Below are 247,500 nucleotides of genomic sequence, written 5' to 3'. Positions count from 1 at the left end.
ACTGTACAGCGCTTCAAAGCTGAAAGCCATTATCATTCATTGAGTCCCAAGGAGTCCAGTCGAAGAGATCCGTTAGTGATACTGAATTAGTGTTTGGTAAGAATGTAATGTCCGCCAAGAGGTTTGGACTCGAGATGTAATCTGAGGTAGAGGGTGTTGCTGTTGATGGAGCTCCTGACACACTAGCTGGTGGTCCAAATGAACCCAGTCTAGTGCAGTGAGGTTCATGCTGTTCCAAAGCCGTTTTGTAGATTTGTAGCTGCTTCTTCAGATCAGCAATTTCTTTTACATATGCAGCATTAGCCTGCTCTAGAGTCTGGAGCTCCTAAGTAAAAAAGAAAAAAGAGATTATAAAAAGTGTAGCACTGAAATGCAAAAGTTACACGATAAAAGAAAACATTTTAGCTGTGAGAACAGACTAGATCAGGGATGTCAAACTCAATTCCTGGAGGGCCGCAGCCCTGCACAGTTTAGTTCCAACCCTAATTAAACACAGCTGATCAAACTAATTAAGTCTTTCAGTCTTGTTTGAAACCTACAGGAGAAGCTGCGGTCACACTGGGCTTTTCTCCCATAGACTTCCATTCATACGCACGCAAATGCGTCAGACCGGAAACGCAAGGGTCATGCGTTAAGTTTCGCAGTTTGCTGCGGTGCAAAGTTCAAGCTTGGTGAACTCTGACCTGCGAAATCCCATCACTTGACTGCGTGAGACCAATAGAGGATCAAAACAGGATCTCTCTGGACAGAAATTTAAAACATGGAGCAATCGCTCGCTTTTTTTAATGTCTAATCATCTTGTTTAATCCCGCCTCTTTTCGCAGCGCCGCACAACAGAATTTCGCCCACACAAAGCCCAGTGTGACCGCAGCTTAAGTGTGTTGAAGCAGGGCTGGAAGTAAACTGTGCAGGGCTGCGGCCCTCCAGAAATTGAGTTTGACATCCCTGGACTAAATGTTCAGACTGCTTAAAGATATTTTGCACTACAACACATTTGTGACGAGTGGAAACACAAGTGTCTCTCATCAACAGTCACAGCTCTTGGCTCCACCCTCCCCATCTTTTTAATATAATTATTTTTCTAGAGTCTTCACTTTTAATTAGTATAGGGCAGTGGTAAGTACATAGAGCAGAGGTGCCCAAACTTGTTCCTGGAGGGCCGGTGTCCTGCAGTGTTTAGTTCCAACCGCAATTAGACACACCTGAACCAGCTAATCAAGCTCTTTCTAGGTATACTAAAAACTTAGAGACAGGTGTGTTGAAGGAAGTTGAAGCTAAACTATGCCGGAATTTGGGCACCTCTGACATACAAACATACAGCAGAGCGAGAGAGAGAGAGAGGGGAATCTTTTGTTCTGAATCAGTAGTGCAAGTGTGTATCAAATTGGCATGGTCACGTGATTTCAGTAAACCCTGCTTTATTACATCATAACTTATACGGTATATATAAAATAGTGAATCATTTTGTGAAGCAATTAGTTCAATTTCAAAAAGCTTCAATTCTCTCATCACTAGTATTCAATACTAGGTGTTAGCAATAGCATGTCTTATTGTAAATTAGGGCTGGACGATTAATCGAAAAGTAATCGAAATCGATATTCAGAACTTATAACCGATCTAATTTTTCCAGGACGATTTTTCCCTACGCGTCACGTGACCTCGCTCTGTTAAAGCCTGAGGCTGATTTCTACTTGTGTGGCCACTTTGCAGCCACATCTGATCTCTGGTCAAGTAGGATGATGGACTCATTCTTGAGCCTTACTTTGCACTACATTGATGATGATAGGAAGCTGTGCCAAAGATGCCTTTAGACGGCATATCAAACTTGTCAGTGAACTATGAGGGCAAAAAAATTTAATGAATAAATAATTAAAATAATTGTTCGTTAATCATAATCGAGTTGAAATGTTCAATATATCGAGATTTTGATTTTAGGTCAAATCTCCTAGCCCTATTGTAAATACCAAAAGATATTTATACAATTTCATGATTATAATAATGGGTCATACCAGATTTAGTCGTTATTTCCAGCTCATCCTCTCTACTCTTGCTTTACTTTGCACTACAATGGTAACCCTAAATGTCAACACAACTGGAGCCTCTGTAAATCCCAACACAGCACAAAATTACAGACTAATGAATGTCTCCCTATCTTGTTCAAAAACACAGAATAAACCTTTAATATCTTGTTTTTCTTATACTATCTGACAAAATGTATACCGGGAACTCATTAATGTGTGACGATTTTGGCCTTGAAATATTATTATTTTACTGGCATGGACCACGCCAAATTTTGAGCTAGACTTTATTGTAGGGATGAAGGGGATGGGAAGAGAACAGTGGGATGAAGGGGAAGGAAAGTAAGAGGATAAACAGTGAACAGGTAGGTAGGTTGATCAGGTGTCCTACGTTGATACCCAGAGACTCAGAGTAGGGTTACCGTCTCTGTAATATTTCGGTAGAGTGATTGGACCCCCTAATTCAACTTAGGAGTGAAGAGAGGGTTATAGGATTGTGAATGGAAAGGGAGTTCTAGAGGGTTGGTCTTCCTTAAATAAGTTTTTGGGAGTAGGTGATTGGTTAAGGAGACAAAGTGAGAGGTGGTTCTGCCGCCGAACCTTTGTTAACAAGTTAACTTCGTTATTTATTTGTGCTTAAATTTGATTAATGTTGGTTTTGTATATTCTGAAGTGATTTACTTGATCTTTATGATTTTTTAAAATATTTTATCACCAGTTGATTGTATAGTAAATGGTATTAATAGGTATTGTGCCTGGGCCTAAAAATTTAACATTGTTTGGTCTATAATGGGTTGAACTAATGTTGAAGTTAAAGCTTATTTGCTTTGTTCTTTCTCATTTATTAATTTATTGATTTGGTTGACTGAACATTTGATTTTGGTTTACTTGATTAAATCATACATTTGTTGAAACTTTATATTTCTTCATTAATGAAATTAGAGTAACTGTGGTGGGATTTTCTACCCCTGGCTCACAAACCCATTTTATTAGTCAACTACCGCTACAAAGTCCTTTGTGTGAACTCAAATAGAAGGGAAGTACATGGGTAAACTTAAAGCAGCTAAACACAAACATCCTTATTTTTACTAGAGGACATTTTTCAAGAACCAACTTTATTTATTACTAGTTGTTAGCAAAAGCATGTGTTAATGTAAATAGCAAAATATATTTATACAATTTCATGATTATAGCAGTGGATCATACCTTATTTAATATTAATATTTAATCCTCTCTACTCTTGCTTTACTTTGCACTACAATGGTAACCCTAAATGTTAACACAACTGATGTCTTTGTAAATCCCAGCAAAGCACAAAATTACAGACTAATGCATGTGTCCCTATCTTATTAACACAGAATAAACTTTGAATAACTTATTTCTTTATACCATCTGACACAGTGCATACTGGGAACTTAAATCCTGCTTCTCAGCCAGTTTAATTTTACCCTATTTATTTATTTACTCCCAGGGCCGTTTCACTGTTCAGTTTTAACTGCATTTTAAATAAGATTCAGACCGCCATGTGTCCTGTTTGAAAAGGATAAAAGATGTGATTAGTAGATAATTGGATACAAAGGGGAAAGTCCAGGATTTGTACATCATCTGAAGAGAAACTAAAAGTGAAAGTGAAGGTAAACTGAAAGAACAAGTCTGGAGCTAATGCAAGTAAACTGCAGCTGCCCTATTATGCACAGTGTTTCCAAGAAATGCCTACTCTACAGTGAAAGGTTGTGCAATAGTTGTGTCCCAGACTATCTCTCACACACACACACACACACACACGCACACACGCACAGAAAAAAAAACAGAGACTACAGAGTAATCATTAACAAACACACCAAAACCATCTTCCAGAGAAATGTACATGTATACAATGATTAACACACTTGCTGAAGGTTGTGATTATGATACAATACTTCATATGTCCAATTAATGCTATGTCTAATAGCATTTATTACACTAATAAAGAACAATAACATACAGTGCTCAGCATAATTGAGTACACTTATTTTTAAAATTAATATTTTTATTCATTTCGCAGTGAATATAGGCAATGTATTTTGGTGCATTTAAACAAAACAGATATATTTATTAAAATAATATTTTAGTCACCAAACATATTTAGAAATTAAAAGATATACAATTAAATTCAAGCAAAATATTGCAAAAAAAAATTACAATCTACAAAATCTTTCTATTTTTTTTCTCTTGATTTTTCCTCTTTTTAAATTTGTATTTGATATTTTTCTGTAACATATAAATTTGGGTGTACTAATTTTTGGACTGTTATCGTAAGCTATTTGTTAGATAAGCTTCAGATTTGGCTTCACTACTGACTAATCTAATATATATGCACAAATATTATTGTATAGCTTTCTATTAAAAATATTAACTTAAAAGATAGATTTGTGAGGGATGTATTTATATACGCTGAGCACTGTATATGTGTGTGTTTGTGTGAGGAACATGAATGAAATGATAGAGCCAAAACAAATGTGTATTTGAAGATAACGGGATGCAAACCTTATAGGATAATATGTTTATTGTGTATTACTAATACACTTCTTTTAAACTTAAAATTACAACTATCCTTTATTGTACTTCTCAGAAATATACATGTATTGGACACTTAAGTACACTTGACTTATACTGTCATAAAGTCTTAAATATATTAGTAACATGTACTCTTACATGTAAAAATGTAAATAGTTTATATAACAAGGCTTAGGGGTACAGTTGTTTAGATTAAATAAAACATGCATGAGACCAAACATGATCGACTCATGCAAAACAGTACCCATCTATAAAATTGTGGTTTTGGAATATTTTCATGTGAAACCCCTGTGATCACTTTTTTGCCACTTAATGTTGCTTTGGATAAAAGCCTCTGCTAAATGACTAAATGTACATGCATATTTGAAAAAATGTTCCAAACCATATGTTTTATACAGTATTGTTTTCCAGGTGTATTGCAAGTTTTACAATGTAGCCAATTTAGTCAAATGGTATGTCAGAGTGTGTCAAAAGTCCCAATCTCCAACTCACCTCATGCAACAAGTCTGCTTTTTCGGTCTGTTTCTTGCGACTCTTGCGAGCTGCATCTCTGTTTTTCTCTCTGCGATCTGATGTGTTCTGAAGATATATAACAGTGGCCGTTGTATATAAAATTGATTGTGTGTTTTTCAGTGTTCTTCATTTTGTTTTGTGTAGCAAACAATTTACGTATAATATATATATATATATATATATATATATATATATATATATATATATATATAAAACAGGGATTGTTAATAGAAAAATATACATTTCATACAAGAAAACATGGTAGAGATAAAAAAATATTAGAGAGTATCTATAATAACAATAACATGAAAACAACAATTTAATAATAAAACAATTTTACATTTGAACTCATTTAATGCTTATTATCAGCAATGATGTTAACAGTATTATATCCACATCAAGTACAATGACATTAAATGAATAATTCACTCCCTACCCATTCTTGAGGGCTTTGAGAATCACTTTGAGAAAAAGGACTTCCTCGGTCAAAGTTTTCCATGACGGCAGCTGGCATCTCCAAGTCCACGGATGTTCTTTGACAGTTAAATCAGGACAAAATGCTTGCATGTACTTTCAGAACCAGTCAATTGGTAATGTTCCTTATTGCAGTCATTTCTACGAAGTGAGTTGTAACGCGAGTTAAAAGAATCCTGAGGCAGCTGTTCTGAGCTGCCCGAGTGTCTGCTCATGATTTAAACTACACCACGCTCTTTCTAGTGTAAGCAGTGGGCGGTGGAATGAGCCAATGAATTGACTAATAAGGTGACGCAGCAGAGGGGTGGACTAGACTGTTTTCGGTTTCGAATTATTTTAAATGGTCCGGTTAGCGGAGCCGGGGGATCACCGCTTCCGGTACGCCGCTGCCCGTATTTAGGTTGCTCATTTCCCGCACAAGAGACAAATTTCGGGAATTCCAACCCGGAAATCCAGACGGCTGGAAGTGTGTGGGATTTGCAAGCTTTACTGTGTGATGGCGTTACATCACCGAAATTAAATTAAGATGGCTGAATGAGTCCAGTATTTTTATACTTACTGATATAATTTAGCAGATAATCTGAAGGACAAGTTTCAAGTGCTGTCAGTGTCTACAGGCAGGATATAATAGTGGCAGATGAATGGATAAAGGTGCTGAAAACATATAAGGGCTGCAGGCTTAAAATGGGGAAATACAGAAATCTGATTATGATTGACACAAGACATTTACTGTAAGCTTTCATTTAAGGAGAAGTTGTGAATCTAGAGCTAATAGACTTTGCTTTGGATGTAAGCCAAAGAACAACTGACAAACAGTCTGACTGCATTTTTTAGACCACAGATGTTTTTATGTATTATTTTATGGTTAACGAAGAGATACAGTTCTCATTTATTTACACTCAAGTTGTTACAAACTTGTGTGAATGTTTTTTTTTTTTTTTTTTTTTTTGTTGCTGTTGTTTTTGTTTTGTTTTTTTTTGTCTGTTGAAAACAAAATATTTTGAAGGGCCAAAAACCAAATCTCATTGATAATTCGTAGATAAATCATACCAAACTTATTTACATTAAAGTTGCTATGGGTAACTTCCTAATTCATATTATTCCTTTATAATATTAAAAAATAAATAGAAAACTTTACTTTAAATCGTATTAACTAATGCAGTATAACCTTTTAAATTATAACGTGTTCCAATAAAAACACAAACAATCATATTTCTAACACAGTGGAGTTCAATGCTGAATACACTAGTCACTTACAACTTATATTTAAATTGAAACATTTAACTTCAGATAGCTTTTTTGTAGCTTAACAATAAAACAAACAAATAAAAAGGGTACATTAGATTTGAAATGACAATCTCTAAACCATTCTCAGATGGGATGGCAGGCTAAATCAAAGATTACCATGGGCCAACTTTAAGTTTGGGCATCTCTGGTCTAAACAACTGATAGTACCCACTTAATTGTTCTGCGCCATAGATACATTAGATGTCCCCCACACTATTATTGTCTATTGGAAGGAATGCGTCAATAGAGCGGCCATTTTAGTACAGGGTAGCGCTCCTTTGAAATGAATGTGGGACCGAGGTGCAGTGGAGGACTGGCCATCCGGAGCGATGATATATATAAACATATAGACACATATCTGTGATCAGGAGTTTTGTGGTCAGTATGCAAATGTTATTTTTAAATTGCAATTTTACATTACTTTTCTACATCAATGGATAAGTGATCGCAGGGAATTCCTGATAAAGAGCATGTGTTTGTGTGCATGGAAATGTATTAATCTCCCTCCCTGTTAAATTTGATCTAATCCGTGTCCTGAAACACACTCTCTCTCCTGCTTTCACTTATAATTTTAACGGATGGAGCAATTCGTTTGTGAATGAATCTCTGTTATGAACGACTCGTGTGAACCATCGAAATTTACATTTACATTTAGTCATTTAGCAGACGCTTTTATTCCATGCGACTTACAAATGAGGACAAGGAAGCAATTTACACAACTATAAGAGCAACAGTGAATAAGTGCTATAGGCAAGTTTCAGGTGTGTAAAGTCTAAGAAGCAAAGCATTAGTAATTTTTTTTTTTTTTGAGAGAGAGAGAGAGAGAGAGTACAGTTAGTGGTATAACCAGAGAGGTAGTTACAGATTAGGAGGGAAAGTGGAGACTAAACAGTTGAGTTTTTAGTCGTTTCTTGAAGACAGCAAGTGACTCTGCCGCTCTGATGTAGTTAGGGAGTTCATTCCACCAACTGGGCAGATTGAATGCGAGAGTTCGGGAAAGTGATTTCTTCCCTCTTAGGGATAGAACCACGAGGCGACGTTCATTCACAGAACACAAGTTTCTGGAGGGCACATAAATCTGCAGAAGCGAGAGCAGATAAGAAGGAGCAAAGCCAGAGGTCGCTTGGTAAGCAAACATCAGAGCTTTGAATTTGATGCGAGCAGCAACTGGCAGCCAGTGCAAACGGGTGAGTAGCGGAGTGACATGTGCTCTTTTGGGTTCATCAAAGACCACTCGTGCTGCTGCGTTCTGAAGCAGCTGAAGAGGTTTGATAGAGTTAGCTGGAAGCCCGGCTAGTAGAGAGTTGCAATAATCCAGTTTGGAGAGAACAAGAGCTTGAACAATGAGTTGAGCTGCATGTTCAGATAGGAAGGGTCGGACCTTTCTGATGTTGTAGAGTGCGAATCTGCAAGATCGAGCAGTTCTAGAAATATGGTCAGAGAAGTTTAGTTGGTCATCAATCGTTACTCCAAGGCTTTTTACCATTTTGGATGCAGTAACGGTTGCCCCATACATCTGGACTGAAAAGTTATGGTGTAGAGTCGGGTTGGCAGAAATTTCAAGCATTTCCGTTTTCGCAAGGTTAAGCTGAAGATGATGATCTTTCATCCAGTGTGAAATGTCTGACAGGCAGGCTGAGATGCAAGCTGGAACCGAGGGATCATCAGGGTGAAAAGAGAGGAAACCTTGTGTCTCAATGTGCCTATCCACTTTTCTGATCTAAATGGTATATAACATTTATAATATTCAGTAATTTAGGGTGGACAGTATACACATTAAGGTGCAAGCACTGTTATGCTATCAAACACTCATACTTCAAAAACTAGCTGTTACTTCACTTAGCCGACAATAATACATTCTAGCATTATCATCTTGTTGTCATATTTCATTTACATTGTTTGCTTGTTTTATTCAACAAAACTAGCATAAGCCTAGTATTTAGAGCAAATTGGTGCTACTTTAACTTTAACTTTTTCTGTAGACTATGGAAAAAAATATATAACTTAAAGGGGCTAATAATGTTGACCTTAAAATGGTTTTTAAAAAATTAGAAACTGCTTTTATACTAGCCAAAATAAAACAAATAAGACTTTTTCCAGAAGAAAAAATATTATCAGACATACTGTGAAAATGTGCTTGCTCTATTAAACATCATTTTGGGAAATATTTAAAAAAGAAAAAAAAGATTCAAATGGGGGCTAATAATTCTGACTTTATATATATATATATATATAAATCGCTTTTCGTATTAACTGAAATATATGTAAATGGAACATAGGGCCTATGTTTGCTTTACTAATATTATTGAGAAGTTGAACATTACATATTTTATTTAAAAACATTTCACTTACAAAAGCTAACACCTATTCTAATATCATATAAATCACATAAATAAATAAATAAATAAATAAGACTATTTATTATAAAAGGAAATGTAATTTTTATTATTTCTTAGAAATAAAAAAAATCATACTTTAATAATAATATTAATAATATTAAATGATGATGATGATGATTTTTATTATTATTATGTAGGATATTGTTTATATATATATATATATATATATATATATATATATATATATATATATATATATATATATATATATATATATATATATATATATATATATATATATATAATTATTTTTTTTTTTTGTTTGTTTTTTTAAGTCTACTTTTACAATTTGACACATGTAAACCACTGCAGAAAGTTCTAACCAGCAGGCCCATGTCATACACAGTACAGATAATTAATAAATAACCCACTATAAATTAAAATAATTAACGTATGCTTTTTGTTTTCACAAGCTTTGGAGATGTAACATAAATTCCGCTTTTAAATAATAGGTTACCTATAGCCTTCGCCATGAGGCTGTGTTCAAAATGACATCAATGTTTTCAAAGTGTACTGCGAAGAGAGCACAATTGTAAACATGAAGAACGCTAAAACTGAATGGTAAAAACAGTTTGAAAGCAAATTACACCTAAGAGAGCTGACTTTAATGTTTTTTTATTTTTAATAATTCCAACTTTGAATGTAAGAATGTTCTTAATGTATAGGACATAGGGGGGATAAGTGGGAATAGAACACAGCCAGGAACTATGTTTCTAACAGCTCCAGAGGTGTAGTTGCGAGTGCTCAAATTTGCGAATGTTCGTTGGAGCGACAAATTTGTTAAACAGCAAATCAACAAACTATGTTTGTAACGACAGAACTTACGACCTTAGTTGGCTAACAATGGTTTAGGGAAACGCACCCCAGTGCAGTAAGTGACTGTATTATCGTCAATAACGTTACTTGTTTAGCACAAAAGTTTGTAACATACAAAAACTGTAAAAACTAAAACTTACCTATGAAATGTTCTGCCTTTATGCTTTGTTTTCTTTGTTTGCTTGTTACTACACCCATACGTCCAGCATCTTCACATTGGCTTTAGTCTTGACTATTGTGACTGAATGACTTTTGTCCTGGGAGCACTGTACAAATGTGGCAGCACTATTAACGCATGCTTAGGGTCCGTATGAGAAATGTAGTGTATATATCTATAGTTTTACACTAGGCAAGCTAATAAGAACCAGAAAATGTTCGGTCATGCATGCCAGAAAGAAGTTTTGAAAAACCTGAGAGTAATGAGGTTTATACCTAAAATATACTTAAACATTTTTGTTATTATTGGCATTCTTTTTCATACAATGTTGCAATAAACTACTCAAAGTACATTTTCACCCAAAATAGTGGTAGAGTAAATTTCACATTTGTTCAATGTTATTGTTGGTTGTTCTAGTTTGTAATTGTTATCTTTGTATGAGGTAGCACAACTATTTGGTTAATCCTTTTTGGTCTGATATGTCAATTGGATAAAACAATATATTTCAATGTTTCCTTCTAGTTGTTGGGGCATTGTGAATTTTGGAGCACATTTGAACAACAAAAATGATGACTTAACTGCAAATCGTTTACTTATTTTACTTAAATTCTTCATTCATAAATGCTAAAATTTGAAAACAGCTCCTGGTCTGAATCTCTTTAAAAAGGAGTGTGCCACCTATGCAGAGGCTTTAAAAATAATGAAGGGTGAGGAGGCTAAAAAAATGTAAGATTTGTTTCAAGAATGTATGTTTTTAAGAGCCCCTTAAAAAGTTTCTGTTTGGTGTCTGCATGGTATGTTGATTAATTTTATTAAGTTATTTTATACTTTATTTATTTGTTTTGATTTTGTTTAATTTTATGGCTCCATATTTGATTGAATGTAACGTATGTGACATTTCTCAGTCAGTTTGTGAAAGATTACGTTGGAATTGAGATTGGCCGAAATTATTATGCTTTTTGCAAATAAAAATAAACTAATACAATAAATACAGGTAGCACAACTAACGAAATACAAATGTAAATCAACAGAGCTAGACCATCGACTATATGGATGAGACTTACTTCAAATCTTTTAGGTGGACTTCAGCTCTCCTGCTTGAAAAATGAACTTAAGGGGGCGCTGCTAAAGAAACGAATACATTCTAACTGACAGCTTTCTTCGCCTATTAGAAACGGAGACTCGCCCTTGCCGCGGTTCTCCTTTACCAATAGAAAAAGCCCAAATATAAACGACAGTTAAAACAACCAATCATAAGCTTTCAACGTCATACATGTTCCCTCACTAACCAATCACAACTCAGTGTGTTTTGTTAACTCATAGAAACGCTTCCTTGTTTCCAGTATGGCTTTGCACTAAAAGCATGCGATGTTAATTTAAGAAATATTTTCATTTATTACGTTAGTTAATGCGTGATTTCGGACAGTACTGTGTATTTCATCTACGCGCTCGTGATGGGTTTACTGACGATCTTGAAGAAGATGAAGCACAAGGAGCGTGAAATGCGTCTACTCATGCTGTATCTTTCGCACTGAACTGAATTCAAACGGATAGTGATGTAGATTAAGTGTATTTGTGAACTACATGATAAACCTCTGTTGTTTTATATTGTTTGTATTTATGATAATGCGTATACTTTCTAACAAGTGTCAGTTTCTCAGAAAAAAAAAATGTTGTTTAATGTGATGTTTTTATTACCTGTGATGCTGTTGAGGGTCCTTGACGTTTCTTTTCAGTGGTCTTGATAATGCGGGGAAAACAACAATCCTAAAGAAGTTCAACGGCGAAGATGTCAGCACAATCTCTCCAACATTAGGCTTCAACATCAAGACGCTTGAGCACAGAGGGTACGACGACTGAGAGCATTGATGCTAACTTTATGCTAAATTTTATTTGACAGATATAACATTTTAAAACAGCATTTTCTATTTTAGTAAAATTAATTTATTTTTTAGTCAGTAATGTTTTAGTCAATATACTGCATGTTTACGGAATTCTATGTGTCTGATTCATCTTTGTGTTGTAAATATAATCAATCACCTCCTGATAATTTTGACTAAAACTTGAAAATTATATTTGCTATTTAAACCAAAATGTTTTAAATACTTTTGTAGCATAGAGTTAAATTGCAGATTTGTTTGTAAAACAAGACACTTGGTATGTTATTGGAAAAGGTTTAAAAATAGTTTTTCCTACATAAATATAAACAAGTTGCGTTTCAATTTTGAGATTGATTGAATTTGTTTTCATACAGTATAAACATTTCTGCTAAATGAAAAAAAGGTCCAATGTGTTCACTTTTAACCACAAACAGCATTTTTAGGATCATTTAAAAACAAGTGTCCAAATAGCATGTGTTTACGCCTTATAGTGTTTGTACTATTTCAAAGTAAAACATCATAAACAAAGCTCATTTCAAATTAATTAAAAGCACTTGAGGGTCAAAGAAAGTAATCATCAAATGATATATCTCTTCAAAAAGAAATTGAACACTATTGATTTCCCAAGCTTATGTTTATTTCAAGTGCATTATCTTTGTTTCTCTTTACACTGAAACTAGGTTTAAGCTGAACATCTGGGATGTGGGTGGTCAAAAGTCATTGAGATCGTACTGGAGGAATTATTTCGAGAGCACAGATGGACTGGTGTGGGTTGTGGACAGTGCTGACAGATTGAGACTGGACGACTGCAGGAAAGAGCTGAATGCTTTATTACTAGAAGAGGTGTGATTGTGTTCCTTTACTCAAGACTTTTTTTTAGTCTTAATCTTTGAAATGTAATGCCATTACATGAAGTTCTGATTAATTATCTTTTACTTTTGAATAGCGATTAGCAGGAGCCACTCTGTTAGTTTTTGCCAACAAACAAGACCTACCTGGTGCTTTATCAAAAGATGGCATAAGAGAGGTGAGTCTACACATAGCATGTCACACCTGTAAGGATTAAGGAATGACTGAATATGCATGTTTACTGATTTTTCTCCACATCTGTGTAGGTTTTAGCCCTTGATGACATTAAGACCCATCACTGGTGCATTCTGGGATGCAGTGCTGTAACAGGCGAGAATCTGCTTTCAGGTGTGGATTGGCTACTAGATGATATAGCAGCTCGGATCTTTACAACTGACTAACGGACATGAACACATGTAGCCTTTAAATGGACAAAGGAGAAGCATGTTGGACTGCACATGCATGTATTGCATATGTGCTCAAGATGGTAGTCATACACTTTAATAAAAAAAAATAAAAGTTCAGCAGCTGTGAGAAACTGATCTAACTTAAATACACAACTATACTGTGATTATTTGTTCTATTTAAAATGTCTGCTGTTCAATAAATACAGTTCAGGTCAGCCTTCTGAAGTTTGGAATAGGTGGCCACTTTTCATTTATTTTCCATAAATCATTTGGGTTCTGGATTATGACTTAAGAGAATAGACCAATAAAAAGACTTGACATGGACTCTTGTATTATAAATGTGTCTGGCAAACTAGCTTTACAAATTGGTCTGAAAATAATTGTTCTATAAGGTGGCACAATTTGAGGGTTCAACTATTGTGTTACTTTAGACTTTATGTAACAGACAGGAGGTACAACTGCTAGATGATAAACATTTATAAAAAGCCACAATACCATTATTTCCTTTAAATGGTGCCCACGATGTTTATTTTCCACGGTTAGTTTAAAGGTCAAGGAAATTGAGGTCTTACACCTGCTAGTTGCTCAGGCCGATCAAGACCCATTTCATTAATATCTGGACTGGCAGATTGCTATATTTTAGACCGGGCTGTGACGCACTGCTTTCATCAAATCCTTCATGCAACTCAAATAGAAGGAAAGTACATGGGTAATCTTGAACGCCAACTTATTTGTACTAGTTAACAATAAGGCCCATGTTTAAAAAGCAATCCCTAGAAGTTTAAGATGCAGGAAATTGAGATTTGTGTGAAAGCCTATTTGCCCAAATAAATGGTGTTCAGTAGACACCATTCTTTAGGACGTTAAAGAGTTGAACTTAAGACAAGTCATACAATATATGCAGCAAAATCGCTTGCAATACTTATGGGGAAAAAAAAAAAAAAAAACAAGAATTTGAAAATTTAAAGTAAATAGAAAATATTTAAAACCTTTCCTAGAGTCTGTGGCTGTAGAAAGATAAGGAAATTTAAAGTCAAAACAAGAGAAAGTTCAGCAACTTCATTTATTCAGTCCCCCTGAGCAGCTTTCAGCAAGTGCTTGCATTACATGGAAGTACAAAACTGTGTCCCTCTTCTCCAAACATGTAGTGAAGGCTTCATCAGCAACATCGACTTGCAGTGGAAACCTAGAGACAACAAAAAGTCAAACTACAAGATTGGGAGCGGGAAGATTATACAAGCATTAGGAGTATGGATCAGAGGGGATACCAATCAGTCATAACTTTTCAGCCTGGGGCGGTAATAGTTACTCATCACATCCATACCAATTTCTTTCAATGAGTACAATTTTTGGGTACCTGTACATGAAGACCGCAATCGATCAGCAAGTCCTTGTAGCATCTGAAAGTGAAAGCTACATGAATAAAGTGCCTCAAATAAAAATGGAGCTTTAGAACATTAATCGGGAGGTCAGAGGGGTACCAATCAATCAGATAAAATCAGACTGGGGCGGTAATCTAAGATCATCATGCCTATTGGTTCACAAGTAAGTCAAGGAAGCAAACGCATACAAACCTCATTCTGCTCAGATACACAACTTGGGAGGTCCACCAGAGTCCTGGCACAAAAGAACAACAATTAGGAGAAACAAGGACAAACGCTCAACTAAACTGCAACAAGTGCTTCTCAGACTGTTGGAAACCCCAACGGATAATCCCCTTATTGCCCTGGACACACCAGTGGGTTCACCTTTTCAGGTTCTGGCATTGACACAGGGCGTAAGACGTGTGCAAGTTGCATCATAAAAGGACGAGTTGCAATAAGTTTGGCATACATTTATGGGACCAAAATCTCACCTGCTTGGGTGACTTCAGACCAAGCGTCTCACCTATGAGTGAAGAAACGTTTTAGGTGGAAGAAACTGACAACACAGACATGCAAAACGATAGTTGTAACATCAGTACAAAAGCTAAAGTTTTTCAACAGAAGTTCAGACGAACGAGACTGCCAAATCATCATGTGTTACAGGAAGAATTGAGCACAGGGGCAAGTTTATAAAAGTTAACCTGTCAGTAATAGAATTTAGGAAGCATTTTCTTACTATTGTGTACATCTTGAGTGGAACCTTTGAGGGGAAACAAAAAAAAACTAGGCATTAGTTTACATTAAACAAAACCAAAGGCTACAATAAAAGCATATGTAACATCAGTCTTTAAAAGATATCAGCAGGAATTCAGACGAACGAGATTCCAAATGAAAATCATCATGAGTTACAGAGGGACTCAATACTCAAGTATACAAAAGCAACCTTACCCAACACCACTAGAAGGACTCAACCCATCCAAGTCTTTAACCACGGGTCCTGCAGAGAGGGGGAAGGGAAATTTATATAGATAAAAGGCAATGAATCTCATACAACAAAACTTTTGCCATCCATAGCAATCTCTCAGTTGTTCGTGACTTTTCACATTGGGTCAAAGTGAGCTAAGTATCTTCATCACAGAGATTGAAAACCCCGAATGTAAAAATGTAGAAAAATTACCTTTAGGTAAACAGCCAGTCCTTTAACCTGTTATTTTTGGCAGTGCTGCCTAAAAACAGAAGAGAGACATTTAATATGCATGCTAAAATGTATAAAACCCAGCATGTTTAACATTGTCTGATCAGTGCTTTGGTGACTTCAATGCCATGGGGCAATAATGCCGTCCAGATATTAAAACGGAATAAACCGTTCATCCTCTCAGATAGGAAGACTTCATCTTTTAAAAAAAGCCAGAACTTACCAAAATATTGTGCTATGGCCAACAGGAGGAAGGCTGAAACACCTAGTCAAACAACAAACATCGTAAGTGCAAATACCGTTTAGTAATTGTTTTCTTATATCATAAGGTCTGATCATACTTTGGTGACTAGAATGCCATATGACAATTGTCGTCCAGTTAAAATGTAAAGACTTAATCATTTCAGTCAAGATTAAGTAAACTGTGAATTTGAGAACTCCTACCCATAAGAGGCCAATGTACACCATAAATGGTTCATCTGCAGGAAACCTTAAAATAGAAACGGAAAAATTAAAAACTGCAAGGAGGAGATTAAACTGGAGTAATCATCCAGATTATATCAGAATAAATAGGCAAACATCACTGGAATTCAGATATATGCTTGTCATTGAATAATCATCATTTAAACTTATTATTTTTTTAAAGACAAGATTTACAATATTACCTTGAATTTGACAAGTCTCAGCCCAGCAGACTGCATGGAAACTGCAAAAACAAAAATGGTTAAGCATGTTTTACAGACACCACAACAAAATCTGGACGTCCAAATGCTACTCAGGTTAGAACAGTTACATCAAAGCAATTCAGGAAGAGAGAATTCTAAAGTCATCATCGTAGCACTGGATGACAAGTGTTTTATGAATGATCATCTTGACAAGGACATTTATATTTAAAAAAATAAAAATAAAAATAATTTTTTTTAAAAGTGGGGCGGGGGTTGGGTATTGAGAGCCAGAAAATTTATTGAATTAATCACTGAAACGGATTTCAATAGAAAAACAACGAACAAGGCACACATTAGACAAACATGTACAATTAGGGTGCTTTCATACCTGCGAATCAATTCATTGGTTCCGAAACAGGGATTAAAATAGTTACGATGTTGATTTGTACTTGGTGCAGTTCACTTTCACATGCCAAAGTTTCTGAACGGACCAAAATAGCTAAAAACAAGTCACGTGCGAGTAAACTCGTCACATGGGTCAGAGTTTATTTTGCAGAGACCCACTCAGCTGTCATGCTTGCTTAATTTATGACGATGAGCAACAAGATGAGAAAAATCTGCGTTTTATTTTTAAATGGTGACACCCACAGACGTAGTCACTATAGACCAGAGGTAAGAGTACACATAGCAGATGGCTTATGCAATATAGGCTTTACATTATAGAGAACAAACTACAGTTAGGTCAATTTTCGGATAAACCGCTCTCGTTAATGGTTCAGCATGCTTTCACTTTCGTGGTTTACACAAAATGCACAATTACTCGTAGGAATGACATCCCACCCTACTCACTTCATAGCCGTATGCCTATTATACATCCATAATACACTGATACAGCCAGGCTCGGATTGTATCGCTCACAATCGATCTGCTCCAGAATTAGTTTCAATCGAGCAGAGACCACCTCATTCAGGCGATCTCGAAGCAATTGTTTTGGCGCAGATCAGAGCTCGATTGCCTGATTCACATATGCCAAACAGTGTTAACTGGGCAAACGAGACAGGTTCCGAAACAAGTCTAGATGTGAAAGCACCCTTACACAGTTCTAGTAATTAAGTCTGCCTCAACCAAACTTCCACTCTAAACAATGCTGATTTCCTAAAATTATGACAGAAGTCAACGGTTTCTCTCTGCACTATTTTAGATGATCATTCTACAATTGGTACCATTTGCTCAAAATGTGGAGACTGGTGCAAGCACAGAACCATCTCATACAATAGGGTGCATTATAAATATCATTACTTTTCCAAGTAACGAATTACTTAATAGGAGTTAGTTCAGTTTAATTCACTTCAATATAAAAATGTTATGTTGAAGTCACAATGTACAGTCACAAGGTACAGACAAAACAAAGATGGCCAAGCCTTAAATTGTGATCCAAGTTTATTTTGAACATGTGGAGGGAACGAACAAAAAAAAAATAATAATAAATTAAGGGATTCTGGTCATTTTACCTTGACAATGTAGCAAACTTTTTTTTTAACATGTATTTAAAAAAAAAAAAAAAAAAAAAAAAAAAAAAAAGGGCAAGTTATACATGGTGTTGTTAAAGGCAGAGCTCCTCTTTATAAAAGTACAACACGCTTCAAGTTCTAAAAGCCTCTGCCAGGTCTCCTCAAGTGTAAAATGTAATGCATTACTTTCCATAAATAAAAGCAATTGGTTGATTTTTTGGGGGAGTAACTAAATATTGTAAAAGGAGTTACTTGGAAAAGTAAGTTTCCCCAACACCGTAGGCAGCAAGTTAACTGTAGAAAAGATTTGAGTTCAAGAATGCTCAGGGCTCATTCTGGCTGTGCTGAGCCCAGGGTGGTACTTCATTGTATTCTGCCATGCAGAGTAAACCTCTTCATAGAGCTCTTTCTACATCCTAATTTCTTCTCCGAGGGTTTTAATATGCTTGTGCATAAGGGTTACATTGATGTGGTTTATAATATGTATTCTCAACATGCATTCATTCATTTCTTTGGGGGTCGGGGGCTTTACCTGCACAAGATGACTGCAGTTAATCAGCAAGTTCTGGTAGCATCTGGGGAAAAAAAAGGAAAGTTACATGAAGGATTTTAAAATTTACATATAAAAAAAAAAAAGTATAATTTGTTAACAGGGGTCAGAGGGGTACCAATCAGTCAGATAAATCAGACTGGGGCGGTAATCTAAAATCATCATGCCTATTGGTTCACAAATCAAGAAAGCAAACAAATACAAACCTTATTCTACTCAAGCGCACAAGTTGTGGGGGAAAGGTCCAATGCAGTCCTATTAAAAAAATACAATTTACGTTAAATTCATTTAAGTGATAAACCATGCAACAGATGATCATGTTAGATTAACAAAACCCTCTATATGTAAATAAGTGCATCAAGTTTAACTCCTTGCGTGCGGTTTCAACCAACCTTAATGCAAAGTATTTAAAAGTGTAAAGAGGAAGAAATTGTCCATTTACAGCATGTTAAGGTGAATACAGTACGTTAAGAAAACAAAAACTACAGGCTGCTACAAATCTTACCTTCCCATGATCCCATGCTCGTCGTGGTAGTCATCGTTGCTGCAAAAGAAAACCCTTCATTAGACACGAGTTTGCCTATTAAGCGCGCAGGAAATGCATGCAGCGCAAAACTGTAAAAAAAAATAAATACAAAAGACAAAGATGCAATCGTCATCTCGATCTCACGTCAGATAAATAATGTGCAATCACAGTGTTTCAGTACAGGTCTGTGAAAGTTATCATCATTGAGAGATCTCGTGAAAAACGAAAAGAACAAAAAGTATCACGAAATAGGCAGCTTTTACGATAAAATAGCATGTATGCTTCGCGGAAAATATGAAACAATCAAAAAATGGTCACAACTGAAAAAGGATGGCTTTAGATAAACGTGAGAAGCTCGTGGGCCAGCAGACTGTAAACGCCTTGTAGCATTCTACTAAAGGCCCATATAAAGAAACAAGACGTAAAAGCATACTAGTGAGAAAAGCAGACCACTTATCGCCAATATCAGCGTTGTAAAACCGTATTAAAACAGAATAACATTACATTAAAACAGTTGGAAAAGAATAGAACAATCCTCACCGATGAAGAAGCAGCAGCAAAATGGACGGAAGGAAGGGCTCGGCGCGTTTTATTCGTGTCACACGTAAAAAAAAAAAAAAAAAACACGCCCATTTGACGACAACCAATCAGATAATCTGATAACATTAAAAGCGCCAAAATACGTTGTTGTCTTACAATGTTGTTTATGAATTAACAGAGAGCGATTAATTGCACAAAATGTTGATGAAAATTATGTTAACTGTAGTGCACACAATATACACATTCTATAAATGGCAACAATTGATGAATTCTGCAGAGTATGGTAAAAGCAATGTAGACGCGAAGAGGCAGGTAAATAAACCATAAACATATTTATAACACACAAATGAGAGTATCATACATACATTGTCGAAACATATCTGTTTTTTGTAGATTAATTATTTGAAATGAAGATGAAATGCTTAGTATTTTTGTCAAAACCTTGTCAAGCTTCACATTTCCACTAGATGTCGTTAAATCTATATCTGTCAAGCGTACTAAACATGGCCTTAACGATAGGTAGGCCTACTAACTAGGACATTTGAGATAAACATAGCTAAACTACTCTCTCGAGCCTGTTCCAAAATTCACATTTAAGATCTTTGCAGTACACTTGTTGTGAGGACAAAGTGTATTAACTAAATGACACACTTATACTGTAGTGCTGTAAAATGCAAGTTATGTTTAATTGTACATGCAAGTTACAATTTAAATTAAACTTGAAACTTTATAAAAATATATAAATGAAGAAAATGGTGATAAAAATGTACATTTTAGGCCTACACTTCTTTGTACCACTAAATGTGCAGCATTGTACACACTACATATTATATGTGACAGGGCGTAGCAACCGGGCGGAACTGGGGGTATCTGTCCCCCTCACTTTTAGAGACAGACCATTTAGAAACAGGTGATTAATAATTATATAAACATATGAGCTCATACAGCCATCCCCCACTTTTAAAATGTCCGCTACGACCCTGATATGTGATATCTAAATATACTACACAGTTTTATCTCCTGGGCCCAATTTTTCAAAAGTAATCCAGTGGGACTTTGGATCACAGATTGGATCAAATCTTGGAAATGGGTTATTCAAAAGTAACAGAGGGATTTTGAATTAAGATCACACCATGTAATCCAATCTTACATTTGATTTAAATCAAACCTGGCCTTTGGGATATTGGGTTGTTAAACTTTTGAACTCAGATTGGGATCTATTTGATCCAAAATAAAAAATAAAAAAGCGAATGATCTCATACTTAATGGTTACTGATGATATATAAATTCCTTTGTATTTGAAGCATATTTGAATCATGTCACATCTAATGAGTCATGGTAAACAACAAAACAATATCAAAGCAGTGTTGTACTAGAACAAACAAAAAAAAATTGTCAAATGTTTGTTGACTGCAGTGTTTCTGGTTCTTACCATTAAAACAAACCATGGCTGTTTGTGGCCACTGGTATTTTGCCTACCTGTTGTTCTTTGCTAAGCCGGTAGGCTACATTGTTGGTTCCATTAAAGGCTCTCGTAAACAGTATTTGGTAATCCTCAAATTTGGTATTTGGATCACAGTGATCCAACCCAATGATCCTTTACAAATTGTCATAAAAGGTCTGTGTAGATCAGTTAATCCTGGATAGCAAAACAAGGGATTTACAAATCTGGACCAATTTGATCTAGATACATTTTTTTGAAAAACTGGACCCTGATTTTGGGGCACACAAGTTTATTATTGGACACTATTGATAGACTTGCACGGTTACTTTCATCCACATACTCTCAAGAAATCTTATTCAAGTACTTTTGCAATTAAATTGAATATTGTTAGCGTTCCTATTAATGTTTCTGTTAATTTTTGACCAAGCACACCAGTAACAAAAAAAAAGCATTCTGACTCTAGTGTGTTTGCATTTGAAACTTTAATTTTTACATTCAATTAAAGAAATAATGTTAACAAATAAATACAATGTGCGCGAAATGTAGTGATAACACAGGAGCTGTGGTTTTGACCACTCTTGAAATAAAATTCTAATTAAAAAAGCACAAATGAGATTGATTTGAAGACCTAAACCTTAAAAACATGTTCTTGAGACCACTCTCGGGAACTACAATATAATGGGTAGTGTATTAAAGAAAGATTAAACCACAAAGTTATTATAATATTTATATTTTGAGAATTTTGCTACGTGAAGACAAGCACACTATCATATTACTAAAATAATCTAGAATAATTGACTACTTTTGTATTTAGCACCACAGAATCAAGTGGCACAGGTTGTTTTTTAAGTTGTGTTTTTATTAGCAATGCTTTGACGTCACAAAGCAGATAAAACAAGACAAAATCATTTTCATTTTACATATGCAACATTAGAAAACCATGGGTTTGTAAATAAGAAACCGAACATAAATAACTCTACAGAACACAAAAGCCATCATTTACTCCATCTCTTGGCTCAATTATTTGTGCACTTCATTGCCAGAGATGTGCCTCTTGATGACATTGTTTTTTTCATCTTTGAGCTCCCAGATTGGTTCTTGAGGGTTGAGTTAACCGTTTGAAAGAGTACACGTTAATGGCCAAAGTACAGGAACTCTCCTTCTGTTCACAGCTCAAAAACTTTCCATGTGGGATAATTAATAACATAAGCCATGTGTTTCCTCACGAGAGAACAAAGATCAGCTACACTCCCTTCAGTTAGTGCTGCGATGATAAATTTATACACTGATAAAACGTTCAAATATTGACCTCTCTTGTCAGGTTACATAATGATCCGATCAGCAGCTATCAGTTTGATGCAGAGTTCAACAATGCACATTAAATACATGAGCACATTTAAATTAACAAATGAAGTTATTCAGTGATTGAAATAAAAAAAGTGCAGCTCAGAGAGTTTGACCGTTATCTGAATTCTGCCAAAACACGATTCTTGTTCAGTTGGGTTTTGTCTGATGGTGCAGATGAAGAAGTTGATGATATGGGTGTCAGAGTCACACTATACAGATTGGCAACAAAAGTCTCCCATCCTCGACGGAAAGCTCTGTCCACGGCCTAAAGGAGAAAATAAAGAGAAAAACACAATAAATGATCAGCATACTAAAGTTAAAGTAACATTACTTAACCAAAAATGTAGTGTATGTAGAGTAAAATTATCTGCTGTAAATATTACTCAAAGTATGAGTAAAAAGTAGTCCTTTTTTAAAAGTACTCGATAAAGTAGTGAGTATTACGCTGTGAAAGGTCGATGCGTTTACATGGAATTTGTGCAGGGATGTGTAAACGTAACATTCTGTAGTGCATTTAGTCATTGTTTAAGGCCATTTTGGCGAAGTCATCAGTAAACATCGATCATCTTCTCATCCGTGACCTACAGTCTAAACAGTCTCTGGGTCATTGTGTGTAAAGACTGGATATCTTGAACACTTTTAAATGCTTCAAAACAGTTTGTTGCATTTATAAACCGCCCATGTCTTAAGGTTGTTCAATATAATGAAAATTAGTGTCCAGCTAGAAGTATTTGGGCTTTTTACTTGATCAGGAGCTTTCCTTCAAAGCACACGTAGCAAATTTGGTTCTTAATCTGAGAGTTAAGCTTGGGTTTTACTATCGAAATGGATCCTGCTTTTCTCTTAAAGCACATAAACATTTTGTGTCTTCAATATTTTTACCGTTGCTTGACTGTGGTGATGTTTTATATATGAATGCCTCAACCAAATGTCTTCAGCCTTTAAACTCTGTTTATCATAGCGCTCTGAGGTTTGTTACAGGTTATCGTAGACTAACTCACCATTTTGAAGAGTATGCCAAAGCTAAGTGGCCTTCTCTGAATGTAAGAAGCTCTGGTCTACAAGGCTCTTCTGGGTCTGACGCCTTTATACCAGTGTTTCCTTCTTCATAGGTCAAAAAGCCAGTATGCCCTATGTTCAAGTAAAATTTATCATTTGTCTGTTCCCTGGGTTCGAACTGAAATAGGGAAGCGAGCTTTTAGCCATGCCGCCCCCTCATCCTGGAATACTCTTCAGTCTGAACTAAATATGTCTGAGCTCATCCTGATTAGATCATTTAGTTCTATCTTTTATAACAAACAACAACAGTCCATTTCTCAATGTGTGTTTTTTTTTTAATAATAATTTTTTCGCGGTTTTCAACTTTATATTAGATAGGACAGAGTATTTACAGGAAAGCATGGGGAGCAGAGAGATGGGAAGGATTGGCATAGGACCGCGAGGTGGAATCAAACTCGGGTCACCGTGTGCACTGGAGTGCATATGTCGACGCACTAACCACTACACCCCTGGCGCTGACCAGTGTATGTGTTTTTAACATATTGTAATGTGGTCTAGCTGAATAACTAAACTGTATTTTTATATTATCTTTACTTTTTATTTATTAGTATAATTTTTTTTCATAAGTCGTGTGCCTCTTGGCCACCCTTGTAAATGAGATCTTGATCTCAATGTTTTTTTTTATCTGGTTAAATAAAGAAACATGTATCTTTGATTCGATTTGACAGGAATCACAGGTCTGATTTTTCCACTTATCCCCATAGATGAGAAATAATAAAGTAGTGACTGCAGGTCGAAGGAAAGAGTGGAGTAAAAGTACCGATACTGCACTAAAAATGTAATCAAGTGAAAGTACCTATTTTTAAAACTACTCAGTAAATTACAATTCCTGAGAAAAACTACTCAATTACTGTAATTTGAGTATTTGTAATTTGTTACTTTACACCACTGTAATTGATTGAACTTTTTCATAAAAACTTCTTTAATGAGTAGAACTTAAAAAAAAAAGATTAATTGGATTTATGTAGTTCAACTTAATTTGTGTAAATTCAGCCCAAATAAATAGTTTGCAACCACTTAATTTAAAAAAGGTTAGTAAACCTAATGAATATTTTTTGACAGTGTACCATTTTAACCCAGAAATTACCCGTAAACTTCAATAGAATTAAATGTTGACATTGAAATGGTACATTGTTAAAGATTTCTGTAAATTACACACTATTTCACATATGTAATATGAGTTGTATTTTACTGTGTGACAGTTATGCAGTATTTTATTATATTTAAAATAGCCACCGTGAGAAATTTCCTTTTGGCACCATTAAAACAGTATTTTAACCTCGTCTGAATTTAAATATTGAAAAAAAATTGTGTGAAATCTTGCCAATCTTACACTGTAAAAAAATCTGTAATTTTACGTTTTAAAATAAACAACCTTAAAATAACGGCTGCTAAATTACAGAAATTTACCAGAAATTTAAATTTAAGGAAATTTCTGTAATTTAATGTCTGTTATTTTATGTTTTTCTTCCGGCACCCTAGCTGCCGAAAAAACAAACAAACATAATATTACAGATTTTTTTACAGTGAAGTAAATATAGTAGTTTACCATTTGGACTGTTTTATAGCAAATAGATAATAAACAATGAACTACAAGTTAATTTTTAATGTATAAAAATATATTACAGGTTAGAGTACTAAAAATACAGTATATTTCACAGTATATATTTACAACACTAAATACATGTAAAGCAAGATTAATGGTGTATATATTAACAGAGTAATCTTGCTGTAAGTTTGATTTAAAGTAAATTAAATACCGTAAATTCTACAGGGAAATATAAACAGTGTACTTTCTTGTAAAACATATCTCAGTCTTTCTTAATAACTTTAAAAAGTTTTTTTTTTATAAAGTGAATGAAGATGCATGGTCAGGTAGAAGGAAATGGGTTTAATTCTAGGGTCATTGCTCTGACAGAAAAAGAATGTGCCCTTATTAGCTGAACTAGAGGACATGTAATGGAGGTGAACTGACAGAGTCCTTCAATTATTTGCAGAAATTCCTCTAATCAAGGTCACCTTGCTTACGACCAAAAGAACTGTGGTCACTGTATAACTTGCTTCTGTCCTCTGACCATATATGTGCAAACAACTGATAGTGACATAACAGATGGACTAATAAACAGGGGGTGGAAGTAATAAAGATACATGTGAAGCTATTCGCTTTTCAGTGGGGTGGAGACATAGAAAAGTGTTATATTGCAGCAAATGTAAACAGTTATAGAGTGATGGACTCTCTAAAAGACTGCAAAATAGAAAACTAAAATGAACTTTATCCCAGATCCTTTGCCAAAATATGTTCCAAACCACATATGGTTACAGAATGACCAAGACCTTGCATGCTTAAGTGAACTTTCAAATAATATTAACTATGTGGACGATGTTTGAAGCTAATAATAAAAACTATAACTTTTATTTAACAAAACTTAGTAGTCAAGGCTCCAAAGCATTATCACTGCACAAATATAATTTACTATATCCTAAAATACTCTAAAACTAAAAGGATTAAATGAAAAATCAATTATAGAACAAAGATATAGTGCATTTTTAACAATCCTTTTTGATCACTACACAAGATCGATTGCCATTTTTATAACCACACTACAAATCCCATACATTAAAAAAATTATGTTTGCTGTTTGTTCATACTACTTACTTAAAATGAGCTGAAACAACACAATTCTTGAGTTTCTTAAGGACAACTTAACTCTTTTTAGTTCAATTCACTGAAATTTGTGAATAAAAATGAATAAGTTAACTTAATTTCTTCATGTTGTCTCAACACAAATCAATTGAGTGGAACTCAGCATTTTTTACAGTGTGGTTAATGGTTTGTCTGGCAACATCTTGAATATTTTGGCTAGCATGGTTTACCTAACCATGTTTTTGGGATTATATAGTAAAGCATAATTTACAGATCTAAACAAAAAAAACAGAACCATATATGTCTTCTAGTGTGATCTTTTATGTTAGAATGCATCTTCATAAAATCTAATAAACAATCAAATTTTTAGGGTCCCCTGACACATTTTCGTTGTCGTCTCTGATATTTGCATAAGTATAAGTAGACGCATAACTTCAGCAACATATTGTTCAACAAACAGCCAGCCATGTCACTTTTATACCGTAATGTATACCGAAAATCGACCGATTGCTTTTAATTAGCAACTCATTTGTATCCTTAGTTCTAGTTGCACATGTTTTTATTTAGAAAAAAAGCCCATATCGGCGCTGCTAACTCAGTGTTGAAGGGAAGTTTATCAGGATATTTTAGCATGGTATTTCAGTAGGATCAGCAGAACAATGAGTGTAAGAAACTCTAACAAATTTTAATTCACATCTGAACTGCTCTTCGCTTTTACAACGCTAATAAACAGCTCAATCTCACCTTGCGGTAATTCTTGAGAGTGTTCCTCTTCACAACTTCCATTGTCTCCCCATTCAGCTTTCCTTCTATTTTCATGTCTTCCACTTCTCCCTCCTTCTTCCCTTTGATGAGAATCTGGTCATCTGCATGCTCTTTTGCAGAGAAATGCACCATCGTTGGTTCTGGTTCTCTGTTGTTTTCCAGGGTTTGGGACGGCAGTGCCTCCTCTGGCTTCAGATCTACAGATGTACTGGTTTCATTACCCAGTTCTTTCTCTGAGGAAAACTTGCCGTACTTTGCCTTCCTGGAGCTCATCCTGCTCCATCGGCGGCTCAGTCTGCTGGGCTTCCTCTTCAGTAAAGTGGTCCCATCATCATCATCCATCATACCCTGGTTAAAATCAACCACGTGGTCATCCTCTTCTATCCAGCCTGGAGCTGGCCCATTGTCTTGGCTACTTGGCTGCTCTTCTTTGGTCTCTCCCTCCATCTGTACATCGTCTCTAAACATCTCGTCCAAGCGCCCATAGAATCCATTAGTCTTGTCCAGGAAAGCAGGAGTACGAGGGACCTGGTTCTTTTTGAAGCTCCTGCCGATCGTCATGGTCTTGTGAACTCAGGAGAGATGTTAATCCAAGCGTCTGCAATCTAAAGAGGAAGGAAGGAAGAGGGAAACATGTGACTTTGACTTGTGATGGTGGTCATTTGTTAAAAAACAGTTGGGAAGAGATCAGACATGTGTTTACAGAGAATAGATTCACAACATTTCCTACATGAAACAAGAAGAAGTGGAAGAGTAGCAGGCTTTCATTGGGCTACTGTTGAAATAAATCTACATGGCCTGAGGTTTATCTCTCCCCCATCCCACAATAATGGGTGTTTATCAGTCACGTCATCATAAGCACACAGTTCAAAGTTCGATCTGTGTGTATACAGCATATCAGTAAGTTCCTATTTAGGGACAGCATGTCTCCTAAACAGACAGACTACCCTCTGCTTTATGACTTTTTGATAAGATGAGCTCCAGCCTGTCATTGACTTTGACTCCAGTTGGTCGAGCTGGAAGTGCAGCTGCTGCCAAACAGATGACTGTGACTCAAAATCACTCACAAATATGTCATGCTGCAGGGATTTCAGCTGGTATTATTGTATTTTGTTTTACATTACTCATAATAGCACAAGCTGAATTCTTGTTTCTCTTTATTTTGCAAATAAGATATAAAAGAGGTGATTATAGATATTTTATGATGGTTTTATTATGGCATATGGGAACACTCAGACTACAAAGGCAATAAATATAAGGCAAAGGCAAAATATAAGGCAATAGCATTTAACATTTACATTAGGAAGAAATAGAACAGTTTTGGTTCCTCAAATTCTCTGTCAATAAAGAATCCTTAAAAGTGGAATGTTTACTTAGTGTGAAAAGGTTTCCATTGAGGTTAAAGGTTATTCATGGGAACTTCAATGCCAGTAAAGAACCTTCATTAAAGACTGTATTGGAAACAATGGTTCCATGAAGAACCTTTAACATCCTGAAACCTTTCCATTCAACAAAAGACTCTTTATACTGGAAAAGCACACTGTGATGAAATAGAAGCAGCATTTTGGTTTCCCAAAGACCTTTCTTGTGAACAGAACTTAAAAAAATGTGTATAAGAATGAGAAACATTTAATAAAAACTTCTTTGTTCATGGAATTATCAGTGCCAATCAAGAAACCTGTTTTTAAAAGCTATTTTCTCATATTACAAGATGGAAGCATCATTTTTTATTGATACCCTTATGCATATACAGTTGAAGTCAAAATTATTAGCCCTCCTGAATTTTTAGCTCCCCTGTTTATTTTTTCTTTTTAACGGAGAGAAGATTTTTTTCAACACATTTCTAAACATAATAGTTTTAATAATTCATTTCTAATAACTGATTTATTTTATCTTTGCCCTGATGACAGTAAATATTTGACTAGATATTCGTTAAGACACTTTTATACAGCTTAAAGTGACACTTTAAAGGCTTAACTAGGTTAATTATGTTAACTAGGCAGGTTAGGGTAATTAGGCAAGTTATAATGATGGTTTGTTCTGTAGACTATTGAAACAAATTATAGCTTAAAGGGGCTAATAATGTTGACCTTATTATCCTAATAATTTTCATACTGTGAAAATTGCCTTGCTCTGCTAAACATCATTTGGGAAATATTTAAAAAGAAAAAACATTGAAAGGGGGGCTAATAATTCTGACTTCAACTGTATATAATTTCTGTAATTCAAAGTAAATTTCCAGTAAAAGTTAGTTTGAGAAGTAACACAAATGAAAGTTTTTCATAACCACATCAGACTACAAATGTAATGTAGTACTGTAAATGACAGTTTCCACATGACAAAAAGATATATTTCCAACATTGCTCGTTAAATAAACGGCTTATATTTCTTATTCAAACACTGTAAAAAACTATATGATCAATTCGTCCTGGCAAAATATGTTTTATGTCATTGTAACTTTTTAAGCTGTTAATCATGTTCTAACTTAATTTTGTAAGTTACGCAAGCAGATTTGAGTCAGTTTAACATAATATATACTCATAAGGTTAATTTGATTCGACTTAAAATGTTAAGGCAAGCAGAATTTTTTTTACAGTGTACACTGAAAAAAAAATGATTCAGAGATGATTCCTTAGATTTTAAGTTGAAGTTAAGTGGTTGTAAACAGTTTACTTAGGTTGGTTTTAAACAAACAAATTAAGTTGAAAATTACTAAATTTATTTTGTTTAAACTCAAAACATATAAATTGTTTACAACAAGTTTACAGATGTACATTTTTTCAGTGTGTCGAAATTATAATTTTTAAACCACTTTTAAAAGAACTGCGCAAAAACATAAAATCCCAGAACAACTTAATATATAACCGTAATCAGGTAACACATCAGAATAAAAGCAGGAGATTGATCGACTCACCTGCTGGCTGCTTTGCTGTGACTCTGCTCTCACTCGCTCTCTGTTCTGGGCCCAACTCACCTTAATCTGACACACACACACACAATCGTCACACTGTCTGAACCTGTCGTCATTCAAGCACACCAATACCTCCCTCCTTCTCTCTCTCTTTTTTCTCTCTCCCTCACTCATGCAGTTTCTGTTTCATTTAATTACCTCACCAAGTGAAGCAGCCTATAAAAAACAACGTAAGTGTGAGCCAACTCAGACAAAAATACACAAACACTATACTTTAGCAGCTGTGTGTTGCCAAAAACCATTCTGAGAGGAACTGACTCACCTGAGAAGGACTTTGGGGATTATTCACTGGGTGGGAACATGATGCACAGTCAGGGATTTACATCTCCAAAAGGAATACCAATACACTAAACTCGCATTGTACTTAAACCCCACACAATGCTCCCAAGTGCGCTTGTGCATTTATGCATTTTACCACCTCAAAATTATGTTGGAATAAACAGAGTAAACAAGGCAGCTGAAAAACACTAACGTGCCAGTGAAGGAAAGTGTTGGGAAGAGAATGAATGCAATACATGCCTAGAAACACTAGGTGTGGTGTGTTTTAAGTGACTGCTACAGGGTATTCAAAAGTACATGTGCTTGTGAATATTCATTTGTAAAAAGTCTTTGGATCTCTGTTTCTTTAAATGGCAGTAGTCATTTCAGTGTAACCTTGTGGAACCGCTTCCAGATAGAAATAAGTGATAAAGAGAGGTCACTGGCCAGCAGCCCCCAGGATACAGAGAAACAGCTGTTTCACAGGTGTGTTTGCCCTTGCGTGCGTGTTAAACAAGGCACAAGATGTTTCAGTGCTGTTGAATCATTATGAAGAGGGAGTTTACAGTCTGCTTATTCACTGTTTGTGGTTTCTGGTGATCACATGGCTGCTGAAAGACTGACAGAAAAAGGTTGAGTTTTCTACATATGAGAAACATAGGGTCTGAAGTAATTGTATTGGTTCTATATCACATTGTTACATCTCCTAGCTTTAGGCTAACTTAACCTACGAAATAAGTGACATGTGGGAACTTCAGCAGTGAAATGTCCCACTTCATTTTAAAGACCTTCTCAGAATATTAAGACCTCATCACCACTTCAAGATATAATATCAAGCCTTAAACTTAATAGTTGAAAATAAACAGTTTTCAATGGAGCGCAACCATGCAACAAAACTCAGATAAGCTTGGAAGAAACAAACCCTGAAAGATTGAATTACGCGGTTGTTTTCAGCTACAGGCTTCAGCCACTGTTTAAACTCGTCTTTCTTCAACCAGGAGTACGCAAACATTTTCCCAATGGTTTCGGAACATGTGGAGAGCATCACATCACCTTCCAGAGTTTGTCGCAAATTACGTGACATCACAGAGGAGCTTGGCCAGAAGCGCCCCGGCCGAACCAATTGCATGGATCAAGCACGCTGTTGTTAGAGGAAAATAAATATATTTATGCTTTTATTAGTCAAACACTTTGGACAATGCTTGAACAAAATTTAAGACATCGTAAAAACTCGATTTAGACTTTTTAATACCTTTTAAATGCCTTAATTTTCTCGTTGATTTATCAAATTTTAATACCTTTTCATAAACCGCGAACCACCTAAAAACTAATAGAAAATGCTAGCTTTACTTTGACAAAAATAAGAACATTATACATCATCTCAGAAAAAGCCTTTATTAGTAGAATTCCCACTCATTTTATTCTGTGAACACACTTAAAAGTTTAATTATGATTTACATAAGCTAGCTCAGCGCTAATCTTACAGAAGCAGAACTAGCCACCATCTGAAAAGTGATGACCAATGATGTTTCTCGGTCCTTCAATCTTCCCTGATTTCACAGGCCATATGTCGGTTCTAGTGACTTCTCGACAATACTTCCAAAAATTCCAATTCCGAGTAGTCTGGAAGTAACATTAAACAGGTTGCACTGTTCCGCCTCAAGGCATTTCTATATCTGTCCCTGGTTCTGCTGGCAGGTGGTGGGCAGGACTGTGTGTACCAGGATGCTCACCCAAAGTTGCAAGTGTGATTTCAGGAGAGGTGAGGCAGATCTGGAAGCCAAAACAGAATAATTCATCTAGATATAAGATATTGTACAACTGAATTTCAGAAACATTATTTTAAGGTTGGAAACTTACAGAGTGCTGTTTAAAGGGATAGTATACACACACAAAAAAAGATTTTTCTGCATAATTTTCTCATGCTACTGTGGTTCTAAACTTTTATGAACTCCTTTATTCTGTTGAATACAAAACTAGAGTGTTGGGGAAAAAGCAGCCATTGGCATCCATAGTAGGAACAAAAAATACTATGAAACTCAATGGCTATTTTTCTCCCAACATTTTACTTGTGTTCAACAGGAAAAGGAAACAGGTTTGGAACAAATTTAGGATTTTTTGGGTGAACTCTTCGCTTAACGAAACCTGAATGCTCTTAGTTCAAATTAAGCTTCATTTAACCACCACAACCTACCCAAGTACTGCTGCAGCCCATGTCCATCCTTTAATGATCATGGTGAATCCCACTTGTCATGGCTACTTCCACTAGGACATTGAACCATGTCACAAAGCTCAAATCAACTCAAATTGGTTTCTTGAACATGACAGCAAGTTCAATAAACTGAAATGACCTCCACTGTCACCATCCAGTACCTTTGGGATGTGCCAGAACAGGAGATTCACATCATGGATGTACAGCTGACAAATCAACTGCAACTGGATGATACGGTTATGACAGCATGGACAAGAATCTCAGGGGAATTTTTCCAGCTGCTTAAATTTATGCCATCATGTATAGCAGTTCTGAAGGCAAATGGAGTCCAAACTAGTACTAGCAAGATGGATTTATTAAAGTGGCCATATATAAACTACGTAAACTATGTGGCTAAAAACTGCTCAAACTAAAGTATTTTCATCAATCAGTATCATCAATTGAAAACTTGTTAGCCTACAATAGGCCACTGCAAAGAATTTAATTAAATACATAAAATGGAAAATATACTTCTGTCAGGACATAATCCATTTATTTTACAGACATTTATAATAACTCTAAAACCTGCAAAAGGGAATGCATACCATCTCTTCATCTTAATGCAGTACATTTCCTTTATCTTTTACATACATTCAATATGAAACAGTTTCTAAAGAAAAAAATGCAGAGGATTTAACGTCCTGTAAAGAGGTGACCAACTCATAAACAGAAGTGACGCACTTTCACTTTTTCTTGGCATAGAATGATAATCTGGATATACCTGGGCATAGCTGAATGATGAGAGTTCAGTACGCTGTAAAGACATACCAAACACCATTGTTTGAGGAACAAAGGAACAAAACACAAGACTGTGCAAATTGCACATGTTATCATTAATATGCCCACCCCAGGCAGCATCTAACTGGCCACAACATTTGCTAGTGAGATTACAATGCATGTATACTATGCTGGACTTAGCAGGAAGAGTAAATGAGCTTTCTGTGAAACAGGCAGCCATACATACTATCAGTTTACAGCTCATCAAAATGCAAAATGCAACATATAGAGAATATACATGTATTCAGCACCACCCCGAAGGTTTGTTTAAATCGACCTTTTGTTATTTTAATGTGCATATTGTGAAATTTGCTGAGTATGTTTGAAATGAGGCAACAAACAAGTATAATTAAGACTATATTTTATTCACAATCCATAACTCAGGAGCAGTAATGGAGGAGCAGACTTGGCTGGTTACAGATAGCGGTCTCCTAATGTGACCTTTCTTCAATTCAGCTGACAAGATTGTCATTTGGCAAGGCATCTACTCCAGATAGGCATCTAATATATTTTTGATAAGTTTGAAGTATCATTTTTTGCACGTGTTTATTTCAGAGTACATCATGCTCTGTTTGTGCGAGGGCAGGCACGGACACAGGCTAGGGGGCATCAGAGCAGGGGTCCGTTCTTCGTACCTCGCTTAAATGATCTAAGATGATTTGACAGATCCTGGATCTTTCAATCTTGATAACTGATCTCTGGCTAATTTGGTTCTTCAAACAAGTTTGTGAATCAGATTTAAATGTCTGGATGAACTGATCTGAGATCACTGTGTGTGTTGTGACGGACATATCTATCGATCCTCAAAATCATGATCAGCAATGCAACGATTGGCTGATAGCACAGCAGCGTAATGACATCATCTGATTAATATTCAATTCTGCATGTGAGCTAAATTACATCAAATTCATAGCAAACGGTTTGTTAAATATGATACGCAATAACTTTCCAACTTTGCTTTGGGCTGCAGGCTTTACACTTTCATGTGTCAAGAGTATTTAGCAATTTATTTAGTTTAACAGTTAGAGCGGATTTTCTTTATTATAGTAGCCATAGTGCTATAGTAGCTGGTTTCTTAATCGGTGTAAAGAATAACTGGATGTTTACAAAAGCATTTTGATGTTGGTAAAGTCGTCTGCAACTTTTGTGAAGTATCAAATCACCGTCATATTAGCTGTCGACACGTTCATGACTGCATAAATGTATTATTCCTTTTAAAAAGTCACATATTGTGCATGTCTATTATCATACACAAATTGTACTAAAGCGATCTAAATTGTTCATATCAATAAATTCTCTCTTTGAACCATCAGGTGGCAGTCTTTGTACTTTTATTTCGTAGAGAAAAATTGCAAAGTTTTATTAATATATTTTTTTTACTTAAAATATATATATTATAGATAAACTTAAATATATATATTTACTATTTTCCCAAGTGTATACAACTATATCAAGTGTATAACCAAGTGTATATAACTACTGTAAGAACATATCAGAATTCGGTACATTCTTTCAGTATTACATTTGCTTGAAATGACCCAATCTAATCCTGTTTATATGAAATGATCCTGCTCCCTAGCAGGTTTGAGCTACCAGTTGCTATGACAACGACTCTCGGATCAGTTTTGAAAAACGAAACAATCCTGGATCATGTCAAATCATCAATAACCAAGTGCAGCTAATTGAGTAATCCACATACAAACAACAGACCCCAGAGCTCATTAATATTTACAACCATTCCAAATATGGTCAAAAACAAGGTTTTCATTCTAGGGGTAACTCCTCTGATCATAAATAAGCATATAGAATTATTTTATAGTTTATTTAGAATTTTTGAACTTACCTAAGCCACAAACATACTATGTATACATATCTGAGAACAATTTTACATATTGAATCAATGCACTATGGCACCTTTAAAGATTCTGCACAATCATGACATCTATACATACATTGCAATTCTGTACATTTTTAAATCAATAAAAGAGCACATTTTCAACACAAGGAATCCGATGACCTCTGCTGAAAACTCTTATCTGCTACATTTTTCTGCTATCTACATTTTTACATCTCCACCAGTATCATGATGTGCAAAAAAAAAGGCTCAATGTTCTCACATTCTGTAAATGTTTTCATGCTCTGTCTTTTCCAGGGTTAAGTGACAACATACGTACTTTACACTCTTTACCAGTGCCACGCAACACACACGGCACCGCACTAAAGATAAAACACACGGGCGTGATTCATAGATTAATGGCATAAATAGGAACAATTCCTGATCTATTTATATCCTCCACGTATCAGTGAAGCATTATCTTAAAGAGACAGTTCACTCAAAAATGAGAATTCTGTCATCATTTTACTCTATTGTTAAAGGAAGATATACTGAAGAATGTGGGTAAGCAGCAGTCATTGACTTCCATAGTACTTTTATTTCCTACTATGGACATTCCTGGGAATATCTTGTTTTGTGTTCAACAGAAGAAAGATCAGAATCGCTTGTAAATGGTCAGGAAATTGGTCTTTTTGGGTGAACTATCCCTTTAAGAATTAATACTTAAGACAAGAACACCTAATGTAATAGAGACATGGAGAGCATAGACATAATAATGACTAATAAATATATTCCAGGCAAACTTTTAAATGTTTCTAAAACATTGACACAAGCTCATCTTACAGCTTCTGCCTGTAAAATTCTTTAAATACTATTCGGATGATAGGCATGGTGTCTGAAATGTGAAATGATTACTAGCAACCCATTTCCATTTAATTCACAGGTTGTTCTGTGTGCATCTTCTGCTTTTCTTATCCATGCATTCATCATTTTCTTTCCTCATTCCTCATGTCTTTGGTTTGTAGGCCAGAGTTCACATTTATAGAGTGTCTTCAGTACATTACAAGCTTCAGCTCTTGCCAGTTAAATAAGAGAATGTGTTTGGCACAATGAAAGTGTGGATGTTTGGTGAAGTTCGGGCATGTTCTGCTCACACCTCCACATCCGGATCAGAGCCCATCCCCTGCTTCAGCAAAGCTTCTTCTCTCTTCATCTTTGGCTTTTCAGTCCGGGTGTGCCAAACCAGCACCTAAGAAGAGCATTAAAACACAAAAAAAAGCATTATTTCAGCAAAAAAAGTCATTGTTTACTCACCCTCGTTGTGAAAAGGGTTGGGCAAGATTCTGAGTTTAACAACTGGCTCACTTTAAGTTCATGAGTAATTTCAAATTTATTGTCCACACAGGAATTTCAAGTTGAAATTGCTGAATAACTATTCGGAGAAGTAGGTCATGGCAATCAGACACTTAAGTAGACTTTATAAAGCATTCTTTAAGGGACAGTTCACCCTGAAACATAATTCTGCTGATAATTTATTCACCTTCAAAACTCATTCAAGATGGTGACTTTGTTTCTTCTTTAGTACTTCAGCATTAAGGAAGAATTTTAGGTAAAGCCGTGGTCCTTGGTGATCCAAAAAACAAAGTTAATGGTAGGCATGGGATGATAGCCAGTTTCAAAGTTTTCTGTGATTTGGGAAAGTCAAGGTATAGTTGCGGGGTTTTTTTTCAATGTGTTTTTTGTGTGTTGTAAAGAAATCTGTGCTTTGAAATCAATGAGGGCAGCAGACGTCAATGTTTTATTTGAATTATTTAGTCTGACATGTTTACTGTTCCAAAATATTATGAATGTTTCCTAAAATAAAGTGTATTCAATGGGGTAAAAAAGTTTATGTTTTACTCAGACATTTAAAAAGAACTTATTTTAGAGCAATAATCACAATACCGTTAACCATCATATTTTTATCCAAGGTTATCGTACCATCTGAAACTTAGACCGGTCTATGCCTATTCAATGGCTGCTGGTATTATGATGCATATAGGCAAAACAAAATTAATAATCACTACTTTTGATGGGACTGTAAAAAATGCTGGGTTCCACACAATCTCATGTCATCTCAACGCAAATTAAGATAACTTAAGGGTTTTTACAATTTTAAGTTGATTGAACATGATGGGGAATTCATTGTGTGAATTCCTGATGAATTTATTTCTCTCATTTATATGCTTATTTAAGCGATTTCAGTATTGTTATTATTATTATTATTATTATTATTATTATTATCTATTGTATTATTAACCATACCGGTGGCATAGTTATCATGTATGTGTGCTTTGATAAATAAAAAAGTCACCCTGTGCAAATGCAGTCAGAGATGAGAAGAGAAATTAGAAGAGCAGCATTAATGTAACAATGAGGGTAGATTTATGGAAGCAAGGCCATCAGGACACCTGCGTTCTGTTCTGTGACTCATGATAAGGCACACCTGCACGTGCGCCCACACTCATTTGTAATGACTTCCAAAAAATATGAGTACCCGTGAACTTCAGCTGAACTTACAGTTGACAGCTCAGTGGACAGTGAACAAGATATATTGTTGAGCATTGTTTTTTGGCTGAGTCATCGCATTTAAAACGGGAAGGAAAGACCTTAGCTGGACATGGGTAAGACCCCTGAAAGACCCTGAGATTCTGTCCCAATTCTCTTTAGCTTGAAGGTGAGGGCTAGATACCCCATTGAACAGAGATTCTTCAGGACCACACTAGAAACCAAGGAGTAAGAAAATTTCCCCAAATACACCATCTACAACGATATCATAGCTTCACACAGAAGTAAGGAGATCCACAAATTAGTTTTTTTTTTATTAATACGTATTTTTACAACAAACGAGCATACGTTTTAATACATTCATTGTTTTACCGTCATGTTTCAAATTTTGCTATCTATAATCCCAAATAATAACTTCTGTATAGTAGTCCTACAACATTCTAACATTCGATGATACTCGAATACCCTGTCAGAAAAGTCTAGTGGCTGGGAATGGGCTTTTTACAGTGTCTGCTATAATGTTAATGTTATTTTGTGTGTGTTTATATAGATGAATATGGCCACGGTGTAAATGCACAGCAGTTACGATCTTATTGCCACATTATATCATGTGATATATTATATCAGTGATTTTCTGAAGATAAAAACCAAAAAATAACTGGAATAACTACAGCAGTCGCCATCGTCTGATCTCATATATGAAACAAGAGATCGCAATGACATATGATGACGTGTGCAGGTGCTGTAGTGGTGTGCCATTTCTTAGGGGTAAATTAAGCCATTTCCCTTCACACTTTCAAGGGTCAAGAGGAAGGGGTAGGGGTACAAAATAGAATTGGGATTGGGCCTTACCTGTAAATTACAAACAAGCCTGAAGGACTTATTTAGTTTGATCAGGTGTGTTTAATTGGGTTTGAAACTAAACTGAGCAGAGCTGCAGCCCTCCAGGAATTGACTTTGACACTTGTGCTTTAAATCATTTCTACATAGCCCAAATGTAAATAAAAAAAATAACCTGATTCCAATAAAAGAGGATTTTTCCTCTGCCAAAGTTCCCAAATCTCAATTTGTAGCATGTCAAATGACTGAATCGTGATGTGGCAAGAAGCATTAATACACTTTGTCATAACCAGATGCCATGCAATATGTTTCTGGCAGCAACACTTTGTCCACTACAGAAAAGAAATGACTCCAAGACATGAAAAAATTTTAAAAAATCAAATCACAAATCAGAAAATCATGTGGGCAAATAAAATGGAGTGCACAATACAAGTAATAAATACTAAACCATGTTAACAACTAAACAACCTTTTTGAGTGACAATTATCTAATCTTTATAAAATAATATACTTGCCTGTTTACATGGAGTTCATAAATCTGAGTTAAGTTATATCACTTTCAATATAGCAATAAAGGCCATACAAAATGACATCAGACAGTTTTAACATTTAATAAAGCACATAATCAGTACCTGAGATTATAGTCCCAGAAATAAAGTCTATTTTTAATATAGAATTGCTTCTTGACTGTTGTGAATTATTTCTCAATCATATTTCTGAATGTCTTCTCTGTATTCTTACTGTGTCTAAATGTATGTCTGGGCCCAGAACTCTTGAAAATCAAAACAAATAAAATGTAGTCTTAATATTAGAAAATGTAAAAGTAAAGATTTGCCTTATGACTAGGGCCAGACGGAATATGCGCACATTTTTTGCTATTTCTGCGCAGAATTTTGTTAAAAATCGGCGGATTTATGCGGAATGATTTTAGAAGTATCATAACTAAAACCTTAATATATGAAATAAAAAGTAATACCTTTTTAACTTTTATTTAATGTTTACATTGCAAATCCAATTAGATCCACTTTATTTGGTAAAAAAAGCAAGTCTCATATCATATCTCAACTAAAAGACAGAAAATATTACTTTACGAACCGTATTGTGAATAAATCATATGAACATTTTCATATTAGTCAATAAAATTACTGTAATTAATTTAAAAACTAAATAAATATAAATGTACACACACATGTAAATAAACAGAATCAATGATGGGCAAAAACTGTGGAAATCTGCGGAGTTCTGTGCCCGCAGATTCCGTGTGGACCTACTTATGACTTTGTTTTACTTAGGAAAAATAAAAATGGGGTACAAAAATTATAAAGTCATTTAACTGCTTGGGGATCTGTTCTTTTATTGTTTTTCCATCTCTTTTCTGGACAGATTATTTTTTTGTTACAGCTTGTCACACTTGTACATGTATAATGCGTAATAACAAACCCGCGAAAGAATAATAAGATGTGTAACACAATGCTATATTATCTTAGTATGCAGCAGAGTAGAGACCAGAAGCAGAATCAAGGACTCACCTTGGTGCACAGGTCTGCTTTGGGTTCAAGGTCATCCATAGTGACCAGGTGCTGAAGGAAACTGCTTTCCAGGAAGCCCATCTGAGCGTCACCATCAAACCGAGCTTCCTTATTGGTCAATACCAGCCTCAGGGACACTGCAAATCCAGCCATGTCGATGGGGAAGGGCCGATTGGGACGCCAGCCAGTGTGGAAACGCACAACCTTCCCATCCTCCACCACGGGCCGCTCAAACTTCATCCCACCCACCAGACCCACAGGCCACACTGACACACGGTACGTATAGCGCATCTGAGGACAACCGAAGGACAGTGTGAATGGAGAAAAATATGCGCAAGAGAAAGATGAGGAAATCAATCAAGACAGCTTTTGTCCATTGGGAAAGACTAGACAGAATGTGGGTTGGTGCATTTGAGAGCTCAATGATAATATGTATACTGAATTACTATATTATTATATTTCCAAAACTGCACATTTATGATACCTGAAGCTAAGCTCCACCTAAAGGTTCTACTAGTAACCTCCCATGAAATGGTTGTCAGTTTTCAGTAAAATTCCTCAAAACGTGTTCACAAACTTTAATATTTGAACATGTTTTGCATCTACTTGTATTAGTACAACAGATGTCATAAAGAAATTCCAGTTGGTTTTGTAGATTTGAATAATGAAATTAAGTAGAAAAGTGATAATGCAATTTTTTAGTGATACAAAAGTGCAGAAATGAGGTGATGAAACATTCATTCATTCAATTTCTTCGGTTTGGTCCCTTATTTATCAGGGGTCGCCACAATGAAATGAAGCAACAACTATTCCAGCATATGTTTTAGGCAGCGATGCCCTTCCCGCCGCAACCCAGCACTGTGAAACACCCATACACGATCACATTTACACACGCACTCATACACTACAGCCAATTCACTTATAGCGCATGTCTTTGGACTGTGGGGGAAACCGGAGACGTGACTTAACAATTTTAGTGATTAATGTTCATTTATTACGATTATGTTGTAAAGACTCAAATGTAGCAGCTTTTTAGATTTTAAGACAAAACTAATTCCTGATATTTAAGCCTTCAGATCATGGAAAATAGACATTTATTCAGGATTGTCCAAAAACTTTACGGTATACCATATATAGCTGCATACATGTTTTAAATGCTATTTTGTTTATAAAAGATTCTGGAAAATGAAGAGTAGCACAAAAATATTAAGCAGAACAGCTGTTTTTATTGAAAATAGGAAATACTTCTGGAGAACCAAATCAACACTTTAAGGTCATTTCTGATTACAGATTGTGTAAAATTGTAGCATAAATGACTACATTTCCTACTTTCTTTTCTTTCCTTCCTTATTTATTTCCTTTTCTGTCTTTTTCTTTTTCTTTCATTCTTTCCTACCTTCCTTCTTTCATTCTTTCCTTTCTTCCTTCTTACTTTCCTTCCTTCTTTCTTCCTTTCCTTTTCTTAATTTCTTTTTCTTTCTTTCGCTTTCTCATTCATTCTTTCCTTCCTTCGTTCATTCCTTTCCTTCCTTCCTTCCTACTTTCCTTTTTTCTTCCCTCGTTACTACCTTCTGTTTTCCTTCCTTCCTACTTCCCTTCTTTTTCTTTGTTTTGCTTTCTCGTTCAATCTTTCCTTCCTTCGTTCCTTTCCTTCCTTGCTTGCTTCATTCGTTATTTTCTTTCCTACTTTCCTTTTTTTCCTTTCCTTCCTACCTTCTTTCTTTCCTTCCTTCCTTCCTTCCTACTTTCCTTTCTTTCTTATTTTGCTTCTTTCCTTTCCTTCCTTCCTTCGTTCCTTTCTTATTTATTTCCTTTTTCATTCTTTTCTTCTTTCCTACTTTTCTTTTTTCCCTCTTTTCTTACTTTCCTTCCTTTTTTCTCATTCCTTCCTTCTTTCATCCTTTCTTTCCTGCCTTCCATTGTTCGTTCGTTCCTTTCCTTCCTTCTTTCCTTCCTTGCTTGCTTCATTCGTTATTTTCTTTCTTAATTTCCTTCCTTCTTTCCTTTCCTTCCTTCCTTCGTTCGTTCCTTTCTTATTTATTTCCTTCCTTTTTCATTCTTTTCTTCCTTCTTTCCTTCCTACTTTTCTTTTCTCCCTCTTTTCTTACTTTCCTTCCTTTTTTCTCTTTCCTTCCTTTATCCTTTCCTTCCTTCCTTCGTTCATTCGTTTGTTCTTTTCCTTTCTTCCTTCTTTCCTCCCATCTTCTTTCCTTTCTTCCTTCCTCCCCTCTTTACTTGCATGCTATGCTAGCTTCTATGACTATATTTATGCCACAGAGGAATGAACCGACAAAATTGGTTTTAGTTCTTTGCAAAGTTTGCTAAAATCTTTAGCAATAACTTGGATTTAATTAATTAAACACTTTTCCAGGAATACCAATAGAATAAAGCCACATTCCTTACAAGAGTAGAGGTATTACGGTCTAATAAAACATTATTATTATATGCAAGTCTTAAATGTCTTATTCAGCTAATGGCACAGGGTATTATTTAGAAGGCAATAACGAGATTAATTTAGAGTGATTTATTATTTAAACACTGCTCTCATTCTGATGTTATGACTGATAAAATTGTAAGTATAAGAGCATAAAATCTTTCTTTCAAAAACCTTCATTTTTACTATTGTTGTGTTTCATTTTATGTTTATTAAGTATGTAGCACCATGGACTTGCGAGACACATTATTTTGTTCCACTGCATGTCTTCCCATTTGAAGTGTGACTTGACATTTAACTACCAAAAAGTGAACCACTCACCTCTTCAAAAAGCTGTAAGCTATACGTGTTGTCATCATCAGCAAAGTAAACCACGGCCTCCTCGAGGGCGGCTGCTTCTTTCCCGTGAGCCGCAGAACCCATCCATCTGAGCCAGCGCAGACCCTCGTTCCTCTGCTCGGCCCCTCGGGGCTTCAGCCAGTTGGGGTCTCCCTCCTGCAGCTTCCTCTCCTTGGGCGTCAGCTTGTTTAGATGAGTGTAGGTCAAGCCAGAAGCAGACAGGAAGTCAGAGACGAGCTGAGTTTGCTGAGGAGAGTCTTCTACCACGATCCAGTGCAGCTGGGGAACGTGAAGGAATGTGTGAGCTAGACGAGTGAGCTCAGCTTTTTGCACCAGTCTGGAGAGAGGATGAAGAGGGACAAACAGAGGCATTAAGATCTATACAGCGGCAACTATTCTTAGGCTGTAGGGATGCATGATATAGTGGTGGGCATTATTGGTATCAGCTAATAAAGATTGATTTTTAATTAGAGATGCACTGATTGGTCAGCAGGAAAAACATTGGAATGAATTTGTATTTTTACCCAACATGTCTACTGTTTTAGTTTTGTGCCAGTATGTTTTATGTAGTATAACTTTAAAGTCAGATTGTTTTATTACTTTTTAATTCATATTTTGAAATTACACCTCAAAAATGTATTTCTGCCAACTGAACTACATTAGATGTGGATGTGCAAATATGTGCTGTTTCAAAGATCAAACCAATGATTAAGTTACATATTTAGGTGCGGTTGTGAGTAAACAAAAATGTAACTGGTTGTATAGAATGGGCCCTTAAAATCTTTATATCAATAAATTAATCATAATTGTACTGCAGAATTTATAATATTGTATTGCTACAACATATAGCTAAGAGAATCACTACCAGATCGTATTGTAAGAGTATATTCGGATATACCGTTACTGTAAAATGTATAAAGGAGCCAAATCAACACCAAAGTATATATTTTTTAATTTGTTATAGTTGATAAGAGAAAGATTTACATTGGACAATCTTCTTTTAATCTAGGCTTTTTGACCATTAAGCATTTTAATTTATGTCCAGGGGGTGTGATTTAGGACAATTTGACCAAAATAGCTGGTTCACATGATGTATGTAATGATTTTCTATTGTTTACATGGCTGATCTTGCTCTCTCTCTCTGACTTGACCAATTGTTCTTGCATAAGAGATTTAAGCTTTTGGACTCATGCAAGACTCTAAGAGCAGCATCAAAGTTGACCTTAATTGTTACCGTCATTCTTTACCATACGACTTGCATTGACAGACAAAAATTCTGCCCGTTTACACTGCATGTCCAAATGCACACATATCTGATTAATATTGTTATGTTACCTCCACATATAAATAGGGTCTGACTCTGATCTGAGTATATTGGAAGTCATGTGATTTTATCCTTACACATATGTGAACCATATCCGATGTGCGCCACATCAGAAGAAAAATCAGAGTTGGATCACTTGCAGTGTAGATGTGCCCTACAATCACCGACCTTTAGATGATATGTTAAATGTAGGCCTTGACTCTCTGTGGTCATTCAAATTTCCATGGCACTTCGCATAAAGAGTAGGGGTGTAACCCCAAAAAACCCTTCATCGACCCTTACCTATCAGGGCCTCTTAATCATCCCATCCACGTACTTGGCTCTACCACTGTCTCTCATCACCTACAGCAGGTGTGTGGTGAGCACACTAGTGTCATTGTACTCTAGCAGCTCTGGCATCACCCAGGTGGATCTGCGCACTAGTGATGGTGAAGACAGACCCACTCGTGGGCTTCCAAAGCACTTTGGGTGTATAGAAATACACTTTAAAGCGCTATACGAAAATACACTCATTCATTCATTCCCTTGGTCAAACATAGAAATAAAGATCAAACTAACAAGCATTTTCAACTCGTAATAAAATGAGGAAAAACTTGTATGCATCACCCATTCATATGAACAACATCAACATCATTTCATATCCTGATAGACATATATCTTGATATATGTCCATTTTATAAATTCGATCGATAAATGGTTTATATTTTGACAACATATAAAGTACTATTATTTTTACATTTTAAAGTATGTATGCATGTGAAATATTTCAGAAATGTACTGACTCGTATGTGACCATATTTCTCACTTTATTTAGAACTTCAGGGCAAATGTTTGATTCTAAATGTAGAAATAAAAAAAAATAATAATAATAAAATATAAAACCCTTTTAAAAAATGAATGATAACTGGTCTGACATAAAAATACAAATATTGATAAATAAAATGCAAAATTGCAAGTTTCTCACAATGCTGGTATTCCTTTTTCTGTCTGCATCCCCATAATAGCATGAAATAATGCACTCATCTAAATTATGAATAAGTATTACAATAAACAATGGATTTTGTGACACCACAATATAAACGATAAAGCCTAATATGAAACAATAATTTTTTTTATTTTGTCCATACCATACATAGTCATATTGCACAGGCCTAATCGCACTCTAATAGCCCTCTCATGGTCACAAACTGAAGCTAAGCAGGGCTGTGACTGGTTACTGCTTTTATAGGAGACATGGTAAATCTTAAAAGGCCAGCAGGGGGGGCTCATCCTGTGGTCATTGTGGATCCTCATATCCCAGTGTATGGCCATTATGCTGTCAGCGAAGATCGTCTTTCGGATGAGACATTAAATTAAAAGGTCCTGACTCTTTGTGTGGTCATTAAATATTCCAGGATGTCCTTCAAAAAATTAGTGGTGTGTACCTGGCATCCTGGCCAAATTTGTCTGCTGGCCTCCTAATCATCCCCATATCATAATTGGCTTTATCGCTCTGTCTCCACTCCAACATTAATCAGGCGTGTGTTCTGGCACAGAATGTCCAAATGTTGCGTCGTCCAGGTGCATGCTGCACACTAGTGGTGATTGAGGAGCCCCCAACCCCCCCAAACTGTAAAGCTCTTTGAGTGTCCAGAAAAGTGGTATATCAATGTCATGAATTGTTATTTTGATTATTATAATTATAACTAAATATTATTTAGAATTGCCAAATGTGCACAAACCTTTAGTGTCGCCCACTTGATTGATAAAAATGGATTTTAATACAAAGTGTTACCAACAGGCCCGTAGTCCTGATATTATGCACCACTGCATCTTTACACAGAATGTGACGCAGGCACAAAACAGACTTAAAGGGACAGTTCACTCAAAAATTTATATTTATTCACCATTTACTCACCCCCAAGTGGTTTCAAACCTTTATGAGTTTCTTTTTTTCTGTTATCCTTCTGTATCTTGATAAATGAGGGAAAATGATTATCACTGACTTCCATAGTTAACAAAACAAATACTACAGAAATCAGTGATTTCCAACATTTGTCAAAATGACATTACAAAGACAGAAACTGTTTGTGACAAGTGAAGGGTTAATAGCTTAATTATTTTGGGGTGAACTATGCCTTAAAACTGGCTGTGCAAAGACATTTTACAAAACACCTCACACAAGCGCTGCTAGTTCCTTCAACAAATTGAACTGACGCCATGACTGACATTTCTATATTATTATTATTTGGCCTACCTAGCATATGTGGGCGTTATGATGTATATTCTGGGCACATCCGTCTTCTTGGACAGCTCTGATGTTTTGATGTGCTCCTGCAGCTTCTGCAGCTCCCCTTTCAGCTGAGAGATCTGCTGATCTTTAGACTGCTCATGATCTCGACAGTCACAGCGCTGACCTGCAGACGAAAAACAACCATCAACAACACTGAATAAAGCCATGTCAAGGATTAACAACGCTGGTTATTAGTATTATAGAAGAAATTTACAAATGCAAACTGATGAAAATCAAATCTCTCTTCATGGTACTAAAACAGAGCTTATAATGTATTAGAGAGGAAGAGAAGCAATAGAAACGCAATTAATACTACAAAAAGAATGTAAAATGTTTTTTATTTATGTATACATCATCTGTATTAAAGGGATAGTTCACCTAAAAATGAAAATTCAGCCATTATTTACTCCCCCTTCACTTGTTTCAGACCTGTTTGACTTTCTTTCTTGTGAAGACAACTAAAGAGGACAATTAGAAGAAAGCTGCAAACCAGAAGCCATTGACTTCCACAGTATTTGTTTTCCCTACTATGGAAGTCAATGGTTTTCAGCTTTGAACAGAAGAACGAAACTCATAGGTTTGGATCCACTTGAGGGTGAGAAAATCATGAGTAAATGTTCATTTTTGGGGTGAACCATCCCTTTAACACTGCATCTTAATATCTTACAAACTTGAAAAGTGTATTTGTTTGTAAATTGATGATTATATGCCCTCTTGTTTTTTCTCTCTTGCTAATCTCAAAAATGATTGTCTTTTTTTACTCAACCTTTACATGTTTCAAAACTTTACGGGTTCTTACCTCTGTTTAACACAATGAAGATACTTTGAAGAAAGCTGAAGACCACTGACCTCCATAGTATGAAAACAAACACTATGTATGTCAATGATTACAGACTTCCAGCTTTCTTCTAAATATCTTCTTTTGTGTTCAACAGAAAAATTAACTCATAGTTTGGAACTACTTGAAGGTAAGTAAATAGTGAGTAAATGTTCATTTTGAGGTGAACTATCACTTTAACTGTCATTTTAATATCTTACAAATATGGACAACTTGAAGAGTATGTATATTTGTTTGTATGTAGATAATTATATGACCTTTGTTCTTTTTCTCGCTCTTGTTAATCTCAAAAATTTAATTTACTCTCTATTTACTCAATCTTTACAGGGTTTTCTTCTGCTTAACACAAAGATACTTTGAGGAAAGCTGAAGACCACTGACCTCCACAGTATAAAAACAAACACTATGCACGTCAATGATTACAGACTTCCAGCTTTCTTCTAAATATCCTGTTGTGTTCAACAGAAGTGAAACTCAAGGTTTGATACGATTAAATAAAAAGTAAATGATGACAGAATTTCAATTTCTGGGTGAACCATCACTTTAAGGCATGTGAAATAGTTTAGTTGTATTATGAAGTACATGACTGCACATATAAAAAAAACACAGTATGAAGCAGGTCAACGCTGACAGTCAGTGCAGTCTTACCGAGCTGCATCAGCGCGTACAGGAGCCCAAACAGAGACACCATGAAGTACAGGACAAACACTGTCTTCAGCTTCAGTCTCATCCTCATGATGACCTGCTGCTGATGCTGGAGCCAAGACTGATGGAGACCGCCAGTTTTTACACACCCCGCCCATGGAAACACATTACGACGAGCACGACTGCAGCTTGGGGAGAATGATAATAGACACCGCTACCTCAAGTAAGGTACATCCTGTGGCACAATCTTGATTTTTAGTTCGCTCTGTTGCCGTTTGTATTTATTTACGGTTACAACGACAGCATGTCACTCTCGATGGTGTACATTACTTTAAAGCCGAGATGAACAACATCCTCTTCGGTCGCTTCATTGTGTTTTACAGACGCGTCTCTGCGCAAACACTAATGAAGTGCAGTGTGGACAGCGAATCCATTCATCCGCTGCGGACTACCAGCAACTTCCGCTCTCAATGTGCAACGCGGTCAATGGTCTCCGGAGGCGTGGAAGCACGCGATAGTTCCGTTGGACGACTTTTGTGTTTACTGGCACTACGAGAGATGCGTAAAAACAGAGAAATAGCAAGTTCTTTTACTTTTTGAATTCTGTTCCGTTATGAACAACAACTATTTTAGAATATTCAATATCAAGTGATCATATTAAGTCATATGACTTGCATTTATATTGAAATTTGCAGAGTGCATTGATTATAATGTACTGGGGATTAAATACATGTAGTCATTTATTAAAAACAAGACTGAATACGTTAAAAGAAAGACATTGGTAAGAAATATTTTAGAGGGAAGGCTAAATGCTTTGGACTTTACTACTCTTAATGAGGTTTTCAAAATTGGGTGGATTAAACGCTGCCTGAATGCTGACCCTAATTTATTACGTTTTTATATTTCTACATTTATATTTGATAAATGTGGAGGTCTAAATTTCTTAATATTCTGGGATTTTAGCTGTAATAAACTCCCTATCATGCCTGCCGATTTTCACAAACAAGATTTGAAAGCAAGTAGCCACAATTATTCCCCTCACAAATCTATAATATGATTAATCGGAAAGTGCAGCGGAGTAAAAAAAAGTATTTTTATCAAGTTAAGGGTGGACAGAGGAATAGTTTTATTTTAGATTTATATTTTAAAAAAGGACGGTAACATTTTCTCTTACTTTGAGTTTTCTGCAATTTACGGAAGGGATATTTCGCCGAGTAAATGATTGGGTCATAAAATCTATTTCTATAAAAACTACTACATCTGACTAGAACCTGTGCTTATACAAACTGAATTGCCTAAATTAGCTATTGGAGATGTGGAAATTACTGATATTAAATGGAATAATTGGTACATTAGAATAAATTTTGTTAATTAGTCTAGCTTACCCGAAAGCATTTTATAAGTGGAAATTAAATTACCCGGTTCTGTCCACCATTAAAATTTGGCCTGATATCAATAAGTTTTAGTGCCTAATAAGATATTTTTAAATCCTTCATAAATACTATCCCTGTAATTCTTACCATCTAAATTTAATATAAACAATTCTTTGCAATGTACATTCGCGCATCTATTTTTAGAATGCAATTTTGTAGAAAAGGTCTGGACAGAAATATCTTGGCTTGTCTTCTCAGCTTACTTTTAGATTTTAAGACAATTAATTTATTGTTTTTGATTTGGGAGTCAGATTGTAAGGTAATGGACAATGTGTTAAATTTTAACTCTTTGTGGCCTTTTCCATCTTCAGTTGAGTGTTTGCCTAATCTTAGAACATTTTGTATTGACTTGAAACTTTATTATGAATATGTCTGCCTGTTGATAAATAAGAAAGCTGCCAAAACAACTCAACTGCTGAAAAAAATAACATTATCATTCTAATCATTAGTTTTAAATGATCAGATCAGATGTAACACTCTTAATCATTTAATTATGGTTTGTGATATTTATTGTTTTATTTCTTTTGATATATATTTATATATTTTTATTTTGTTTTCTTTATTTGTTTTTCTTTCATGTATTTTTTTTTCTTATCCTTTGTAACATTTGTGTTACTAGATGTACAACGAATATGTTTCATTTGTATTTAGGTCACACAATATTAGTATAAATGAATGTTTTTTAATATATATATATATATAATTTTTTCGGGGTTTTCACTTGTAATTGAGAGGAAAGTGTGGGGAGCAGAGGGAGGGCAATGATCAGTATAGGACCACGAGGCGGGAATCAAACTCGGGTCACCGTGAGTGCATCTGTCAACACACTAACCACTACACCACTGGCGCCGACCCCTGTTAGTAATGTTAATAAATAAAATAAAAAATAAATAAATAAATAAAAAAAAAAAAAAAAAAAAAATATATATATATATATATATATATATATATATATATATATATATATATATATATATATATTTATTTCTGTAAACTACTGATTTCAATTCCTTACCATTTTAAATTGTAAAAAATTTTGCACCAGAAAATTTTATATTTTTAGACACAATATACAAATGTCTTGACTTCAGAACAGTTAAGAAATCAGTATTTGGTGGTCAAGAATGAAAAAATTAGTTAAGGATATTTAAATATATATAGATATATAGTTTTGCACAAAATAAAAAAAAAAAATCAACCTATGTGCATTCGACAGAGACAATCTGAAATGTTTACTGAACATACAACTAGCACTTTAAAATTCAGCTTCGCCATCCAGAAAAAACTTAAACTTTAAAATCTATCTCTCTCTCTTGTATTTTGTAGTGCTGTATTTATACCACAGCAACTGGTAGTGTTTGCTTTGCACTGACTTTTTCTGAGTTGATTATTGTGAAAACCCGCTTGCAAGAGAGAAATCACCATCAAAATCACCTGTTTTGTCTTCACCTTAGACATTACGCTAGAGAATCATTCAAATACTAGCTCTAAAATGATGTTTGTGAAGCAGCAACGGTTCTGCTGTTCTGACGTCAGCTGCAGATGTGAATGAATGGCGGAAGAAAGTAGTTCCTAATACAAAAGGGGGTTTTTAGACTCGTGTTTCATCATTTTTAAATACAGTATTATGCCATCAAACTGTTGTATAAACGCAATATCACATGCATAGCAGTGCAATATGGCTGCATATCGGCATTGGTGGGGGGCACTAAGGCACTTGGCCTGCAGCCAATGCACGCCTCCCACCAGTGCCAATATACAGCCATATCACACAGCTACTCGTGTGATATTGCTCATATATATGTATACAGAAGATAGCCCCCTGTATATTTTTTCCACAATTTCTGATTAACTGAATATTTTTTCAACACATTTTTAATAACCAATTTCCAATAACTGATTTCTTTTATTTTTGCCAGGAGAGTGCATACTATTTTATTATTCAGTTTAAAGTTAGGGTTATTAGGCTACTCATTGTGTAATAATGGTTTGTTCTGTAGACCAGTGTTTCCCAACCCTGTTCCTGAAGGCACACCAACAGTACGCATTTTCAACCTCTCCCTAATCAAACACACCTGAATCAACTCATCAGAAGATTAGAAGAGACTCCAACACCTGAAGTTAATGGGTCAGATAAGGAAGACATTCAAAATATGTACTGTTGGTGTGCCTTCAGGAACAGGGTTGGGAAACACTGCTGTAGACAATCAAAAAGAATATTGTTTTAGGGCTAAGGCTAATATTGAGCTTAAAATAGTTTTTAAAAATAAAAATGCTCTTTTGAGCATCATTTGGGAAATATTAAAAATAATGAAAATAATAATTAAAAAAAAAAAAAAAAAAAAAAAAAAAAAAAAATCACAGGTGCCCTATTAATTCTGACTTCAACTGTGTGTGTGTGTGTACACACATATAGAGAGAGATGCAGAGATAGATGCCTTTCTTTTATGGTTTGTAAAATAAAATGCATTTGCTAGCCCTTAATTATCCGTTCAACGAAATAAACATCAAAATACTGAGGATTCTTGTCTTTACTTTAATAGGAAGTTCAAAGAACTCAAACAAAGCTGCTATTCTTAATAAAACAGAGTGCGCGGATTTGATTTTCACAGCATGATTCATTGCGGGTTTTTTACTAATAATTTAAACAGCCAAGAACAGCTTATACAAAATCCGTTTGAGGCGCAATGAAACCACTGAACATCAAACAAGATTCCTTTATTTGATGCATACAAATCAAACACAAAGCAGGAATGACCTTTCGTTTCAGTTCAACGAGAGCACAAGACAAGGACACTCATCTTTCAAACTGTTTTAAACTTTTGTATATCATTTTTCCAATGTCTCTGAAGGCAAATAAAATGTACATGGCAAACAGATTATATACAGTGGAGAGAGAGAAAAAAAAATGGAAATATACAGTAATGACATGATAAAAGTATGCTATAATAAAAAAAACAAAGTAAAATGAAAGCATATTTCTACACTAGCTAACATGCCAACTTCTTTATCAAATCAAATGCCGATATAATCCTCATCCATCAATTCCCCTAATAGTCGCCGTTATAAAATATTGAAGTTGAATGACCTGAGACAGTCTAGCTTCAGTGATTATGAATTACAAACAGGACAGATTGTAGTTTTTCTCGACGTGTGAAGCAAACTTCAGCTTTTAGTTAAAACGCGTTTACCCTGAAAAGTGGTAGAGAATCAAATGGCCGTAAAAACCACTGTGACCAACACTTGCATTCACCCACTGCGGTAACAAAACAGCTGATGTATAAGCGAAACAGGCTCTTTTCAGACACCTGAGGTGAGAGAAGGTACATCTGGCTCACAGTGGCCTTACTGCCATTTATTTTTTATTGTCATTCATACTTTTAGGAAACCCAAAAACAGCACACTATCGCTTATTACATGAAATGGCCAATGAGCTTTATAAGTTAAAACAAACCAAGAGCAAGCATAAAGGGGGTTTTAGCTGATGAATATGGGGGATTGTGGGTGACGAGGAAGCTCTGAATGAACAGACTGGTTCTCAATGGCAGCATCCTCCACAGTGGCCTCCATGTGCGTGGCCCGAGACCTCGCCGTACTTCGTTCTTCTGCTCAGGATCTCATAGGAACAGTCTTCGCCGCAGCACCCCGACATACTGGGTGAGGTTTCATCAATCTCAAACCTGGAAGAGTTCAGATGAGTGAATACACAAGGCAGTCGACTGGGACACTTGGCTCTATTCGCTTGTCAAGTCTGACATTGAGTCACAATGTGTGGCTCAATGCGCACCCAAGCTCCTGAAGTTGGTCCTCAGTAGGTCATGTGCACAAATATTGGCAGTGATGAGCTTGGTTCATTACACATTGGGACATATTGAGTGTGACATGAGAACAGGATCATTGTACATCATCATCAAAACTGGAGTTTATAAACAACCGCAGAACTATTCATTTTCATATATACATTTGACTATATTTTTAAAAAGTACATTATAGCAATATAATTTCATTGTTTCACATACCAGCAACCAGTGTTGGGGGTAACGCATTCCAAGTAACAAGTTACGTAATAATATTACTTTTCTAAAGCCTGATTTATACTCCACGCGTTCGCTAGTGCACTTGAGTCCGTGCGCCGAATGTGGCGTCATCGCAAGAGTTTGCGGAGGCTCAATTTGGGAGCACGTGACATGGTTTCAGCTGGCAGAGCGGACAGAATTTTGAGACTCGAGCGAACTGCTGTAGAACTGTATTGCCGCATTTCATTTGAGTTGAATATGAATCATTTTGAAGAGATTTTGTCTGAAACAGGTACGACTGCACAGACATCCTTATGATCGGTCCATGTGTGATCACAGGGATAACCAGATGACCAATGATTCTTGGTTAGAAATTGCAACAGTGGGAGAGGAGGAAAGTTGTTGTTAAAATGTTTAGAAAAACTTGAGGGATAAGTTTGTTAAAACCAAAAAGAGAGAGTTCATGGCAAAAGTGGAGACCCGGGTGGTTTTAATACACAATTACAGAATATGTTTTTCCTCCATTCATAGGTTTTACAATTTAATAGTTACAAAACTAAAATGAAGTAACATTATTTCTTATTTCCATTATTTCTTTGATAACTGGAAAAGAATATTTGAACCTATCGGTTTACAATATACTGATGCCCTGTTTTTCTAGGCCTTATTGGTGATAATAGTCAGGAATGTTGGACATGTATTGCCTTGGCATATAAGCAGAGTTCACAAACTATCCAGACTGTATTGTGTGAATTGTGGAGTGGGCTAAATGTCAGTATATATTGTTTAGAAAGTGTATTTTTTGGGCTTTTATTCTTGTCATATTAAAAAGAGCAACCAATGTTCTGTTGTCATTGATATTTAACTTTATTAGGTAGAACTGTCCGAGATACAAACAAAAGAAAGTGATGCATCAAAGTTTGATTTAAAATATCTTGAATGCTTATAAAAATCTTAATCATTAAAACAAATTATAAAAATGACAAAAAATAATTAGTTTAAAAATATTAATGATATGACGTAGTTCTGGAAACTTTCTACTTCTCTGGTTATCCGTCTAATTTTATGGTGGGTTTCTTTCGACCGGCCACTGTCATTTTAAAGAATATCACAACGGCGAATGCATCAAGTAAAAAAGCCACGTCTGTTTCGCGAGGTGCGTCTACAGTTAGTGGAGGCCCGCGACACGGTGCCAGGTGAAAGTATAAATCAGCCTTAAGTAACAAGGTAACTAATTTCTTAAAAAAAAAAAATTGTTAAAAAAAATTTAATATTGAGTTACTTTTTTGAAAAGGAAAAAGTGGGTAGCACGTTCGCCTAACAGCAAGAAGGTCACTGGTTCGAGCCTTGGCTGGGTCAGTTGGCATTTTTGTGTGGAGTTTGCATGTTCTCCCCGTGTTGGCATGGGTTTCCTCTGGTAGCCCCCCCCCCCCCAGTCGAAAGACATGCGGTATAGGTGAATTGGGTAAGCTAAATTGTCTGCAGTGTATGTGTGTGAATGAGTGTGTATGGATGTTTTCCAGTGATGGGTTGCAGCTGGAAGGGCATCCGCTGCATAAAACATATGCTGGATAAGTTTGTGGTTCATTCCGCTGTGGCGACCCCGGATTAATATAGGGACTAAGCCGACAGGAAAATGAATGAATGACAATTAAAGTAGTCACAATGAATCACGTGGTCAATGAGAGAATGTGTTCATTATTTTGAACACATCAAAAGACAAGGAAAAGGGGATTATAGTCTCAATGGACAGGGATTTTACTTAAAACAAATAGTACAAAAGTAACAAACACATTGCTTTAAACTTTCATTAATCTGCATATATGTCATGTATAGCTCTCAGGAAGTTCTCAGATGACATTATCCTAAAATATCCTTTTTTGATGTGTTTTTTTTCTTTTTTTTTTTTTAAGTAAATGAAGGTGTAGATTATACAGCATGTCGTTAATTGCAGAACTCCAGTTAAGAAAAGAAAATAGAAAGTAATAGAAAGTAATTCAAAAGTAACTTAAGTAACGTAACGCATTACTTACTATAAAAACCAAGTAACGCAACTAGTTACTTTAAGAGGAACTCAATATTGTAATGCATTACTTTCAAAATTAACTTTCCCCCAACACTGCCAGCATCACTTCAACCATTAAATAATTATAAATGGTTCCTAGATTTTTCATAATCCCTCTAGCCAGGTTCCTTCATGTTAAAAATAAATAATGCATTGTTTTCATAAAAAAGGTTTCTTGTTTGTCATTCCGTTTGACTTTTCCATGCACTGGAGGGATCTTGCGATTGAGACAGCCCTTAAAATGGCCAATGCCCAAATCAGCGCACTGACTACTGAACAAAGGTATTGATTGAGACGCAGCCACAGTCTCCAGATCGAACAGCAAACAAACGGTACTAATGTACAGTAGTCAACATTTCAAGTGGACCTAAAAAGCTTGTCAAAATTGTCTCAAGAAAAGAAGAGTGTTGAGTAGTTTCCTACCCTTCTACTTTTTTTATCCACTTCAAATGTTGACTACTGTACACTCAGTGTACTGAAATAATACCAGCGTTTCTCAATACCGGTCCTCGCGTACCACCAATCTGCATATTTTTCATGTCTCTCTTATTTAACACAGCTGATTTTGATAACCAGCTTGTTAGAATTGCTCCATGCATGATCTGTGCTCTGACTGATACGTTCCCTATGCAGTGTGCATTCCTTCCTAGCCACTTCTTTACTGCACCCTTCCAGAGCATGAGAAAGCTTTAACTTTGACAGATTTCATTCATTACAGCATTGCCTGCAGCGCCTTACCAGAGAAGTGTGACATAATATACCTTCATAAATAAACACAATATACTTTCACATTACACACTAAAACTTCAATTGAATGAAAAACACATAGGCTCCCTTCAATCTGAAATCATGGCGGAATATCCTATGGAGTCCCCTTTGTAGAACACTTGTTGCATAGACAGGGGTGCCCAAACTCTGTCCTAGAGGGCCAGTGTCCTGTATAATTTAGCTCCAACTTCAAATCAACACACCTGCCTGAAACTTCTTGTATACCTAGAAAGAGCTTGATTAGCTGGTTCAGGTGTGTTTAATTAGGGTTAAAACTAAAATATGCAGGACACCGGCCCTCCAGGACTGAGTCTGGACACCCCTGCCTTAGGACAGACATATTGAGAATTTAGAGTGATTGATAAACTCTGAATAATACTGAAAATCCAGATCATAATATTTATATCATGTCTAAAGTAAATTAGCAAGGTCTGAAATCCATACCCTAATCTTCTAGAAACGATCTTGAAAACAGCAAGTTCAGATACTGTAGTGAACGCCTTGATATTGTAAAAGATTTGCTTTGAAATTACTAAAAAGTGGTCATAGATGGCTATTAAGAGAGAGAATTTAAAGCGATTGACCAAGAAAGTATATTCAAAATATACAGAGCTTAACAAGCAGTTAGAAGTGATTGGTTGATTATTGAAACAGGAGGTGTGAGTGAGTGCAGAAGGACAGGTCTTACTGTAAAGCCTCCCTGAAGAACTGGTAAGCCCCATGATTGTGTTTAAATACTGTCAGCATGACCTTTTTCATTTGCGTGCTGGGACAAAGTTGAAAAGACAAAAAGACAACCATTAATTTCTGGTAAAAGCAATGAATGGGGAAAAAGAAATCCTTGAGAGCAGTGTTTGTTGTGGTACCTGTTGGCGATAAGCTGGAGGATTTGGATGAGAAATTTCCCCAGGCCTTTCCGTCTGACTTTGCTCTCCAACTGCACTTCATAACTGAGGAGACATTATTAGAAACAGTGAGAAACAAACAGCAATCTCTGAGGGCAAGAGTCTTTTATGACTCAGAGAATCAGTGAAGTCACACACTGCAAAAATAACACACCAGACAGAAGCCTTCCTACACATACAAACAATGGCTTTAATGACCGACAGACAGAGATAGAAATACTTCTATTATAGACAGACAGATTGACAGACAGATATATGAATGATAGAGCAATAGACACAGTCAGAATTATATTTAAAATTAGAGAAATAAAACAGAGTGACAGACAAAAGAGGTGAGAATATTAGACGGGTACTACACAATATTACACTTACAAGATCACAAATTTGGTAGATATCAATTAGCTGATGATTATTTTGCACAACACATTCAATCTGTTCAAAATGCAAGTACGATTTACTTTCTGTGGGTCAAATAAATAATGAAATATTTAAATCAAAAACTAAGTAAATGTTTAACATTAACAGTACTCCCAAAAAGTACTTATGTCCTAAAAAATTATTGAATAATTTGATTATTTTAAGCTGCTTTGACGCTGACTACGTTTACATGGACATCAGTATTCAAATGATTTGCTTTTATCTAATTTAGACAACAATATGATTAAAATGTTTACATAAGTTGCTTTTTGAGTGTTTCTTTCATGATCCAATTTTACATGTTGCAGCATATAATTCGATTAATGTCATTGCGTCATCACAATATCCGCATTTCCTCCAGTTTCATGCAATTTCGGGTGTTTCGTTTAATTTGTCGACTTTGACAGCAGTTTGGCACTTTCACTTTTATTCAGGAACATTTCATGCACGCCCTCCGTGACAAACGAGATATTGGATGCAACTATGAACTGCTGGAAAAATGTTGTTTAAATGGAAGTTCATACAGCACACTGAATGGAAGGAAAAACCTCTGCATTTCACGATGCAGGTGTCTGTGGTCTGCACTGACTGGGTAGGTGCAGAGTGTCAAACAGCCGTGTGTGTGTGGACTATCCTGTCGCAAAACGCGGCGAAAAGTCCTACATGACAGTAATAATTCGATGAAGGTGTTTACATGTCTGTACTGCACTTCAATAATGCGACTAAAATCGGCATACTCCACGTCTTAATTCGATTTCTGTTTAGTTCGATTATGACCTTAATCTGATTAAATTATTCATAAATTGCTGTTTACGTGGTTAACACTTAATCAGAGTATTGTCTTAATTGCATTATTGGTGTCCATGTAAACATAGTCAATGTGCATTGCACAAGCAATATACCAATAAAGGTTAACTAAAATATATATATAAGATTTTATATTACACTTTTTAAATGAACCATTTTAACAACCCTCATCTAAGAAAAAATAATCATATTCAAGCTAAATTAACATATGCATGAAGACAATGTAATTTTGTATTTTTTATTTAATGCCATGTCAGCAACAAAGGCTATTATCAAGGCAATAACATTTCAATAATAAATATACAATAAAAAATAAAAATAAATCTAAAACAAATGAATACTTCACCTTTTGACTGCCGCTTTACCAAATGGTTGACCATATTTTGACTGTTTTAAATAAATGACTGTTAAAGTAATTAAAAAAATGACTGTTTTAAATAATGGTTTACACACAGGATTGTTGGTTTACAAAAATAAATCAAACAAACATAATCCTGTTGCACTACTACACATGATTTTGGTTTTATTATAAAAAAATAAAAAAAAGGAAACAAGTAAAATGAGAATCTCAAAATGTAAATATTTTATGGCATACTTCATATCAATAAATTGATCTTACACTTCATATTTTCTGATTTTCATAGTATATGTATAAATTTCGATACTTTTACCATAAACTGACATATCAGCCATTTGGTAGAGGCTGATATTTTAGAAATTATGGGATGTGTTGAAAAAAATGCATTGAGTGTGTTAACTAGCAACATGAGGAGTTAAAAGGAGTTAGAGGAGTTATAGGGGATAAAATAAGATTTTTAGAGCTAATACAGGATAAAAAATTATACATTTTTTATTGATGTCACTTTGCTAAAAATGTCCTTAAGAGAGTTCATTTCATAAAAAGTCTTCTGGAATCATTAAAAGGAGAACAGTTCAGTAAAATGTGTGTGCATGAAGATAAGAAAGTATGCTACTGATGCACAATTAGTTCCTTCAGACAAAAATCTCTGCCTAATTCATAAATGTAAATGAAAACACTTTTAGAAGCTTGTGAAGCAACCAACATACACACTTTTTTGGCTTTGTGCAGCTAATTTAATCCATAAATTTACTAGTAAATTTGAGCCACAAACTTCACACAATTAAAATAAATCATAATTGTTTTTTGAATAACATACATTTCTATTTAATGCCATGTCAGCAACAATAGTTATTTTTAATGGCTAAAACAGATCATTCAAATTATTATTTATTTATTGCCACATCAGCAACTTATGGCTATTTCATGGCAAAATTGATATACATAAAAATATTACATGATAAACCAAATTAGTTTTACAATAAAAAGTTACTTAGGCAAATATATAAATAGAAATAAATCAAATTCACAAACAAATATTTAAAGTTAAATATGATTTTTCAGTTAAATTTTTTATATATAACTCAAGATTCTTCCTGGTGAACCTTTTTTTAAATGTCTAAAAGTCTCCTTATAAAAATTGTCAAATGGCATTCAAAGTTCCATATTCCAACAAAATACGTTTCATGGTAAGAGCAGCTTGGCAGTAATTACATTTAGGTAATGCTTCGTGATTCCAGCTCATTTAAATAAAAACCTTAAACAAATAAATACACAAATCAGATCAATTTTCCTGTGAATTCGGTTTTCAAAAATAACTTTTAAATGAGTGTTTAAAGTGCACGTTTACACAATGGACTGAAAACAGTGAACAACGTTGTAAAAACCTTCCACATCCATACCTATCAGCAACAAGTAAAAACGCTGCATAATGCATTTCTTTGTAAAGAAACACCACGCGTCTGCATACATGTAGACCTGTAGTCTGCCACTGTTGTTTTAGTTTTACATGCCTAAACACCAAATGCATAATAAGCTTAAGCAGTGTCACAGTTTTCCCAAAACTGCATTTTTGTAGTTTACACAAAGCTGACAATGGTATGGTTTTAAAAAACACCCGCTTTTTCATATATTTTAACAAAGCACTTAAAAGCTTTTCTGTTTTGTTGAAATACTTGTGTAAAATCCCCTTAATTTAAAAATGGTAAAATACACTTACTGATTCAAATAATAATTTTAAAAAAATCTCTAATATTATCAGAAAAAAGGTACTAAAAGGTGCAATCCTAATAGAGACACAAAAATTCAGAGGCTTTCTGTGTGATAAGTAATAATCATTACCAATATAACACCTCATCTCCGCACTCCACATCGAATCGGAAGTGGGAAAAGGCTAGAGGTGTGGAGTCAGCATCACGGGCCAGCAGATACCAGGCTCTCTCGTCCTTCATCTCTTCCCTCTTCTCCCTCTCCTTCCATCCCCACTCGCTCTGTTCATATCTGCCAAAACAATGCCACAATTCAACATTATAAAAATGGCACGAATTACAAAAGCACCAACATTTCTCAGAAGCAAACAGCACAAGCACATTAGTCACAGGCTTGTAGCAACAGTTCACAGAAACACTGTGCATGGAAAACGGCTAAATGCCCAGCTGTAGAAAAGCCCTTATAAGCTTTAAACGGACAGACAGTTCACCCAAAATAATCATTCTTCTGCTATTATTTACATTCACGGAAGAAAAACAAAATGTGTTTGCAACCAGACAAGTAAATCATCCCAATTTTAGTTTTCAAGTCAATGTTAAATATCACTTGCAAACAGAAAGTGACTTCAAATCACTTTCTCAATGAAGCATGATTCAGTAGCATCTGAATAAAGCACAGTAACATCTAACAATACAAGATGCTGGATTACCTCTCATTTACTTAATACCTACAGCGTCTGCATGTTGGCTCTGGTCAGCTCATAGGCCCACTCCACTGTATCTGGACTCAACGCAGTAACCCGTTTACACTCAATCTGCAGGTTTAGCCTGTGACAGGTTTAGACACTCATGAAATCATGATAGTTTACAATTTTATAGACTACGACGTCTGACAGAATGGAAAAATAAGGGGAGCATACCCATTTCTGTCATATTTTTTGAACACTGGCATGGCAGCTAAAGGATCTTCAAGCTGTTTAAAAACAAAATAAAACATGAGGTAATTTAGCTTAATATTTCCTTGCAGAAATTTGAACACTTGTACATTTTATTTTAGGACAACTGGTCACATTTAGAAAGAGCACCTTATTGGCTGCCTCCACTTTCGCACACACTGCATCCATAGCTGCCCGTTCTTCAAGTCTTCTCTGTTTTTTCTCCTTTGCTCGGTTTGATTTTCGCTAAATGATAAATGGAGACACTGTTAAACACCATCCTCGGGGATAAAAAAAAAAAACTGGTGGGAAAAGGCTTCTGAAATTCATACTATGTATTAAAACCTTGAGTCCTTCTTAGGGAAAATTCAGAGCCAACTGTGAACAAAGCCAACAGATTGACCGCCAATAAATGTGTCTAGAGAGCAGAGGGTGATAAATATATGATATGAATATACAAAGAGTGGGTTCTGAAAATTACTGGATCACTGAAATAGAGCACTGAATAACTACACTATTGTCTTGTGTAGAGCTGATTTACAGCTAAAGGTTTTCAACATTTTCACCCGTTTCCCTATTTATTACAATAAAGCTGCATAAAAAATACATATTAAATAACGCATCAAAATGTGACTTGGTTAAATTAAGAAATTGAAAATCTGTGATTTACTTTTGTTTATTGTATAAGTTAACAAAATATGTAATAAAAGCAATTTTATATTACAGATAATATTAATACAAAATTGTCACATTAAGAATTCTGTATTAGTTAACAATAAGGTTTATTTTTCTAACTTTTTTACCCAACAAAAAATAAAAATACTTCTCCCGCATTCATTAATCTGAACTCATTTCACCATTTACAACATTGATAACTACATATTCCGTCAATAAATGCAAACTTTATTTGTTAACAATAGTTAATGTGTGTGAGCTTACAATCAAACATCAACCAAATCAATTATGTGTAAATACATGTAGGCATGGGACAATAACTGTTTACCAAAAAAGTTTGGAAAAGTCAAGGTTTTAAAACTGCCAAAATATTCTGTTATACCGTTCCTACTGTATATGTAAGATTTTATTTTACGTTTTTTTTTTTAGGACAACAGTATCTGCAGCAGAAAACATATCCAAAGATGCCATTTTAAATTGTAAAGAAATCTGTGCTTTTGAAACTAATGAAGACAGCAGAAGTCAACGAATTAATATTTGAATTACTTTGCCTGACATGTTTAATGTTACAAAATATTTTAAACGTTTCTTAAAATAAAACATTGTGTTCAATTGGGGAAAAAGTAGCTTTATCCAGACATTTAAAAAGAACATATTTTAGAGCTGTAATCACAATACCGTGAAACCGTGATATTTTTATCGTACCACCAGAATCACATGACTAAATACATGTTGCTCACTATTAGATCACAAGTACAAATTTGAAAATTACTTAAGGTGTTATGAAACTTTTACTAGCATTCTTAGACATTTAGACCAGAGTACATAAAATAACAAAATTAAATCCAAAAGATTTGTGGAATTAAACACTTAATAATATTTACAACCAACTACCCATACTGTCTGGCTTATTTTAACTAAAATGTCAAAATCAAAATGGCTAGATAATATCCACATAACCATCCATCCAACACAAGAAATCAAAAATGTTCCCTTCAAAACACATCACATAATAATAACAATGTGTGCATAACTATCTTCATACCTACAAATGAGCAATTTCATGTAAATGTCATATAAAAAATAAAGTTTTCATCAAAATAGCGAAAACCTTTCTAGTTTTTTTGTGTAGGCTTCTATTTTATAGAACTGTAAAAACACTCAAATGTTTGTCAATGTTTTAAAATAATTATATATGAATTACCGAAGTGGCAATTTCATATCTGTCACATCCATAATGAACTTTTTCTTCATGAATGCAAAAAAATGTCAAATCAAATCAATCATGTTTTTCTATAGTGAGCCAACTCTAATTTTTGATTAGCATTATTTCTTTTGAGTTGTGCAGTTCAATTCACAGAATTTCTACAAACTATGTTGTACACTCGCAGAGTTCTTTAGTCACATCCATAATGTATGTATATTTTCCTCATTTAAATTATAAAAAAACATTTACAGATTGACATTTTTCTGATCCCATAACTCTGTGGTTAGTTTTTAGGAAAATATAAACAAAAGTTTTACTATAATGTAACATACTTTGCTTTTATATTTTAATTTTTTACTGAAAATGTCACATCCATAATCCTGAAATTGCTCATATGTGACTACATCATATGATCTATGAATGTGCACATTTATATCCTATATTTTAAAAAGCATCACATATGAATCATGTAAATAAACCAAAAGCCAATAATTAGCATAAAGCAAGCTTGTTTTTAGCTTCAGGTATGTTCATGAGAAGTAAAGCAGGAAACAGGTGCTGAGGACACAAAGCACGTGGTGATGAACAGTTTTCAGGGCTTGTCGATTGGGGGCTGCGTACATTAAGTTGACTAATATCAGAAACAAGTGTGTATTATTAAATCCAGGCTGTCGTGTGAGGCTGTCTCACAGTGGCTGCTGGCATCGTGCTAATTAAAAAAGCCAAAATATGAGGAAACTCAAACACATGGTTTACACACGATACTTATATCTGACCCAGTCCTCGTATGACTTTAATACATCGACTATTGGAGACGGATGAAGGCGAAAACAGCAACAGTTTGCGGTGTCAAATGCATCGGTGTTTTGTTGAGCTTAATATTAAAGAAATGGCGCATTCGACGAGGCATCTGAAAAAAAATAGCCAGAAACCATTTGAGGAGGACATTAGTGGACACTACAGGAATCCACCAGGGACCCGGGCATCTTTAAACCACCAAATTTTGCACCACCACCCCCTCGTTATTTATGAGCTCCGCCGTTTACCTCCGTGTCTCTCTTTCCGGGCATCATGATTTGCTTCCATCAGTCTTTGTTCAAACTGCCGCACGCATTTATCAAAAGCCAAACAAGAGCAAAGCTAACAACACACAACATGGACAGACAAACTCACCCCCATTGTGCAGGTTTTATAGGACCAGCTTGACGCGACTACTGCACTCTAAAACGCTTTAAAGAAGTTAGAGATGTGGAGATGAGATGTGGTCTGAGGTAAAGAATGTTAAAAATGCTAACGCAGCGCTGCGATAACAGAAGGGCTCGCGGGACTGGCGGCGTCAAAAACAACCATCTATAAAACGACGGGCGACGGCGGCTCGCTTCTGTTTTCCCCCCTGCCAGATTCGCGCCAAGAAGCGGCCACGAAATTTCCGCGCTCTGCTCTCCCTTTCTTTATCTCCTTCTCCTTTCCTCCCTCCCTCTCTTCACTCGTTCTCTCCCTTTCAGCAGCATTGGGCATTAGCCGCTGAGTCTTGGGGAAATGACGACATAGGGTTTGGGGTTAAAGGTCAAGCGCTCACCGCATGCTTCCTCACTTTTCAGAGGTATGCTCTGACCTAGAGCTGTGACTATAAATGGAAGTAAACGGCAAATAAGTCAAATTTGTGGCAAGTTGTCGTAGATTCTCCTGGTAAATTGGAAAATGGCCAATTTTAACATTCTTTAACATTGCACACGTGTGTGTGTGTGTACAGTTGAAGTCTGAATTATTTTTCCCCAATTTCTGTTTAACAGATTTTTTAAACTAATTTCTAAACATAATAGTTTTAGTAACCCTTTTTTAATAACTGATTTCTTTTATCTTTGCCATAATGACAGTAAATAATATTTTAATAGATACTTTTCAAGGCATTTAGGTAATTAGGCAAGTTAATTAGGCAAGTTTTTTAATATATTTATTATCTGTTTTTTGTCTTGTCTCTGTAATTCTGTTGCACTGTAGAAGCTCTGTCACGAAAACAAATTCCTTGTATGTGTGAACATACCTGGCAATAAAGCTCTTTCTGAATTCTGAAGTTATTGTATAATGATAGTTTGTTCTGTAGTCTATCTATCTATCTATCTATCTATCTATCTATCTATCTATCTATCTATCTATCTATCTATCTATCTATCTATCTATCTATCTATCTATCTATCTATCTATCTATCTATATATATATATATATATATATATATATATTTATATATATATATATATATAAATAGCTTAAGGGGGCAAATAATGCTGACCTTAAAATGTTTTTTTTTTTTTAAATTAAAACTAAAAATTTTTTAATTTGTATTTAATATTCTTCTGTAACATAAATTTGGGCTACTAGTTTTTGGACCGTTATCTTAAGTATTTTTTTGGATAAGCTCCAGATTTGGCTTCAGTACTGACTAATATAATGTATATGCACAAATATAATATTGTATAGCTTCCTCCTTAAAATATGAAAATGAAAGATAGATTTGTGAGGCATGTACTTATATATGCTGAGCACTGTATGTTATATATTAGGGCTGCACAATTTATCGTTTGAGCATCGATATCGCAATGTGTGCGTTCGCAGTAGTCACTTCGCAAGATATGCTATGTGAGTTAGGATTACAGTTGACCAGAAACCACAGGTCAAAACACACAAGATTTGTGAAGTCACTGCAGTGTCTGTGTGCTCATTTGAAGAGGGTTTAAAACAGTTTAGTGTGCATAGAGAAGTTTCATAAAGATTAATTTTACTAAATCATTTATATGGTGAAGACTATACAATGCTATTTTACATTTGATTATTCAATTTCTGTACCTGAATACTGTTGCTTTCTCCAGAAACCATAAATCATGGTTTATTTGACTTTAATATTTGCTCAATTGTGTTTATGAATGTGATTTAGGTGTATGATAAATTACATAAAAATATATTTATATTTCACTCCCCTACAAAATTATTCCAAGTATCACTTTGTAAATAGAGCTATGTAAGTCATCTAGTGAAATTATATTGCAATATATATCGCAGAGAAAAAAATATCAATAAAAATATAAACAAATTATAATTTTTCCAATATCGTGCAGCCCTAACATATACTGATATAACTAATATAACAACTGGCATGCATTCAAGTGAATACACTATAAATGGATTTTATAGGATGTCCAATATATGTAAATATAGTCATGACTCATTTGTACATCTACTAATCCAAACTGATTCCAAAATGAGAAAATAACTATTAAACTCATTAAAGGTTAACAAGCTGAATTTGTGCACATGTATTATTTTTGTGCACATGGATTAGTTTTGTTTATATATTATATAACTGGACACTACATAGTTTTGTGTTCTGTCCCACCAGAAAGTGTTCTGTTTTTTCTTTGGCATACATCTAGTGTATAAAGCTAAATTAAACACTGTGTATGGTTTTATAGACTTGTCCAATAAAGTTAAATATAGTCATGACACATGATTTTTATCCAAACTAATTCAAAATGGAGAAAATAATTATAAATGGGGGGGGGGGGGTAAAAAGTGCCTCCATTTTGCAGAATTTATCCAATCTGAATTGAAAAAATTGAAAGTAATAATGTCACTATCAGTATTTCTTTTTGCTGTTTTGGCATTTTAATAATAAATAATTCCATATGCAAGTTTGAATCCTGTCAATGTCTTTAATAGTGGACAGCTTCAGTGTGTTTTTACTCAATATGTTCTTAATGTTTATGGACAGATTTGTTATAGCCATGATGTTTGGCTGTAGTGGTGGCACAAATTAATACTGTGATCCTAATCAATAATTATACAAAATGTGCAAATAATTTAGAAAAATTGAAACAGTGAACAAAAAAGTAAATGACTGAAAACTGTTTTAGGTGAAATTAAGCCAGCAGTGGATAGAACAGAATTAGGGCTTAGCCGACAAACAATATTATATGGAATCATGATAAAATGTATGTCAATAACAATGACAAGCTCTGGACTTTTTTACTCTATATTTATCTAAGAGCCAATCACAAAGCAGACATGTGCAACATGGCAAATATAAAAGTGTGTTGATATTAGAGATGTCCCGAATTTTCGGACACCAAAAATTTATCGGCCGAAAATATGACCCCCCTAGTTTTTGTGGCTTCAGTCATTGGTACACTTTTAAGTGTGGAAGCATTAACGACTTATTTTGAAATATCTATTGTTATCGTTCAATAGGGCTACTAATAGGAGCAGAACAGTGGCGCAGTGAGTAGCACAATTGCCTTACAGCAAGAAGGTCGCCGGTTCGAGCCCCGGCTGGGTCAGTTTGCATTTCTGTGTGGAGTATGCATGTTCTCACCGTGTTCGTGTGGGTTTCCTCCGGGTGTTCAGGTTTTCTTCCACAGTCCAAAGACATGCGGTATAAGTGAATTGGGTGAGCTAAAACCGGCATAGGGAATAAGTTTGTATGGATGTTTCCCAGTGATGGGTTGCAACTGGAAGGGCATGTGCTACGTAAAATATATGCTGGATAAGTTGGCGGTTCATTCCACTGTTGTGACCCCAGATTAATAAAGGGACTAAGCCGAAAAGAAAATGAATGAATGGATAATATTTATCAAGATTGCATTTTTGCAGAACAGAATGCTTGCCAATCATTTTTATTTATTACGTTTGTTTGTTTTGGCTTCGCATTTCCAGTATTCTTTCGATTCTTTTTTCGATTAAACCAGTGCCACAAAGTCTAAAGGAGTGAAAAGTTGTCAGTGGCCTAGATTGGCCCTACAGTACCACCTTTGTCCACGAGGCAGCACTAGTTGACAATATAGAGCAGCAACTTAAGTTGCTACTGTGTAGGAACTGCTACTGTGACACCACCTGGAAAATAATAGCATGGTTTGGACTGCATAGAGAGCGTATTTAAATACCAGTACTAATTAACTGTAATACATCGAGTGGGCTTTCAACATTAAACTTTGAACGTCACATCGACGATTTTTATTTTTTTTTGACGAAATTCCTTCTTTAAAATTATTGTATGGAAGGCACAGCCATCACCATCATAACTTAAAATGTCCATCCATGTGTTGAATGCAAAGAACGCTGCATATTCTTGGCCACGCCCCTCCCGCAGATGGCCCGTCATGAAGGCCCGCCCCGACCCTTTTGTTTTCGGGTAATCTGTCTCGCGACGGGGAGAGATGGCATTTTCAGGAGGGGAAATAAAGGAGGGGGGGTCAGAGAGTTCACCGCTCTTAAAATCTCTTCCGCTGCACCACAACTCTCACCAAATGTTGATACATGCTCATTAACTATGATGGACTGATTTTAATAACTGCTACGGTGCTCATAAATAAACAAGATTTGACCTTAAAAGGCCATACTGATGCACCACGTGAACAATGGGCTGTGCCTTCCATGTTACTACAGAGAGTTGGTGAAGATCAAAAAGCAGAGAAAGACTCAAACAACACCTTCAGGCCTGTGGTTGCCAGCAGAGCAGAGATTGTTAGTACTGAAACCTCATTCTCTGCCTGGTGTGCATGTGTGCGCGCGCACGCCCGCGTGGGGGGTGCTGGGGGGGCGAGTGAGGAAGAGGAGGAATAGAGAGAGGGGGAGGGGAGGAAAGAGGAACTCAGAGGTGATGAGGATGGAGGAAGTCTAACAGAGAGGAAGAGGAGAGAGAGAGAGACAAGAGAAGAGAAGAGAGATCATCAGAAAGGGACAAATAAGGTGAGTTATAGAAAATGGAGATGGTTCTTTTCCACAGTACTGGCAAGATGGCACAAAGGAGGGGAGGGAGGAGATGGTTGGAGAGAGAAACATAGACAGAGAGAGATGGCTGGGAGGGGTCTTGTGCCACAAGTGCTGGTATGTCTGCCTCTGTTCTTGTCTGCAAGGGCCACAGAGGAAGAATATCAGCATATACTGGTGTGCAGGGAGAGACCTGTCCACCACATAGGCCTGCTGGCAGAGGCAGAGGGTGTTGGAGTCCAGCCTGAATCCAGTATTCAGTCTTTTGGTCTGTGTTAGGATTGTGCCTAGATATCAGGTTTATTCTCACCTGTGGTACCTCCAGGTTATGTTTAATTAATGTAGACCAGACATTATGGCTTACAGTATGTGCCTTATCAAATTATTTAATACTAAGTTACTATTTTTTTCAACCAAATATAGTAAAAGAACCTCACCTAAAGCCTGATCCACGACATCCACCACAAAATTCTTTTTCTCAAGCAAGTTGTAGTGTTTTTCTTTCCTGCATACATTAGTGAAGGGTCTGGGCAGCCTCATCACTGCATTGCACAGCTGATGAATCCCTCCGCACACACAGCAGGAAGTAGTTCCGTATCATTTAATGTGGGAGAACCGCAGGTAAAGCACAAAGTAATTGATCGGTGTTGAGTTCATTTTAGGAAAACATTTATTCGAAATGAATTCAATTTGTCCAAATACAAGTTTAAATCTAAATATTGTCGCAACCAACGTCTATATAACGGGCTTTACGTTGGGATGTTTACATTTAACGTTACTATTTCAGCACTACTCGTACGTCAACTGCGAGAGTCAGATTAACGCAAACGAATCGAATCGTTACGTTGTAAGAGTCAATTGTTATGAATTTAATGCCTGTTAAAGGGACTATGTAATTGACATGGAAGTTAGTCGGGGAGAGGCGAACAGGGCGGAAGGTTTTCTCGGTTGTGAGGAGTTCTCGGGTCTCCCCGGCACATACACACGGATAGGATCCCTATGCGGGCGATGCAATGAACTGGAGAGAATGAGGGACGTGCGAATATCCACTGAAGCTTTAATGTAGTTGAATATGACCAAAAGTGCTATGTGCTGATGTCTCACAGCACTTATTTGTTGCTTAACAAGTTTGAATAGGGGAGGAAGCCCGCACGCCAGGTAGTGAACTGCTATTCGGACTGGTAACTAACGTTATAAGGCAAATGTTCAGCGACAGCTAGCCAACAACTGGAATAGGGACATAAGCGTGGCTCTACACAAAAGGACTCAGACTTGAGTGAGCGACTGTACGAAAAGTGAGGTGAGGGGAAGATGTTTTTGTTTCTTTCACTATCTGCACTTCTTAAGTTGAAATGGTGAAATTACATGGGCCGATCGAGACCCCTGCGCGTTTACTCACAGAAATGTTTAAATGAACAAGGGACGGATGATTGGATGGTGGTCGGAGTGATGCGACCTCTCGGAGTTTAAGGGGGCAATCGATAACTGCTTTCAGCTGAAACACTGTTAAGAGTTGATTGGCCACTTTGTTATGTCATGGACAGTTCGGGGGCACATATTCTGTGTTTTGAACTCATCTGAACAGCACGTTTGATTCACACTGCGCCGGACGGCAACTTCAATCAATAGAGACACTGGTCGTGACGTCACGCGGTCCATTCAACGCTTCATTTTATGACACATAACGATTTTTTGTGTGTGAGTGTGAACATATATGTAGTGTTATTTAACTTTTCTGATGAAGCGTAATAAGATATGTTATGTGGAATTAATTATGTAACTGATTTTGCTCGAAATTGCTTATAATAAGTCCATTTTGTATAATAAGTCCAATAAGTTTGTGTAGTTGCTTTCTATGTTCAAAAATCACAATTCATACAACCCCGAGTTATAAAATCCATGAAAACATCGAGAGGTGCAGTTTGGTGGCTGGATATCATAACGGCGTTGGCTTAAAGAATAAAGCCTTGGGTCATTGTTTACGCTTTATAAAGATTACTATTTGTGGTTCTGGAGTTGCTCATGCACATGTTTGCAAAGTGTAAAGTCAGTTTAACGTTTACTCCCGGCATCGTTATCATTCGGGAAACAAAGACTTCTTGTCCACCGAATAAAAGTCTCATTTATTGAGCGCTGAATCAAATGAAAGTTATCTAAATTCGTTGCCGTTTTAGAAACGTTACTCTACTGCGTATATCCCGCGCTTTGTGTTTGTTTTGATACCTCAGTCAGGCGAAATCAACTCCCATCACCTGGCTCTCAAAACTCAACCAGGAGCATTTAAACCCTTCACTGTCCCCCTGAGACAAAATTCATTTCCATACAGATTTATTTTAGTTGTTTGTGCTGATTTGAGATTTATTTGAGTTTCTCTAGTAGCTTATTAATGATGAGATATAAATAATTCAAGAAGATTGGCATATTATTGAAATAAATTACAAGCATCAATAAATACAATAGAGCAAAGATAGAAATTAAATTATTCTAACAGTATTCATGTACAGAAATTGAATAGTCAAAAGTAAACTAACATTTTATAGCCTTTGTGTAAATAATTATGTACAATTAATGTCAAAACCACATAATTTCTTAAGTTGAACTGCTCAGAGTCACAGGCCTTAAAAACACATGCAAATAATAATCTCTCTGTAAGGTTTACATTTTGAAATGGCTCCACTATGTCCTGAACTGTAGTGCTGTTCAAGTATAATCCCAACTCAACATTGCACATCCTGTTATGTGACTATTGTGGATTTAGCACATTGTGATATTGATGCTTGATATATATGGCTTAATGATTAAATTTTGACCTTAGAGGTTCTTTAATGAATATGCCATTATGATCATTGATTATAATAATTTTAGTCATTTTGTTCGATTTGTCATTTGCAGACTCAAATTAATGTACATCCTGGTGGTTGTCTCATTTATGTTAAAGATGCATGGTATATTGGTGACCCTATCAGTATAGCCCAATAAATGTTTATTTGTTTTTTGGCCAGACAAGAAATGAAATAAAATTGTGGATTATTTCTGCTGAAGATGGGTGCTGTTGAATGAGCATTTTAATTGAGGCCTTCTACAAGATGTGGCATGTCACATGCAGTAGATACACACTTTAGGAGAGTTTACGGTAGAGTGAAGAATAGATATTGACGTTTATTTGATTCTGTTTCAGAATAGGCTCTGTAGGAAGTAGGCTCAGAAAAACAATGTAATAATTTTATTTATTAGCCTATATATTTTGTATTGAATAGGCTATATATTTTGTATTGAATAGGCTACCAAGTTATCCGTATCATACAAAATATCCATATTAGTAGATTCCTAATCTTTATTTATGTAATAATGTAGTTAGATACATTTTGATTACAATAATATGAACACATGAAGCCTTAAATGTAATATTATTCCGTTTTCAAGGTACAGTTGAAGTCAGAATTATTAGCCCCCCTTTGAATTTTAATTAAATTTTTTTTATATTTCCCAAATGATGTTTAACAGAGCAAGGAAATTTTCTCACTATGTCTGATAATATTTTTTCTTCTGGAGAAAAAAATAAAAGCAGTTTAAAAAATTTTAAAAACCATTTTAAGGCCAATATTATTACCCCTATTAAGCTATATTTTTTTCGATAGTCTACAGAACAAACCATCGTTATACAATAACTTGCCTAGTTACCCTGACCTGCCTAGTTAACTTAATTAACAGTTAGACCTTTAAATGCACCTTTAAGCTGTATAGAAGTGTCTTAAAAATATCTAGTCAAATATTATTTACTGTCATCATGGCAAAGATAAAAGAAATCAGTTATTAGGAATGAGTTATTAAAACTTTTATGTGTAGAAATGTGCTGAAAAAAATCTTCTCTCCGTTAAACAGAAATAGGGGGAAAAAAATAAACAGGGGCTAATAATTCAGGGGGGTTAATAATTCTGATTTCAACTGTATACCACGGTTTGGGGAAAAGTCAAGGTTTTAGAACTGCCAATATTTTCTGTAATACTGCTCCTAAGTTATGAGTAACATTTTTTATTTATTATTTTAGTTATTTTAGGACCACAGTATCTCCAGCAGGAAATATATCCAAAGATGCTGTTTTAAATTGAAAAGAAATCTGTGCTTTTGAAACTAATGAAGACAGCAGAAAGCAATGTTTTATTTGAATTATTTATTTTATTTATTATTATGTTTACTGCTCCAAAATATTTTAAATGTTTCTTAAAAATAAAATATATTGTGTTTAAGGGGGGAAAAGTTTTAGTTTTTACCCAGACATTTAAAAAGAATATATTTTAGAGCAGTAATCACAATACTGTGAAACCGTGGTATTTACATCCAAGGTTTTCATACCGTCAGAATCTTATACCGGCACATGCCTAATTCCAGTAAAAGTGATTTGCCTCAGATTTACTGGTACATTATTATTTGTATATAATCTACCTTAATTCATACACAATTTGTACATTATAATTTTTCATAATTTTTTAAACCTGTATGACCTGCCGGACGTGGTTTATTTTGGACTTCACTGACTTTCTCTGTGTGGGCAACAACAGTTATAATGTTGTTCTGTGTTACACAAGAAGGTACAGGATAGCTGAGCGAATATTTAATGAAGACTTTTTTTGAGGACTATGATCCCGTTAAGACTTTGAAAACAAAGGCCAACTCAAATCTCTCTCTCAGCCTTTCCATCAGTGATGGAGCGATCAGGGTCTGGTGTGCTGTCCCGAAGCAGGGCCAAAACAGTCACGAATGGGAACAGCCAGCACTCTGAGGAAGAGAGCAGTGATGAGGAACACCCAAATGGTACGTCTGACACATTTGTACCCAGCAAGTCCAAGCCACCATCTGCACCTTTAATTCATTAAAATGGTAGCACAATCCTAAAACCAAAATTAATCCTAAACGGTTGAATTTAAGTGTAAAATGTTTGGATATATCAGTGTCTCTCTGTGTGTTCGGTCAAGCATCCCTGTTCATTGTTTCTGCTCTCCCTCCACCCACTTTTCTTCCTCTGCCCTCTGTGAGGATGCACTGCTAGTTTCGTGCCTGTGTGTTTTTTTCCCTTTCCCTGACCGTCTTTTTCTCTCTTGCTCTTTTGAAACAGACAGTATGATCCGCGTTGGAGGGGACTACCAGGCACAGATCCCAGAGTTCAAAACAGGTAAAGAGGGAGTTAGGAGTTAATCTCAGAAGAGATGAGTGTATCTCTGAACTCCATGCATTTTTTTTTCAGTCTGCATGAGCATGATAAGATAAAGAGCTGCGTGTAGGTGTCTCTGTGTGCACTCAAGTTATGGGGAGTAGGAGAGAACACAGATATAGTCTTTGAGTAAACTATATATATATGATATAAGAATACAGACGAGAACAGCAGAGAGGCAGTGAAGTGAAAAGACAAGGATGTTGGAGGGAGGAAACAGTTGCAGATGTATTTGAGAGAAGCTGCTGTGCAACAGACATGTTTGTTCTTTGTGTTGACAGACTGTGCATCCCGCTATGGTGAGAAGGATCAGAGGAGCATGCTGGTCTGGTCACCAAACAGCCAAGTTTCTGATGCCATGTGTAAGGGGCAAATATTTATATGTAGAAATGTGATTGTCTGGCTCAGGCTATTGTTGATGTGTACTGTAGAAATAAAAAATAATTTACTTTTATTCTTAGGGGAATCAAAACTGTTTTACACTTAAGCAGCTGACATTACAAATATATATCATTTCTTTTTTACTAGACGCAAAATATTCTGGATAATTAAAGGCATAGTTTATTCAAAAGAAGACAAATTGCCTGCCCGTTTCCTTCCCACAAGTTGTTCCAAATCTTTTTTTTTTATTATTTCTTAAGTTTCTGATGTCTGCCGAGCATGTTTTGGATGTCTAATGTTGAAAATCTATTGACATGTAGCACAGGAAAACAAATATATTGGATGCTAATGGATATTTCTTTTTCTAACATTCATCAAAATAACTTATTTTGCGCTCAACAGAAGAAACTCAAACAGTTTTGGAACAATTGTAAGGCGAATAAATGATGGCAGATTGTTCTAGACCTGTGGCAAAAAAAGTTTGAGAAATCATTTCAATATGTTATGTTGTAAAATGTGCACAGTCCCATTGATCTATTGACTTGCATTAAGGAAAAACGAGAATGCACTTGTGAAAATGTAGACTCATTCAAAGCACTTTTATTATCTTGCTTATTGATAGCACTGCCTGATATGTGCAAATACTGTAATAGGACTTCAATATTATTACATCCTTACAGACATAAGAAATAATCACATCAATGAATGAGATTCTGAATTAAGCCATTTTTGTGCTGTGGTATAATGTAAAGATTGATTTATACTTAACGTGTCCAGTGCATATGTTATCGTGGTGATGTTGGAAATTTGCTTTGGGTGCGTGCAACATCATTTTGGCTGGCAGTGTGCACAACATTTTTGGCCTGCCAAGTCTGGCTGGGCTTGGTTGTATATATTTGCGCCAACACTATGAGAAATCCAAAACAACTTTCTTTTGTTTTAAATTTTGGTTAAATATTTGAACAAATTTTATTACAAATTTGAAGTTGATATCTCAAAAAATTTACATTCAATAAGATTTTATTTGAGCACAGTACCAAACATCACAACCAGATGACATCCATTTTCCGTTGGTGATCATATAAAGGCGCCTTCTAATGTTTTGAGGGATATGAATCTTTTTATTTATTTATTTAATTTAATATTTTTTTCATAATTTTGACAAAATTTGTAAAGTAGACATCAAATTCTAAAGTAGTAAGGGCAGTTTAGGGGTTTTTGAGATTCAAAAATAGCCTCTTAAAACATAAAAATGTTAAACATGAATTGCTGTAGCAAAGTAATGTTTTTTTTGGCTCTGATGAGTATCCTTGTCCAAATTACTAAATAACTGCTGCTCAGTAACTCCTATCAAAAGACCAGATAATGATTATTGTTTTCTTTGTTTAGAGCACAATAGTATCATAGCATCCCACATAGTATCACACACCACAGAGCGGATTATATGCACCAGTTGGAACAAACCACAAAACATATCAAACCCATGTGACTTGCACAGAAAGCTGTATTTTAAAAGTGAAGAAACAGTGAGTCAGACTCAGTATTGCTATTATAGACAGTAAGTCTTACCTCAACAACAGCTCTGAATGGCAGTTGGCATATAGACACGCACTGTCTTTCTGTTTCAGTTGAGATTGTCAAGCATCATTTCAAAACAAGGCTCGAAATGAATCTTTTAACTTGGTAGCACCACTGCTACCAACTTCAAAAATTTAGTATCACCCACAAAAAATTAAGGAGCATCACTGCAAATTGTATAACAAATTTATTGTATTTGAAAACAACATCAATCAGGACTAACAAAAATCAGAAACGACTATCTAACTAATGCAGTGATGACTTGTTGATATTTGCACAATAATTCCAAAATGAATGTCTGATAATTAGGCGACGCAGCGGTAGTGCTGTCGCCTCACAGCAAGAAGGTCGCTGGTTCGAGCCTCAGTTGGGTCAGTTGGTCCAGTTTCTGTGTGGAGTTTGCATATTCTCCCTGCGTTCGCGTGGGTTTCCTCCGGGTGCTCCGGTTTCCCCCACAGTCCAAAGACATGCGGTATGAATTGGGTAGGCTAAATTGTCTGTAGTGTATGTGTGTGTGAATAAGTGTGTATGTGTTTCCCAGTGATGGGTTGCAGCTAGAAGGGCATCCGCTGCATAAAACAAATGCTGGATAAGTTGGCGGTTCATTCTGCTGTGGCGACCCCAGATTAATAAAGGGACTATGCCAAAAAAAAATGAATGAATGAATGTCTGATAATTATAAAATAATAATGAGGATGATGACAATAGTAACAATGAATTACATTTCTCATTATCATGCTGCTTAAATGTGCTTGAATAAAGGAATGTGCTATAAAAAAAAATTATAGATTTATTATGAAAAATAAATCTATGGTTTGCATCAAACTAAAATAAAGCATTGCAGTAAGAAATACAGTTTTTGCACTATTGTTTTTATAAGCATGTCGATTCGTACACATGCACGCTCATAAAAAACGTCACATTTTAAATGCAGTCTTGTTATATGCTGATTTACTTTTTTCTGTGTTTGTGGAAAAAAGCAGGTCAGTCAGCCGACCCAATATATGAGCAGGGCAGAGCAAGATTCTCACAATGACCGCCCGCGCATTACTGTTCTTTGTCAGGAGCCGCAGTATCAGTTAAAACTAAACTAGTAAAGTCGAGCTTCTTTGGCGATGATGTATACAGTGTTAGATTTTACATTTAGAGGCCATTTGCCTTCAATGCACAGTGAATCCAGTGCATAAAAATTCGGGCCTTTAAACAGCTGATCCATTCTGAGACTTTCAGCACTCTTTCTGAAAACACACTCTCGACTGGAGGATAAACATTCACCACTATCGCTATCATCAGCGCCATTATTTGTAACTTTAGGTGGGTTTGCAAACCTGTGTAGCCTACTTTTCATTGCGTCTTCCTCCGAGTCCAGCCGTTTGCATTTCCTGTGGTCGTAAAAGCTCCCTGTCATCTGACAGCAGAAGGCATTGATTGAGTCATCTACACAGCAGGGAAGAGGGATTCAGCACGTTTCAAAACGGGTCGCACTACAGTCATTATATGCAGTCTCACAAATGCTCCCAAATACATTATGATGTTGCATAGATTAAATTTCGGGCACATATGTGACTAAAATGGTCACAATTTTGAGCCCTGCAAAAGCACACATTCACATGACATTTGAATCTTTTCTCCATTTATCAATAATTATTTTCAGTTCTAGTGGTACTAGTAAGGAATTGGATGCAAGCAGAGTATAACAGCTTGTAAAGCATACAGCACCTTCTGCTGTTAAAAACTAAGCTCAGAACCCATTCAAGAGAGATTAGCAATGCGTTTTGAAAATCTCAGAATTGATTTCTCTTTTTTTGCCACAGGTCTAGAAAATTAATTACATGTAAGTGAAAATAGAATGAAGCAGAACAAATAATTATTAATATAGGGTTAAAAAAAACTGTAATGTTGTACTCAACTGTAATTGTTTTCATGCTTAAAAGAAATTGTCCAATCTGTGTTTATGTAAACTACTCAGTTTTTATTGCATTGTTGTTTTTAAGCCATTAATTTTCAAGTTAGTATTTTTCTTGTCTATAAGATACATTTAATATTTACAAAATAGTATGTGGGATTAGAGAAATGCCTTTAAGAAAAACACAATTAGTTGTTAATCAGATCATATTGTGGCTCAAATCTAATTAGTTGATAAAAAAAAAACATTATTGGTCCAATGAATCATTCACATTATTTACTTTCCACTATGTTGTGTGCAAAGTATCAATCCTGTTATAGGTATCATGGTTGGGAATTGCATTGTGGTTTATTCAGCAATACAATTTTTTGCTATTAAAGAAACTATTTTTTCCCCTCTTTTTTGTTCTCAGTGGATGAGTATATTCTAATGGCCAAAGAGAAGCATGGATACAACATGGAACAGGTGCCACTTGACATAAACAATAAGCATAATAGGCAAATCCTCTAGATGGAGGCATAGATCTCTGATACTATCCTCATGTGTAATATCAACAGGCTCTTGGCATGCTTCTGTGGCACAAGCATGATGTGGAGAAGTCACTGGCTGACCTGGCCAACTTCACTCCCTTTCCTGATGAGTGGACGGTGGAAGACAAAGTTCTGTTTGAACAGGCTTTCAGCTTTCATGGCAAGAGCTTCCATCGCATCCAACAGATGGTGAGCAGGAGGCAAGATGGGTTATATAAGAGTCGTCTGCTGATCTCACATCTGCCTGCAACTACACTAGTGTAAAATCACACATCCATGTAGAGGGGTCTCAATGTCAACAATATGACCTATCGTCTTGTACTGAGAACAACCTGCTGTGATTTCATCCGTCAGAACATTCAAATGATTTGAAACTATTCCAGAGAACATAAAAAGGGAGTTTGCATGCACAAGCTTGAATCGGGACATAATATCTTGTGCTTGTATTAACTTGGTTGCATCCATCTGTTGTTTTTATTTCTCAGCTTCCAGACAAGATGATCACCAGCCTGGTGAAGTACTACTACTCCTGGAAGAAAACCAGAACCCGAACCAGTGTCATGGACCGCCAAGCTCGCAAACTCCTCAGCAAGAGAGAAAAGAATGAGAGGTAAAAAGAGAGAAGAGGAAAATGAATCAAAATGTTTGTGGCCTCCAGACATATAGGATTACAAAGTGTGTATTTGTGTTCCTGCCAGTAATGATGAGATAGAGGAAGGAGATCCAGGTAGCGACAGTGACTTTGAGATCAATGCCAAGAAAGAGGTGAGCATGTGGTGTAACAAATAACCAAACTCCATGATGAACTGTCCAACATGATATTTGACTAATTTGTATAATCATTTTACCTACAGCTATTAACTCTGCATTAACTTACTATGGAAACTTGTTTATGCCATGAATTTAAAAAAATGGTAACTGTGATTTTTTTTTTGTTTGTTTGTTTTGTTTTTTGACCTTTTTAAAATTTTATGTCTCAAGTAATTTCAAAAAGTTGTATAAAAGTCCAATTCTGAGTTAACATTTCACAAATAAGCCTGAAAAAATGAAAGAAAAAGTGAAAAGACCTTATTTCTTGCAATTGGAAGACGTGAAGCTGCATAAAAGGTCAAAACAGTGAGGAATATATGTTTTCTTGGAGTTGGAATTGGAAGCTTATACTGCAAGTTATATCCTGCAGTCTAAATGGAATATTACTACTTGAAATATTAATAATAAAAGCAGTGATGAGGGACTAGTGACCGCAAAATATTACTGACCAGTTGGATGATTTAAGTTACACACTTCATATGAAATTTAGCTTAACTTTTATTTAAAAATGTTATGTGTGTGCTGCTTTTTAGTCTGCAAAGCAGAACTCTGGAAATGGAGGAGGAAACGAGAAAGGTCCAAGCAAGTCTTGTCTGACCCGGAAAGAGAACCAGAGTGCGCAGTACCGTCACCACCCTCTTCGGGCTCGCCGCAGGCCTCCTAAAGGCATGCATCTGGAACAGGAGGACATTGTCGTCCTCTCTGCATCCACTGATTCAGGAGCTGTTACTATCAGACAGCTGGACACACAGCTAGTGTCACTAAAGAGACAGGTAACGTGCATGAAACCAAATTTTAATTAATCGATCAAATTTGTGTTTTTGGAAATCTGAGAGACTCAAATGTAAAAACAATAACAATATTATAAATTATATTTTAACAATATATTGTACTTTCAATGAAATAAATGAAGCCATACAGTTTTATAAATGGTAGTGATAAATGTGCAGTGGTTACTATTTCAGGGTAATTGCAGGAATCCTGAAGGTAATTTCAATACCTATTTAAGACCTTTTAAAGACCTTCTCAAAATATTTCTCTGACCTCATCGCCACTTTAAGTTCTAATCAGTATCAAACCTTTAGCTTAATAAAGGTTTGTTAATAAACAGTTGTAGTTAAATAAATCAACGAACCACAACCATGCAACAGAACTCCGATAAGCTCAGAAGAAACAAAGCTTGATACCTTTTTTTTAATACCTTTTAAGGGCCTTAATTTTTTCTGATCTAATTGATTTATCAACTTTTAATACTTTGTAAGACCCTGTATTTAAAACATTTTTGCCTCTTTGTTTTGTTTTAGGTCCAAAAAATCAAGCAAACCAACAGCGTTTTAAGGAACAACTTAGGTGATGGAATTGAAGACATGAGACCAAGAGAAGTAAGTCTCCAGCTGGATTGCTCTGATATACCAACTTATAACTGTATATTGTGCCAAACATGTTGGAGTTGAGTAGCATGGTTTAAATGGTTGTACCAATGGTTGGTGAAAAGACCATGACATTCCAAGGTGGCCTCAATGTTTTAGGCTCACCGTCTGTCCCTAACAATTTTAAGTGAAATGCCACTTTTACGTTACATCATAATGTTAATTTTTTTGTGTGTGTGTGTGCTGCATTTCCTTCAGCCCAACCAAAAAATCAACTCGCGTTGGTCAACAGAGGAGCAGCTCCTAGCTGTTCAGGGTGAGCTGAAATATCATTATCACTATTTCCTGAATGACTATTATTTTTATTTCATATTGTAGATTATAATGCATACCATTTAAAGCCACAGATTTAAATGTTTTATGTGTTATTTAATCTGGCAAAATAGCATAAAAGAATTAGAAGACAAGTAGAGGAATAAACATTGTTTTGTCCTGGTTTAAGGACCAGGAAAATCTTCCAGAAAACGAAATAATATGAAAAGAGTGGCTTGTTTATTTGCATGCTAAATTAATAACGTTAAACAGCAGCTAAATTGTCTACCTTATCCAATGAGTTACTAAGCGATAGATTACGTCCAGCAAGTTATTATCAGAATAACCCCTGAACGTGTTTGTTTTGCAATAACAATCGGCTAGATTTAAGTTGAAATATTTTGATCAAATTACGTGATTAAATGCAAAGAAGCAGATTGCAAGGTGAAAACTTAAAGGAGCAATAGGTGATTGTCTTCAGAAACTATTTTGTTATGCTGGTTGAAAATCTTTACATCCTGATTGCAATCAGTAGATTAAGCGGTACAAATTATTTTATATGCATTTTCAAATTTGGGGAGGAAAAATTTGTCCAATTAAAACATTCGGCCCGAACATTACAATAGGCTTTTAAAATACTGTACGTAATTGCAAACAGAGGGTTACATTCAGAGATGTATAAAGTACTAGAGACCCAGACTTAAGTAAAAGTACAAGTACTCTATCAAAAAGTGACTTGAGTAGAAGTAAAAGTGCTCTTTAAGCACCATACTTAAGTGGAAGTACTAAAGTATTCAACATTTTTTGTACTTAAGTATTGCAAGTAGTTTATTTCAAAATTTACTACTCAAGTACTGAAAGTAAAAGTACAAGTATTGTGTAATGTAGTTATTAAAGAATGCAGTCAAAAGACATCATATGTTTTTGTTTATTCATTAACGTCATTAAGCAGAACAAAAAGAAACATGACTTACAATACTGTTTTTCTCTCACGCTTGAACCACAGATCTGACAGATTATAACAGCTTTAACACACACCTTTCAAAGTTGTGTGTCACAAAAAGTCCATAATCCACTCAAAACACTATTGAAACCCATTTTCGGAGCACAAATTACTGGTTGTAAACGCTGTAAACGAACGTTCTAATTCACTTGATTTTGATTTTATTGTTTAAAAAAAAGAAAACGTGTATATTACTGTGTTAAATGAAAATCTGAAATATTTTATGGCTTATGGCTATGATTTAGTATTCAAAAATGTTTCATTTTGATTATGTTTTAATTAAATTGGTCTTAAACTTCATATTTTTATAGTATATTTATTCATTCTGGTACTTTTACCATAAACCAACATCTCAACCATTTGGTAGAGGCTGATATTTTAGAAATTATAGGATGTGTTGGGGGAAAATGTATTGATTGTGTTAACTAGCGACATTAGGAGTTAAGAAATGCAATAAATAAAAAAATTCTATTGGTTTTTTTCTTGGTGTGACAGTTAAATGGTTACTTGTAATAAAATAGTGTCCTTTAATACAGCAGTAATATATATGGACTGTACCCTTAATTTGACCCGCTCAAAGAAAACACTCTTTCTGAATGTTTCAAACAAAACTCATGCACAGAAGACAGCATGAGCATTTATAGCAAATAAACTAATGTAAATATTCTCCCGCCTGCTTTATAAACGCTGAAAGGCGAGGTCTTACACCCCTTTGATTGGTTATTGTCTTCACCTTCTAAACAGAAAGGGCTGCTATCGGCTTTAGAAATGAAAGCGTTGTTCACTGATGGCGGGAAGAACAGCCGCGGTTACAGTCTATGTATGTATAATACGCGGTTATCACAGGTAATCTATAATAGACACAGTGGAGAAAACTTGCACCTCATACACGCCCAGGTCTGGATCCACAAGTATCGCTTTAACAGCCAAGAGGAGATAAACAGTTGAGTCTCACAACATTTCTCAGTAGTAGTGAAATAGCGGCTCGTGTGCTGTGCCGCCTTCACTCGCCCTCGCGCCTCCGTCCTTCGCCATAGTATTGCGACACCGCACATATGAGATAAATGACGTCAGTACGTAATAACCCGTTATGATCTATTACTGAACCGATATCGACCATTTTGACACCTCTAGTAACGAGTAACGATGCAGCTCATAAAAAATCTATCGGAGTAAAAGTATTAAACTCATCGAAAATATGTACTTAAGTAAAAGTGGAAGTAGGAGAAAAAAACAATACTCCAGTAAAGTACAGATACTGCCTTTTAGTACTTAAGTACAGTAGTGAAGTAGTTCTACTTCGTTACTATACATCTCTGGTTACATTCACGAACAGAGTTAAGACAGTGAATGGCAGGCAAACATTAAAAACCTACCTTCTTTTTAAAGTCTTTTTCTCTGGTGAATGTTGAAATGTAATATTGTAATGATGTTGTCTAGTGTGCATTCATGCATTCAAAATGGCATGGCTTTGGAATGGTGATTTGCATTAGGAGATCTTGGAAAATGCTAACATTAGCCTATTGCACCTTTACAAGTTGAGGTGTAATCATACTTCTTATTACATGGCATTTCACCTCATAAATAAAAATGAATCAGGAGATGTTGGTTTGGATGACTGTTTTAAAATCTTACCTGTTAAATTATAATCCATTACTGTGTATGCCTCACAGTGAAACAATTGTCCAGGAAAGCAGATGAAACAATATTTCATAATTATTAATACTGAGGTCCTCTGATTTAAATTTCTATACAATCGATAACTGCAAGATGACAGCAGCTGCATTAAAGTAATACTCCACTAGAAATAGGCTCCTTTTACAACTCGCCTAGAGTTTACAGCTTTTTTGAATCCATTCAGCAGATCTCTGGCTTTGATTTTTCACTATGTACTAAGACCAAAGGAAAATAAAAAGATGATGATTTCAAGGTCGATATGGCTTGGAAACATACCTGATATTATGCTCAGTCTGGTATAATAATCAAGGAGATTTGGTAACGTACCATGGCTGCAGCAGGCACAATGATGTTAGGCAACACCTGAAAATTGTCCGTAGCTAGGTAACTAAGTAACAGCGCTGTGTAATATCATTGGCCTGCTGCAACCATGATATGGCAGTGAAGTTGCTTCATTATTAAGCCGGAATGAGAGTGTAGTTCCTAGACATATTGGCCAAGAAAATAGCAACATTTCATTTTCTGTTGGATTTAGTACACAGTGTAACTACTGAAGTGTCAAGCTTTAAATAGGACAATTATCTAATTATTAATCTTATTTGAATCCGATCCAATCTTGATCTGATCCAATTCAATGATTTAAGCTAAGCTAAAATAAAAGTGCTCCCGCCATACCCAGAGATCATCTGACTGAATAAAAAATGGTGTAATCAAACTAGTGGAGTTGTAAAATGAGCCTATTTAGTGGATTTCCTTTATTATGAAATAACAGATGAATCCTCAATACCTGGATGTGCTGTATTTTCACTTTTGCTAGTGTTTAAGGTTGTCGAGGCACAGTTACCCCTTTGAATGCCGTGACTAACCAATCAAAATCAAGTATTCACATTAAACGTGTGGGATGATGTGCATTGTGATGCATTGTTATGTGCAGTTTCATCATGTTATCTGTTTTCCTCTCCAGCTGTCAGGCGATATGGTAAAGATTTTTCTGCCATAGCAGATGTGATTGGCAACAAGACGGTGGCACAAGTCAGCTCGTTCTTCGTCAGCTACCGGAGACGCTTTAATCTTGAGGAGGTGCTATGTGAATGGCAGGCAGAACAGGAGGTTCAAGGAAGCAGCGGGAGGACTGTGAACACGGAGCTGAATGGGTCTGCAGAACTGGAAGATGATGAGGTGAGAGAGAAGACCATCTGAATGAATGTTGTGTAAGAGGTAGAACTTGAGCTTAAATGAAATAAAGTTGACAAAAAATAGAAGTTAATTTCGTTTCTTTGTTGTCCTAGGTAAAGATGGATGGCATCTCTCCACCTCACTCTGACAGTCCCCTGCCCTCTTCTGATGGTAGTGCCTCTGGGAACCCCAATTCAGCTCAGTCTTCCCCACCCCTCACTCAACCTCCACCTTTACTGCGCCCCGCGCCCCCTTCAGCACCCCCTAGCCTGCTGCGCCAGCCTCCCCCTCTTCAAACGCGACCTCTACAAAACCGGACCCCTCACAATCACCCTCCCCCTCCACTTATCAGACCTGCAATTGCGTCCACGCTCCATCAGGGGGCACTGAGGAACTCTCTAAGTTCCTCCTCATCCTCTGCCGGACAGCTGCCGCCCTCACTGGTGGGGCTGAAGGTGGAGTCCCCTCAGTCACACTGATCACCATGTAGTATTTGCCTTTTTATAATGGTGTATGGAAATCTGAATAGTCGTTTAATTGAGAATTTGGTCTCAAATCAATGTAAAAGGGCAATGTTGTAGAATTGTAAGAAACCAGAAAAACTTAAGGATAATCCTACACCGCGTCAGGAGAGTCCTCCATATATACAGGCATATGAAACACAGTCTTGCCAAAAAAACCAAACCCTACTGCCCCACAAACCCATCTGTCCTCAGGTCCTACAGTTATACCTCGTCAAGCACAGCTGCTTCCACTGTACCTACAGCGACTAAAACACCATCTGTCATAGAAAGCTTAGTGGAAGTCGGAAGTTTAACCAAAATTGTGGGGTAAAAATATATACACTGGAATTAAAAACTGCCACGACAACAACCTTCCACCATCTCTATGGCCACAGCTGCACAGCACCTAGTGTGTATGACTACAGGCACTACTGAGTGCTCTGAAGCGCACATGGTGTAATTGTGCATAGCCACTTTCCCGCTGAAGAGCATGTTGATAGAATCATACTGGGGGGAGGCAGTTTTTGTTGTTTGTATAATTAGGTCCTTGCGATACTGTTAGGTAGTGAGTTTATGTAGTACTAGTTAATATTGTCGAAGCACTAAGTGATGCAAAATACTTGACTTTTTTTTGTTGCAACTCTGAAGTACACTGATTTTGTCTCGCGCTTAAAGGCACAAACAGAAAGGCGTTAAAACACTAAAGATGATTCCAGAGAACGCTTGTGCTGGAGTTCTCATTTCTTCCAAAACATTTGTATGTGAGAACTGTTTACTTGTGAACTGGATTTGCTTGTGACTATTTCTGTTTTAATTTTTTCCTTTTTTCAGAATAAAGTGAAAATTACCAAATGAATTTGTTGTGACTCTGAGGAATCTAGAGATGTTTTACATAATACAGGAACCCTCATTTTAAAAACTAGCATTGAAGAGCCCCTATTATGTTTTTTAAATGACCTTCCATGCAGTGTGTACTACAGCTCTAAATGAAGTGAAATATCCAGCTAAGGCTTAAATCTGAAAGTGCACCTTGTTTAAAACTATTCATTCATCTATAAAATGAAGTGTTCGGGGGTGAGTTGTCTGAATAACACTGTTGCGAGCTGGGTGGGTAAATTACTGTACTATGGAGAGGGTTTCAGGCGGCCGCTGCGATTAGATACTATACCAAAGTTGGCGACTCGGGGTTGTTAAAGTACAGACTGTATCAAAAAGCTGAGGACTGGGAGGTGGGGGAGTGGTTAAAATTACGGGAGTTTTTTGGGACAAATAACAAAATGGGAGGGTGGCGGGATATAATAAGATAAGAAAGACTCTTGGGGAAAAAAGGGAATGTTAGCAGGTATGTTCACACACATACTCTGCACTCGGACTACTTCAAAATTGTTGATAAGCCGTGGTGGGGATTTTTCTCTGTCTCGCGCTGAATGCAGTTAACCAATCACGACAGACTGGGTCATCGGACCAATCAGGGCAGATTAGCATCATGCTATGGAAGGGTTTGGGAACAAATGAATTGCTGCATGAATCATATGGGAGTCGTTGGCATTAGGTAAAAATAAATGCACATTGTAAGACCATGAAAGTGTTTTCTGACCTTGCATGCATATCAGCCTGTTGTTGGAGACCCCAAAACCAAAATATGACTCGCTTTTATAATGCATAATAAAGGCTTATTAAATGATCATAGCCTTGATCATATCCCAACCAGGTAATATGACACGCTGTTAATAATGTTTAACAGAAATATGAAACAGGCAGCAATGATATATTTAGTCAGGACTTGGGTATCAAAACGTGACTAAGAACAATTTTAATTAATCTTTACCCGGCCCATAACCAGGGGGGTTCGGATGGTTTGGAAGACCCACCCCTCATTGATAAAGGTCCAGAATTTGTCCCATACATGAGCTCATTTGTCCTATTTTGACTGCTGTGCCATCATAAATAGTGAAAATAATCCATAGAAAAAGGCTTTAAGACTAAGACTTTGTTGGCTGTCGCTTTGGTGTGACTTCAGCTAATCAGTTTTGGCCAATGCTAACAAATATTTTAATTTTATAATCTGATGTAAGAGTAGTCATCTTTCGCAACTGCATTGTTTTTAAATAGAGAAACAAGATAAAGATTTTATGAGTAATTTTTATTATAAATCTATTATAAATTAAAAATCAACCAATAAAAATGTGTGAAGCACCAAAAGCAGCCTATATTAAATTTAGTATATATTGGCTATTGATTTTATACATTAATTTTAAAAATTACTTCTATTTCTTTTACAAAAGAGGCTAGAAAAACATGTGAATTTCTGCATTATTATGTTTTAATAATTTTTTTTTGAAACGGCCAAATTCTGACTGAGGCAGCTATATTTCTTAAGTGAGCATATCACTCCAGTTTTGTCTTTACATTGTTTTCCAGTTACATTTAGGATTGTTTTCTGTTATTTATTTAGAATAATCATTGAATAATATTAATAATTTTATTTATAATAAGCATACATATTAGGCAGCACAGGGGTGCAGTGAATAGCACAATCGCCTCACAGCAAGAAGGTTGCTGGTTCGAGCCCCGGCTGGGTCAGTTGGTATTTCTATGTGGAGTTTGCATGTTCTCGCCGTGCTGGTGTGGGTTTCTTCCGGGTGCTCCGGTTACCCCCACAGTCCAAAGACATGTGGTATAGGTGAATTGGGTAAGCTAAATTGGGGTTGGGGGTGGAGGTGTTGAGGGGCGTATATGGGGTAACTCGCTCAGGGTGCTTAAAATGTCACTAAAATGCAGTATTTAAATCTCATAATTGAATAAAAAATGACTCCAAAAAGGTCCACTTTTGGAGAAAAAGAACCACCCAGGGTGGCCACAGACCTGTTTACAAAATGTATATTGTCAAAATTTACATTATCCAGCATATGTTTTACACAGCGGATGCTCTTCCAGCTGCAACCCAGCACTGGGAAACACCCATACACACTAATTCACATACATACATTATGGTCAATTTAGTTTATTCAATTCACCTACACCTTATGTCTTTGGACATATTTCCTCTTTGCACCCGGAGGAAACCCACGCGAACACGGGGAGAACATGCAAACTCCTTAAAGAAATGCCAACTGATCCAGCCGAGCCTGGAACCAGCGACCTTGCTGTGATGCGACAACCACCCCGCCAAAATTAACATAGCTCAACAATGTTTAAGACAGTTATATTCTAATATAATCTGCGTATTGTTTTGTGACGGGGAAAATTTGAGTAATTTATTGTGTATCTTCAAGCCACACAACGTTGCAGTGCAACAGAACACCGGAAATGGACACACAGCACGAGGGCGCCTGTTTATCACACAAAGGCGTATCGTGTGCGTGTGTGTGTGTGGTTAGTGTTTTATGGTAGTTTTATTAACTTACTGAGTCTCAGATGTAGGCTAGGTTTATCTCCTCATAACCGTCTTCCTCCGAGCTGCTCCCGCCAGTTTTGTGCTCTGCGCGCGACACGAACGTTGAGCTCGCTACCTCTCAGGTTAACGTGAAAGCTCACGTCAGTTATTTAATATTCGACAGATTAAACAGCGCTTGAACTCTACAATTAGATTTTGTGAAAGCTTCTGTTATAAATGTCTCGCCTCGCTATATTTTTATTTTTAACATCACTGTTAGTTACTATGGTTACTTACAGGTTATGTTCACGGATCAAAATCAAAACACCGCGAGAACACGACTTCAGCCCTCGACCAAACATTTAAAAGTGGATGAAAGTTAGATCGTTTCTTAAATCTATGGTTGTAAATCAAACTTGAACTTGAACTTAATTGTTCAGGAAGCAGGTCTCTCATATGGGGATAACTAAATATCTGTCTTAATGGTATTAGTTGATCAAAAATGAAAATTTACTCATCATTTACTTAAGTTGTTGTAAGCCTTTTTTCTGTTAAACACAAAACCAGACATTTTAAAGTATGTTGGGAAAATCAGAAATAAGATACTATAGACAAATTACCATGTTTGTAAACATTCAGGATGCGCGTGCAGGGAGGTGGCAGAAAAAAATGGAAGCGCTAGCATTTACAGCGAGGGAATGACATGTGGGAGAGAGTTTGTTGTTGTCTTAGAAATAAGATATATTGATTAAATATTATAGATATTATTTACATAATGCTTTCAGCGTATTATAACAGCTCGTCACCCAGTGATAAGCAGAGTGATTTGGCAAAATTAACGTTAAAGTGAGCGGCGTTCATCTGACCGGTCCATTTGCGATAGCACCCTCCCAATGGATATTGTATAAAACGAAATGACCAAGCATCCAGCCCCAAATATACAACTATTTCATTGAAGCTCAAAGTGATTTTACAAGAGATAAGTTAAAGGCCCAAGTCTTTGGATGCCAACAAAGTTGTTATGTGTGGTCATGTGCAAGAAATAATGCTCCATGATGACCAGATTCAACATGTAGAGCTAAAAACCGAGATTCTGCCTAGCCAAAGACAAGGAAAGAAGACGGAACTGTACAAGGCCTGGGTAATTAATCATCAACAAGCAAATCGACTGCATATGTGAACACACATCAAGGTAAAGTTGGTTTTATATTCGCACATTCGGACTTTCTCCTTAATAATGTAATTTCATAAAAGTATTATTTGCAAACCCTAAATAGCAAAATCATATTAGCAGCCAACGACTATCGAAGTACAACATTGTTTACAGTCACATAAACAGTGTTAATGTTGTTTTCAAGTCACACTTGCAGGTTATTTCAGACCGAATATTCAAAGTGTCGTGGTAAGTAATATAGGGAGTGTGTCACAAGTTGTCACTGAATGAATGTGTGAATATAAAACCAACTTTACCTTAATAACTTACACTTTCATGTTTCATTCTGAGCATTCAGTGTCTGCAGTTTAATTAACCATATGTAACTGTTTTGCTGAAATCATGTCTGCAATCAAAACAGAGTAATGTGTATGATTCAGCATAGCGTGAACTTACCTGATATAACATGAGAACTGCAGAGTCCAGCATGTTTAATTAGGTCGTCGCTTCATTCAGCTCCCTTTTAGCCAAAGACGTCTGCAGTTGGCATTAAAGGAGTGTGGTGTATGGTAAAAGTTAAGTTTTCCATTTTTCGAATTTGGCATCCTACCGCACAACACTACATGTTTACTATTGCATTGTTGTCTTTTTTTGCAACCGGGGACCCGTGTGGCATCATGTGTGACTTAGGTTGGTAATTGGTCTATAGAAATAATTTTTCCCAGCATCCTTCAGTATATATTCTGGAAAAAGAAGGGGAAAAAAGGATTTGAACAGGATTTGAACTTGTGGTGGATGAATTTTCTATCTTTAAGGGTCCTCAAAGTTAAGTAACCCCTGGTTTATGATAGCATTTTAATTACTGTGTGGCACCTACAGGGCATATCAGTTAGTAGCAGGGTGCGAATTACAGGGGGGTTTGTGGGGGATTGACCCTTCTAATTAACACTTAACCCCCCCCCCCCCCCCCCCCCCCCCCTTAAGGACATCCAAACAACATGTATCGGGGGGTTAGCTCTTTAATACTGAGAAATAATTTACTCTGCTTTGTATTTTAAATAATAATGTTAATAATTAAAATGAATATAAAAAAAGTTATAATTTAAATATACATTTGACCACCCCTATAATGGTTCATACCACTGTGAATGCATAATTGTGCCAATAAGTCTGCCAGAAAAAAACTCGTTCAATGGTCTGAAACCGGCAGGTCTAGAGCACAGATAGACATCTTAACTATTCACAGAAAAATAGCTGTTTGTTTCTACATATAGCCTAAAAAGTAAAGTCAAATTAGATGCATAGTTTGACCTACAGTAACCTCGGAAGTAGCTAATCGGAAACTGTAGGTCAGAATACACAAAATATCCCACAAAACACTGAAAACGCAATAAATTCAATGTAATTTGAACAAATACATACATTTGATTCACTGAAGCATGTATTACAAAAACTAACATTACCGAAAAATTTGACCCCCCCCCGATCGTCAATGTATAATTCGCACTCTGGTTACTAGCATGTATTTAAGGAGCCTATTTGATGTCAAACACCTTCAGATATGCCATTGTTAGGTATATTAAACTTTGGAACAAACTGCATCAGTTTTAATACAGCCAACTTGAATTTAATTGTTTTATTACTATCGTCGATCATATCTTTGCACAAAAAAAACAAACATTTGGTGTATTTCTATGTGAACCCCCCTAACCCAACAGCAGAGCCTGACACAAATAATAAAATTACAGCAACAAAAAAAATTTGTGAATAAAAATAATCAACCCTGAACAAACAGACAATACTTAAAATAATTGGATCCCCAGCACCTTGAACAAATGATCGTTTGTGAGAACAGCAAAGTACATGACAAAAAAAAAAAGAGAATCATTATTTTCTATGAAGATATAAAACACACATGTGCACAGTTGTCCCCCAAACTGTCTGATCCCAACCCCTGTCCTCTTTACACAATAATAGAGGTGACTGTGCACCCGATGTCAACTAGAGGATGCATGCAAGCATGTACAGCTCAGCAGAAAAGGATGGAAAGATACTCTAGTTTGCAGTCAGTGTACTCTCTCGCTCTGTTTTGCAGGTTGGTTCCCATCTGCTCAAATTACTGATCTGCTTGTGTGCGGCTGACATCTGAACTGATTTCAAGAGTGAAAATGATAATGCCAACAAAATATTGGAAATATGGCAGGTACTACTATTAATAGTCTCTGCGTTGAAAATGAAACTAAGCACGCATTTTGGTTATTCAGACATAACACTCCATCTCTCATACATACAAACACATTCAATCAAGACATTTTTATAAAGAGTGTACCATCAAATGTGTAATGCCAAAAGCCTCCTGCGGATGAAGACGGAAGTGGAAAGTTCTTGGCTTGAAGCATGGAGGGTTGTGGATCCCCTCAACAATAGTTCCTTAGTCATGAAATTGGCATGGGAATGATTAGTTGCCTGAATTGAGTCCTTAAATGTTTTTTTTTTTAATCCAGTGACTTTTTTTAAACATGAGGAGAGTACTTGCTGCCCCATGATCTTTGTGGCAAAGTGGGGCAAGACTGCGAAATGTTTTGTGGGAGTCATGTGGTGCTTTTTCCAGACATTCTTTATACAAAGGCATAGTACGATCAAGAACACAAGACCACAAATAATAATAATAATAAAAAAGAATTTGTTGTTCCTAAGAATAATATTAAAACATAATCATTGGTAAATACAACAATAAAACATTTAATTTCTATAAGAAAATAAAAAGGCAACAGAAATTCACCCATTCCAGTGCAGCAAATCTAAACCCAGCCGATTAAGAATTAAAATCACCTTAAACAGAATTTACAGTCCTCTCAGTATTGATCAAGTGCGCTGGCCCTTACTGAACAAACGGTGAGGCGCAACCCTGTCGACAGATTAAGAGGAAAAAATAAACACGGAGAGTGTGTGTTTGTCTCTCTGAAGTGGCCACAAACATCATTCTTTGCTTTAAAATGATCCACCTCCATCCTATCAATACTTTGGGGTCTGAAGTCAATGGCCACCCCTCTGTCAAGTTTGGCATTTCATCCTCCATCCACTTCAATAGGCAATTGGTGCGTTTGTGTGCAAGTGTACGAAGAGACCAGAAATTAGTTCATTTTCAGCAGAAAACAAAATGTGTCGAGAGACTCGTCGCCATTCTGATTTGAACATATTCAGGACAAAGAACCTACACCTTCTAAAACTCCTCATCATGTGCAGGATTGATGGGTCAGTGTGCTATTTTCCCCGTTTTTATGAAACTGATCCTATACCTCTCTCTGTATCTACCCTCGTGTTTGAGTAGTACGTTCTCCACTCATCCCTGTTCAGAGAATCTTTAAATGCTACTGTTTTTCACTTGCATTTGTGCATCTCTCTCTTATACCTCTCACAGTTTGAGCTCATTGGCGATTTTGGAGGCGATGTTTTTGAAGGCAATGGACGTCCCGGATATCCTCTTGAAGCGTACGCCATTGAGCGAGAGACGGGGCAGCTTACACACCTCCATCTCCCACTGCACAAAGTCATCACGGGCAGGGTTGCCAGCCATGCAAAGCAGCATGTAACGCTCGCGCAGCTCGTACTCGCAGCTGTTGGCGTCAAGAACTTTCCGAATCTCCTTCATCATCTCGCTGGGCTCCATAGAAGACGTGGTCTTCATGCTCCAGGTGAAGCGGAGAGAGCGAGGTTTGGCCTGGTCTTTAAGCGAGGACACTGGCGCGGCTGGAGGAGTCCCGCCGCCTGGAGATGAGGAGGAATCTTTGTTCTCATCTTCCGGCCCGACGCTGGTTTTCTCTGACTTCTCTGCGCTGCTGAGCATAGATCTGTAGAGACAGGGATGGACAGAGAAGGATGGAGGTGGGGGAGGTTTAGAAGAGAACATCGGTAGGGGGTGAACAAGGACGGAAAGGAAGGAACAAGAGAACAGAGGATGTGGGAAGGTGCGTGGGAGAAAAGTGCGAAATTGTTGAGAGAATAAGAAATGGAGGGTTGAGGGAAATCGAGTGTGTTGAAGAGGAAGATAGAGAGAGAGAGAGAGAGAGAGAGAGAGAGAGGATGAGGCAATGGACATGGTAGGAGAGAGATATTCAGAAATAAACAACGGGAAATATCGCAGAGGAAAGGAGTATGCATGCAGATGTTCAAGTGCAAACACATGGAACAGACGAAAGGATTCTTCTTAAACTGAACACCTTCCAACTTGGAGGCTTTCTGGTGTCTGGATGTGAAGTAACACCTCACTAGCTGAATGTAGAAACCAAAGCCTTGTTCAGGTCTAGACTAAAAATGATAGCTGACGGAAGTCTGAGCCTTTTAGTGTGACTTTAAACCATTAAGTAGCTCTGAATCTCCCTTCCTTTTATCCCTAAATATGATATCCTTTAATGTTGCTCAGTGACAATCTGAATTAGGTTGAGTTGAAGAATTAGGTAGTGCTAGTCTAAATCAAGAACTGAATACTGCTTTCAAGTCCGTTTGGACAGTTATTAATAAATGTGGAAAACAGTTTGATTATAGTTGGTATAGAATGGTGTTTCTCAACCACGTTCCCGGAGGACCACCAACACTATGGCTGTTTCTCAATTCCAAGCACGCAGAGAATGGACTTGGTTCTCGTGGAGACCGGTCCTGCCAAGTTACCTCGCAAGAACAAACTCGGGAGACCGCGAGAGCAGAGAACGCGTCCTGTGAGAAATGAGATGCTGCGTTCTTCCTGATTGTCACATGACCTTCACGCGTTTTTAATGAAAAACTATTTACACATTTCAGCATTCATACAACGATTTATAGTTTTTCCCCTTTTCACAATATATACTATGCATAAAGTCCTTACAATTATACGTTGGACAATACAAATAAAACAGATTTTAATATGAATTTCTACAAATAAGCACCCTTAATGTGTTTACGCCTTTATTAAGATTTTTTATGGTAATGTTTACTTTCATCATCTCATTTAGGGAAACTCCTGAGATAAACAAGTTCTATCTCTGAACTTTAATCATACATCTATATAAAATGCTGCACTTCCCACCTCCTTTATTCAGTCGCAATGACTTCTGGGACTTCTAGAGTGAGTTCGGTGCTCAAGTCTGCATCCATGCGTCCTCGATATCAAGAACTATTTTGGAACTGATCTTTGGCAGTTGATGATGATGTTACATGAGGACGCAAGAACGCTGAAGAACGCATATTAAGAAACAGCCTACATGTTTTGGACTTCTTTGTCTGTCACACCCAGTACAGGTCTTTCTGTCTCTGTTAAGGAGACATGGAAAATGTGCAGAGCTGGTGGTCCTAGTAACTGAGGCTTTATTTACTCTACCAAAATTTTGGTTACTGTAAGATTTTGTATGGTCTTTAGCAGTTGTGCTTTTATTGAAAACCTTCAGTATTACCAGCAAAACTAGGGTTGCGAACAATTTCAGCTAAACAGCAAACACTTATGCGTTTGGGCTGTTCATTTACATGTGATTAACATTGTTGTGGCAAGAAAATGAAAAGTGTAAACATCGAGTACGTTTACATGGAGACCAATAATCTGATTTTAATCTGATTAAGACAATACTCTGATTAGGAGTCTACCATGTAAACAAATACTTTTGATTAATCCGACTAAAGTCATAATCGAACTTAATAGAAATTGAATTAAGACGTGGAGTATGCTGATTATAGTGGCATTATTAATGAGCACTACAGATATGTAAACACCGCAATTAAACTATTACCATCGTGTAGGATTTTCACCGCATTTTGCGACAGGATAGTCTATACACACGGCTGTTTGACACTATTCCCACATTACGAAAGGCTTAGGTTTTTATTGCCAAACTGCAGTTAAAGTTGACAAATTAAAAACGAAATACCTGAAATTACATGAAACTCCAAAGGAAATGTGGATATTGTGATGACGCAATGACGTTAATCGAATTATGTGCTGTAACATGAAAAACTGGATCATGAACTGGATCATACTTATGTAAACACCTTAATCATATTATTGTCTTATCCAGAGTAAAGCAAATAATTTGATTACTGATGTCCATGTAAACGTAGTCAATGACAGTCTTACGATGGTAGTGGTGGCATCTAAGCTAAACCCCTAACAATTACATGACTTGAAGGCAGCATTACACTTGTATGATTTTAAATATATTACAATAATGATACTTCTTTTGGTTCCTTTTAAAGATCAAGTTTAAAATATCTGAGACTGAGAGTGCAGATGTATTTCGATTTGAACATTAAAGATTTGATTACTGTAAGTCAGAAAACATTCAGCTGTGCATGTGTTTGCCCTTTAGAAACAAAGATACAGGCAGTATGTGAAATGCATTCTTCCTAAACAAAATTCAGAAAGAAATTATAAATCGAATAAAAATCAAAACATATCCAAGGGACTCTCTCTCTCTCACACACACATGCACACATACACACAAACACACTACAATTAATCCTCTAATTAAATCCCACTGGGTCTCTACTAATATTTGTTTGACACCAATTATCAACCATTTAAGAGCCACTTTGCTGCCCAATTACACCTCTAAGGATCTACTGATTAGGTCCAATGAAGAAATCCTTGGGTTTTGTTCTCACCTGCTTCCCTCCTCTTGACCCTCTCCCTCATAGGGGCTCCTCGAAAAAAATTGCAACAGGTTTAGTCTTAGTTTGAGTTCTAGTTTAACTTGTTCAGTACAGTGAGCAAAAATGGGGACGATTTCCAGCACCACCAAAAAAAAAAACATTTACCCCTCCAGAACCTTCATTCCACCAATTCAGTTTTTCATTCCTATTTTAAAACTCCAGCTTAAACTCAGAGAAAGCTGGGATACTTTGTAAATTGCGACACAATCATGAATATGTGATTTATTAGTTCTCTTTAACCTTACTTTAAATGAAAAATACAAAGAAAAATACTTCTGTGAATTAAATAAACGTTAACGAGACTGAACAAATCACAGATTCATGAAGTTTTTCAGGAATTGGGGTTTCATGCACTACTTTATTTTCATTTCATCAGAGCTGTGGTGATATATATATCGTATACAACAGTGTGTGATGTTCCTTTAATACATTTAAAATGCTTTATTTTTCATTTTAAAATCATGATACGACAATTCAAAATGCACACTCGCACAATTACTGTGTGCATCTGGAAACAAGCATGTTTTAATGCCAATGAACAGATGAATCGGACAGACTGCTTCAGTAACATGAAGTAGGGTGGAATGATGCAGGTCTGTTCAAGATGCTCTAAAAGATTCTACCGAGCCCCATCACCATGGTAACAACTCAAATTCGACAGTCACCTGCCCCTACAGTCTGTCAGGCCGAGCACACAAGCATCCCAAAAAAAAAAAACACCACCAGACAAACAGGCCCTTAGCAGACTGACATCCCTGTCAGAAGCAAACACACCACACAGACCACAGAAACACACACAAACTCAGTATAAAACACAACTATTGACACAAATGGTTAAAAAAAGAGCAAAGCAGCACTCATTCTGTTTAAATTCCTGAAAGAAACATGAACCATTAAATCAGACGAATCCTGCAAAGAATAATTAGTTGTCACAAACTGTGAATCACAAAAACACAAGCTTCACCACCAGAGGGCGCAAAGATTTATATTTCATCTCCTATACATTGCTCACTTGCGCCCTCTGGTGGTCTCGAAAACAAGCACCTTGCATCACTTCAACATCCACAGGTTTTCAAAACAGTCAGTGGAAGAAAAAACGCTTGTTAATTCAAGTGGCCCAAGTGGTTAGTGACTTCAGACAGATGGCGTCCGTTCACCAGATGTCTGTGTGTGCGTGAGAGTCAAATAGGTTCAAGGAATGGCACATGAACAGTGAAAGAGGAAAGAGATAGACGTGCCATGAGGAAGTTTGGTTTTAGGTGTTTGAGCAGGACAAAGCCTTGACAGCTGGTCGGTCTCAGCTTCTAGAGCTGCTGTCATTGTTAATGAGCAAGTGAAAGAGAGACGAAGAAAAGAAATGTTTCTGCACAAGATAACCATCAGTCTCTGTCAGTGGGTTTCCTTTTAAATTTACAGCTCTGAACAATACCTGACATTACATGTGCTATCTTTACCGTGTTTATCATAATGGAATCCTCCATTTACATGGACTACTGATGACTGCTAATAGTATTCTGTTTCCCATTTTTACTCAGATGGTCAATGACTTCCTCTACGAGTCAAAAAGCGGAAGATAACCTGTGCCTAAACAGTTCTGATAAACTTTTGGAGTATATAAACATGTTTTTGATATAAGATGGTTATGCTCAGCAAGGCTGCATTTTTATTTATATATGAAACCAACCTCTAAGTGCCATCTGAAATTTTCTTCTAAAATGAGCATTTTTCTCAGCCTCCAATATTTTTGTGCAGTTATTTCACTTAAAGGAAATGCAAAAAAACTTTTTTTTCTCTATAAAAGTGGATTACTGAACATTCACACAGGAGCTTGTGAAAAAATGATCATTTTAGTAGAAAATTTCAGATGGCATTTCGAGGTTTTTGCATCTGAACTCTTCATATATATTTATATATTTCTAAATTCAATTTATTATTGTTACAGCGAACCTGCACTTTTAAGTAAAAAGCAAATAGCTGACTTTACTTTAAAAAGCAAATCAGTTGCTTTTAAATCAATTAGCTGACCTTACTTTAAAAAAGTGAGTAAACACATTGCATTAAGTAAATTAAAGGTGCTGTAGGTGATCGTCTTCATAAACATATTCTGTTGTGCTGGTTGAAAGTTTCTTCACATTCCAATAGTAATGATTAAAATAAATGATCTAAATGTATTTATATGTATTTTTATATTCTGGGTAAGGCATAAAACAAAAAAAGTTCATCTATTTAAATAGTGTCGGGTTAACAGTTCCCATAATTCTGATAAGTAGCCCAAACAGTCTGTCAACAAATGTAGATTTGTACATCTGCGCACCTCTGTTCACGCATTTGCGCGTGCACACAAGCCGCATTGACGTCACGTGCACACGAGAGAGAGATAGAAAGAGAGAGAGAGAGGGGTAAAAACAAATGTTGAATCAAAAGTTTTTAAAATCCTGAATCAATATTGGAGTTAGTTTTGCACGTTGGAGGACGGATGACACCATGGCTGAAGGATTTCTTATAGTCAGGTAATATAATGTTTTAAAACAATTTTAGTGACGCAAAGCTGATGTAGATTGTGTTGTGTTATGAATGGGTTATATGCACGGAAGTGTTGTTCAGCCACTGAAATCATCCAGCAAAAGACTGATGTGACTATTTTCAATTTCATAAGGGACCTTATTATTTACAGCATCGATAATGTCGATTTTTATTTAGTTTAACAACGAAACATCAGTAAACAGCGATATTCCACCTAGCCTGCTTTACTGAGGTGAAGTTGCTTTTATAGTAATATTGGTTCATTTTTGAACATTGACAGCCTGTGACGCGCTCACTATATTGTTTACTGCTACTCTGAATATTCGCTCTGAAATAGCATGCAAGTATGGCTTAGTAATAAGTGTAATTCCTGCCCCCCACCAACCAACCACTAGCATACAGTAGTCACTTTAGGACAAAGCACATGAGAGAGTGAGACAAGCGACACTTGTATGCATGAAATATTGCACATTATGACAACTTCTGCTTGCTACACAAATGAAATCGTGCTAGATATAACACAGTTTTTCGTTCAGAATTGTAGTATTATAAAGTACCCTAAATTTTTTCTAACTGGTGAATGACATGCTCTAGTGGATTGTCTGCTGTCATCTTTAAGGTGCGCGTTTGTGTTTCAGGAGGCGTGGCTTTGGACGCAGGGGAAGGACTGTGTTTCAAAAATATTATGCTAACTGGTGAGCATTGTGGCAGATCACCTACTGCACCTTTAACTAAATGCATAATTAAATGAAAACTTACAATTTTGAAATAACAATTCAAAGTTACAATAGGTTTACTCCCTTTTTTCAAAGTAAAGACTTCTGGCTTTTAAGGCAACGTCTTAACTTATTAAGTGAAATAACTAATTAGCAATTAATCATTTATGTGGCATTACTCTAGTCTTCCACATACCCCCTTAGAAATATTTTGTATTATGCTAATTTCTTATTATTTCATGACATCAGTGCTACATTTTGTGATGACAATTTTTACCGTCGACTTTAAAATTAAACTATTAACTTACTGAGCCCAAACTCTAGTGTATCCAATCAACTTTGCTCATGAATTTTGATGACAACAATTTCTGTTAGCCATTTTAATTATGACATCTGTTATCAAAAGCTCTGTGATATTTGTCCAGACAGAGACACTGGGTGAAGCACACAGAATCTGGGCCACACGGGAACTGACAGCCAGGGAAAGTTAAAGGATGGAGACGGCCAGGAAAGACTGGCTGTTACTGAGGAAAGTGAAGGGCAGTGCTGGTTTCATGGTTAAAGTTGGTCGTTAGTGTTGGTCATCACACTGCACACAAAATAAACAACCAGGGGAAAAGGGCCAATCACAGAACATACTGAGGGTGTAGAAAAGGAACGAGAAAATAGAAATAAAAAGGTCAAAACAAGCCTTAAACAAAGGGGTGGTTAGGATCAACGTTGCCTACCTTCCGGGGAATCTGAATGACAGATTTCTACAAAACAAAAGTAAAATAAAAAAGAAAAAGAGGAAAGAAATATATGTGTAAATTGAAAATAAATAAAAAATAGAAATGTCATAAAAGTGGTTGGGTGGCCCTGGACACAACAACGATTATCAGTGTGAGGTTATTTGACAGGTTATCCATTTAAAAATGAGCAACTCACATTAGTAATCTGGGTCACTACATGCGATTAAACTATTAAGTTAATTATTAACATTTATAAAAGGTGTGGAATGCTTACACAAACTAGGTAGAGTTAAGCTGCCTAATCTTGAAGTATTGTTAAAACCAACATGAAATCCGAACTGACCCAATTTACTTAATACATATCACAACGTGACAGAGAATAGAATGTCAATGTAGTAACAATGCACAATTAATCAATGCAAATACAGGAAAAAAAAACATTGGACCTTAAATTATCTAGAACAACCTCTGAAATGATTAACATTTAAGGGTGAACTAGGCCGTGTGGGTGGTGAAAATGTTAACCAGTAGATTATGTTTCAGATATACTGTCATAGGCAATGCAACCTTGCCCATTAAAAAATCGTTATAAAAGCTGTTATTTATGGCTACACTATCAATCAGAATTTCAAATAGTCTGTGGGCGATAAGATTTTTTTATTTAGTTTTTTAATCCTTACCAAGATTAAACAGCAATTTTGTGCAATATTATTGCTTTCTTCTATTGCTATTTATTTTATTTTTATGAAATGCAAAGCTGAATTTTCAGCAGCCAATACTCTAGTTTTAAGTTTCACTCTTAATGACCCCGCAATATTATGTAGTATAATAAAAGATGCTGAAATTATACTATTTAAACATCAAATTTGAAATCCAGGCATTATTGCCCACATTAAGGCCCATTTTAGCATGTAATGCCCAAACTTTACTTATATCACAATTCTGATGCAGGGGTGTGCGATACTGAGTACACTCACCGGCCACTTTATTAGGTACACTTGTCCAACTGCTCGGAAACACACATTTCTAGTGTTAACACGCATACATGGTCAAGGCGATCTGCTGCAGTTTAAACCAAGCATCAGAACGAGGAAGAAAGGTGACTTAAGTGACTTTGAACGTGGCATGGTTGTTGGTGCCAGACGAGCTGGTCTGAGTATTTCAGAAATTGCTGATCTACTGGGATTTTCACGCACAACCAATTCTAGAGTTTACAGAGAATGGTCTGAAAAAGAGAAAATATTCAGTGAGCGGCAGTTCTGTGGGCGCAAATGCCTTGTTGATGCTGGAGGAGATTGGCCAGACTGGTTCGAGCTGATAGAAAGGCAACAGTAACTCAAATTACCACTCGTTACAACCGAGAAGAACATCTCTGAACACACAACACGTCCAACCTTGAGGCGGATGGGCTACAGCAGCAGAAGACCACACAGAGTGCCACTCCTGTCAGCCTAGAACAGGAAACTGAGGCTACAAATCACACAGGCTCACCAAATTTGGACAATAGAAGATTGGAAAGATGTTGCCTGAACTGAGTCTCAATTTCTGATGCCACATTCAGATGGTAGGGTCAGAATTTGGCATCAACAACATAAAAGCATGTTGCTGCCTTTTATCAGCGGTTTAGGCTAGTGGTGACGTTGTATCTGTGTGGGGGATATTTTCTTGGCACACTTTGGGCCCATTAGTAGCAAGTGAGGATCGTGTCAACACCACAGTCTACCTGAGTATTGTTGCTGACCATGTCCATCCTTTTATGACCATGACCATGATAGCCACTTCCAGCAAGGTAATGCACCATGTCATAAAGCATGAATCATCTCAGACTGGTTTCTTGAACATGACAGTGAGTTCACTGTACTCAAATGGCCTCCACAGTCACCAGATCTAAATCCAATAGAGCACCTTTGGGATGTGGTGGAACGGGAGATTCACATCATGCATGTGCAGCCGACAAATCTGCAGCAACTGTGTGATGCTATCATTAACCAAAGTCTCTGAGGGATATTTCCAGTGCCTTGTTGAATCTATGCCACGAAGGATTAAGGCAGTTCTCAAGGTATCAGTAGGTCCAAACCAATACTAGTAAGGTGTACCTAATAAAGTGAGTGTATATAATATCTGAATGTTTTTTTCTATAAGAACATAAACAATATTTTAGTTTTGACCAGGTACTTTGGCAAATTGAAGTCCATCATGAATAGAGTAGGTTTGTATTTGCAATCATCAGAACAAAAATCTTAGAACAATACTTGTATTTGCTTTCATAAACGGAATTTTAGGGCCACTTCAATAGGTTTCATCACACATTCAATTCTTTTGGACTTACAATATGTGTTTTTATTTTCATTTATGTTACATACGGGACGATGCTAATTTCACATCCCTAATCTGATATGAAGTTTAATTTGAAAGATGTATTTATTGCAGAAGTAAAAAGGGTTGTGAATGCCATTTCATGTTGACCTTGAAAAATGTTTCCACAAAGCCAGTTCACACCACTGACAGACGCAGACACTTTGTCGAGGTTTGAGCATATTACATCTGTCAATGTCTGTCGAAGCTTGTATTCGCAACTAAATATGCATGAGTTGTTGTTGTGGGGTCATAGATTGTCTAAGAAGTGATCTGCTGTAATTGGGAATTGTCTGCATCTGTCAGAGAAGTTAATTGGCCTTTACTAAAATAATCGCACACTAGCTTGAATATACATACAAAAGGACACAAGCAGATATGCAGACGGACAAAACACAAAGTCATCTGTCACTTCACTTTTTCCTTTTTGAAATAGGAGATCGAATGCAAATGAAATGACTGGTGTTTCTCAAATGAATAGCAGTTTAAGCATGAGTTTTGTGATAAGGAGATGTATCAGTATAACACATAACGTAAGCAAGCGTTTTGGCGAACTGCTATGGTGGTACTAGCGAGTGGATGCCAAGGTGTCCCCTCCACAAGTATTTATAGAGCAGGGGAATGCAATACCTCAGCTGTTACCAAGGATACTGTCGCCACGGAGGTGCGGAAAAGGTAGAAATGTGTTGGGAGTGTGTGCTAGAACTTCGAGACAAAGATGATGAAACTGATGAGAAATCTGTATGTGTTTAAATGAGCTGAGATTCGTGTTGGGATTGTGGGGACTGACAGTGCTTTGATTGACCTATGGAGATCTGAACTTCTGACAATATAATATCCTGCTAAACGATCAAAATGCGCATGTCAGGATGAAACTACTTGCGAAGCTGTTTGATCCGAGGCTGACAACAGTTTTAGTGATTTCTATATGGTAACTAAATGTACTGACGGACACCTATGAAACGGCCCTCAGCCGAAAGTGTGAGAATGTGCTGATGTGTCAGTGTGCTCGTCTTTCGCTTTGTCTTCAAGTCTCATTCTGTTCTTTTCCATCACCAACTAATCCATCTATAACTGCTGAAAATACCCAGCATTCATCACACTCATCCTCACACCACCCGCCATCGGGCTTCTGGTGCCATTAACACCTCCAAAAACCAGCGACTTCTGTCTTTCCTCCAGCTTCACGTCAATCGAATGATTTACTGAACACTGTGTCTGTCTCACCTGCGCACAAACTTGGAAGTGAACTTGCTGAAGATGCCAGAAGCTGCGGGTCTTCGTTGTTGGCTGTTCCCGTGTGACAGGGAAGGGGAGGCGGGAGCTCCGTGGTACGGAGAGCCCTGCTGGTCTCGTGCTCCCCGCTGCTGGCCGAGGTGGAAGGTGTTGCGGGTGGGCACCCCTCTAGGGAAATTGGTACGGTCCGTCCCAGCTGCACTGCTGATATTGTGGGCTGATGGGGAGGCACCAGGTGCTCTCTGTGGGGGATCACTGTGACAAAGCAAATTTTCCCCAAACAAAAGGACAGAAAAAAGATGAGGACATGGTGGTAGGATAAGCATCAAAACATTCAAATATTTAAAAATGTTTATTCATTACTGTCACTTTGTGATTTAATTAAATTATTAGCATTTTTACAACAACGCTGCATTAAAAATGAAATGACCACAAGACTAAAATGCTGTATAATAAAAGCCAGGGCAGAATCTGTCAATGTCACTATTTTAGCCGGTGCATAAACATGTTGTAAATGCTATTTCCTTTAATATACAACTGATAATACCTTTAATAATAAAAATGGGAAAAAAGTCATAAAAATAGATGTTATAATATTTAAAACAATATAAAAATGGCCATGGAAGGTTGATTTTCATTATGTCTGCAGAAAGAATAGCCACCTAATGAGATATATAGTACATACATATATATGAGTACACTCCCACAAATCTCTCATTTAAATTAAGATTTTCTATAAGATGCTTAACAATATTATATTTGAGCATATACATTTGATTAGTCAGCACTGAAGCCAAACCTGGAGCTTATCTAACAAAATAACTTACAATAATGGTTCAAAAATGAGTACACCCATATTTTATGTTAGGGAAAAATATTAAATAACATTTTCAAAATAGCAAAAATCAAGAGAAACAAAAAAAAAAATACAATTTTGTTGAACTTTTATAGGTTGTAATTGCTTTTGGAATATTTTGCATGAATTTAAATATATTATTTGAAAACATTGTGACTAAAATATTATTTTTATAAATATATCTGTTAAATATGTTTTGTTCAAATGCACCAATATATATTACCCATATTCAATGAGAAATGGATCAAATTTTCATTTTCAAAATGGGGTGTACTCATTTATGCTGAGCAATGTACATATAAAACAACATAAATACATTAATAAAGCCTAAAACAGGGTTTTATCTACATAAAACAGGGTTTCTACAAGTTTCATAAAGTCAAATTTAAGACTTAAGACCTTTTTTAAGATGATTTTAAGATGATTTTAACGGTTAAGTTAAAACCTTTCAAAAATATTATTGTAAGGAAGATAATTAAACCATATTAATAAGTAAATAGAGTTAATAAATAAATGTTTCTTAAAACTTTTATTGAAATATATTGTTAGTGATTGGATGAGTGTTGGCCCAATTGGGTATATCTTTACATGGACATAGAAAAATTAAGACCTGTTTAAAATAATTTAAGACCTACAACACAATATTTCAGTGGATTTGAGACTTTTTAAGGCCTAAAATTTGGTTTTTGCAATTTAAGACATTTTAAAACCCCGGGATACCCTGATAAAACCATGAACTTCAAAAATTAAACAATGGTTTATGTATCTGTAGGCTCTGTTCAAGCTCTTGCAGTGCTCTAGTCAGTTATGTTATGTAATCGCACAATAATAAAATATGTTGACAGCAGAGAAGAAAACACGGACATCATACCCAACATTTTTTAATCTGCTTAATCTTTCACACACAACACAGAAACACACAGATAAGGGATTTTTTTTAACTGTGTGTGTATCTGTGTGTGTGAGAGAGATGGAAATGGCACATCTTCCCCATCCCTATCCTTTCTGCGCACTATCAGTGAAAATCTCACCCAGCCATGTCAGCTCCAAGTCAACATCTGTTCAAGTGCCAACCAGTGTAGTAGAACCAAACCAGAACTAGCTGCCAACTGGCAGAGGCACAGCCAGAGAGGTCACATGACTCTGGGTGACTCAACCTGCCAAAGCTAGATTAACAAAACACTGTCCAGCCACTTCAGCCAGGAAGTGGACCCTTCTCAGAAACATAGCTGTGTTTGGAATAATGAACTATGATAAGCTCTATACATGGGTGCCAGATTATCAGCCCATTTATGGCCATTTTTGTAGCTGCTGGTGTCACAAGGTTATATACACTGGTTCGCTTCGACAACTCAATTCATTTTTTTTTTTAAGTCAAACCAACTTATTTTGACATTACGGTTTATGATTAAATGTGCATAACTGTGAAGTTATACCAAATAAATATATAACATATATTAAAAAGTTATATAGGAGCTCAGATTTTTTAAGATCCAAACAATTCTTCAAAAAGTATCACTGAAATATCCTACTGTTAGTTTTTAAAAATACTTTGATATATAATTTTTTCATATGGAGGTAAAACGCATTATGAGCATCATTTCATGTTGACGACGAGTTAACAACTTGGAATCTGCAGTTTTACCTCTAATCAACATTGGTTTTTTTGCACCATCACTTACCTCCAAATCCTTGAATGATCCCAATACATTGGCTAAAATTATGTTCCGAAACCGTCTTTACACAAACGTTCACAGCAGGTCATGACTAACACTACAGGGTGGAGTAAACTGGGGCCTGAATCACTGCACATCACTGGGAGTGTGTTCAAATCTATCACTATATCATGACTCAAGAATATGGGGCAAATTTGAGGAAAACCTTATTTATAAATTCTGATCGCACAAAATAACACGGAAACACAACAACCAAGTAATGGACTGAAGGAAAATTCTCAAGGAAACACTGTAGAATGCTAAATTGCACATAACTGGATGTTCAGAAGGGAAAATAACACATCAGCAATCACTCTGCAAATATAAACAGAACTTTAAAAGGACAGTTCACCAAAAAATAAACATTTACTTGTCAAATACCCACCTTCAAGTGCCTCCAAACATTCTTCTGTTGAACACAAAAGAAGATATTTTTGTATGTTGGAAACCATTCCACCATTTCAACAGTGATAAGACACTATGGAAGTCAATAGGGATGAGTTTCCAACATTTTGTTGTGTGTTCAACAGAACAACAAAACTCAAACAGGTTTGGAACAATTGGAGGGTGAGTATATGATGAAAGTATTTTCATGTTTGGGTGAACTATCTGTTTAGGTCTCAAACCCAGGCCACTGTGTAAACACATCTGCATGGAAAACACATTTTCTGATGCATGTCAGAACACACATGAAATGTATGACAGGACATGCATGTAGTATCATTTATATGCTCTCTTGTTGGAGCAGAGATTTTCACGGTGGCAAACAAAGGTGTCGAAGTAAAGGGTCTTAAGCGGAACTCACGTCAGGGTTTCTCTCACTATGAGGAAAATCATTAAGTTACAGTTTTACTGTCAACACTGGATTGCACTGAAATGAAAACACCTGACATTTCAAAGCATAGCCAGTGATGATTAGCCCATGTGGTACATTACTTTGGCAGTTATTGTGCAAAAATCATAATGTAAGATGTCCGGAGAGAGTCAAGTTTAATAAACCCACTAATTTCTAAAGTGAACATGCCAAGGTTGTAGGTTCAATTCCCAGCGAAAGCCAAAATTGATAAAAAGGCGTAACTATAACGTAAAAGGTGTAATACAAGTAACGTGGAATAAAAGGTGTTTGACAAATGCGGAAAATATGTATGTACTGTATGTTAGTGTTTATGCATAGTCGAACACAGATTTTCAAAAACTACACTACTCATTTGTTTGACTTTCACACACAAAAATAAAAAGTTTAGGTTTGGTGAACTCTTAACAGGAGTAAAAGAGCAAAAATAGTAATTTTCCAGTAGAATAGATTGGCTATTTTTATATTTCAGATGTAAATTTCAAATGTTTACACTATAGAAATGTAGTGTGCCAGCAGTTAAAGTATACTCAAGCGCATGAGCATTAGAAAGATTTGTTCCTGTCCAATGTCTTCTCTGTTTCTCTACAAAGGTTTTTAGTGATAAAGTCGCTTAATTTATAACACAATCCAAACTAGAACTGCAGATATTCACCTCACATATACACTCACCAATGTATGCAACTGGGTGTCTATATTGTATCTGTATTTAGCAGTTTGATGGTCTCCATTTTTATTCCAACAGTTAAACAACAGCCTGGCTCAATGTAACACCGATGTAAGCAAATATGTGAAAATAAGATTGTGCTTGCAATGGGCCTATGATAAATCACATCCACTGTCCACATAACCCCATTGTGCACTTCAAATGAATTTACTTTGGCTGTTACATTTATACATTTGACATTCAAGATGTCAAATAAGATCAGTTCACGCATTTCCTGGGAATCAAATCTATCACTTTGCCATTGCAAGTAATCTGAATAATTCAAATTGTTTAAACAAATGCACTTTCTTCTGTTTGCTATCGCTATTTTAAGTATATTTGCAGAAAATCTCCCTGATGTCCTGACGTGAGTCACGTGAGCGGACCCTGAGAAACAGAATAAGCCACACTATGTGCTGTGCACGACTCCTCACTCCCTCACCCATATATACAGTGCTCAGGTCTGAATATATGGCCCTTGCACTGAGGTCTGCTTCACTCCAACACAGTGCACAGGGGGCAGAGAAGCACACAGTGGTGAGAGAGACAATGTAACAGAGCAGCGGTACCTTCTCTCAATGGTCCCCAACCACGCTCGGAAGAGGCTCAGCTCACTGCATGCAACAGACCACCCATTCACTTACAGCAATACTAACAGGCTAACACGAGCCATTCACACACCACGCTGCCCAAGCTGCAGCGCCACAACTGTGTTCCTGATGTAGTCAGTTGTTAATATGTGGCTGTATTTGTTCAACCTTTATAAGTTATGACGACAGGAAAGATTAGTTAAATGGGGGATTGAGTTGTTGTAATTACTAAATTAAACATTAGAATTCATCCACAGTGCATACTATTCTAAGGTTCTTAGGTAGAATCTAAGGAATCAATATCACTCAGCTCATTCTCAAGAGCCAGGTAGCACCATTTGCATCACATATTAAATCACTCATGACTTATTGAGGTGTAATAAGCCTTTTTCGTCACTGAAAAAAGCTTGTTTATGACAGATGTAGCTGCTTGTTTTTTGCCAGTTAAACTGGTTGACCAAGAAAGTCTTGCTGGTTAATAAAACTCAGCTAGTTTGCTCAAAAAATGAAAACTCTGACACATTTTTAGGGTGAGGCTCTTCTTGTCCAAATTTGCTATGACCTTCTTTTTGATACAATAAAAATATATATGTTTTTTATCCTACAATTAAAGTCAGTGGAGTCTAAAATAAATTGTAATAAATAAGAACTTTTGTGGCCATAAAACTGGTTAACCAAAAACTAATTAATGATTAATAAAGTATTGCTAATTCACTCAATATATATATATATATATATATATATATATATATATATATATATATATATATATATATATATATATATATATATATATATATATATATATATATATATATATATATATATATATATATATATATATATATATATATATATATATATAGCTAATGGATCAAAGAAACATAGACTTTCGTCGTTCTTTGCCTACTTTTAAAATTTGGATTGGGTGGGTAATAGTACACCACCTTTTTTATTAGGACTACACCACTGGCCTTTCCCCCTCCTAAAGCCTATGTTTGCTTCCCAGTTTTGTTTTATCATTGTACATTTGTTAATAAATTCTTAAACTGAATTTGGTGTGTTGGCAGGGGACGGATCCACACTCACCCTAACTAACAATGAACTTTTTACTGTTACTCTCACTCCTACACATTTAATATCAGGGACGTAACAGCAAACACATCACATACTTTATGTCGTTCAATAGCGGGACGATAATCTGCCTCTGTTCTCACGCAGGGGCAGACTTGTAATGTGGGGGCCTTAGCATTGAAATTCAAAACATTCTCTTTCTCTATACACAGTTTTTTCTCTTTAGATTTTAGTTTTTTTGTAAATAAACTGCATGTTAAAATATATATTTAAAGTATATTTTTAATATTTAAAGGAACCCTTATAAACCTTATTTTTTTTGCGATTAGATTTTAACAGTAATGAAAAAAAAAACATTTAAACAAATTTAATTTACAATCAAACTAATCTTATTACCCTTTTGCATATGAATTAAATAATTGCTGTTTGTGAACCGGCGGCCGTTCATTTTCACTGGGAAATGTTATTTTTTTTGAACAACCCCTCTCTTAACAAGCTCACAGTGCTCGTAATCTGACGGGTGTTTCAGCCAGAAAACAGGATCGCTGAGGAAGCTGTTTTCCATTGTTTGTCTTGTCTCCTTATTATTATTATTATTATTATTATTGTTATTATTATTATTATTATTATTATTATATCCCATTCAATTGTTGCATAACCAAAAGTTTAACAGATTGCGTAAGACAGCAGAATTCAGTTTGGGTAACTTGACTTTACTGGCAATTGTTCTTCTCAATATCTTTCTTTTCATTTTGTTTGTAAAACTACAAAGAGGGGGAAAGTATGTATATATTCACATTTACTTTAACATGTTCAATTCAGCAAGTAGTCAAATTTTACTAATTCACATTTTTTTATACAAATCTTAATAGGCATTTTTAGGAAAATCTATTAATGAGACCATTTGAATCGAATATTAGCAAAATGATCATATTTACACCACCAGCATAACGTGCATGCTATGAAGTGTTTGTACAACAAAATACAGGCGGTATAAAACTGATTATAATCAAGTGACCCTTAAATATTTACAAAAATATAGTTTTAGTATAAATAGAGCACTTATGGACATTTATTTCAACATTTAAATCAGCCACAGAAATAATCTGCATGTGCGTTACTCTCGACCGCATGCTGAGAAACCGAAAGTAACCTCAATATACAGTACAGTACCTTAAATGTCCAGTAGGTGGGAGGGGTCAAAACCACAAGTGTATATGCAACTGCACAACGATAATAGTCATTCAAAAATAGTTTTGTCGGGCCGAATCTCCTTATATTTTTGACGTCAGTTGCGGGCCGAAGTTTGAGACCCCTGAGCTATATGATTTATATAGGATTCTTTGCATTGGTCAGGGCCCCCTAATTTCCCTGGGTCCTAAGCAGCTGCTTACCTTGCTTATTGGTTAAGTCCGCCTCTCTCGCATGCAATTTACTTGTGAAATATATTTAATCCCCTGTTTAGTGTGAATCTAGCATAAAAATATCATTATCACCACCTGTTGGTTCAACATGCCCTTAACATGCATCACAATGCATTTTTGCAATTTCATGTGGATGGGATTCATTTAAAAAATAAAGCAGTGAAAACCCTGTTTATAATACCCATGTACATGTAGACATGGCCTTAGTCAAGAGGAGACACGAGCATCATTAACTGTGGACTTTCGGTCTTTTCAGAAGGGAACTGAAAATGTATCTTTTTTTGTAACACGACCACCTCCAAGTGTTGACTTCTGTCACTCCCTAGCCTCCTCCAAGCTCTTTCCCTGTCAAGTACATGATTTCTAAGAATGTATAAACCCCTCGAGACATGCTGCAGATTTCATCACTCTATGCGACACTGTACAGTAGTACAATGATATGACCGGTTTCCCTTTGGCGGCGAGGGGACTTGCCTGGGCCGGTGTGAGTGCAGGTCTGCGGGACTGGGATGGGCGGAGGTGGACAGTGACTTGTGATGGCGGGTGCGTGAGGAAGAGGAGGATGAAGAGAGCACAGGGCCAGCCGAGGCCGTGGAGGCGCGGGACCCAGGGGTGCTCAGGCTGAGGGGGAGAGAGAGAGCAGCCCCTCCGTACACACACGCACAAATCCACACACACATAAACACAAATGTGTGCGCGTATGTGTGGAGGCAGGGAGGGAGGGAGAAGCATTCCATTAGAAACAACACTTTGCACATATTAGAAAGCATGATGGAGACAAATAGACCAACAGACAAAGATATTTAGGATAGACAGACTGAGAGATAGAGCTAGATAGACTATCTAGATAGAGCTAGATAGAAATATTAATAAATAAACTGATAGTAGATAGACCAACAGGCAGACAGACAGGCAGACTGACAGACAGAGTAATGCAAAAACCTCTAAATACCGTCTGAAATTTTCTTCCAAAATTAGCATTTTTATCAGGCTTCTGTGTGTAGGTTCAGTAATATCATGTTTATGGCAAAGAATAAGTTCTTTTCATGGGCTTTAAAGTAAAATAACTCAACCTAAACAAAGGAGGCTGAGAAAAATGTTCATTTTCGATCAAAATTTCAGAAGCACGTAGGGGTTTTTGCATCTGAACTCTTCAAATATACACACAAACAGAGACAAAACAGAGCAAAATATAGCAATAGACAGATGGATAAGAGAATGATAGATATGATAGTCACTGAGAGAGATGACCAGAGAAATAAAGCAACAGATAAACTAATACCGAAACAGAATGACAGATGAACAGCAACAAACAGAGCGACAGACAGATGAACAGAAACAACATACACAGCGACAGATGAAAGACAAGAGCAATAGATAAAGTGGTAGATTGAGCAACAGCAAGACAGACAGTGCCAAGCAGACAGATGCAAAATAGAGCAACAGGTAGAAGAATAGACATCGATAGAGGAATAGACAGATGGATGATGGATGACAAAATAGATAAACAGACAGCAATAGATGAATATAGATATATGGACAATATAGCAAAAGATATAAGATGTATTGATGGATGGATGGATGGATGGATGGATGGATGGATGGATGGAGAGATAAACGGATGGATGGATGGACGGAGAGATGGATAGATAGATAGATAGATAGATAGATAGATAGATAGATAGATAGATAGATAGATAGATAGATAGATAGATAGATAGATAGATAGATAGATAGATAGATAGATAGATGGATGGATGGATGGATGGATGGATGGATGCATGGATGGATGGATGGATGCATGGATGGATGGATGGATGGATGGATGGATGGATGGATGGATGGATGGATGGATGGAGACCGACAGATGGATGGATGGAGACAGACGGATGGATGGATGGATGGATGGATGGATGAAGACAGACAGACAGACAGACAGACAGACAGACAGACAGACAGACAGACAGACAGACAGACAGACAGACAGACAGACAGACAGACAGACAGACAGACAGACAGACAGACAGATAGATAGATAGATAGATAGATAGATAGATAGATAGATAGATAGATAGATAGATAGATAGATAGATAGATAGATCTCAAATCTGCCGACAATGGTGAATGGTACAAAAGAGAGAGGGGGAGGGATGGAGAAAGAGGTCAAACAGAGTGCTGATTTCACAGAAAAGCACAAAAGAAACACACGCACACACACGCGCTCACCACTATGCAAGGATTAGTCGAGCTTGTGGTGGAGAAATAACATGCTATCACCTTGCTATGTGGCAGAGAGAAGCTAAGCCTATTACAGACAACTAGAGCAACCTTACAACAGAGTTAATGGTGCTTTTTTTCCATCACAAGCCACCCTAATCCATTTAAAGCCACACACACACATTCATGAAACATTTCACACAAAATTGCACACCTTCACACAGCACAGACAGAAGAAAAAACAAAGCAAAGACAAACAAACCAGCAGAGAGTGAAAGGGAGAGAGAGATGGAAAGGAAGAAGGATGTGTGGGGAATATTTAACCCGACACACCGGCTGAATGCTTTCAGATAAGCTCATGAGAAAACACACACAAAACCTGCAGGAGCATTAAACGGACTAATGGTTAAAACTCTTAAAGACCCCATGAAACCGTTCTTTTGAAAGATTGCAATATTCACAACTTTAACAGTAAATTCTTATCACATCTTGTATAAAATAGTCTTTAGTTTATGGCATATGATTTGCTACATGCTAAATTAAGACGATATTAGAAAAGAGTGTTGCTCTTCTTCTGGAAAGCACAATCTAATTTCATGGGGTCTTTAATACAGTGTCCCTAACATACTTACAGATATCCACCCATAGAGCAGCACAGCACAGCTCTAATAACAGCAGTTAAAGGCTTGTTCACACCAAGTTTCAAAGGGTATCAGACACAAAAATGACATTTGCTCCATGATGTGACTATACATATATTGAAACTACACAGCAATGCTAATATTTATATACAGTAGTCAACATTTGAAGTGGATCACATTTCATCTAAGCTGTCGTAAAAGTATTAATCGACACTATGGACAATTTTGAAAATCATTTTTGATCCACTTCAAATGTTGGTTGCTATTAAACTAGTAGATTTACAATCCCTTTCACACTTGTGGTATTAATCTTTTATGGCCAATGTCTTTATCTGATATCTGAGAAGTGAAGGTTTGAGTCATGTCAGGACTTTACGTTTACATAGACATCAGTAATCAAATTATTTGCTTTAATCTGAATAAGACAATAATATGATTAAGGTGTTTACATGAGTTGCTTTTGGAATGTTTCTTACATGATCCCGTTTACATGTTACAGCACATAATTCGTATAACATCATTGCGTCAGCATGCTATCCACATTTCCTCTGGAGTTTCATGTAATTTCGAGTTTTTCATATTTAATTTGTCAACTTTAACTGCAGTTTGGCACTTTCACTTTCATTCAGGAACATTTCATGCATGCCCCCATGACAAACGAGATATTGGATGCGAGTATGAACTGCTGGACGAGTGTTGTTTTAATGGAATTTGATACCGCACACCTTATGGGGAAAAAACGGATTATTGGTGTCCATGTTAACGTACTCCGTGTGAACTAATCTATTAGAAACAATTTTTTAAGAGTTCTTTGAAGAATATAAAAACACCCAATTGTAAAACTATATTTTTGCAATTGACCATATAAATACTAGTTCCTGAACACTACTAGTAACAACAATAAAAGTACAACAAATTATCAATGTACTATATGATATGAAGGATTTGGCACCAAATACATTCACTCAAAAAAATGACTTTTTTTGCTTGTTCAAACTTATTTAAAGGTCCCATGAAGTGCTTTAAAATATGAACTTTTATTCAATGCCTCAACCAAATCAGCGTGGCTCCTCCCCCTTTCTAAAAATAGCCAGTAGCGTTTTGTTTTTTGCCAGTGAGAGTGGTTGAGCTCAAGTTAATCAAATTAAAAGCAAATGAAAAGTATCTTAAAAGGGGCGGGGCATGTCAGACACTAGAGAGCATTTGATTGGTCAAGATTTAAGAGAAACTGAAGTATGAGGTGAGGTTAATTAAACCATCTATTTAGGCGGAAGTGACAAACTACAAACTTTGCATGTTTATTTCATGTTTATCTTCTAAACATGAATTTTGTCACTGTTGTGGAGCACACTAGCTAACAGATATCCTTAAAACTAACAATACTGATACTAACATATAAAAAACTATATTTTAATTTCACGGGACCTTGAAATGAGTTGAAACCACAATTTCAATTTTTTTTTAACAAACTTAATTGTTTTATGTTCAATCCACTTAAATTTTAAAAACGATTACATTTGCTTAATCAATTTGTGTTGGGACCATACCTCCCAACACTCCCGTTTTTCCCGGGAATCTCCCGTATTTCAGACAAATTTTTTAGCCGTTTTGTTATTTCTTCCGGTAAACTCCCATAATTTCACCCCCCCCCCCCAACTCCTTTTTTTTTTTGGTACAGTCTGTAAACACCCCCGGGTCGCCAACTTTGGTACAGTACCCAATCACAGCGGCCGCCCAAAATCCGCTGCATCCTATCCCGGTTATCAATAATGTTATTCAGAGACCACACCCCCGAACACCCCCTCCCCCCAGTCTCCCGGATTTTCAGAGACAAATGCTGGTAGGTATGGTTGGGACAACATTAAGGAAATGTGTTGCTTCCTTATAAATTGCCATCATCCCTGTTTATATACACTTGGTCTGAACAAGCCTTCGTTATGATTAATGGCATAGGGCTTTCTGCACTGGAAATAATAAATAATAATTTAATAAAAATAAAATAATAACTAATAAAACTCATACAATTGTTTTTTTATTATAATTATTGATCAAAACTCCTGAGAAAATGCAGCATCTTTAATTTGCATGCTGATGGTCACTAATTATTTTGGCCAATGAGACAACACCATCACTGCGAAACATTACTCCAGTGTGCAGAAAGCCCCATCTCTGTTTTTTTCAAAATACATTTCATGCATATGTATAATTGATACAGTGAAGACACTGGAGTGTGTGGAGTGTGAGCATAAGCAGCAAAATGAGTCCTGAAGGGGAAGGAGTTATGATGGATCAACGGTCAGAGGTGCACAGGAAGAAGGGTGATTGACTTTGCGTCTGAAGCAATGACCGTGGGAGGTTTATAAGGGGCTTAGATGACGTTTTATCAGTGTTATGTTTGCATTATCAGTGCTTCACCGATTTAAGCAATTATTAAGGCAATTAAATTGTTCTTAAGATAAATTAATGGTCTTTTTCCCTGTTCCCTATTAGTGTGTGGGACTGGTTGAGATGGTACTCTTGATAATCATCAGCATCAATCATAAGCATCAATAATGTAGATGATGTATGAGAGTCTGGCAAGGTTTATGAGGATTTAATAAATGTCAGTTTGGGTTCCATGGCAGGTAATGTCCAACAGCAAAGCTATAATAGAGATATGTAGACTATGTGTGTGTGTGTGTGTGTGTGTGTGTGTGCGTGTGTGTGTGTGTGTGTGTGTGTGTGTGTGTGTGTATATATACAGTATGTGTGTGGTGTAAATTTCAGAAAACTGCTGACTGGTTTTGTTAGTGATCTTATCTGTAGGGATGAACTGTGCCCATGTGTGTGAGAGACAGAAGAAAGGTAAGTGTTTTTTCTTCCTGAACTTTGCCTTAGTTGAGATAAACAATCTTTCATCAGATGTGTGAGTGGCTCTGGGTGTACCTGTCCTTGCCGTTTTGCACTCCCAGAGTGGCTCTCTCAGAAATAGGGGAGTTTCTGCTGCGGCTTGTGCCCGTAGACAGGATACTATTCTGAAATGACACACACACACAGGAGAGTGAGCTTTGAATTTATTGCCATAAAAGCTTCTCTGGCTATTTCATGGCAAAAACCAGATCAAATGTACTACATTTTATAAATATCACTTGTCTATAATAATAAAAGATTATAACAATAAAAAGACATCAACAGCAATAAATAACACGTAAGAAAATACTTACATAATAATAATATAGATAAAATCCTAAGATTGTTTTATAAGGTTGACTTTATATAATAAATGTGCAATATTTTGAAGGATTCACATTTTAAAATATTTCATCTAAAGTCTCTCCGGATAAAAATCATTGTTTGATAAAAATAGGGCAATCCACAAGTATACATTTAATAGCTTGGTTTCTGTTGCCACACACAAAGGAATCATGTTGTTACTGTTAAATAAAACAACTAGAAAAATTAATACATGAAGAGATGGATGGATGGATAGCTGGATGGATGGATAGATGGATCAATAGATGGATAGATAGATGATAGACAGACAGACAGACAGACAGACAGACAGATGAATAAATAGAAAGATGGATAGATAGACAGACAGACAGACGAATAGATGAATAGATAGAAAGATAGAAAAATGGATAGATAGACAGACAGACAGACGAATAGATGAATAGATAGAAAGATAGAAAGATAGAAAAATGGATAGATGGAAAGACAGACGAATAGATGAATAGATAGAAAGATGGATAGATAGACAGACAGACAGACGAATAGATGAATAGATAGAAAGATAGAAAGATGGATAGATAGACAGACAGACAGATGAATAGATGAATAGATAGAAAGATAGAAAGATGGATAGATAGACAGACAGACAGACAGACGAAAATATGAATATATAGAAAGATGGATAGATAGACAGACAGACAGATGAATAGATGAATAGATAGAAAGATAAAAAGATTGATAGATAGACAGACAGACAGACAGATGAATAGATGGATAGAAAGATAGAAAGATGGATAGATAGACAGACAGACAGATGAATAGATGAATAGATAGAAAGATAGAAAGATGGATAGATAGACAGACAGACAGACGAAAATATGAATATATAGAAAGATAGAAAGATGGATAGATAGACAGACAGACAGACAGACGAAAATATGAATATATAGAAAGATGGATAGATAGACAGACAGACAGATGAATAGATAGAAAGATAGAAAGATGGATAGATAGACAGACAGACGAATAGATGAATAGATAGAAAGATGGTTAGATAGACAGACAGACAGACAGATAGATAGAAGTAAATGAAAAGAAAATAATTAAAATATTAAATTATAATTTGACAAAAATATTAGTAAATATACTAATAAAATATAATTTACTAATTCACTAATATTTACTAATTACTAATTGACTAATATACTAATATTTAATAAAATGTATTACAAAATATTAGTGGTTAAATAACACTGTTGATCAAAAATTTTATATATATATATATATAAATAATATTTTTTCAAGAATTAATAGAATTTTGTTTTTATGATGGCTGATGATGATGACTATTTTAAGTTAGATTTTAGAGTTATCAAAACAATATTTAAAGTGTTTTTTAATTGATTTACATTATTTTAATTATTACAATAACATTTTATAGCCACATCTATTTAATAGTTTATTCTTATGTTAAATGCCCGTTTTCATTAATTAACACTGGAATTGTGACAGGATCACGACGGCAGTCAAGCATGCAACAGACAATCCTGCTATGAACCTTGGGTGAATGTTTAATGACAAACTAGAAACAAAACCCATTTCTTTCCATTACTCAAGACATGAAAATTCGCTCTCTCATCCATGCAGCCTGCGGTAGAGCTACTACTTGGCTGGTCCTCAAACAGGGCCTACTTTAAACAGCTTCATTTAAACTGTCCATTGAGAACAAATGAAAAAGCCACACTTCCTATAGATGCAAAACCCCAGAATCTTCAAGTATGATGTGGTTCATGAAAGCTCAAAATAGCATCCTCTGTTGCATTTTCTCAGAAATAACTGGAAAGCAAAAAAAAATGAAAGTCGTGCCAAAGATCTCTCGGTCAGAGAGTGCACTTCAACCCTGGGCAAACCCTGCCAACCATCTGCTGCCTGAAAAATATCAGCAGGCTTTTCCAGAGCACCTCGTGTAACTGAGAACAGAGGCGGCAGTTAAGATGTTTAAAAATGACCCTGCTATTATGTCAAAAGCTTCCTCAATGCATAATTTAATTACATGTTCTTCAAGTTCACGGAAACCAAAGTAAAGAACATGACGTGACTTTGGTGCTGTATTAGTGCTGTTGATAAGCACGAGTGCTCTTCAGTGCTGCTTTGTGTATTGTTTCATTTAAGCTTGTAAAAGATCAACAAGCATGCGCTCTAGATAAACGCTGTAATTGATGCAGTTCCACTTTTTTTGCATTGTTTTAAAGGTTGAACAAGTTTTGACTTCTTTTTTTTCTTCTTTTTTCAGTTTGAGAATGGAAAGAGGTTGGCACATGATTAGGAAAGTACACAAGACTGTCGCCCACATGAAAGTCACAGGTCAAAATGTAGCTAACGTGAGGTAGGTTCAGTTACTGGTTGATGAGCTAATAGTAGCAATTAGAATGCGCAGTATATCGACATTGCAATGTATAATTTTGCATTAGTCACATCAGTTCAGTTTTAGTTTATTCATCCTTTAGGAAATATGACAGGGATTATAGTTGTCCAGTAACCATAGTTTAAAATAGTCTAACCTTAATAGAGTGACAGTTTTTAATTTGCTTGGTTTTTAAGGCCTGTGACTGAAAGATTTTAAGTGCATTTGTGCATAAGAAATGATAACATTTGTAGTTTTAGTAATTTATATGACTAAGACTATACAGTGTTATTTTTTTACATTTGATTATTCAATGTCTGTACCTGAAAATACAGCTCATCTGCTGAATTTATATTCATTTCATATCGCAGAAAAACAAAACATTGCAACTTTTTCCCAATATCATGCAGCCCTAGTAGCCATGTACTTTACCTCTGGTAGTGCTGCAATAAACTATTATTTTGAAAATTGGATTCATCTAACGCTCTAATAATCTAACAATTATTTGAACGATGAGTAGGTTTTGAATGATTACTCAGTTTTGCAACTTGTTATTTACAGTGCTCAGCATAAATGAATACACCTACTTTTAAAAATGTACATTTTTGTCCATTTCTCCATGAATATAGCCAAGGATTTATGGTGCATTTAAACAAAACAGTTTTATTAATAGGTTATCTCCGTTAATATAAGAGTTTGGTCATCAAACATCTTTAGAAATCAAAAGATTACATTTAAATACATTTAAAGGTCACACTTTATTTTGATGGTCCATTTGATGAATTTTAGTTACACTGCATCTACATGCCAACAAATTTTCGTTAGATTATAAGTAGACTGTTAGGTTGGGGTTAGGGTTAGTGTAAGTTGACATGTACTTGCAAAGTTTCTTATAGTCAGTTAAATGTCTGTTGAAGAAGCATATCAACAGATATTAAGCAGACAGTCTACCAATACTCAAATAAACCATCAAAATAAAGTTTTACCCATTTAAATTTAAACAAAAAAATACAAACTACAAAATTTGGCAACACTTTAAAATAATGGTCCATTAGTTAATGTTAATTAATGTATATACTAATACGAACAAACAATAAGCAAAACATTTATTAAAGAATGTATTCATCTTTGTTAATGTTAGTTAAGGTTAAGTTAAATAACGTTCATGTTAACTCATAGTGCATTGATAATGTTAACAAGCACAGCACTGGATTTTAATAATGAATTACTTAATGTTGAACTAATGAATAATAAATCCTATACAAGATTATTCATACTTAGTTAATGTTAGTAAATACATTACCTAACATTAACTAATGGGCCATTATTCTAAAGTGTTACCCAAAATTTCAACTAAATGTTATACTTGTTGTTTCTCTTGATTTGTCCTGTTTATTAAAATTCTATTTAATATTTCTACCCAATTACCAATTTTTGGACTGTGATCTTAAGTGATTTTGTTTGAGTAGTTCCAGTTTTGACTTTGATTCTCACTGATTTCTTGTATATACAAAAATATATTATTATAAAGTATCCTATAGAAAATATTACTTTACAAGAGATATCTGTAACGAATCTATGCATTTATGCTGAGCGATGTAGATGACATATAAAAATGTTCTAAGTAATAAATAAAAATAAATAAAAACACTTCAGCTTTTGAAATGTTTACTTTAATGAACTTTGAAACAACTGAACTCTGTTTAGACATACGATTGTACACTCTCATTTATCCTTTTTTACCTTTATTTAATATTTTATTTGTAATTTATGTAGGACTTGTAAAGATTTTTTTTTAAAAATGTGTGTCCATTTATAAAAAACATTAAAGATGCTTTTATAATTAATTATTATAAATTATTAGTAGTGCGACACGGTGGCTCAGTGGTCAGCACAGTCGCCTAACACCAAGAAGATTGCTGGTTCGAGTCCCAGCTGGGTCAGTTGACATTTCTGTGTGGAGTTTGCATGTTCTCCCCGTGTTCACGTGGGTTTCCTCCGGGTGCTCCGGTGCTCCGGTTTCCCCCACAGTCCAAAGACATATAGGTGAATTGAATAAGCTAAATTGGCCGTAGTGTATGAGTGTGCATGTGAGAGTGTACGAGTGTTTCCCAGTACTGGGTTGCAGGTGGAAGGGCATCCGCTGTGTAAAACATATGCTGGATAAATTGGTGGTTCATTCCGCTGTGGTGACCTCTGATGAATAAAGAGACTAAGCCGAAGGAAAATTAATGAAAATTATTAGTATAATTTTTTTTTCATTATTTTATGCAAAAAAAAGAAGAAGCTGTGAATGACAAATTGGTTATTTCTATTTTAAATCATAAAAAAAGTCATCAGCAGTTTACAGAAACAAAATGTACATACATAGTGGAATGCGCTTCCAGAACCCAAATGTTAACCATAATTTATACTAACTTAACCATAATCCTAAGACATATACCACTAAACAGATCCATACTTACAGTAGAGGGTGTCGAACTCTTTTTACGCTCGCTGGAGATAACCGGACTGGGTGGAACTTTGGTGGAGCTACTTGAACCTTTCCTCCCAGAATCCTCCACTCCATGCTTGTTTTCACCCTGAGGCTTTTTCGAGTATGAGCCTGAAAACAGGGTCAAACGAAGTCAAACTTATGGGTGTATGTATGTACAGTTTCTCTTCTCTGAGCACTTCAACCTAAAAGTAAAAAACATTGGCTTGCTGTCCACTAACTGTTTATTTCTAGTAAAACAAACAATATAAAATACAAATAAATGAATAAATGTAACCCATAAAACCTCCCAATGAACTCACCCTGATCTGTTGATCTTCTAGCAGGTTTCTGGGTTGAAGACACACTGCGCTGTACCTTTTGAGGTGGAGAAGGGGCGTTGCTGTTAGTGAGGTCACTTCCTGGGCGTGGCTTTAATGACAGGTTGACCCCCTCGTTAAGCTGTAAATAGAGATTTTCAAAGGTCAGATCTGGTCATCTACGTTTGCACTGACTAAAGTGTGAGTGTGTTAATGTATTTGGGTACCTCTGAATTCCTATAGTCGAGCAGCAGGTATGTGGCCATGACTTCATTGTACTTTTGCTTGATGAGAGAGTCCTCGATTTCTTCTTGAGAGAAACCCATCTGAAGCATTATGTCTGAGTGGGTGAAACATACACCATGTTATTTTATTATTTTAAACATTTCCCAATTTTACATGGTGTCATGTATTTATGTTTTACTCTAACATCTAGACTCTTTGAAACGTGTGAGATGCAAACAAACACACACCTGTTCTCCTGGGGTCTTTGTAGTCTGGTTGAGGCTCAATGTAGGGTTTCAAGTCATCGTCTTCATAACCTACATTCATCCAGCGATCCTTCATGATCTGCTGCTGAGCCGATTGCAGACACAGAGATGCAAAATCAGAGAGATCTCATAAATCAATGTTTTTACATAAGACTAGGCAAGGCAAGTTTATTTATATAGCACATTTCATACACAGTGGCAATTCAAAGTGCTTTACATAAACAGGAATAAAAAGACGCGTATAAAAAATAAAAACAAATAATAAAAGTGATTAAAAACAGATTAAAAAACAAGTTCCTAAAGAATGAAAAAGAAAAAAAAGACATAATAGTGCGATCTGTCGGACGTAGCACAGCTAAACAAGTCTTGATTTGAACATGCCTAATGTTGGACTACACTGTTAAAAAAATGGAGGGTTCCACACAATTCCTTCATGTTGTCCCAACACAAATCAGTAAAAGTTAACTTAATTGTTTTTGCAAATTTAAGTGGCTTGAACATAAACATTTTTTAAAAATTCAAGAATTGTGTTGTTTCAGTTTATTTCATATAAGTAGTTTGAACAAGCAGAAATCTTTTTTTAAGTGTAAATTCAATAAAGTTACTATAAAACTAACTGAATTAAAGAAAAAGACATTGTAGGCGTCCACATTCTTTGATAAAAAATATTAATAATTATGTACATTTCACAAAGTGAATCAAAAGAAGCATAAAAGTGCTTATGGGAATTAACGAATAGTTTATTTTAAAAAATCAGGACCTTTTTAGACAATTATATTTAGGTAGAAACTGTGTGGCCTTAATAAAAACAAAAAAACTAAGAAAAAAACTGTATATGCAAAAAAAAAAAAAGTTCACATTTTGCCATGAACTTCTTTCTATATTTCTTTTTCAAAAATAAAATTATTAAAATTTGATATGAAAAAATATGAAAATGTTATTTAGGCCTAAAAATAGAGTATATATATATATATATATATATATATATATATATATATATATATATATATATATATATATATATATATATATATATATATATATATATATATATATATATATATATATATATATATATATATATATATATATATATATATATACATACAGTTGAAGACAGAATAATTAGCCCTCCAGAATTATTTGCCCCCTTGTATATTTTTTCCCCCAATTTCTGTTTAAAGGAGAGAAGAATTTTTCAACATATTTGTAAACATAATAGTTTTAATAACTCATTTCTAATAACTGAGTTATTTTATCTCTGCCATGATGACAGTAAATAATATTTTAGTATAGTAAATAAGATATTTTTCAGGACACTTCTATTCAGCTTAAAGTTACATTTAAAGGCTTGACTAGGTTAATTAGGTTAACTAGGCAGTTTAGGGTAATTAGGCAAGTTATTGTATAACGATGGTTTGTTCTGTAGACTATCGAAAAAAAATAGCTTAATGGGGCTAATAATTTTGACCTTAAAATGGGTTTAAAAAAATAAAAGCTGCTTTTATTCTTTATGTTTTATTTAATAAAACAAAGAAGATTTTCTCCAGAAGATATATAAAATTCTGCTGTAAAAATTCTTTATATTTTGTGCTGCCATGGTAAAAAAAAATCATGATAAAAAGTTTCCTATAAAGTATAATAGTGCTCAGGAAATAATCCAATTCTACATTCTAATTTACAGAAAAAGTATTAAAGCTAAATTAGACTTTCGCTGTTTTGATGCCTGAAAACCTCTTTTCCTCTTTGACCTAAATATGTTTAAAGCAAGTGTACCTCTAAACTTCCCCTTTTGGTAGGATTGAGGATGAGAAACTTTTTCAGCAGGTTCTCACAGTCTGTGGACATATAGAAGGGAATCCGATACTTCCCTCTTAACACACGCTCTCGCAACTCCTGCGTAAGAGAAAGACACACACCGTCAGAATCTTACACTAAAAATTAAGAAAATAAATCAAAAGACAGGGGCTTCAAAGTGTTTAATTCATCCAAAAATTTAAATGTACTCTCCATTCCAAAATAAAGGTTCCAACCCTTAATGAGTTTCTTTTTTCTGAAGAATTTTGGATAATGCTAGCTACTGGTAGAAAAAGAAAATACAGTGGAAGTCAATAGCTACCAGTTTTCATTCCAACATTCTTCAGAACATCTTTTTATTTTGTATTAAACAGAAGAAAGAAACTCAAACAGGTTTGGAAAAAAATAAAGAGTGCATAAATGATGAGAGAATTTTCATTTTTGGGTGAACTATCCCTTTAAGACAGACATTTGGTGTCCCTCCGCCAAACTGATTACGCCAAGTAGGACATGTTCCTGGATTAACATCTATGTTGATCCTGGAACAACATTCCAATCAGCCAATCAGAATTAAGGGATGTGTTTACAGTTTATGTTAAGTTTAGGCTCATGGTTAGGTTTATGCACTTCTACATGATTGTTATACAACCATTATTCCCCTCTGATTTTGGGAATAGTTTACAGTTATGGCTGGGTTTAGGGGTAGGGAATAGATACGGATTACATTTTCAAACAAAAATGATGTTCCAGGATCAACATAGATGTTAATCCAGGATCGCATCGTACTTGGCAAAATCATGACATGCTTGTCCCTCACCTTCAGGTTCTGTCCATCAAATGGCAGCGAGCCACTGACCAGTGTGTAGAGAATGACACCCAGACTCCACACATCCACCTCTGGCCCGTCATACTTCTTGCCCTGGAAGAGCTCAGGGGCTGCATACGGCGGGCTCCCGCAGAACGTGTCCAATTTATTGCCCACCGTAAACTCATTACTGAAGCCAAAGTCAGCGATCTTTATGTTCATGTCAGCATCCAATAAAAGATTTTCAGCCTAAGGGGGGAAAAAGAGGACAGAATGAAGACCATGCTTTGCCAAAAAAAAAAGAGATAGCATCTGACATGGAAAACAGGTACAGGTTCATATTTCACTCAGCAACAGTTAGAAATGTTGTTTTTCTTCCTTCAACGTGCTTGTCCAAATCTTCCTAACTAGTTCACTCATGCTATTGTGTGTGTGTGTGTGTGTGTGTGTGTGTGTGTGTGTGTGTGTGTGTGTGTGTGTGTGTGTGTAGACACTTGCCCTCAGTGCTGCCACTCAACATCTACACACCAACTTTAGCCGCACAGGGAGGCCGTGTTTCCTAGCAACAGAAGCGGGTGCTAACTGGGCTCGTTTTGCGGAGTTAAATATTACTCTGCCAATAAAAGCCAAACTTTTACAACACGCAAACACACAGCAACAAAGGCATGGATGAGCCACAGGGACAACATACATGCCTCGTTAAGGTGCAATTATATTGTCCTTCTACTTTAAACTCTTGAATTTAGCTTTATTGTACTTAATATAGCTAATTTGCATGTTCACTCGTTGGCTGTTTGAAATCTGATTTTTATAGTGTTTGACCAATCACATTAATGAAAGATGTTGTGTAGATAAACCAGTCACAACACAGGAAGAGGTCTCGGTTCTTCTCAACGTGGAGAAGAGTGAAATTAGAAACTTTGACCTATTGACCTTATTCTTCACGTGTGAGTGGGCACTGCCATTGGAATCTTTTTGATTCTACACTTCTGGTCTCATTCACTTCCATTGACTCTCAGACATCAAAAACAGCTCGTTATGCTGCTTCATGTTGCAAACTAATATTTTCATAGCCCTCAGAATTATTAGCCCCCCTTTGAATTTTTTTTTCTTTTTTAAATATTTTCCAAATGATGTTTAACAGAGCAAGGAAATTTTCACAGTATGTCTGATAATATTTTTTCTTCTGGAGAAACTCTTATTTGTTTTATTTCGGCAAGAATAAAAGCAGCTTCTAATTTTTTAAAAAACATTTTAAGGTCAACATTATTAGGCCCTTTAAGCTACATTTTTCTCTATAGTCTACAGAACAAACCATCATTATACTATAACTTACCTAATTACCCTAACCTGCCTAGTTAACCAAATTAACCTAGTTTAGCCTTTAAATGTCACTTTAAGCTGTATAGAAGTGTCCTGAAAAAAATCTAGTAAAATATTATTTACTGTCATCATGTCAAAGACAAAATAAATCAGGTATTAAAACTAGTATGTTTAGAAATGTGTTGAAGAAATCTCTCCGTTAAATAAAAATTGGGGAAAAAATAAACAGGGGGGGATATTGATTCAGGGGGCTAATTATTCTGACTACAACTGTATAGTCATAAACACACTTGTTTGTAGAGCAGCAGATAGTTTTCTGCTGTTTATTATTCATAGTCACTTTTCCCATAGACATCTGAATCGGAAGTTCTAAAACAATTGCTGAATCGCACTTCCACATTGCAGAATAAGGTCAATAAGGTCAAGGTTTGCTTTTTTGACCTTTAAGAAGGCAGAATTGTGTCCAAGAATCTGTCTGAGTTGATTGTGATGTACACTCCCATTCAAAGAAAAAGCTCTGTAAGATTTTCTTCACCTCTCAGGACCTGAAGTGGGACACTCACATTGACAGAGGCTGTATATGAGGAAGTTCAACCTTCCGAAGGAGCTGCTGAAAGAGTTTTACACTTTCATCATTGAATCAGTCCTCTGCACTTCAATAACTGTCTGTTATAGCTTAGCTACCAAATCTGACCTCTGAAGACTACGTTGAATAGGTCGGACTGCTAAGCGAATCATTGATACAACCCTCCCTACTCTCCAAGAACTGTACTTATCCAGAGCGAGCAGAAAGGCTGTCAAAATCCCTCTGGACCCATCACACTCAGCACACTACCTCTTTGAACTTCTACCTTCTGGTCGACGCTACAGGGCACTGTGCACCAGAACAGCATGACATAGATGCAGTTTCTTTCCTCACGCAATACAACTCATGAACACTTTATGATAGTAATTGTGAAAGAAACATTACTACTTGCTTTATCAGGGTATATGCAGGAATTCTAATTTCAATACCTTTTTAAAGACCTTCTCAGAATATTTTAAGACCTCATCGCCACTTCAAGTTCTAATCAGTATCAAACATTTAACTTAATAAACAGTTGTAGTTAAAATAAACCAATGGAGCACAACCATGCAACAGAACTCAGATAAGCTCAGAAGAATATATTATGTGGTTGTTTTAATTGACGGGCTCCAGCCACTGTTTAAACTCGTCTTTCTCCAACCAGGAGTACCCAAACTTACATTTTCCCATTTTGCCATCTGTTTCACTCTATGGTTTTGCTACATGTGGAGAGCGTCACATCACCTTTCCACGTTTGTCACAAATTAGGTAACATCACCCAGACTGAGGAGCTTGTCCGGATGTGCCTTGCCCGAACCAATCGCGTGAATCGAGGAAAATTTATATATTTATGCTTTTTGGGGTCAAACATTTTGGACAACGCTTGAACAAAATTTAAGACCTCATAAAAACGCGATTAAGACTTTTTAATACCTTTTAAGGGCCTTCATTTTCTCATAATGATCAACTTTTAATACTTTTTAAGACCCCGCGGACACCCTGTTTATACACATATATACTTATTTATTTAACAACATACTTTACATACCAATTTGCCCATAACAGCAGTACATATAACGTCGTATATAGTAATACACCTGTACATACACTTGTCAATTTGTATATTGGCAGTCACTACTTCTATTTTTTAAATATATTTATTATCCATTTTTAATCCTGTATTTGTAATTCTGTTGAACTGTAGAAGCTCGGTCACGAAAACAAATTCCTCGTATGTGTGAACAAACCTGGTTATAAAGCTCTTTCTGATTCTGCTAAAGTTTCTTGAAATACAAACCTACACTGAATTTAAGTAGAATTCAGAAAACTATGAAAACATTAAATCAAAAATGTACCATCATTTTTGACGAAACTGTGATATACTATGGATTCACTGATAAATAAAATGGATGAAACTGATAACCAACAGCATTTATCTGAAATAAATAAAAAGTAAAAAAAAAACCTCATAATTTGACACTTCCATGCTAAACAAATTCATACATTTTTCAAAAGAAAAATCATAATAATAATAAAACAGATAACAAAATCGTACAGACTACCAAACTTTTGACCAATCGTGTATCTACGTTACTGCATGTACCGCAACAATTGAGGACAAAACAGTTCCAATTACTTTCATTTGCTTTGTTGGGGCAAGTGCCACTGAACACAACACAACAATCAACACGCCTTTAACTTAAAAGAAATAGGATATTGATCCTGCAATCCAACCTGAACAGCCAGAATCCTTTGTAGCCACAACAGAGGTGTGGTTTAAGGCAACACACACACTGATGCAACTACAAGGCTTGAGTAAGTGCTTTATTATTTATGGTGCTCATATTGAATCAATATGTCAAATGCTGCCTTGTTCTATTGTAATCAATACATCTCCAGTACTGCGATGCCATTATTTAGTATACATCTCAATGTGTGTATGTGAGTGTGAGTGGGAGAGAAAATTAAATAGGTTGAAAAAAGAAGTGGAACAAACACAGAGTCAGTATGAGACTATACATCATTTCTGGGGATTCTGAGTGGGGTGCAAGAGAACTCCATCAAGGAATCGTTTTTTTTTTTTAGGCAATATTAGGATTAAAGTGTTTACATGTGTTGTTTTTAGAATATTCCCCTCATGTTCCTGTTTTACAAGTTATAATACATAAATCGATTAGTAGCATAAGTCATTATTTTCCCAGGCTACGCCATCTGACATTCCATACTGAATTTTACAAATCAACTTATAGTTCGTCTTATAGCCGGTTTCCACTGAGTGGTATGGTACGCTTCTGTAAGGGTCTGTATGTATAATTGTAGATGTTACAGTAGGCTATTTCGCACAATTATTGATCTGCAGTTATAATCTAATTATTTTCATAGAAAGGTTAGTAATAAACATTTATACACAAGTATTAATGTGTCTAAAGCATCTGTTTTGTGAGAAGAGCTTCTTATAATATATGTGAACGACACGTACAGCTAGACTGAAACTTTCTGTCGTACATCATGCCCACCAAAAGAGGCTTGTAACTTTTTCAGACAACTATTTGACCAGGGGTTTGTGTGCCTTCATGGAGGAGCTTAAGGGTCACAAAATGTTAAGTCATAAATATGTCCCACGTTGCTAAAAACACTATTAGGACACATATATTTAGCTAATAATTGAAAATTGGTTGTTTTTGCATTGATTCGCGCAAAGTTGTTCTTCCGGTTTAAAAAGAAATTTTGAAGCTAGGTCACGGCGATGAGATCATTGTGTAAATTCCAGCGTGGAGATTGGCTGTCTGTACTAGCAGGTACAAAATGATGTCATTTAGTTTTTAGCACATCTGTTCATTAATTCATGAGAAAGACTTGGTTTAAGCCAATCAGTGCACTCTATTGTGAATTAGATGCAACTTCATTAATATGCATGATATAGCTTCAAAGACTGCTTTTACCTGTTAAGGCCATCACACACCGGATGTGCCGCTCAGCGCCGCGACACGGCGGGCACATGACAGTTGAAAGTGTCGCATTCCAGACACGCACAATCGCATGCTATTTTAAACAAAACTATTCAGATGGTGCTCTGTGGCGTGGCAGAAACATGAACAGTGTCCTGAGTCGTGGCTGGGCGCTGCGGACAGCCGCCGACTTGCGATGCCGGTGTGTGTACCCTGATAGAAACCTATGTTTAGAATTCTGAAATGTATGGGGCTGCGTGGAGATTCTAGTGTGTGACCCCCGTAACAGTGTTCAGAGAAATGCCACGTTGTGTTGCCAACCATAATTCAAACAAGTAGTAGAAGAATTGTTCGGAGACATGGGTCGTCAGTGTTGTGTTTATAAATGTGCCGCAAGGAAGGTTTTGTTCCAATTACCCCCTGGTGAGAGCACAGCTTGCGTGTGGACCCAAGCAGTTGGATTACAGTGGTCTGCTAACATGTGACAAAAATATGTTTGTAAGAAACATTTTTTACCCAAGAGCTTTTCAAATCTGAAAATGGTGAAATCCGGAGAGGTGTGAAAACACCCTGTTGAGACAGGGGGGTTTCATGGCCCTTTAAACAGAAGTAGAAAAGTGTACACAAAAAATACACAAGGAAAAAGTGTGAGGGTGATCGCGACTTTTGTGCAACATGACTATCAGAAGCATTGCACAGCGCCACCTTGTGTACTGGGGAATTTCGTTTTTTATTAAGTGCACCTAATGTCATTGAATGATTTTGCAGGTTGATTTGGCTTATCACCAGAGAATATCGCTTGGGCATGAATGTTAAAAAATGTCTCAGAAACGTTGGCGATAAGCATGAGAAATAAACGTTACAGTGTAGACAAAGCTTAAGATGTACTCATCTATACTGCACTTCAATTAAGATACTAAGGGTGCTTTCACACCTTGATGTTTGTTTCAGAACCAGGCGCTTTTGCCCCCTTAGCTCGGTTTGTTTGGGTATATGTGAAACCCGCAATCACGCTCGGATCCACGCCAAAACAATCGTCCGAGACCACCTGAATAAGATGGTCTCAACTCAGTTGAAACAAACTCTAGAGCAGTTTGGTTGTAATGAAAAAGTAATATGATCTAATGAACTAAAAAACCAGGCTATAACCAAAGACTATAGAATACACAAGACATGTCACTCATAACTAGGGTCAGACGGAATCTGCGGACGCTTTTTGCTTGAATTTTGGTAAAAATCTGCGGATTTCTGTGGATTTATTTTGGGAGTATCATAACTAAAACCTAACATGTAAAACGCAAGTCTATCATATAATACTAAATCTACTAAAAGACCGAAAATATTACAGTACAAACTGCATTGTACATAAATCAGATGAACATTTTCATATTAGTCAATAATATTACTGTAATTAATTTAAAAACTGAATTAATATAGATTTACACACATTTACTCAAGTAAATAAACAGAATTAATGATGGGCTAAAAATCTGCTGAATTCTGCGCGCGCAGATTCCATGTGGGTCTACTCATAACATATGAAGTGTAACGTGTAAAGCCCCGTCCACTAGTACAGAAGCCAATCATCAATCACTATAGACTGACGTTTTTCCGGGGGACCAGATGTGTGCTTTTATGACAGTTTGGTGGTCAACAAACACACTGGAATCTCAGCAAATACTTGCTTCACAGAATAAGAAATACATCCACATTAAGCTTCAAATCTGTGCTTTTAAAATGAACTACACTTAAAAACAAAAGTTTTTTTATTTTGTAATCTGTATGAAACGAACGCGAGGTACAGTCCATCTGTTAAATGCACATCACATGACAGCAACTACTCAAACGCCCACAAACTTGTAAACAAAGAGTCGCTGTCATTTCTGGAGGAGATTTGCCATCAAGATTAAGTAGTGAATTACTTCTAAAGACCAGTGCGATCAGACAATCATTATATAAAGGATGATAATATGTAGAAAAGTCATAAAGAGGTTGGTGTCGTGATCTCGTTCCTTACAAGTGCGCATGCATCTGAAAATATGCCGACTTTCTTTGATTCACACGTTCAGAAACTAAACTTAGGAAACAGTTGTTGTTTAAGTTTATTGGTGATTACAAATATGTAATGTAATCATAAACTTGTTAAATAGTTTTGAAAAATTTGATGTTTCCCCATTCAGACAGAATCCCAGAGCATGCTGCCCGAGAGGCGCTTCAAAGATGGCCACTGAGTGAAATGACTTGCCTTAAAGGGATTTTGCTATAACACAATGTTTTATGGTTATGTAACAGACATATGTCTGACTATAAGAAGAATTGAGGAGTAGGACGGGATATCATTCCTACCGGTAAAAGTGCGTTTCCTGACGAATATGAAGATGAAAGCATGCTGTCTAACTGAACTATTAAAAAATACCAACGCTACTTCTGAAATAGAATAGATATACAATTTACAACCCTTGAAAATTGAAATGAGGCTATGTATGAGAAATGATTACCTCTTGAGTTATATTTGGTGATTGCCATGTCTGTCGGTGTCACCATTCAAAATAACGCCTTAATTCTCATCAGCATAAATTAAAAAAACGATGTGTAACAGCTCAGCAGAATCCCACAAAATAAACCATCTGACCAATGTGAGGATAGGTTACTCGCATGTGACTTGTTTTAATAATTTAGCTCTGATTAGAAACTTTGCTTCAAAAAGCAACATTGTAATAATTTTAATCCCTGATTCTGAACAAAACAATCGATCAACAGGTGTGAAAACACCCTAATATATGAATATTCTGCAAGTCTTTGTTTACACTTCGAGTATGAATTTAGACAGTTTACACGGCTGATTCGTAATCAGACTATTGCCTTAAAGAGCCCATATTATGGGTTTTTGAAAATGCCCTTCCATGTAGTGTGTCACACAGCTCTAAGTGAAGTGAAATATCCAGCTAAGGCTTAAATCTGTAAGTGTACAGTGTTTAAAACTATTGATTCATCTATAAAAGAGTCGACTCATAGTGCTTCAAACGAGTCGTCTTGATAACGAGTTATTAGGTGTTTCGCGATGACGCAGCTACGAAACACAAGTAGTTGCACGCGCAAGCCCGGGAGATTTGAAACCTGCGGCTCCGCCCACTAACAGAAAAAAGTCACTCACACACACACACACAGAGACACACACAGACACACACACAGAGACACACACAGACACCGGTAGAATGAAGTCACGCTGTGCAGATGGAGATTATTGACAGTTCACCCAAAGATGAAACCTTAGCATATAGCCTAGCCTTGAGCAGATCGAGAGCCTCTGGAAACTACCTGCTTACAAAGAAGACTTCTTCAGTTTGTTAAAGGAAGGATCAGTATAGACTGTCAGAACAAGGATCAGTGGATCATGAATCAGTTTCTTCCCCCATTTCACCAGTGTAAGTACGTGCGATTAAAATTGTTGCCTCGTTTACTCTAGCTTGCAAATTCTGTATTTAGTTGTGTTTTGTTACTTGTAACCGCGTGTGCTGTATCAGGTTAACTCTTTATATTCTCACATCGCGTGTAAAGCTACGTTGAAAACGCGACGCGTGCCGCTTTGTTTATGGATAGTCAGCTATGTGTGTGTGTGTGTGGCTCCTCTGAGGACGGTCGTTTGTGTGAGTGTCTCCTCTTAGGAGGTTGATGTGTGTGTGTGCGTGTCTCTGAATAGGGTAAAGCTCTAGGCAAAGGGTGATCAAAGGGACCCGTTTGTAAAGTGAGGACTTTAGGGGGTGTCGCGGTTGAAATCTTAGGGTTGTAATCGCGGATGTAACTGAGGACGCGGAGGGGGAGGGAGGTGTCGCCGCCGCGCCGTCTCTATTCTGGACGCGCCGGCCCTGTGTGTGCGTGTGTGTAAAAAGAGCAAGTAGACTGCTAGAAAATATCCTCGCCAGTTCTTGGACTTTTTGCTTGATAAAATAGTTAGTCGTCAGTATTTTCTAGTCCATCGTCTATATTTACATTCACCCACTGGCAGCCAAAATCCACTATGAAGCGTGTGTACACTGTGACTACTTTTATATTGTTGATAATCTGCTGGGCATTTCACTCTGTCTCGCCCTGAAGCCTGTCAGTGTCGTCGACCAATCGCAGCAGCCTGTCATTGGTCCAATCAGCGCAGATTAGCTTCGCGCTGAGGACGGGTTTGGGTACAAATGAATCGCTGAACGATTCATATGGGAGTCGCTGGGATAATTAGGTAAAAATAAATGCATATTATAAGACCATCAAAGTGTTGTTTGACCTTGCATGCATATTAGACTGTTGTTGGAGACCCTTACAACCTAAATATGACCCTATTTCATCTATAATATGGGCTCTTTAAATGTGATCACTTCAGAATGCTGTTGTCCATGCGAACGTTCTGAATGACTGACTCCAAGGTTCAAGGCTCACTGGGATGATGGTTTGGACCAATAAGCAACTTCAGTTATGAAAGGAACAGTTCATCCAGAAAGACACTTCCTTTCATCTGAACATGGACAGGATCTGAGGTCAGCAGTTTCAGAGTTCAGAGCTCATGATAGCATATGTGTGTGTGTGTGTGTGTGTGTGTGTTTGTTTGTTTGAACAGAGGACTCATTTCTCCACCTGGACGTCTGTAATGGACTTTGATGACAGACTCAGAAAAGCTACTAAAGGCCATCTGAAAGGTGAATGTATAGTTGAATAGAGATGTTGATGCTCAGCGCAAGTTCACAACAAAACAGCCCCTCACAAACACACACATAAACACACAGAGACAAATTCTCACCTTGAGATCTCTGTGTACAATACACTTCTGATGGCAATACTGCACAGCTGAGACAATCTGGAAAGATAAAGAGAGAAGGTGTGGTGAGTAATCAGCGGAGTAGGTGAAGTCATTTCAGCAGCTCATGGGAGTTGTGCCTGTTTAATTGAGCTGTTCTATCAGTAATTAAGCCATCATACACACTTATGCACTCAGCAGTTAATATGCGTGTACAGATATACTTCTAATAGCAAAGAACCACTGAACACCACCTGTCACACACAATAGGTCCAAAATGTATATGCTCAAAAAAGGTTTTACATTAAATACATTAGAAAAATATATAAAATGTCAAATTTCTCAGGTTTTCAGTGTCACATGATCCTTCTTTTGAATTTTATATTTAGAAAGTTTTTTTAATAAAACATCAGTAATTTGTTCTGTATATATATACACACATATACACTCCCCGGCCACTTTATTAGGTATAACTGCTCCTTAACGCAAATTTCTAATCAGCCAATCACATGGCAGCAACTCAATGAATTTAGGCATGTAGACATGGTCAAGACGACCTGCTGCAGTTCAAACCAAGCATCAGAATGGGGAAGAAAGGTGATTTAAGTGACTTTGAACGTGGCATGGTTGTTGGTGCCAGAAGGGCTGGTCTGAGTATGTCAGAAACTGCTGATTTACTGGGAATTTCACGCTCAACCATCTCTAGAGTTTACAGAGAATGGTCTGAAAAAGAGAAAATATCCAGTGAGCGGAAGTTCTGTGGGCGCAAATGCCTTGTTGATGCCAGAGGTCAGAGGAGAATGGCCAGACTGGTTCGAGCTGATAGTAGGCAATAGTATCTCAAATAACCACTCATTACAACTGAGGTATGCAGAAGATCATCTCTGAATGCACAATATGTCGAACCTTGATATTTTCTTTGCACATATCGGGCCCATTAGTACCAATTGAGCATCTTGTCAACACCACAGCCTACCTGAGTATAGTTGTTGACCATGTCCATCCCTTTATGACCATGATCATGACAGTAGGATAATGTGCCATCTTATAAAGAGCAAATCATCTCAGACTGGTTTCTTAAACATGACAATGCGTTCACTGTACTCAACTAGCCTCCACAGTCACCAGATCTCAATCCAATAGAGCACTTTTAGGATGTGGTGGAACGGGAGATTCGCATCATAGATGTGCAACCAACAAATCTGCAGCAACTGCGTGATGCTTTCATGTCAATATGGACCAAAATCTCTAAGGAATATTTGTAATACCTTCTTGAATCTATGCCATGAAGGATTAAGGCAGTTCTGAAGGCAAAATGAGTCCAACCCAGTGCTAGTAAGTTGTACTTAATAAAGTGTCTGGTGAGTGTAAACGTGCATGTATACAAATAATAAAGAACAAATAAATGTAAATGGGGTTAAAAAGTCTTTGAAATTGATTAAAAAACATTAGAACACGATGCTGTTTGTATCACCAGTATTTAAGTATATTCACATTAATATTTTCAGTTGAACTTTTGCACTATAATGCCACACTGATGAAATAATCTATAATATGTTATATTATAAAAAATGCAAAGTAGACACATTTTCATCAGCGGTCCCAGACTTGGACTTCATCGTATGTACATGTGAGCTTCAGCACTGAAGTATGACTCACGTAACATGCACTCACACTGACCTGTCTAAATTTGGCACGCGCTTCCTTTTCTTTCATCCTCCCGTGAGCAACAAGGTAATCAAAAACCTCGCCTGAAAGAGAGGAGGAATATTACAACAGAGTAGAAAATGACAGTGGAGGGAAAGAGGTAAGTGGTACAGGAGGAGGAGAAGAACAGAAAGAGGCAAAGTAGAAAGGAAGTTAAGAGAATGTCATTATTTGAAATGCAGTGTCCTGGTTTTTATTTCTTGACATGATTGACAGCTGACAGCAGTTCTAGGCTTTCAGCCCACTCACCTCCACTGGCATACTCCATAACTAAATACAGCGTCTTGTCAGTCTCGATCACCTCAAATAACTTCACTGGTGGGGAAAGAGAAAGATGATCACAAATCAAAACAGACTGACTACACCAAATCTGATTTATGCGGTTAACACAACCTCAAGATATTTAAAAGTATTTCCTCTACAACAGAAAATTAGTTTTTAAAGCTATTATCACCTTGAAAAGTGGCTAAACTAAGGCTGTTGAAAGCATTCAATGTCATTGTGAAACTCATCTATTCACAAGTCCACGTTTACGGTCTCAAAATCAATAAAACATTTAGGCTTCAAGATTCAAAAATCAGTTAATTTGCTAATTATAGATTTATCTTCATGAACAAAATGTCAAAGGATAAAGGATAACATTTTGTTATAGAAAAAAGTTAATTTCGGCAATAATCCAAAAGGCTATGGAAAAATCCTACTGAGTTATTGTTCAATATTTAAAGAAACCAGTGTAAAGGTAACTTTACAGGTTAAAGGTAACTGGGCAACTAAAAAAATACCATAATTAGCAATATCTGAGACTATAAAGCTGCTTTTCCACTATCCAGCCGAACTGTGCTCTTTGCTAAACATGAAATCAAAGCTAAACATATTGATTTTGTTAGCTCACATTGCTAGTTTTGTGATGAACATGTCATTAAGAAAAAAAAAAAGGTGTTTGCTTGTAATCTTCAATTAAAATTCGAAAATGCTTAGTTTTTGTTTTCAGATAAGTTCTCAGATTATGTCTGTCTGTCTGTATTATTGCGCATGGTTAACAATTAACCACACCCCTCCAACTGTCAGTTTTGACAGTTTTGACAACAAACAGAAATGGTGAGGAGGAGGTGTCTGTTAGGTTGTAATAAGTCTCCTGAAACCCCTTTGTGAATGAACTGCGTACTTTACTACATCCAATCAGCTCGCAATAAAAAAACAAGCCACACCCACTGTTTTCTCATTTATTATTTTGTTTCTTTAGGAAATGCGTCACAATATAAAAAAATCAACAACATTCCATTAAGTGCCAATCCGGGGACCAGGGGGAGCCAAGTCGGAGCACTCACTCTGGTGCCCCAGGCTTTGGGATTGGTTGGGGAAATTTCAAATCAAGCCAAAACAAACCATTACAATTGGCTTAAGATTGGCCAGCAAAATTCAGGACATTGCAACCTGCAGAACCTGGGAGGAAAAGTGCCAATTTGGTAGTTTCATATACAAAAGGGTTTATTTTCCTTGGAAAATGGTCAAAGCTCTTCGGAATGTAATGCGAATGCGTCAGTTATTTCCTTGGTAACACAAATATAAAGCAAACAATGATAAGAAAGATGATTAGATATAAATGTTTTATATTATTTATGTTTTTGTCTGATATTCATCTTGTTAAATAACAGAAAAAACTAATTGCAAACCACCTTTTAGCCAGCTATGGAGAAACTGACAGCCAGGAAACACAGTGTTGACATCACGTGCACATGCACTCTACCAACACGCTTGTCTAACCGGGTAGAAAATTCTCAGCAGATAACCATTGTAATCATACCACGCCATTCCAGGCTCATATGGAAATACTACTGGAACCATACATCAAATGTTCTTAGAACTATTCAGCACAATAATGGAAAAACGGCTTCATAGTATTGTGTCATGTGTCATTTTCACTATTTATGTACCCAAATGTAAATCCTGAAATTCTTGATAAGTCTCAACACCAGAGCTTTCACAAAAACAGATACCATGCAAAAATAATCATAATCAGGAGATCATAATCAGATCATGAAGCAAGCACCCAGAAGGCCATTTTCCTAGACAAAGACTCTTTGCACACCCGTCTCAACTTTCCATTCAGCTCAAGTCCACAAAAAATGTCTATATACTTCATATGAATTGAGAATCCATTTCATGTTGCTATCATGTTCATCTCATTGCGATTGGTAAATGCTCTCAATTTCACAGTAGTCACTTTCAGTAGAGACTGAAAAATTGCGTTTCCCCAATGTGGTTCTAACTAATGTGTTCTCCCTCAGACCAGATCCAAATGTCCCAGCAAAACCTTCAGTGAAACCTTTATCATCTTGAATTTAAGATTGTTATGATTTCAGCACTTTAAGTACACATGAAATCAAAACTAACCATATTGATTATGTTAGTTCACATTGCTAGTTTTGTGGTAAACAATTCATCTGCCCATGTCATTAAGAAAAAAATTGTTTGCCTAAGCTGTAAAATAGCTAGGATGGGCGTGGTTAAAATACTTAACCACGCCCCTCCAATTGTCATTTTTTAAAGCTCTAGATAACAAACAGAAATGGTGAGGAGAAAGTGTTTATTAGGTTATAATAACCATAAATGATAATAACTCACCTGAAACTCTTGTCCTGATCTTGCTGAATGAAATGCCTACTTTACTACAGCCAATCGGCTCATAGTAGAAAAAATAAGCCACACCCACTATTTTCTTATTTAATATTCCATTTCTCTAGAAACTGCATCCCAATACTAAGGAAATTATCAAAGCTTCCGGTTCTTGTGGACTTAAAGGCAACGTGGCACAAGGATCTTTGGGATTGTGTTGCTACAAACAGCTCTTTTTGTTTTGCTGAAACTGCAAAAGGCCAACTTAAAGGTATTAATCAACAGATCTCTAACTAAGACCAGGCTGGCAAGTTTATAGTCAACATGTTTCAATTTAATTCATCTTTATTTCTATAGCACTTTTACAATGTAGATTGTGTCAAAGCAGCTTATAGAAGTTCTAGTAGATTGAAACTGTCAGTCCAGTTTTCAGAGTTGAAGTTCAGTTAAGTTCAGTTCAGTGTGGTTTAATTTTCATTACTGAAACACAAGGCTCAATGCAATATCTGGTCCTTAACAAATACATTTAAAGCTTGGTTATTCAAAACAATCAGATATCTAAACCAGTTTCTAATCAATACTTGTAATTAGTTCCAATTTAGAACACAGTTTTAATCATCACTGAAACTGGAGTTAGATTTAAACAGAGCTAAAATTAAACTGCAACACAATTCTTATAAACTAAGTGAATTTGACAGAAGCACAAACACAACACTTACACGCATTGAACGCACGCTGCTGGGTTTCATTATTAGCCCAAAGGGAGTTCCTTACACAAACTGTGAATCAGTACTTTTAATCGACAGTCTTGGTTGATTTCTTTGTTTAGTTTAGTTTGTATTCTGAACACTTCATTCTCTTATCTTTCTAAGGAATAATGAAAAAGTGCCATTTGACACTGCTTAAAGGGATAGTTGACCCCAAAAATGAAAATTACCACATCAATGAAGACTGAAAATAGAATAGGGATGCAACGTTTATACATTTTGGTTGTACAATTATAGTCTGAGGAATAATCATGGTTTCACGGTTATCACAATTATTATGCATTCATTATTTCAAAACACAAGAACTAGTTTAGTAAATCACATAAAAACTCCTTCTATTTTAAAGTGTTATTTATTGCAGCTCAGTAACCAAATATTACAGCACAAAATACTATTAAAAACAAACAATAGTCTATTTCTCTTTGGACTTTAAAATAAGTGAAAAGAGGTTTTTGGCATTTAAACATAAGTAATAATTTTACACAGAAAAAAAAAACGACAGAACAATGAATACATAAATAAATAAAAATAAGAATAAATATATATATTTTTTTATTTGTCTAATGTAAATCTAAGCTCAACTGTAAAAAAACATTCCTGCCAACTTAATTTTTTTTGTTGAATCAAATGAACTTATCTAGTCATCTCAACTTACATCAATCAAACTGACTAGAAATGTTAAGTTAAAGTAAAAAATTTGAGTTGAAACTTGATTAACTTTTTAAATCTTACTAAAATGAGTTAAATCAACCTAAAAATATTTGTTGCCTTGACTTTTTGTCATAAATTTTTTATAGTGTACATATTAACTAAGTACTTACATTTTACAGAGAACAAATGTAGTCAAAGGCTGATGAACCACTGTCTTAAAGGCACTTTTGATCAACTATATTACACAATTGTTTGCTATTTTTAATTTTGTACTTTTTTCTCTCTTTGGAGTAGAAATGTATATATTCCATACAAAGTATGAAGCTGATCTGTCTAGTTCTTGTCACGTGACTCGCGGTGCGTTTGCAGCACTCTTTCAACTAGTGCCTGGAAATCGTGAGCTTGTCCATTGAAAACAAAAAACTTGCGCGCGCAAAAAGACAATATGTGAACGGCCCTTAGTTAATAGCCTCAGCCATAGTTCATCTAGTGTGTGTGGATATTAGCCTCGATGTGAAAACTCTGAACTTTAAACTAGTGCACAGTTGGCATAACTTTGTTTAGTTGCAGCAGTTTTGTTTTTGAATTAAAGCACGGTTAATAGTGAAATCGGTTAGTAGTTGTATTTCTAAAACAGAATTTTTAAATTCCATAGGGCAGATTCATGTAAAAACGTTAATAATTGAAAATAAATTACCTGTTAAGTCTTCAAGCATTTGGTGTTTGAACCAATCTGAATCAGAATATTCCCAAAAGGCACTCAAAGTTTTAATAATAATAATAATAAACAATTATTCACACACTGAAAAACCTGGAAAAACTCAAAAATTTACTTAAAGTTAATTCTACTAATTTGAAATTGAGTTTTGAACTCAGTGTTGAAGGTAATGACTTAAATACCTCATTATTTCAACAAGTAAGTTCACAGTACTCATATAGATTGGTTTTTTAACTCAATTGGTTTTGTTGCAATCGGTTTTCTCAATCGGTTTAAGTTGCTTTAACTTATTGGAGTTTACAGTACTCCATTAGTTTGAGTTCTCTTCATTTATTGGGTTTTCCTGTGCTCAAATTGCTTCATTTACTCAAATGGATTAAGTTCACAGTACTCATTAGGATTCGTTTTTGAACTTAATTGGTTTGTTGCAATCTTTTTCCTCAAATGGTTTGAGTTACCATAACTTTTTAGGTTTTACAGTGCAATATTTTGAAATGCCCACGATATCAATATTGTGATTGTGTTCATTATTACGATATATTGAATTATTGAATATCAGCATTTTTCTAATCCATGTGCAGCATTTCATTCTTTGCAATGAATGCTTCAAAAGATACCATATCTGTCCAAAGTTTAGAACTAAAGATCACACTAATAAACAGCATTAGAATGAGTTTCCTGAGCTTACAGCAATCACAAGAATTGTTTCTCATAAAAACCTCTCATAAACAAAAACCCGAAATAAACAAAATTAATAAATCCTAATCCAAACGAGATGCATTAATAAAGTAGAATTACAAAAATCGACATGCTTTTGGAGTAGTTTTGCAAAGCTCTGAGCTATTCTATTCATCGCAGTCTATTCAACGAAAACAGGCCACTACTGTTTGACATTAATGCAATAAATAAAATACATAATCCCTACTTTGTGTGCGTCGTCATGGAAAGATTAAGGAGTGTTCGAGATCAATCGGCTGTGATTGTGTGATCTGATCCCAGCACAGCCGCGCTCGGACACTGAACAGAGAGAGCAAAGGATCTGAACCAGGACTGAAACCTCAGCGCTGCGTCCTCAAACAAGAAAAGTCTCTCCTTTCATTTTTCAGCTCTGTGCTTTGATATTTATGAGCTCAAGCTGAGCGCTAATGAGCTAGCGTATCCGTTAAGACAGCACAGGCAAACACACACACACAAACACAGAATTCAATATATCAACATTATTTGACTCGTGTACGTTTTGGCGAGTGCAAATCAGCACATATTTAAAAACACATTCATTTAGCATCTATATCAAAGCTTCAGGATGCTGATAGGAGGTTGATATTTTTGAAATTATGGGATGTGTTGAAAAAAATGCATTGAGTGTGTTAACTAGCTACATTAGGAGTTAAGAAATGCAATCCAAATGTTTTGTTGTTGATGGGGCAGTTAAAAAGTTATTTAAAGTTAAACATATTATCTGTTGTTTAAACTGAAACATAATATTGAGTAAGGAGTGTGGCTTTCTTTTTCACCTCATTCCCTTATAGCAGTGGTCCACAACCTTTTTATCAATGCAGACCAGTCAACGCTTGACAATTTTACCAGGTTGTTGCTAGATCGGTTACGATTGTGGCCGGAAATTAATGAGAATTATTTATGTTATTTATTAAAATTCCCATTTATTGTATTTTATTAACGTCTACCCCCCCCCCCCCCCCCCCAAACCTAAACTCAACCGTCACAGTACTGTAAAAATATTAATTTTTGGTTATACAGTGTCATAAAAAATGCTGCTATATTGATGTGCAGATTGCACTTCCGGCCTATCCGATAAAGACTTTACCATTTTACCATGGCCTGGGGGGGTGGGGGTATGTAAATTGCTAGGCGACCATTAACCGTTTTCTGAGGATGACAAGCTGACAAAACATTGCTACAACTCTGATACAAGTTTTATTTATGGGGAAAATTAAAAAAGCACTGCAGTGATTGGGTGTTCAAAGTATGATCGGTCAGCTGATCGGTCAGTTCTCGTAACATGACTCGCGGTGCGTTCGCGGCATTCTGAAAAGATTAAATGTGTTCAACCCCAATATGCACACACTGCTCTACCGCTCAATACATGAGAATGCAAAACGCATGCCTCCATTGGAAATAAAGAACTTGTGCACGAAAAAGACGCAATATGTGAATGGCCTCTAAGGCCGCTGTCATTTGCGATCTCCGGCAGTTCTTGTTGGATTCACCTAATTTGTTGACAAATTGGTTACAGATCCATTCCTTGGCAGTTAGTGGGTCCTTCACTGGGCCTTTTCCCCTTCGCAAAGAAACTTTCCAAAGACGTCTGTTTTTTACTCATTTTGCTAGGTTGTGGGTAAAATTTTAGCGCTCAAGTACCTGAGATATAACCAATAGAATATGGTCATTTTTTTAAATAAAAGATTTTTTAAAAATAAAGGAATGTTCAGACTCAGATAATAAATAAAACGGAAAAAAATAATTCTTTCTTGTGCGACCCGGTAGCAATTGATCCACGGACTGGTACCAATTCACAGCCCGGGAGTTGGGGACCACTGCCTTATAGCAAATAACGGTAAGAAAGCGTCTTAATTTGATATGGAAGTCCTCAGGTTGACGGTAACAAAAGGATCAGCACTCCAAAAGTAGATGCAAACAGTCAGACTTTCATTGAATATTCCCAAAACAAACTTTTTTTTCAGTGGATTAACCTGCACAAATTAATTTTTCACCTCAAGAATAACAATGTGAGCTAGCAAAACAAACATTGTAAACTTTGATTTCACGAAGACTTTTCAACAATTCACACCAAAAACAAATCTATTAACTGTGGTGTGGCCTGTTCGATGGCTTCTTTCTGGATCACTCACCAATGTTTGGATGATTCAGAAGCTTCATGATTCTCACTTCTCGGAAGACCTGATAAAATAAAGAAATGAGAAAATGTGTCAGAAAATTGTGAAAATTGTCTATGCCCTGTTAAACGGATAACCAGTTAGAGGAGTCGATCACACCGAACGCGCTTTTTGCCTTGAGAAGTGCCTTTTTTGTATGAGTTACTAACAGCTGTGAGCGCTTTGCGTGCTGCTTACGCGCCCATTTTGCCATTGTACACTGTGTGCTCGCAGTTGAAAAAAAGCCAACTATGAGCGGAAAACGTGCGTTACTTCAGTCGCGTCTCTTTCATTCTCCAATCAAATAAAAGCAGACGTAGGGTTTCCGTTGAGGCTTCAAGTTATCCAGACCTGTATGACTTTACAAATCTTAAATATCACAGTATTATTAAATATTGGAATTTTAACAATATCAACAGCAACACTTGCGCACAATACCCAGCTGATTCAGTCGTTGCCTAGTGACATAAAAAGCGCACTGTGCTTCTTTTTTTCTTGTCAACCAAAAAGGCAGTGTGGTGCGCCTTGCGTTTTTGGAACGTAAAGCGTGTTCGGTGTGATTGGCCCCTTACATGGCATTAAGGACTCAGGTTAAAGGCCCAGTGAAATTAAAATACGTTTTTAGATGTTAGTACCAGTATGATAGTCTTAATGATATGTGTGCTACAAAACAATGACAAAATTCACATTAAGAAGATATAAAACCCATATAAACATGTAAAGCTTGCAGTTTCTCACTTCCGCCTAAATGGATCAATGTTTTTTTTATGTTACCTCAAACTTCAGTTTCTCATCAAATCTTGAACAATCAAATGCTCTTTAGTATCTGACATGCTCCGCCCCCTTCAAGGCACTTCTCATTTGCTTTTCATTTGATGAGCTTGATCTCAACCATTGCCACTGGTAGACTGTGATAAAAACTAAAGGATATTGGCTGTTTTTTAAAAAAGGGGAGGAGCTACTCGATGTCCCACCCTCTCTTTGCATTTCAGTTGAGATCACGTTAAACAATGAACAAAAAAGCGCAGGTCAAAGCACTTAACAGGACCTTTGAGGTCATTTGCTGGTTTCCTAACCTACATGACAGCTATGGCAAAAATGTGTTTTATAATACTTCCACTCTGCAACCTGTTTGTAGATTTCTAGAAGTCCCAAAATGTACCAATCAAATGTACTAGGGAAAACACATAAAAGGTTTCCAGCCCCTAAGTCTGGTCGGGTTGTTTTTATATGGTGTTTGGGGTAACACATAAGTTGAAGTACAAACACAAACACTGAATAGGTGTTTAATAGTGAAAACGGGAAGTGTAATTAGAATGAAAAGTGAAACTGACCATATTCTGCTTGCTTATTTGCTGTCTATAATGTGCTATTTAAATAAACGTGACGTCACTTGACTCGAGTGCCAAATTGCAGAGCTTGTGCAAACATCCACATAGCGATTATCAGATGCTTAACTGCAGCATTTTAACCACTGCAATTTCAGTTGTATGTTTATTTTGCTATTGAGAGGAACATGCAGCATGTATTTACATATTCAACAAAATGCCACTCGCAGCAGTGTCAAGGCAGTGTCAGTATTCACAAACAGTTCGCCATTTCATGGGTATTTCCAATTCTTAAAAAAATACACACACACACACAGAAAGACTTTTTCAGGGTCTTTAGTCAAACTGGCAGACCAAATAGGACCAATATATATATATATATATATATGTGTGTGTTGGAGTTAGCTTTTTAAAGCAGGTTTACTAATACATTATGTCACAAACCATTAAAAATCCACATATACACAAGATTTTACAATTGTTTGTTCCAATAATTTACACAGCTATGTTTTATTTTAGTTTAAACACAGCCATAATATAATGGTCCACCAATGAAAACTGTAGGGTTAGTAGATGTTATTTTCACCAATGCTGCATTAAATAATAAAAACATTTTAAATTTTACCACAATTTAAACTGTCTAATTTATTTTAACGCATTTCATTTTATTTTCACAGTCCTTAAAAGTCCTGTGGAGTGCTTTGAAATTTGCGTTTTTATATTCGATGTTTGATGTAATCTCGACTGAAAAATGAAGAGAAGGTAGGACAGAGTAACTTTATTAAAAATTTAAAATCTTGATTAATTTAACATTTTAACTCCATTACGATTAATGAAAAGTTATTTTATTTTTTTTGCCCTCATAGTTCACTGACAAGTTTTGTACAGTAAATATGTTCACAGAGTGAATGAAGGGTGCATTACATAATTTAAAAAAAATGTAAGGAAACACGGTCACACTTTACTTTTATGGTTCGTTAGTTAAATTTAAGCTACATAGCATCTACAGTACATGCCAAATAATTCTCATTAGATTATATGTAGACTCTTAGGTTGGGGTTAGTGTTGACATGTACTTGCAAAGTTTTTTATAGTCAGTTAAATATCTGGAGCAGTATCAACAGATGGAGCAGTATCAACAGATGGAGCAGTATTAACAGATATTAAGCAGACAGTCTACTAACACTCAAATGGACCATCAAAATAAAGGGGTTACTGGAAACACACACTATCTACTAACTTTGATTATTTATTGAACATCAACGTTAAACAACTAAAATAATTCGCGCCACCCACGCTCATCACCGCTATCAAACCGACCAATCACAAACCCTGCGCTACATGTCGTTGTGACGTGTAATGACATTTTTTTGAGATGTGCATGGGTATGCGACCGCACAGAGGCTATGCCGTACCATAAGCATCTGCTCAACACGGAAGTTTAAATCAGTCTTAACAGAGTGGGGTCACAAGACTCTACATGTGGTAGGGAATGTAATTGAAGAAATTGGCCTGGAAAAGTTAGATCAATTTTAGATTATGAATGTTCAATTTCGATTACTTTTCGATTAATTGGTCAGCCCTAGCCAGTAGCATTTAGTTTTATCACAGCTCTGCTAGTGAGAGTGGTTAAGCTCCAGCGCATCAAATAAAAAAAAAGCAAATGAGAAGCGTCTTGAAGGAGGCGGGGCATGTCAGACACTAGAGAGCATTTAATTGGTGAAGTGTCCCGGTAGTCACGTGTATAATCATATCAACAAGACCAGACATGCGCAAAGCAACCGGGAATAAAAGGTCTGTTTTGTTTGCTAGGATCATCAATCATCATCAAATGTGATCAAGAGTGAGTTTCACATGTTTAAAATGTTTTAAAACAGAGCATGTGTGTAATGAATTACAGCGATTTAGCTTAGCTTTACTTCATCAGCACAGCTGCGTGTCAGAACAATTATTAAGGAAGACGCTTCAATCCTGGTTTGTGGACGTTAAATCAGGTTTATTTTGTACATTAACATAACAGATATCCATATAGCAGTGGAGATTAACCTGTATCCTGTTACATTTACGTGCAAAAAGAGTGCAAAGCTAAACGCGCTCTGTCTGTCTGTGTGCATGTGTGTGTGTGTGTGCGCGCGTGAACTTTGTGTGACTCATCGATGCAACTGCACAACAAATACTCATTGGTAAAGCTCTTACTGTAGTATTTCTCACTAACGCTACATGAGATCTGCTTCCTTTAAGTCTGTCTGTTATCTGACGCAGCCGAGGGAGGAGATTAAGGCACGCAGAAAGGCACGTAGAAACGGTGGGCGGGGAGGACTAGCCTTAAAGGCGCAGTATGACAAAACAGCCCCCTAGGTTAAAAATGTATAAAATAGAATCTTATAAAAGGTATAATAAAAAATCTGATGGATGTTTTGAGCTGAAACTTTACAGACACATTCTGGAGACACAAAATACTTATATGAAATCTGAAAAAAGGGCTAACCTAGGTGCCCTTTAAGAAATCATTCTAATCTTATGTATTATTAGTTAAAAATGAAGAGTAGAATCTGCATTAAGATCCATATCTTAAATAATCCCACTGACCACTAACTTCTGTGTCTTAACATTTTCCAGCAGAAATACATTGTTAAAACTTCACTAGTGGCAGGAACAACCCCTCAGCCTCATTACTTTAATGTCCTCCAGGACTCTGCAGCAGTTACATCCAAAAAGTTAATGATGCATGAGCAGCGTAGGTGCTGTATGTGTGCGTGAAAGTAAAGCAGAACCCCTTTCATATCCACGTCAGAGGAAATCCTTCAGCCTGTCTTCCTGTAATTACCCCCTCTGTGCCCTCTCTCCAGACACAGATATACAGATAGAGACAGATCACATCTGCAGACTCACTTTTTGAAGACTAGACGAGTTGAGCTGTGTCTTGTCTATGATTTTCACCGCTACCTGTGACAGAAGAAACACAACCCCATCTTAAAACACCGTTCTTAATCACAAAATAACAGAGTTATGTCCTGTTTACAAAACAACACTAACCAGAAAATGTTAAATAATTGCTCTAACTCTTCAGATCAGATCACTATACATGATTCTACATTATAAAACATACATAGCACATAATGAATGATAATGAGACAGGAAAATAAACCACTTTCAGAGTGTTTTCCAGCTGGTAAGTGATAATAAAACATTGGTAGACAATCAGAATACATCCTGCTTTCAAGTGCTCAGGCATTTAAAGTAGCATAACAAGCGTATACATTAGTAATCTGAACATTGCTGCATATTGATCTGGATGATAATATAGTTATAGTATAGATGTATATATGCATAGATGGCATTTAGGAAGTTAAATGAGCTTTCTCTACTTTGTGAAATAAGTCCAAAGCATGACTTTTATATAAACTATCAGAATTTTTCATTTCTGTTACATGAATATTATCATAAAACTCATGACATCAGTGAGGAGCATATTTTGGATTAAAAATCAAACATTCTACATTTTTATAGTTCGAATATGAGCAAAAAGAACATTCAATCAGAACAAATCATATATTATTCAACTGAGGATTAATTCTGTACTTCTAAGACCACCTGCATTAACATAGCCTTTATTTTATAACCGTTTTAAGAACCAACATGTCCATACTTTGACCATATTAATGTATTTATTATTAAAGTAGGTTAGCTTATAACATTCAGAACCAATTTAAACCATTATTTAACATTCACCAGTTGTGATTGGACAAAGAACAACACATTTTATAATTAGCAGGTAAGGTCATAACATTAAATAAGTGTCACACAATGACAGTGTCTGCTAAGACTAATCAATAATTAGCAAGGCTCAGCAATATTGAAGAAAAAAACAAATAATAATACCATATGTGTTAGCATGCTAAGAGTGCTATATTCAATACAGTGTTTTAAAAAAAATTAACCAACATACGTTTCTTAATATTTCAGGGAAAAGAAAGCATCACTATAACTTCGAAAAGTGAACAGCCATGTTTTATTGTTGCATAAAACAAATCAGATATTTTAACAATGGAAATAAACAAAAATAATTTTACGGTCACGCTTAGCTGATGATTGGTAATAAGCTTGTTTGACATGCTGTCCGGGGAGAGAGCCCTGAGCTTATAAGATCCTCAAGCCCTGGGCTCCCTCCCGTTAGCATGGCGAGAGGGAAGTTTGAGCTCAGGTAGATCTTGATGAACTCCCCCGACTTATTTCTGACTAATGACAGATATAGGGATGGCTAAGGAGAGATATACGGCTTGCTAAGAGCTTGACTATGATGCCAATTTGGTATGTTCAATTTACTTAGGTTGCGTGCTTTTTGGACTGTGGGAGGAAACCGGAGAACCAGGGGAAAACTCACGCGGACACGGGGGAGAACGAGCAAACTCGGCACAGAAATGTGGACTGATTTAGTAGGGGAGACATTCTTGCTGTGAGGCAACAGTGCTAATCACTGGGCCGCCGTGTGGGGATTCTTCAAGACGAAGATATTGAGATAAGACACTTATTTATAGTTATTTATAGTGAGTTTAGGAATCATCTGATTGGTGAATCAATCGTAGGCTAATGCGGGACTAGATGTGGACAATCATAAGCTCGTGATCTTCTCGAAATTAGTTTAGAAATAAACTTAACATATCGCCACCACTTTGCTCCACTGGTACAATTTTATCAACCTGAAAACATCAAGAACAACCAGAAAAACAAAAACACTTGAAACCGTGTCAGTGCTTCCCACAGGTTCGAAATATACTTGTGGTGGTAGCCGGATTGAAGCACACTATTTACTCACATGACATAAATAGTCAACTATATGCGACAAACAAAACATTATTTCATTTTGAACAATAATTTTATTTATTATGACACGGTTTCTTTACAATGGGTTAAAGTAAAAGACTGTTGAAATAAAAAAGAAATCCACTATTTTTCTTACTTTTATGCTATTCAGGAGCCATGTGCACCCACTGACAGGTACAATCTGCTTCTGTCTCTCTTTCAAGTTCAAAGCAAACTTGAATGTCAAAGCATTTTAGATATATATGAAATATATCATATATTGACATCATAAAATTAATTAAACAATCAGCAAATGAGATATAAATGACAGAGAAATTAATAAATAAGACAATATCTCAAAAAATTATCATAATTACAAGATTAAAATGTGTAGATTATTTAAATAAGGCAAATGCGTTGATTAAGCAGTACTAATGGTGTACATATATTTTGCGGCCAGTTTAGAGCAGCCATTTTGTCCTCTCCCAGTATATAGTAAAGTTTTTTTCTGAGTTGTTTAGATTAAAGAACGAATTATTTTATGTTGTTCTTGCTCTCGAGACAGATGCGAAGCCAAGCGAAAGTAGGCTTTATTAAAAACATAATGCAAAAACGCATAAGGACAGCTTTAGAAAGCAAAAACAAAAGCCGAATCCCGGACATTTTAGGAGCTTTAGAAACCTCGGCCGGGTGAATTTTTTTAAGTCCCAAAAAGGCACGTCTCTGTGGGTCGAAACGAAAGGGATAAACAAGACAAAATTTTCCACTACTTAATCGATTGCAGATTTTTGATTGTATTGGGCAGATACAAAAAAAGTGTAAAATTCTGATAATAATAGTAAATAAAAACATGTCACTAAATATGTTGGCCATTAATATACCTGGGCGGCCCACCCAAGTAAAGTCTATGTGTGGAAAGCACTGAGTGTGGAGTAACAGGGGTTAATGTCTTGGTTATTTCAGCAACCATACTAAAACCAACACAGAGTTTTGCATAACAAAACCAAAATGTTCACTTGGTAGCTTGGTTTCTGAGCTGCAATCTGACATGTAACGTCATTGCCTGATGTGCTTAAAAGTTTGTCATTTATTCAATGCAAACCACTGCGATATCCACTTCTGCGCTATTTTGATATATTCCACAATCTTAATAATGATTAATAATGATCAAAAACAAACTGGAGTTGTCTGCAATAAGAGGATGTCTGGTTACCTCTTTAGAAGTGAGGACATGTCGGGCCAGTTTAACCTTGGCGAAGTTGCCCTTGCCGATGGTCTTGAGCAGTCTGTAATTTCCTATGTGAGGGTATTCTTCAGCCGTCGCCACTGCATTCCGACAGCGTGGAGCGCTGGAACGCCCTCCTCCTTTGGCATCAGAGTGAGTCTGACAGAAAGAAGGGATATAGGGATCAGAAAAAAAATATTTCGGATGGTCACACTTGGATGACACTCAAATTCAACTGCATCCTCTCGCTTTCACGCACACTCACACATGCTGATAATTGTATCCGACTGATTCACAGGAGGAAAATTTGGATACATTCACACAGCAGAAGAGAACTGCTCAGGAGTGCTAAATACAGAGCGACAATTACATCCTCTAAGCAAAGCCACTTCCTTTTAAATAAGGGGTCACCAAACTTGTTCTTGGAAGGCCAGTGTCCTGCAGAGTTTAGCTTCAACTCTAATCAAACACACCAGAACAAGCTGACCAAGTCTTATTAGTAGGGCTGGGCGGTATGACTGTATATATATCCAAGTGTATCTGTCTGTGGACTGCCAGACATGGGCATAAAATGAAGGAGCGTAACCTGTAGTATGTTAGAGGCGTAACTTGCAGTTATGGAGATCCCATTGAACCATCTGAGATGTCACAACGAGATGTTGTTGGCAAAATGGCGGAAATACTTAACACTCTACAGACCCAACTCTATATAATTGCTACCACAGAATGAAATGCATACCATAATTTTATTTATTCTGTGTATTCACCTTATTCTCCGCGTACGAGTGGGCACAGCCATTTGAATCATTTTGGCTCGAGACTTCCGGTCTCATTCACTTCCATTAATTTTTAGAAGTTAAAAACAGCTCGTTTTGCTGCTTGGTGTTGCAAATTGATATTTTCTTATTATATTATTCTACTTTGTCTGTATTGTAATGCAAACACTTGTTTGTAGAGTAAGTAGTTTGACCGTTTTCTGCCGTTTATTATTCCTAGTCATTTCTCCCATAGGCAGCTGAATCGGAAGTTCTAAAACAATCGCAAAAACGCACACACTTCCGCATTGAAGAATAAGGTCAATACTCTGAAATGTAAATAAATGGGCGTGGCCAATTCACATGCGTGAGACTGAAAATGACACTCCATGGGAAACTGGCAGTGTTGGCAATTATTCATATTTAAACAAGAATTGTAATTGTTTATATTTTGTATTTTTTAAGCAAAAAACTGTTTGATATTTCCTTAAAATATCCTTGACATTTTCTATTTTCATATTTCAAGTTTTATTTTTCAGTTAATTGCTCGGAATAAATTTTAGATATGTGAGAAGATGTGACATGAAAAATGTTTAGAATAATAAGGTCTGTCCACATAAAACTGTGAAATGTGACAAACACTGGAATCAGCTGTTCATCAATTCATATTTTGTTTACAATATTTATACGATTAAAAACAAAATACTAAATCGAATAAAATCGAGTACTTTTAAATATTCAAGCTTATTTGTTATATGAAGCCCTTTTGTACATTTTCTGGAATAGTTACCTTTATAAAATAGGGCTGTTGCGATACCATTAATTCATCTTACAATACTATACAAGCTGAAGTATCACGATACCAGTTAGTATTGCGATACTTTAATTCATTACTCAAATTATAAAGAAAATTGTCAGAAATACTGTATTTTACATTATAAAAGGTCTACTTGAATTTAATTCATAATTCCCTTATTATTGAAAAAAGTATTATTTGCACATCACTTCACCTAAAATTTATTCATTCTTTTTGTTTATTTTGTATAAATAACTGGCCAACAAAAACTATTAAAATATATAAAAAAACATTAAAAAAATATATTAAAAAAACTATAAAAAAACATTAAAATAAAGATACTAATTATGCCAGATGAAATTTGTTACAAAAGAGTATTTTTCCAACAAAATTAGGTTATATGAAGTGGTCAAAATTGTTTCAATGTTTCCTGTTGCTATTTTGGGTAGTTCGTCTAATTTTTTAATCCAAAGAATTTCAAAATTTCACTTTGTGAGTCGTCCTCTTTAAGAGATTGTCATGGTTGTTGTAGCTACTAAATCATATTGACAGGAACAGCAATGAACTGATTCAGATATGCGTTCGAAACGTCAGAAAACGTGCAACCTTAAAGGGCTCCACAGACTATTCAAATAAAATGGTTTATTGTTACACAAACATGTGAGCATTTGAGTGACTTTTCCACATGCAACATTATGTATTGTAGATATACCATTAATGGCGATACTACCGTTTACAAACTACAGTGGCACCACCAGGATTTTGGAGCCATAATATTGCGATACTACCATAGTACTGGTAAACCATGCAACCCTATAATAAAAAAACTATAAAGAAAGATATCATTACTGTGAAACTTTAAAATTACTGTAAAATAAAATGTTGGTCATACCACTTAACTCACCTGCCTGGAAGTTTCAATTATACCTAGTAAGTCAAGCTGAAGCTTAACTCTGCAGGGACACTGGCCCTCCAGGACCGAGATTGGTGACCCCTGTTTTAAATCATCACAGAAACCACCTCTTTAAATGGGCATAGAATGATGTGAGCATAAGTGATGTAAGGTCAGTAAGTGGACATGACAAGGTATCTGTGGCCCATATATGTCTCTGACAAAACATGAGAAAAAGCCAGAATTTATATTTAAGCAGTCCTTATTTTATTATTTTGACACATATGCCTACTTTGAAGTGACAGGACCCTCCTCAAGCACATAAGCATGTAAAAGTTGTAAATGTGAGTGTTTGAATGTTGTTTCCATCTGCTCACAGATCAGCTGATAGACGCAGATTTTTTAAATACTCCAGTGTCCATGTAAGCGATCTTGTACATAATTAGAGCCAATCCCAGTCATACCTGCTGAGTGCCCACAATGGCCAATCAGAAGTGCTCAAAATGCAAGTGGGAAATGCTGCAATCATAACATTTTTTAATTTTGGACTTGTAGAAGCTGGTACTTCTGACAACACTACCAGTGCTGCAACCCATCATGAATGGGTTCATAGCTTGACCGAGTAATAAGGATAAGAAAATTAATGAATAATATGAATAATAATTAGACACCAATGCATCTTTGAAGTACTTAGTAGTCCTATGTAGGGCTGGGCTATTAATCGAAAATTCGGTTTCGTTTTTGGCTTCTAACGATTATGAACAAACATTAATCGAGATAAAATGATTATTGCATCATATACAGCCCCCTCTCCAGTTGTACACATTTGTTGCTCTGCAAAGCTCAGTTTCACGTAAACATTACCAAAAGCATGTAATGTAACTTTTGCAGCTCGGGATGCACGTCGTTCATTGATGTACATTCGAATCATTCATGTTTTTTTTAAAGTGCGAATGAGACCGGATGCTGTTGTGTGTGTGTGCGCTCAGCCTCAAAGACGAGCAGAGCACACACATCTAAAGTCATCTTAATGTGAGCGCTTTAATGGTCAAATAGGTGTCAAAACGTGTTTAGTGATTATTCATATTAACCTTCATTTGTGTAATAAACAAACGAGCAGAGAATCATAACACAAGTGAAAGAGAAACCATTAATCATAACCGCACTGCTCTTAAAGTGCCAGCGCGCAATTTTCCTGCTGATGACTGTTTTTATCATTAATCAAACAACCAAGGGAGAAAATCTCTCACTGCTCTTAACTGAAGGACTTTTGTAGCTATAATTAAAGTTTTTTTCTTACAGTGAAGATGCTTAAAGCACAGTTTATTAGCCCTCCTGAATTATTAGCGACCCTTTTTGCCCCAATTTCTGTTTAATGGAAAGAAGATTTTTTTTCAACCAATTTCTAAACGTAACAGATTTAATAACTCATTTCTAATAACTGATTTCTTTTACCATTGCTATGATGACGGCACATTATATATTACTAGATATTTTTCAAAATACAAGCATTCAGATTAAAGTGCGATTCAAAGGCTTGTGGTAATTAGGCAAGTCTTATATATAAGTAGTTTCTTCTGCAGACAATCAAAAATTTTGCTTAAGGGGGCTAATAATATTCACCTTAAAATAGGTTTCAAAATATTTAACCCTGCTTTTATTCTAGCCAAAATAAAACAAATAAGACTTTCTATAGAAGAAAAAATATTATAGGAAATACTGTAAAAAATTTCTTGCTCTGTTAAACATCATTTGGGAAGTATTTCTAAAAAATAAATAAAAAATTCACAGAAGGGTTAGTAATTTTGACTTCAACTGTAATCGTTTTGAATAATCATGACTACAAATATGACCAATTAATCGTGATTATGATTTTCCCCATAATCGAGCAGCCCTAGTCCTCTGCTATATCACCACTAGTGACGTTAACCCAATATAGATTTTAGATAGACATTTTTTTTGAGGGAAATCTCCAAATTAGTCACTTGTTCCATACAATTATAGATAACAGATGCTAACAATGTCTTAATTGATGTGTAACACAGACAAATCTGTTAAAATCTCAGAACCAGATCAGTGAGTTTGAACAGAACCGCAGCTAAACATATGTCCACACTATTGCAGTTCTAAGCAAATGAAGCAGCAGTTGGTGAATGTTATGAACAATCTGTGCCTTCGACTGTTTACAATCAGACTCTGTTTTCATGGAAAAGATGCAAAAAAGTGCATACTAATGTTCAAAAGTTTGGTGTTTGTTTTATGATATTAATCATTTTCTTCAACCACTTTAGGGTGAGTGAATTTGCAACTATAGCTTTAAGTGACTTATCACCTCAGTGACTAGTGTACGTTTTGTATTTGCTGCCTAGCTATAAAATGAACAGAAATAAGGCTTGCAGAAACAGATATACACTCCGACTCACTGGGTCTTGAGAAATGAATATTATGTAATGCATCACACGCACCATGTTAATTTATGACTTCCTTCAGTACACTCTCAGAACACACTCAATGTCCTTTTATTCTCTTGACATTCACCCAGCATCCACTTTATAGAGCTCTTTTATTATTTTTATAATCATTACTGCTACTCATCATGCAAAGCATTAGAAATTTATGCACATGCATGACCGATCTGAGCAAATGACTTCAGTCAGGCTTGAACTTGCATGGCCTAAATAAGCGGCAGAACTCGTTTTGTTTGTTGATGTGCACAGTTACCAGTCTTAAGCCTGGTTTATACTTCTGCGTCAAGTGATCGGCGTGACCCACGACGCATGCAACATGCGTAGCTGTGCATTTATACTTCTGCGCACTGTGTTCCTCTGCAATAACACTTCCGAAACGCTAGCTGGCAGTGGGTTTTTATGTTCCTCTGTTTCGAGTTTCTTCACTGATGTTTTTTTTCTTTCTTTTTCTTAATGTACAAGTGGCTTAAACTCGCTCATTTTGAGGCGGGAATCGGCAAACGTGCAACAACTTTAATCATAAGGTAAACACAAAACAAAAGTCTCCATCTGGAGCTGCTTCACGGGACACCACACTCGTAAACACCTCACTTCATCGGGCTCGCGCGGCTCTCACCTCCGCCCACACTCGTCAGCGCTACCAAGCCATCCAATCACAAAGCTTGCGCCTTTAAAGGGAATGTGTTCACTCAAAAGTGAAAATTTGGTCATCATTGTCTCAATATTTTCTCTGTTTATTGTTCATACAATTGAATTCAATGCAAATCTAAATTGTTTGATTTTCTTCTTTTGTGTTCCACGTTTAAAACAACAAAGGCAAGTCAAAATAACTGGATTTTCATTTTTCTAAATAATGCTGATCGAGGGAAGAAAATGATGGACATCACCAAATCGATAGTAAAACATTCCAATGAATGAAAACATCCTAATCTCATGAGACCTCACTGCAATTTAGGATGTGCTCTAAAATGCTCTACAGCTCCTTAAGTCCAGCAAATCGTCTCAACTCTCTCATCTAAAGATTAAATCCCAATTTCCTGTGTTACCCCTTTACACTGGACAAACATACAGATCAGATTAGATTAGATTAGATTAGATTGGATTGGATTGGATTAAATTACACTGGATTACATTAGATTAAAACAGACGAGTCCATCTGTTGAAACCACAAACACACATTCACTCTCTCTCTCACACACAAACAAACACACATATGTACAGCGGGCAGCACGGTGGCTCAGTGGGTAGCTGGTTTGAGCCCCGGTTGGGTCAGTTGTCATTTCTGTGTGGAGTTTGCATGTTCTCCCTGTGTTTGTGTGGGTTTCCTCTGGGTGCTGTGGTTTCCCCCACAAGTCCGAAAACATGTGGTGCAGGTGAATTGGATAAGCTAAATTGTCCGTAGTGTATGAGTGTGAATGAGTGTGTATGGATGTTTCCCAGTGATGGGTTGCTGCTGGAAGGGCATCCGCTGCGTAAAACATATGCTGGAGAAGTTGGTGGTTCATTCCGCTGTGACGACCCCAGATTAATAAAGGGACTAAGCCGAAAAGAAAATGAATGAATGAACATATGTACAGCTATCCCTAAACCCACCCCTCACAGGTCACAATGTGCATTTTACTTTTTAAAATTATTTCATTGTGTGCTTTATGAACCATTTTCCCCGGAACCAAAAATCACACAAACACACACAGGCATGCATACACACAAATATGCTATGCTCTTCTGTTTTCCTGCTTTCATACCATCACAAATATTATCATGTTAAAGAGTTAATTCACTCCAAAATAAAAATTTAAAAAAACATTCTCACACTCATGTCATTCCCATAAGATATATATTCATTAGGGATGCTCCGATCAGGATTTTTGCAGCTGATATCGAGTACCGATTCCTTGTCATGGTGATCGGCCGATACCAAGTACCAATTCTGATGCTTTCAAAGTGCAGATCACTCCTTACCTAAGAGAACAAATTAAGGATGCTGCATACAGTATAATCCCTTAAACACATCTCTTTTAACCATTTAGGTGTGAACATGTCATGGCCAGAAGCAGCTGTACAGAAAATAATATACAGATTTTTTTACAGATTTTTATACAGATATAAAAATTGGTAAGAAAAATGACGAACAATTTGAAAACTATTGCAAATGTTTAAAGAAGAATTTAACATGGCGAATGAGTTCAAAATAACAAGAATCCATTGCAAAAATGTAAGTCTCCGGCCTGCCATTGTTTCTGTTTCTGACTGTAGAGATGACAGGCGATTCCCGAATGAATCGTTTGCTTTAACTGGATCTTCTAAGTGAACTGGTCGAACCAGTTAATTAAATTGAATGGAGTTGTCGTGAAACGGGTTGCATCTTCAGTAAGTACTAATATACTGGATACCCCCTCTGACTCGAAATAAACCAATATCCTGAGTTATTCCGTTAGTAGAACAGTACACTGACTCATCTGCTGTGAAAAAACAGACCTGATGATGAGGATGAGTGCGAGTCGACTGTCTGTTCCTTCGCAGCACGCTCTCTCATTGAGTGTGTGATTCATACTGACTAAAGTAATTTTATTCCGCAATATATTTTGTAAAAGCCAATTAAGCAAGGTAAAAAGTAACTAGCGAAAGTGAAAATGAGTGCCGTATAGCAGCAGTGAGGAGACTAAATAAAAAAGGATGTAAGGATGTCGCCAGAATGGCTTTTTGGTTTCTTTTCTTGTGCATCCCAGCCACTAGCAGTCCATCTGAAAGAGTTTTTAGCATAGGGGTAATACAGTCATTCAACTTCACAATTTTTAATGTTCCCTGTGTATTTGAATAATGATGGTTGGTTCCTTTACTTGAAAGCTCAGATTTGATTATCATAATTTGTTTTGTTTACAGAGTTTGAGGTTTACAGTATCATTATTATTCACACCTTTAAGTATTTACGCTTTACCATCGCACACACTTTGTAACATTTTATTTATCAAGTTTAACAAATAAACACTTATGTTTATTTTAATATAAAGAGATCAGATATTTTGTTTAAATATTTTTGTTTTTGACTATTAAAACCATTTGCCTTAGTAATGTTGGTAAATTAAAATGAAGTGGTTAAATAAAAAAAAAATCCTAATATTCCTAAATGTATTGTTAAAAATATTTAATAATTATCGATTTAGAATGATATGAAACATGATATTGTGATCATTTTTTTGCAATAATCGCCCAGGCCTAAAACGAATCACATTTAACAGGAACAGAAACGAAAAGAAAATCTATTTTAATCGTTCTGAACAGAAACAGTATTTAACATTACAATTAACCAGTTAATAAAGTTCTTTCATTGTTCTCTGTATTATACATCATATACATTTTGGAGACAGAAAACATTAAATTAAACTGTGTGCATGGTGATGCATACAACGTGAAATGCCCGCAAAGCAGTCTTCATAAGCGAGAGCTGTTTCAAGCTTGTCCTAGTGGTTACCAAGCACCTGCCTATTTCATGTACAAAGGTATGTGTAGGTTTAAGTTATTGTAATTAAAACTTATAGTTGAAATTACAAAAAATAATTATTGACTATTGAAAATTCTGCTGTATCTGAAAAAAGACTCAATCTTTGAATGAGAACATAACACTTAAGATTACTTGGATTAAAAGCTTCATTTCATATTTTGTTTCACCTAATAAATGTTTTGACGGGTCAGAGTTTCAGATGAGGAGACTTTCAATGTCTCAGATTTCATTAAAAACCTGTTCATTTTTTTAAATTCCTGAAATTCTTGTGGGATTCAATGACATAAGGGTAATTAAAAGACTGAAAATAATCATTTCAGGAGGAACTAACCCTTAAACATTCACATAGCATCACATATCATTTATAATTTCAGAACTTTAAAGGAGTTTCGCCATTTTGTGCTCAGCTAAAGCGGACACGGGGCTCATTAAAGAGAAAGTTCAATCATCAAGAGAAACCCAGCCAACACATGAGCCCTGTGGTGTGAAGAGTGTGTGTTTGTTGTGTGTACGTGCAAACCACAGTTCACATATCCGAGCACTGTACTTCATGACAGCTCCGTCTTCAAAGACTAACCGATCAAAGTTCAAAGCCATAAATGTAATGCTTGACGTCAGCGCACTAAATGGTGCACGCTCGGTGGTATGTATTTAAATGAAGACTTCTTTATTTCTTTACCCGATTCACATGATGCTAATTTTGAAAGAGGGTCAGCTGGACAGAACAATACAGCAAAGCCAAACACTGTCTGTCTGAGTAGTATTCAGGTAAACTGAGCCAAGAGCAAAGGGCAGGGCATGGAAAGCCAGAGATGGACAGTGTGCTGACAGGAGCAGAGGGGCAAGGACTTAAGGTATTAGAGGACATGTGTGCTTATATGCTTGTGGACTCGGATTTTAGACTTTGGTATGGTTTGTGTGTGCGCGCGCATACTCATGGGAGTGCTGATGCATACACAAAGCAGAACTGATATCAATACATCACTCATAAACAGCAATGAAACACTCTGGAACAATGATACAATACACTTTTACAATTGCACACTCCTTCCAAGCGAAGCTTACTTCCTTAGAAACCAGAACTATACACTATAGTTATAGTGTATAGTGTGTAGCACTGCATGTACTACATGTGTAACCTAATTACACAGTAAGTGAAGAAAAGAAAGTGTTTTTCATGGTTTACAGCTTAAATGACATGTATAGATGTTGTTTATAAGCACCATACTTTTATTTATTTATTAATTTTCTTCTTATCACCATTTCAGCATATGATTATATTTGTAATCCATACAAGTATCTTGCACACAAGTTTGGGGCGGGACAACCTTAAAGCCCTCAATACATTCATGCTCAGGCTGTGGGAAGAAACAGGAGTACCTGGAGTAAATCCACGCTGACACAGGGAGTGTACGCATCATACAGAAACTTGTTTGACATTAGTATAGTGAAATATTATTACAACTGAAAATATATATGTTTTCTTTTTATACATGATCGAATACCTGTGATGGCAGGTGTTTATTTCAATCTTTGTATCACATGATGCTTGCAGAAATCATTCTAATATATTAATTTTGTAAAAAAAAATTTTTTGATTAACAAAATTCAAGGAGTTTTTCAAAAGCTTTTAATTAACGATTTATTTAACGTGTTTTTGTTAAACGAAAGTCAGAAAAGACCTCAAATTGTTTAAAGTTAGTGTAATTGAGGGGAATTTAGCCTCAATTATTACAATTTCTTTTAGTTGTTCACTATAAAAATTCTATAAAGTCCCATCTAATTAAAGCTAAAATACTCTACTAATTATTTGAGCTTTTAGCTCTATGAAACACTCTAATCTCTACTGGAATCATATGTGATTGTTAATCAAGTCTTTTGTGTGTGTAACATGAGCAATTTGTGTGTCACGCATCAGTGACCCTTAATTGAGTTGATGGACTGGACATCTACAGTTTCCAAATCAGTCACTTCCAGGTTTCATTGCAGTTAAAATACCTCCTTGAGTAGCTCACTGAAAAATGAAAATTCTGCCATATTTTACTCACCAATACAAACCCATGGCTTTTTCTGCAGAACTCCAAAACATACATATTTGGAAAAATGCCATATAATGGAGGTTCATTTTTTAGAGAACACACTGCCTGGCAAACTGTCTATTAGGGCTGCACAATATGTCGTTTGAGCATCGATATCACAATGTGTGTATCTGCAATAGTCACATCGCAGGATTAGATTAGTTATCGAAGATTATAAGATAAAGTTTTTAATAAATATTATTATTTTTCAATAAATTATAAAATGTTATTTATTTTATGTTTGATTGTTCAATTTTTTACCTGAATACTGCCAGTGTCTCCAGAAAACCATAAAGCACTGTTTATTTCACTTTTAATTTTGCTCTGTCATATTTATATATGCTTGTAATTTTTATAATATATGCAAATGCACCGCATAGAAAAAGAGATCCCAGTCCATATAAATGAATGAAATTTTTCAAAAATAGAGCTATTCAATTCATCTGGTTAAATTATTCATATCGCAATGTATATTGCAAAAATAAAATATCGCAATGTCAGATTTTTCCAATATTGTGCAGCCATACTGTCTGTAAATTATTACAAATTACATTATGAAAATTAAAGTTATTAGCAAGAAATCTAGATCTAGATCTTAAATCAATCTGGATTACTCCACTCAGATAATGAATTGAGTAGTTTTGGATTTATCTGTAATATACTACTAAATCTTCACTTCAAATAGGTTTTTAGGGTGAAAGAATATTGGCAAAGAAAATTTTTAAATTTAAGTATCCCTGCATTATGTACAACGATCTTATTTTGCACCAGTCCTTTTCAATTAATAACTACAAAGTGAAATGGATGAAAATACGTTTTACAGCTATAAATAGCATTATACTGCTTATAACTGTTTATGTCATTTACATAGACATAGGGCTGGGTGATACAGGAAAAAAAAATCACGATATTTAATGTTTAATATCATTCGGTATAGATAATTATTGAATATTTTTTACAATCCATTTAGAAATATTAGGATTTTTTATTTAACCATTTTACTTTAATTTACCAAAATTGCTAAGGCAAATAGTTGTAATAGTCAAAAACAAACAAAAAAATATCTCGTCACTTATGTCTTATAATAAAATAAACATAAGTGCCATAAGAAACTCAAACTTAACAAGTAAAATGTTACAAAGTGTGTATAAAGTGTGTACAAAGAGTGTAAACGCTGAACGATCAAAGCAAACTTTAAGGTTGATCATAATAATCACACAGTAAACCAAAAACTCTATTAACAAAAACCAATAATGATAATAAAAAATAGGCTTTCAAGTAAAGGAACCAACCATCATTATTCAAACACATACTGCAACTAAGCTTGGGCGGTAATAGGCAAGGCAAGTTTATTTATATAGCACATTTCATACACAGTGGCAATTCAAAGTGCTTTACATAAACAGGAATAAAAGAAACAAGAAAAATAAAAACAAATAATAAAAATGGTAAAAAAAAATTAAAATAAAATAAATAAGCATAAAAGCAGATAAAATGTGTTATAAAAGAATGAAAAAGAAGAGAAAAACATAATAGTGTGATCTGTCGGACATAGCACAGTGCTCATTCAGTAAAGGCACAGCTAAACAGATGTGTTTTCAGTCTTGATTTGAATGTGCCTAATGTTGGAGCACATCTGATCATTTCTGGAAGCTGATTCCAGCAGTGAGGGGCGTAGTGGCTGAAAGCCAATTCACCCTGCTTTGACTGAATTCTTGGAATTTCTAGTTTATTTGATCCTAAAGATTTGAGTGATCTGTTAGGTTTGTATTCAGTGAGCATATCTGTAATGTATTGAGGTCCTAGGCCATTTAGTGATTTATAGACCAGTAATAATACTTTAAAATCTATTCTGAGTGTAACTGGGAGCCAGTGTAAAGACCTGAGGACAGCTGTGATGTGCTCTGATTTCCTGGTTCTGGTCAGAATTCTGGCCGTAGCGTTCTGGATGAGCTGCAACTGTCTGACTGTCTTTTTGGGAAGGCCAGTGAGGAGGCTGTTACAGTAATCCACCCTGCTGCTGATAAAAGCATGAACAAGTTTCTCTAAGTCTTCACTGGAAACAAAGCATCTGATTCTTGCAATGTTTTTGAGATGATAGTATGCTGATTTACTAACTGCTTTGACATGACTATTAAAACTCAGATCTGACTCCAGAGTCACACCAAGATTTTTGACCTTATATTTTGTTGTTTGACCCTTAGAACCAAGGTACGCATTCACCTTGAGAACCTCATCTCTGTTGAGATCCTCTGAGATCCTCATCTCTAAATAATAGGGTAATATGGTATACCGCGGGATCTAAAAATAGCAACGGTGTCAGTTTCAATACCGTTATACCATCATAAAAAACCATGCACTTATATAGGAGACAAGTATTACATATTATTTATTTAATGCCTAAAAATGTGTGTGCATGACTATCATCACAGGACAGTGTGAAGGGGAGAGAGAGGTTTTTCCAGGCAGTCTCCTGTATTTCAGACCCATCTCCTGTATTGTTCTGTCTCCTGGAAAACTCCCGGAATTCCACCCCCCCCCTCCCCCTCAGCTTTTTGGTACAGTCCGGCCTGAAACCTGGTGCATGTTCGCGCACCAAAATCAACGCACAACCACCCCACAGTATTCAGTTTGTGAATGGTTTAGGCACAAGCCGACAGTTTGGTGACGCTGTCTGAGCCTTACATCATAATTTTTTTTTTTATTATGCACGGTAATACCGTATTTCGAGGTAAAAGGGAGGAGGTTTGACGGTATCCAAATTTGGATACCACCCAAGCCTAACTGCAACATTACAAATTGTAAAGTTGAATGACTATATTACCCCTAAAATCTTTCAGATGGGGAGCTAGTAGCTAGGATGCACAAGAAAAAACCAATAAGCCACTCTGGCGACATCCTTACATCCTTTTTTTATTTAAAATCTCTTCACTGCTGCTTGTCATGGCACTAATTTTTGCATGTGTTGTTATTCTGACCTGAGGTGGCAAAACCCATCCAGAGTTCGTTCACATGTTGCGTCTAAAAGCACATGAAAAGCAGTTTTCTCAATTATTGACAATGGTGTTGGGTCAATAAATATAGATACCGTTTGATCGGCCGAGCCCTACATAGACATCCTATATATTGTAAAATGTCAAAGCTAAAATTTTTTTTACAAATCATTACATTTTTTAAATAAAAAATATAAGAAAATGATGAACAAATAACGAATTACGAATCATTTACTACCTTTGAGCCAATAACATGTAATCATATAAAAGTAAGTAATCTGATTACAAGCATTTTCAAACCTAATTATATGAAAACATTTTTGGAATGTGTTAAATATAGTTCTGATGGAATACAGTTACCACTTAGCTCTGGAACATCATGAACATGAGAAAACGATGACAGGATGTTCATTCTATCTATACCATCTTTTTACAGCAACACTATTACTTCAACATAATCAATTGCCTCTTTGAAATGTAACAGACTGCAGGCAGCCAACCAGGATTTAGCAGTGATCCAGAGTCTCCAAAGGGCTAATTTTTTGTATGCAGAACTACATCATTTGGCATCTACCTAACTATTAAAGAAACATCCAAGACGAATCATCTTTTTTAGCTCTTTTTCTGGGTCTTTCCCTCGCTCCATATCATTTATCTCTCCTTGTAATTACACCCTCCACAGACACAGACAGCCATGAGGATAGGATAATGTTCTCCCTGACAACATGCTGTCTGTGCCGGAATCTTTTTTAAGGTTTACTGGGAGTCCTTCTCACTTCAGCGCTGAACCTTAAATACCACCTTCTCCGGCAGCTCGGAGATACCCAGTTTAGCTGACACTGGTTCAGCTTAGTATGAAGCTCTAGACAGCTGATCAGACAAAATTGAGATTTTCAGAAATCTACAATGTAAATATTCTGGATTCCACACAGTTGATTTGTATTGGGACAACATGAAGGAATTAAGTTAGCTTATTAGTTTTTACAAATTTACATTAAGTTGATCCCAATAAATCTCAAGAATTGTGTTATTTCAGCTCATTTTAAATAAGTAGTTTGAACAAACAAACGTAATTTTTTGAGAGTGCATGGCAAATAATTCTGATCATTCACAAATCATAAAAATAAAGCTTCTTTATTTGGGTCTCTTGTGAAGACAAGACCTAAAACAGATCTAAATCAGTAAGGATTAAGCCAAAGGAAGGTTGTATAACTCTTTATTTTTATCCACAATCTAAGTTTCTCTAAGATTTCACTCCCAGAGGCATCTGACATTGTGTACCTCACACATAGGACATGCGTTAGGGCTTTCCCTACCGTAATACATCTAAAACAAGAATTGCCGTAAAACTCGTCAATGGCAGGAAAGCATTTTCTCTTGTTAACAACAGGGAAAGAGTTAAACAACATCATTTATCGATTTGACAAACATCATAATACTAATCATACATGTAAAGCACAAATGATGTCTTTCAATTCGATCATGTCCAGCGGCTGTCATTTATGAACCAATCTCCAACATTGGAAGCTGCTTGCTTTTCTGTCTATTCCACTGCTCTGTTTGTTAGATGTTTGCTTCCACTGTTTTGCAGTCTAAAGCATGTCAAACACACAAAACAGCCAATTAACACCATAGGATGTCTAATCTCATGCTTGTATTGACTTCACATGTAAATCACACATGCATCATCCGCGTCTGCTTACTGCAAAGGCTGCAAAACAACCCCCCCCCACTCTCCCTTCTATTTAATGTAATGATTGTGAGGGTGCAGGTGAGACGTCATTTTTCGAGAGACATTCAAATACATCACACAAGTCATTTAAAACAATTCACTGCAAACTGAAATAAATATAATTTGATTATATGGTTTGGAATTGGATGTTTTATGAGATTATTTACATTTATTAAATTATTTTGCGTTCAAATTGCAGGATCTTTTTGTTGATTTTGTGTTGGATTCAGCGATTGCAAAATCGCGAAAGTTTACACAAAAGTTCTTTTAAGGCAAGTCATTTCACTCTGCGGCCATCTTTGAAACACCTCTATATGCAGTATGCTCGGGCATTCTGTTTTGAATGGGGAAACATCAAATTCTCCAAAATTGCTTGCCAAGCTTACAACTTAAATTTCATATTAGGAACCACCAATAATATTAAACAACTGTCTCTTAAGTTTAAATTCTGAATGATCGAATTGCGCAAAATTGGCAGAAACTCATATCTGGTCTGAGCCCCTCCCCCAGAGAATTGTCAGTCTATAGTGATCGATAATTGGCTCCTGTTCTAGTAGGCGGGGCTTCATTCGCCATATTGACTGCTACACTTTTCCCCCATTCAAAACTATACGAGTGACATGTCTTGTGTATTCTATAGTCTTTAGTTTAAAGTCCATGTGAATTCAAAAATTACAATGCTTTGCAAGCTCACAATGTTATTCTTAAGGTAAGTATAGTTCATCCATGACAGTTAACCCACTGAAAAAAATGTTTTTGTAATCTTATATGAATGTCTGACTATTTGCGTTCACCTTTGGAGTGGCACTCCTTCTGTTTTTTTCAATCTGATCAATTGCATAGTACTATCCCCTTACCGTTAGTTTGCTGGAGGGTATAATGCTCAAAATAAAGCACCACCCCCTACTCAATATTCCAATTTAGTTGGAAGTACATCAACATACTGAAATAAAGTCTCAGCAACTTCCAGTTTACATGGATTTTAATCACTGACCCTTCTTTAAAAGGACCATGGTAACCTTATGAACATAGATGCCATAGCAGCTGTAAAGCATGCCTTCTTGTTTGGCTTAAAAACCACACAAGCACACTTCAGCACAATCCAGTGTGTCTTTAAAGAAGCAGTCAGAGGTTGGGTCGTGATTGCTGTGTTGCTATGGAGATCTGTTGTTCTTCCTCATGCTGTCTTTTGTTTTCTTTACCTTTCTTAAGGACGGCTACCTTCCCTCTCTTTCTCTCCATTTCCCCTTACTTACTTTTCTTCATCCCCTCTTTCATGCTTGCTGTGGTGAAAGTGAAATTGGGCGTAATATTCAAAGTACAGAGAGTGAAGCCAATCTCTGCCTAGAAAAAGAGACTCTTTTTAACACACACACACACAGATGCGGTCACACAGATACACGCCCAGAAAGTGACAGTCACGATGAAGAACTATAAATACTGCACCACCTACACCATCTATCCCTCTCTTTCACAAACACACACACACAGGCATACATCATACATATATACAAAAATAAATAAAATAAAACAGACATGGATGAAATGGCCACAATTAAAATCCATAAAAACGCATTTAAAAAAAAAAAATAATAATAATAATTGAATTTCATTTCATGCTGACATGTGATTCATTAAATGAACCAATTCACAAGAGTCATTCATTTGTGAATCATTCTACTACACTAGTCATGCTGTATGTTTGGTGATGCATGCAGAAGGCAACAATTACATAATAAAAAAAACTGCTCTGACCTGTTTTCTACTTTCAGAAAAAGATGGAAGGAAAAGGAAGCAAAAACAGAAAGGAAACAAAGAGAATGGATAAAAGGAAGAACAAAATGTTCACACACACACATACATACACACAATACCTGACAAAAGTCTCGTCTTTGATTCCAGTTGTAAGAGCAACAAATAATAACTTGACTTCTAGTTGATCATTTGGAAAAGTGGCAGAAGGTGGATTATTCTGATGAATCATCTGTTGAACTGAATCACAATCATCACAAATACTGCAGAAGACCTATTGGAACCCGCATGGACCCAAGATTCTCAAAGAAATCAGTCAAGTTTGGTGAAGGAAAAATCCTGGTTTGGGGTTACATTCAGTAAGAGGCGTGGAAGAGCTCTGCAGAGTGGATGGCAACATCAACAACCTGAGGTATTAAGACCACAGGAGAGGGCAAATTCTTCAGCAGGATAGCGCTCCTTCACATACTTCAGCCTTCACATCAAAGTTCCGGAAAGCAAAGGTCAAGGTGCTCCAGGATTGGCCCAATCACTAGATATGAATATTATTGTGCATGTCTGGGGTAAGATGGAGGAGGAGACATTAAAGATGAATCAAAAAAATCTTGATAAACTCTGGGAGTCCTGCAAGAACGCTTTCTTTGCCATTCCAGATGACTTTATTAATAAGTTATTTGAGTCATTGCAGAGATGTATGGATGCAGTCCTCCAAGCTCATGGGAGTCACACACAATATTAATTCTTTTTCCACTGCACCAAGACTTTATATTCTATACTGTACATTATTTCTGTTACGTGACAAGACTTTTGACTAAGCAAAGTCAGACCTTACTGTCATAATCAAATAATCAAAAATCAAGGCATGATCATGTTTTATTTTGCTAAAATAAGCGTAATCTAGAGGCCTTTGCCTTTCAAATGAGCTACTTCTGATACCAAATGATCAATTAGAAGTCAAGTTGTTAATTGTTGTTCCTAAAACTTGGAACATTTAAACATTTAGTTTTAGGTCAACTCAAAAAAATCTAATAAAATCAAAAAGATTAAAAGTAAATCAGTAATAATAAGCTATTAACATATATTATTTTTTAAAATGATTTTTATATTTTAAAATAACAACACAGCACCATTCAGTTTGTCACCAGCATGAAATTTGCATTTTACTGTGCATATTTTCCATCGTTTATGTTTTTCAATGTAAACATGCACTTGACAGAAGTGTTTGATCATTGTGCTCATGTATTTTATCCTTTGTGGATTTTCATGCATGAAACAGCATTCTAAAAACAGTGCTCAAGTTAAAAGTTCAACTCGCCTCTCATAATCTTTTTTGTCCCCTTCCACTGCTGGCGCCTTTTTTTCCTTTCAGAGCTTCACACGTGAGTGTTAATCAGGTGTGCAGTCATGCAGTCATTGTTTTTGTTATCACTGGCATACCTTCATCGTGTTACTCAAGCAGTAGCGTTAGCTTGCATTTTTATTACTCAAATCCACAATTTTTCCGTTAAAAAAAATAAAATTGTAGCAAAATATTACACTCAAATGAGTTGATAAAACACAAAAGCAGCACTAGAAGGAGCTAAAGATATAAAGAGATAAAAAACTAAAGCATTTTTGGTATGATAATTTACCATTTGCGCATTTCTACTTAACCTGGTCAGATGAAGCGTGCAAAAGAAGACAAAGGATGATAAAATGATAAATAGTGGACCGGGCCTGCCCTACAGGTAAAGCATGTGGCTGTAAATCCCACACTGCCTCTATTTAAATCTAGTCTGGAGGCAACAGAGAGCAGATGGAGTGTCTCTCTCGCTCTTCCTCTTCTTCATCACACCTCTCCCCTCACTTTTCCAGCTCATCCTATGTCAGGAAACTGTCAACAGTGAATAAATAATCCTGATATTAATATGCACTCCCTCACTGAGCAGCGACTCTATTGGGATATAAAGCTCCTTTGGGTGGCTGGCTCTTTCTGGAGCACTGCGGGGTGTGGCGTGTGCCCTTCTGCCTGCTTGGGGTGTAGATATCCAACACCTCTAGTTTACCTGAATGGGATAGCTCATATTAAAAGTAAACATTCTAAATCCTTTACTCACCATATACTTGCTCCAAACCTGAGTTTCTTTGTATCGCCTCAGAAATGTATCGCTTTTACATTTCCCTGGTGATGCATCAGCTTTATCACATGACCGTGACTGCGTCCGAAATCGCCTAGTTGAGTAGGTAGTACTACACTGAATTTGCATTTACTACACGACCATTTGAACTGTATGTTCTATATAGTATGAATGGAAATAGTGCATACTACATCCGCCATTTGTCATCATCACATGACCTACCCCTCCCTGGGAGCAGTGTTTCCCAACCCTGTTCCTGGAAGCACACCAACAAAACATATTTTGGATGTCTCCCCAATCTCACCCATTCACTTCAGGTTTTGGAGTCTCTTCTAATGTTCTGGTGAGTTGATTCAGGTGTGTTGGATTAGGGAGAGCTTGAAAATGTGTACTGTTGGTGTGCCTTCAGGAACAGGGTTGGGAAACACTGCTGTAGAGCATTTAGTTATACACAACGTCATAAGATGTTAATATTAAGTTAGATTTAGGTTGTGATGTCAGGTGACCAAAATTCAATGTCTAGCCAGCGTCTAAGGACAACGTTATTTTAATGTCCAATAATGACGTCAAATGACGTTAATATTTGGTTGACTTTAGGTTGTTTTAGAAAGTGACCCAAATTTAACGTCTTAAACCAACGTCATATTGATGTCAAATACTGACATTTATTTATCAGAATCCAACGTCTGATAGATGTCATAGTGGTAACGTCAACACAACGTCAAACTGTAACATCGTTAGACCTTGATAATTGGTTGATTTTAGGTTGAACATTGGACATTGGGTTCTGACGTCAAACATATTCTCATTTCCAAACAAAATGCAATGTCCCATGACGTTGGGGTTCAACGTCAATCTGATGTCATGTTGACGTCTTGTACCTGCTGGGTGTTTAAGGCTATTCCAGTCATCATACAGTAAACATCCGTCATCTTCCCGTCAGTGACATGCATCTAAACAGTCTCTGGGTAATTGTGTGTAAAGATTTTGAACATCGTCTTGGACACTTTTAACGCTTTCAAACAGTTTGCTGTAATTATAAAATCGCTCATCTCTTCAGGTAGTTCATTATGATGCGATTTACCTTCTATGTACAAATACCGCACGAAAAATGTTCTCAATGAAAAGTAAAAGTACACATTTTTAAAACTACTTAGTAAATTGCAATTCCTGATAAAAACTACTCAATTACAGTAATTAGAGTGTTTGTAATTTGTTACTTTACACCACTCCTTATAATTTATAGTGTTTGATGTTTTTAACTATTGTTTTTACTTTGTTTATCATGTTATATAGTAGTATTATTATTAGTCAAATATTGATTAGAGTGTGTGTTTTATTTATTTCAGGGAATTGTGCTGCAATACCCTGTCTTGTCAAAATTTTAAATAAACTTAACTAAATACAGCATGGAAAAATGAGAATTTGCACGCAGCCCGAAATTTTATCGTATTTTGTTTCTTTTTTCTATTTCCTGCAAATAATTGCAAGCTTCCAAATTATATTGTGAAAGTTCAGATATTCCGATTCTCAAATATGTGCGAGAACATGCATTTCGCCAATTAACAGCTTAAAAATGATCGTGTTGTTTCATCCATGAGCAGTAATGGGCACCACCATGTTAGCCAGTGCTCAAGTGGAGAGCTGCTGGATTTATAACATGTCAATTCATCAACTTTTCCTGGAATACATGAAAGTAAGTGGCTGTTTAACCGGGAGAAGAATAGAGGAAATGTTCTAGTAACTTAAACATCGTCTTTATGATGTAAACAAAGGCCAAATCACACCGCACACACAAAAACACTGTGGTTAAACTTGTAAAAAGAAATGTAGTTAAGAATAGGACCAGGATTCCCATAATCAGATAATGAGATGCCTATAGGGTCCCTCCCCTAAAAACAACACTGCCATCAAACAGTCACGCATGAATTCTCCATATGAATTGAATGCATTAATTAAAACTAAAACAGGCTCTGAGGTATTAATAAATCAGTTCACAAAAAACAAGCATTAACACTGTGTGTCTGTTCACTATACACACACACACACACACACACACACACACTTAAATGACGTCAAGCTCCTGAAATCAGAGAGAAGGCCTCGGCACTCCCTTCAGTCAACTTCACACCCAGAGCAACTGGAAAGGCCTGTTTACACACACAGCATTTTAGACTCTGGACTTGATCTCAACACACTGACTTCATGCTCGGCATTGTAAAAAATGCAAAGCCGTGTGTAAATGTGAGCCCTGTTTGAGTTGCTGAAGGTCAGGGAGCTAAAGAGGGTTTACAGTCCTGTGTTCACAGTCTCGTATTAAGCTTGTACTTCAGCAGGCCAACATCACGTTCCCAAACACATCCATACTCTGCGCTTTCTGACAGTATTCAAATTCTCAAAAAAATACTTTCATTTGTTTGGGTGTGGCGCTTTCACAGAAATGTCAATGGAAAAGTTAATCTCAGCTCAAAGGATTAGATAATCACCATCTTTGAATATTTCCTTGCCACTCTTTCGCTACTACCTTTACCTAGCTACCATAATAAATAGAACACACATACATGTAGATATGAAAGACTATATATGCTTATCTTCAATACGGTCTCGAACACCATCCAAATATTTACAAGCTAAGAGATTTCAAGTTGTATACAAGTCACTGGAATGCACTGCATAAAAGTCGATTTGTAGGAATGCGTTATCCAATTGATCAATACAATTATCAGAGCTCAAGCCTATAGCCGTCCACACAACGAAGCAGTCAATTCACAAATAACTGACGCAAAATAATCATAAATACCACATTCATGTTCTGAATTACACATTACTGAAACAAACTGCCTAAACACAGGCTGTGGCAAGGACAGGTATGTTGTTAACACCCATTTGACTGATTTATTACATGAGCAACTGAATTGACTAACCTGTTGCACACTAACTGAACACAAGCAAAGGTTACGCTGGAACGAAGCCTGCAAACGAGGCTGTGATTTTGTGTCTTTATGCACTTACAAGATTTCTGTGACTTGATGAGGTTTGTTTGATTGGCGTGAACGCTCCACCACATCAAAAGACTGTGTGACTCCATGTTAGAAGGCAGCTCTGCGTAATGTGAAGCCTGTTTTTTTTGCTTTGAAACGAACGCAGACAGGAAGTGAATCACTACTGATCATCTATGTTTTATGGGGCTGCAAATTATTACTGAATACAAGTCAGTGTCAAATCTCTATGAGGCTAAGCAGCAAATTAAATATTTATTAGAAATATGGCCAAAATTCCTTTTATACAAATCAGCTTGCTCTGTGACAAATATGGTCATACCTAGGGATGCATTCAAATGAAAATTCTGGGCCAATGATGGGTAAAAAACTATTTTTTCAATTTATCCTAACACAAACTGATTAAGGGTGCTTTCATACTTGAGCTTTCATACTATGAGCATTTATTTTACCCCAGTATTTTCAATGGAGTTTCTGCGCTGATCCTGATGGCTTGTGCGTGTAAACGGCTTTAGATCTTGTTTTATGCTTTAACAGCTAAATGAATGCTTAAGTCTATTTAACTGAATGTATTTAAATTACATTACAACATCGATGCTGTAAAAGGAACTGTATAAAATTGAAAAGTCACATTAACCGTTCACTGGAAGTTTATCGGTATGGGAAGAAACACTAGCTGTGCATATTTTCTATTGCCTGGTCCGAACCCAAGTTCGATTGTCCTCCCTTGTCTCCTTCTCAGCTGGTTTGTGTTCACAGTGACTACGTTTACATGGACATCAGTAATCAAATTATTTGCCTTAATCTAATTAAGACAATAATAAGACTAAGGTGTTTACATGAGTTGCTTTTTGAATGTTTCTTTCATGATCCCGTTTTACATGTTATAGCACATAAATAGATTAACGTCATTGCGTCACCGTGCTATACGCATTTCCTCTGGAGTTTCATGTAATTTTGGGTGTTTCATTATTAATTTGTCGACTTTAACTGCGGATTGGCACTTTCACTTTCATTTGGGCGTGCCCCCTGTGACAAACGAGATATTGGATGCAACTATTAACTGCTGGAAGAATGTTGTTTAAATGGAAGTTCTTATCGCACGCTGAATCGAAGAAAAAAACCTCTGCATTTCACAATGCAGTGAAAAAAAAAAGTGTTTACATGTCTGTACTGCACTTCAATAATGCGACTAAAATCGGCATACTCCACGTCTTAATTCGATTTCTCTATAGTTTGATTATGACCTTAATCTGATTAAATTAATCAAAAATCACTGTTTACATGGTAGACTCTTAATCAGAGTATTGTCTTAATCGCATTAAAATTGAATTATTGGTGTCCATGTACATGTAGTCAGTGTCTTTTTCCCTCTGAACCTTCCTACACTTCCGTCATCAAGCTGCTGTTGTGCATACAGTTGTTGCTAGGTGACATGATACTGGAATTCGGTACCAATCGATACTGAAATTTTTAAAAGCGTCCATTTCCTGCTAACATTTAAACAGAAATGACTGCAGATGTGTCTCATTTCAGAGGCTGCATCCTCTGAAGGATGTAATCGAAGTGTGCTACATCATTGCAGCGCAACAAGGCTGTCTCATTTCAAAAAAATTCTAAGGCTCCTTCAAACGCTTTGCCTTTAGATCACTTAAAATAAGTTTTGTCCAATAAGGACACTGAAGTAGGGCTGCAAAATTAATCGCAAAAAGGATCTCAAAAAGATCACGATCTCGAGTCGACCCTACACACGATCGTAATTCAGCTTTTCTACGATTCAGCCAATTATATTTTCAATGTCAGGAAAGAAGCAAGGCAGTCGCACAAGTCTTCACAGCAACATTGACACCTTCAAATGGTGTTAAAAGTGGCACATACTGTATTTATAAGGTATAATTCATCCAAAAAGGTCATTTCTGTCTTTATGTAATGATGTATACGGGGCCGCGAAATCACACGTGAGGTGACCGCCAGCTGTTTGTTTACTACCGAGAACGTGCACGCCCAATGATGCCTACTTTAGTGAACAGAACCTGCATAGGCTGTGAATAACAGGTAATAAGGTTGTAAATAACGTTCAGTTTGTAGCACAGAGCGATCGTTTGAGGGCCGTGTGGGAGGTTTGATTTGCATGTATGTGTTTTTTCTCACAGTGACAGCAGCCATGAGCCGCACTCGGAAATGAAAGTGAAACCTGTGAGCACATCATTTAAATGATCATATCGCATTTTACGTTCTAATTACGACAAGCATTTGATATGTTTTTTTTTTCTTTCATAGCGAACACATAAGTCTCACATAATATTGTGCATGAAATAAATGTTTACTGTGTCAGTATAACAACCCTAGCCTATATATAATGTTAAATATATTGCAAGAAGGAGTCTGATAATAACAAAATTAGAATTTTACCAGTTAAAACAAATGGTCTAATAATGTTGTTAACGACAGATGACAAACACATGTCTTAAACATAATAAATCAACTTCAGAATTATGAATAGGGATATTCTGATGTCATCATTTTACTGTGAATTAACAAACAGGACATATTGAAAGTCTGTTCAAGTCCACCATAATGACAATACAAAATTCAGCATTTTAAGCAACAGTAGAGCTACGCATAGGCCTAATTTTCTTATTGTTGTTTTACCATGTTTGAGAATTAACAATAATAATATGATAATTGTATTAACCTTTATTTTACATTTACAGAATCGTGAGAAAATCGTGGTCTGGATTTTAAGCAAAAAAAAGAAAAAAATCGTGATTCACATTTTTGCCAGAATCGTGCAGCCCTACACTGAAGTGTTTTGAAGTCATGTCAATCAGCTGGTTTGTCTATAAATTAACATACGAGCGATCCGCTGATGAATCGCGGCTTAAAATCGTTCGTTAAAACAGCTCAAATATTAGCGAGAAATGGACATTTTTAAAATTTCAGCATCGATTGGTTCCGAATTCCATTATCATGAAAACCCTAGTATGCACATCGCAGTCATTCTGCTTTTACTGAATCTTTGGTTGTGGTAACATACAGAGAGCCACTTGCGTCTATCTGCCGCAGAAATATTTCAAATGTTCAGAACATAACACACTGTCCGCAGAAGTTGTTTTTGGAGGAGACAAGCAGATATTATTACTGTTTGCACTGGGTCACTCTCGCTTGCCACCAAGGTACAGTACATGATACACAGACATACCAGTGGTGTAGTCGGGGCTATATGCACGTATACTCAGTATGCCTACTTTTTTCCACTAGCTGCTTGGGTATTACGACTTCTGAGGATCAATACTTGCGTATACCCTCAGTATACTCACTTGTTTTGCTGATTAGAGTTCCCTAATTTACTTGTATTCGCATCATCTTTAACTGGATACCAAATGGGTTTTTTTTAACTCTCATCTTAATTTGTTGCAATTGGTGCATTTTTGTTTATATTATGCACCATTCACGCCCCTTGATGACCACAGCAGCTGTGATAAAATTTCGTGAGTTTTTCTAAATCAACTGAATAATATCTCGCTGAAACACTCAGGTAAAATTATAATACAGCATGGGCGGGTTGGGTGGGTAATAGTACACCACCTTTTTTTTAGGACTACACCACTGAGACATACACACACGAATTAACGTTATGAAAACAAGGTTTTGTACAGTTGGCTGTTCAATTCCATTATTGGGTACAACTGCATTCATGTCAGAAGTGAACTGGACCAGAGTTAGCGCAACCCGTACTCAGAAGACATCGTTCACATTAGCTAAACGTACCGACGTCTGACGTCAAACGAATGCAGACCAAAAGTGCTAGTGTGAAAGCACCCCAAGTAAGCCTAATTATTTTTGCATATTTAAGTGGATTGAACATAAAACAATTAAGTAGATTCTCAAAAAAAAAAAAAAATCAAGAATTCAGCTCATTTTAAATAAATAGTTTGAACAAGCAGCTAATTTTTTTGAGTATGCTTTGTAATTGTTATCTTATTATATACTCTAGTTATTCGATAAGTCGATTTAACTGAATAATTTAATTATAATGATTTTAAAATACACAAGCCAATAAAATAACCACATTTTATTCACAGTAACATTTATTGACATTGAACGAATCGAGACATCATTTTAGTAGCGTTGCCATGACAGCACAGTAGTGCTACTGCAAACAGTAAGTATACTATATAGAAATATCCTGTCTACACATTATTTGGGTGGCATTTGCTTTTCCGGTGAGCATGTGCACTCAAAAGAGCCTCAAGGGAGCCAAATTACAAGCACATCATCAAACACATTATGCAGTCCTACCAGAACTACCAATCTCACTAACAATTCGGCAGTGACCACAATAATCACTAATATTTGGTGCTTTGGGAGCTTTCAAGCTTCCTTGGTTGGTGACAGGCTGAAAACTACAAATCATGACGCTTCTAAATTAAAAACATTGCTTATAGTGCAAAATGGTTACATCAGTACTTCAAAAGCATTTCATTTCCTCATCTCACTATACAAACGAATTACGATGCATCTGAGAAAACATTGTAAGGTGCTCTAATGTGGCCAACCCACTTTATTGTGGCTCTTCCTTGTACCCATAAAAGGCCGACAGTACCTGAATGGGAGCCATTTCCACAGAGTTGATTACATGCTGAAGTTCAGTCTAGTAATTTATCAGTAATGACAGTGAGTCTAACGTAATGCTGTCCATCCCTTCAGATTTAACCACACCTAATCCCACTCTGAGAACATGTGGATGCAGTTTGCAATCTTTACATGGGTTGACTTAAGTTAAAACAAATCTTTGTTTCCCAAAATGTACATCTCAACCAGATATCAACCATAAAAAGACAAAACTGTACCCATTATTTATACCTTCAAAACATCTTTATCACCTGCTACTTCTTTTTATTCAATACTTCCATATATAAAACATTAATAAATCTGGAATGAAGTCAAATCAAATAAGGAAAATTATGTTTGTATATCGATCGCACAGCAAAAAAAATTTATTTCTATTTCAAAGCAGTATACTCTATTCAAATGCATGTCTAATGATATAATATAGACGTAAATGTAATATAAAGCTGCTAAAGCGACGTGATGATTCCATCTCAAAGAAGCATTTGCGCATCTCAGTGAGTTGTAAATCCAGGAATTACTGTAACCTGTCGCTTGCCAGTCATCCTTAAAAGATGACACGATGATGGATTGTTTATATCCAGTCATCTCAAAAGATTACATACCTGCACTGCTATCGAGTGCTCACAGATCAGCTTCAACTGACTGGATAATATCAGGATGTACTTTCACATACAGGACAAAACTGCTGGCATTTAAAAAAAAAAAGTTTTTATTCCGGTGAAATGATCTGCCTAGTGGAGCGAGTAGCGCTAATGGAGTAAATCACTGCAGTGGAAAACTGTGAGTCTTTGAGACTGATCAGGGTCAACGGACCCAACAGAGATCTGTGGTACTATGGAGGATGTCCAAACAAAGCACACCAGACTCAACAGCACTGAACACTGAAGACTTGACCTGTAAAATGAGGCAGGTGGACAGACATTTCTAAAAGCCCACAAAAGCTAGTGGCAAGCACAAAAAGATGACAGTCAGATAGAATTTCGACAGGATAAAGAATTAGAATCAATGTATTTAAAGAGTTAGTTCACCCCCAAAAAAGTAATTGCCATCAATAATCATTATTTTTCATTGCAATGCCCAAAAGCTACCAAAACACCTAATCGACAGCACCAGAAAACTTTAAAGGTACCCTGAAGTGCATTGAAACATGCAGCATTATCCACTTGTTAAGTTGGAGGTCACGCAAAGTGGCGTCTAGGTACAAGAGACTCAACAAATGAAAATAATAAACGTTAATAAAGCAATATAATACTTTCGAAAATCCCAATCACAATATATACATCCATGCCTAATATCCAATGGCCAGGAAGTGGTTAATTTTTTATAAATTGTTAAAATATTGGTGTCTGTGATGCATCAAGTCAAGAGACTGTTAGGTACACCATGAGTTTGTATAAAATTCACTTTAATGTGTGATATGACTAAAAAGTGGTCATAAACTTAAATTTTCTCAATTCAAATGAGTAGCGGCTTGGACCCCGACACAGTATTCCATACACAGATACATTGCGTTGACAATTTTTTACTGAAACAGGAATATATAAAAATATTGAAAAGCTTTTCCCGCTCCTTTTTAAATAGCTAATAGCATTTTGTTTACATCACAAACCAGAGCATTTCAGCTCACTAAAGCTCACATATTTAATGTGCATTTATGTAGCACACTTTGTGTAATACACCCAAAGTACTTTACAATTGTCTGAGATGATCTCTTCAGCTTCCATATGAAAGCTTAAGACAGCCAGTGTAATAATTATGCAGTCTGTGGTCTAACCTTAATTCTCTCCATATTGAAATACAGCATTCTGAGTAGAATTCAAAGTTACTCTTTGAATGAGATTCGATCTGTGCTAATGTGTCTTTTTCGTTGCTTTAAAGCATACTAGCTTATAGCCAACCCTAAAGTCTCTGTGAAATCAAAATTTACAATGTGTTTTTTGCTAGTGGACATTGTTATTCTTTAGGTAAACAATTAATATGCACAAATTAATCCAATCAAAACGTTTTTTGGCAATCTTCAAAGTCTAACTTGCTTCTGCGTTTTGGAGTCTCTATGTTGATGTCAGATTGATGCTTCAACCCCAATATTCCTAGCCACGCCCTTCTTACCATTAGTTTGAATGATGTGCAAAAAGAAAGCCCCACCCCCTACTCAATATTCTGTATCAGTATGAAGTACATCAGCATACTCAAATAAAAGTCTCAGCAGCTTCCAGTTCATGCAGATTTAAAGGCTAACAAATTCATAAAAGTCAAAAAGGCAATCTTGAATTCAAGGAGACTTTAAAATCAAAATGAAATGAAATGATCATAAACAACATGGCATATTTTCATAGCATATCAGAGTTGGTGTTGCATATATGGTTTAATGCAAAATGTGATTTTGGAATCAGTCATGGTAGACAACTGAAACAATGCTGGTACCCACTTTTTTGCAGGTCTTTCATATAAGATATGGAACCCAAAGGTCAACCTGACCCTTAAAAGGATAGTTCACCCAAAATGAAAATTCTGTCAGCATTTACTCACGATTTACTTGTTTCCAATCTTTCTAAGTTTCGTTCTTATCGTAAACAGTAAATAAGATATTCTAAAAAATGTTTGATCATTGACTTCCATGGAAATATTTTTTTCCTATATGGAATGTCAATGGTTTTCAGATTTCTTCAAAATGTCTTATTTTGTGTTAAACGAGACTAATAAAGGTTTGAAACCACTTGAGAGTGAGTAAATAGTGAGTACATTTTTATTTTTGGGTGAACTATCCCTTTAAGAGTGGCATTTCTCAAATCTCGCACTGAATTATTATTTTTTTTTCTAACTAACATCTAAACCTTTTAGTTGTCAAACAAGACATTTGCATCGGTCAATTATTTGTTTTTTTTAATTTAGCTATTAATATTGTCAAATTTAGTTCTGTTTGGCTGATAAGTCCCAAGTGTGTCAGATGTTTTATTTTTACATCGCTGAAAATGCCAGTGTAGAAACACAAACACACAGGAGCTCCCATTCTGTCTCTTCATTAGTTGAAGCTGTGTTCAAAGCATTTTTTAAGTGAGATTTCATATACTGTACATCACCCATATATTTTCAGCCACCCTGTTTTCTAAAACATTGGACAATAACCTACATTAAATGAATAATAAATCACAACAAATGCCTAAAATAAAGCTTACATAGCTATATGGTTTTTCTCAGCCTAGGAGACGTCAGTTGGGACATAAGATACATTATATTTTATTAATCATAAATACGTTCTTCATTGAGTCTAATACAAAATTTCTGTATTATTAAGCAATATGCTTTATGACTGACAATACATTTAGTATATTCTGTATTTTAGTAGATAATCATCAATGCATTATATTTCAAAGATTTCAACAATTCTCATTGGAACCAAATACAGGATAATTTGATCTCTATTATTAAAAATGAAGTGATTTAAAAGAATGATGTAAGAGAAACGATTAAGATGTCTAAAGATATAGGTGACAAGTTATTTTTTCTGCTTGATCCATTTTATAATAATTTCATTGGACACTTTTTTCATTTATGTACTTCTCTGACATTATGTAGATACTTTTTCTTTTTTATACTTATTGGTTTCTGTATGCGTAAATATTCATACACGTGTGTATGCATATATATAATTTGTAATTTTTTACTTGGTTTTATGTTATCAACCATGCTATACACATTAAACCAAGTCAATGTTGAGGAATATTGTTATTACCATCCTTGATAACCATGTTTATTAAAAACACAATAAAGAAAAAAAACATTATATTTTATTTACCACAAATGTTCTTCATCAAGTCTGTCTACTTATGTAAATGTGTGTACATATATATTTATTCAGATTTTATATTAGTTTCAGTAATATTATTGAGTAAAATGCTTTATGACTGACAATACGGTTTATATATAGTATCTGTTTGCATGTTGTATCTGCATTTTAGTAGATATTTAAATACCTTATATTTTATTAACCATAAATACGTTCTTCATTGAGTCTATTTATGTAAATGTGTGTACATATTTATTCAGCTTTTATATTAATTTCAGTAATATTATTGAAGAATATGCTTTGACTGGCAATACAGTTTGTATATTGTATCCGTTTGTATATACTGTATCTGCATTTTAGTAGATAATCAAATAAATTATATTTTATTGACCATAAATACGTTCTTTATTGAGTCTATTTACTTATGTAAATGTGTGTAAATATATATTTATTTAGCTTTTATGTAAATTTCTGTAATATTATTGAATATGCCTTATGACTGGCAGTACAGTTTGTATATTGTATCTGTATTTTATTAGATAATCATCAATACATTATTTTATTAACCACAAATACATTCTTCATTGAGTCTATTTACTTATGTAAATGAGAGTTAATATATATTCATTCAGCTTTTATATTAATTTCAATAATATTATTAAGTATATTTTAAAGTAAAATATTCAGTATTTTATTAGATACTTTGTTCACCAAACATGTCGTTCTAATTGGATTTCTATTGTAAAACTTGAATAACATGTAAACATTTCTTCATTATTCATGTGTTACTACAGTCTAAAAATCATTACACATAAATCAGCAGATATTTTTACACAATTCAGCACCTAAACAGCAAAAAAAAAAAAGTTCTGTCTAGCCCTCGTAATATGACTATATAGTAATATGAGAAAACAGGGACAATAGTGATTTCATGTTGACTTTGTGGGCACCCACTTCAAAAACATCATCACACAGAGGTTAGAGGACAAGAAACAGGCGAAGACCCTTTTCTTTCACTCTAAATCTGTGTTTGTGGGTTCTGGGATTTCAGCGATCTTGTAACACAAGCCTGTGGTGTCAGGTCACAGTATCAGCAAGGTGACACACTGAGTTACTGAGGACAAGGAAACCCTGTGTTAACACTTATTGGGGTGGTGTGCCTTTCACACATGAAAGCCATAATGAGAGAGAACAGGTTGAACGGGCCTCAATTCAGGCTGAACATGAAGGCTTGTATTAAAAAATAAAAACACTGCAATCTTATGGCAAACATGGCGCAGCACTGTGAGTGACAGATTAAATTTCCAGAGATGCAAACATGGTGCAACTCAGAAGCATAAACACGTCGTTCCAAGTCTGACTTTTTTTTTTATGCAAAGCATTCTTCCATGAACCTGAGCAAACCAATGGCGGATAATGCAAAATAATAACACATTTTCATACCTCTCCTCCTACATAGCAGGCTGAATCTCACCCACGACCTCACTAGTATGATTAACAGCAGTGAATCATTCCTCACACTCTTCCTCTACTAAAACAGACACACTCTAAAGGAGATGTTAGAGATCTCGGAGAGGGCATCCGGAAAAAAAAGCTGGACAACGATATAAAGTCCTTGGCTTTTTATTAAGCCACTTAGAGGAAAAGGAACACGTTAGTGCTGCCTGTATTGTATGAAGCTCAGTCAGCATTAGTCACACTGGCATGAGTTATTAATGAGCACTGAATCTGTCCTCCTCCTCCTCCTCACTCAGAATGGCTCAATTTTCTGTCCTCTGGCATTCGCGTTGCAATCTGTGCCTTATCACATTGAGAGGGGTGAGGCTGGCTTTTCTTCGCTGCCTGTGGTCTTTGTGGTTCCCAGGTCAAACGCAGTACCTGTTGACTGCTTTTCCCCATTAAATAGCAGCTCTCGGCCCATTTCAACAGTCTGCCATTGCATTATTTAAAGAGATTATTAGTGTCTATATATTTTTAAAAATGATGAATTCTAATTACAATTCAGAATGTTTTGATTTTCAGCTGCTTTGGTTTATTTTTAAGCTTAACTACTAATTTTAAAACACATTAAGTCATCTTAAGGGTCGCTTGTTAGTTTTACTTTTACAGAAAATAAGCAAATGAAAAAAAACAGGGGGCAAATTAGGGCTGGGCGAAATGGCAAAAATGTCATCTCGATAACTGTTTTCCATATTGAACGATAGCGATATATATTTCGATACAAGTTGTTAATGCCTCCACAAAAATTTGAGGGTTCATTAAATGGCAAAACATAATTCTGCCCGATAAATTTTCAGTGGCAAAACTCGGTATATCTCTAATATTAACAAACTTTTAGATTCACATTGTTGCACATTTCTGCTGTGTGATTGGCTCTTAGATCAATATAGAGTAAAAAAGTCCAGAGCTTGTCTTTCTTATTGACACAAATTTTATAGTGGTTCGGTATAATATAATTTATCTGTCCAGTCTTAAGGCGAATTTAAATAAATGCAAGATGCCTTGGAAGTTTCCTTTTTTTAATTATTTAATTTAGTATCTGCAGAATAAAATAAATTAAAATAATAAATAAAAATAAACTACAAACTAAATCAGCCCAATCAATCTGAAAGAGACCTCCTTATCTCATCTGGTAAAATTGCTATATAGATATTGCTAAATTAATACTGACATAGAATGTTAAACTTCTGAAGTTTGGGGGTGACTCAAAAACAATGGTTTTTGGTTGGTTTAGCTTATATTACAGCTTAACTACTAATTTTAAAACACATTAAGTCATCTTAAGGGTCCCTTGTTAGTTTTACGTTTACAGAAAATAAGTAAACAGAAATATTTTGATAAAAACAGGGGGTGAATTAGGGCTGGGTGATAATTATTTTCCATATTGAACGATAACGATATATATTTTAACATAAGTTGTTAATGCTTCCAGATTTAAAAGTGTATCCCAACAAAGACTGAAGCCACAAAAATTAGAGGGTTCATTAAATGGCATAACATATTTCCAGTCAATAAATTGTCTGTGACAAATTTCGGTCCAGCTCTAATAAACACAATTTTGGATTCACATTGTTGCACATTTCTGATTTGTGATTGGCTCTTAGATCAATATAGAGTAAAAAAAGTCTAAAGCTTATCTTTGTTAGACACAAATTTTATCGTGATTCGATATAATATTGTTTATCGGCCCAGTCCTACGGCAAATTTAAATAAATGCAAGATGCCTTAGAAGTTTCCTTTTTTTAATTTAGTGTCTGCAGAATAAAAAAAAATTTAAAATAAATTACAAACTAAATCAGCCCAATCAATCTGAAAGAGAGCTTCTCATCTCATGTGGTAAAATTGCTATATAGATATTGCAAAATTAATACAGACATTGAGTGTTAAACTCCAGAAGTTTGTGGGTAACTTAGAAACATAATGGGTTTTAGTTGGTTTAGCTTATATTACAGCTTAACTACTAATTTTAAAACACATTAAGTCATCTTAAGTATCCCTTGTTAGTTTTATGTTTACAGAAAAGAAGTAAATGAAAGAAAAAAAATAGTGGGCGAATTTAAATAAATGCAAGGTTCCTTGGAAGTTTCTTTTTTTAATAAAATAAATAAATAAAAATAAACTACGAACTAAATCAGCCCAATCAATCTGAAAGAGAGCTTCTCATCTGGTCAAAGTGCTACATAGATATATTGTAGGTTTGGGGGTGACTCAAGAAAATATAACGATTTTTCTTGTTTTAGCTTATATGTTCTCATCTAAAAGGCACAGTTCACCCAAAGATTAAGTTTACTGTTCATTTACTCAGCCTCAGTGGTTCTGCATGATCCTGGAAAAAAAGCTAAACTGAAACAAAGACCATAGAATACACAAGACATGTCACTCGTATAGTTTTTAATGGGAAAGAGTGCAACGGTCAAAATGGCGAATAAAGCCCTGCCTACTAGTCCAGGAGCCAATCATCAATTGCTATAGACTGACATTTCTCTGGGGGAGAAGCTCAGACCAGACGTGTGCTTTTATGACAGCTTTTTGTAGTCAACAAGCACACTGGAAAGAGCACTTGAAAACAAGTCTTTTAATTTTGTAATCTGTAAGCAACGAACGCGAGGCACAGTCCGTCATGTCAAAAGCACATCATATGACAGCAGCAACTACTCAAACACCCACAAACTTGTAGAGTCACTGTCATTTCTGGAGGAGATTCACCATCAAGACCATGTTGTGAATTACTTCTGAAGACCAGTGCGATCAGACGATCATTATCCAGAGGATGATAATATGTAGAATGGTCATAAATGAGGTTGGTGTTGTGATCTCGTTCCCTTTGAGAGTGCCTTCACATTGGCTTGGGCAATCTGAAAATATGCCAGTTTTGTTTGATTTGGATGTTTAAAAAAAACGAAACTTATGAGACAGTCGTTTCATTTGATTGATGATTCAAAATATGTAATGTAATCGTAAGCTTGACAAATAGTTTTGGAGAATTTGATGTTTCCCCATTTAGACTATGCCCGGGCATACTGCCCAAGAGGGGTTTCAAATATGGCCGCCAAGTGAAATGACTTGTGTTAAAAGGTACTTTGACTGAAATAAGTCATTTTTCTGCCATATCAAAATAAAACACAATTTACCAGATTAGATGAAAAGCTACCTTTAAAAAAAATGTAGATTAATTGGGTTGATTTTAAAAGGCACTGCACCTGCATAAAATAACAATCATAAATACATAAAATAGAGTGAAGACACAAAAGCTCTGAGAGCTTCAAAAAAGAGAGATACATAATTAATTCCCATAGCTACTAAATGCATGCTGAGGTCTTATAAAGTGAAATGATTGGTCTGTACTAGAAAGCTGTACATTATTTACAGTATTACCTTTAATCCACAGCCCCAGGAAACGGTCCTAAGCTTCTTAATGCATATTAACTCAAGAATGGGAATCTTTATTTACAGCACACACATACATAAATATAAATATATATAGGTTGCGGCATCCGGAATATGCACAAGATAAATTTACTGAACACAAGACATGTATCCTCCCGTTTTTAACAAACATCAGTTTACATGTAAGTTCAGCTCCAGTTTTGTATACACACGTCATTACGCAACAGGAAGCTTGTGCTACTGACAGTCATGAATGCTCTCAGGACCATTGCCTGAAGCTATGCATTAAAGGTAATAATGTTGTAAACAACTTTCAAGTTCTTGCAAAGACCAGTTTTTCACTTCATGAGACAATACATTGTCAAGAGCCTCAGGCATCCATGCTGTTTTGCCAGTATCTTTTGTTTTTGTCCTTTAAAAATGCTGATAGCTGTTGATGAGACCAATAACTTACCCACAGTTTCAGTTAAGTCTTACTTAATGTTTTACTTTAACAAAAGGTCACCTACATTATAGGTGTGAGAAATATCCCTTTAAAACATTTTGAAGTCATCTTGAGGCCCCATTGGAATTTTATTGGGGGGCCTTGCTAAATTAATTTTATTGACAGACAGTTACTAAATTCCAAACATAAAGGATTTTCAGTCTATTCAAATGGACAAAACGACAATGTAGTTAAATCAGCCATTATGTTTTCAATATCTACAATGAGGAACCTTGAAACGCTTATCAATTAACAGTTAGGGGAAGTCATGTTGTGTCAGGGACACTATTTCTGAACTTATTTTTTTCTTCTTCAGCTCACCTAACAGTCTAACTTTGTATTACATGCTTGAGGGAAACAAGGTTGAACAGAAAAGCAAGAATGACGTCATCCGCAGAAACAAACACACGCGTTCATTTCGGAGCAGGTAGTGTAAAGACATGTCTCACCTGGCTGGATGAATTCTCTATAACACCTACTCCTTGAGGCCGGGTTGACATTTTCGCCCAGAGATTCTCAAAAACAGGGCCAAGGGGAGAAAAGTGACTGGAAAATCGTTTTCAGTGGTTGACAAGCATTTATAAGCTTGCCGTTAGAGGCTATGCGTCTGTTCTAACAGAAATAATCAGTGTTGCTAGCTAGCCTGAACTAGCCACGCAGACGGAGATCAACAAGTTGAAGCCCAACATCAGTCCATATGTGGAGGAAAAAAAACTTGTGTTAAAGTCTCCGGCTGAAAATAAACATATGGTCCTTAATGAGGATTTATGAGGGATTTTCAGTCTTCTTGGAGGGACTAACATGGACCCAGCATTTAATGTTGCTTTCCAAATGATTCGGCTGGAGTTTAAAACAATTCAATTATTCCCATAAAATGACAGCCACGGGAAACGAGGACACGAAGAAAAAGGTTTCTTCACGAGCGATGTGAAGTGTGTCTGGCCCAACACAGAATAACACAAATAAAACTGAGTAAAATCACAAGTATATCGACCTTCAAAAACAATAAGTGTCAACAAAAGGTGGAGAGATGGCTTCACCGTCACTTTGAGACGAACCGACTGAGCGCGGATTTGAAGAAAAACAACGGAGATTATAAAGCACTGGCACACCTGAAAATGGGTTTCAAAAATGATCAATCCTGAAATACCCTCATGATCCACGAAACCGTCTTCCGCCACTCACGGGGTCCCGGTGACCGACGGCTATTGAATGAAAGAAAACGGCCGAGGGCTCGCGTCCAGAAAGAAACATTCACAGTCACGTAGTAAAATCCATAATTGGCTTCGGTGAAACGGGCTTCAGTGGAGGCGGATCGGTGTCGTACTGCGGCCGAGCTGTTCAAACGCTCGTGCCTGATACCGGAACAAGCGCGAGAGGCAACATGGCCGATCTCCGGAGCGAGCGAAGGGGGGCTGAACGGGGAGGGGCGGCGGCGGATCCGTGCACGGATCGTCTAGGCGTCAGTCGGCGCTCGCACTGCGGTATTCGCGGCCGTAACGGCGACAGTAGACGTGGGGTGACATCATGCGGTCGTTGTTACCGTGGAGATTTTTAAATTCAGCAGATGCCAGATCACAGGAAACGGCATCTGTGTGTGAACCATGGTGTGAATGTAGTGTTCAAGTAACAAGTGAAGACATTTGATTTTTCTTAAGAACCTTTATTTTTGAACAGCGACATTATTTACAGCTAAATCATAATTTTACACAGACATTCACAAATAAAAAGGAAACTTAATCTAAAAGTGGACATTTAATTACAAAAAGGACACCTCAATGATTTTTCATAGATCAAATTCAAATCCCCTTGATACAGTGAATCAGAAAATTCATATCCATCTATGACAGTAAAGTAAATAATTCACCTAAAATATCCAAACCTATCATTGTTTACTCACCCTCATCATATTCCAAAAACAAATGCTGCCAGTTTCTGTAGAACACAAAATGAGGGATTTTGAAGAATCACAGAAATTAAAAGCACTTGTGCTCAATTTAAAAAGGCCTTTAGAAGCCATACACATCTCTGTGGGAGAATTTGACATTAAGTGTTAGAAGGCATTCTGGAAATTGGTTGTTTGGAAACCAGAATTAATAGCTAACACTTTCCAGCATTCTTCAAAATATCTTCTGTTTAACTGAAGAAACTGGCGTAGAACAAATGGAGGGAGAGTAAATTAAAATTTGGGGGTAAACTACACCTTGAATACCTGCAATATCATAAAACAAGTATGGATCAACTGCAGAGAGACATTGTCATCGTGTGCACTTCAGAATCAAATGAGGGTGAGTAAATAAGCTTTTTGAAATGGTCTTCTTTTATACGAAACAGCCCACACTATTTACTAATATTAGTCTTTATCACAAATCATCCTCCATAACACAAAGAGTGACTTCCCAAGAACTGTGCATAAACTAATTGCTAATTAACGATGACAATGCAAATACCTGAGTGAATACATAATAAACCTCTTTAAATTACTCCAAAAACAAAGACCAAAATCTGAAAGACCGAAGCATAAAACACATGTAAAAAATGCATATAAAAACCAAATACTGAGGGAGATGATTAGTCTCTGCTTAAGTCCTTTACTGGCATAGTGAACAGGTCTGAAAAGAAGCTCCCTTCATTGTCACCTCCTCCAAAAACCAGCAGTGTTTGTGGGGCTGACTCGAAAATTTCCTCTTGTTCATCTATAGATCCCTTTAAAACAAAAAGACACGAGTGTCGCAAATCAGAGTGCTGAAAACAAGACACTAACTAACCAAAGCCACTAGATAGTATTCATAATCTTAATTTCATTCTTTTAGTTTACCTTTTTGCATGTGGTGGGCATAGTAATGATAGAATGTCCAGCTCTGGGTACAGAATTGAGCTGAGGTAGAGTCAGAGATGACCAGCAACTAGTGTCTGGGGGTTAAAAAGAATATTTAAAATATTTGTCAGGATGCAATGATAAAATCTATATAAAGCATTTTCAACAGTTTGTTTAGGGTTAGTTAGACAAAAAAAGAAAATGATATTTAATATATAAATGATATATATTGGACGTAAATTATCAAAAAGTGACAAAGATTTAGAATAAGGCACAAAATATGGCACTTAGTTCAGTACAACTGCTAATAAGTTGTAATATTTCACAATATTCCTGTTTTACAGCACTTTGATTATATAAATGCACCATTGGAGTCAAAACATTAACAGAACATTAGTCATGTATAATAATAGCAATGACAAGGTCCAGACAATGGAAATGGGACATGAAGTCTAGCTCTCACCTGTGTTGAAGATGAATGCGTCACTCAGAGCATTGTTCCCATTGTAACCTCCATGGATCAGGAAGCTGCTTTCTGAAAGAACCGCACAGCCATGCCAGCTGCGATACAGAGAGGGTCAAAGACTAAATGTTCAATGTATCGGACAACATTTATGTCCAAGAACTGAATCACTACAATTATGACTGAAATTCCTTTACACATTTTGTTTGAAGATGAGAGCAAGGTTTTTAATAATCATCATAATAAACCGTTGTCTGTATTTACAGTAAACTATCAGATTGATTTTAAGTACCTTCTGGGAGATGGGGCTGTTCCACTTGTTTTCACAGGAGAAAACTCCATCAAGCCTAAAAGTAGGAATGTGACAATGAGATATATTAAGCTGACTACTCCACTTTTCAGCAATTAATGTGTGAAAACAGTATGAATCATACCAGGTATTAGATATGCAGAAAATCTAGACATTCTGTTTGAGAAACTGAGTATATTCATTTCATTTGGCAAAAGAGTGCTACTGACTAACGCACAAGCAACAATAGTGAAAATACTCCAAGGAGTGAAACATATATATAGGCATGGGACGATAACTGTGTTCAAGATATAACGCGGTTTGGAAAAGTCAAGGTTTTAAAACAGGAACGGTATTACAGAAAATTTTGACTAAGGTATGAGTACGATTTTTTTTTTTGAAGACGACAGTATCTCCAGCACAAAATATATCCAAAGATGCTGTTTTAAATTGTAAAAAAAATCAGTGTTTTTGAAACAAATGAAAATAGCAGAAGTCAATGATTCATTTGAATTATTTAGCCTGACATGTTTATAGCTCCAAAATATTATAAATGTTTCTCAAATTAAAATATATAGTGTTCAAAGGGGAAAAAGGTTTTGTTTTTTACCCAGACATTTAAAAATAATATATTTTAGGGCAGTTATCACATACATACATAAAAACAACATATACATATCTATATATATATCTATATATATATCTATATATATATCTATATATATATCTATATATATCTATCTATCTATCTATCTATATATATATCTATATATATCTATCTATCTATCTATATATATATCTATATATATCTATCTATCTATCTATCTATATATATCTATCTATCTATCTATCTATATATATCTATCTATCTATCTATCTATATATATCTATCTATCTATATATATCTATCTATCTATCTATCTATATCTATCTATCTATATCTATCTATCTATATATATCTATCTATCTATCTATCTATATATCTATCTATCTATCTATCTATCTATCTATCTATCTATCTATATCTATCTATATCTATCTATCTATATATCTATATCTATCTATCTATCTATCTATCTATCTATCTATCTATCTATCTATCTATCTATCTATCTATCTATCTATCTATCTATCTATATATATATATATATATATATATATATATATATATATATATATGCACATTTCCTCCAATACAAAAATCAACAAAAGAGTAGAGTGTTTACCGAGGTCTAGCATGAACATGTCATTAAAGCACACAGGGGTGTCCCATCCGCCAAACACAAAAATCCTTCCCTGCATCACACATGCGGAGTGCCTGCACAAATGAATCCAAATCTCCTCAAGTTAGAAATAGTCATCTGCCAAATGCAGAGTATAACAGACTTTCAAATCATAAGTATCAGTCAGAGTTAATAAATTATTACACATCAAATGCTGCAGTGCCATTTTGAATGACATTTTAGTTTACCAAATAATTTTAAATAAATAAAATGCCCGTTTTCCCACCCAGAGCGTGGAGCAGGCTTCTCTCCATTGACAATGGGTTGATACCAGATGGCCATTTCAGGGTTAAAGATGTAGATGGAGTCACTGCAGCCGTCTGGTTGTGGATGTGGGCGAGGAAACACTCCTCCAAACACAAAAAGCTCTCCTCTGAACATACTGCAGCTGTGGTAGGCCAGAGGAGGCACTTTTCCCTGCGCCTAAAGGAGTAAATATAAATCACTTGAGCTTTTTAGAATATTCTACTGGCTAATAAAATGTATTTGTACAAACCAATCTTAAATGCCTAATCATGTGTTATAGCAATTTTGTATCGTTTAGAAAACTGGCAGGTTAGTTAGTAGTTTGTTTTATTGCCATGTTAGCATTGTCACATCAAAAAAAAATATTACAATAGTACAAAAGTTACATAATGATTACAAAATGCAAAACAGAGGGAAATACTACGGAGACCCGGAAGGGACATGATGGTGGAGAAAAAAAAAATGGGTGGAAGAAAAAAAAAAAAGAAAAAAAAAAAAAACCAGTGATAGGTAAACATATTTTTGCGTTCCCTTGCAAAGATGTTTTGCGTTATCTCGCAAATATGTTTTGCGTTCCCTCAAAACTGTTGTTCGACAAACACTTCATACATGACAACCCTCCCGTTTTTGCCTGATTGTCCTGTATTTTACCATTATATCCTATTATTAGGTATTTTCCCATATTTCTCTCATATTTTTAAACTTTAAATGTTGAAATTATTATGAAAATGTCTGCATTCACTTTTTTCCATTAAAGCTGCGTGCCGATCAGCGCCCCTCATATGCAACAGCTTTATTGGAAAGAAAGTGAATTCAGACATTTTTATATTAATTTCAACATGCTTTTAAGATTAAAAATATGAGAGAAATATGGGAAAATTACGGAGACATGGTAGGAAAAAAACTGGGTGGGAGAAGAAAAAAAAAGTGATAAGAAAACGTTAAGTTTTTTTTTTGTGCGTTCCCTAGCAAAACTGTTTCTCCACAAACACTTCCTGTTCACTTCATTCATGTAAACCCTCACATTTTTGCCAAAATTCTCTCGTATTTTACCATTCTATCCCACTATCATCCTATTATTAAGTATTTTCCCATATTTCTTGTACATTTTTAATCTTAAAAGCACGCTGAAATTAATATTAAAATGTCTGCTTTCACTTTCTTTACATTAAAGCTGTGTGTCGATCATCGCCTTTTATATGCTACCTCTGAACCAGTGAATGCATGCATAAGCGCTGACTGACAGACGCGTTCTGTACAATAAACTGATCCCAGATCAGCTTCTGTACACGCCATTTACAGAGGAGCAAAAGTGCAGGACACTTTCGGATTCGGGTGTATGCTTAAACAGACAGACAAATGCACTGAATAATATGTGAACATCGTCCTGCATGTTTTATTTTAAACGGCTAATTTTCTCTTAAATGAGCACAAACAGTTTAAGTAATGGAATGCTTTCATTATAGATCTGTGCATTCTTACAGAGACACCCCTGTTTTCAAACAAAGCAAAACGAGAGATCCATCTGCTGCTCACTTGTTTGATAACAGAGGTGTCACTTTAAATGGTGTGTGCAGAAGCTGATCTGGGATCAGTTTATTGTACGGAGCGTGTCTGTCAGTCAGTGCTTATACATGCATTCACTGGTTCAGAGGTTGCATATGAAAGGCGTTGGTTGACGCACAGCTTTAATGTAAAGAAAGTGGGATAGAATGGTAAAATACGGGAGAATTTCAGCAAAAACATGAGGGTTTACATGAATGAAGTGAACAGGAAGTGTTTGTGTAGAAACAGTTTTGCGAGATTACGCAAAACATCTTTGCGAGATAACGCAAAAACCTTAAAAATATTTTTTCCATAGTTTTCCATGGTTTTTTTTTTTCTCCCACCCAGTTTTTTTTTTCTTTCACCAATTTTTTTCCCCACCATCACATCCCTTCCAGGTCTCCGTACAATACAAATGAAAGTTAAAGAAAAAAAAGTAAGTTTATTATTAAAACAAATTCTAAAGTATTTTTTAACATTATAAAAATGGTAAAATCTTATTAAACAATTCTAATTGACAGGTTTTTGTTACTATTAGAATAAATTGTACACCAACCTCAACCAAAGTCCAACGCCAGCTTTGTGTATCCAAGATGTGAACATCATTAAACCATTTCTTATGCTTTGAGCCTCCAAACACAAAGATACGCTTAGACTCCGGGTCATAGGTCGCTGTGTGACCAATCCGGGCCTCAGGGGTGGGTCCTTCAGCCAGGGTTTCAGCAGGCACCCAAGAAAGATCCTCTGAAAAACATTCAAAAAAATAAAACATTATCATTTCAAAATGACAATAATTAAACAGTGAGACAGAAACAATTACTAGGTTTACATGGACATCACTAATCGAATTATTTGCTTTATTTCTAAATAAGATAATAACATAATAAAGGTGTTCATGAGTTACTTTTTGAATGTTCCTTTCATGTTCCCGTTTTACATACTTAATCCACATTACATACTTTGATTAACATCAAGTCATTTATCGACATTAGTTTCACACAACAGTTTGTGTTTGTCATGGCACCACATGTGATTTTGAGCGTTTTGTTTTTCATTTTAATTGTTTAACTGCAGTCCGTTTCTCATACTATGTGTGCAAACGAATGACGTCAGATCCAAATTCTCAAGCAACAGGCCACCTCTGACATTTCATTCACTAACTTCATTCATGCCCCCGCAAAAAACAAAGGTATTGCAAAATTCTCAGCAGTCATCGATTCCCACTATTAAAAGCCATTCTCTCATTTGTTTGTTGTGAAATGGCTGCCAGCTGCTGTGTGCATCCCATTGCAAATTTAAAAAAAAGAATACTACATAACACTAATAATTTGATTAAGGCGTTTACATGTCTGTAGTGCACTTTAATAATGAGACTAAAATAGGCATAACCCACGCCTTAATTTGATTTCGGTTTAGTCCGATTGTGACTTTAGTCAGATTAAGATAATCAATAATTGCTGTTTACATGGTAGACTTTTTAATCAGAGTATTGTCTTAATCATATTAAAGTCGGAGTATTGGTGTCCATGTAAATGTTCTCAATGTGAATTTCTTACCAGTGCACAATTTCCAGATGGGGTCTTTGCAGAACTGCATTCTGGCACCTTGTCCTCCAATCAAAATGGCAGTCTGAGGATCAATGGGACAGAGAGTCTGACCCCAGCGACCTGATGGCTTGTCCAGCTGAGCTGGAAAACATATTGTTAAACATTAAATAACCACTATAGGCACATTAATGCTCAACATGCAAATAACACAGATGTTCACTCACCAGTCTGCGAGGAGGTTTTGGCCTGCTTGCCTTTGGTTTTGTGGTTCTGAAAACCAGAAGCTGCAGTCTGCTCCTCTTTTTGAGAGAACAGACGTGTTTGACCTATACGAGGATTGCTCTTGCCCCGTCTGTGAGGTGTAGCCTTTTCAGAGGCATTAGGGCAGATGTTCTCCTTGCCTCTACCTTCACTGATCCCTTCGTCCTCCTCTCCCTGAGACCGCTTCCTCTTTCCTGCACATTCCCGTAATGCTGGCACTGTGGGGGTACACTAAAAACAATGGATTGAAAGAAATGATTGACTGCTTAACTGGAACTTAACTGCAATCTAACACAAACAACTCAAATAGGGTATAAGAGGCAAAACTCACCTCTGGAGTGCATTCCATCTGTGAAAATGTCAGCACTGGATCCAACAGATCATTAGTATCCTTTGGGAAACAGGAGTAAGTTAACATATGCAAGAGAATTGAGCAAATTGTTAAATTATTTGTATCCTTAAATGGAGACAGTGTTTGTACATGTTGTGTGTGAGAATGAGTGTGATGCGAGTAGGGTTCGATTCTTGGAATGATTATAGAAGAATATAAGTTTATTGATAGAACACTGAATATCTGATAGGCATGTATATGTAGTTTTTGTACAGTTGTGTAATATTACTGACAAGCCTATTTTAATCAGTGTACACAAAGGAACAATAACTCCATAAACCTGGGGACTACAGGTGGAAATTAGCATTTTGCTATAACCTGACACTGCATCCTGCCTATGATTGTAATTATTAAATGTATTGGTATGTAGTGTCCTTTCCCCCCCAAAAAAATATCCAAACTAAATTCACAGCATAATATTATTTCAATAGCATAAGCATGAAACAGAATTTATGAAGGTTTCATTTCCTAATATGACATGCATTCAAGTGAAATGGTTTTGATCAATATCAATCACATAAAAAGATGAATAATTTATAATAATTGCTGCAGTATAACAAGAAAAACAACAAACATGAGGCAATAGGTCCGGAAAATTTGATTAAAACAGAAAGTTTTATTCAGACAAAGTAATTTTCACACCCCACTGACAGATTGTTTATTTAAGCATGTACTCACTTAATTTGATTAAATGTTCCAGAGAGAAACAAGAGCTAAATCCTTGATATTGCATCTCAAATAAACATACCCGATTTAAGGAAACATAATCATTTGAATTGGAAAACAAATATACTGAGGAAGATATTGTTTTCTTCAGTGCAAACATTAAATTCCATAACCATGAATTTCAGACTTTCTGTTCAGATTTGAGACTTAGAATGCGGAAAGCCCATAGTAAACCCATAATAACACAACGTAAGACTAAGACTTAATGTTTGTATCTTCTCTTACCCCATTGAGTTTGACAGTTAAGGTTGCTCCACTGGACCAAACACCATCATCACCAGCTTCCCATGATAGACATCTGAATGAAGGGAAGGTTTCGTATTGAGTTAAATATTACAATGAAAACATGCTAGAAAGAATTAATGGTAATAATTCACCCTAAAACGAAAATTCTGTCATAATTTACTCACCCTTTACTTGTTTCAAACCTTTATGAGATACTTTCTTCTGTTAAACGCAAAAGATGAGAGAAAGCTGGAAACCTGTAATCACTGACTTCCATGGTTTTATCCTTGCAATTGAGGTGAAATTGGTTATATATTCGCAAATTTGTTAAGTGACAACATGTGACATGCTCCCTATATTGTTTACAATGTTACTTTGAATATTCGGTCTAATATCTGAATATCATACGCACTTGTACACAGTACCTTATATCAATATACAACGCAATACTTTCTACATTCGCACTTGTACACAGCACCTTATAACCTGTATATTTATAACAATCTGTATAGACAACTTAACATCCAGGTTTCTTGGCTAACCGCATCTGTTTAATGTTTATCGTCTTTTATTTATTTATTTTTGTTCATATTTATTTTGTGTTGTCACTTGTCACTTTATGTACACTGGAAGCTTCTGTAGCCAAAACAAATTCTTTGTATGTGAAGCACACTTGGCAATAAAACTGATTCCGATCTCATGCAAGTATGACTTGAAAACAACATTAGCATTATTTATTTGACTGTGCACAATGTTGTACTTCGATAGACTGAAGTTGATTTTACACATTCATTAATTTTAGAACAGTAAGAACTTGTGATGCACTACTTTGAATGTTCTTATATGGCATGTAAATACGACTTCAAGACAACATTAGCACCATTTAATTGACTGTGAACAATGTTGTACTCTGATATTTATTTGCTGATAATATGATTCCACCATTTATAATTTGCAAAGAATATTTTTATGAAATTATATTAATAGGGTTATATTAAATATAATTATATTATATTTAATATAATTTTATATTATATAATATATTATAATTTTATATTATATAATTTTATATTTTATATTATATTAAATATAATTAATAAAGTCCAAATGTGCAAATATACAACTAACTTTACCTCAATCTTTGATAGTCATTGGCTACTAATATGATTTCACTATTTAGAATTTGCAAAGAACCTCTTTCTGAAATTATATTAAGTAAAAAGTGCAATTGTGTGTATATAAAACCAACTTTACCTCAATATACTACCATAGTATTATTTAGGAAGTGGTTACAGGTTTCCAGCTTTCTTCAGAATATTTGCTTTTGTGTTCAACCGAAGAATGAAACTCTTAAACTAATTGAGGGTGAGTAAACAGTGAGTAAATGTTCATTTTTGGCAGCAAAGTAACCCACTTATTAAACGGTGTGAGCTTCCCCATAGTAATAGGCATGTTTCTCTCATCAGAAAGCTCCACAGAGACCGAATCTCGCTTTCCCCAGCCTCCTCTGGTGAACAGAACCATCAGCTGAACACCAGGCTGGATCTCCACTGAACTCTGCCAGCCTTCACGCCTGCTAGGAGAAATAAACGATGAAGAATACAATCTCCTCGTATAATGAAGACACGTTCGACATATAATCACTCAAACAAGCAAACAGTACAGCTGCTTAACTGTTACATCTCTAACGTTACAATTACACTACAATTCACGAGGCAGGAGACTCAATTTGCACTGTCGAAACTTGACTACAAATGCATACTATGCTTCAAAATAAAACATATGAAGGCATCTCAACATATTTTAATGCTTGAAAATAGGAATACGTGTAAGCATGTGCCGTTAGAATTGAGTTGAAACAAATTAAACCCAACACAAGCAAACGCATGCAGTAACATTAATGTTTATCGAACTTTACCTCAAGATCTGTTGTGGTGGTTCATCTAATCCAAATATTGCATACACACCAAAATCCTCCATTTTAACACTTTTAAGTTGACACTCTCCAACAAAACAAAGGACAGTACTATTAGCTAAATCCAGTTAGATAGAACTATATCTCCCGCCGACCAAAAGCACAAATATAAAACTCGCGCCACCGCCACTAGGTTCCCCTCACGAAGCGCTGTGATTGGATGAGTAGGCGGGGACATAATCCTATCCACCAATCCCATAGAAGTAACAATCTCTTTTCCTGTTGTTGCAATGTTGATTGACAAGAAAGGCCGACCAATGGACAAATGTCTTCAGGGGGAGGATTTTTTAATTTATTTGACGGCAAAAACATTTGTTTGGTTATTTCTGTATGGAAGATAATTGTACCTCATATATCATGAAATGAAGATTAAATTAAATTTAATACAAAGATATGAAAATAATAATAAAAAATACTACTGGGGGAATTAAAATGATAAAAAAACTACTACTGGGGTAATTATATATGCATAGCTGGTTTTATTAGATATTGTAATATATTAACATTAACATTTATTTAGTTAAAACACATTTTTAAAAAGCACAATGTAATTTATATCTGTATAGAGGCTGTCAAATGTGAAATGAAGCAAGCTCAAGTACATTATTCAAAACACTACCCGTTGATGACATCTGCTGGTTAAATGCATGTAAATGCAATAGAGCGATTCAAATTTTCTATATTTTTTTTACACATTTTGATGCAAATTTATTAATTTTTTTATTATTACTTTATTTATGTCTGCTACCAGGGAGTCCTGGTCAAGACAGGCAGCATATAGGACAGAGCTACAAAAAAATAAAAATACATGTCACAACACATAGGCACACAAAATAGTATAAACTGTTAAAACGTGCACAGTTCTAAATTGACAGTCTTTAAAATATGTTTAAATATAGCGATAGATGGTGCGGATTTAGTATATGTTAAAGCTCATTCCATACATTTGGAGCATACTTAGAGGCTGCAGATCGACCTAACTCTGAGAAAAAATGGCATCTTAAGAGAGTATCTGCTGATCTGGTATTGTAAGTATTTGAACAGTACTCCAATAAATTTGAAATATACTGTGGTACTTTACAAACTAAAGCTTTAAAAATGAAAACTAAAAATATGTTGTTTCTCTTTAATTGTAATGAGGTCTATTCTGTCATTTTATAGAAATTGCAGTGATGTGTGTGTGCACTTGAACCAGTGACGAATCTTAAGGCACTGTAATAAACAATATCCCATTTTTAAAAAACATTTAGAGGTGCGTGCATATAAAGTATATCACCGTAATCCAGTACTAATAGAAATGTACTCTCAACTAAATGTTTTCGAGCTGCGAAGGGGAAACATTTTTTAAAATAAAATAAAACCTAATGTTGGTTTGAGTTTTTTTAAAAGGCTATCAATATGATAACTATAAGTCAACTTATCATCAAGCCAGACACTTAAATATTTATAAGATGCAACTTGTTCAATCTGTGTGCCATTTAAAGTTTTAATATTATAATTGTGTATTGATCGGTTTAAGATCATGTTTTTAGTTTTTTTGCATTCAATACTAATTTTAAGCAATCGAGAGACATTTGGAATGAATTGAAAGCACACACACACATACATACATACATACATACATATACCACCATGCCTTGCATCAAAGACTCTTGCATTGTTTGAGGGAGAGGAGGTGTGTTTTGTGAGAAGCCAAAGATGGCAATGCAAATTTATTTTTACATAAAAGGGTTAACACCACAAAACCCAATGCAGACGTATCATATCCTATAATATTATTATTCGCTTGTGTTTAACATTTCTGTTAATCATTTAGTTACATTTGTGAATTTTTTATAAGCTTGATGTTTCTAGAGATTTTTTACACATCAACTTAGTATACAGACTGTCTTGAGTGATATGAAAAAATGTATCATTTAAGATTGTAGGCTAATTTTATAAAAACTAAAACTCTTCACGTTTAATTGCTTTTGCTTACATTTTGTCTAATCTGTGCAATTTATTTATTTATTGCCTGATGTAAATATTTGAGGGTATTAGATCCAGTCAGTCAAAGTCTTCAAGTTAAAAACAAATGTATATAGAATTTAATTGTACGAAATGATGATCCAACAAATGCAATAACAGATGTAATACATCACATAAAGATCTATCAAATGAATCTGAAAAGTGTAATTAATCTATAACCAAAATAATCAAACTATTCTTAGAATCTATGTATCTGAATTTAATAAGTTTATACAAAATAAAAGACCAAGAACAAGTGCTAAAAAGCAAGAAAGCAAGAGATAGAGAGCTTCCAGAGCAGATCTCATCAATTATATAGGCTGGAGAAATTACAACTTCCTGTGTCAGCACCAGATGTTAATGCTGATGAGTAAAGGCCAAACGAACTTACCCATTATGTCACTAATCTACATCTTACAGGATGTTTCCTCCACCTAAATGAGGTCAGGATGAAGGCTAGGTCATTAAGACATGACCAATGAAGCACGACAGGTAAGGTCTGATAAATTTAGAGAAGATATGAGTTGTGGTTTTGACACCTTTTGGGCCAAAACACCAGTTCAGCACTTTGCAATTACCATCGTTTGGAAAGAACATCTAATGCAAACACAAAGACATACATATAGCATATTTCAGATGTGAAATTACAGTAAAATACCTTACATCTATGGAACGTAGATGCAAAACAGAAAAAGACCAAAATAACTGAATAATATCAAGAAATATAAGTGGTTATATGAACTTGTAAAAGTACTCTAAATTATAAAGAATTCAGTCTGTCTGTCTGTCTGTCTGTCTGTCTGTCCTAATCTTTATCTTATCCACTTATCTATTAATTTATTTGTTATTTATTTGTCAAAATTTGTTTAGGAAAATAACAACATTAGACATTTTTACACAACTGCCGATTAGTATTTATTTTAATTATAGGCAATACAATAACAATGAAAAAAGGAAAGACAAAAATAAATGTAAAGGGGGTATATAAATAATCAAAAACAGATCACAAAATAATACAGGATATAAACCTTGAAATAGTTTTTATACACTTTTTGGTATCTAAGTTATAAATAGTCTCAAGGAAATGTATTTCAGCCAGCAATATACACAAACACACACACACACGCACACGCACACGCACACACACACACACACACATACACATACATATATATATATATATATATATATATATATATATATATATATATATATATGTATATATATATATTTTTTTTTTTTTCACAAAATGAAACATTTGCATTACATTATATCACATTACATGCCAGGGAGCAAAACAGAAGTGTTTCTTTTAAACAGATTCACAGATTTTACAGCTTTCTTGTTAGAAGATTCAGAAATCAAAGACATATAAAGATTTAGAACTTCAAGAAAAATCTGAAAGAAAGGTTTACGGCTGCATAATTTAGACTTGTGTATAAAATACTTGGCCAAGAATATATATAGAATAGAATTTTATAATAAAATAAATAAAAAAATATCTGGATGTTCATTCTGATGTTATATTCTAAAATAACATTTTCATATTTTAACATAACATCAGGGATTATACCACTAAATATACTAAAAACATTTGGTATACTCACAATTCCAAAAAAGGTGAGACAGATCTTCAGTTTGGTGATCACAGAAGGAGCAATTTACATCAAAATCTTCAGAAATAAACCTTTGTATAAAAAAATAAAAATAAAAACTTTGTAGGAGAGCACCTATGTATTATTTTATAAGACACTTCACAGATTTTATTGTACATTAGGAATTTCTGAGGTAAAGTCCACACTCTTTTCCAGTTAATATTAAGAGAGTATTTCACGCTGAAATAGAGAGCGGAGATTTTTGTTATTTTTTGTGGTAAATAGCAATTTACCGAGAGCTGTTTTTAGCACATTTAGATGCGGCACAACCTAGGGAGATTATCATAGACTGTAAAATATATGGACGGAGCATCCGTGACGTCACCCATAGGTTTCTGAACACTGCAAAAGAAGCTACTAGTAGGCGCGGCCAACCGTCGCCATTTTGTTCGCGCGTCATCGCACCCACGGCGGGATACCAAATAAGGGCAAAGAGGCGGAGAGTGGGCGGAGCTACAAACGCCTGCTGGCACTTTGCTTAGACCTAGCAGACAGACTTTACTTTGGGAGAAACGCTTAATACTTTATTACCTGCGACTCGTTTGTGTTCTGACCACATGTGCTTGGCTGTACACTATATCAGTAAAGTGTTTAGACTTTCAAAAACACTGTTGTAATACAGTGAGCCACTAAACATTGTTCTTATGACGTTTTTCTACAGGAGGAAAACGCGAATTACTTCCAAACACTTTAAATGTAGTCTGTGTTAGTAAATGCAAGACTCTTGATGAACTCCAGCATAACACTGTATGATAACGCTTCAGATGACTGTTCTAGAGCCTACAGCTAATCAATCTGTCACATTCTGGAGTGCTTTACGGGTCTAAAGAAAAATATTAATGATAAATGATCTTAAATAAAACAAATACATTTATAGAGATGGTGTATAAGTATATAACTTTACTCACATGGGAAACGAGGCCACGTGAATGGTTTGTGAGCACAATTAAGTGCACACAGCATCCCATATCATCTGATAATTGTAAGAAATAAGTCCAAAAGGCAGCTGACTGTGTAAAGCCACATAAAACAGAACAAAAATACGATGAATATGCCGAGATCAGTGGCTAATCTGCCGGATTCAGCTGAGGTGAAGTGACGGCGACCAGCGAGACCTAGCTGTCACTCAAGTGGCCACGCCCTTAATTATGCAAACTTAATATAACCTAAAATAAAGGAAATGGATGAGTTATAAAAAAAATTCACCCCCCTCACAGTTGTCATGGAGGGTAATAATAGCTATATGAACCAAAATCGTTCTTTGTACCAGGCTGTAAACACCTTTTTTTCTGTTGTAAAATTGGCCATTCTAACAGTGGGCTCAATTGCCACTTGCTCTATTATGGAGCCAGGACTAGCGGAATTTTGATGAATTGCAGTTTTAGTTACTTCCGTATTGGCTTCCCGAGAGAGAGCGGGAGGTTGCCGCTTGGAGATTATCGATAAAGTCTAGATCGGATATGCGGCCGGCCGGAAGTGTGATTTGCACATTAATAAAGCAGCATTTTTTTATGACACTGTATAACAATAATTAATAATTAATAATTCATTTTTACAGTAATGTGACGGTTGGGTTTAGGGTTGGGGTGGGAGTAGGCATTAAAAAATACAATTTATTGGGTAATTTAATAGATAACATAAATAATACTCGGTACAACTACTGTTTACTGTGACGGTTGGGTTAAGGGTTGGGGTGGGGGTAGACAATAAATAGGAAATAAAATAAATAACAGAAATAATTCTCGTTAACTTCCGGCCACAAACGTATCCGATCTAGCAACAACCGAGATTATCCCATCCCTTCAATAGTTTTTTTTCGTCCATCTTTGACGTACAATCGTCATCACGGCCCTCATGTAGACTCCGCCCCATTATTAGCTCCACCTTGTGCTTCAACATCGCAGGTGAACGATTATTCGACGCAGAAGCTCATTTACAAGTCAGGTAACGTTACAATTACCCATATACTGTAAGCTGTTAAGTTCTACACCGTTTTTCAGCTTTGCAACACGACAAGTAATTTAATTTCACTCGAATCACTGCTTAATAAGCACTTTTATAACAAGTTTTGTAGGAGTAACGTTATGGCTAAAACCAAACTTCCGATTGTAATTAAATTCTAGCTTACGTTCATGTATGTAAACGTAATTTGCTGTAAGTAGCTCTTATGTGATGTCTTTCGAGCTAAGATTTGCCACTTTTTGTGTCTATGATGTATCTGTCTCATATTTTCTATTTACATACACACCTAAATAATTTAACGTTACAAATAAGACAGTAGATGTAATTAGATCAACAAAAAAAACAATCAAACGTGATATTTCCTAGCTAGTAATTTATATAAACGTATAACGAGATGTTTTATAGTTAGGAGGTCAGATGGATATCAGGAGAATATCTCCATAGTAAAGTAGAAAAGGCATTGTTAGTGTTTGAAGGTCAACAAGAGTTTTTATAAATATATATCAATGTGATTCAGATGTATTTGTGATTATTGTGTGATTAATTCTAATTCAATTGCCTATGGGAGAAATGACTTGGAATAACAAATGGCAGAAAAGTTCAAACGACTACAAACAAATGTGTTAATGACTGTACATAAAATAAAATAATTACAAAAGACCAGGGGGCTGTTCCATAAACCAAGCTTAGAGTAAAAGCCAGGCTTATTTTGGTAAGTCAGGTTTATTAATGGTGGATTCTGTTTCATAAATCAGATTTACCATAGTTCAAACTCAGTTGCTTCGGCAGGTTAAGTCTTAAGTTCATGCTTAATCAAATTAACGTTAACATTCACCTGCCGTAATTTGATGCCGTTTTAATTCACTTAACCTCTTAATATTTAATTTAACGTTAATAGGCATAAATAATGCCCTGTATTTTAAAATATATTGCTACATATGTAGCTTATTAAGACAATCTGCAATTTCCAGTCAGCCTTCTCTCTCGTAGTTTTTGATTATTATGTTTAAATTATTAGATTCTTGAACTCAAAACAACCAACACTGCTCACTCGCTGTGAACATAGCTGTGTCTCATTTCAGAGATCTTTCAGTTCTCGTAGTTGCCATGGTAGCACACAACATAATCATGCATCTATGCTCGACCTTTAAGGTTTCATGACAGTAACATACACAAGCAGTATCTAGATTATTTAAACTGAACTCTTTATTAGTTAGTTTAATTAGATTAGTTTGTTAATTCGTTTAATTAGTTAGTTTATGTACTTTTCTAAGAATGGTAGGGTAAGTGTAGTACCAGATGTATTTGTATCAGGGGAAAGATTACAAGTTGTATCTGAGTAGAAGTACCTTGGTGTTTTGTTAGATTCAAAACTATCATTTCAAGATTCAGTTTAGCAAATATTTAGATTTATTCGTGATCAGATGTCATGTGAGGCTGTCCTAATCTATTATCACTCCATGATCATTTCTCATATCACATATTGTTTAACCACTTGGTCCCAAGCCAGCATTACTACTTTGAAGCCACTTGAATCATTATACAAACAATCTATAAAAACCCTTGATAAGAAAACAGCTCAATTTCACCATTGTTCAATATTAAAGAAATACAACCTGCTCAGTTAGGAAAATTTTATTAAATATGTACATATCTGTTTAATGTTAAAGACTACATAACCCGACGTCACCACTAAATCAGTTTGTGAATATTAGGACGACTGCTCACCGAACAACTAGAGGTGGTGAAAGAGGGGATTTTATTATTTCTCTCAAAAAAAGTAAATTTAGTCAGTCAGTATTTTCAGTGAAAGCTGCTAGTGAATGGAACAAACAATTACAAGATCGCTTACTTTTTGTTCTTTTCAGTCTCTTGTTATAAATTGGTTTAGTATTAGCATTAGTACTGTATTCTTGACACTTTTTGTCCTCTTCTGCTGCCATCAGTCTGTTGTTCTTTACTTTTTAATTGTATTTTGTATATCAAAATGTATTTTATGTTATTATTCTGTGCTTCTATTTTAGGTGTGACTGTTTAACATTCTGTAAGGGGTCTACAGATGAAAAATAGCCATTCTTGTCTAATTCTGGCACATTTTACAGTAATGTTTATTAATGTGTATTGACCCTGTAAACAAATAAACTAAACTAACAAAAAAAGATCAAATGATCTTCAACTTGCTGTTATGGAACCAATTTAAGCGTGGACATTTAGTTCAGCCCATTGAAGTCAGGTTTTTGACGTTAATCCCCGCTTTTTGTGAAAACAACCCCCCAGTTTGCAACATCAAGCAGCATAACAAGCTATTCTTTTAAGGCTATAAATCAATGGAAGTGAATGAGCCCGAAAGTCTTGGGTGACTAAGTTTCCTACATCTGTGCCCACTCATACGTGAAGATTAAGGTCAATAGACAAACACTTTTTTGAACTGTGTGATTTCTTACAACAGATAATGGCGAACCACGGTGTCAGCACAGAGGGGAAGCGGCTTCCACGAATGGCTGCCACTCTAATGATGCGCTTTGCCTCTGAAAGAGAGCCCACCGTTGGCATCCACAGGGCCAGCCTCAGACCCCTTACCCCTAACAGCGAGATTGAGGATTCTCGGTCTGCTGGAGAAGAGAGTCAGTCCACCAATCCAGAGTTACACAACTTAGATGATGTTGTAGGACCATTTTCCGTAGGCCACCAAACCCAAGAGGTGCAGTTACTGGATTCTCCACCCCAAATGGAAGACCTGGGCTCTGCCTCTGACATTACTTCCCTATCTGGATGGAGCCTGAGCAGTGTTACAGCACCTGAAGCCACAGTGGATTTACTGGAAGATGCCACTGATGGCTCTCTCACGAGGGACCAGAGAACTGGAGGTACACCGATTGGAGATATTACATAAGGCTTACTATTACTTTTGTTTAAAACTCTCTTTGCTCTTACAGTGAAGTTCGCAGACTGGCACAAAAATCGCATTACAGCTTTGTGTACTGGACGTTTTGACAAGCTGCTCAGGGAATGCCCAGAGTGCCACAGCACTAAGAGCTGCTTTGCTGCTTTTGTACTGGAAAGAGGTGAGTGTGAGACAAGGTTATATTGTTGAACCATAAATAAAAGCAAATTCTTCATTTAAGAATAATAATAATAATACATTTTTAATTATATAGCGCATTTCCAGAGCTCAAGCACACTTTACAATGAATTTAACAAAAAGAGAAAGTACGAACAGACATTAAAGGAAACAATAATCAAGTAGAGACAAGATTAGGTTCACAAACATACAAGAAGTCAAATATAACAAACTGAAAATACAAAACAAGACCTAAGAGACAAAAATGCAGAATACATTTGAAATAAAAACACAATATATGCACTGAACTAAAATAAAAACAATAAACCTTTTCACATTTACAAGTTTTTCAGCTGCGATAGTCATCATAGTTGGGTAAAGTTAGATAGCAATGAATGGGAGAGTACCACATTATACATTATTTTGCATTCCAGTTTGCTCAAATAATAAAAGAAAAACTCTACAATCGTGTTTTTATGACCTTCAAAATAACAAAAACATTGTGTGAGACTGAGAACGACAGCCTGAAGTGAAAACAATGCCAAATTTACTGTCCCTCCCATAGACACTGCATTAGAAAAACCTCCCTTAAGTGTTAACTAGTTTTTTGTAATTTGATGCAAAGATGATAACACAAAGTATAGCTTTTAAAATATACTTATTATTTATTTGACATGTACATGGACAACCAAATGCATTTGTTTAAAGGTGCAGTAGGTGATCTGCCACAATGCTTACCGGTTAGCATAATATCTTTAAAACACAGTCCCTCCCCTGCCGTCCAAAGCCAAACAGTAGACAGTCCACTAGATCATGCCATTCACCTGTTGGAAAACTTTACAGTACTTTATAATACTACAATTGTGTTGGCGTGGGTTTCCTCCGGGTGCTCCGGTTTCAGCCACAAGTCCAAAGACATGGGGTATAGATGAATTGGGTAAGCTAAATTGTCCATAGTGTATGTTTGTGAATGAGTATGTGGATGGATGAATAGATGTTTCCCAGTGATGGGTTGTGGCTGGAGGGGCATGCGCTGCGTAAAGGCATGTGCTGCATGTTCCGCTGTGACTAAGCTGAAAAGAAATGAATGAATGAAATATATGTATTTAATGTGTGTTTCAGAGTCGCAGGACACAGGTGGCCAGCGCTGTGAGAATTATGAAGTGGTAGCTCTGGGATCGGGTCAGAGCTGCTGCAGCGGATGGCTTTCTTACACAGGATCTGTTGTCCATGACTGCCACGCCATTGTCATTGCCCGCAGAGCCCTCAAAAGGTGCAACGATTTTGAGCAGTATAGAAAGAATTAGAGAAAGACAAGCATATATGATAAACATCTATTGTGCAAACAATGTACTCACATGAACATTGAAATTGTATTTATTTCTGTAACTGAAAATTCTGTCAATATTTGCTCTCCTTCCACTTGTTCCAAAACTGTTTGAGTTTTAATACAGAAAAGAAGATATTTCAAAGAATGTTGGAAAGAGGTAACCATTGATTTCCATAGTATTATTTCCCTCCTATGGGTGTTAATGGTTTACAGCTTTCTTCAAAATATATTTTATTGCTTTCAAAATAAAAAGAAACTGATAAAGATTTGGAACCACTTGAAGGTGAGTAAATAATGAATAAGTTGCACTTTTAGTCTCCAGTATTAAGAATTGCAAGTCTTCATTTCTAATGTAATTGAGTGCATGTCTTAATCCTCTAACAGTTTTGGTAAAATATTTTTATACATTATAATCTCTCTTCTAATCTTAGTTTTAATTAATATGAGAAATATGTGTCTGTTGTCCTGGATTGTGTTATAGGTACCTGTACAAGCAGCTCCTGCTGTTCTACAGTGCTGATCCAGACATGAAGCACCGCTCAATTTTGGAAAGTGTTCCATCTGAACGACTGCTTCAGCTCAAGCCACATATTTACCTTCATATGTACACCAACAAAACCCCAAAAGGAGCAGCTCAGTGCATAGTTCTGTTAGTATCATCTTAAAATAATACACACACTGCATGGATTTAAACTCAGATGCAGCTCCAAGCCAAAAGAAATATACTACCAGCTAATCAAGGTCTTTGGGATCAATAGAGATTCCCAACAGGATAAATCTACCTCTAATGGGCATTTCAGAGTGTGAGTCATTTGCTTGTAATTAAAACAAGAAAAACTTAAATACGTTTATTATTATTTAAAAAAATACAACTAATATGACTTATTAAAAAGCAGTAATTTATTACATTACTCATATACATTTGATATTAATTACATTTTAAAGTATATCATATGTTTTATTGTTACTACAATAAAGCCACATTACTACTGTAAAACCATGGTAATAGTTTATTATTTGTGTAATAAAACCTGATTGTTGTTGTGCAGTGTTTTAGCTGTTAGTAATGTGTTGAATGACTGCACAAATGTGACCGTGTTCATGCTTTCTGTGGCCCTATTATAACAAAATTCTAGAGCTGTCGTTTTCCAGAAGCTGAGTTTGATGACTCTGTTTATCAATTCTGTCATAGTTCTGTTAGGCTGCATTTACACTGCACTGTTCAAGTGACTCAATGCCGATTTTTTTTTTTCTCCCATGTGGCACAAATCGTATATGGCCCATGTACGTGTAAGCAGGAACAAATCACATGGATTCCGATTTACTCAAATCAGATTCAGGCCTTGTTCATATGTGGAAATTTAAGAGGTGTAGTTGCATGCATACAAGTTTGCGTCGCAGTTTATGAATGTTTGTTGGAACGATGTGTTTGGGAAACGGCAAATCAACGAACTATGTTTGTAACGACAGAACTTGCGACCTTAGTTGGTTAATGATGGTTTTCGGAAACGCACCTCTGATTTTTTTTGCACAGTGGTTCAGCTGTTTGTCAGTAATATGGTGAATGACTGCACAAAATGCTACCATTTTCTTGCTTTCTGTAGCCCTGTTAGAACTAAATTTTGCAGGGCTGTCATTTTTTTCAAAGTTTGATGACCTTGATTGATTCATTACGTCAATTCTGTCTAATGTATATACAGGGCGTCCTCAAGGTCTTAAATCTCAAAATCAACATTTTAGGCCTTAAAAAGTCGTAAATTTACTGAAATATTGTGTTGTTAAATCTTTTTTTAAACAGGTCTTAATTTTCCTTTGTTCATGTACTGTATATCTACCCAATCTGGCCAACACCCATAAAATAACCAATAATCTTAATAAAACTTTTTATTTAAAAAGGTCATTTTTAACTCTATTTACCATAATAGTTTAATTACTTTTCTGAAAATAACATTTGTTTAAAAGTGCTCCATGTATTTACTGCTGAGGACACGGACCTGGACAGATTATTGTGCATAGATTTCGTTTATTGTGTTTTTAAAACATTTGCTCATTTTTTTATAATTATTGTTATTGTTATTATTTTAAAGAAAGTTTATGTTGGAAAAAAGCTTGCTTGTTTTTACACAATATTTAAATATTTTGCTAAGCAATATCTAAAATATTTAGCTTTTTATTATTAAAGTATTATTGTATTATTACATGTATTACGTTATAATAAATTTTTGAGAGGGCAAATAGAAATCTTTACCATCTGGGCCATTAAAAAAGTGCTTAGCATTTAGCCGTTTATGAGTCTAAAATTTCATTCATAATGGTCTTTAAAATATCTTAAGTTTTAAATTTAACTTGGTGAAACCTGCAGAAACTCTGATATATTTCTTTATATCAATTGACATTAACAAAACATAAAATGAGTGAAAAATCTGTAACCTCTCACAGGTCTCAAAACAGTGCTTACTCTGCTCTGAAGCTGCAGTGCCATGCTAAAGGTTCTCTCATCCCTGCCGCCTTTCTGCTTCCAAGTGTGTGGGGTGCTCGCACATGTTGCATGTCTGACAGTGCCAAACTGACTCGCTGGACTGTTACTGGCCTCCAGGGAGCGCTACTGAGTCATTTCATTAACCCAGTCTACATTACCAGCTTTGTGCTTGGTAAGCTATGCACATAAGCAAGTGGCCGAGCACTACAAATGTTTCCTAATATCTTAATTGGATCTTGATTAAAGCTGTGCAATTCATTCACTGCTAGAAGAATTGCGTTACTCATTAACCTTTTCTCTGCTTGTTGCCAAGGTGATTCTAGGCACTGCTCAGAGAAAGTGTCTGAAATCATCAACAAGCGTCTGGGCACAGGTTGGACAGATGCATTGCCTCCTCCATTCAAACAAACCAGCATCTTCTTTTTAAGTGGAGAGAACGTGGGGCCTGGAGAGAACAATGAATACTGCAAAGACCTCAGTGTCAACTGGTGCTTGGGAGACTCCAGTATTGAGATACTGGACAGCACCACTGGATATGCCATCAACAAGTCAGTGTTTTTTTTACTTCTCTCTTATCAAAGCCTTAGTGGTTATACAGAGATTTCAAATCAATTAGTTATTCAGCTAACTTTGAAACATCAGTATAGATATAATATTAATTACATTAATTATGGGGAAAAATAAAGTATAAATTTTAAGAATACAGCAAATGCATCTTGTATTTCATATAATTGATTAGTGTCCAGTGCTTCCCACAGGTTTGAAATATACTTGTGGTAGTAGCCAGATTGAAACACACCTTTTACCCACGGCACGTTACATACATGCAACAAAAAAGAGATTTTTATTTATTATACACTGTTTATACAAAAGTTTTTTTTAAGACTGGTGAAATAAAAAAGAAATTAAGTCCACTATTTGTTTTACTTTTAGTCTATTCAAGAGCCATGTGCACCTACTGAAGGGTAAAATCTGCCGCTGACATTGTAGATATGTAGATATGTATAAACATCTGTTTGATATTGTTAGATATGTATAAAATATGTAACATATCAGCATCATCAATATAAAACATCCGTGGAATAAATATCTCTAAAAAGTATAATAATAACAATAATAAAAAGTGTAGATTATTTAAATAAGGCAAATGAGTTAATTAACCATTTCTAATAGTGTACATATATATTGCAGCCAGTTTAGATGTAATTTCGTCCTCTCTGAGTTAATAGAAAAGTTTATCTGAGTCGTTTAGATCAAAGAATTATGTAAAGTTTCTCTCACGCTTGTGGCTGTGCGTGTGATGTCAGCTGCGAAGCCAATCGAAAGTAAATCAGGCTTAAACTAGAAATGACGGCAGCTTAGAACGAGAAAAACCAAATGCCAAATCCTGGACATTTTTAAGTCCTAAAAAAAGGCGTGTCTCTGTGGGTCTCTGCAGAGCATGTGAGACTGCCTGTGACAGTTCTTGCCTACAGACAAGAAGAAGTAGGAAACGTGTAGGGCGAGATGAGATTTTCCGCTGGTTTATCGATCGCGGATGTTTGGCAATTGGGCAGATACAAAAAAAAGTGTAAAAGGATTATAATAGTAAAAAAAAATGTCCTCAAATATACTTGGCCCACCCAAGTAAAGTCTATGTGTGGGAAGCGTCAAACTAAATCAAATCAAAGTGTCAAACTAAATCAAATCTTAAGGCCTCACTTTGTGAACTAAACAACATTTTTGTTAGCATGCAACCAACAACCTCGGCTTCTTTTTACCATAGCTGGTAACTTGAACCAAAATCCCTTTAAAGCAAGTCATTTTACTTGGCGGCCAGCTTTGAAACGTCTCTCAGGCAGTATGCTTGGGCATTCTGTTTAAATGGGGAAACATCAAATTGTATAAAATTGTATGCCAATCTTTCAATTTAATTTTATATTAGGAATCAACAATTAAATAAACAACTGTCTCTTTAGTTTCATTTCTAAATGTTCGAGTCACACAAAATTGGCAGAAACTCATATCTAGTCTGAGCCCCTCCCCCCGAGAATTGTCAATCTATACCGATCGATGATTGGCTCCTGTACTAGAAGACGGGGCTTCATTCGCCATATTGGCCATTACACTTTTCTTCATTCAAAACTACATGTCTTGTGTATTCTATAGCCTCTCTATAGAGTTGTACCCACATGTGAATTTTCCAGCAAGGAGAAAGCATCACCACACTAACCAGAAACCATGGATGACAGCAGAAATTCATAGGCTGCTAAAAATCTGAAATTAAGCATGTCTAATGCTTAGTGTTAATTTTGACAGCAAATTTTGATTTAGTTTTAGTCTTTTGTCTTAAATTCCATTTTAGTTTAGTCATATTTTAGTCTTCTTAATCATTTTAGTTTTAGTCTAGTTTTAATCAACTAAATAAATATTTTAGTTGACTAAATCTACTCTAGATTTAGTTGATAAATATATTTAGTTAAATTTAAGTGCAATGTAATTAAATGTTGTATACATTTATTTATACATAATATTCTAAGTTAAAATTAAATAAAACAGTCTTATAAAAATTAGATATGCATCGTTTATTTATATCATTATTATTAATATGTAAAATTATCCGTCTGCAATTAATATACATGTAAGAACAATAGACTACTGAAAATAGTCTGTTTGATCAGCCTGTTGAGCAGTATCATGCAATTAAATCATTTAAATGCAATTAAAATGGGCTTAAAATAGTTGAAGTTCACTTTGCAATGTCAGTATTTAGCAAGCTTTACTGTTGTAGTTGGTGTTACCGTACATGGTGCTCAGCTATATTACTGATTAAATAAATAGAGTAACGGCATGCTGATGTCGCTTAAGACTTGTTGTTTTTATCAGCTATTTCCTCCCCCATATGGTTTACGGTCTTTTTGTCTTGGCATCAAAGGTGAATCTACTTTTTCTACTAGCTGTTGCCATTTCATTATAGTTTAATCTGACAGACGCCCCATGCAAGATGATGTAATGACATCCCGCGTCTACTGTGGACCAGCTACTTTTCAAATGTGCGTGTGTGCATCATACATCTCACACCAAGATTAATTGTGATTGGATATTTACCAAAAAAAAGTCCCTCAATCACATTCTCGTCTAGTTTTTATTAGTCAATGAAAACATCAGTATATTTTTATTATAGTTATCGTCGATAGAAACTTGTTCATCAACAAAATTAACACTGGTCTAATGACATAAAGAAAAAAAATCAACAAACACATCAGTAATAGCAAAAACGCTCTGACCCTGTGGCAAGCCATGGAAACCATCACTGACCACACAACACTGACCTATTGTTGAGTATTTTGCAAATTGGCTGGTCTAATTGTTAAAACAGATTATACGAAAGATATGTGCATTGACTTGTGGCGGAAGCAGTTCCAGGTACAATGGTTGATAACCACCAGATTGAAGTAGCTGATAGTACCTAGGTAGGTACTATTATTTGTAATAAACACTAATGTACTGAGAATACTGAAAGACTGTATAGAATGGGCTACCAAAGAGTTATTTGTTTGCGGAAATCCGCTAATTTTAATGTTGATAGATTAGTTGCTTTCTATAAGGCTTATGTTGAATGGATTTTAACGTTCTCATTGATTTGTTGGTTGGAACTCATTAGCAAAGGTCTTAAATCCCTGCAGCAAAGTACTGGGAGTGAAATTTATTCAGAGAAAAACTAATCTTGACCATTGTAGCCTAAATAATTTGCAATAATTTCTGAGTTGAATCAAATTTACAGCTTTTTTTTTAATGTCTGTGATGGTTTTCAGATTTGATACTAAAAACATTCGACATATAGATTTTCCTTGTGTAATTTCTCTGCCAAATTTAATAGCCCACTTTGTGTCGATAATTTTATTAAATATTGTAATCAATTGACCGCCCTAATGGCATATATCAAGTATATCATTTAAGATGGGGACTAGAAAATTTAGCATTGTGGTTCTGGAGAACAGTGGCCCTCTACAATTAGACTACTCGGTTCACTAAATCCCTTTTATTTCTCTCTCTTACAGTTCCCCATTTGTAAGCGGTCCTGGGTCGTCCAGCAGACTCTGTAAAAGAGCGTTGTACTTCTGCTTCAGAAAAGTTGCGGGACTGGCAGGCCACCATGAGCTCCTGTCTTTCACAACGTATCGCAGTGCAAAAGTATGTGTACAGAGTTTTTACAGTATGCACAAATAAATATTATGAAATATTTGCATTCATTAACTGAGTTAGAATGGATATGAATGTGCTGTAATCTACTGTTTATAACTGCTGCTGTGCTTTACATTTTGTCCAGATGGCTGCCCAGTTGTATCAGGAGACCAAGACTCAGGTCAACATGCAATTCTTGTCCAATAATGCTGGACCGTGGAACTCCAAACACTTGGTAGATTGCTTCAGCCGCTAAATGACAGGTTGAACAACCCCTTGAAATATATCTAGGATTTCTAGTCATTTCAGGCTTTTGATGTGCAAGAAACGGCAACCTTTCTATTTTGAGTGTTTATTGATGTTTCAAGAATTATGTTCATATGCAAGTTCCTAGTTCATGATACATCTGGTAGATATAACTGCATATAATTGCACTTGTACTGAAAATATTCTGTTTGAAAATAGTGTTTTTAGTGCTTGGTAAAGATTAATCCTATCAAATTAAAAGTTTGTTTTGACATATACATAATAAGTATATATATATAACACAAACACATGTGCGATACACAAACAAAGCAAGGCAAAAGAAACTTTGTTACATATATATAAATTTATATATAATTTGTATAATATTTTTATATATTTTATATCTAAATATAAATAAACATTTCTTCAGATAAATGCACATCTCTGTATAATAAATATATACAGTACACACACTTAAATTATGTCAAAACTAAATCTTATTTTAGATGTGATTAATTTTTCCAAGCACTAGTATTTTTATTTATTTTTTGACAGCAGTTATTTCATATTAAAAGGCTTGTTTTATTTCTGCAGTATTTCCCACTTTTCATGTTAATGCCTCTGGGTGATTTGTGATAAAGTGAACAATAAAAACATGGTAAGGTTAACTGATCTTATTTGATTGTTGTTTTGACAGGAAGCAGAAGCAACAGTTACATATTTAAAGAATAAAGTTAAAAATGGAGATTGACAACATATAATAACGAAAATAAAACCATTGATTACTGTCACAATCTTATTCACACACAAGAGCGGTATATTAACGAGCATTCATCCCAGTAAAGTCACTGAGTAACCAAAAAGATTGTTTTAGTTCCTGATACATTTTATTTCTTTCTCTTTGTTTTCACTTTGTTTGCAGTCCTGGATTGCCCAACAGACTTTTTTAAGATCACTACTGTGGCAGTCTCAGCAATGACAGGCCACCTATAATGACCTATTTTAAAAGCATATTAAATAAAAAGGTTGCATTTGCTTTGCACAACCAAACAAACTTGAAGTGGTCAAACAGTAGACTAAATTAATTATGAGTTTCGTTTTCACATCTCGCTATACATAGGCACATCCATTCACTTCCTGGAACTTAGAGGTAACATCCCACATTGTTGATAATGCCATAAATGGAAGTTCTGAGAGAGAGAGAGAGAGAGAGAGAGAGGCTTGAGCTAACCTCCTGGCTATGATGCGCTGAGAAAGGTCAGTTGATCACTTTAAGTGTCACATTTGAACTGGTACTAGCTTAGAAACTTATATTTCTGAATATATTAACTCTGTGTTAAACATTAGGCTTCTTTGATGTTAGTTATTAGGCTACACATGTTTTTGTAGAGTTTCACTATACACTTTCTTTCGTTAACTTACATCCAAAAATGTGCTAATAATTAAAAGATGAAATGCCGAAAGCAAAGAGATTGAAAAGAGGAATCGGACTACTTGGGTCTGTTTCGATCAGATTTGGACATTTTACGCACCCGGGCATCATGCTGCCCCATAGGCGGAACGTGTGTAAGGCTGGGGAAGGCTAGAGACCACGGAGATAGCAGCAAGGGGGAAAACTGCATTGAAAACGTGTAACGGGTGTAAGGCGGAATATGATGTTGATGATAACAGAACACTTTAGCCACTGTAAGTTTGTCAATCAATTTTAAAGCCCCCCTCCGCACAAAAATGGAACTGTCCAACTTTGCACTGCACTGATGAGCGCTGTTTTTGACTAGAGTGGGCAGCAACTCTGAAAACGGAAACCAAAAGTGCTGGCCAGCGGACTTTTCTGATTTGCTGGTCAATGACGTAATAATAAAATGACAAATGAGTATTACGCGAGATGTATAATAATATATTATTCTGGTTTAATTTGTTTTCAGCATTAAATGAAATGCCTTATTTTTGTAGTTGTAACGTAGTAGTCTAGCCTAGTGTAGTAATCTTGTTTAGGCGATCGTTTGGAGTACTTGTTTTACATTTCAAAGGTCTGAAATATATAACAGGACATTTTATGTTGATCTTACACAATATGTTGATCTTAATTGCAGTGTTGGGGGAAAGTAATATGCCTAAATTACAATCTAAAGTCGCTTAAAAAGTAGCTTAATGTGTTAATTACTTTTTAAGGAAAGTAATGTAAAAGTATGTTATTTATTTATATGCGTTTTTAAGAGTAGCTTTAGGCTTGTTACACTGCTTATTTGCAGTTCTCAAGCATAAACTTAATTTTTCATAAATGGGCATGATTCAGTATACTTGTGCTTTACTTTATTTCATCAAATGTAGGCCTTTAGATGATTTGGTTGCATTTGAAACTTGAAACTACATTCTTCACTCGTCATCATTACTAATCTGTATGTCCCACCTAATGGCGGATAATTATTTTGCATTTTAATTTTGCGAAGTGTTTTCTACAGGGGTGATTAACGCAGCATATATAATGTCACGAAGTCAAGATTTTTAATTATGTTTGAATTTGTATATTGAAATAATGTAAATCTAATTTAAACAAACAATTACTCATGCTAGTTAATGGCTACTGGATCACCTTTACTCCGCAATTGCCAATAATTTTACCACAGCCCGTGATAATGCGAATAAACACCTAGTTTATGTTGTCATATTTTCATGGTCCTTTTTGTTGTTTCTAGTTTAATAAAAAAAAATTATCCGAATCACAGTTTTAAAATGCTTATATTTATATATCTATTGCAGAATTACAAGTTCAGTTTTTGATTGGCCTCGTGACACAGTGAACAGGTGCGTTCGACTTCATGCAGCGCTGCGCAGCTCGATAGAAGTCTGTCTTAAAGCGGTGCATACTGGTTAGAAATTTTGTCCGGATTGATGCTGCGCCGACGCATACTATAACCGCAGCTTTATTATTGGACAACTTCCGATTCAAAAGCTTTAAAACAAACAATTTACTTTTCATACCTCTCTATCTTGTACACATCATGCTTATTAAAAGACTACAAATATTTTACTGCAGTAATCATGTTTTGTTAAATAATGTGGTAAGGCGAGCTTGTTTGCACAGGTTTATGTTTAATCTTTTTAATACAGACTATTAACAGCATTCAGCATCATGAACGATTTAAATGATATATTTTAGTGAATAACATAAATATTAACTTAAATAAGTCTTACAGACATTAAATAAAATAATTATCATATTGATTCTGCCATCCTAAAGGTTTCTTAACAAATTAAGGTAAAGAACTATTTTATTAAATAATTATAAACTGATTTTTAGGATTATAAAATATATATGTTATTTCCTGTCTAACCGTTTATACCTGGTCTTTCTGGTTAGCTTGTACTTAAGTGAAGCTCACTTATTTTAGGAACGTCCTTTTGTTCAATCTTTTTGGATTAAAGTGGTTTTTTGAAAATGCTTTCATTATCCAAAATAATCTTCATCATTGTTAAGACTTAATCAAAACACCTTGTTTTGGGGTTTACATTAATATATATTGGAAAGTTTTATATCTATAAATGTAAATAAATATAAAACCCCTTTTTAGCATATTCAAACAAGAAGTATTAGCCTAGAGTGATGTTTAAACTCCTAGAATTTGTGCTTATTGCTTTGTATTTAATAGGCCTGTTCGTTTTTGTTTGTAGCCTATTACCCTCTCCTTTCTCCTTATTTCTCTCATGCGTTTGTAATATATTTAATTCATTATTCCCTCATTGTTTAAAATGAACTTTAGTTTGTAGAGACTGTATTCTGTTTTATTTATAAACCTTTTGTTGTTATAAATAAAAAAAAAATAAATAAATGATGATGACGCAACGTGATCGTCATCATGACTGCCCCAACTCTGAGCCCCGAAGTGTCCAGCTGTCCGGCCGCGCCCGCGCCTGCGCTCGGCTAATCTCGTTGATCTCCGGCTGCAGCTGTGCTTCATGTCTTACCCTGGAGTTTGTTCACCCTCCGCCTATGTGCTGCCCGCTGGACATCTTTGATCGGCCCGCGTGAAGTATTTGGTTAATTAAATATTAACCGTAAACGGGGCCGTGTAATACGCAGGGCTGAGTAAACGAAAAGGGCCGTTCACATTTCGCGTCTTTTGCGCGTTCAACTTCGTTAAATGAAATAAAGAAAACGACATTACCGCCAGTCACGTGACAAGAACTAACCAGGCAGCTTCACACTGTATAGAAAATACATATCAGATGTAGACTAATTTTACAAACGATTTAACAAGTCCAGATACAGATCCTCTCTGATGATCATCTGTGTGCTGTAGAGGCATATCCATCTCAGATATTCAACTTTACTTTAGTGCACATAAGCTCAATACCAGTTATCGTTCTCTCACTGAAGAGTTTTCTGGCCAGATTTCTCTCACTCTCTCTAAAACTGCCCCAGTGTCTAATGTGGCCCATTGGGGAAAATAAATGCCCTTCCCCGGTTTAATGTACAATTGTTCAAATAAAACTCTGTTTTACAAGTGGGGTGAAATTGTGTAGACTATGTCGGTGGAATTTAAATGAGAGGGCGATTTTAAGTTTTTTTAATATAATGGTTTATAATGTTTTTTGTATTGAAGTCTATTACAACCAGTCTATTAATTTCATGTCTTTAGAAATGTAATCATTGTTGCCATAATGATAACATTAATACGAGATGCGGCAAGTTGGCTGCATTGTGGAGAGGAAATGCGGACAAATTATAAGCACTATTATTTATTTAAGAAGATTTATTTAGTTTTGAAACTGCACAAATAAAATTTTCATTATTTTCTGTTTGCCCTAATATTTTAATTTTTTGTAGTTTTCATTTGATTTAGCATGTTTTTGTTTGTTCCTCTATATTTATTTTACCTGTTATATCTAAGCCTTGATTTTAGCCTTCGTGCAAATTGCACATAAGCCTATACAGATATATTTAAAAGCTTTTCTGTGTGCAGTATATACTCCAGTCAGGCACAGTATCAAAAGATGTTCAACTTGTAATTGCAATGTATGAAATATCATCTCTCTTTCTCTCTCTCTCTCTCTCTCTCTCTCTCTCTCTCTCTCTCTCTCTCTCTCACTGTCTTTCTCTCTTTCTGTCTCTCTATCTCTCTCTCTCTCTCTCTCTCTCTCTCACTGTCTCTGTCTTTCTCTCTCTTTCTGTCTCTTGATCTGACTCTCTCTCCCACACATACACACACACACACACAGACACACAAAATTAATGTTAACATTTGTTTAAACCAGAACAGAATCTTCAACATGGCAAGCACCCAGCAATCTGCACGGGAATTCCTCCAAAATGGCCGCACTTTGCTAATTACAGGTCATTTAAATTGTGATCATATAATTGAAGCCCTAAACAAGTGCAAGCTTTTCATGAACCATGAACTTAATTCAGCTAAATCTTCAGAAGATAATCAGGACAAGATCAGAATCATTCTGGACATGGTTATTTCTATGGGAGAGGAGGCATGCTACGTATTTTTAAAAATTCTTGACAAAAAAAGATTTCAAGTATTTCCAAGACCTGGTTTGGGCTATAGAGATTTACATCACTGGATAAGCTGCTTCTCCTTTCGAGATGAACCACAGTCTCACACTGCAAGCAAAACAGGTACCAATCTTTTCTGAATTTTTATTTAATTATGAAAATTGTACATGTAAATAGAGTTGTATGATGACAGTTGGGGAAGACAAAGAATCATTACTAGGTATATTTCTAGCTTGCAATATATACAGTGGGTATGGAAAGAATTCAGACCCCCTCACCTTTTTCACTCTTTGTTATATTGCAGCCATTTGCTAAAATCTTTTTTCGTTTTTTTCCTCATAAATGTACACGCAGCAACCTATATTGACAGAAAACACAGAGTTGTTGACATTTTTGCAGATTTATTTATTTATTTATTTATTTTCCTTTAAGAAAAGCAGAAATATCACATAGTCCTAAGTATTCAGACCCTTTGCTGTGACACTCATATGCTGCCAGTGACACTCATATATTTAACTCCATGCGTCCATTTCTTCTGATCATCATTGAGATGGTTCTACACCTTCATTTGGGTCCAGCTGTGTTTGAATATACTGATTGGACTTGATTAGGAAAGCCACACGCCTGTCTATATAAGACCTCACAGCTCACAATGCATGTCAGAACAAATGAAATTTTGCTGCACTTAAGATTCCATAATTCCTAATGGCCCGTTTCCACTGACTGGTACAGTACAGTACGGTACGGGTCAGCTTGCGTTTCCACTGCCTAAAAGGTACCAAGGGTACCCCTTTGGTGGGCATGGTGTGCGACACAAAGTTTTAGTTGACGTCATTCTCGCTCGCGGAAATATCACAGTAAAGCTGTACGGGTCGTTCACATATCATATGAGAAGCACTTCTCACAAAACAGATGCTTTATATACACATAAACACTTATGTAGAAATGTTCATTACTGCCCTTTCTATGAACAGGATTTCATTATAACTGCAGATCAATGACAGTGCGAAATATATTTGAAAATTATTTTACAAAATAACACATAAATGCAACAAATATGAATGCGTACAGACCCTTACAGTCTCCGATATGTTACCAATTACAGAAAAACTACACACAGCATACATTTAGTCCTTATTTGGGTTCAAAAACAACACAAAATATAGCCCACAGTCAGTGCAAACCTATCCTATATGTGTTTAATCTTCAGCAACACTTGTAGCCTCTGATAGAGAGTAATTCCGTCATTCTGAGTTCATAATAGTCCAAAAGGTGATGATAAACATGGTAGTTTGTTCATGATTCATGTTGCTGAAACAATTTGCTTCTGTGTTTTGTCGGGCTTTTCCTTTATATTTTCCTGCTTCACTCTCACATTTGTCCTTTTCTTTTCTGAAAGGATGAGATGTTGGAAGCACTTCAATAATCACGCACACATTATTATCATCAGCTCAAGAAGTTTGTTATTTCAAATATAGACGTGATCGTGAGCTGCTTTGAGAAAGCGAAACCGCTCGCACTTTTTGACAGCCTCAAAAAGTGCGATACTGTCATATCGCGTCTAATGCCACGTTAAAAATGCACCCTGTGTTGCTTTGTTTGCGGCTTTAAATATGTTTGAGAGCTCGCGTTCCACTGCCGTTTGTTCTTGCTATGGCCATCATCAGCTGTTCTTACACACGTGCTGCAGTCAAGGTTCAAAATAGTTCAGCTTTTGCCACTGTATGGATTAATACTGAATGTGTGTCATGGTTAAGAATAGAGCAATATGCTGGTGTTTAACTGCACACACATACTGTAGCTGCCAACATCTACCCCTCAAAATCTGGGAGACCGGGGGAGTTGGGGGGTTCGCCGACGATGATAACAATGTTTAGAATCGGGTACTGTGTACTATGATGTTAGTAACTACTATGAAGCTTGTCGGAAGCGATCGGATCCTATACCAATGTTGGTGACCACAGTTGGGTTTCATTGCCCATACCAAAATGTGAGGCCCGGGGGGGGGGGTGAAATTGCGGGAGTTTTTCCGGATAAATAACAAAATGGGTGGGTGGCTGGAGATGGGTCTAAATTACGGGAGACTACCGGGAAAAACAGGAGAGTCGGCAGGTATGCTCACACACACTCTGCACTTTGACTACTTCTATATTGTTGATAAGCCATGCTGGGAATTTCACTCTGTCTCTCGATAAACGCTGTCTACCAATTGCAACAGGCTGTCATCGGTCCAATCAGCGCAGATTAGCTTCACGCTAAGGAGGGCTTTAGGAACAAATGAATCACTGAGCAATTCATATGGGAGTCGCTGGGATAATTAGGTAAAAATAAATGCATATTACAAGGCACTGAAAGCATTTTTTGACCTTACATGCATATTAGACTGTTGTTGGAGACCCTTACAACCAAAATATGACCCTATTTAATGTATAATAGCTGCTCTTTAAAACATGGCGGTTCCTTAGTTTTCATTCTCCTGCTTCTGCGAGTGACGTTTCTCTGTAAACCAGTAGTTTTCAGCTGCATGTCTAGCTCTGTCTTATGGTACCCTTTATGCCTGCTTGGTACCCTTTGAAAAGGGTTTCCAAAAAGTGGTACAATATGGTTTGATTTTAGGTACATTTTGACAGTGGAAACGGCCATAAAAGCATACCGGGCCATAAATGGAAAATGTTTTGGGAAGACCAGAACCCTTCTTAGAGATGGCTGTTGGGCCAAACTGAGCTATCAGGGGAGAAGAGCCTTGGTGAGAGAGGTAAAGAAGAACCCAAAGATCACTGTGGCTGAGCTCCAGAAATGCAGCCAGGAGATGGGTGAAAGGAGTAAAAAGTCAACCATCACTGCAGCCCTCTTCCAGTTGGGGCATTATGGCAGTGTGGCCCGACGGAAGCCTTTCTTCAGTGCTAAACACATGAAAGCCTGCATGGAGTTTGCTAAAATGGTGAGAAATAAAATTCTCAGGTCTGATGAGACCAGGATATAACTTTTTGGCCTTAATTCTTAAATCACCTGTCCAATACAGTCCCAACAGTACAGCATAATACTGAGCAAAGGGTCTGAATACTTAGGACCATGTGATATTTCTGTTATTCATTTTTTAATAAATCTGCAAAAATGTCTACCATTCCGTGTTTTCCTGTCAATATGGGGTGCTGTGTGTACAAAAATGAACTTAAATGATTTTAGCAAATGGCTGCAATGTAACAGCGAAAAACTGAAGGGGATCTGAATACTTTCTGTACTCACTGTATATGTTGAATATGGGATGTTAAATATCCAAAGTTCATTGAAATTGTAGATATTTGGTGATGTGTCTGGTTAAAACACTGGAAGTAGCATCAGTCTTTTTTTCTCTTCATTCTGTCAAGTAAAATAAAATTAGTAGCAGTTCACATGTAGCAAACAACAGACCTCAGGTCTGTAACATACTATTACCATTTCATCAGAGATATTTAGACTACGATTCACTGTAGTATCACTAATGAAACTTTTTATTTAAAATATATTTTCCAGACTCAGATCCTTGTACCAAATACCAGCACCTTTTGAGATGGAAAGCTAAACAAATACAGGATGAAAAATGGAACCAAAGTATGAATTTCTTAAAGAAAGAACAAAAAATGAAGCCTTTCATGTACATACCGCTAGTTATGGACACTGATTATGGTACAGTTTCAAAACAAAAAAAGAACAAGGGATCCAAAAAATCTCGCTCAAAGAAACTGAAGACATACATTCCAACGGACAAGAAAGTATTGTCCCCTAAAGACTTATTAATGAATGATGAAAAAAACATCCTGCTTGTGGGGAAACCTGGAGTGGGCAAGACAACAGTTGCTCTAGAGATTCTCCGACTTTGGACTGAAGAGAAAAGTCCAGAGAGTTATATGTTTTATTTTGATGAGCCACTGATGAGAGTCTTCTCTCAGACTTCATATCCACAGACGTTGAAGGATCTTCTTTTTGAGAAGTACTTATCTCCACAAGAAGAAGCAGATCATGTGCTGGAAAATATTCAGAGAAATTCAGAGAATGTTGTACTAATTTTCGACGGTGTCATGGATGTGACTGAAAACTCTGTTATTAGGCAGCTCATGGAGAAAAAACTTCTAAAGGATGCAAAGGTCTTGACCACTTGCAGGCCAGAAGCCGAGGATACAGGTTACCTGTCAAACTGGCAGTCTTATCGAGTGGAGGTTCAAGGCTTTAATCACCAATCAATCTGTGAATACTTTAAATGGATGTTGGGAACAACAGATGACATGGGAGCTTTGGAAAACCCAGAGCTATTCAGTTTATGTTCTGTACCGCTGTATGCATTCATAGTAACTGCCTGCATTTCAGCAATTCCCACTAAAGAAAGGTATAAGCCTTTGACAGTTACTGAGATGTATGTCCACATTTTTCGCTTTTGCATGAAACAACATGGAAACCAAAATGTGGAGTACTTAGATAAGTATATTGCAGACAATAAGAGGGATATCGTGAACTTAGCACAGGCTTCTTATCAAGCAATGCAAGCAAGGACCGTGAATCTGTCTGATTTAGATAATGAAGACAAATTTGTCCAAAACGCATTTTTGACAAGGCCATTAAGGAATCCGTCTACAACTTCTTGCAACATGTTTGCCTTTTTGCATAATACAATGCAAGAGTTTTGGGCAGCTCTCTATCTTACTTTAAATCCTGACTGTATCACCAGTGTGTTGGATCAATGCCGCAGCGATGAAGATGGGAAATACCTCAAATATATAATCCCGTTTTTGATTGGACTTCTCTCTGATAATCTAGTTCAACTTATAAAGTGTTTGGTGCCAGTAAAACAGATACAGGCCACACGTGCCAAGTATTTTCAACCAATTATAGATACTTTCCTCTACACTCAAGAACAGAACGAAGAGGGTGATAATGAGCAGTATGTGGAGGCTGACAACATACTGTTTGTGTGTCGATGCCTTTATGAATATCAGTCTCCTGATGCATGCCTAGTTTTCCTGGAAAAGCTTCAGTATGAGATTGATTTAGAAGACCAAACACTTGATCCTCACCAGTGCTGTGTAGTATCCTATGTGGTTAATCAAGCTAGGCATCAGAGTATTAATCTAAACCTCATGGAGTGTAACATTACTGACCCTGGATTGAAACTACTTCTAGGCTCATTGAAAAATCTCAAATTTCTCAGGTATACGAAATTATTTACGCTGTTAAAACAAATGGCATACCAATAAAAACGAATTATATGATGTATAAGTTTTTTTCTTTATTCCTAGGTCAACAAACATTTTGCAACCACAGATCTGGAGGGTGGCTCTGGAAGCAGAACAGTTTTCAGATTTTGAGAGCCTGCTAAATTTATTCAGTTTTGAACTGCATCTCGATGTTTATGAAAGACTAAACCAGAAAGTCTTTCAAAGGATGACAGAAGTCCTTAAAAAGAAAAGATCAGATAGTGTTCATCTTTGTCTGCATGTAAAAGAAGAACTCATAACAGCATCATTGCAGATGGCCATTTTTGAGAGCTTGGCCAACATCGCAACCATTAGGTACAACTTGTTTACATTTTTAAATTGTTTTGTTTACTTATGTCATTGTTTTGTTTACTTATGTCATTTATATTCTGTATTTTTGTAGGGTTTTTCCTAATAAATTCCAAGTATCTGTAGAGGCAAAGCTCTATCTTCAAGGAGCTGTTCATGAGATGGAAACAGGTCAACGATGTGTAAGAAATCTGCTGTCTATTTGCAGCAAAAATCGAAGAGAAAACTTTGAGGAGCTTTGTCGTATTTTGCTGAAACTTCATGAAGATGGGAAAAAATTGGGCGTTTCACCATTTTTGCAACCTGTTTTTTATGCTTTGCCACCCACATGGCTTGTACATCCTTCAACCCCATCATTGTCACTGCTCCTCCAAACCATTAAAGCTCTTAATTTAAAGAAGCCTGCCGAACTAGATCATGCTACGTATATGATGAATGAACTGAAACTAATTCTTCAATGTATTCCCTACATTACAGAAATTAGGTGCGTAAAATCCATTAACTTGCTGTAGTCAAAAGTCACCAAATAGTAGACGTAGCTATGGACTTTCCTAGTACTACCGGAAACTTTTAATTAACCAACCTTCTTCAAAGTATCTTCTTTTCTGTTCCACGTAAGACTTATATAGATATGAAATAAGATATACAGTATCATTTTCAGTGTATAATACACTTTTTAAACAAATTATTGCAGGTTCAGTGCTGCTCTCAGACAATCTAATGATATCCACAAAATTGTGAAGACTGTGGCTGATCTTTTCATACTTGCATCTGAATGTGGAGAGAAGGAACTTTGGAGCCTTTCTACAGTATGCAGTTATTCAAACTTTCCCTTCTCTAAAGACAGCAAGACCTTGCAGAGCATTTTCTTTCTAGATCTCTTCAGCCAGCTGAAGGAAAGTTCTTTATGGAAGACAGCATTGCAAGCACTAAAGCCTATTCTCAATGTTGCCCCTGCTGTATGGACAGTGGACCTACCAAAACTAGAGAAGACTTCTGTTCTTATTGAAGTACTAAAGCTTCAGGCCACCAGAAAACCTCTGGAGCTCATAACATGCTCGTGTGAAAGAGAAAAACTTAGGGCTTTCCTAAATTGTTCACACTATATTTCAGAATTTCGGTGAGTTGTTTTGCTAATTTAAAAAATGAAATGCATAACTGATGTCTCTTTATCAGTGTAAAAATGATTTCTCAGGTACAAACTTTCATTTTTGTGAAATGAGTTCAGTACTTTAGCTTCTGCAAAATGCTGGATTTAGTCAACTGATAGTTAGTCAACTGATAAGTCAGTTCAGTTCAATATGTATGTCAATGATATGATTCATTGTAGGGCAGCTCTACTAGACCAAGCTAAGCAAGCCTTAGATGACATTAGCAAGAAACTGGAGCTACAACAACTGACAAAAATTTAGAAAAAAAAATACTCAGGGAACCTGTTCTCCTTTTGCCTAACAAATGAGCAAGAAGAGCTGCCGTTTAACCAGCAGCATACTACTGACTTATCAGTAGCCTTCAATATGATGAGAATCCTTTTTGATGGAGCTGCAGGTTCAGGAGGTCACATAATTGATGCATTTAATTTGGCCACATGTAGAAGGTTCATTCCTTCAAAGAGGTCTTTGCTAAGGATCATTCTGGGCTTGTGGCATTGACATCTTCTCTGACCTTGAATGGCTTTTTTGTGTGTTTATCCTCAGTGCAGTCAGTGATCTGGTTTGGAAATGGTTTCAAGTGACCATCTTACATTGATTTAATTAAGAGACAGACATAATAACAAGCCTGGACGCCAATATACCTATGATTTTATTTTGGAGTTCAATTGAATACTAGTGAGCATAACCATTCAAGCCTTTGTAATGAATTAGCATAATTGTACTTTTTCTGCAATTTATTAAGGTGTCGGTGCAATGTTGACAGAATTGGACTAATTTGATTATTCTTTTTGGTACTTTTTGGGAATTCTGACATTATGTTGAAAACATTATGGGTTATCACCAGATCATCAATCACTCTGAAGAGTAAGAAAATGGGCCAATGAATGCCCATGCCCCTTCACACAAACAGCCACTCACTAATCAGGGAGTATATATGCAGCACCTGGAGAAGCCTCTGTCAGACTTTTGCTTCAGAGCCAATTCGACCTTCTAGAGTTCCAGATGCTGCATCCAGTGGGTGAACAATGCATTCAGTGGCAGTCAAGCTAGGCATTCTCCCTTTCCGGGGCATCTCACTGGGTGCATATATAGTGCAGTCAAAAAAATCAGTTTTACTAAGAGAGCTACAAAGTTGGCCAATGCATCATTTTCAAGACGTTATACCAACTGTGCATTTCGGGATGTGGTGGTTTACTGTCAACAGATGATGGGCATGATGGCTGTGCCACATGTCTGGGGGTACAGCATATGGTAGCAGCCCTCATGGATATTTCATGACTGTCGTGCAGCTAAAATTGTGACCCGCACTTGCAAAAGTATGGGCTACCTTTGAGCTTCCCGTAGCGCAGCGAGCACTTAAGCAGATCTGAATGTTACAATGGGGGCTAATCCACTGGCTGAGAAGCCCAGGCAACCCCCCCCCACCCCCCCACCCCCATTCCTCCATAGCTCACTCCATCCAAGCTTCAAGCATTAGTGTCAGCTCATCCTCTGATATGGTCACACTCTCAATTGATGACACCGGTGACCAGATGTCCATTGCAGCATTGGAGGGTGAGCCGTCATGTTTGGAGGGAAAGCCTGGGTTTGGAGAGTGCGACTGCAGGCCTGCATATCGCCACCACCTAGTAGAGTATGCTAAAAACCCATTGCTCAAAGTGTGTAGCATTTTCTGTGCCTCACACCATAGCATTAAAAGGAGATATTTATAAGAATGTTGTTAACCAAACATTTTTTACCTCAGACATTTTTTCCAAAATATCTTCTTATGTGTTTCATAGAAGACAAACAGAAGAAAGTGGGTGAATTAACATTTCTTTTAGATGTCTTTAAAAATTCTTAATTGCAATGTAGTGCTTTGTGTGTTCTATTAACTGCAACTTATCTCTTTACAGCTGTGATGAACAGTTTTTTCAGACTGTGTGTGAGGTTCTCTCAACTGACACTGAATGGAATCCAAAACAGATAGCTGAGCTGTTGAGAGTCCTTGGTTTTAGCATTTATTTGATAGACATGCTGCCAAATCGCCTCTGCAAAGCTGTCGGCAGTGTTTTTGAACTGCTGGAAAACAACGACATCTCTATCAGTCTTCTCCCTCAAAAGATCTCTAATCAAGGTTGTGCCTACCTCTTTTCAAATCTGAGAAAATTTCAAACCTTGAGGTAATAGTTTTTGTTCTGCAGATTCTTTACAGTTTCAAGTATTTTGACAATCATGTTCCTTTTTCTTCTTTGGCAATTATTAAATCTTTTTCAGAGTAAATGAAATTGCAGTTTCAAAGTTGGCACAACTGATTAGGTCTGGTAAAGTTACACAATCTGTAACTGTGGCAGAACTGTCTGTGGTTTTGTCTGACTCTCATCTGCCAGAAAGAGAACTTTGCCGGCTAGTTAGTTACCTGACTTTCCTTCTCAGAATCTGGACAGTCCACAACTTAAACCTGGAGTTTAAAATTAAGCCTCAGTTGCTCATTTGTCTGCTGTCTCATCAGGGTGCCTTTTCCATTAGGTAAGTGTTAAACGTGTAGTCTAACTAGTTAATGCTGTGGTATTTATTAAAGGCATATGTTTGTACTACAATACAACCCATAGTGTGTTACATTTGCAAGTTTTCATCTAATTGATAAACATCAAAGATATGCATTAATATAAATTCTGTGCCAGCAGGTTTCACGAAGATACTCTGCAGCAACTAGCAGAAGTTGTGTATGATTCTCAGGATGAAAATCTGACACAGTTATTTCTGGAGAAAATGGATGGTGACTTGTCAGCTTGTAGTTTGTCATGGGATGTTTTGTCTTATCTAATTCAAGTTTCCAAACAGCAAGTTACACTAGACCTTCCAGAAGGCAGATTTAATGTCCAAAACATTCCAAGACTACTTCTTGTTCTGGACACGGTGTGCTTTAAAAGGCAAGACCTCTGCTGTATATTTGATTGATTGTATAAATCGTATTCTATAAAATATTTTTTTCTCAATTTTGCAGGATAAGCCCCCGATTTGTCAGGGCTGCACTGAATCAGATATATCAAGAACGAGCAGGTCATCTAATTGTAAAATTAGTCAAAACTTCAGCTAACCTGATTAACTTCAGCATGCGAGAGTTGGATTCAGCTGATTGCAAAGCCCTCTGCTTTGCTCTGCACTATAGTGATGGAGTTAAGCTCAACCTGATGAACTCTGTTATTCCACAAAATGAGATTGACAGCATTGTAAAACTTATGCACAGAGTTTCCGAACTGAGGTAAGAAGCTCAAATGATTTTTGTGCAGCTTTAACTAAAAAAAATACCCACTCTTGCACTTGCTAAAGCATTGCTGACCTCGATGTTGTGCCTCATTGAACTAGGATTGATAGAAAGCTGTTGTTGAGCTTTCTTCATGCATCAAAAGATGTGAAAAAACAAGCACATGCTCTCTTAATTGCTCTGAACCACAAACTGGACTTTTCCTGCAGTTCTTCCCTTGGTAGTGGTCGTTTTGCTCAAGAGAAAAGGGATCATCTCAGTCTGAGTCATATGGATTTTACATCCATTTCTTTTGCCATTGAATCATCAACACTTGACATTGAATTAATTTTATGTGACTGCCAAGCAGGTGATTCTGCACTTGAGGCACTGCTGCCTATTTTGCACAAAGTTCATCTTCAGTAAGTCCTTAAATATATTTACATAAATTAAGGTGAACATTTTAATGTTTTATTTCTATTGATAAATCAGTTCCAAAACATTCCTCTCAACAGCATGGACAAAAGCCTTCTCTGTCAGCTTCTGACTTTGATTTCCACTGCTTCCAATGCTATGTCTTTGAAATGGGCATCATCACTTTCCAAAGCACTTGGAAAAGAGCTAGACCTCAGTGAAACTCCACTTGACTACCAAACCTGCAAGGCTCTGGAGTTAATCCTGGATAACTCAGATGGTTTTACACACCTCAATCTCAGCCATTGCCAGATTACAGATGCATGCTTGGATCTTTTGCTCCCTCAGCTTCACAAAATACTGACATTAGAGTGAGTATTAAAGATTATATTATAGGAGGGACATTGCTGTTTTTAAAAAGTTGCCAATACTTTTTTTATTTTTTGAAACTATTTGACTATTGGTGTCCTAACCACAATGTGTTGATTGTTTTTTTTTCAGTCTTACTGGAAATTACATAACTGACAAAGGTGTCGAGAGATTGTGTATGTCCTTAGATGTAAACAGCTTCACAAAGTCTATATGGTAATTATGAATTTTATATATTCTTCAACTGATCATTGTTCTGCCTAAACATTCTAAATGTCTCATGTCTTAAAGCAAAATGTAACAATATAGTGTACAAATTATTTAAAGGTGCCCTATAAAAAATCTGGGTATATTTAGGCTTAAATTTAACTTATGGCCCGTTTCCACTGAGTGGTACGGTACGGTTCGGTTTGGTACGCTTTTATGGCCGTTTCCACTGTCAAAAGGCGTACCGAACCGTACCACTTTTTCGGCACCCTTTCGAAAGGGTACCAAACACGAGAAAGGGTACCAAAAGGCGGGGCCACACGCGCAGCTGAACTTTATTGGTTTACAGAGATACGTCATTCACTCACGCAACAAGCCAGAATGAAAACAAAAAAAACGCCATGTTTGAAAAACACAACAAGAGATTTTAGCAGAATTATAAATACATATAATAACGAGCCATGATCGATCTGGGCTCAAACAAACCTTGTCATCGTCTTGATGAACAGCCACAAATCCAAGAAGAAGAGCAGATTTACCCTGTGCCCCATAGTTTTTTTACGAGCCAGTCTGAGGCACGAGCGGTTTACCTTTCTTCCTTGCATTCGCCGCGCGTCTAACATTATATCTGAAAAAACAAATTTCTTGAGCTGAGGATAATAACCTGCGCTTGATTATTGACGTGCTTTTGAAACCCGATCCTGTCAGACACTGACAAACGCGAGAGTGAAGCGTGAAGAAACAAAGGAGAAGCCTGAAAAAAAAGGAGCACATTATTTTTCAGCAAACATGAACAAAATGCCATGTATAATTAACTTATTATCTTCACCTTTTGGACTAATATGAACCGGGAATGACGGAATTACCGTCTAACAAAGGCTACATGTGCTGCTGAAGATTACAGACACAGATAAGAGGTTTTCACTGACTGTAGGCTATAATTTGTGTTGTTTTGAACCTAAATACCGGCGAAATGTCTGCTATATGTAGTTCTTCTGTAATTGGTAACATATCAAAGACTGTAAGGGGCTGTATGTGTTTATATATGTTCATTTATTTAGTTATTTAATATATTTACAGACGTTACAGTAGGCTGTTTCGCACTGTCATTGATCTGCAGTTATAATCAACTCATGTTCATTGAAAAGTTAGTAATAAATATATATAATAGTAATTATACCGACAGAGAGAGACTTCTTAAGTTATCCAGGAATAAAGGCTGTCTCTACTACAACGGATCCCCTGTACAGATCTTTCCTGACATAAGTCCAGAAGTCGGCAAGCTTCGCGCTGCGTTCAATCCAGTCAAGGCCAAGCTGTGAGCCGCCGGAATAACCTACAGCTTGTTTTACCCTGCCAGATTAACAATTACCGTGGACGGAATCAGGTACACTTTTGAGCACCCTCAAGAAGCAGATAGATTTCTGGAAAAGAAGTCTCAAACCTAGATGACTGAACTGTAAGGCTTGATCATCTGACAAAAAAAATGCGGTGTCTGTTCTTATTGTTATCAGGCTTGGACACTTAAGAAAACATAACATTAATATATTGCTGGACATATATATAATTTTCATTCATTCATTCACTTATTTTCTTTTCGGCTTAGTCCCTTTATTAATCTGGGGTCGCCACAGTGGAATGAACCGCCAACTTATCCAGCACGTTTTTACGCAGTGGATGCCCTTCCAGCCGCAACCCATCTCTGGGAAACATTCATACACACTCATTCACACTCATACACTTGCTGCATCCCAATTCGCATACTATCCGTCCTAAATAGTATTTGAAAGTAGAATTAGTATGTCCCAATTCGTAGTATGTTGAAAAGAGTATGCCAAAGGTTCCCGTATGGTTTACTATTTCCAGTAAAAACTAGTGTAGAAGCGTCCATACTCTAACCGCTGATATTGCCCACAATACATTGTGCGTAGGACGTGAATTCGATTTAGAACTACAAACGCGGGTGAAAAGTGTAAACAAGCTACAAACATGATGGATGCGCGAGACCAACCGTCAAGTAGAGAGGCTTTGGTAAAGATGTTTGTATGACTGTTAATTAATATCTAGCCCACTGGAACATATTTAAACGGGTTTTGTGTTATATTTCATCTGCAACAACAATACTGAACTTATATAAAGACGTGTTTGGACATTAACTTCTCAATGCAGAATTAGTATAAGTGTAGTATAAGTATGCGAATTGGGACACAGCAACTATGGACAATTTAGCCTACTCAATTAACCTGTACCGTATGTCCTTGGACTGTGGGGGAAACGAGCACCCGGAGGAAACCCACGCGAACGCAGGGAGAACATTTTTCTCTTCAATTTTTTCTTCACTCTTTTGAGAAAATGTCTTGAAACTATATGAAAACACCCAACAACTCTTTAAAAAATGGAAAAATCTTCCTCTTTTGTTTGCTAGCCGTATTAACACAGTAAAAATGACTATTTTGCCCAAATATATATATTTTTTCCAATGTATCCCAGTATATATTAACAAATAATTTTTTAAAAACAAATAGACAGGATGATTACCCAATACATTTGGAATTTAAAAAAATTATAGAATCAAGAAGAAATATTTACAGAGAATTAAAATGAAATGAGGGATGAGTTTACCACATTTTCAGTTGTATTACTGGGCATGTAATATAAGAGCACTTTCTTTTGGGTTAAAATAGGGGTTAACAGATTGGGGTGAAATTTGGAAGCAGGTTAGGAAACACTTTAAGTGGCAAACATGTCCTGTCTAAAGCCCACTGACTGAGAATCATTCATTTACCCCTTCTCAAACTGACTCTTTTTTTCAGGTCTGGTCAAATAAAGGGATACACTCCTTTTAAGATCGTTTCATTGATAATTGTTTTTCAACGTTTCAACAATTACAGCAGACATTTGATCTGCCGAGTACCCATTTTTACAAATATTTACAAGCTCGCAGTTTTGCCCAAACATTTTTTATATCATTTCCTATTGAAGTGAACCATCAAGCCCCCTTGTTTTAAACTTTGTTTCTACTGAACCCATTTATGAATGGAGGAATTTTAATTATATATAATAAATTATCTCAGTTGGAATTTGATGTTTCATTAGAGCATCTCAAAATGGCATGGGAAGAGGATCTCGGAGCAGAAATTGAAAACTGGCAATGGGAGGAAGCACAAGAAGAAGTTCATTCTAGTTCTGTGTGTATCAGGCATGGTTTAACACAATTTAAGATCCTGCACCCACTCCACCTGTCCAAAATAAAGCTCTCTAAGATGTTCCCTTCTGTGACCCACTGTGTGATAGATGCAATCAAACCCAGGCATCGCTTGGTCACATGTTTTGGAGTTGTCCTAGAATTGTTAATTATTGGATTTCAGTTTTTAAATTAATATCAGAAGTGGTGGGAAAACAAGTATACCCTGGGCCTATTTTAGCTATATTTGGTGTCAGTGATGATGCAGAATTATCTAATAATCAACGAACAGTGATTAGATTTATAACCCTTTGGCACGTAAATTGATTTGACTAAATTGGAAATGAAAAGATCCTCCCTGTTGCTCCACATTTACAAAAATGTCGTGTCCTGTCTGCTACTTGAGAAGCTAAGGCCTTCCCTAAAAAATAAAACAAAGAATTTCCATGTAATATGGAATCCATTTATTGAGTACTTTAACAAGAGAGCAGTGATTGAACCCTAGTTGAAACACCTTAAATATCCCCCCTTATTTAGTTCTTTTATTTATTGTTTTAACTATTCAAACTTTATGTTTTTTGCCCCTTCCCCCCACTTTTATCTGTTTAGTTCTCTTATACATATAATAGTAACATGATGTTACAACTGTGTTTAAAAGGAGAAAAAAAAAGTACACATATATGTAAAATGTATCATTTGTACTGATGTAAAAAATACAATAAAAAGAACGTTAAAAAAAAAAGCAAGGCGCACAGGGTGCACAAGCAGTGCACAAACGCTCGCGGCTGTTAGTAAACTGTTAAAAAAAGATGGAGCACCGATGGATCCAAAATGCATTTCGGCAATGCCTGACGTCACCCATTTAAAGTGAATGCCAAGCGTTGAATGATGCCCCGTGTGAGTGGGGCGTAAGCGCGTTAGGTGTGATCGGCCCCTTACAGATTATACATTTATTCAGTTCCACTCAAGAGGCATAAGGTGTGTTTAGTTGTATCTTTTGTTAATTTATCATGTTTATTGTGAAATTTGATGGGTGTATGTTTCAACAAACACTTGTACACTGCTGAACTGTGTCAGATCACTCAGTTCAACTGTTATCATATTGCACAGATTTAGTAATAATTCCTGGTTGCGTTTTCTGACACGGTAACATTAGCTTAAAAAAACAAGGCGATACATCTCTATCGATCTCTTTTGCCAAGTTTAAGTGAAGTTTCACAAACTAATTTCGAGAGGAGCACGTGATATGATTGACTACAGCTGATCCTCATTGCTAATCATTAGCTAGCCTATCAGATCATACTAAAACTACTATAAATATCCTGCCTAAACTTCATTGCTTATCTTCGTTTTTGGAAAACCCCCCCATCCTTCCCTTCTCCCTCCTCCTCTTTCATAATCGGGCAACACGGTGGCTCAGTGGTTAGCACTGCTGCCTCGCAGTAAGAAGGCCACAGGTTCAAGTTCTAATTGAGCCAGTCGGCACTCCCTGCGTGGACTTTGCATGTTCTCCCTGTGTTTGCGTGGGTTTTCTCCGGGTCCTCCGGTTTCCTCCCACAATCTAAAAACATGTACATAAGTGAATCGTAATACAGTCACAAGCACTTAATGCATACTTAGCAAAGGGGGCACTCGAGAAACTCCTGATCTCGTATCCCTCCTAATGCTCATTGACCAGGCGGGAACCTTGGGCTCATCTATCTGCGAGCTCAGGGTTCTCTCCCGGGACAGCATGCCAAACCTGCTATCATAGTCGAGCATCATCTAAGTGTGAACTCTTGAATTATTATTTAGTCTTTAAATAGGTAAGCAAAATATGTTAATGTTACTCTGATGGGTTTATATTTAACTATGTTCAACAACATTATGCTGTGTGTGTGCGCGTATGTGAGAGTTGCACTTCAGAGCATAGCTCATTAAAAACGATCATGACACAATTCATATATGGTCAATTATAGACCTTCTGATTCTAGGGGTGGTTTATGGAGTAATAAAACATATAAGGCATTTCTGGATATTTTTTAACTTACTGAAGCCATCTACCTGCTATGTAGATATCAGAGAACAATTTAACATAAACCAATGCAGTATATGGCACCATTTATTTATATTTTATAATTTAAAAATCCAAATGTCACTTAATGGGCCCCCCTTAATACGTGTAGCATATTTCAGCTGTCAGTTCTTAGTGCATTTAAAAAAAAAAATTCTGATGTGTTGAAAATGAAGCTCTTGGTGATATTTTTTTTTTCAATCAATTCCACAGCCTTTGTGACAACCACATAACAGAAAGTGGCTTCCTTGTGAAAGAAGCTCGCCTTGAAACCCAACCGCCTAGATGCTCACAACCACAGGATTTGGGATCTAAAAGCAAAATGAGAAAAGCAATGACAGGTTTTGTTAAGGTAATGAAACAGAGAATTTGTTACATTTTGTGTTATGTTTGTGTGAGTGTGCTGGTATTATGAAAATCAATGTGAAAAGTTTTTGTCACATGCATGTTGAACTATACAGAGTGAAATTCAACAGATCAGCTGTGACAAAACAAGTAGTTTGGTGTAGAGGAAAGATTACACATGCTTGCAAGTAAATGCCAACAGGACCGCTTCCAGGTCATTGTCAAACTTAAATGGTAATAGTTAATGATTCTTGCATTTAAAAAATACTTTAATTGTAGTAGTTTAAAAACTATACTGTATGTAGAATTCAGAAACTTTATTAGTGACACCAATGGCAGATAAGTGAACAGTAGCCATCAGTTTACTGCTTGTTATTGGACTCATGTAACATAAAAGGGATTAAAGTGATGATTAAAAATAAATCTGGAGGAAACATATTTATAGCCATATGCTGATAATTAACATTCAAACAGCTTCCACATGGCGACGCGGTGGCGCAGTAGGTAGTTCTGTCGCCTCACAGCAAGAAGGTCGCTAGTTTGAGCCTCGGCTGGGTCAGTTGGGATTTCTGTGTGGAGTTTGTATGTTCTTCCCGCATTTGCGTGGGTTTCCTCGGATGCTCCAGTTTCCCCCACAGTCCATAGACATGTGGTAAAGGTGAATTGGGTAGGCCTAAATTGTCAAAAAAAAAAACAGCTTCCACACTGCTATATGCAATTAATATTTAAACAATGCATCTGGAATCCTCACAGCACTATTTTTTCTTATTTTATGTGATTACAGCTTCATTCCAAAATGGAATCATTGGATACATTTCTCAAAATACAAACAAACAATAGCCCGTAATGACAATGTGAAAAGCTATAAAGTTAATTTATTACCATTAAAAAGTTAAAGTATTCACAGCCCTTGCTTAGATCTGTCCAGAGGTGGTCAATCAGGTTTATGTGTGGGTTCTGGCTGGGCCACTTGCGAACATTAACAGTGTTGTCCCATAGCCACTGATTTTGTGATTTTCGCTGTGACCCCAACATATAGTAAAACACTAGAAATATAATACAGAAAAAAGTGTGGAGGGAAAAATAAATTTTGCATTACATTGCATTATTCAGTTGATCTTTATTTCTATTGCGCTTTACAATGTAGATTGTGTCAAAGCAGTTGAACATAGAAGATTATAGTGAATTGAAACGGTGCCTGTCCAGTTTTCAGAGTTGAAGTTCAGTTTACTTCAGTTCAGTGTGGTTTAATTTTGACTGCTGAAAGTCCAAACACTGACGAGCAAATCCATCAATGCACTGTTCCCGAACCATGCAAGCCAGTGGCGACAACAGTGAGAAAAAAACGTCACCAATTGACAAAGTTGTAGGAAAAAAAACTTTGAGAGAAACCAGGCTTAGTTGGGCACGACCATTTCTCCTCTGGCCAAACTTACGGTGCAGAGCTGCAGTCTAGGTGCCGGAGGCTGGAGAACGCTGGAGGTCCATCATGGAGAAGTTGCAGGAGGAGAGTTCACCGGCTGGTGTACAGGCTGGCACTTCAGGATCAATGCGAAGACTCATCTGTCACTGGGGTCTTTGAGGAAACAGATTCATTCTCTCCACTCCTCCATGACCACCACAGCAGCTGCTCAGGTTATGGCCTGGTCCAGGATTATGGAAACCTCAGGAATAATAAAAAACAGACTAACATAAGCGCAGATGCCGTTCAAATTAGAATATCTTTTGGGAAGTGTTTCCGGTTCCGGTTGCCCCAAATAATGCAGACTAACAATCCTTTAGAGGATTTGGATTTCAAAAGCGCTTGTGTTTTATGTGTATGCTAATGCAAAGAGATGTGTCTTTAATCTAGTTTTAAACTGACAGAGTGTGTCTGCTTTCCAAACTGTGCTAGGAAGGCTGTTCCAGAATTTAGGTGCCAGATATGAGAAAGATTTACCACCTACAGTTCATTTTGATATTCTGGGAATAATCAATTGTCTTGAATTAATAGAGCGTAGTGGACGTGAGGGGTTATAATACACCAGGAGCTCCCTCAAATACTGGGGAGCTAAGCCATTGAGGGCTTTGTAGTCAATAAAATGTAAAAAATATATGATATTTAATTGGGAGCCAATGAAATGATGAAAAAACTACGTCATATGATCATATTTCTTTGTTCTAGAAAGCACTCTAGCAGCTGCATTTTGAACTAGCTGAAGTTTGTTAATTAGGCCAACAGGGCAACCGCCTAGTAACACATTACAATAGTCTAACTGAGAGGTCATGCATTATAGTCAAGCAGATATTGCATCTTCATTTAACCAGGTAAAAGACTTGTTGATTTCATCTCATCTGACAGTGACCTGGACAAGAGGTCTGCAACACCTGACTTTCTGAAAGAAAATAAAAAAAGTTTAAGAACAATGACATACCTTCATCATGAGCTGTAAAAGTGTATGAAATTAACATAAGTTATCAAAACTTTAAACTTAAAAGATATTAATATAGCTTAGACATGGAAGAGAAAAGAACGTACGGTCCTTCATTCTCATTACAATCTCATCATTGTAAATGAATCTCACAGTAATTTCTTTTCTATCATTTTACATGGGCCGAGGTTGCTGTAAATATTTTGTTGAAATATAGAGTTAGGTTTAAACTAAGTTCAATGGTAAAACAGAGAACTATTTAGTCCATAAGGGTCAGTTGCACCTTAGTGTCTCTTTAAATTGCAACCAAGCTACATTTTCATTTACACTGCTGATACAACCGGTCCCAGATCATACGTTTGGGCCAGTTGATCTGCTCTAAAAAGGATCCTGGTGGTTCTAAACAACTTCAATACAATCCCAATTCATAGGTCTAGAGACAATTACATGGACTTCATGACTTGCTTTGTGCTCTGACAGGGACTGTTAACTATCTTAAATGTGTGTTCACGTCCAATCAGCTGAATTTACCCCAGGTGGCCCTGTAATGTGAATACTTATGTACATGTAGAATCTATATGTATTAGAAAATTTAACAATATTGTAACACAGTTCAGTACATTCTTTCCATCATCAGTTAACATACCTTTTAAAGGGGTTGTGTTATTCCTGACATCTATGCATGTAGTATAATATTTGTCTGTTGTACTTGTTTTAAAATCATTTTGTAGTAATAAAAACATTTGTAAATGTTTTAAGTCACAGATGGAAGATCCTATAAAGGAGATAGAGCCTGAAACTAGGCATAAATAATGGCAGCATTTTCTATAGGTAAGCAAACACTGCACTCTAAGAACTAATCTAAATACAACATATTGGTAACCCAACCATTGAGTTTAAATCTTTAAATTTGTCCATATTTTACTGAATTTATATTGAAACAACAGTATATGTATTGATTTCTTTCATAATGGTCTTTCTCAATGGTTTCTCAATTTTCAATAAAACATTTTGTTGTAGGTTTCAGTGTGACTCAGAAGGCCTTTTCATGTGCAGAGCCACTGGACTTGTGTTTGGAATGAAAAGCAGTGGAGTGTAGAGTACGGTGTAGTTCACGGGATCTCCATCTCCTCATCAACACACACTATAGCCTGCTGGACCTTTATTTGATATCAAACCCCTGCAGGAGAAATTTATGAACTTCACCTCCCACACTGTGAAACACACTGTAAGTGAATAGATCTAATGCTACTACAAATCAACACACAAATCCTCCATTTAAAAAATGTTTTGTTTATATATGCATAGAGTTTGCGACTGGAAGGGCATCTGCTGCTTAAAACATATGCCAGAGTTATTTACGGTGATTCTGCTGTGGCAACCCCTGATAGATCAGGGACTAAGCCAAAAGATAGTGAGTGAGTGATTATATAAGGGTGGGTGGTCAATCCACATGTAAAAAAAAAAAAAAAAAAAAAGGAAAGCCTACTTTTACAACTGGAACTTGTTAAATCTATATGGATACATCTTTTGTTGTGGTTAGGAAATAAAAAGCTATACACGCCATTAGTTCATTGATTCAAAGGACTGTTGCCCTCTGTCCTTCTGAGAGATTATTACTTATCACAAACCATATTTCCCTGACATGATGTGCATGAGAATCACAGCTTTTGCTGAATAATGATCTTGATTTCAATTAATTGTGAGCCCTAGAGGAAGTTGGCAAATTTTTTAATCATTTGCTGCTGTAAATGACTAGGAATAACAACTAGCAGTAAATTGTCAAACTACTTGTGCCTACAAAACCAGGTTTGTTTCTGACAGTATATTAAAATTAAAATATTATGATAAGATAATACAATTTGCCAACATCAGGTAGGATAACAAGCTCTTTTGTAAAATCAATGGAAGCAAATGAGACTGGAAGTCTTGAAACATTTAAATTACAATGGGCCACTACGGCACTTACATGAATAATAAGGTGGATACAATACCCATGATCATTTTGGGCCTGTATACATTTTATCAAGGGCATGGATATGCCTTTCCCATTAAAGTTTTTTTTTTTAATAATAACACAATAACAAGTACCTTTTATTGTAAAAGTCTTGTTAAACAACTTGGAAATTATATATATATATATATATATATATATATATATATATATATATATATATATATATATATATATATATATATATATATATATACTGAAAAAATACACTGAAAAAAGTGTTGCATGCAAAACTGTTGCAAACAATTTATTTGTGTTGAATTTAAACAAACAATTAAATTTAAGAAATTCAACTTAATTTGTTTGTTTAAATTCAACCCAAATAAATTGTTTACAACCACTTAACGAAATTTTTTTTGTAAATCCAAGGAATCATCTTTGAATCATTTTTTCAGTGTGTGTGTATATATATATATATATATATGTGTGTGTATATGTGTATATGTATATATATATAAGTATATGATATATATATATATATATATATATATATATATATATATATATATATATAATATATATATATATATATATCACACCTCTTACTCTATTTTGTCTACAGTTGATGCAATAGGAAATCTTTCTATTATCCATGAACAAAATAAGGACACTCGGGAATTCCTGTCTCCAGTTAAAAATTTCAAAAACGCATTGAGCTGTAAATTATCTCTGGCTTATCTCCCTATGGCACTGTGTATGAGAATGATCAACAAACAGGAAGCATCAGTGGACAAAGTGCTCCTGTTTCATGAACCTGATTTGTCAGAAGCACAGCAAAGACTATGGGTTTTCCTATTGCCAGGAAACGTACCACTCTCAGAGGTCAGATCACATTTAATTTGTACTTGTGTTTGCATTTAACTTGTAATAAACACCCACACCTTCTTCTTTAATCAACAGATAAAGGCTCGACAACAATAGTATGTGTATATCCATACCACCTCTGACTGTAAACTAAAGACAAAGCAAAGTACATTCTGATCTCGAAAAAAGCCACAAGAGTCCAACCAAAGGTAACTAATTTAGAGATTGTTTGTCTCTGACATTTTGTATCTACATCTAGTAGGTAAATATGTTTGTTTCAGAAGAGAATCTGAGTTATATACAGTATCCAGTACATTAGAATATGAAAAATGTGTATTTCACTAACCTTAGAAAATGTTCTTTAGGGAAAAGTATTTGAACTCATGCATGCTGGTAATTACCATCCTGCATTTGAGGTCTTTTTTGATAAAGATGTTACTGAATTCCGAATTAAATTCAGCGTAAAATGAAGGAAAGCAATAAGATACCTTTAAAACTGCATGGAACCGTTGGATAACTCTCAAGAAAAGCACAGGTAAGTAGATTAGTTGTTGTTGTTTGTCTTTGCACACTGGAAATAGGCATTTAAAGTTAAAACATTTTCTTGTGTAACCTTAGATAAAAACACACACTCGCAAGCTGAAGAACATTCAATCCTTGGAGGGTACAATAATATTTCACTTAAACATACTGATTTTTTTCTGAAGTTCATTACAATTTGCAGAATTTTAAACATTGTGATAATAATTTGTCTAGAACAGAAATGGATATCCGATCTTGGTGAAATCATGGAGGATCTTAAAATGGATGATTTCAAGAAGCTCAAGAATTTAATGCGTCAACCTAGAAAAGGGACTCATATTCCTTCAGTGAGACTTGAAAAGGAGGAGGACAGGTGTGAGGTGGCGAATCTAGTTGTTGAGACATGGGGATTTAAGGAATCAGTAAAAGCCATTCGAGAGTTCATGAAGAAGCTGCCTCGCAATGATGAATTTGTGACTGACCGACTGAAGCCCATATGTGACTCAATTTAGCCTCGGGGGTTAGAGGCTGATCACAGACCAGGCAATCAGACTGTAAACAGACCTCAGTAGTAAAGCACTTTACTTGAACACTCAACAACAGATTTCCTCAGACTGGCATTATATCAAATAATGACTTTTTTGGTATACTGCAACTTTAAATTATAAGTTATACATGTGGTTTTGTAATTTATTTTGTAAATAAATGTTTGAGTTTAGTTGCATGCCTACAAAATTTGCAAACACCACAAGTAATTTATCATGAGGCATTACTGTATATATTATATGAGAAAATTGTGCTAAGATGTTCATTGATATTTTTGTATTGTTGGTCATGAAAATGGGAATCAAAGACAATGGTTTAATAAAAGGTTAATAAAGGGAATAGCAGGAAACCAGCTTTGTTTGCTTCCTTTTAAAAAAATCTGTATAAAATAATCAGTTCAGACTTGAAAGGTAACAAACTTAAAAAATAAGCACTTGTGCATTTAATCTAAATCTTGCCTTTCACTTGTGCTAACCATGGCATATTTTAATAAACATATCTTTTATAGATAATATTTGATCATACCACAACCACTAATTTGATCCAAATATTATTAATGAGGGCGACATGGTGGCTCATTGGTTAGCACTGTCACCTCACAGCAAGAAGGTCACTGGATCGAGTGCCGGCTGGGCCAGTTTGCCATTTCGTGTGGAGTTGCATGTGGTTCACGTAGGTTCCTCTAGGTGCTCTTGCGTCCCCTACAGTCTAAAGACATGCGCTATAGATGAATTGAATAAACTAAATTGGGCTGTAGGGAATGAGTGTGATTGGATGTTTCCCAGTACTGAGTTGCAGCTGGAAGTGCATCTGCATATGATCTGGAAGTTGAAGGTGTGAACGAAAATGAATGACTATTATTAATGAGGCGACACATTGGCTGAGGGACTGAGCCGAAGGAAAATGAAAGAATAAATAAATGTAATATTAATGAACTATTTATTTTTTAAATAATAACATAATAATATATATATATTATAGATATAATAATATATATAATAATATATATATATATATATATATACTTTTATTTTATCTCTGCTTTTATGGAGTTGCAAGTCATCACCCATGGAATCACCGTATAATTAATTTAGTTCACGACCCCTTTAAGAATCAAATTGGCATGTGTATTCCATATTAACCGCTAGGGGAGCATTACCTCACTTTTCTTCAAGATCTTCAAAAATTGACGACTCTCAATCTTGCTCCTAATAAGTCATATTTACGGTGTTGCTCCTTTTGGCACGTAAGTTTTTTGTGGCATTTTAAAATATATTTTACGTAAAAGAATGAGAAAATCACGTCTTTTTATCGCGTTTTGATTTTCAATTGGGTCTGACTTAATTGCTCTGATTTCAACGCGAGGCAGGTAAATCCACGATGAAGGCGTGCAACAGCTCCTTCACAACAAGTTTGTGGTGGGTTTTAGGAGATTCAAGTGAGTACTGACGGAGATTTATATTTTGTGAAGTAAATATTTTAAGTATTAAACAAGGCCTTCCTTAAATTTGCACACGTTTTCTAATGGGCCTACTTGCCTCTAGTTCAGCGAGCTGTATACAAAGACTTGGTCCTAATATTGCAGAGGGACTCGCATTTAAGTGCATCCCAGCTCAAAGCAAGGTCAGTAAACATTAGATGTTTGTTTGGGATATCTAGTTTTATAAATCTTACAATGTACACAGTTAAGAAGCTTATTTGATCTTTTAAATTATGTAAATGTATCTGTTTTGCTGGTACAAACCAGTCTGAGATGCATTAATGATTTACATTTTTTTGTCTTGTTTTTAGTCCAAATGTCTAGATAAATATTTTAATATATATCTCAAGAAGGATTTTCTAGGCAAGCAAAACTTAATGTCTTGTTTTTTAGAAATAATTTGCCAATATTAAGTGGGTTTTTCCTTAAAACAAGTGAAATAATCTGCCAGTGGGCTAAGCAAATAATCTTGTTTTTCCCTTTTTTACATAAAGATTAGTTAGCAGATTATTTAGCTTGTGTTTAAGGAAAATTCAATAATCTCTTTTTTTTTTATATATATATCATTTCTTAAAACAAGACTAACATGTTTTGCTTGTCTGGAAATGGTTGGAAACTTTTTCTGTACAAATAAATCTATATTTTTTCTAAACTATTTTGACAAACTATGTATAATATGCATATATCACCTATAATTTGTAAGTAAGAATTCCAAATGTGGGGTGACGGATACCATGGTATGTGTAATAAAGGGTGTTTACATGAACGTCAATCAATGCGCCAAAAACAGTTGCAGCAATTTTACTATAATAAAACTATGGTTTATTGTCATAGGTTTTGGTTCATGGTAGCTGATAAACTAAATGAAGCTACCTGAAATAAAATAATAGCCAAATTAGTACTCGTTTTCAGATATAAAGGGATAGCTTACCCCAAAATGAAAATTTACTTCCCATTTACTCACCCGCAAGTGATTTCAAACCTTAGAATTTATTTATTCTGTTAAAAAAAGTCAAACTGGTTTAGAACTAGTAAAGGATGTGTGAATTATATCAGAACTATGCCTTTAATAAGCACTCGTTCTGTGGTGGAAAATCAGACCTGAGGCTGTTAAGAGAAAAACTGTAGATGGCATTTTTATGGCAAACATGTCAGTCAAGTGCATGATTATATACAAAAA

The 247,500-nt window shown here is 35.9% G+C and overlaps 10 protein-coding genes, 1 long non-coding RNA gene and 6 other non-coding genes across 31 annotated transcripts in view; 4 read left to right on the top strand and 13 right to left on the bottom strand.

Annotated features, from left to right (window-relative positions):
• The window catches only part of batf2 (basic leucine zipper ATF-like transcription factor 2), a 6,409-nt gene extending 485 nt beyond the window's left edge, over positions 1–5,924 (bottom strand). Inside the window, exons 1-3 of the mRNA XM_056462812.1 lie at positions 5,524–5,924; positions 5,067–5,153; positions 1–325 (exon numbers count right to left, since the gene is read on the bottom strand). The exon at positions 1–325 is cut by the window's left edge and continues 485 nt beyond it. Of these exons, the coding sequence (XP_056318787.1) occupies positions 14–325; positions 5,067–5,153; positions 5,524–5,601 (477 nt within the window). The 5' untranslated portion in view covers positions 5,602–5,924 and the 3' untranslated portion in view covers positions 1–13. The remainder of the gene's footprint in view (positions 326–5,066; positions 5,154–5,523) is intronic.
• A 5,616-nt stretch (positions 5,925–11,540) lies between these two features.
• Positions 11,541–13,448, top strand: arl2 (ADP-ribosylation factor-like 2). Its single transcript, XM_056461346.1, has 5 exons — positions 11,541–11,739; positions 11,957–12,067; positions 12,781–12,943; positions 13,047–13,127; positions 13,216–13,448. Exons 1-5 carry the CDS (start codon positions 11,675–11,677, stop codon positions 13,348–13,350), a joined length of 555 nt encoding a protein of 184 aa, XP_056317321.1. The 5' UTR covers positions 11,541–11,674; the 3' UTR covers positions 13,351–13,448.
• A 957-nt stretch (positions 13,449–14,405) lies between these two features.
• On the bottom strand, positions 14,406–19,746 carry LOC130231880 (uncharacterized). Of its 2 annotated transcripts, none has more exons than XR_008838075.1 (14): positions 19,708–19,746; positions 19,147–19,185; positions 18,848–18,896; positions 18,624–18,666; positions 16,581–16,621; positions 16,360–16,405; positions 16,139–16,180; positions 15,898–15,946; positions 15,669–15,717; positions 15,457–15,480; positions 15,212–15,276; positions 14,931–14,973; positions 14,714–14,756; positions 14,406–14,542 (listed from the first exon to the last, which is right to left on the bottom strand). It is a non-coding gene; the product is annotated as an uncharacterized LOC130231880 (long non-coding RNA). The 2 variants fall into 2 exon arrangements; XR_008838074.1 differs by having other exon boundaries at positions 15,212–15,243.
• LOC130233035 (small nucleolar RNA SNORD31) lies at positions 14,606–14,679 on the bottom strand. The gene has a single exon (XR_008838176.1). It is a non-coding gene; the product is annotated as a small nucleolar RNA SNORD31 (small nucleolar RNA).
• On the bottom strand, positions 14,821–14,891 carry LOC130233036 (small nucleolar RNA SNORD31). Its single transcript, XR_008838177.1, has one exon. It is a non-coding gene; the product is annotated as a small nucleolar RNA SNORD31 (small nucleolar RNA).
• On the bottom strand, positions 15,037–15,163 carry LOC130233037 (small nucleolar RNA SNORD22). The gene has a single exon (XR_008838178.1). It is a non-coding gene; the product is annotated as a small nucleolar RNA SNORD22 (small nucleolar RNA).
• Positions 15,556–15,626, bottom strand: LOC130233033 (small nucleolar RNA SNORD30). Its single transcript, XR_008838174.1, has one exon. It is a non-coding gene; the product is annotated as a small nucleolar RNA SNORD30 (small nucleolar RNA).
• LOC130233032 (small nucleolar RNA SNORD29) lies at positions 15,797–15,861 on the bottom strand. Its single transcript, XR_008838173.1, has one exon. It is a non-coding gene; the product is annotated as a small nucleolar RNA SNORD29 (small nucleolar RNA).
• Positions 18,742–18,812, bottom strand: LOC130233034 (small nucleolar RNA SNORD31). Its single transcript, XR_008838175.1, has one exon. It is a non-coding gene; the product is annotated as a small nucleolar RNA SNORD31 (small nucleolar RNA).
• Positions 19,747–21,989: 2,243 nt separating the features above from the next.
• Positions 21,990–29,985, bottom strand: sb:cb1058 (uncharacterized protein LOC394209 homolog). Of its 2 annotated transcripts, none has more exons than XM_056461343.1 (3): positions 29,881–29,985; positions 26,946–27,571; positions 21,990–22,763 (listed from the first exon to the last, which is right to left on the bottom strand). In XM_056461343.1, exons 2-3 carry the CDS (start codon positions 27,525–27,527, stop codon positions 22,614–22,616), a joined length of 732 nt encoding a protein of 243 aa, XP_056317318.1. In that variant the 5' UTR covers positions 27,528–27,571; positions 29,881–29,985; the 3' UTR covers positions 21,990–22,613. The 2 variants fall into 2 exon arrangements, with proteins under 2 accessions (XP_056317318.1, XP_056317319.1); XM_056461344.1 differs by lacking the exon at positions 29,881–29,985 and adding an exon at positions 27,697–27,799.
• A 3,587-nt stretch (positions 29,986–33,572) lies between these two features.
• b3gat3 (beta-1,3-glucuronyltransferase 3 (glucuronosyltransferase I)) lies at positions 33,573–48,277 on the bottom strand. Its single transcript, XM_056461341.1, has 5 exons — positions 47,828–48,277; positions 46,306–46,465; positions 42,728–43,082; positions 39,973–40,263; positions 33,573–36,306 (listed from the first exon to the last, which is right to left on the bottom strand). Exons 1-5 carry the CDS (start codon positions 47,913–47,915, stop codon positions 36,208–36,210), a joined length of 993 nt encoding a protein of 330 aa, XP_056317316.1. The 5' UTR covers positions 47,916–48,277; the 3' UTR covers positions 33,573–36,207.
• Positions 48,278–51,960: 3,683 nt separating this feature from the next.
• On the bottom strand, positions 51,961–64,658 carry naa40 (N-alpha-acetyltransferase 40, NatD catalytic subunit). The gene is made up of 8 exons (XM_056461342.1): positions 64,293–64,658; positions 61,388–61,483; positions 61,223–61,275; positions 61,035–61,130; positions 60,436–60,594; positions 56,973–57,056; positions 56,795–56,872; positions 51,961–52,937 (listed from the first exon to the last, which is right to left on the bottom strand). The coding sequence occupies exons 1-8, from the start codon at positions 64,296–64,298 to the stop codon at positions 52,796–52,798; spliced, it is 714 nt and encodes a 237-aa protein (XP_056317317.1). The 5' UTR covers positions 64,299–64,658; the 3' UTR covers positions 51,961–52,795.
• A 4,110-nt stretch (positions 64,659–68,768) lies between these two features.
• On the top strand, positions 68,769–86,191 carry rcor2 (REST corepressor 2). 4 transcript variants are annotated; one of them, XM_056461337.1, is made up of 13 exons: positions 68,769–68,859; positions 73,570–73,692; positions 73,994–74,050; positions 74,371–74,451; positions 78,367–78,419; positions 78,512–78,673; positions 78,970–79,094; positions 79,183–79,249; positions 79,828–80,067; positions 80,599–80,676; positions 80,923–80,980; positions 84,621–84,835; positions 84,946–86,191. In XM_056461337.1, exons 2-13 carry the CDS (start codon positions 73,584–73,586, stop codon positions 85,309–85,311), a joined length of 1,611 nt encoding a protein of 536 aa, XP_056317312.1. In that variant the 5' UTR covers positions 68,769–68,859; positions 73,570–73,583; the 3' UTR covers positions 85,312–86,191. The 4 variants fall into 4 exon arrangements, with proteins under 4 accessions (XP_056317312.1, XP_056317314.1, XP_056317311.1 ...); XM_056461336.1 differs by lacking the exon at positions 68,769–68,859 and adding an exon at positions 69,857–70,180; XM_056461339.1 differs by lacking the exon at positions 73,570–73,692 and having other exon boundaries at positions 68,785–68,859.
• A 5,294-nt stretch (positions 86,192–91,485) lies between these two features.
• On the bottom strand, positions 91,486–189,287 carry mark2b (MAP/microtubule affinity-regulating kinase 2b). Of its 8 annotated transcripts, none has more exons than XM_056461327.1 (19): positions 188,328–189,287; positions 151,990–152,160; positions 148,866–148,919; positions 144,622–144,670; positions 137,249–137,314; positions 136,973–137,043; positions 135,296–135,352; positions 125,689–125,925; positions 124,851–124,970; positions 123,057–123,159; positions 122,811–122,923; positions 122,587–122,725; positions 122,256–122,395; positions 117,102–117,190; positions 111,793–111,939; positions 104,092–104,355; positions 100,507–100,533; positions 96,492–96,530; positions 91,486–93,715 (listed from the first exon to the last, which is right to left on the bottom strand). In XM_056461327.1, the coding sequence occupies exons 1-19, from the start codon at positions 188,376–188,378 to the stop codon at positions 93,280–93,282; spliced, it is 2,373 nt and encodes a 790-aa protein (XP_056317302.1). In that variant the 5' UTR covers positions 188,379–189,287; the 3' UTR covers positions 91,486–93,279. The 8 variants fall into 8 exon arrangements, with proteins under 8 accessions (XP_056317302.1, XP_056317303.1, XP_056317304.1 ...); XM_056461328.1 differs by having other exon boundaries at positions 96,492–96,527; XM_056461329.1 differs by having other exon boundaries at positions 123,057–123,156.
• A 254-nt stretch (positions 189,288–189,541) lies between these two features.
• Positions 189,542–199,760, bottom strand: krcp (kelch repeat-containing protein). Its single transcript, XM_056462811.1, has 13 exons — positions 199,591–199,760; positions 199,087–199,245; positions 197,673–197,745; positions 196,662–196,721; positions 196,294–196,561; positions 196,079–196,210; positions 195,079–195,266; positions 192,958–193,154; positions 192,675–192,766; positions 191,452–191,506; positions 191,160–191,257; positions 190,697–190,791; positions 189,542–190,584 (listed from the first exon to the last, which is right to left on the bottom strand). Exons 1-13 carry the CDS (start codon positions 199,650–199,652, stop codon positions 190,450–190,452), a joined length of 1,614 nt encoding a protein of 537 aa, XP_056318786.1. The 5' UTR covers positions 199,653–199,760; the 3' UTR covers positions 189,542–190,449.
• Positions 199,761–207,723: 7,963 nt separating this feature from the next.
• adad2 (adenosine deaminase domain containing 2) lies at positions 207,724–216,561 on the top strand. Its single transcript, XM_056460813.1, has 8 exons — positions 207,724–208,138; positions 208,208–208,336; positions 209,455–209,605; positions 210,144–210,311; positions 212,102–212,313; positions 212,455–212,689; positions 216,182–216,314; positions 216,451–216,561. The coding sequence occupies exons 1-8, from the start codon at positions 207,724–207,726 to the stop codon at positions 216,559–216,561; spliced, it is 1,554 nt and encodes a 517-aa protein (XP_056316788.1).
• Positions 216,562–217,753: 1,192 nt separating this feature from the next.
• LOC130231871 (uncharacterized) lies at positions 217,754–244,435 on the top strand. 3 transcript variants are annotated; one of them, XM_056461326.1, is made up of 20 exons: positions 217,754–217,808; positions 221,808–222,177; positions 225,568–227,236; positions 227,325–227,597; positions 227,686–228,075; positions 228,286–228,711; positions 230,641–230,907; positions 231,002–231,253; positions 231,412–231,657; positions 231,732–231,989; positions 232,094–232,393; positions 232,487–232,756; positions 232,887–232,970; positions 238,412–238,550; positions 241,714–241,785; positions 241,975–242,182; positions 243,531–243,790; positions 243,869–243,981; positions 244,138–244,307; positions 244,391–244,435. In XM_056461326.1, exons 2-15 carry the CDS (start codon positions 221,823–221,825, stop codon positions 241,765–241,767), a joined length of 4,983 nt encoding a protein of 1,660 aa, XP_056317301.1. In that variant the 5' UTR covers positions 217,754–217,808; positions 221,808–221,822; the 3' UTR covers positions 241,768–241,785; positions 241,975–242,182; positions 243,531–243,790; positions 243,869–243,981; positions 244,138–244,307; positions 244,391–244,435. The 3 variants fall into 3 exon arrangements, with proteins under 3 accessions (XP_056317301.1, XP_056317299.1, XP_056317300.1); XM_056461324.1 differs by having other exon boundaries at positions 231,409–231,657; XM_056461325.1 differs by lacking the exons at positions 243,531–243,790; positions 243,869–243,981; positions 244,138–244,307; positions 244,391–244,435 and adding an exon at positions 242,263–242,757 and having other exon boundaries at positions 231,409–231,657.
• Positions 244,436–247,500: the final 3,065 nt, after the last annotated feature.

Source organism: Danio aesculapii, chromosome 7, assembly GCF_903798145.1.
Source record: "Danio aesculapii chromosome 7, fDanAes4.1, whole genome shotgun sequence".
Lineage (NCBI taxonomy): Eukaryota > Metazoa > Chordata > Actinopteri > Cypriniformes > Danionidae > Danio > Danio aesculapii.
Note: the sequence above shows the minus strand (reverse complement) of the source record. Positions and strands in the feature narration are given on the sequence as shown.

Coding starts and splice junctions, on each gene's coding strand:
- b3gat3 (XM_056461341.1), bottom strand. CDS start 47,915: ATGAGGATGAGACTGAAGCTGAAGACAGTGTTTGTCCTGTACTTCATG. Junction 40,264..42,727: donor GCTTACAGCTTTTTGAAGAG/GTGAGTGGTTCA, acceptor GGTTGTCCTCAG/ATGCGCTATACGTACCGTGT. Junction 36,307..39,972: donor AAGCAGACCTGTGCACCAAG/GTGAGTCCTTGA, acceptor TGCTCTTCTTAG/GTGCTGGTTTGGCACACCCG.
- mark2b (XM_056461327.1), bottom strand. CDS start 188,378: ATGTCAACCCGGCCTCAAGGAGTAGGTGTTATAGAGAATTCATCCAGC. Junction 137,044..137,248: donor TATGGAGTATGCCAGTGGAG/GTGAGTGGGCTG, acceptor CCTCTCTTTCAG/GCGAGGTTTTTGATTACCTT. Junction 122,396..122,586: donor TAGAAGATCAACAGATCAGG/GTGAGTTCATTG, acceptor CCCTGTTTTCAG/GCTCATACTCGAAAAAGCCT.
- rcor2 (XM_056461337.1), top strand. CDS start 73,584: ATGGAGCGATCAGGGTCTGGTGTGCTGTCCCGAAGCAGGGCCAAAACA. Junction 80,677..80,922: donor AAGACATGAGACCAAGAGAA/GTAAGTCTCCAG, acceptor CATTTCCTTCAG/CCCAACCAAAAAATCAACTC. Junction 80,981..84,620: donor GCAGCTCCTAGCTGTTCAGG/GTGAGCTGAAAT, acceptor TTTCCTCTCCAG/CTGTCAGGCGATATGGTAAA.
- krcp (XM_056462811.1), bottom strand. CDS start 199,652: ATGGAGGATTTTGGTGTGTATGCAATATTTGGATTAGATGAACCACCA. Junction 192,767..192,957: donor AAGCCTGCTCCACGCTCTGG/GTGGGAAAACGG, acceptor TCATTTGTGCAG/GCACTCCGCATGTGTGATGC. Junction 191,258..191,451: donor ACAGCCCCATCTCCCAGAAG/GTACTTAAAATC, acceptor TCTGTATCGCAG/CTGGCATGGCTGTGCGGTTC.
- adad2 (XM_056460813.1), top strand. CDS start 207,724: ATGGCGAACCACGGTGTCAGCACAGAGGGGAAGCGGCTTCCACGAATG. Junction 208,337..209,454: donor TGCTTTTGTACTGGAAAGAG/GTGAGTGTGAGA, acceptor TGTGTGTTTCAG/AGTCGCAGGACACAGGTGGC. Junction 216,315..216,450: donor CAACGTATCGCAGTGCAAAA/GTATGTGTACAG, acceptor CATTTTGTCCAG/ATGGCTGCCCAGTTGTATCA.
- LOC130231871 (XM_056461324.1), top strand. CDS start 221,823: ATGGCAAGCACCCAGCAATCTGCACGGGAATTCCTCCAAAATGGCCGC. Junction 228,076..228,285: donor CCCTACATTACAGAAATTAG/GTGCGTAAAATC, acceptor AAATTATTGCAG/GTTCAGTGCTGCTCTCAGAC. Junction 231,990..232,093: donor CACAGAGTTTCCGAACTGAG/GTAAGAAGCTCA, acceptor TCATTGAACTAG/GATTGATAGAAAGCTGTTGT.
- sb:cb1058 (XM_056461343.1), bottom strand. CDS start 27,527: ATGACGATCGGCAGGAGCTTCAAAAAGAACCAGGTCCCTCGTACTCCT. Junction 22,764..26,945: donor CTCTCAAGAATTACCGCAAG/GTGAGATTGAGC, acceptor TTTCTCCTTTAG/GCCGTGGACAGAGCTTTCCG.
- arl2 (XM_056461346.1), top strand. CDS start 11,675: ATGGGTTTACTGACGATCTTGAAGAAGATGAAGCACAAGGAGCGTGAA. Junction 11,740..11,956: donor GAAATGCGTCTACTCATGCT/GTATCTTTCGCA, acceptor GTTTCTTTTCAG/TGGTCTTGATAATGCGGGGA. Junction 13,128..13,215: donor CAAAAGATGGCATAAGAGAG/GTGAGTCTACAC, acceptor ACATCTGTGTAG/GTTTTAGCCCTTGATGACAT.
- naa40 (XM_056461342.1), bottom strand. Junction 57,057..60,435: donor GGAGATGAGGTGTTATATTG/GTAATGATTATT, acceptor ATGTCTCCTCAG/TTATGAAGTGCAGTTGGAGA. Junction 56,873..56,972: donor CTCCAGCTTATCGCCAACAG/GTACCACAACAA, acceptor ACTTTGTCCCAG/CACGCAAATGAAAAAGGTCA.